At 38.4% G+C, this 274,720-nt stretch overlaps 3 protein-coding genes across 4 annotated transcripts; all 3 read left to right on the forward strand.

Moving 5' to 3' along the window:
* Positions 1–103,333: 103,333 nt before the first annotated feature.
* On the forward strand, positions 103,334–228,805 carry thsd7ba (thrombospondin, type I, domain containing 7Ba). The gene is made up of 28 exons (XM_088415855.1): positions 103,334–103,429; positions 110,147–110,323; positions 135,063–135,909; positions 138,269–138,517; positions 140,131–140,300; positions 145,578–145,736; positions 153,138–153,335; positions 157,881–158,072; positions 159,426–159,654; positions 162,840–162,955; positions 165,607–165,739; positions 167,055–167,158; positions 170,669–170,860; positions 175,445–175,714; positions 177,279–177,457; positions 200,122–200,255; positions 201,243–201,396; positions 207,087–207,234; positions 208,310–208,425; positions 209,792–209,909; positions 212,717–212,862; positions 213,655–213,823; positions 217,709–217,882; positions 222,013–222,108; positions 224,229–224,311; positions 225,521–225,710; positions 226,009–226,096; positions 227,119–228,805. The coding sequence occupies exons 2-28, from the start codon at positions 110,164–110,166 to the stop codon at positions 227,198–227,200; spliced, it is 4,896 nt and encodes a 1,631-aa protein (XP_088271981.1). The 5' UTR covers positions 103,334–103,429; positions 110,147–110,163; the 3' UTR covers positions 227,201–228,805.
* A 3,918-nt stretch (positions 228,806–232,723) lies between these two features.
* LOC148423891 (histamine N-methyltransferase-like) lies at positions 232,724–237,978 on the forward strand. Its single transcript, XM_088415386.1, has 7 exons — positions 232,724–232,801; positions 233,435–233,581; positions 234,059–234,111; positions 234,988–235,095; positions 235,713–235,843; positions 235,987–236,080; positions 236,540–237,978. Exons 2-7 carry the CDS (start codon positions 233,445–233,447, stop codon positions 236,899–236,901), a joined length of 885 nt encoding a protein of 294 aa, XP_088271512.1. The 5' UTR covers positions 232,724–232,801; positions 233,435–233,444; the 3' UTR covers positions 236,902–237,978.
* Positions 237,979–238,734: 756 nt separating this feature from the next.
* Positions 238,735–243,328, forward strand: LOC148423892 (histamine N-methyltransferase A-like). Of its 2 annotated transcripts, XM_088414192.1 has the most exons (7): positions 238,735–238,886; positions 238,962–239,099; positions 240,130–240,182; positions 240,305–240,412; positions 240,586–240,707; positions 241,540–241,633; positions 242,008–243,328. In XM_088414192.1, the coding sequence occupies exons 2-7, from the start codon at positions 238,966–238,968 to the stop codon at positions 242,358–242,360; spliced, it is 864 nt and encodes a 287-aa protein (XP_088270318.1). In that variant the 5' UTR covers positions 238,735–238,886; positions 238,962–238,965; the 3' UTR covers positions 242,361–243,328. The 2 variants fall into 2 exon arrangements, with proteins under 2 accessions (XP_088270318.1, XP_088270319.1); XM_088414193.1 differs by lacking the exon at positions 238,735–238,886 and having other exon boundaries at positions 238,893–239,099.
* Positions 243,329–274,720: the final 31,392 nt, after the last annotated feature.

A 274,720-nucleotide genomic window follows, 5' to 3' on the forward strand; every position in this document is an offset into this window, starting at 1 on the left:
GGAGGGGGGCCGTATCTGGCCCACGGGCCGCAGTTTTCAGACCACTTAAAGGGATAGTGTGTAAGATTTGACAATTTTTCATGACGGAAAGCAGGAGATGCAGCAGGTTCTGCATTTAACATTGTCCGTAGCTATAACAAACATGGCCGCCTCCAGAGAAGTGCCATCCCCCCCATGTAATATTTCGGGATATCTAGACCTAGGATTATATTTAAAACATACCAGTGGTCATTGAGAACGCATTGATTTGCAAGATTTTAAATTTTACAATCATTGAATACGTTCCTTTTTAGTAAAACTCGGCCAAAATCTTACACAAGGTCCCTTTAAACAATAAAAGCGATGTCATCGGAAACGCGCACACAATTTTTTTTCAGACTCTTTCATCTTATGCATTGATGATTTTCACTGCAACGTGTGTTGTTTCAAATAGCACGGGAAAATTCAAGGATGTACAGGCTGACGTTTTGTGTGGAGCAGCAGGAGGGCGTTTCCCTCGTGAATTGTGTTTTTGTTTTGAAGATAAACATACCGACGGGCTGTGTTTCCCCATCTAAATGATACAACTTCCTGCTCAAGCCAAAGTCTCCGGACTGAAACGGGCTCCTTTGTAGTCATGCCTCTGGGTTTCTTCTCCCAGCACAATTGAATTCTTTGCCAAAGACTGTAGATTGGGACTGCTGATACTGAATGTTGCCCTTCCTACAACCCATCACCTCAAATCTGTGAGGATCATTGTGTTTTTCTCCAAACAAAGATGAGGACTCAATAATGCATGTGGATTTGCAGGGCTATGACCAACATCTGGTCTTCTACTTTTTGGAATATTTCGGAGAGCCGAGTGTCTTACAGTTGTTTATGACGTGTACCGGTCATGTTGTTGGCATAGCAGTTGCACGACATTCCAAGGGGAAAAGAAATATTGATCGGGATGTGCTTCTTTTTTCTTCTGTTTGCTCTTTAAGTGTGGGCAAAACAACAGCTAGTAACAGAAAGCTCTGGATTTTGGCTCCTGGGCCGTAAACTATGTGTTCATGTTTGGAGCTAGGAAGATAATGTACTGGCCCTCTGGGGGCACATGGAGGATTTTTAGGCCTCAGGTGGGAAGCGTGCTGCCATAAAGTTACTGATTATTATCTGTCAGCCAGTGAGACACTTGGATATTTGCTTTGAGTCGCGCTGGCGGAAGAGGGACGCTGCAAGGCAGCTGACAGAATCCGTCATTATCAGAAGTGTCAACAAAGCTTTTGGGTTATCATCGATAACATCAGTATGGCGGTAAGTTTATGTTTTTTTCAGTTGACTTCGGATACCTTAGTCTTTTACCTAAATCGAAAAGCTATTCCCAAGTGGGTGGACCAATAAAATCATGATATATATTTATAGAACTTTAAAACAACAAATTTTTTATTCTTTTTTTTAATACAGTCCAGAATTGTGCAGCATCATAATTACCCTCAAGAGATTAACATCACTATTAATCTTAAAACACTTCAAGTTTTTCATTCATGGAAAAAAAAATCTGCTCATTTTTATACTCTATTGCAAAATCATCAATAAAAAAAACATAAAAAAAAAGAAATACGCATAAATATCAATAATCTACCAATATGAAGTGTATTGTGTTGATAAACCACTGCTCTAATGGCTGTTTTGTGTACATGTATTCTGTGTACATTGAGGCAACATTTTATTCCCAAGCAATTTGTACAAAAAGTGCGCATGGGTCCAGCTTGCCTATTAAGAGTTTCCTGAGCAAAGCCTCCAGACAGCCATTGCTCAATCATGCTTCAGCCCCAGACAGAAGCTTTCACACTCGCTTCAAATCAAATCAATTCCTGATCCATCACGGGCCTCTGCCTGCGGGCACTTTTGGACCAGTAAGGACTTCATTCTCTTAGAGCCACTGGCTACTTACGTCTTTCACTGACATATGTGCGCATGTGTGTACACAGTAATTGAATTATAGATTGCCCCTTGTGCCCCTTGGGAGCTTTCCATCTGCTTTTATATGTTGCCTGACAAATGTAAGACACTTTGACACATACATTAGCAGATGTTGAGACAGGAAGTTGCGGTCACGGTTGGTCGCATGTTTTGAGTATCATAAGTGTTTTGGATCAAATAAGTTTGAAAAGGAAAACTGCAAAGAGGTCCGAAGCAGTGCTGTCAGGTTTTTGTTTTTAGGGAGTCCAGATTTGACTGAAAAATGCATAATCAAATGAATCGCTGATAAATGGTACGTGGAAGACTGGTTTGCAAGCGCGTGGGTTCGATTCCGGCCTTACTGTGTTGGAGCTTGCTTGTTCTCACGGGTTTTCTCTGGGTACTCCTGTTTCCTCCCACATTCCCAAAAACATACATGGTGGGTAATAAGGTCGATTTTCGATTTTCAGCAGAATAGAGATGTTCATTTATTACAAGTACAATTTAAATCGATTAATGCAACGTTTCACAACACATGACATTTGACCATCACTGATCTGCAGATTGCGTAAACAATACGCTTTTCCTTGTCACGGGTCCCAAACCTGTTGAAGTCGTGATACATATTTTTTCCGTCTTCCTACTAAATGGATTTAACTACAACAAAAGAGAGTCCAGCCATGTCTTCATTTTTCTTCTTTCCCTCACAAGCAGCGACTATCCTTGTTTTAATGCACTATTATATATACCGCGTGTGGATGTGAATTAAATGTGCTAACACTAGGAACAAGCATTCATACGGAATAGAAAGCAAATGGTCCATAATCAACACAAGACCAAAATAAAACAAAACAACTCCAAATTAATTCACAAGCACATTAGTCACATACATGTAAATGAAAAAAAAAATCATGTCTAAATAATATGTTACAACTGTGACTAATAATGCTCCCAATACGCCCACAGTTGCACATGTTTCATGCTTTGCACATGCTCTCAATTTAGCCACACACTTGAAAAAGTTTATCTTCATACATTGTTTATCATAAATGTACTGAAAAAATAGTTGTATCTTTAATTTGGGCATCACTTTTTCCACATAATATTTCGGTACTGCAATTTGACAATGTATCTTGTTCTACCTTTTTTTCCATCTCATTTTATGCTATAAAGCTATGTGATTTCTAGCTAGCTACAAAGAGTATATCAGTTGTCCCCATGCTATTTTTGTGGGAAAAAAGCATGTTCCTTACAAATAAAAGTTTAAAAAAAGTAAAAAAATAAAAATAAAAATAAGACACTTTGTCTTACTGCAGTCTGGACTAGTATGATCATTCTTTTCAAATCTATAGACTGAGGCAGAATTCATTTTTAATCAAACTGTGTCCTTTTGAACGGAAAATCGATTCTGAATCGAATCGATGACCCCGGAATCGGAATCAAATCGTGCGGCACTCAAAATTTCCCAGTATATAGTATAGTAGGTATAATAGACAGTCTAAAATGCCCTTAAGTGTGTGTTTGAGTGTGAATAGTTGTTTGTGTCTGTGTGGCCTATGATTGGCTGGCAACCGGCTCAGGGTGTACCCCGCCTACTCCTGAGATAGCTTCCAGCCCGCCTGTAACCCTCGCGATAAGACGCTGAGTAAATGGATGGATAGACCATTCATAATTTAAATTTCTACAGTAGTACAATTAATCTGACTTTAAGTGTGTAAACTGTAAATATTCTGAGATTTGTTTCATCTTCTGTGAAAGCAATCCGTTGATTATGATTGTGTTGAGTCAAATTAAGACATTTACAAGTGTCCGATTTATTGGAAAACAATTTTTTTAATGATTTTTTTTGTGACTTGATACCATTCACACCAGTAAACAAATAAGTAGTGCATTTTTGCAGGTAGTGTAGCAGTCTTACCAATTTGAGGACGCGCTACCTCTTCTATCATAAAGAAAAAAAAAGAGTATTTTTGTGTGCTTGGCTGTCAGAGATAGCAAAGAAGGGCTCAATTCTTCACTCAGGCATTTGTGTTTTTGTTTTCTTTTTATGACAGCTCACTATGTGGAAAAAAAAATAACAATCTCAAAGTCAACAAGTTTCATGTGGGTTTGCAAATCAATGTTGGGATAGTTGGTTCAAATCCCTTAAAAACACATTTGTCAAAATGTCAAATTATATGATAAAATTCAGCTTGGATTTCTTTTTTCAATAAACGAAGCAAGTGTTTGAAAAGATGTTGACTGGAATCCTCCATCCTCATGTCTATGCGCCCCTTTTTCTTTTGTGCAGACATAATTGCTTGCCCTTTAAACTAAGGTTAATAAAAAAGTATCCAACACATAAAATTTTAAAGTAAACTGTTCCGGCATACTGTAGCAGGTCCTACTTCCCAAAAGGTTACCATATAGTGCAGTAGTTCTTAACCTTTTTTTTTTTCCCGGTGTAGCCCAGAGGAATATTTTTTTTCAGCAAAGTACCCTCTAACCAGTGCAAAAAATTTTAGGATTGAATTAAAAAAAAAAAAAAAGACTTAAAACATTAACTTTGGAACTGCATTTGTTGTGGTATGTGTGAATATTTCAGTCAGGAACTCCACAAGACAGATCGTGTGACATTATCTTTTTTTAAGTGCAATACTATGAAAATGTTTGACCAAAATGCTAAGCGCTTGGCTGAAAAGCAAATCACTGACACAAGCAGCATCCTGCACAGGTCTATGAAAGATTGATGAAATAGAAATGAATATTAGTCTTATTCAGTGTTTTAACACCCGTTTAGACACTGGCATGGTCTATTTTTGGCTTGCCAGTAGTTGAAGGAAAGAACCTTCAACCTGCCTCTCTTGTGTGCAGTATTTTTTGTGTCATCACAATATCCTTTTTGGCATATATTGTTTTGGTTTTAATTGTCAACCTGTTTGAAAACCGAAAATTAACTTTTGGCCATTAACTCGGTGAATCTCAAGTACTGTATTTTTTGGACTATAGGCTGCACCATTTTTCTCATTATTTGAGCCCTGCGGTTTATCGTCCTGTCTAATCTAATCTAATCTAATCTAATCTAATCTAATCTAATCTAATCTAATCTAATCTAATCTAATCTCATCTAATCTCATCTAATCTCATCTCATCTAAAAATTGTACATTGATTAAGATCTTGTATAAAGGTTTGTGACCTGCAAATTATATATATATATATATATATATATATATATATATATATATATATATATATATATATATATATATATATATATATATATATATATATATATATATATATATGATCTTTCTGCGTAAATATCTGATGCTACAACCTGTGGCTGATAGTTTGGTGTCGCTTATCTGTGAGAGCTTCGATATATATATATATATATATATATATATATATATATATATATATATATATATATATATATATATATATATATATATATATATATATATATATATATATATATATATATATATATATATATATATATATATATCGAAGCTCTCACAGATAAGCGACACCAAACTATCAGCCACAGGTTGTAGCATCAGATATTTACGCAGAAAGATCATATATATATATATATATATATATATATATATATATATATATATATATATATATATATATATATATATATATATATATATACATATATATATATATATATATATATATACGTATATATATATATATATATATATATATATATATATATATATATATATATATATATATATATATATATATATATATATATATATATATATATATATATATATATATATATATATATATATATATATATATATATATATATATATATATATGATCTTTCTGCGTAAATATCTGATGCTACAACCTGTGGCTGATAGTTTGGTGTCGCTTATCTGTGAGAGCTTCGATATATATATATATATATATATATATATATATATATATATATATATATATATATATATATATATATATATATATATATATATATATATATATATATATATATATATATATAAATATATACATATATATAAAACAATCATAATTGTTTTGCTTAATTTGTTCTGCTTCGGCCGGTGCGACTTATAGTCCAGAAAATACAGATTTGTTTTTCCTGATTTATCTGTTGGAATGTTGTGTCACTTAACAAATTAAAAGCATACAACATTTTGCAAAGATGTCAATATAATACAGTTTAGTTTAGGTTGTTTCATGTTCCAGTTTATTTGCTCTTCATTTGAAAAGAAAAAAACGGTACTTTTTCTGTTACTGCATTACAAAGCAATAAATAAAATTTGCACATAAACACACACATAAACCCTGTTGAAATCTCACGTAGCCCCCGAAGCACCTCTACTTAACACCAGGAGTGTTTGTACCCCCATTGGAGAACTGCTGATGTAGTGAGGTGAGAAGTTTTCCATTTAACCGCATTTGGTCACGTCAGAACATGGTCATATCCAAGGAATGCACATAATTGCTTTTCAATGAATGCAACAAATTACATCAAACCATTTTAACTTCATAATTATTCAATTTGTAATATTTTGACATGCTCCTTTCCTATGACTTCATCTATTTAAGCACACTTGGTCATGTTGGAACATGGTGTTATCCAAGGAATGCACATAACTGCTTTCCAATGGATGAGATTCAAGAGAAGATTTCCATCAAAAATATTCTGATGTAATTGTCATGACTTTTTAAATATTTTGCTATGCTCCTCTACTATGACTAATTCAAGTATTGAAAAGATTTGAAATGGTTCCCATGATGATGTGTTTCCGTGCGCCTCAATCTCAAACCTTCCTGCCCCTTAAAAACATTGTGAGCAACATGATCTTTCAAAACACAACATTCTCTTAGTGCACTTTTTTTATTTTTTACTGAATGCAGTTAGTGAGTGCCTAATAAAGTGGAATGTATACGGTAATGGAGTTTTTCCTTTACCTGTAACCTGATCTTAATCACCTTTCTGTTGTGCAGACTTTTATCACTCTTTCTCACCTTACTTGGTCTGGCGCCTGTGACAAGGCTCCGGTAATGATGACTCACACAACACAACACCCACTGCTTCTTTTCCTCATCCCGCGTCATGCACAGCTACCTTTTCTTATGTTATCCTTGTCTCATCCCCCCCATGATTCATTAGATTTTCTGCTTTGGGAAGCCTGGGGGCTGGCTGCCATCATAATAGGCAGAGAAAGATCGTTTCTCCCATCATCAAGTTTCTGAATCATCTGGAGGGCTTTTATATTTCTTCTTCATACGTAATGACAGCACCTGACATTGTTTCACAGTGGTACCAGATGTCATAAATCAACATTTTTTTTTAAATAATAATTTCTCTTGCATTATGTTATATGATTCATTTATCCAACAAGCACTTCAATATATCTGCAAGCTGCCTCGGTTCTTTTCTTTAATAATGGGCTTCGGTGTCATAGCTGCTTTATATTCTCATCTTTAAAACATCTCATATGCGCACTTGTGCACAGTAAAGGTGATTTATTGATATTGGATCTCTGAGACACATGGTCATTATATCTTCTGGGAAAGCTTTTGGTAGGATTCTTCTGTAATGGTTTGACCATTCATCCACAAGAACATTTGTGAGGTCACTGATGTTGGGGGGGGGGGGGGGGGGGTGTTAAGGTCGAAGCTCTCAAGTCAAAACAAACCCATCCAGGCATGCCTTTATGTGCCTTGCCTTGTACACCAGCATAGTAATGATTGAAAGGAAGGCCTTTCCCAAATGAATGGGATTAGCCTATGGCGTGATTGATTGATTGGTTTTCTGGTTGTGTGTCCCTAGATATTAGGGTTTGCAGTAAGATCGGGTTGCACATTATGTTCAAACTCAGGCTAGGTGTTATGGCTCAAAAATCAAGGATACTGTTGTTTAAGCAAGGTTTGATTTATGCAGGAATAAATCCTTTGGAAATTTTTCAGACAAAATAACATGTACAGTTATTTTTAAATCATTCATTTTCTAGTCATTTATCCTCACAAAGGTTGCAGGCCTGCTGGTGCCTATCCCATCTGACTTTGGGCAGTAGGTGGGGGACATCCTGAACTTGTTGCCAGCCAATGGCAGAGGACATGGAGATGAAAAACCATTCACTCACCCAATCACAAGTAAGGACAATTTATCCAATATGTCCAATTTGTCCAATACACCTGTCATGCTTGTTTTTGGTGTGTGGGAGGAAGCCAGAGTGCCCAGAGAGAACCCACGCAGGCTCGGGGAGAACACGCAAACAGGAAGGCCGGAGCAAGGTGGATTTGAACTAGAGTCCCTGAACTGTGAGGCGGATGTGCTTACCACTGCGCTGATTTTAAATCACTTTAAACATATGAATGAAGCCTATACAGTATGTCTTAGACTCTAAGACATAGACTTCATCTCTAAGACTTAGAGATTGGTTTTCAGTTAGTGAATTAAATGGAAGATTTCTCCTATATAAACTCTCTATCTTAATTTCCCAGCAGCACAAAAGTCCAAATTGTATTTGAAATGTATGAAAATAAGTCATTTGTAAAGAGTTAATGTGTATTTCTAGCCAGATCTTAGCTAGTACATTCCGTGCAGCCCACTACAAAATAACTCTGCAACGCTGTAAACATTATGCATGAAATAGCTAACAATCTTGGTACGTTCTCTTGTACAAGTGCTTTAAGAGGCTAATGAGACGTATCCAGAGAGAAAGAGAAACGGGCACCAGGAGAACGACAGCAGCAGAAGGCAAAGTTGTCGGTGCTTGGAAAACATGTTGAACTCTCAATGAACCTGTTTTTGCTTTTTGTTGTTGTCTTACTACCTCATCACGCGCACGCACGTCAAACGGCGCACACTTCCCCTTCTCTAAAAACCGACCAGGCTGGCGGATGCCATAGATATCCACAGCGAGATCAATAGCCTTTCACACCTTAACCGACCCGGGGCAGATCACAAGACGGTATATTGCAGCCATCATGCCCCCAAGTTACACTTCCTTCATTTTCAGATAACGTGAGGTAAGAAAAAGATGAACTGTGGAGTGCGGCAACAAGACTCGTCTTCCCATGCTGCTACGCTGGCGTCAGGCTATGACAATACAGCTTGTTGACAAAGCAGCTGCCTTTTGTCACGATATTCTTACGCAACTCACGACTAAAGCGCTTTGGCAAGCTCACCGTTGACCTCTACGGTATGGTATCTTGCATTAAAAAAAAGCCACAGGTGATTACGTTATTATTACAACTATTGAGTTTTTGAAAGCAGCATCCCCAGATGAACCCTGGTTTGTAAGGCAAGTGGATTTGACATAAATGGCTCCATTTTTATAGCACCTCTGCTCTGGGGCACAAACGTTGGTGTATCCTGAGTTTGGAGCAGAGTGCAAGGCTCATCATAAATCATCTTTGCTAGACCAAAGGTTAGCAATGTGCCGCATCCAGCATGCGTTCTTTGAAGAGTGACAATTTGGTGGCAGAAAATTGATCTAATGCTTGCTCAGGCTTTGTCTAAATACAGCTCGTGTAACACGTGTAACAACGTTTTGGTCAATTTGATTAGAGCAAAAGCAGATCCATGATTACTGTAGTAGACATCTGCAGTTGAGTTGTAGATCTTTAAGGACATAATCCATACCACCTGAATATCAAAAGTGATGTGAAATGATAGAGCGGCTATTTGAAAAAGACAAAAAGGTAGCTCCAGGTATGGGAAAAGTTATTTTTGACCAGGCAAACCTGAATTAGAAATACCAGCTATACAGTCAAGCAGTTCAGTGTTAAATGTTGGCATGTTTGCAGAATAAAGGCTGCAGATGTTTTACAACAGAAGGCCGGAGATGAAGTTTTACCATCAGAAAAGTTTTTGCTCATGAATAGGTTCTTCTGACCTGCTCATTGTTCTATTGCTTCTCAAGGCAGATGGCTGCCCCACCCTTAGGGATGGGGGAGGTGTGTTTGTAAGGTCTTGAGGATTTGAGTTTTTGGTCACATCTTTTAATTGGGCCCGCTAAAGCAAATCAGATATGCTTACTTCATGCTCCGTGCTGAAATTTCGTTTTTGTTCATTTTCTGAATTAGTTATTTGATTTTTTTAATAACATAAAACTTGTTGAGGGATGGCTTTAGTTTTTGTTTTCTATACCTTTGTTTTTCTATACATTTCTGATAGTTCAGTGCATATTTGTACTTGTGAGGTTAATACCGTTATGTCTTGGATTGAATTGTGGAAGTTGATGGACCCAAATGCATGGAGGTCAGAAGCAGGGTACGCTTCAAAATAATAATTTGATATGTGAATGTAAAAAAAGCAAACAAGGAAGAAAACTGCAAACAAAGTAACAAATAAAAATCTCAGGAAGAGAGTAACTACAAATAAACTCAAGAAGTCAGAGAAACACTCATGAGGATGAAGAGGATGAACGCGATATTGACAAAACACTTTGACAATGACCCGACAAGAACTGAAAGAAAACAGGAAACTAAATACATTAAAAACTAACGAAATAACAAGGAGCACCTGGACAAGACACAATTGGATCAGGTAGCTGATTGGCTAACACAAGGGAAGCAGGTTAACGCAAACAGGTGGACACAATCACACTGACGACACTGACACAAACAGAACAAAAACATGAACTTAAACACATGAACAAAACCTCATAACTCCAAAAGACGATAAACAAAACAACAAAAGCAGAAAACCGTCATAACAACCGACAGAACAAAAATACCAACAGATCATAACAAATACTGAAACTCTAGAGCTAGATCATATTAAAAATAAAAACATACATAGATGAGTCCCTCCCCTTGTTATTTGGTCAGGATTGTGAGAATTAATGATTGCTTGTAGGCGGGCCGATACCACCAGCAAAAACATTCACATGTAGGCCTATTTCATTTGTCAATGCCCCACAAGCACTGAACAGGCTTTGTTACAAGCAACAATATATAACTGACAGCCCATCTGGCGTCATAGCAGGGCCAGGGTGTTTATCCTCACCCCTCCCCTCTCTTTTCCCTGTATGCTGTGTGCACCATTAGCTGCTCACTAGGCAGGAAAAGACCGACATGCTGCCCTGCCGCCAATCATTCACCGTGCCTTTGCTTGACTCAAATCCACTGCAACGCAACAACGCTGTCATCCACAACGGGGGTAATACATTCATCGCGACTATTCTGTCTGGCTGTCATCATTAAAAATAGTCGTGCGAGATGAATTCACGCCACCTAAAAATAGAAAAAGACAAATATGAGAAGAAATCATTCTCCATTTGCGTCATATTGACTCTCCCGTCAAGTTACAAGATGTCACCGTGGTGGGCTTTAATCAGCGTCGATTTGAAATGGGATTTGAGTTGGCCTGAAAAAGCCATCAATCAAGAATTATTGGACACAAATCAAAACGATCCTAAGACTATTGTGGCAGGTTTAGCCAGCTAGTTTGCCAGCATTCAATAAAAGTGTAAAGCAGTACATCAATAGAGTCCATCTTGGCAGTGTACCGATATTGTCGTTCCTTTACCGCTGGCCTCCCACTCCATCACGGCAACAAATGACGGGAGTTAGCCTCAGGGGACAACTTTGGTCCTGAATAGGATGACCAGACGTCCCGGACAGTCCCAATTTTGAGCTTTGGATTTTGCCAGCCAGTTTTGTCCTGCTTTTATGTAAGTTCCGCTTTTTGTTTCAGTCAGGCCAGCAAAATGATTATTTACGGTATGTCATTTGTATAGTTGTCATAGCACCTCATATGATATATCAATTAAAAAGGAATGTAACTCAGTGCTCATTTTACCTCTGGAAAATGTTGGGTCCCTGGGACTGGGACTTGCGATACTCAAAAGCTATGGGTCCCAATAGAAACCGATGGTGTCCCAAAAATTGCACAATAAAAAAGAAACGTAAGTCCATGGTTCAAACTGCATTTCCAAGACGTGAGCAAAAACCAACAATATATATTAACAGACGTCACAGTAAAATTTATTAAAATAATAGAATGAACTTACATGTAGCATCCGTCATCATCTTCTTAATATAGCAACTACTGATAGTTCACTTTGGTAGAAAAGTTTACGTTTTTCTTTGAGTGTTCATTTGTTTAGCTTTAACATATGTCTGTTTTGTTCCTCTTCTCGATCTTCTCAATTTTTTACTTTCTTAATCATTGTTACCTGATTGTACATTATTTGACTAGTCACTGATTAAAAAAAGTTGATGTTGTTTCGGGCCTGCAGATAGTACTTTCAGGATGCTTTTTCCACGAGAGCACATACATTTGGACAACTCGACAAGACTGCTCTCAATTAGGATGGGGTGGTTGAATTTCCTCCATTGTTTGTTGTTGCACGTCTGGACGCCGTGCATGATTTTCCAGAACGGGCTATGTGGTGACATCTCACCAGCTAGCCAGCTATAGCTATCAAGAATGGAGCTAGTCCCAGCAAACAAGGTTGTATTTGTGAACCCTTCGCGAAAAAAAAAAAAAAAAAAACTCGGTAAGACAAAGGAGCCCGATTAAAAAATGTTTGTAGGTCACTCTATAGTAAACTAAAATAACTAACTTTTCAGGACGTGTTGTCGACTGCAAACAACTAGCTTACTTTCTGATTCAACAGACTGTTTCAAATCTGGGAATTATGAGGCTTTGTAAAGCTTTTTTTGACACAGTATGATGTAAATGAAGGGTTATGCAAGCATGGTTTTTTATTTACGCTTCCAAATAGAAGTCAGTCAAACGTCGAAACGAATAGCTATTTGGTAGTTAGCGGACGACCCTAAACTCTACCTCCTTTTCCACACGTAAAGACTGAAGCTGAGACTTCAACAACATTCACTCTAAGAATTCACCAGAAACGTCCCAACCACTAGGTTTCACAATGCTTGAGAGAAGAACATTGTTATCCCGGAGTAGAAGGGTAATTTGATTTTTATTTAATGGACAGCATGCATTGACATTGATCACAATGAAAAATATGGCTGCACCAGAATTAGCGACAGGCTAATTTCCATCTATCATCCACACAATGCAAAACAACTATGACGGACGAAACTTCCATCACATAAACATCTTATGAATCATATACAGACCCAGTCTAAAAATACATTTCTGTTATAAAATGCAGGGCATAAAGCAAAAACATATAACTGGGATAAAATGCTACTAACAAAATGCTATTTAGTTTTATTTTTATATACATAATCCAAAAATATTTTCCTCAAATAAAAGTGTCAGTCTGAGCGAGTAGCAACATAAAATGGATGGATGGCACTGGCAGGCCTGTTTGTGCTGGCTTGTTTGTGATTGTTTCTTAATAACCGCCGCGGAGCTCCAAAAAGGCACAACGACCTAATTTGCTCTTCCTGAAGCATGAATGAAAGGCTTGTGTCCAAATGGCTGAACCAAATCTAATCTTCATCTGCTTTACCTCCAATTCAGCCTAACGTCCCCATACAATACATCTGATTAAATTCCGTCATCCTCCTCACACCCATTGTTTTACGTTTCCCTTTAAATACAATATAATTAGGCCATTTCAAAGAGATAGGGGTTAACGGCAATGCATTTTGGGGCATTTGTGTTAACACGGGCACCTAATCCAGACTTAAGACACTGTTTTTTTTTTTTTTTTGTCAGTTTAGTAAGACCCCTTCAGATAAACAAACAAAAGCTGGGAGCACAGAGCCGAAGAGTGAAAGGAGAGCCGTGTGACCTCTTAGCAGACGCTGTGTTTGTTCAGGGAATTTCAAGTCATTAAAGTCCTAACAAGCCCACACTCATGAAAGGCCTGATAGTAAGTAGTTAAAGTGTCCCACAACTAATGGTTGAATGGGAGCGACATTCGTACAATGACTTTGTTTGGCCCTCTGTCTTTTACACAATCAGTGCGGCAAAGCTATTCCCAGGGCTTAGAGACGGAGCTATTGGATGATTAGGATTCACTGCACGGGCCCATTGAGTGCAGTGATTTCTTGGTAATTTCAAAGTGATCCGCAATTCCTCACGGCAGTCACACGGCAAAAAATACAAAGCAATTTAGAAAAGTAATATGAGTAACATTCGCTTGCTGCAGAGCCGTTTAAATTATTAAGGTATCCCGTGGTTGCTATCACCTACTATTAGAGAAATGACGCAGAAAAAAAAGCAATGGAATCAGGTGTAAAACAACATGAAATATATTGTTTTTTGTTTTTTTTTCTAGTTTGTTACTCTGCCAGCGCACCCAAGCCAACATCACACCGTCAATATAACCGTTGAAGCGGTTGAATTTACTGCCTAGCAAATTTATTTATAAGCTTCCCCTCTGCAAGTTTCCTGGTTTCACAATGCGGCAAACAAAGTGGGCGGGGCCACGCCATGGCCCTCTTTCCCCACCGCCCCTCCCCAGTCATCTCCATGTTGTGCGAGATATGTTGTAGTGTCTTCTTGTTGGCGCATGTGCGGGATTTTTTTTTCCCCAGACTTGAGCTACGTCCTCTGTTTGGGGCATGGCTGAAGACTCGCCACCCCCCATGTAACCTTATCTCTGCTAAGATCTCAGCAAACTCGGCATAGTGTACCCCAACAGGCCTTGCTATCTGTCTCCCCCCCCTGTCAGTCAATTGCATTCTAAGTTTTTTGGACGGTTCGAGCTCGTAAAGTCAAATTTCATTGCCTTGTACTGCAGGTGTAATGAAAATAAAGGCTAGCTATCCAACATGAATAAGCATGACCTCTGTAAGACGATCACATTGGGTTTTTTTGGGCTAACGAAGATTAATCAGGTTTTTTTTTTTTCTCTTTCACAGACAGAATCATACAACAGCTGTAGTATACAGTCAGTTAAGATTTGCTTGCTTTCACTCACGTATTTGTGTTGCCTCTATAAATAGAGCACAAACAGCCATGAAGACCTGAAGCTGAATCCTCTGGGTGGTATTTTATTGCCCAACATCATGTTGTAAAAGTGAGTCCTGTCTGAGCAGTTAATGACCGTTCTGCACCAACAGAGCCCTCTCACAAATACCCTTGGAGCATTTAGGGTTTTTTTTTTCACTCCAGTAAAAGGAAATAGTTAAGCCTGAAACAAAATACAGATGCCGCTTATCACTTTTTCATTTCAAACGTTTTCAGTTTTCATGGAATCTTTTATTTATTTCGGCGTCTTCATCCTTGTCTCATCTATGATTGTCAGTGTTTTTTTTTCTTTTTTTTTTTATCTACATGTCTGCTTTAATGACTTATTGATGCTGTTGGCCGCCTTTCATCTGAGAAGGGCTTTTTTTTCGTTCCCCTGCTTATTGGATTGTCCAGTCATTCCCATGTCTAGGGTTTCGCTCTGGACTTTCTCCTTTTTGATCATCCCTCGGTCTTTCCCAGTCTCCTTTAACTCGAGTTGAGCCGCGTAGCGCCTCCCTACCACGGGCCCTCTTTGAATTCTCGATGAGGATAAATGTGTTGAAAAGAAAGAAGCTCGAGGAGGGCTGACAAGCTTGTGTTACCAGAGAGAGATTTACATGGGGTCATAAAAGCTCGGGTGAAAGGAGAGGCGGTATAGCTCATATTAGAAGGTCAGTTGTGCTGGGACGGAGAGGTAAATTGACCCAGGACGGGATGAAGGCACCTCAGCCCACACGCACCACCTGCACACCCACTCATTCACGCCCTGCCCTCCGGTCGGTGACTTTTTGACTTTTCGGACGAAACCGCCCAAGCTCAATACCTCCCTTTGCTCGTTCAACTTTCTTTGGTTTCTTTTGAGGTACTTGTGTTATCATGATCCCCGGTCTATAAATCACCAAGAAAAATGGCTGCAGCACCAGCAATCTAGCTCAGCTTGTGCCTTGGAGCGACATTAAGGTTTTGCAGTACTCTGACATCGTGTCCCGTCCCCATGCGGGTGGATCTCGGGGTGTATACATGCTGCCAAGAGAAACAAAAGAAACCTTGTCACGTTGCGAGTGAGAGCCCACAGGCTGGATTGTGTGAGGGGAGGAGGGGGGGAAAAAAAAAAAAAAACGGGTCTACTCTGGAGATGTTTATGAGAAGCCTTGGGACGGAAATCCATCATTGCGGAGGGAGCAATTTATGTCCAACATGAGATTGTGGCTGACATCTCACATCCTGCGAAGACACTTTCTTTGCTTTCAGACTCAAGATTTTGTCAGTCGTCGCACGGCCCATTGTTCATTTAGGCAGCTGGCAGGCTGCTTGCTATTTTGGCTGGCGAAATATCAGGTTGCTATGTGACCCGACTTCAATATAAGACATTAATGCAGTTTGCGTGTGACACAGTCTGCTGAGCAAACTACTTCCTCAAATGAGTGGAACAAATTGTACTCTGCATAACACTTGTTGTTTTTAATGGAGTGGTCCGGGTGTGATTTGAAGTGGTTCAGGAGTTGTTTTTTTTTTTCTTCTGAAAGATCTTATTGTAGGTGACGACCACCTGCCTCACCACCAGTCACTTTACCGCACGCACACGCGCACCTTACAAATCTTGCAAAGTGCAGGAAAGCTGCCAAACGCATCATATTTTGCACTACATGATATTTTTCACTATCATCCTCATATGTATACAGTTTCTTCCACTCCATCTACTCCATAATATGCTCAGTATGTAAGTCTATTCATGTATTAGTGGTTCATTATTAGTGCCCTTATTGCTAAATAAGAATTTTGTTGGTCTTGTCTGCACATAGGTATGGCCATGGGTATTAAAACCCATATAATTCATGTCATGTGTAAAAAAAAATCCATACTTGTAACTGTTTAAGAAAAATTCCGCTCACAGATCCACAAAACGAAAAATGAAAAACTAAAATGCAGACATACATACATTATGCACGCACCGTCCCTTTTTCTGTCAAAAATGTAAGGACTTTAAGTGCCATGTATAGCTCAGAAAATACGGTATTTTTCCACTGTTGCAATCAGTTGGAAAAGCCCAGTTTATCACTGTTTTTTTAAATGATTATCATGAGCTGTTATCGTGTGCTGTGAGATGAGTCATTTGTCTTCTTTGATCTGGCGGAAAGAGATGACATATGGTCAATATTTACAGATGCAATCCTTTTATGTGCTCAACGGTCCACATGCTTGTGATGACCCGTAGTAAGATTCCCGGCCGTTGTCAGACAGTGGAGGAACTGGTTAAGTGTTTTTATTGTTTCTCACAATAAAAATGTCAAGGAGAAGAGCTCACGACCACAATGTGGTTACAAGGTACGGTAACAGCTAAGAGTGGTTTCTCTGTCTGTACCATTTCTTCTTTCTATGTCGCAGTCTTGATGTTGTCTTTGACAGTTGGTGCGAAAGTGGAAATAGGAACGAGGATCGAAAATTGCAACCCCTGGTGTTCTTATTGGAGAACAATTTTTTTGAGGTGCCACATATTTTATTGACACAAACAACAAGAAGCAATTGGAGAAAAAAGTGAATTCCTCTAGCTGCTTTAGCTTTTTTTTTTATGTTACCACATGAGCATAAATAGGAGAAACGAAAGGAAAGAGTTTGGACAATTCAGAGGCTGTCGGAAATCATGTTTAGATTTGACTGCACTTGTGTATTTTGGTACAGAGGTTCTCTCCACTTAACTTTTTTGAAACCAGAGCATATGAAATTATACATATGACTACAATGTCATTAGATTTAGTTAAATATGGTTAATATGTGTTATAATACACAATATTAACACATAGTTTGCATGGATATGGCTTGACGAGATCTAGTTAAGACCATGTGATATAACGAAACACAGTTTATCCGAGATAAAAATAGTGAATGGTTTGAGTAATTATTTTGATTATTTATGAAACATTTGCTGTGATTGAGATACTTTTTGATGACCGTTGAACTGTCATATAAACAAATTGCAGAAAGCATGAAAGATTAAAGCATTTACAACTTTGGAGATAAATTTGTATTATCAAGTATAATAAAAATAATACCTCATTGAACTCACAGCTGTGTACTTCCTGTGGAAGCTGAACTTTGCTATCTTTGCAACCAATCATCAGTCACCACCACAAAGACAGGCAAAGATGGCTTTCAAGGGACAGTGTGTAAGATTTAGACCGTTTTTCATTACGGACAGCAGGAGGGGCTGCAGGTACTGCATTTCTCATTGTCCGTAGGTATAACAAACATGGCCGCCTCCAGAAAAGTGCACCCCCCCTTGTAATATCATTGATAACTAGACTTATGATTATATTAAAAACATACTGTTGGTCATTAAGAACACATTCATCTGCAAGTTTTTGAAATTTACAATCATTTAATGAATTCTTTTTTAATGAAAAACGGTCTAAATCTTACACACTGTCTCGTTAAAAAAAAAAAAAAAACAACCCTTTGTGAAACTAAACCATTAGGTGGGAAGTTTTGAGAATTATGAGAAATTCATGAGAAAAAACAGACTCTAATGATGAAACAGATTTGGAAGTTATATTTTATTTTCCTGGAAAATAATCCTATTAAAGGATTTAAGAAAGCTGTTTTAATTTTAAAGACTTAAAACAAAGTATTTCTTAATAGAATCCTTGATTTTAGTCAAGTCAATATTCATAGCTCCATAGAAAATACTGTAGAAAAAAATATGGAAAATTTCTTAACTAATTTGTTAAAAAAATGTAATTGCTGCACGTTAGTTTTGAAGTGTTCATTCCTGCTAGGAGGCCCGAATACAATTTCATAATCAGCTGCCTGTTCGTCACACTCTATCCAGGAAGTATTCTTTTTCCAAATGGTCAAGAGAGAATTGCTAAAACCACAGATGGTGGCCAAAATTTTTGCATGCTACTGCAGGATTCACGGACTATATGATTCATTAGAAAGAATACTAATGAGGGGAGGCCACGCGTCCGGATGGGCCGCCATCTAGTGGAAACAGACATACCACTACACAAGCCTGACCTCAGGGCATTCTTTTTCTACTCGAAGTCGGGTCGTCAACCCACAACCATCTGTTTCATCAGAAACTCCTTATGTATTCCACTCGGTCTTTGTCACAAAATATATTTATCGTAAAGCCAGTTACAAGTGTGTAGCTGTTACTTTAGATAACAATAAAGGCCTTCCTAATTCAGGGATTTAGCGCTGCATTCTGTAACTGCCTGCAAGCCCGTTTATATTTCAAGGGGTGATGATGAGTGCCTTTGGAAATATATACTTATGAAGAATTACTGGCTTGGCGGCCATTGGTCATGTTATCACCACTTGCGGACTTATTTATTAGCGATAGACCGGCCTGCTGGGCGACAGAACGGATAAGCCTGCCAAGTGCTTGTTGGCGTCAGTGAGTGTAATGAAGATGTGCCTTGGATCAGTTGCTTTCCTACACACGCAGCACAGCGCTGCACACTTTTGACTGGTGAGCAGGAAGTGAAGCAGAAGTCCAAGTGAAAAAAAATTGGCATCACAGCATGCTCTCAGCATATCCCATTTTAGTCACGAAAATGAAAGGAACACAATCAGTGATAAAATTACACACGCAATTACATCTCACCTATTGTTCATATGTTGCAGGCGTGTCAAACTCATTTTAGCTCAGGGGCCACATGAGGAAAATCTATTTTCAAGTGGGCCGGATTTGTCAACTCATAGTATCGAACTTATTAACAGTTATTATCAATTATATGTCAATTTTTGCTGTGTGTGCAAGCCTGGTCCCAAGTCCCAGTGATTAGCCGCGGTCAACTGTACACAAACATTTACAGTATTTATAATAAAGACAAGCCTCACAATCGAGTTTGCATTCCCTCCCTGAGCCCGCGTGGGTTCCCTCCGGGCACTACGGCTTCCTCCAACACTCCAAAAACATGCATGGCAGGTGTGTTGGACACACTAAATTGTCCTTAGGTGTGATTGGGTGTATTAATTTTTTTTTTTTTGTTTCCTGTGATTGGCTGGCGGCCAGTTCAGAGTGTCCCCCGCCTATTGCCCATAGACAGCTGGGATAGGCATCAGCAAGCCTGCAACCCTTGTGAAGATAAGCAACCCTAGAAAATGCATGGATAATAAAGATGAATCAATTAAACTAACTTTCCTATTGGTCACTAATATATCCCAACACAATATTTAAATTGCATGAAATCAATGGAATGATTATTATTATTTGTTCATAAAGCAAATACTTTGTAAAGAACACATAATAATAAGAACTAAAATCATAAATACATAAATAAAATGAAACCCAGATAACCATTGCAAGGAAACTGTCCCAGTCAAAATATATGATTGTAAAACTTCGTTTCTAGGAGTACAATGAAGTGCAACAAAAAAATTAAACAGAATCAAATGTTGCTGTTGTGTGTCACACGTTGGACACTGGGTGGCACCCAAATAAAAAATCCATGACAACAAGTTGAAAACTTATAAAGAAGAAATGATGATGTCGACTCTGCTTAAAAAACAATTGCAGTCTCACACACATAGCTGTAAACGGAGGCGGAAATCCACTAAATAGCGATTGCTATTGCGATTATTTTACACTTACAATGCCGCCAAACCACTTCATGAAGCAGACACTACTTTGTGTCTTCCAAACGCAATCAATACCCTGGCCGCTCGAGTCTTGTCCCGGTGCTCCTTGTTGTCTGATCAACAGCAGCTTGCATTTAGCTTCCTGGTCACATTAATGTACTTCACAGTTATTATTACTTGTAGTGTTTCTTATTTTTTCAACATAGAGTATTTATTAAGATGTTTGTTATCTAACAGCACCTTCATGAAAGCCTTTCCAAAAGCAAATTGCCAAACAAAACGCTGAATCATTGTGTGTTATTTAACTGGATTATTGAGCGTCGCTAATGAAAATAAAAAGGCTATTAGTGAAATTTCATACTGCAGGCTCTGAATCATCGAGTGTAAAAAGTAGGACGCAATGTCTGGGTAAGGACGATAGTGCTGAATTTTTAAAATGTCCGTTTTCAATGCTTTGAGCAGCTCATTATAATTATTTTCCCGTGTTGTGTTTAAAGGATAGAGGCGGATGTCTTCCGGCTCAAAAATGTGCATTTAGCACAGTCGAAAGCTCGGGCAGAGCACAACCCTTTACTGTGCATTAAGATAAAGCTTTAGCAGGTTTCTCTACCACACCGTTGATACATCAATGCTACTGGTTTATTTAGCCGCGTTTCTCCGTTTATGGAAACTGTTTATCAGTTACAATTGAGATTAACGCACCCATCTGGGATGAAGGCGCAAAATGACGACCGCATTTTCCGCTCTTTTCTTTGCACACCGAGGACGAAGGAAATGTTTGAATGAACTCATTAATCTTGCTCTCTTAACCTAACCGTGGAGAATTAGCTTGGGCCAATCAAGGCCAACGTAGATGCCTTTTCCACGTGTCAGCAAAACAATTTAGGCTGCGGCTCGTCTTGCTAAACTGTTTCGTTAAGGTTAACGCGGGCGTTCAAATTGCGCTGCCAGTAGAGCTTCGTGTCTATCTGTTGCCATGTGTGAAACAACGCTCATTTCTCCTGCTCTAAACCGCGTCCTGCCATTCGCTAAACTGCTATAAAATGTCGCAATGGTGAGTAAATGGATGAAGACAAGGTGCGGGAAGATGTGTAGGGACATTTATCTGAAAGAAATGGGACGTCTCCCGACAGAGCGAAAGCCCGTGTGAAGTAAAGCGTTTCGCGGCCAGCCTTGCTGATTTGAATTACATTTGCCTGTCTTCTTTACAAAACGTGGCTTTTAATTTTCAAGCGCTAATATCGAAAGTGGAATGTGTGCAACAGAAAGAATTGAGATGTTCCCTCTTGGGAGGCTTGAAGTGGACAGGTGGGGAGACCGGGCGGATATTGGGAACAAATTGACAAGGCAGTCACATCTGGCTCACTCTTCATTTGGAGCCTGAATGATCCAGATCAGCTGGCTGGCAGACAATTTATCCTGGACAAGATGAGCCTGTGAGGAAAGGGAAGGGGCTGGCTGGAACCATTCCAGAGGACATCTTGAACTATGGCGAAGCATGTGGAGGAAGAATTACACTTCCCTCGCCGTGTTTCACAAGATCTTTCAATTTATCAGCAAATGAAGACACTGACCTTTCTAACAAGAGGTGGGTAGTGACAACCTACATTTTGTTTTTTTAACTTAATTTTACTTAAGTTACTTCTTGGATAGATTGCAATAAGACACAGTGATTATGAGTTAGCTCACTTGCTATAATTTAAAAAAAAAAAAAAACATCCTGAAAGTGCATTTTTCCTAACATCAACAAAATAAAGGAAGCAAAATGATTCAACTTTTAACAAATGTTAACTTGACTATTTACAAGGTTTGCACTTATACAAATTAGTCTGAAAATAGAAAAACAAAACAAGTGCATCAAAATGCCTGAAACGGGAAAAAAAAAAAAAAATCTTAATTTAAAAAACAAAAATGAATGCACCCCATTCGTGAAGTGCCATTGAATTGATTAATGTAAAAATTGGGGGAGGTACATGATTAAACATGACAATATGACAATATTTCCACATTTAATGGCAGTAAATTAGCCTGACATGGGCTCAATTTGACACCTACAGGATGTACATCTCGTCCTCTCGTTTGTAAGCATTTAGGAGGGATGGCAATGTGGCATATTGAAAGTTGACATGTTTTAACTATCTTTGCAAGATTTTAGCCTCCTTGGGATTTTTCGTATGCTTTCTTTGATATCACACATTAAAAAACTTCTGAAAGTCTGAGTCGAGTCAAAATTTCCCTCAGGGGTTAAACTAATCATTTTTGCCAAACTGAACCATTTGATGCTGAAAACAAATGATTAAATCAATAAATAATGGAACACGGGGGCACCAATATCTTAAATCGGGCTGCTCAAGATCGTCTTTTCCAGCAGCCTACATTTTTTTTGGGGGGGGGACTTATAAGATTAAAAAAATAAAAATGGCCTCCCATTACTGTTATTCAACTCCGAGCAATTAAAACATGAAAGAAATAGCTTTTAGATATGGGAAATTTACATCATAGTAGGAATAATTATGAGTGATTCTCACACAGCTTACATTGCAATTACTGCCAGTAAGCTTGCTCCCATAAATAGTGGGACGACCACAAATTGGAAAAAAAAAAAAAAAAAAAGCATCCTGCTGGACGACAAGTGGGTGTGGGAAGAACAATGTGGCACTGCAGGCTCGCCCGATACCTGACGGATCGTTTGTGGTTTTTGTCGAGGCTTTTTCTGCTCCTGCTGCTGAATCTAAATTTATTTTGGAAGCTGTCACCGCGAGGCGCTCAGCACATTAATGAGTTAACCGAAAGCCAACTTGTTCCCAACATTGTGCACTGCATTTTAAACCGGAACAGATGCTTTATGTTTGAATACATCCGCGCAAACCTAATGAAGGTGAGCTGGCATTCGCTGCCTGTAAAATGGCTGCACTTGTCACTAATTTGTCGATGCAGTTTGAAGTGGTATAAAAGTAGGTTTCACTTGCAGGTGGGTGTAGTGGAAAGGTCATGAGCTTGCTTTAATAGTTAAAAATCCTAAACCAAAAGGAAACGTTCACATCGCAACTATGCAAAGCAGCTTTTGAAAAACGGCCGCGGAATAAATTAAGCCAAGGCGAACAACAGAAGCACTGCAATTCATGCGATTTTCCAACCAGACAAACCTAATACTGTGTTTCCTTATAAATAGTCATGAAAAAAAAATGGTATGATAGCTCTGGCAGTGAAAGAGTTGTTGATGATTTCAATAGTGATTTGATGAAGGTGAGAAATATTTTCGGAGCTGTGTATTTATATATATATATATATATATATATATATATATATATATATATATATATATATGTATATGTATATCGGATTCCAAAAAATAGCCAGTATAAGATTATGTAGGTCGACATCCAACATCTTGGATATTAGCACTCTTATGAAGCCCGTTCCACTTGTAGTCTCTGAGTCCACTTCTGGTTTTCAATCAACTTAATCTGTTTTTATTGACTTGATTGGGGTTATTCTCTGAGTCACTTCGATGTTTTGTAAAAATTAAATAAATGAATAAATAATTAAATAAATAAACATAAAAAAATAATTTCAATTTAATATTTTAGTAATAATGCTGAATTTGATTAAATGAATACTGTAATCAGATGACAATTCAGTTTGCATTAAAGTTAATTGTAAATTTTTTTTTTACTGTTTATGTAGTATTGTTTAGTGGAAAAAAACACAAACAATTAAGCAATGCTACACAAGGGGTGACTTTTTGAAACCGTTGAATTTATTAGTTCGGTTATCATTTTGCAAAGGCAGATGTTTGCAAGTTTCCTATTTGTTAAATACAAACGTTAAACAGTCTGCTTGCATAAGTGACTCCAGAAATCGGAGAAAAATTGCGACAGAGATACCCTAGCTGAGATCATTTGGACATCTTTTACCTAAACAATAGCTTTAAATGATTACACGATTATTATACATCCCTTACAGTATGTATATTTGAAGCTCTTCCTGAATCCACTCGCGGCTCAGCAAATGTGCCACGATGATCTATGTATGCAGCAAACAAAAATGCAAACGAGATGATGATCTATTATCATCCACAACATCTGAATTTCAATTCCTCATTTCAATCTCAAGGCTCGGTCCCAGTCGCCTAGTTACCCCTCCTTGATGTTTCCCCTCTGATTTCGGCGCTCATTTTCCCATTGGCCCCTTTTGAGCAACCAGCCTCTTTTGTGCGCGCCTTGTTTGCTTTTGAAAGTCGTCATTGACCCCGCCAGTTATCGTGGCTGATCACAGCTCGGAATAAGCGTCGCCTTTCTCGTTGTACCCTCGGGCCCGATTTCCGGCTCCCCGGGCAATTTCTCTGCTTTTGGCAAGAGGAATGGCGTCGCCCTACTTCTCAGCGCAAAACCACAAAACGTCCTCTAATATTCACTTTTATTTGATTCGATCCCAAATGTACGCGTCCTACTGTGATATTTCAGTTTGGTATCAAAGTTGGAGAAAAAAAAAAAAGTCCTCCTTCAGCAATGATCTCGCACAAGCAGAGAAGAGATAGCAAATATATCAGCCTTTGTATCTTCACAGACGCTGTTGTGAGTTAGCGCTACGACGTACGGTATTAAAACGCCACGTTGAAAGATGAAGGAGTTGATATGCAGCAAAGGCGCAGCGTTGTTGCCGAGTTTGTACAGAGACACGCAAAGAATGCCGCAGCTCTGTTTTAATCACAACGCCTTTAGTCTTCTCTTTGTTCTATTGCCTGTCATTTAATCCGCTGTCATTTACTCTTTCACATAAAGATTCTCTCCATTGCGGTTTCTTATCTAATACGGTCGGTCCTCATGTTGCGCGGCGAATCAATGAGGCGCTTTATCCCCGGGCCATTATCTATATTAACGACAGTTCTGGCCCCGCGCCTTTATTGTAATGACCTGTCATTTTTCTAAACTACAACCATTTGTAAAAGCCGTGTCATATTGATCAATGTTGTTTACAAATTCAGGTAGGCTGCAAAATTATATCAGCTGTCTCGCCGTGGCCCCCAAAGATCCCTAGATAGATATTCACTTGTCAGCGCTCTGTTTTCTCAGATTTCCACTAATTAAACTGGACCGCATCCAACGATCCCGTCTGGTTCATTTCTCAACTCGGGAGTGGAGGAATTGTACACTGACAGCCTGAGCTTGCCCCGGCTCGGCCTGGCTTAGCTTTCTTGCCACTTTTTGTTTGTTTGTTTGTTTAACCTTTGTGCAGTATTTTGACCATTTTTGGGTCATTTTCTCCCACATCATTCTGGCAGTGTTTTCGCAAAGGGATGGCACACTCCAGCTGGAGTGACAACTAAGATTTAAACTTTGACACGTTGTCGCCATCTGGGTGAAATTTCAGCTCCCTAGTGTTGCTTGTTTCCATTTTGATGTGAAATGCTTTTGATGTAAAGATAGAAGGATTGGACCAAATAATGCACAAGGGTTAACATGACACAAAAGATGATGATGTCACCGTCTTTGGCCTAAATAGCTGCCAGGGGAGCTATAGATGTTCTTTGACATCTATAGTCGTCAGTGGCACTGCATGAGTTATTAAAAAAAAAAAAAAAAAGCTTTATGCTGTGTAAGATATTTTACACTACGACCGCGTTTAACTGACTTATCCTTCATTTTTCTGCATCTCCAATTAGATGGGAAGAAAATACACCGGGCCCATGAGGATTATGGGAAATCCCTGTTAGTTACTGTGCCTCCATAATCAGCAGCAGAATCTTAATTTGGGAAGCCTTCTTTGTTGTATTCCAAGGCAAAGGGATGCCAGTGTATGTACGTCTCATATAAATTGGCAAAAGCCTGAGGGGGGAACTCCATAACTTGAGGGCTATAAAGTATCTTAGGTCCATGTTGCTTGGCAACAAAGAGTCTTGGGGAAGATTAGAATGCAGCTCAGATATGGCTAAATAAAAGCCGCTTGAGATACTTTTCCTTTTTTTTTTTCCTTTACTTACTTTGCTTTCCTGTGATGTTGGATAATTATATGCAGTGAGGCTGACGAATATGTAATATGCCCTGCTATATATTGGATGAATGAAACGTGTTCTCTTATCTTAAGCCCGGAGTCCTTGGGATAAGTTACAGTGGATACCGCAGATGGTGTGATCTTTAAGACTGACTCTATAGAGCGATTGCGCGGATTTACACTCATCCAAAGGGGAGAAGGTTTTGACTGACAAGTATGGATGTGTGAAGCAATGTACAGAACAGGTAGGCTTTGATTGAAGACCTTTCCATTTTCTATACCGCTTATACATTTGCGGATCTCGTCGAGCTGAAGCCTACCTGGCCAGAGGCAGAATACACCCTGGGGCTGCCTGTTAATTGCGGGGAACATGGTTCAGTGGCGGGAAATAAAAGTTCTTCATTTTTCTACGTTACTGTTATGGTACTTACTTTTACTCCCGACACTAGAAAACAGATGTGTGTACTTTTTCATCATTATGTTCTTGACATATGTCGGCATGATTTGGGCTCTTCACTGAGATTTTAGAGTGTTAAGGCAGACTGAGATTTTAGAGTTGATGTAACATGAAAAGCCCTCTTTTTGGAACTTTTAACCATGTTCCAGTTTTGATTTCTCACTCTAAACACTCCTATAGTATTATTTTTCTTCATAGAGTATTATTTTCCTTTTCAAAGGATTCTTTGCTTCTTCTGCACTTTCACATCGGACAAACCCATGCAGATGAAAACATCTTAAAGTTCACTGATGACGGCAGGAGTGAGACGGGAGCTAGTTTGGTTTTGGTTGCGGAGCTGAGGAGAAGAGATTTTGCACCAATTGGGCCAAGTAAATAGCAACATTTCATTTTCTTGCTACAATATTTTACTGTAGAAATAGCCAAAATGTGTGTACTTAAATATCATGTTACTTTGAAGCAGAAAATGCATGGACGGCAGTAACACGCGGAAACGTGAGCCAGGGAGCAGTACCAACAAAATCAAGAGATTCACAAAGTGGGCAGTTTTTCGATACTGAAGGACGGATTGATGTTTTGCCGATGGATGAAAAACTTTCAAACATGACAGACTAAGACAGGCGGAACAGTAGATTTGGGCCGTCATTTTAATCTGTCTTTCTCGTTACCACTTGTCACAGTTGGAAACGGTTTGTCACCTCACCCAATTAAATCTTCCAATTTTCCGAAATATCTTTAAAGGATATGTACCTGGGAGTATGGAAATGTATATACAGTCTGAATATGCAGCAAGCATATATTCAGAGTATATGTATACATATGTACATACTCAGAAATAACTAACCTAGTGATCGAGCCTTTTGTATGCAGCAACTACTATTAAGAGAGAAAGTGTCTTTCATGTTTTGCACTGAGCAACACTTTCTCTCATTGAAGGTAACCATCTTGGCTGGGGTATCAATCTTTGTGCTGTTTTATTTTGCTTTTTAAATATGATTGGAATGAATAAATCGCTTGCACATAGTTAATCAAAGCAACCTAAAAGGAGCCAGCAAGTAACCAATGGGGACATCTCAAAGTAACAATCTCACTTTGGCTATTGAGTCAGATTACAGTTTGAGAAGATTTACTGAAATGATAGACTGATGATGACTTGACCGCGAATGACGGACCAGTAAAAAATCAAATAAAATAAAATGAATGGAGACTCAAATATTACAAATACCGAGAGTGGAAATTGAAGCCACTCGGCAAGAAATCAAAGAGGTGAGTAATACCCAACAACATCATCGAGTTGTCAAATGCAGCCCTAAAAAACAAAATTGTTGATTCAACGAAAGAATTTTTGATATACAATGATTTATAATGCAAACATTTATGAGTACACTTGAGGCAGAAATATGGACTGACGTAATTCTTATATACTGTACTGTGTGTGAAAAAAGATACTTATTTTTGCACGTGTCCCCGAGCAAGGCACTAAACCACAAAACCGATCGAGGGCTCAACATCAGTGCGCTGTCTATCACGCTACCCTGATTCCTTGTGTGTTTTATTGCCTGCAGGGTAAATAAATACAGCAACGTGAAAAGAGAGTCTGCCCTTGGGGATTTAAAGTAGAGTTCAAGAAATGTTTTGAAAATGAGGCTGTGGAGGGGAAGGCACAGAAAGGAAAGATGCCTCGCTGTGATGATTAAGCAACCTTTCTTCTCACTGAGGTTATCCATCCAGCTATTTTCTACACCGCTTGTCCTCATTAGGATCGCTGGTGAGCTGGAGTCTGTCCAAGATGACTTGGCAAGAGGCAGTTGATACATCCCGGACTGTCATCATATTATTGACAAAAAACATCCTCAGTCACATTTTAGAATCTTTGATTAAAATAACTTTCTCTGCCAGCCTCTTTAAAATGCATCTTTGATGTCTATAGACTTCAATGGCAGAAGATTTGTCCTTTGATGACTATTGTAGGTCCATAAATAAAGTATATGGAATGCGTTTAATAAAACCTGTTTTTTTTCTTTTACAACACACAGTGCATCAGAGCGTGATGAGCAGCCGCTAACTCTCCCTGCAGCCCCGAGCAATAATCCCATCTCCCGCCATTATCTACACTACAAGTTTTAATAAAGGGCCAGGCTCAGCTAGTGTCGTCATTCCCTCATGCATCCGCTCACACCCCACCACTTTCCCCCACATGTTTGTCTTCATATAGTTCTCCACACACAGCCGCAAGCGCTTCACCTGCAAGAGTCGTGAAGAGTTGTTGCCAAAATTCCTTAGTTAATGCCACGACTCAGCCGATGAAGAATGAAGAGTAGTTTAGTTTTAAGGTGTCAAGCTGTCTGCTGAGTCTAGTTTCTGAGTCTAGTTTCTGATGCTCACTGTGGATTTTTCGATGGATGGATGGATATGACTAATGGATGGATGGATTAATATGACTAATGACAGGATGCATACATGAAGGTACTTTTTAATTTTCTACTTCCATGTCCAGACCCTGCACCTTGTGGACATTTGTATTTCAGTTTTTTTTTTTTTTTTACCATCAAGTAGTGAGTAGAACTGAAAATAAACATGCCCTTTTACATGCCCTTTTCCACTCCAGTCATTCAGTTCAGAAACACATAAAAAAAAAAAAAAAAAAATCCGATCAGACTTGGCTAATCCTGGATGACTCAAAAGTGAAACAGTTGTCACATAAATGTGCTCCCTTATTAATATTTCCACATTCTGTAATGACAACTAACCCCTACCACCCTGGAGCTGCTAAGAGGTTTTTCCACGCACGGGAAGTTGCCCTTGTGTGATCGTTGACGAGCGAGGTGCAACGTTTGAACTCCTGCATTCTAGTCACAGTGGCCATAACGTGCCACCTGCAGCTCTCCATTCACCGTTTATTGATGCAGTTAAAGTGACATTAACATGAAAAATGCACAGCTTCGCTAAGACAAGAAGCGGGGAAGTTTGCTCTCCGCTTTAATGGCAAAGTGGTTTGCATTCACATATTTTAATGGGAAAGAGCTGACTCCCATAGACCACACACCCTCTTTGATCATCCTTCTGTGAAGGAAGAAATATGAATAGATTCACTACCGGCAGGGTTTTATTTGACTGAGCTAAATTGGAAGCCGTATAAAGCACATTGTGCTCTGATGAGCCCTATCTACCAAGTCTCTGAACTGGCAGGGGTGTAATTTATTATATATATATTTGATATGAAGAAACATAATTATCTGTGTATCTTTTTGCTCGCTGGCTGAGGAGCGCCTTAAATGCTTGGTCAGCAGAAGTGAGGCGAGTCAGCATGTCTGTTAGATAGCATCTTAAGACTCCTGGTCTCCATCAGTCACTCCCTTATTATATTGTACCTCCAATTTGTCTGTAGGATCTTATCTACATTTCCATTTGCCCCAGGCAGAGGTTTTGCTTGACTTGCTAATTGGATGCACTGGCCAGACTGGAATCATATTTTTGGAGCGCAGCTCTGTCTACCATTTCCTATTAGGGTGTCATGGGGTAGAATTCATGGAGCATACATGCAAGAGGAAAAAAAAATGCTGAATGTTTGCTCCTGGGATTGTCTTCTAATTGTATTTGTTTCCTAGTGTTTTTCTAGTTGTTCTCGCTTAGTTGTCCACAGAACAGCAGGTACACTTATTATGAAGTCATTTACATGTGTGACAGGGAGGTACACAATTCACAAAGCATCTGTCAAAGCCCTGATGCTCAGTGGACCATGCAGAATGAGCTGACCGTTTGTCAAGGAGCACCGTTGCAGTTGATGTCATTCCCCAGATACCCGCTAGATGGCACAGTTTTTCTCATTTTGCTGCAACATTGACAGAGAGGCTGCGAATTAGTAGCGACTCACTAAAAGTAGAAAAAACATAATTAGAGACGCTGATTAATCATTTAAAAATGTTTTTAGAACGTCCTGGAACTACTTAGATTTTCTTAGGGGTCTTTACTGTTACACTCACATTCAATTTTTAGTATTTTCACATTTGTGTTCAGATTTTTTTTTCTTCCCTGCCTCAGTGGCAGATGCTGGTAAAAGCCTGGTTGAGACACTGCCGCATAAAATTAAGTAAAGAAGAGCAGAAATGTGTGTAAGTAGGACTTCGGAAAAAGTAGAAACTTCAGACCTTTCAATTAAGTCCAAGAATAAAAGAGCAGCCTCTGAAATGTACTTTAAGAAGTAAGGGAAAGCATGATCTTTACAATAATGTTTGTTGCGTTTAAACACAGCATTCTGAATTTCTCTAACATGAATGCAGCAACAAAATCCGCGTGTGAGATTTGAGAGACTTGTGAAAGCTTTGAAATTGGACTGCTGACACCTCTGCTGGCGATGTGAGACTTGGCACAAGAAGCAATCATAAATGAATCATTTACCCTCAAATATTTAGCTTATTTTTAAATAACAACATAGAGCAGAGGATCTTTATGGTACCATTAATTACACGTTGAAAGAGTTTCTTTTTTTAATGATGGTAATGATGTTTAAAGGGATGCATTTGAAGTGCTTCTATCTGAAACAATATATGTGAGGTAGTTTTTCAAATCAGATCAACATTTGAAACAACTATAAGGATGCATGCACGCAAATTGTTTCTTTCCTGCTTCGCACCACGCGTTTTGACAAAAGCAGTCCTCACAACGTTGACAATCACAAAACACACACACCTCGTTAGCTTTTACACAAACCTCCTGACTGAGAGGATGAGCTTTCTTTTTTCATCATGCCGGGATTGGCGCCTCTCATTACAATTACAGGCCTGGCTGCAATGGTATAATAGCTACATAACTGAAATATCAGTTACCAATCTGAGACACATTGAAATGAATTCCACTTAGTTCCTGTTAAAGTTACTTCTTTGAATTAATAGTCTGCTATAAAAATTCATTTGCGAGGCGTTATTAACATTTCTTATTTTACCAGCTTGGCCGCTGCGGGACTTTTATTTCGTTCTTTATTTCAGACCCAGCGAAATCCATACAGAAAAGTAAAAGGAAAAAAAATCTAATTGTATTTGTTTATTTTTAATTCTGACCAATTAGCATAATTTAAGCAGAAGCGCAACTACTGACTTTTAAAAAGTAGTTCACAAATGGGGATATTGAGTACCCCTGGGCATATGTGAAGAAACTTGTAAGATTTAGAGCATTTTTCATTACGGACAGCAGGAGGTGCTGCAGGTGGCGCATTTACCATTGTCTGTAGCTATAACAAACGTGGCCGCCTCCGAAGGGCCACCTCCCATGAAATCTAACTTAACGATAACTAGACCTAAGATTATATTTAAAACATACAATTGGTCATGAAGAACACATTTATTTCCACGTTTTTGACATTTGCAATCATTTAATTTATTCCTTTTTACTGAAAAACAGTCTAAATCTTACACGCTGTCCCTTTAAGTGCGCAAACAAAATTAAGTGTTCATCTCATATCCTGGTGCGTCTTAGATTTGGGAATTACGGTAAGTGGTCTCACCATGTTGAACTTTGACATGCTGTCATCTTTTGGGTGAAATTTCAGCTCCCTTGTGTATTCTTTCAATGCTTTTTTATTGATGTGAAACCCTAAAATGCCAAAACAAAGGTACTTCCTAGCAGGTGTCTGCTCTAAACTGCCCCCCTAAAATAAATAAATAAATAAATAAATTGTGACTGCTTGTTAAGAGAACATCACATGCATGCGAGATGATCTCATTACTTCGTACAGCAGTCAATAGACAAAACGTCCATTCACTTATTGTACAAGCTGTCCTTGCAGACAAGGACGACCATGCCACCATTGTCTTCAGCTCCTGGAAACGTGCTGCAATCCTTTGTGCACCATTTTGCCGACTTGGCACATAAATCCATCACTAGGCTGACGTTTTGTCGTTCCCCACCTCAGGAAGTCTGCACATGTGTGCGCTTCTTTCACACGTGTAAATCAGAGAAGCTACAAAACTGCTGAATCATCGTTATCTGTTGCTGTCACATCTACACAGGCGACCGCTTTAGATCATCTTTCGTTTGGCTCAACTCGGAGATCAAACTTGTCAAAATGCCATCTCTTTGGCGTTTGATCATATGACAGAGTTATTTGGGTTCATCGTGCAAATTTTAAGCCCTATGAACACGTCTTATGCAATCCACCCCCAAATATTTTTACAGGTGACTATTTAGGTTCCATCTGGGGAACTAGGGCCAATTAGCGTGGGTTGAACGGCAGACTACACCCTGGATTGCTTGTCAGTCAATAACAGGGCACGTGCAGAAAGAGACGGTCGTTTGGTTTTACCCACTTCTAATGTAGCTCAACATTTACAATGCAAGTCATTCATGATTGCTTTTCAGTGTGGTTTTCATGAACCGTATTTTCACCACCAGATTATAAGGCGCACCTTCAATGAATGGCCTATTTTAAAACCGTATTCATGTATAGGGCACACTGCATTATAAGGCACATAGAACAGAAGCTACAGTTGTGGCTGGCGAATGGATGACTGTTGTTTGTAAAGAAGAGGAATTGACGCATCTCAAGCAAGAAAGAGACAGGCCCTCGACTCCATCAAAGGGGTTGCGGTTTCATGACCCGACCAGTCGTGGATCCTGTTCCTGAGGAAGAAGATACCAGGATGGACTCTAAACTGCATTCCTCACAATTATAAACCGATTACTTACATTGTTGCCAAATGTCTCACCCAATCCTGCAGGGCAGCAATGACTTGTGCGGAAAGGATCTGTAACCAGCCTGGAAGGAGCTTTCAGAAGGTGAAGGTTCCTGTCCGCTCTCCTCGCGAGTAAATGCCCTTGTCTTCTCTCTGCTTCGTTGCTTATTAAATGTTGTAGGCTGATTCAACCTAACCTTTGTTGTTTAGTGATCACCTGTTTTTGAGGAACAAAGAACTTTTCACTGAACATTCGCCATAGCCTTAAGAATCTCCATTTTCACTTGTGCCTTCACATTCTCTTACAGACCACCAGCTGCTCTGTTAACATCTGAATATAAAGAAACCCCCAAGACCATTTTGTTTCCTGAGTATTTCACTGATCTCGCCTAAATCGTAAAAAATTCTCAATCCTTGTGTCATGCTCAAATAAGCATGGAGTTCTGAAGTATTTGAGCTAGCAAGTTGATGGCATTGTAACTGTCAAAAAAGAGCAATACAAAGGATGCCATGGAAACTGTTTGGTGGTGGCGGCTGGTGAATATAAACTCCTAAAAAAAGAACCCGACATCTTCACTGTGTTGATGCCAAGCAAATCAACATTATCAGTTCAGCAGTAATGAGGCAATCTGATTCAGTAATGTTGAGTGAACTGCAGAGTGGGACTCATTTCTCAGTCTTCTCAAAAACAAACACGCACTCATCAAGGACAGTTGGAGCGGTTGCACTTTCTTTTGATACACCCAGTAAGCACGTTATTAGACGTCTTTTCAAAAATGAGAATATTTATCGCTATGTCTTCTGGCAGACTATTTCCAGAATAATGAATATATGTATATACTGTTTTTAAATGAATAGCAAGAAATAATATGATGTTGGATTGGTATTACAGACAATGAAGAGTCTTTTTGCAGGCTTTCAGCGGGCATTCACTTTTTGCTCATGAATATTCTGGCTTCAAATGATAAAACCTGATGTTCTCTTAATTCACGCGATAGAAAAATTGCAAAACTCTTTGAATAGAGCTCACGGAGCAAATAGTAATTCGGCATATACTAAAGCTTCTCAATTACAGTATATTTCGCAAAGCCCCCTCTAGGAAAGGGAAAACCTTTTGTGCGTGGAGTGCGTGACCTAAGCCATATTTAATCAAACAAAAAGGTACGCTGAATCAGGACGCAGGGAAAAACGGGACAGCAAAAAAATAACAAAATACACGGGCAGGCGTGCAAACACAAGACAAGCAGGCAGGCAGACATGACGACGATCGAACAAGAAGGGAAACTAACCAGGAAACTAAATGCACTCAAACTAATTAGGTAACAAGGACCACCTGGACAGGAGATATTTGGAGCAGGGAGCTGATAGGTTAACACAAGGGAGTGGGGTTGGCAAGGACAGCTGGACACAATCAAACTAACGACACAAACACAAAGGGCAATAAAACATGAACAAAACTAGAATTCAAATCCAAAACATAAAGCCAGATCAATTTGGCACAACATACTGTATATTGCCCATTGGAAGGTTCTTGACTTTATGCGCCACATTTTTTTTTGGCTGGTTAATGCGCATCTTGCTCACAAATGGGCTTCGACCCAGTATTGGTGGTCAGGGACAACTGATTTAAAGGTGCCGTAAGAATTGAAAAAAACTTTCTACAGTGTATGATTTTTATGGTTCTGATATTTCTAACCAGGAAGTGAAACATCTCGTTTACTGAAGCCGCATCTCTCACCATGTGGTTGCCTCGCCCCCTTCATGCCAAAACATGCATCCATCTATCATCTTGACCGCTCATCCTCACGAGGCTCACAGATGATGGGGACTATTCCAACAGTGTCAAAAACAGGTGTTTTACTGACATGACAATGCAAAACCACATCAATATATCGCTCTCACTAACACGCGCTTCCTCTATCAAATCGTCCCTGTGGGAACCCAGTATTCATAACAATGGTTCTACCCGTAGATGAATTATTTACGGATGACTTTGATTGTCCGGCCGTGTGCGCCCAAGCACACATTTTGGCCATCCATTTTCCACAGTAAAACGTTGGAGCCAACACAGGCTTTCATGATCCAGCCTCTTCAAAGTGTGTTTAGTTCTTAGTATATTTACATGATCTCATAAGTACTTTGTAAATAAACTCTTCCGAGTCAGGGACATGCAGTTTCATTGCTGTGTTCAGTCTGAAACACGTCTGGTTTCCTATGATAGCAATGGAACAGAAGATTGGCGCAGAATCTAAAACTGCAACAGGCAGCTCATTAGGGGCAAAATTCTACTAAATTCAATCCATGTTGTATTGATGTACAGATGCTCAGCCGCACCCTCGATCAGATTTATATCTTATCATTTGACTATTTTATAAAGCAAGGCATTCAGACAGTGTGAAATTCAAAGGTCGCGCTAAAGATCAGAAGCCTGGGGGTGGTCTGGGCCCCCCAGCTGATATTGGCAGCATCTCTAAGTGATGTCCCTATATCCTTCATACATTATTCATGCATTGACTGGGGGTTGACTCGAGCCAACCACTTCCAGAAGATCCCTGTCTGGTGTCTGGGTTGGATTTGTGTGGGCTTCACAAAATACATATTTATTCATCACTTACCAATTTACACTCAGAACAAAGCAGGCCTCTGTATTCAGACTGTGGAGAAAATGTAAATTTTTAAAAAAGTCTCCGAGCTGTAACATAAACAGACCATATCTGGCATTCATCTGTAATTGCGTTCATTTAAACTCCATAATAAAGGCTACACCTCAGGGTGTGATTTTGTTTTTGTTGTTTATTGCTAATATTATAACGGGCATACAATTTGGATAAAACTGACATTTGCGACTGAGAGAAACTTTCCAGTATCAACCTTTACACAAAAACCATGTCACCCCTTGTTGAACTTGTTCATTTCTGTTTATTTTTGAACAAAGACTGAAGAAAAGCAGGCAGAGTTGATGACAATTCAAGAAAATTGTGCTGCAGGTTGAATGTTCAAGTGGAGTAGATGAACCTTCAGTTAGGTTTAACCCTTTTGGGATTATGTTAGAAAATTATGGAAATTCCCTTTATTGTTTTATTTTTTTGCAATATCATAAAAGAATCAATGTGAAAAAACACCAGGCAGCTGAAATTTTCAGCAGACTTTTTGTGTACAAAAATCATCTTCTATCCAAATTTTGGACCTTATAAAACCATTATAGTTACAATTTTTGGGATGCATTTTAAGAGGCTCTATGACATTGATTTTCCCACGTTTTTTGCAATATTTTGTAGAGAGGCGGCCAAACTATGTCAGCAAACTGAAAATTCTTTGTTGAATTGTGTTTCACCTCAAGGCAGTAGGTGGCGGTAGAGACCAGTTCATGATAATGTCAGACCATACCATTTTTCAATTTTTTGTGGGTGTTAATTAATTTAACCTACATATGCATGAATAGAACTGATGCCACTGAACAATTTGAGTTAAAGGAAAACAATCAATTCATAACTCTAAAATTAGAAAAAAAATGAAATGTGTATAGTTTGCAAAGCATGTGCACAAGGGTTAACGTACTTTTATGAATTGCATTTTAAAGCATTCCCTCTCCCTAAATGATCAATTTTGACTTTTGATCAATTTTGACTTTTGACATTGTTTAAAAATTCTCTCCTTTTTTTCCTTTAACGGGTAACTGGTATTTTTTTTTTGCTCCATATAGTCCATTCCTTTCGTGATAAAGTCCCTTATTTCATAAGTACAATAACTGCTTTGTCAGGGATTTGTCTCTTGAATGGAAAGTACTGCTTAAACTGCTGATTCTGTTATCTCGACCTTGAGACGTTTCACAGGTTAATCATAGTATCATCCTTAATAAATTTTTTTTTAAAAAAACAGGCAGGTTTATTTTATAAGGATTCTTTCTGTTTGCTGCAGAGTATGTCTGAAATATGTGTTAAAATTAAAACAAATCAACACCATTTTGTATATATATTGGTTGTTTTGTATATGACTCATTTAAATTGTGTTGTGTAAAATTAGCAAAAATATTGTGTCAGTCCTTTTATTATGTTTTTACTTATAATTGTGTTATTTTCTGGCCAACTGATTTTAAAGTGAAATTAGCCTACATTAGCCTAAACTAACTTTACTTAGTGTAATTTAATTTAGACTCATTTTACCAAAATTAGCAAAAATATTGTGTCAGTCCTTTTATTATGTTTTTACTTATAATTGTGTTATTTTCTGGCCAACTGATTTTAAAGTGAAATTAGCCTACATTAGCCTAAACTAACTTTACTTAGTGTAATTTAATTTAGACTCATTTTACCAAACCTACCTATTTTACCAAACTTCACCTAACCATGCCTAAATAACCTAATCTAGTCTGACAAAACCTAGTCTAACCTCATTTAGCCTCACCTACATTAACCTAATTTATTTTAGCCAAATTTAACCTAACCAGATTTAATGTAAACAACATAGCCTGACATAATATTAGCATGACATGACTTAGCCTTGCATAACCTACTTTAGCCTAACCCAAACCAGCCCAACCTAATGCGACCTAACCAAACCCGACCTCACCTAACCTGAAACTTTAAGGCAGGGTTTTCAAACTCATTTTTGTTGCAGGATATTTTGTAGCTACAATTTCCTTATTGGGCCAATACGATGAGGAAACCTAGTTGGTTTTAAATTGTCTCATAGTATTATTATTGCGCACTACAAATTGATGGCTTGATGACAAATTGATGACTCGTTTTTAAATCAACAGTAAAGGATACAAGTTTGTTGATTTGTTGTTGAAGATACTGTAACAAAACAAACCAAAAAAAATTACCAAATTCTCAACTTTACTATAAACAACAAGTTAAAAGTTAGGAACCTTGTTTTCCAAGAGTTATGGACATTTTACATGACGCCTTGAAGTTGACACTTGTGCTTTCAAGTGCGATCATTTTAACGCACGATGTGATGATCCGCAATTACAATCAAATCCACGGCAAGATTGTTCATGCCATATTCATTTCTAAATTTTAGATGTGCCAATTTTTAGTCTGCCATTTAAGAATGATAGAGGCTACCGTGCTCTTGGAACATTAAGTGCCAGAGAATTTGTTCCGTAGCCTTGCTCAGATTTGTGCCTTGCCACAAAGCTGTCTGTGAACTCTACAGGCATTTTGCTGTGACTCATGGCTTAGTTTTTGCCCTGATCTGCTTTGTCAGCTCTGGAGCCTTGAACAGACAGGTATGTGAATTAAAATCAGTCATTTAAATGTGTTCAGCCTACAGAACAAAAAAAAAAAAAAAACTAAATAAAAGCCCCACTGTTCCAATATCTTTGCAGGTTTAGTGTATTTTATGTAGATTATTTCTATATCCTTCCATTTGCTCATGCTTAGTGTGAAATTTCTAGTTGGAGATTCAATATATATATAAAAAAAGAAGTGTGTTCCGTTGCTGTAACTGTGCTGTTTAAACAAATCACATGCATGAAACCCAGTGTCGGAAGTAAACAGTGGCAATTTATTCCAAAGGTAAACAGACCTCTTGCAGCTGTTTCACACTTATTTTACGTCTACGTTGAAATCAGTCAAACTCTTCAGTTCCTCTAAACTCTCAAGCTGAATTTTAATTTTGAAAAACAATTGAATATTTGGTAAAGAAGTAAACCTTGAAGGCCTTATACACCTGTCGATCGTCTTTCCAATCTTTTTACTCCTTAAGTGTAACATTACGGTTGCTATTTTCATCAGCATCTTACAGGGGTGTCAAACATGCCGCAAACGAGTTTAATCCGGCCCGGGAGATGAGTTTGTAAAGTATACAAATAAACTGATATATTTTTTTCAATTATAGAAAAACTTGAAATGTTTCCTGATTAACTCTTTCAGTGCCAATCATTATTGGAAAAGGAAAGCTCTGGAGGGCCAGTATATTTTGCATCATCACTCACCTTTCAAGGACAACAGAATTTTGTGTGCTATGTCTACGTAAATATGGGTGCTGCCATTGAAAGATTGACTTCCATTCTTCAGTTTTACTTGCATGCTGTGTTGTAAGTGTGGAAACACTGACATCCAATGGTTACAGTTATCACTACGGTGCTCAATTGGCTTACATTAGGTATGCATTTGTCAAGTGTGTCAGCTCCTCTCCATAAAAACGTATTTGACCAGAATTTCATGATTTATTATTGTTATTGCTATTTTAAAAGGTGAGAATTCTCATCCATGGCACTGAATGAGTTCTTAGTGTTTATGTTATATGATTAATAGTGATATTGTGATTGCACTGTTTATCGACAGTATTAAAAACAAAAACAACAACAAAAAAATCTGAAGTTGTTATTTTACATACCATGACTTTATTGGTCCTGGGAATATAATTTCCTCCATGCGGCCCGCAAGCTAAAATGAGTTTGATGAGTTTGAGTCTTGGAAGTTAGCACGTTTTGCTTTAATTTACATGACTTATTAATACAATAAATAACATTGAAGAAGAACACACAGATCCCTTTTACCTGCGAAGACAATTATACTAGTAAGCACTACCAGCAATTTAACTCATTCAGTGCCATTGGCGGCTAAACATTTCAAAGATACATTTTTAGCAGGCTGGCAGTGAATTAGTGAAACAAGATGAAACATCTGTGGTAAGGTCCACTGAAGCTTAATAAACACAAATGTCACAATGTCACCGCCATCTGTCATAATTATTTTTGGGGCTTTTGCTGTACTTGTGCTTGCCTAGATTTTGTGGATGAGCCGCCAAAATGACTTAATTAAATGGGTTAAAAAGCATGCTGTTTAAACAGCCCCATAAATAGCTGGTGGATCTGGGTTGACATTTGCATGTACAGTAGCATCATCACCAAGCCCAAGAGTGAAAAGAATCGCACAGTTTTGTGGTGGAACTTAAGGAGTTTCAAAAAGTACCGTATTTCTCCAAGTTGAGTTTTTTTCCCTCATTTTCAACTCTCATATTGAGGCAGGTCGAATTATAACCGCATAACTTAAAATTGACCAATGTTTTTACACATATCTGTGTTTGAATAACATTAAATTGAATGTGAAATAAGTAATACTTTGTCCTTTACAACGCGTAAAACGATTTTATATACCACTAATTCAATATAGTATGCATCCTTTTATAGTGTTTGCACAGAACATCGCAAAAATGTACTTTTGTCAAGTGTTGCCCAATTTCCTTTTTGTTGTAAACAACAAGGCTCCGTAGCAATTTTTTTTTTCTGAAGTACTTTGATGCATTATGAAAAGGAAAAGACGGCTTGACTTCAGCCCTTGGACGTGTGCTTGAAGTCAGCATGGATGTCGGCAGGTGGGGGGGAAAACAGTGAAGGGAGGGGGAGGGAGGAGCTGTATGGTGTGTCAGATAGCGAAGGTGACTTTTAGGGCTTTTCGACAAATCAGTATTTAGTTATGTCAAAAATACCCCCTCCCCCCCCCCCCCCCATAACTGCATCAGTAGGTTACTTGATGTAAGTACAATGCAGAAATGCCTCCAAAAGTAGTGTAATTTTGTCATATTTAATTGGACAGCCGTGATCTATGTAACCACTAAAGTCAGGGGTTGACTTATATAAGCGTTTTTTGTAAAATTCACCCAGATTGTGGTGATGCCAGGGGGGCGTGGGCGACCACAGGAAAAAGGCTTATGTGGCTGACGGATCAATCTTCCTCGAATGGTGTTGAATAAGAACTGAAATTAATTTCTAAATTACCGTTTATAGGGGCACATCTTTACTTTTGGCGTTTACTTTTGGGAAATCATAGTGCGGCTTATATTTGGTGGATTACGGTCATTTAAAACAAAAGTAATATTTTAAACTAATTGAATAACCAACAAAATAACTGACACACTAATCGATTATCAAAAGAATAATTGGCTGCAGCCTCTCTGCAGCAAAAGTAGCGACCTGGCTTTACTGGAGGAGCTGGCGAGGGTCGCCTCGCATCAGATTGCTTTCGCATCGGTTTCTTTCTTCATCTCTCCGCGGGACCAGCACTTATCTGTGCTGTTGATGGATTGAAAAGGCTGTAGACTGGAAGAGAATGGAGCCGCCCTTGCTTCACTGAAGGTTGGGAACAAAAGGTCCGCCTTTGTCTTTGTCCCCTTCTATCTTTGGCCAATTTTTAAATGTCTTGCAGTAGCTTTAAGCCGCTGCCCCTCTAATTTATTCCCTTTAGCAGCTGCGCAAAGCATTATTAGCTCCAGATTCAGCTGTTTTCTTTTCCCGTGATTGTCCAAAAACATGAGCAAAGTAAGTGCTTAAGCTCTTTATTGTCCCAATCAGTAGCTGCGGCTAATGCTCGCAGGTGCTCTGAGGAAATCACAGATAAGCTCATTGCTCCCACATCGCTGGAAGAACAAATAAAGGGGAAACAGATAGAGGAGGAGGCACAGCCTGACTGATGATTGAGAGCCGCTGTCACAAATGTATAACGCCGCACTTTCTCGCTCAGCGACTGTTTTCTCCATTTTCCACTTACTTTGGCCACACACTATGTGCGGAAGTCCAAAAGTCGGAAGCGATTATCTGCCCAAACGGCCCTCCAGCGTGATGGTTAGACGGGCATAATGTGATCATCACTCACCGTATCTGCGGCTTTGCAATGTTTAATCATAAATATCTCTGGCAGTGATGGAATGTTGTGCAGAGACCAACGCTGCCGCAAATGGATGCTGCATAAGGGCTGTCACTTTTCATTACGCTATGTTAGATCAACATTTCAGTCAAGCCATTCCCAGCTTCTGCTACTCAGCGTTCACCAGCAAAAACATTAGGCACGCCTTCACAATTTACTGGTAATTGAATACAATCCTCGGTTTTCAATGAGTCAGTCGCTTGTAAACAAAACAGTGTTGTATCTGCAATGTGCATTGATCTAGAATTCAACTGCAACACCGAGCAAAGTCTTTCAAACTGAGACTATAGAGAGGATTGTGTTTGTATTCTCTGGCACTAAAGGTAAGGTATTTATCTATGAATTTATAATATCAGTAATGTTATTTGTTTGTTTATGCAATAGACCAGTGTTTTAAAAATCATTTTATTTTGTCCCAATGATTTTAACTTTTGGGCATTATCTTTCAAATATTAAATAAATATATGTAAAATCTTACAAAAATTCTTATAAAAAATTTAAAAATCTGAAAATTTGACAGCTGCATTTTCAACTTGTTTGTTTTTCATGTACTTTGCGTAAGCATGTCCGGGAAAAATGTAAAATTACCTGGACTTTTTTCACAAGACAAATTGAGATGAAAAAATGCCAAAAGTTCAACAGCTTCTCCGAATCCACATTAGCACTCTGTCATAACTTGTAACTTCATTAGTTTGATGAGCCATTAACACATTGTCCTAAACGTAAATGATTTTTTAAGCTTCCTTTGCTAATAATGCATGACAATTTTATGCTTGCCCGTTTCCTTGGTTATGAATAGGTGGGCAGGTTGATGCCAACCACAGTAGGAGAAGACTCATTATTGTGTAGCTGTGGTGACCTCTGCCAAACACCATCTGTCTCCTGTCAAGGAGATGCAAAGTACACTTTTAACGTCAGCTGGCCCAACCAGGCGCAGAGGAGGGGTAGACGGTGTCGCAGCTTGCATTGTTCCTCCCTCCCCATGCCCGGCCCAGTCTTATTACTGCATACAGCTTTATACAAACAGAATACATTGAGATAGATTTTACCGAAAGAAACGGTTATCTCCAGAGGGAGTGTATGTAGGTGAGGATGTTGCATGTGGTTTACATCTCTGCATTCAAGGCCTAGATCAGTCCTTGGCAATTATTTTCCCTTCTAGGAAGGAGAAGCAATATATATCAACCATCTATAGCTCTTCATGAACTTTTTTACAGCGTTCATACGGGTTACAGCACTGGTGTCAAACTCCAGAGTACGATTTGGCCCAGGATTTTAATGTTTGACACCCCAGGGTTACAGATTAGTCTATAATAAAAAAAAAAATAATGGCCGAATTACAGGTTAGTCTAAAATTGAAAAAAAATAATAACCAAGTGCATCAAAGTACCTGAAAAAAAAATAGCACTTCACATGGCAAAAACAAAGCCTTTTCCCCTGGGTCATTTGTGTCCGCCTCGAGGTCCCGCCCTACTATTTGAGAAGGACTTTCTTAGATCCATCATTCCAACAAGGGCCAAATGTGACTGTCGCCTACCCCAATGGGGCGTCAACCCAACCGTTGCCACCTCATGCTGGAAAAATGGCAGAAATAAACCGCAACGACACTGACGAAGTAATTTTTGCACATGCGTGAGAAGTAATAGCCCTCTATTCCATCAGCAGTAATACTTAATATATTCCTCATTGTTAGAAAAAGCCAATCTGAAATCTCTTTACAGAAGCGGGGTATAAAAATGTGAAAAGTGCATAGCGCAATCTTTTTTGCAGTGTCCTACAATATAGTGCTGGTATAAATCCTTCCTGGTAGGATCAATTTCCATCCCCATGCCTTACCAAGTGTTGCTTTCTACATTCCGTCGACATACACAAACACTCATGCAGAAATCCTTTGTTTAACACATTTAATGGGGACCAGAACCCAAGAGATAAGTAAATTCCACAAAGTAGGATTTACTCCTTTGCGGACATTGTACGTCCATTAATAAAGAGAAATAATAATAAAGAGAAAGAAATGTGTTTATTAAAACCTTGCCTACCATTCTTCCTCATACCTAGTGTTCTCCCACCAGTGGTAGTGCTCTGATTCCCCAGCTAATAGCCAATCAATCAGCAGTGCTTTCTGAACAAATCAGACGACGCTCACAAATGCCCAAACATCTCCCTATTTCTGATGTTGCATTGTTGTATCATGGCTCTATATTTGTACCCCATAAACTGGTTACAACATTGACCAAATTCAGCATCATTAGCTCACATTGCACATTGGACTTCTTCAACAACAGATCCCAGAAGTTCAGGATTAGGAACAATGCCTATTCCTCTCTTATCCTGAAAATGGGGACACCTCAGGGATGTGTCTTCAGTCCCCTATACTTCTCGTTTACGCATGGCTTTTGGCGCAGTCAACACATTGAAACCATTGTCAAATTTGCGAACGAGTCCAACCTTGGCGGACTCATCAAGGTCTACAAAGAGTTGGCCTACAGGGATGATGTCAGTTCACAAGATGAAGGAAATGGACATGGACATAAAAGCTTCATGTTCATTGGTCAATATCTCAGCAGACTTTAACATTTCCCTCAACATTATTTATTTAAAATGATTTCTATTTAAAATACAAATCATTGTGGTTGATGTGGTTGAGGGAACCACGTAAAAAACTGTATTTCCTTAGGAAACTACATCAAGCCCGGCTCGTCAAACACCTGTTTATAATATTCTCTCAGTCTACGTTGCAGAGATGAGCTGTTGCACTCTCAGAGACAGCTGCACTGGCCAACTATTGTGGACACTCAGTTGATAGGTTAAGGAACCTTCCCATCGTGGACACTCACTTTTCTCCCCCTTTCTTCAGTGTTTTCTCTTTGGTTCTTCCCACGTTCTACTCTAAGCACCATCTAAAGTCTACCAACCCCAACATACCTCTTCAATTAATGCCACACATTGCACAAATTGATTTATGTCATTAAGGTCTATATTGGTTCTCTTTTTTCACAACTTCTTTTCTTGCATTGAATACTTGATGTATTATTTGTGAGTCCAGTCCAAGACTAGTTTATAGCTCTGAAAGTCTCACCTCAATTGTGTGAGGAATCACCCCGGTATCTCATGTCACCTTCTAACAGCATGTGGCTATATTAACGCTGCCTCAGCACATTAACTATATTTACTACCATACGTTTCCTGAGGAAATTGCCTCTGTAGAATGAAGAAGCAGTAGGAGGGCATTTCATGAATTTAAGTCCCCCAATAGCGAACGGCACATTTGTTTTCCAGCCATGCGTTGCCTTGACTTGACTGCACTTCATTCCCTTGTTCGTTCTCTCATGCTAATGGTGAATTACACGGAGTACGAAGTGTCACACGCAAGGTGTTGGCTGTCATCGCGGCTTGAGAAAATGTGCGAGTAGCGTGCGGCTTGACGGATGCCGTGAGAAATGTACAATAGCTCAGGCGGCGTATTGTACGTTCAAGCGTATCACCAGGACCGCTCAAATGACAAGATTAAAAAATATGAATTTGAAATGTATCATTTATACTGCGCAAATGAGTAAAAATCATTGAATATTGAAAAAAATCGTCTGAGTGAGTTAGATGTCATTCTTGACAGTTATCCCCTGCGTGTGTTTTTGCAGGGTGCATGTTCTATCACGTTATTGCACCTTGTGGCATCAGATTATTTTCTCCTCCACCTGTCACTCTCTGTCTCCAAAGGGATGCGTTTGGTAGACCGGCTACGGCATGGTCAGTGCCAGAAACTGACAGCCTTGTGACTGTGAAGCTCAAGAGCACATACTGCAGGTCAAACAAACAGCCCATGGGCTAAATCAGCATCGCTGTGCATTTTCTTGTAGCCTGTGAAAGCCTGAAAGTGATGTGATTCTTTCAAAATATCTTCGTTGCTTCTTTGGCATGACAGTGACTATAAATTATGAGTACCAGAAGGCATCTTGTGTTGGTGAGATCGATAGCATCTGCCTGAGAGCTCTTCTCTCAAAATATTCAAGAAAAATTCAACTTACATGTTTACAATTGGCAGCATACATACTTACTCACGTACAATGATGGTGCATATGAATGTACATTCATTGATTGTACTTAAGTCCATTTCCGGTGTGTGGGTGGTACATATGTACAGCTATAAAGTGATGGTGCGTGCATATGTTGATAGCATGTACATACATACATGTACATATAAAATGGATATGTACAGTACATGCATGTGATTTTCCATTCATATCAAAGGTTTCATGATTTTTGGAAAGATTCAATTAACTCCTTCAGTCATACAGTTGATAGGAATTGCAATACATACATACATACATACATACATACATACATACATACATACATACATACATACATTGTACATAGTACATAGATACGTGAACGTGTATATACTTACAATATTATGATGGGTTTCAAATTTTTTAAACAAGTTTGTTTTGGACCTAAAGCCATTCATTCATTCATTTTTACAAATATGGGAATTGAATAATACATACGTACATACAGTACATGCATGCATGCATAAATACATGCATACTTTAGGTACGTACCTTGATGTTTTTGCATGCATACATTGATTTTATGTATGTATGTATGTATGTATGTATGTATGTATGTATGTATGTATGTATGTATGTATGTATGTACAGTATGTATGTATGTATGTATGTATGTATGTACGTACATACAGTATGCACATACAGTACATATCTTGATGGGGCATACATACATACCACATACATACATACATACTCTACATAATAAAAATATACATATGGTAATGGTACATGTATACTATTTACATAGATATGTACTGTACATGCATATGTATATACAATAATATGACATGTTGGACTTTAAGCAATTACATTGGCACCAGCCCTAGAAAATATAACCTAAACCACCGAGAGTAACAGAAGGTTGAGGAATTAATTTTAAGACTCTTCATTTGAATATTCTATCAGCTATTTGTAGCCATATGTTGTTGGGAATGCCACAACATCCAACTGTAGCAAGCACTCACACAGTTGATCCGGTGAGGTTATTTTCAGGATTCGGAAAACACGCTTCCTTTGCAGTACGATTGTTATTTCACGTTTAAACTAAATCCATTTTCTGACACTTTCCCCTGTGACCGAGAAAAGGTTCTGCTTCATTAATTAAATTAAACTACGTTTAGATCATAATTTATTCCTCACCCTGTTGGTTAAAGGTCTACCTGCCTTTTGTTTTTAATCAATATTAATTACACACATGGAACCACGTACAAAGTGTCATTTGATAAGAAGGAAGTGGTTTCGAAATGTGGCCTTCCATGAAAATGAGTTTTAACACCTCTGCTGTAGAACAACGTGACTTGAAAGGTTTCATTAGGACTCAGTGTCGCTCCCCAAGAAATTCTGAGGGAGGATGACAGTCTTTGGGTGGATTTGATGATTTCAGAAAGAGAGCAAAGAAGGCCCATACGCCGGATGGAAATTCTTTGTGTTTGTTGATGGTTTGGAATTCAAAATCCGATGTTTTGAGCCTTAACAGGACGGCCCATCATCCTCAGACGTTATCGAAAAGGGAATCCTGTGAATTCATCTTGACTTTGAAGTAATATGCATATGTCCTCCTTCTGCATTCTCAGTAGGATTAAAATATTGATGCAGACTTGACAGGCACCCGTACAGAGTAAAGATTAGATCGGCAAACACTTTCAATAAAAATGATGCACTAATGCACCACTTCCATGAAATTATAGAAAAATGACATTCCTGCCTCATTTAAAGATGACTATTAGTAGCAATTAGATTCATGTTCTCAATACATCTTAAAAATCTATGGAGCATGAAATACCATTGGGTCTGTACACACACACAAACGCTTAATATACATATATATTCGTGCTGTCAAGCAATTACATTTTTAAACTAAACTTTTCCGTAATTAAATAGAATTCATCATATTTCTCAACGTTTATTTGTGAAAGCTGTCACCGATATTTTTATCAGTAAACTCTAGGAATTATTGTAAGTCATCAAATAAAAATATAATATTTTTTTCAGACAGTTTCATAATAGCTCTCTTGTCCTGTAAAAAAACAACAGTGGAACAAATATATAAAATCTGACATAATCTCAGCCATCTTTCCCTATAGTCTTCTCACAAAATAATTTAATGATACATATTTAATCGTATGCATATATATTAGCGCAGTCAAGCGATTACATTTTTTCAACTAATTAATCACACAATTTTCCATAATTAATTGTGAATAATCATTCATCTTTGTTCATTTCATCTAAATTTGTTTTTCATAGGAAGTACAAAGAACAGAGTTAATGTTTTTCCGATAATTTGACATAAAGAAAAAAACCCCCACAGATAGCAACAGTAAAACAAACTTCTGCACATGATGCCTCGGGAGTGAAATGTAAGTTTAATGGCAAAGTTGTTTTGAAGTTGAGGCCAAAGAAACATTCTAGCCCAATTTCATCTGTTGAGATTTCAAACTTCCCCAGATTTGAAAGTGCTCAAATGTCCTTACCTGCTATTGGAATTTACTTTCCAGTGGTCGTTCAGCATTTCCTGAAAGTGTTGGATCAATATCTTTTTTCAAGGTACTGGTAGCGATGGACATTTGAAAGATGAATGTGTCAAAATTGTCCTTCTCAAAACCAGTGATTTCTACTTGGCAAAATTCAAACTGCTGTGACTTCATCAATTTTTGAGCTACCTCCGTGTATTATATATAATTGCAAAGGAAAATAAGTATAGCGTTTGAATATATCAAGATCTACTTTTTTGGACACATGCGCCCAATTTTTTGAAAGCGCATGCGAATCTAGGCCTCGGCTGTGTATAGAAATTACGTCTGTTGATTCGATAGCCGTTATGACAGTTTTTACTGTATTTTATTTCAAGGATTCATGAAGCAGGATAAATAAGGCCATTTTCCAATTCCACATATGGAAAGATGAATGTCATTTTAAGGTGATTGTACCTGCAATGATTATGAAACACCTTTTGGAATCACGCCATGAAAATGCGAAACGGCTTATTTCCAATGATGGATTGAGTTCATTAGCACGGCAGTATGATTGCGAGCTGATTCTAACGTACAGGAAAATGATGTGTGTGATGGTGTGAGCCCTCCTGTTAGTGAGTGTGTTTTGAGTGTTTTCGAATACTTGTCTCAACACAACTGGCATGTGCCCTGAAAGGCATCAATCACATGACTTTGCTGGAGAAACAACCGATTAAAAGACTCTTAACCCGGCCGTGCGGTGAAGGGATTGTGACATTAAAGAAGTGCTTATTTAAATGTAAAACGGAAGAGCATTTCTGGGAGAGGATGCCCTCCTCCTTGTGCTCTCAGCTGTAATGGATAACACTTCCAAGCCTGCAATTACTCACTGTCTATCTGCGGCCACGTTTTCATCACACCCCTTGGAATGAGTCCTATGGAGGCAAGGGGAAGCGTTTGAAACACATGGCATTTATGTTGATGGACGCTATGATGACCCTCTTCTAGAGCCAACCTCGAACGACATTCTCCTTGACTATTACTGCTCTCATGTTAGAGCTATGTACTGTAAGTTAAGGCTCATGTGCTTGGTATTTGATTTCTATATACAGGGGCGTACATAAGTGGTACGCGGGTACGCATGCGTGACAGAAATCACGTCACGTGCTTCACATTCTAACTTTTTACCATGACAAAGAATATTTCCCTGAAAAGAGACTCCAAAATGTGCTGTGGCTTGAAGCACACTTAAAAATGGTTTACCACTCATGTCCTCTGCTAGCGGCGTAAACAGCTGTGGCTAGATACGGGGTCAAAAATTTTCAGCCGTCCTTTAAGTGAGACATATGAAAAGAGCGTGTGAATGTAGCGCAACTTGTGCCAAAGAAACAAGCTAATTGAGAAGCAATAGCTAATCGCCCTTTTATTAGGTTGCAAGAAAAACTGCAGGAACAGCACAGGCTCTGTCTAATAGTTTTCTCCTTGTCTTTCGTAAAGCTATGCATGTGTCTTCCTTTTCTAATCATTTTTGAACCTGCATATCATTCTTGTGAGGGTGAGAATGAGATTATTTACGTTGTCACTCTAGCATAGGTGTCAAACTCCAGTCCTCGAGGGCTGGCATGCTGGATGTGTTCTGCTTTTCTGTTCCAACACACCTGATTCTAATGATTAGCTCATTAGCAAGCTCTGCCGAAGCTTGAAAATTATCCTAATCATTTGAATCAGGTGCGTTTACGAGCAGAGTTTTGAAAACATGCGGGATACCGGCCCTAGATCTATCTATCTATCTATCTATCTATCTATCTATCTATCTATCTATCTATCTATCTATCTATCTATCTATCTATCTATCTATCTATCTATCTATCTATCTATCTATCTATTTCTACTGCATTATAAGGAGCATAGAATAGAAGCTACAGTGGTGGCTGGGGTTGCGTTATGCATCCACTAGATGGAGCGTGCTATAAAGTATGTCAACTAAAGGATCAGGTGAGTCTGTCAAAATTTTCAAACAGAAATGAAGAATAAAGATGATTTGTGAAGAATTGAAGAATTCGTCTTGATTACATTTTTTAGAATAATGCCAAGATAAGTTATGATTCAATTAAATAATAAACCTTTTTTATCAATTGTGAAAAATACATTTGTAACTGAAATGCAGAGGTAAAAAATTGGTGATTAAATAATATTTTCGTTCTCCGAAAATGAACACTTGCGATTCATGTACTGTATAAAACGCATGGGATTATCAAGTGCACTGTCAACTTTTGTGAAAATTGAAGGCCTTTAGAAGCGCTTCACAGTCTTCAAAAATACTTGCAAATATCTTGCAATAAGTTTACCAGTCAAAAATTGTCAACCCTACATTGGCAGCTCCATACTTCCGTAAGAGCAGACTGTGAGAAATTTATTGTCAGCGGGTGTCTAATTTGAGTGTGATTGGTCATGTAAATGTCAGATGTCAGCCGATAATTTCTATTTTGAAAGGCGATGATAAGCAACCTGCAGCTGCGGTGTAATTTAGCAAGCATTCATTTTGGTTAGTCAAAAATAATGGCTTCTAACGGTAGCCGGCTTTATATGTTGTAAGAATTTAACTGCTGCCATTTAAAGTGATGCCACTGAAGGCTTATGCCGGCCGACACTGACAGAGGAGGTTAATTACTTCAAAAGCAAACAGAAAGGCAACCTGATGAAAAGCCTTGATTAGGGTTCCAAAAGGACAGTTTCTAATAAAAAACACATTATCAGATAGAAAGCAGCCGGAGCGCGAGCGAATACTTGAATGTTAAAAACCACCCAGAGGCGGAGCTGCTCGGAGCCCCCTTGACACCAGGTGAATTTATTTGATTGTTGCCATCGTTACATTTGGATCGGGGCTCTAGCGTTTCAAGTTTGTCACTCGTCATTGAGATATAGTGGGTGTTGTCTCCTTGTTAGTTACCGCTCAATAGGAAATGCCTCAAGAATGGATGCCTGGCATTGTTATTCCAGTGCCACTCTCAAAGTACGTAGCAGGGGACAAAAGAGGAGAAATCATGCTTTTCTTCAAAGATGGCAAAACATCCTACCTGAGGAAGCTCTTCTTGATTGACTGATAACAAGTTTACCATTAAATCAATGTGGAAATTGCAAGACAGCATTACACCGACCCATATTTTAGCCAAGTAGTGTTGCCGTATTTTTCCGTGCAACCGATTGTAAGGTGCACCTTCAATGAATGGCCTATTTTAAAACGGTTTTCACAAATAAGGCACACCGCATTATAAGGCGCATAGAATAGAAGCTACAGTAGTGGCTGAGGTTGCTTTATGGATCTACTCAGTGGAGCTGCGCCTAGTGAGAATGTCAACAAAACAATCAGATAAATCAGTCAAATTTTACGAACAGGATATCATCGTTCTCACAACTCAGTTCACAAAAATGAACAAACAGCTGTTTTATTTTAGTACCATCTGAAATGGGGAGAAATACCTCTTGATTACAATTAAAAAAACTGTTTATTTCAATGCCAAGAGGAATCAAGAGTTTAAAAGGATACAAATATATTCATTAATATATTATGTTCTGACTTATGTTCTGTTCTGACACGGTAAGGTGATTTACTTTATGTCACTGTCATAATTCCTTGAAACTCAACAAAATAGTGGAGAATTCTGATTATTTCACAAATGGTTACCGTTTTTCCGCACTACAAGGATTGTAAGTTGCACTTTCAATGAATGACCTATTTTAAAACTGTTTTCGTATACACAGTAGGGCATACCACAGTATAAGGTGCATAAAATAGAAGCTGCAATAGTGGTTTGGGTTGCGTTATGCTTCCACTAGATGGAACTGCACTAATTGGAATGTCAACAAAACAATCAGTTAGTTTTCTCATCAAGTTTTAATGAAAAGTCTTCAAACATATTGTTTAGTTGATTTAATAAGTTTCCAGATTTATTTTAAAAAATCACGCTTACAAAAACCTTTTGCGCCTTGTCCTCATATATATTGCTTCAAAATTGGCGCATATACAGAATTTCAAACAGGGTAAAAAAAACAATAGTAAAAGATGCAGTAAGAACTGAAATGCAGAGGTATAAATGGAAGAATTTATAAGTAATTTTACTTTTCATCCCCCCAAAAATTAAAAATTGAGGTTTATGCACTAATTAAGATTATATGATGCACTGTAACCTTTTAGAAAGTTGAAAGCTTTTAGGTGCGCCTTATAGAACGGAAAACATGGTACTTTGTCAATTAAAAAAATTGTGGAATTTGTAAGCAAGAAAGCAGACTGTGATTAAAAAAATCCAATTATACTCGGGTATATTTCTCCTAAAAATGAAAGAAATATGATTTGGCAGGGGGATGTCAGAAGAAAAAGACAAGAATTCTAGAGGGATATCACAAACTCAGCCAATTATGCCACAATAGGAAAGTTGGAACTGTATCAAACAAAAGGAGTCTATCAAAAATGCAATTATGGAGGATGTCAAACAGCCAACACAAGAGCTTTTTATGCAAGGTTTTTGAACAATACAGTTTGAACATGGAGGTGAGAATTTTGACACCCTCCTATTTCATGATCTGATATTAAAATGTGTCCTGGGTAGGATTAGTTTTAGCTTTGTCTATTAATGTGAAGCTAACCACTCTCTTTATACCTTGACCCAGTCAGTCAATTTCAAGCATATTAAAAAGCAGAAATCGGATGGCTATGAATAACATCAGAAATGACTTCACTTACTGCGCATGGATGCTTGATAATTTGGTGTTTTTACCGCAAATTTGGGGTTATACGTCATTACTTTCTCACGTTTTGAACCCTGCCGCTTATAGTCCGGAGCATCTTTTCTACAGTTTTTTTTTAACTCGCCACCAGGGGGCAATCTCCCTGTAAACAAAAGGAGACAAGACTGTCAGAGTATTGATTATGAATTTGAACTGCTAGTTTACTCGCCACTAGGGGGCACTCCAGCATTCATTGTTCTCAAAAGCTGACAGTGCGCCTTGTAATCTGGTGCGCCTTATACACCACATAAACTGCAAATTTTCATCTTTTGGGGAAAAATAATAAAACAAAATAACTCAATTCTTCAACTTTTACCTCTGCATTTCAGTCATAAATCTATTTTTTATAAATAACATTTTATACTCTGTGACTTTATGTATAAATCCAGAAACTGTTTTTAAATCAACATTTTTTCACGATGTGGTTGCAATTGGATTAAAATATGTAAGTTTATTATCATATTGAATCATAATTATATTTTTAAAATTGTTGATTCATCTTGGGATTTATCCAAACCATCTTTTAATGTAACCAAGAGGTATTTTTTCCATACTTCAGATCGTACTTTCCACAAATCATCTTTATCCTTGATTTCTGATTGTCTATTCATAAAGTTTGACTGACTTATGTGATTCCCTTGTTGACATTCTCTTTAGCGCGGCTCCATCAAGTGGACGCATGACGCAACTCCAGCCGCTACTGTAACTTCTATTTTATGCGCTTTGTAATGTGGTGCACCTTATATATATGAAACCAGTCATGGTTCATCGGAATCCAGAAAATATGTCAAACACAATCAGGCAGGTTACTGTTGTGTTGATGCAGTGTTCTAAAAATCTGGGTGTGTCGGCTTCATGTAGAAAATATGTTGGCATGACATTGCTGTAATCAGCAAGTTTGAAAGAAGAAAAAGCTTCAAATAAAACACACACAAAAAAAACAAAAAAACAAAAACCTTCCATGTACCCTATTTCTGCTTCTCTTTATCCAGTACAGTTTATAGTCCATAAAATACAGTAACCTTATTTCCCACCCTCAAAATCATCCATCCATTTTCTGAAGCCGCATTTCCTCACAAGGGTTGCAATCCTTACAAATATCTATGTTATGTTGATCCTAAATAAGATTTGGCATCCACCAATCTCAATAAATAAGCACAAGACTGCAGAGTTAGTAAGCCTCACACAGCTGACAGTTGACAGAGACCAAATTTCAAAGAGAGAGAAAATATTATATAAAGAGAGAGAAAACTGTGAAAATATTCACTGACAGCAGACTGTCATATTTGGTGGACCTGAATTTGTAGAACTTAGTGAGGAACCACTTGACAGCTCTGTGGGACTTCAATTGCTAGTTTTAGTTGACCAGATTTTGTCAAGGCTGTGTACTGCATAATTTCATTTTTGTCACCTCCTGCACGTTGTGCAGTCTAAAAACAGGTGGAGTTAAAAATAACTAGATTTTGGCCATTTTCAAGCAGATATCAAAACAACCCCCCCAGAATGGGTCGTTTTGTAAAGGACAATTCCAAAAGTTGTGTTATTATGCATCAAACCATGCTTCAACCTTGTGGAGTTTTTGAGTGTTTTTGGGTCCGGCTCCTCCCTGATAAGCTGGCCATGCTCCAGGTGTTTATAAAATAAAATGTATTTTGGAATAAACACATGTGTGTTATCCATTAGAATGCTCCATTATGCTTCTTCTTCTCAACCTTTTTTCAGAGATGTATTCTTTATTTGATGAAAAGACTGTTTATATCAATGTTAAGGCAAATCAAGAGTTTAAAAACTATCATTGTTCAATCAAATTCCAACCAAAATCTCATAATATATTATTTTGTTGATTTAAAAATGTTTCTGGATTGAGTTGACAAAAGCCTGGCTTTTAATTGTGAAAAAAAAGCACTATAAAGCACACTAGATTAGAAGGCGCACTGTCAGCTTTTGAGAATATTGAAGGCTTTTAGGTGCGCCTTATAGTGTGGAACATATGGTAATTGTCATGGCAAGTCAGAAAATAAATTGACTGGAAGGCTGTGTACTCCTCGCTATTTATTTGCTTGGGTATGTGGTGTGGGCACATTCCTAAGCCGCTGTATAGTTGGCACAAAGTCTTTGTTTTCAAATGCATATTAAACAGCAAAATGCGCAATGCTTTGCTGCTCGTGTGTACAACTCATCGTCAGGGATTTCTCGCAGATGTAATGAGGACAATTAGCTTTTTATTTCTCTGGAGGGCTATGAATGTTGATTTGAATTATGTAAAGAAAATTAGACCACTTACGTACTTTTGTTGCGTTTTATTCGGAAATCAATGTTCCTGTTCCGGTCGTGTTTCTATCCGGCACGGCCTCTTTTCTTTCTTCGTTTCGTGATTTGACAATGCTTGTGGATGTCATATTGTTTGCTGTTTGTTCTTTTGATTGCTGTTGCTCCATGAGAAATGAATAAATGTGGTGTTTATACCGCTTGCTGAGCTGGCCGCAGCATTTGCGCTTCCTTTGCTGTATGCACCAGTGGAGCGTCTTTCCAACGGGAAAATATTTTAGAATTTAAGGTGTCAACACTGCTGGCGTGTTTACTAACAATGCTACTAAGAGTCATGTGGAGGGCTTGTGCAAACCTTGTCAAAAAAATGTATCATCTGTCATTTTGTATTTTCTGCACTGGCTTGACATCTGCAGTTCCAAGAAAGAGCTTGTTAAATATTCCCGGCATGTATGCCTATTTGCAAATATCAGGCTCATGTTTGTTGTGCGTGATTTAATAGCAAACACCAATGAGAAACAATGTTTGTCATCAGCAGCAATTATCGAAGGCGACTGAACATTGTAACCGCCTTTCCTAAAACCGCTACAATAAATAGCAATACAATTTGTACAACTTAACCTTTTAACCCATGTGGAGTGTTTTGTCCAGTCCTATGAGCTTTACATCCAAGGAAAAGCAGAACGTAGACACTAGGGAGCTGAAATTCCACCCACTGACGACATTTCAGAATTCAAAACCACTTAGTTGTCACATGACCAGCAGTGTGCCATCCGTTGGGTAAAGTACTGCAAGAATGATGTGGGAGAATAGGACCCAAAATGGTCAAAATACTGCACAAGGGTTAAGTGCCAAAGTAGCAAAACTGCACTGAGCAACATTTACACGGTATACCTTTATCTCTAACCAATGTTCATTTTACCTCTGAAAACTGTTGGGTCCCCGGTACTCACCGTATTTAAAAATGTGTAATCTTTGTAAGGAACTATTGTTGACATCCCAGTGATCAGATTTACAAAAAAAAAATCCAAATATATTAAATTCATGTCTCTTCTTTTGCAATGATATCATCAAGCAATGTTTAGTGATGTTACGGTTTAGTAAACGTCATATGAATGAAAATACAGGAAAATCTGGGCTGTGACACACACTTCTCCTTTCAAGCAGGGAAGAGTAAAATGATCTAAACAGGATACCCACATTTAATAGTGATTTTGGGATGAAATCTGTTTTTTTTTTTTTTTTTTTTTTTTTTTTAGCTTGTTGACCCAGAAGTTCAATGAGACTTGCGGAGGATCGTCTGCCGGTGAAGACACTCGGCCACGTCTTATAAGGAAGTTAGATGACGCTTCAAAATAAAACATGCGATATCAAGTAAATTATAAAAGGAACTGCATTGGGATGCTTTCATTTTGAAGATACTCCCAGAAGCAAGGTCTTTACAACATTCTACTACTTGATCAACTTTACCTCACAGCGTGAAGCAGAATTCGATGTAAACAACATCATAAGTCGTTCAGATTTGCTGAATGTAAGAGGAGATGATGAATATTTTGATGTAAAAAAAAACGATTTTTGAAAGTATGCGTCCCTTTAAAAAAAAAAAAAAACACGTCTAGGATGCAGGGACGCCGGCAAACGAGAGCACTGCTAACTATTACTAAGCCACAACCTTTATAAATGATGATATTAAAATCTAAAGAAAAAACGATGGGGATATATCAGGTTTCAGTGGCAAAAAAACAGAGATAGCTTTGGATGACTCTTATGGGAAGGTTTTCGGCTTGCATTCATACTGATGATGGATCATGACTTTCCCACCATAAAGCTTTATGAAGTCTTTACGTCTTTGCCAGATTGGAATCAGGCCTTGGTCACATATGGGTAGAAATCAGATATAAATCGAATATCTGATAATGTCACTGAATTGTAAGATGACATGGGTAGATGACATACGGTGTGCTGTGCAACTGTGCTGTTCAGTTCCTGCTTAGAGATCTTATAGTTTTTTTTGTTGGTCTCACTTGGCTTGTAATGAATTCATTCGTTTCACCTGTTGTAAACTTCCTTCCTGTGTCTGCTTGCATCATCCTGAGATATAGCGCTAACATCACACATGTTCCTTGGACAAAAAAAAAAAAAAAGAACAGGCTGCGCTTGCTACCATTAAACAAACCTTCCACGCCAATTTGTCCAAGGCAGAGCCATTTAAAAAAAACAGGGTAAGTGACTTGAATATTTCTAAAGAAAAAAAAAAATACGTGAAGTAAAAAATCTGGGCATGAGACTCCATGCCAGCTAATTTACACGTCAACGTGTTCGCATTGGCACCCTTGCACCCCTGGAAATGTGTAAATTCAGACAGTAAACAAGTGTACCGAAGGGTTGGCTAATCAACTGAATTTTCTGTTGCTTAACTTTACTTACTGTCTCTTTCAAGAGTGAGCTGCAATCTAATTGTATTTTTTTTTTTTTTTTTGCTCAATGTTAACCGACTCAAAGGCAAGCAAGCAAATATTTTATACATGCTGTATCTATGACCAATCTACTGCTTTCTGCCACCCTGAATTAATCTGCGGCAATTGTTTACAAACGTGATGAAAAAGTCAGTTTTTTTTTTTTTTTTTATTCCCATCTTGTGGTTTGCTAACTCATGCGTCATTGGCTTGAAATAACTTGTTACCATGCTTGGCTCATTTTTGTGCAGATAATATTCCTGTGCTGTGGCTGTATGTGTTATTTCTGTGATTCTAGAATCTTGATTATTTCTATTTTTTAAAGCATACATCACCAAATGCCTTTATCACTGACTGATAAGCAATTCAGATGCAGTACATCAAAACAATTTCAAAATCTACAATTTTCAAAAAGTATGACTTTTTTTTCCTGTTTTTAAAAATTTTTTTACTATGCGTCTCTTCATACTATTTGACAAACACAAACGTTCAGAAAGACCATGTTTGCGGTGCACCGAACGATAACCTTCTGGTTATAACATCAGATATTTATGGTACATGGAAGTTTTTTTTTGCTTTCTTTTCAAAAAAAAATGTTTTTTTGAACTGCCTATTTAGAGCAGCGACTTGGCCTCAACCCAAACCGCATGCTGGCTTGTTTTGAAATAAAAGAAGCATCAACATGTTCAACTTAACTCCAACACACTCGGACTGTTAGAATACTGCACAAACACAACAGGAACATGCCTGATGGTGTTTAAAGGTGACCACTGTTGGCAAGCAAACTAGCAGTCTAAAATCAAAATTAATACTCCCACAGCATCTTCTTCTGTCCCCCTTTGTTCTAACGATGCATTGCCCCCTGGTGGCCACACACTTTATAGTCTGAAATATAAGTTATTAAAGCTGAAACAATGGCTGACCTCAGACAATAGAGAAATGATAAAGTTACTTACTATCAGGCTAAATTTAACAAAATGTAATGTTTTGTATGTTGCCTGCTGTGTTGACCCTGCCAACTGCTGTCAGGTTGTATCTGTGATGTTTACTTGAGTTTTTGATGCCTAAATACTGTATCATGATATTTGATATAGGGAGCAAATGGCAATTGGACGGTAAGACCTGCAGTGTAAATCCGGCATTAGTGAGGTGCTTTTGGTGGGTTGGAGGTGAAGGAGGTCACTTTGAGACAGTCTGGCAGCCAAGTGCTTGCTGGTGTACATTTATAATTCCGACCATCCATTGACTTTCTCTGCTTAGATTCTATCACAGCTGACTTTGGATGAGAAACAGGGTACACTCTGGACTAGTCACCAATCAATCACTGTGCACATAGATAAATAACCCTCACACTCACATGTACAATCAATTAGGTCTCAAGGCAATTTAATATGGAGTATCGGGGAAAAAATAATCACTCAAGCTCAGAGAGAACATGCGAGCTCCACACAGGAAGGCTCAGCTGATAAACCAGAACCCATGAGCTGTATAACCTAACAAATTGGCTGTCATATTTTCGGCACTAAAACGCGCACCGGATTATAAGGCACACCTTCAAAGAATGGCCTATTTTTAAACTGTTTTCATATAAGGGGTGCACCACATTATAAGGCATATAGAAAAGAAGCTACACTAGTGGCTGGGGTTGCGTTATGCACCCACTGAATGGAGCTGCACTAAAGGAAATGTCAACAAAACAATCAGATATGTCAGTCAAACTTTTTAATCAAAAATAAAGTTGATTTGTAGAAAGTATTATCTGAACAAAGACTACATTAAAAAAAAAACGGATTAGATCAATGCCAAGACGAACCAAGAGTTTTAAGGAATATAATTTGATTCAATTCAATACACATGCATGCGGCATCAACATTATGAAACATCACACGACGAATGTAGTTTTCACACTTATCCGTGCAAAGGAATATGGAGTTCTGACTACACGGTAAATTTATTTATTTTACTCTCAAATTTTCCTAATATGCAACATAATGAGATGGACTAATCAGATTATTTCACTTTTGGCTACCATATTTTCCGAACTATAAGGCACACTGGATTATCAGGCGCTCCTTCAATGAATGGCCTATTTTAAAACTGTTTTCATGTATAGGGCGTACCACAGTATAATGCGCATAGAATAGAAGCTACAGTAGTGGCTTGGGTTGTGTTAAGCATCCACTAGATGGAGCTGCTCTAAAGGGGATGTCAACAAAACAATTTGATGAGTCCGTTTTTTTAAATCAAATTGCAATGGCAATTTTTTTTATATATAATTTTTTTCTGGATTTTTTTTTCCAAAAAATAGCACTTTCTTTTGCTGCTTGTTCCCTTATAAATTGCTTCAAATTTGAAGCATATATAACACGTATTATTTTATTATTTTAAACAGGGTGTTTTTAAAAAAAAATAGTAAAATATACATTTAGAACTGAATTTCAGAGGTAAAAATTGAAGAATTTACAATATTTACAAATTTACAATTTTTTTTTATTAAAGTCACAGTTTATGCACTGTCAAATGTGCACCAGATTATAAGGCGCACTTTCAGCTTTTGAGAAAATTGAATGCTTTTAGGCGCGTCTGAAAACACGTGCGGAAAACACGGTATGCTAATTGTGTGCGTGACTTACAAACGCCAATAAGAAAATGATTCAGTCATCTGTGACGTATAATTCTAATTCTACCTCCCCCCAGACTATATTTAAGTGTCCTTCAGCTTGGCGGTGACCCCGTAATGGCTCCTGATGAGTACCGCGACACCTGAGTGGCAACGTTCGCCATCGGTATGCGACTTTGTTGTAGGACATGGGCATACCCCTAAATGATTATCCGAAAGCTCACGTTGATTATCCTCTGATGGCTCATTTAAAGTGGGATATGTATATAAGCGCACATCACTAGAAAAAATATTTTCCTATTAGGTCGCCCTCCCAACTAAGCAAACCTTAGCAGATTCGTGTGCTGACTGCCAAGCACCATTAGATCTGCTTATTAATCTCACAAGCGTCGAATGAATAATGTGTCTGCAATTAATTTTCTTTTCACATAAGGTTTCACTTTTTCAAAAAGCATTTTCGCTGGAGAAATTTCCACCCACGCGCAAAGCAAGACGAGGACGTTGCAGTCTTGCAGCAAGCAAGAATAATTTTGTCCGTGGCCTCTGACTGATCAGTAATGTGTACTGTTGTCAGGTCAACCTTTTGTGGTTACACCAAGGAATAACTGCAGTGGAAAACACAGAAGGAGCAGGAAATTAAGTCCAACACCAGAGACCAAGCAGAAGCAAAGAGGGGACAAGCACAAATCATCCAACAAACTTGGATGCTAGCAGTGCTTTCCATTTTATAGATCTTTATTTTATTTTTTTTACATGAATTGTTTTATGTTGGTATGAAGAAAACATTTCTTTCATAATTGGCAGCAGAACATTCGGAATTGCATTGAGAGAAAAACCCTTGGATGAATTTGACTTTTTTTTTTTTAATAGGAATTGAGGTAGCCAGCAGGAAGTAGAATTAAAATTCCATGAAATTAAAAGAAATTCATGATGCATTACTTAAGTGTGTTTTACAATAAAGCTTTACATTTCATAAGCCTATTTCTTACAAACAAGGACTTTATGACACAACATGTGAGCAAGTATTGACCATTCGATGCAAAAATTTACCCCATACTCTAGCCCCCCCACACACATTCGATGCACTGACTATAGATAAGATGACTATCAATGAAAAAGTGTATAAGTACACCGAAACCTTTATCCTCTTTTACATTAACAAAAGAAAAAAAGCAATATAAATCAATTTCTAACAACTGTTAATTAATTTTTACAGCATTTATACAGCTTACAGCTTAGTCTAAAACTGAAAAAATAAGTAACTGCATCAAAGTGTGTGAAACTTAAAAAAAAAAACATGACAATACTTATTTTAGCCCCCCGCCACTCCCCTCTATATGAGATTACATTTTCCTAATGTGTTTCGGTTGTAGTTGTTTTTTTTGTTTGTTTGTTTGCCTCGTTCCTGTGCTCGTCCACCATACCTGAAAATATTTCTGCTATTTAGTAACATATGAGATGACATTTTGGGTGGCGCAGTGCTTAGCACATCCGCCTCACAGGCAAGGTAGCCGTGTTCAGTTCCAGCAGGCTCTGGGCTTCCTTTGTGTATTTTGCATGTTGTCCCCGAGCCCGCTTTGTCTCTCTCTGTTTTCCTCCCTGCCAAAGGGAGCCAAGTTCAGTTCCAGCAGGCTCCGGACTTCCTATGTGTATTTTGCATGTTGTCCCCGAGCCCGCTTGGGCTCTCTCCTGTTTTTTCCCTCCCGCATGGCGGGTGTATTGTATACTTCTAAATTTTGTGTGCTCTGTGTGCCCTGCATTTGGCTGGCAAACAGTTTAGGGTGTCCCCAGCCTACTGCCCAAAGACCACTGGGATAGGCACCTGCAAGCCTGCGACCCTTGTGAGGATAAGCGGCTATAGAAAATGGATGGATGGAGATGAGGATGGTAAAAAATACCAAATAATAACCTCAATGTACACATGTGCTTTTAAAAAAAATGGTCAGCAAAAAGTGTGTATAGTCTCCCTCCCAACTGCTCCTTTTTGAATGAAAAAAACACGTCAACAAATCCTACAACAATGTAGAATAATGGCCTTGCGCTTAGGGACAACTTGGGAGAGCAACACACTACCGAAAAAAGCAATAGAACCCGTGAGGAGCGGCCAAGGTCTTTGAAAGCTGCATCAAGACTACTTGCCTGCCATATGTTAATGCATACACACCGATAAAGCGAGAGGGGGGTGTGTTCACTTGGGCACAGCAAGGATGGCTTATTAGGAAAGCATTCCTCTTGGCCAATGGTTTTGAGAGAGACGCAGATGTCATTTGGCTGAGTAGTAGCACCTCCCAGAGCCAGAACATCCTTTTTCAGTGTAACACAGCGCAGCCTGAGAGCATTACTACCACTGCTCCCTGCTTTATTTCTCGCTCTCTTTTTTTGTCTTCTTACCCACCGACACTTTCTTTCTCTTTTTTTCCCCACCAGCTCCTCCTGCTTCCCGCACACTCACTCTCTCTCTCTCTCTCTTTCTCGCCGCCTGCGCTCCATCCTCCTCTCCTCGGATGCTGTCCCACTTGCAGAGATATGATCTGTTACAAACATCGGCAGCATCACCAAGATCCCAGGTAAGACCTTCATTTTTTTTTATTTTTTTCACTGTGATTTATTCACTTTGCACTGAGGTGCAGCAACACTACAAAGCTCATTGCTCACCGGCCAGCGTGCACAAATTGATTTGTCCGTGTTGCTCTGCGCTGTTTTGCCGTGATGAATTTGATGTTAAGCTCGGAGGGACAGGTAAGTTGTTTCATACCTTTAGTGGAGCGTCCAAGTACGTCTTTATGAAGTGAGGCGACGACAACCGCAGCGATGTTGTTTGAGTTGTGAGAGAGGGAGGGTGAGAAGTGCCTTCAGCTTGTGGCGAGGGAGGACAGGAACGTGCTGTAAATCAGCATCATCAAAGCCGCTGCATGGAAGGGACTTTGGACTTGTGAGAGCATGAGCTCAGGTTGTTCGGTGCGCGAGATCAGCAGGTGTTGAGTGGACTTTGCAAAAAAAAAAAAAAGAGAAGCCTGTATGGATCTTTCGTGGCTGTGAAGTTGTAAAAGTATTTATATTAGGTGTGACTTGATATTTTCCAGAGATCAAGCGCTGCACAATGGTGCAAGATTGGATTCTCCTGTGTGCATATTTGAATGCCTCCTCTCAGGATTGTAAATTGCACGAGGATGAAGTGGGGAAAATAAAGCGGTAAAAAGAATAGCAGAGCAGAGACACGTGTGACACCGAGTGTAAATCGCTGTGCACGGAACATTAATTCTTCCGGTTTGAGATGGAGGATGATTAGATGATTAGAAGTCCACTGTTGTGTGACACAGGAAAAGGTTAGGCCGTGACAGAGGTGACATTGCTATGCGTTTACCAAAACAATTCCCTTTAAGCCACGCAATACGATTTGGAATCATTTCAATTCGCGGTCGATTGGAGGGCGTTAATTTCCATTTCTTCTTTTGTGATTCTCATTAAAAACAGATTTAAACTTAGCCAGGTTTAAATGAAAAAAAAAAAAACGAGCATGGGGAATCCTCAAAATCCTCTGCCAAACTCGTGATGTCACTTGACTAATGTGATCTTGGTGGGCTGCCCCCCCTCACCCCCCCAATGGCTGTAATGCCTCCAATTTATCTGGAGGCACGCTGGAAGATGGTTCCTGCAATAATGATTAATGTGAACATTATTGCTTTGATTAAAGGTGGTCTTTGCTGATAACTAATCTGTGAACTCCGCTCTTGTAACGTTCCAGCGGCTGCCGTAAAACTGATACACACTGATGCATGAAAATGAAACCTGAAAATGGCTGAGAGCAAAGTTACATTAAGTCTCATAAGTAATACAGAGGTGTTCTTATATTTCATTCATGACGGAGTTTATAGTGCTCTCTTGGACTGCGGGGAGAAATAAGAGAAATAGCTTTGTGATGCAAAAAGACGTCGGTTGTGGAGGGGAGACAACACACACAATGGAATCGTGCGAGACTGAACTGTCTTAACTTCCACTGAACATATTTTCACTTAGGTCTTGCATCCTGGATCATAATTTAAAACCTACTGCACAAAAAATCTTTTGAAGATCTACTGGCGCTTTCTTTTCTGTATTGTCCCAAGATTATATTGGTGTATTTTTAATTTTGTGCCTATAGCAGATGGAGGTACACGTACCCCTTGGGCTGTGCTTCTCAATTATATTTTGCCAAGCCCCCCGAGGAAATAGAAAACTTTTCGCGCCATCCCCCATAACAAGTATAAGTATACATAAACCTGTATCTTTTTTCACATCAACAAAAGAAAAAAAGCAATATAAATCAACTTTCAATAATGATATTTGTTTACAGCGCTTAGACCGGTTACAGCTTAGTCTAAAACAGAAAAATATAACCAACTCAAAAAAACAAAAATGAGAATTCTAATATTATTGCAATTAAACTTCTCCTGACAAAAACAAAGACTGCCTGAGGGACACATGATGACTTCAGGTGGTACATGAAATTTTAACAAATTACCGTATTTTCCGCACTATAAGGCGCCCCTAAAAGCCTGATTTTTTTTTAAAAAGCTGATGGTGTGCCTTGTAATCGGGTGCGCCTTATATATGGATCAATCTTGAGATTGGGATTCGTAGATGGGGAACGGACTGATAAAGTAAGCTTTACCTGTTTCTTTTGTGTGTTTACAGTTGAACAAGTTTGGTCATATTGACATTGAGTTATGCTATTGCGAGTTTAGAGTTATTATTTCAGTTATTATTGTAATTACTTTGAGTATTACTATATTGTGATTGAAAAAGTTTTAAAATATGTCATTAATTGAGGGTGCGCCTTATAATCTGGTGCGCCTTATATATGGAACAAGTTTTAAAATATGTCATTGATTGAGGATGTGCCTTATAATCTGGTGCGCCTTATAGTGCGGAAAATACGGTACCTGTGGGTATAAGCAAATGTCAATGAATGTTTTTAGTGCTGTTAAAGTAACACTACATTTTTTCCTTTCAAATTTAAAAGAAATTAGTTGTAACATGAAAAAAAACGTATCGCTAAATTATGTCATGATTGTGTTATAATTAATTTGCACACTGTTATCGGTGGATATTTAGTTATGTTTTACGTGGAGATCGAATCCTATTGATGCCAAAGAGTTTACATCAACACGATAAATATATACTGTGTGTGTGTGTGTGTGTGTGTGTGTGTGTGTGTGTGTAAACAATAACCATGCATAGTGTTGAAGAGACCATATATATATATATATATATATATATATATATATATATATATATATATATATCTGTGTGTGTGTTTTTAATGGGTCCCTAATGCAATGTTTAATTAATGCATGATTAAGAACTTATATCAATCGTATCAATCGATAGCAACATCATAAGTATCTTAAAATTGGGATTTTAGCTCTAATACAGGTTGAAGTGCCACTAAAGAAACTGTTTTTGACGGATTAACAAATAGATAATCTTCCTTGATCTCGTTGCTAAATATAGTACACTAAGAGATACCATTCCAAATATAATTCCAAATTTTAAGTCATACACAGTTTTTTATTTTTTTTTTGGTCCAAAAATGCTTCACACTGGTTAGGGAGTACTTGGCTGAAAAATATATATTGTTCACAAAGCCTAAATTTTTAAAAACAAACAAAAAAGAGAATTACTTGTCTACAGTACAGTTGGTCTAGTGTGTAGAAAGCAAGACATCGTACAGTACTTGCATTCTCTTGGGCAATACAGTAGTACAGTATTTCCTCCAGTTTGATGGAGCCTATAATTTTTTCAAAGATAAAATTATACTGTACCATGTTTATCTGTAGCTAGACTACGCTCACCCATATGTGCGATATATTGTATTCATCCCCATCCCGATGTTTCTTGTAGTACCCCACACATAGCATTCTTCAACAGCACTCAAGCTTTCTCAGACTGATATGCGACATACCAGAAAGTGTCTCATTGCAATAAATAAAACAATGGTCTCTTTGAGGAACGGCGAGCCGTCTCACTCCTCGCCCGTCGCACTCTTTGTCATTAACCCGGCACTCAGCAAGGGACCCAGAAAAATATCAGAGTTTTGAGGAAATTAGAGCCGGAGAGACGGGGAAAGCGGCTGCCTTTTCAGTCCGCTGAGGGTTCTCTTCCTGACAGCTCCACTCTGTCTTTTTTTTTTTTTTTTTGGCTGGTTGTGAGCTGCCCCAGGTGTGACAGGCAGCCAGGGTAATGGGGGACGTTTGACAGATGCATATTTCCAACCTTGAATGCTTCATATAAAGAAGATAGACGGCATGAATTCAGGCTCGGCGTGGGACAAACTGTTGGGTTGTGAATCACTCGAATGAGTAGCCCGCCTCCATGTTCGATTGATCCGACGTGAATCTCGCAACCCTTCCACGTTACTAATTGCGTCCCAGACTGATTATTGATTGAAATACTGTGGCTGTGGCTTGTATCAAACTACTGCAGGGTGTTATTCTTTCAGCGGGCAACTGATGGGAACGGACGATCTTTTCACTGTACATGTTTAGATCTTCCTTTATCCTAACATTTGGGGGAAAAATGGAAACTAGACTTTACCTGATCTGGATTTTCCGGAAGTAAACAACACTTTGTGGGTTTTTAGGGTGATGAATTAACTCATTCAATGCCAGGGATGTATTTTCACGTTTTTTTAAGTCTGGACTTAAGATCCCAGACCTTAAGAGTTAAATCGATACTTAAGTACATTAAGGACAATCTTTTCCAGATGCTTAAGTGATTAATCGATCTGGGATTGTCCACACTTAAAAAATCCTGAAAATACGTCCCTGGCATTGAATGTGTTGACATTGTAGCAAAGTTAAAAGTTACATTTCCATGATACGTATGCAGTATTTGTCCAATCCACTGATCTGACATCAAAGGCATTTCACATCAAAGGAAAAGTATTGAAAGAAGATGCCAGGGAGCTGAAATTCCACCCAAATAGTGACAACATGGTACAACCACGAGTTTATCATACGAACACGAGCATACCATCCCTTGGCTTAAAATACTGTGAAAATGTGGCAGAAAATGATCCGAAAATGATCAAAATACTGTACATAGGTTATATACTGGCATACAACCTCCAGAGGTGTTTGTAAAACCTCCAGGTGTTGTTCAGATTACTTATTTTTTACTTCATGTTACGCAGCAGCACAGTTCCATTATTTTGCTCTGTGTCCGAGCTTGTGATGTGCCGCTGCTCGATGAAGATGAAAACACAACCGTTTCACTGAATGGGACAAATAGATAAACATGCAAATGGACTATTACCTGTCCGCAATTGGACTGACCGACACGGACCGACACGGACCGGCTCGCCAGCGCACCCAACAGCAGCAGAATTACTGGTGATCTTTCTCGAAAGCGCCTCTCCTCCTACCAATCACAAGAATGGGATGGGCATCAGCTCCTCAGAAATTAAATGTTTGTCTAGTGAGAGTTAATTCTCACAGCAGCTTGGAAAATGTGTGCAAGTGTGTGAGACTTTATGTGCAGATTAATCTTTTATAAAGCTATCTGGCCACATTAGTGAGAGCCAAAGCAAGGGGATTATATTACGTTTCATATAGTAGAATGCAGTATGTCTTTGCAAACACACTGCATATGGCAGTGAATCTGTTCAAAAAACTCCCCTTTACAACAGATGTGTCCATTGCCAAATCCTATTAAGATTTGAAACCAACACCCCGTTTCGCTTCAGATTTTTTTTTTCCTCGTGCAAGATGCCATTAACATTTAATTGCTTATACAGTGGTACCTCTACTTACAAACGCCTCTGGTTATGAAAAATTCAGGTTAGAAACACCTCAGTGGAAAAATATTGTCTGTAGTAACGCGAAAACATTCAGGATACTTTTCAGGATACTTTTCAACTCTAATCATTTCTTCCCACCTACAATTTACACCGTAGAACTAACAAACATCAAATTGACATTAGCTACGGACAAAATTGTGCATATTCAGATTTATGTGAAACCTATAATTTTGCACGATGGTCCCAAAACCCATCTCTTTTCTTCAGAAAGGCCCTTATAGTGGGCTGCAAAACTTCCAAATGGTCTGAATCCTAATTATGTTGTTTGCATTTTTTGATTGCGGTCAGCCATGCACACATGAGCAAATGCCATTATACAAAAGGCCATCATACCCTTGAACGGTTTCATATCAACCATGCAACCATTATAGAAGCATAGAAAATGATCATAATAATTTTCACTCAATTTAACTTTAATAATGTCTCCTAATAGCGTAAACATTCATTGAAAGCCTCCATTAATGCAATTACAAATGCATATTCTTTTGACGGCTTTTTCCCCGATGCTGGACGACCTTGTTTATGAACCGATACTTCATGGATTTGCAACGTTCGTTTCAATTATGATGCATTTATAGACTACAAACAACCCCTCAAAAGTAAACTGAAAAATGATTAGCTTGGGGCTAAAAAAATATAAATCATCTTTCTGCAAAAAAAGGCATTTAATATTATATTCCCCTCTGGGTTCTCTGCTGATATCAACTTGCTTGCAGCGTGCACAGAGTAAGGGGAGGCAATGTTAAGAGTGTGTGCTTGTGTGTGTGTGTGTGCGTGTGGCACAGGTTACATTTCCCTCATATGGTGCTGCTTATATGAGCTTTTAATTCATATTCATATTTGGGAGACCCAGTACTGCAAACGCTAAGAGCTGCACTGAGGCGTAGCATTACTTCACCTGTGATCACTTTCAAAGTTATTCTAATAAAAACCTTTATTACGTTTTAATTGGGGCTTTTAAATGCACATGATCTTAAGTGGGGCATGTCCCTTGGATTTCTCCACAATTCTTAGTTATCTTCTGTGTGGTTAAAAATAAAGGAACAGGGTGGATTTGACTTTGCATTTTCATCAGAATGAAAAAACATTTGCCATAAAGAGTATTATTGTGACGCTTTGGCTGCTGACAGATGAAATGCTTTGTCAAAAAGAAAATACACTGTTTTTCTGTGATTCCATCCTTAGAAAGGTGATTTTTTTTCCTGTGTGTTTGTAGGGGGAGGGGGGGGGGGGGGTGACATCCTTTTCATCGCTACCGTGACCAGAATTGTAAAACTCCAATATGGTTTAAAACTAACATTTTAGGAACGTGATTCACCTGGAACTACTGTCATTTCTTTTACTTTTAACTCAAAATGATATATATATTTATATAGTTTTTTTTTTTTTTTACTGATACTGATACTAAAGTCATTTGTGGATGTGATTAAGTTGTAGAAATGATAGATAGCTAGCTAGCTAGATAGATAGATAGCTAGCTAGCTAGCTAGCTAGCTAGCTAGATAGATAGATAGATAGATAGATTAGCATAGAAGCTTGTACAAGCCCTATGGAAAATAAATGGATATATGTAATCATCTTAATCGTAGAAAGATTTGAAAAACAAAGTCAACAATTTAGCTCACTTCACATCAGAATACTGATGACTCATAAGGTTTGGTGATTCTTTGAAAAGTTTTTTTTCCAGGCTGTATTTTTCCCTTGCCGAGTGGAAAAGGTCTTGGTGGTTATTATCTGGAGAACATATCAAAACAATTTTACAATTTTTGAGATGCATTTTAATAGGATTTATTGCATTGGTTTTTCCCTCGATTTTTACCACATTCCACTGAGCGGCGCTCAAACAATGTCAATTCTTTGTTGAATTGTGTTTCACCTCAAGACAGTAGGTGGCGGTAGAGATCAGTTCATGTCTATGTCTTAAAACGTCATCATCATGTCATTTTTCAATTTTTTTGTGGGTGTTAATAAATTTAATCTACATATTTATGGATAGAACTGATGCCACTGAACAATTTGTGCGGTTGAAGGAAAAAAAATTGTAAATAACGTTAATTATTTATCTTTAAAAGCATTTACAAAACTAGGAAAAAAATTAAATGTGTATAGTTTGCACACAAGGGTGCAACATCCAAATGGGTCAGTTTGACCCATGACAAGACAAACCTGATTGTGAGGCGCACTGTGGAGAAAGTTCAAGAATTTTTAGAAATTTTAAGATGAATTTCACACCAATCTGAACTTGAAGCATGAATAAATAGGAGTTTTACCATCAGTATGCCTAAGCATCATTTCTATTTCTACACTGTATTTCCATTCTTCCTGTTTGAGGGGGAAAAGTAGCAATTCTTAGTCATTACTCAGACAAAAGAATAGCGGTGCTGGCTTTTCGGAACACAAGCACGTTTATCTGCCTTTTTGAATTTGTTGACCTCCAGCACCCAAGCAGTTTTCAATTACAATAACCGCCCTGCCCCTCTCGGAATACAAAAGTATGGCTTCGCCGTGCCTTATCTCAGGGGTCCTTGTCAAGTAGCCGCCTTATTTGTCCGTCGCTCCTTCCAGCTGGCCGCATGGCTCATTCTTTGGGTGTTAGTGGGGCGCGAGGCACTTGAAGAGGCTGTCGCAAATCCCAGGCACATGACTGTCAGCCCGCTGGCCTTTTGCTTAGATCTCCTTCTTCCATCACCCCTATTAACTCTGGATCACTGGCTATATTCACTAAATCTTCCCTCCAGTAATAGAATTAGTGTTGCGCTTTTCCCCTGATGGTGGCTCTTGTTTTTTTTTTTTTTTTCTCCAGTTGCCCATCCAGATCTTCCGTTGACATTTTCCTTTTTGTTATTCTCCCGCTGTCTTTTGGATGTCACCGGTAATTACGTCTAATGAGAAAAGAAAGGAGTAGTTCACCTGAAGAGAACACGTGACCTCTGCTTGAAAATATCCAGCTTCAGCCTTTTGATGTCATGGAAATGTGCAGCTGCAGTTGTTCGCTTGGGTCTAATGCGTCGCTTTGATATTGGGCCACAGTCTTTTTTGGGTTCTATAGATTTAGAAACAGGATATTTTACATGATTGCATGCCGCAAATAACAAGTGTCAAGTTCCATTTAAAAGCGCAACCTGATTTGGTAAAGTCGAGAGCGTGTCATCCCGCCGGGGACGCTTTTCAAAGAAAACTTATTTGAAGTGATTCACATTTCAATGCCGCTTTTGCTCCTTGTCGGACTTGTTGTGATAAGACACTGCAAATGGGATTTTACATTTTAAAGCTCTTTTTGAACACGGACCACTTGGCACCAAGTTATATATCGCTCCAGCAAAATCTTGTATTTGAATGAATATTTCAAGCTCATATATTAATGTAGCATTCATAAAGGGATCAAGGCTGTTAAGTCAAGAAAGTGATCATATTCTCGCTCTGATCCTGTATCTCGGTGGCCTCTCATTCACATGCCGGACCATGTTAAGCCTGAAGTTATGTTTGTATGCAAAGAACGGCTAAAATGTCCTTGGGTCACAATCGCTCCGGGTCAAAAACCGGGAAGAATGCAATCACCCAAACACATCCGAAATGTGTATTATCCAAATCCAATATTTATAATATTTATAATAATAACAATATTTATAATAACTTTTAAGTTTCATTTCTCAGGAAGAGAATTAACGTCTCTGGATCAAGTGTACTGGTAATTATCCAAAAGTTTCCTCGACATATTTTTTTGTTGTGAGTAATCTAGCCAACAAATCTTGCCATTCCTTTATTTTAACCCCTTAAAAACTAATAATGTTTCTGGGTTAATAGTAATGTTAGTAATGTTTTTCTTATTTCTTAAAATTGCACATGCAAGTATGCTGGACTGGAGTTTGAGACCGAGGCCTTTGGTATGATTGAGTGTGTGAACCGTAGTTCGCCCCTATGTGCCCTTCAATGGGCCAGCAACGAAGACGGCCAGGATAGGCACCAGCAAGCCTGAGACTCTAATGATGACAAGCGGTAATAGAAAATGGATGGATGGATGGATGGATAGATGGATGGATGGATGGATGGATGGATGGATGGACTTCTCAACTTGCAGGCTTGTGGCTGTGAGTGAGAGAGCTGTGTGGGGATGGAGGGAAGTTGGTTGTGAGCGGATGCATGAGGGAATGACAACACAGGCTGAGTTTTCTCTTTGAGAAAACTTGAATTGCTGGGGAATGTGTGGGGGGGGCCTGCGGGGAGTGTTTGCTGCTCCCAACACTCTGATGTGATGCACTGTGTGTTGTACGAGAAAACAAAGTTTGTGCTCAAGAAGAGACACATGTACCCATGCTACAGTTTGGAGATAACTGGGCATGGGAAAGAATTGCAGGCAAGGTTTTCTTGAACATATTTGATACGCTTCATTTATGCATGTACAATGTCCACTGGGAAGGTATTACCTCACAGAATTCGGTCCCCATTAACCCCAAAAAACAAGGGAACACTATTTAGTATCCATCATGCAGTGGTGAGTTTGAAGATTCTTTTTTTTTTTTTTTGGTTAAATTCAGCAGCAAGAAAACTATTGGGAAAGAACAGACGATTTTAGCAAAGTCTTGGCAGCCTGCATCCTCAGAAAGCAGAACTAACGCACACAGCTACTTTGAATTTTCAAAAGAAGGATACTTGAATGTTTTATGCGCAATGAAACCTTCTGCCGCTTTTGGATATGGATGCCAAATCAACGATAGTCCTATGGTGATGAGCAGTCAGGGGGTTGGAAGGCTCATGACATTTCAATAAAGAAACATTTTTCCCTGTGTGTCATGACAGCAGGTGTACAGAAATCAGCATGCCAGGTCTTGCTTGCGTTTATTCCTTACTCCGTACAAATGTTGCCAATTTGAAAACACTCCCGACTTCTGCGCCTGGCGCGCCGCAGGAGACAATCCCATGGCGGTTAATTATTTCATTACGCGGCAACCTGGAGCCGTAGGTGACTCCTTTCTCCATCCTCATTTCCAGTGCTATTATATCCCGTTTCTCAGCTTGTTTCCATCCAATTAGGACAGACCGTGTGCTTTCAGACAATTGGATAATGGCTGGAACTGGCTGCTTGCTCGTGTCGTCGCTGAATAAGTCCTGGCTCAGAGCCGGGCCCGAGTAGCACTTTGCCTAGTGCCGGGTCATCGCGTTTATTAGTTTGGAATATCACGGAGGGTCCAAAAAGGATGAAGACTGTAGCGGGACCAGACTTAAACCCGTGGGGTGGGGTGAGGACAAGGCTATCTCAGGGCGATTGTAAAACACAAATTTGGCAACACCCATTTCCATATAGAAGTAATCTTGGTTGGTTTTATCAGAAAAGGACGATAACATACATGCACCAGAGGTGCTTAATCTAAAAGACATACGCTGTACAGTTGCCATGACATTTTAAATCTAGTGACAGACTCCAGGCCATAAAAATAGTGTTATTCTGCATGCCGTGTACAGTTTCTCTACTTTTGTGTCTCTAATTTTGTGTATCTGAATAATTAATAAAATGGCTTGGAAGAGCCAAACGGTGAAGTTGGAAGAGTTTAAAGCAGTCAAATGAATAAATCCTTATATGGGATTTTTTGTTTTTTGTTAAAAGTTGGGATTTTCTGGTATGTGTAAATTTATGGCATTTTTTTTAAATGATGCCAGGGTGTATCGAATAAGCTGAATGTTTTCAATTGCAAATTGAAAGAATGTAAATGAATCCATTTGAATTTGCCATTGAAATGAATGGTGAATAACTAACCTGGGAAATTATCATTATCATCATTGGGAATGAATGGAGAATTTTTGAGTTTAAAAGTATCATTTTTACCTGGTGATAGAATGAGAATGTGTGTGAGCATTTTTAGTCATTCGACCATACAGTACTGTTTCAACTCACACGGTTGACTGTAGGTGTGTTCAGTGACCACTTACATGGTAGTACATTTCAAACATCAATAGAAATACTCATTCATTGCAACCTCAAAGCAATGACGAATCCATGATCAGATTTCAGGCAGTATGTGCAGCATTTGGTTACTTATTTGTTAAACAAGAATCAGATCAGCACAACACTAGTACTGAGAAAAAAAAGCAGTTGGACAAACTGCCAATTGCCTTACAAAAATAAAAACGTGACAACAAAACCACATCGCCGGATTGACATATTAATAAACAAATATTTATTTCGTAATTATTTCAATTTAAGAACAGGTTTGACTTTTTTTGGCGATAATTTTTCATCGACAATTATTTATAAATGTTTGTTAATTATTTCTTTTTTGTGAACAGATCTCTACTGGAATCCCAAAAGAGGAGACTTTTTATTTAATTGATTTGTTTTCAAGAACAGGTCTGACAATGTTTTTTTTTTATTAAGAATTAAGTTATTTCTTTTCGAGAAAAGATTTCGCAATGATCCAAAAGAGGACTTTTTTTTTGGACTACTTCAGTTGCTACTATGTAATGCACCAGATTCTGTCAACCTGCATTGAATTACACAACCTTCAACTATATGGATTTGTGCCGTGACCATTGCAACAGTTTAATGGAGTTTCTGATTTATACAAAAATGAAGTGATTATGAGTGTTGCTAGGTTACAACATCAAATGTGAAACGTTCAAATAATGACAAGTACTGTACATTCAATGTAACAATGCTCACTGTTTAAGCTTACATTTTTCAGAAAGCAATATAGCTTCTGAATCAATGCACTGCTATGGCAGTGTTCACATTCATTATAGATCACACCTTCAAACTGTTTTCACATTTACCAGTTCTAAAGTGTCCATTTTTTAACAAAAAAAGTGTATTATTTTGTTACAGCTCTTTCAAGTGCTTATCTTTGAATTTCACTATGAGGTGTACAAAGTGTAGCAAGAAATCATTATTTTTTTGTGTTGCTGTCTCCGAGTATTGACTGATTTTAATCACTGTCTTAGCAGAGCCAGGGAACATTCAGACAGGCGTGTAGAGGCTACAGATGGTATGTGAATTCAGATTAGCGCGCCTATTGATTGCGGTTCAGGTTGACTATAATTGGCAAGAGAGACCACTGGCATTTAATGTGATGAACACGCTTGAACACTTGACTCATTTATTATTTGGTTCTAATTTAGAGGAACCTATTTACCGCATGTATACGACTGAGTTATGGATCTTCATAACTGAAATGGATATCAATTGCTACCTGCGAGCTGACATACGATATTGGCTCATTTGTCAGTCTGCTGAATGATCATCATCGCTGATCTATACTCGTATTAACAATACATTAAAGGGTTTGTCGATAATCACAAATTACAGGAACACTACATTATTTCAATTGGAAGATTAAGTTATAGGATTACTTTTTTCACCAATATGTTATTTGACAATGCTATTACACGAACGCAAATGCCATAGACAGGCTAACAAATAGCATCCATGTGGGAGGTGTATAATGCTCTTAGATAAGGATATTGAAACACAAGCAGTGGCAAAAACAACACATACAAAAGAAAAGACAATGTCTACAAGCTTGTAGTCTTTATCCTCAGTGAAAATAACGAGCATAATTCCCCATATTTTGGGGGAAAAGTTGGTATTTTCTATGTTACTGTGTGTAAGACACACCGACACTTTGGCAAAAATATAAAAACTATAGCAAAACGGAATAAATCTTATCTTCCTGAACTCTTCATATTTCATTGTCTTCATGTCTATAAGTTATATATTTGTTGCGCGTTAGGTGTGTTTCATAGTTCCCTCATTGTGAATGGTCAGTGAATGCATGACAAAAATCTGTTACCATACTAAAAATCAGTGTGCTGGGTTTCCCCCAATATTTGGATTCCTGTGAGTGAACAGAAACAGACTCGAACATTGGTTCAGTCTGCTTGCTTCTTTTATTGAAATGAATGCCGTAAGAACCTCGGCTAACACGAGCTGCTGTTACCTGCAACAGGCCCAAATAGTTACCGGACAAATAATGTGAGCTCTGAATTTCACTTCGTGGCGACTTCCTTGATTGACACTTTTTAATAACAGCAGCTTAGCGCAGATTGAAGCCCAATTTGATCCCGACGCCATCTAAATGTGAACAAGATGTTAATTTCCTCGGCGAATGCTCCATGTTAACACCTTCATTGTTCGAATAGTTTAAAGAGGTGACGTTATAAAAGGCTGTTTGAAGTAGGTTAAAAAGCCTCAACAATGCCGAACATTGACTAATTAAATTAAACCATTATGGTACCTTGATTATAGACTCCTTAAACAATAGGTGGTAGAATAAAACATACCTTTTCAATGACAAGCATATTATTTTGTAGCCACACTCCATTAATAAAGTATGGCCCTAAAAACAATTACCACAGTTCAATATGTGCCTTAGTCAGGCCATAAATTTAGGTCATCAGGCATGAATAGAGTTTTTTTTCCTCATGAGACTGCCTTACAGAAGCAAAATCTCATCCAACAGCTGCGAGGGTGTGCTGCTTTTAACTCTAGCCAACATTTTGCATTCATTATTATTTTTTAAATAAGCCTCATTGTGTTGGGTATCATTAGACTTAAAGGAAGCCTTTTTTTTTTTTTTTTTGCTGTGTTGGATGTTGGAACTTAGACGACTTTACATTTCATTTTAGAATTATTTAAATGGGTTTTAGAATCTAAACTGTGTTTAGTAAACATTCATTCTTATTTTTTAGATTATTATAGCTACTTGTCCGCCACCGCCGCCCCCCCCAAAAAAAACAAAACAAAAAAAAAAAACATTTTTAATTATTATTATAATTATACATTTTATTATTAATTTACGTAATACAATATATGAAAACTAACACTTGGTGCTCATGGCTTGTGGGCAACAGGTCGATCGCAAAGGTATTTCACCAAAAGCTCTTTTGTTCATTATTAGATTTAGGGATACGGCTTTTCCTTTGTTATTTATAGGTAGTTGTAGATAATAGATTAATGTGGAAATACTGCCGTCTAATGTCCACAGTTAAAATTACACTGCTCAATTGTCTATATTAGGTAAGCATTAGTCAAGGTTGTCAGCTGCCCTCCATAAAAAACGTATCTGAAGATAATTTTATTATTTGTTATTGTTATTACAAAAGACAAGAATTCTCGTCCATGCCACTGAAAGAGTTGACATGTATTTTACTTAGTTTTGGTGCTGATCTGTTTTTTTTTTTTTTTTTTAATTTCGGGGATAAACAGTTTTGGCAACCTGAGTGTAGGGCTTCGTTCAACATAATTAAAATAAATCAACAAATAATCCCTGACCAAAACTAATCAGACTTAAGTTCAATGATTTTAGCTAAGAATAACCACTCAAACAAAATTTGTGGACTTTGGGGGAGAGCCAAATATCACAAAGCTTACAGCTGGCCTCATCGTTGACAAATTACTCGCAATCTGTGAAAAGTTGTTTTAAAAAAAAACATACATGTCATTGGATGTAATTGAACTTTTCTGGTGAATATATTAACGATGTTCTCTGTGTTTGAATTAGTCATACGCTCAACATTTAAGATGGCCTTTAATTAAAGATGGAAAAGCAATTTCAAGTGTTGAGAACTTTGAGAAAGGTGCAGGGTTCAGCACAGACAGAGAATCTTCACTAAATCCCCTATTTCATCTTCCTTTCACTTTATAAGAAAGCAAAAATAATGAAATCCACACTTCTGTTCAAAATAATTAAGGGTTAGTTTATCTTATTTTTATTTATTTATTTATGTATTTTTACTCCCACAGTCCAACTAGTTCCATGCTAGGCTCATTGAAGACTGAAAATGTTTCTCAAAAATGGATAGTGTCATGCAGTTATGAATGTTTGTAAGTTGTGATTGTTACAGAGGAAAACTTTGATCCAGTTTCAACAAAATTCCAGCACTAGCAAATGCTTGCTAACATTTGCACTGTGATCAAGCTATCCTTGGCTATAGTGTCTACATTTCTAACATGACTTATTCCTTATTCCTCCAAATGTAATGCCATTTTTAGATTGCGCAGTCATTAAAAAAAATAGACCCGTTGAGGAGAAATTTTGCTAATTCGTAATATAGATTTAGGAAATTTTGACTCATTAACTTGCATGAGGTCTCTTGGCTGTGTTTGCTAGTCTCAGTCCAAACTCCAAACTCCTCTTTTAAGTCTAAATTCTCACATATGATTCTCTAACCTGGATAATGTAATGCAGTAATGAATTCTTGTACGTTGTTATTGTTACAGAGAAGAACTTGTATTTGGCTTCAACCAAATAACAGCATTAGCAATAATAAGCTAGCGTTAGCGCTTTGAACAAGCCATTTTTGGCTATGGCTGCTACGCTGTTAGCATGGCTGTTTTCTTGTTAATTTACCACTAAATGTTAAAATTACATTATTTTTGAATGACGAGTTATTCAATGAAAACAAAAATTGGGACATACTCCAGGTGAGCAGAAATCTTGCTAATTCTACTTCTGACTTATTAACTTACATGAGGTGTCTTGGCTGTGTTTGATGGTCTAATGCCAAACTGAAAATGCTCTTTTTAAGTCATAATTCTCATATATGATTCTCAAACCTGGACAAGGTGATGCAAATCTGAATGTTTTGAAGTTGTACTGTAATTGTCACAGAGAAGGACTTGTAATTAACATGTATGTACGAGCACTAGCGGTAGTAAGCTAGCATTAGCATCTCATTACAAATGCATTTTGGAATAACATTTTTGAGTCAAGTGTCAGAAATTTGCTCATTTGATGTTGCCAAATAAATGTTGAGAAAAGTTTGAGAAACACACTAGTGAAGTTGTCCAGGTAACTTGACGAAGGCCATCAGGGTGCCGATGTCAAAAAGTAACCCACGCAGTGCTCCAGGTGGTGAGTAACACCGGGGCCAAACAAAGCTCAAGGGGATCCAATAATTGGTTCCAGAATTACAACCTCAGGGAACAAAAACGATGAAGATTCCCGTAACATGTCAGGATTTCGGGGGGGGGGCATCAATGATGATTGGTTTTACACAGACATGAAACTTTGCTGACTGAACACGGAGAAATATGGCACCATTGTTTAACAGATGCTACTCCGAGCATCTGCTTACCTATTCAACTGTGCTTATCTAAATGTTACAGTAGCAAAGGTTTAACATAAATACTCAATATCCAATTGTATTTGGTTGTTGACATTTAGATGAGTCAGATGCTAGAAAATCCTCTGAAGCTAAAACAGTCATCTGAATGGGTCTCAATTTATGTTTTCACAATTTAGGCTCGAATGCTTCAGTATGACAGCGTTTGAATTGATCTCGTTTCAAATCAACACCATTACGTATATTGCATGAATATATACTGTAAATATACAGCACGCTTACTTTTGCTGTTTTCACGTTTTTACAAGTTGCAAGGGGGGTGTTACGTTACGTTACGTTACGTTACGAGCGGGAGTTACGTTAATACAATGATAATCATTGCATCTAATCAATGAGAGCATGTTAATTCTTTACTAAAGCAGAATCGCTTTGGGTTTGAGCAATCTCTAAATGATTAATCGATTATCACAAATGATTATCTTTTCATTAGGTACGTTTTTGCAACACCAGTACTCTTACCAACTTTTTGCGGATTTTTCGGTCCATGATAATCGAGTTGCAGAATGTAACCATTGCAAAGTAAAGAAAATGATGGCAGTCATCCTGCCTTTAGTCATAATACTAAAATATTGTCAGGATTCGGGAAAAAAAAAAAAAAACACTTCACATTTGTTCAACGATCATGCTCACAATCCGTTGTCAGTGAGCTGAAAAAGTTCTGCGAAGTTTTGAAAGGAATTTGCGAGGAAAAAAAGATCACCGTGTCCTACAAGAATCGAATGCGGCGGGAAACAATAAAAAGGAGTTATTTCTAAGTGTAATAGGACATTTTTATCTGAAGTCTTTATCAGCTGATTAACTAATGCATTGTTTCTTGTCTTGATGTGCGGAGTTGTTTGAGTCGCCTGGGGTCAAGTAGGTCAAGTCAAGGTGAGATCCAATCAGGCCAAGAGTGTTGTTGAAGGCTGGCTGCTGCCCATGTAATTACACCGCTGCTAAAGTTTTCAGATAAGGTCTGGGCATTGTTAGGGGCTTTAATCTTGTCGGCACAAATGTATGGTTGCACATTTTTCATGTTAATGATGTTGTCAGGATTGGGTTTTGCATCACAAGCTTAAAGTTTCAAGGTGACTTTTTTTTTTGGTGAAAAAAAAATGTCTGTGGCAGATGGGTGTCTATTGTGGAAAAAAACAACCACCTTATGTTTAATTATCGGCTTTCAGCTTTCATTTTTCACACGACTTCACATTGTACGCATACTGCGTGTGTCGTTTATAGGGCTCTTTTTCGAAAATATTTTTGACATTTGCCACAGAGTAAATTTTACACAAATCATTTTAAATACACAAAACTTGTTATCCTGTCCTTGGTATTGTACAATCACGGTGTTGTTACGGCTTATGCGACCGCTTTCCTATTTTGCATTCTCAAGGCAATGCTTTTACAAAGGGACCGTGCCTCAGAAACGCTTCCAAGCTTCCAGCAAGTCGATGACATCACAGTCATCCGATTGGCTGACAGATGCGGGTGCTTTTTTAGAAGTGTTGCGGCAAGGAACGCCCTGCGCACACTTAATTTTCTAGTATCAAGCAAACCAGAAACAGCCGGCCAAGTTGTCAAAATACAGTACACACAATATACATTTTGTGTTATTACAACAATAGTCCACTTAACAATGTTCTCAATTTCATACGTATCTGAGAATTTAAAAAGTGAGTGCGTACAGTTTGCATTTTTTTTTAAAAAAAACAAGATTTAGCTCCCATCTACAGGTACATATCCAATTGAATATATGATTAAGTTTTGTTGTAAAATGAGTGCTGTCTAACTATTTATTACTAATTAATTGAAAGAAATTAAATACTTACTTGAGAAAAATCTTAATTCCCCAAATATGGGATGCACCTGTGTAAAGGATGCACCCGTAATTTTAGGATAAACGATCTGCAGACCCCCATGACACCCCGAAGAGGTAACTTAGCAGATGCTATGCCAAATATGTGTAACTACTAGACTTTAACAATAAATTTGCAAATTGCATATTTTTTGAAAGAAAATTTGAAAAAGCCATCGATCATTTTTAAAGCCAAAATTTACCGGCCCTTCTCTCAGTGTGATTACAAAGTTAGCACTCAGCTGACACAGGAAGTAAATAAAACCGAGTTATTTTTTTAACACAATAAAATTTGATTAAACCTTCAAAGCTGATGCTTTAAATTTGACAGACCAATGTACAACACAACTTTTTGTCCTGTAATTTATTTATTTTGATGTCTTTTTATTGGGCGAAAGCTTCTGTGCATTTAATTGGCAATTTTTTGGCATTAACGTAATAATTGTTGTGGTTGCACGCTCTAACACACTTTAGCTGGTTTTAATATTTTGTCTCTCTCATAAAACTTAATCATGTGTCCAAAATCTGTCAAATATTTAGATAGCACAATTTAAAAGGGGTGAATACAACTGAAATGACTTTCTATAATCATGAATAATCAATACCTATTTTACCGAAAAGCCTCCAAATTCAATTTTGAAGCACGGAATCGAATTACATTGTTTGAATTATTGCTCCATGCTGTTCAGGTCATGGCACTCACTCATTATTTCGAAGGCACATAGAAGCTGATGTATTGTGTCCTCTTAGGTCTGTTTGATTGCGGCTCAAGTTTTTTCCTCACTTTGCACCCTGTCTGAGACTTTCATTGAATTACCACCACGTGGACCCAGCAGCTGCCCCTTCTGCTCTCAGCAGGCCGTTGTCGTTAATTGAAGTGTAATGCGCTCAACAGCAGGGAAGGTCAGGCACAGCTCTCTGCTGATGCGTCGCTTCTGTCACAATCGAAATTCAACCCACCTACGAGTAATAATCACAGCAGAAGGTTTTACAGTTTACCCAATCATACATTTCCCTCAAATGGTACTTTTTCAGCTTTAATTTCCTTTCTGTAAATCCAATTACCTGAACCCATTAAAAGCCTTTATGGCTTAAAACATGCTTGGGCTTTCTTTCGGTCTTAATTGCCCCAGTGTGTGGTGAACACTTTTGAGAAGGTGATGCACAGTGAACGTTGTCCGTTTAATAAGGTAAAACTTCACTGCTGCAAGTTTTGCAGAATAATGAGACGTATTATCGTCATAATCATGGAGAGCTCTCTGTTGGGTACCACACGAGAAAAAGGTTCTGGGTACTGCACTCTTTGTCGAAGGGACCATTTTTGTGTTAGTAATAATAATTACCATAAGAGAAATATCGAAATTCTCCAGTTATAAGACACACTTTGTTTTCACAAAAATGTATGCCGAACGTATGAGTGCGTCCTGAACGGTAATTTAAAGATTTGATTTTTTTTGTCAACCAAGTGCTCCGCTTAGAGAACAAGGAAAGGTATTCCATTTGACTTGTTTATTAATTGTGTTTTTTTGGCATACAGACACAATCATAAACTTGGTGAAACACGGTTGGTGCGCAAGATCTTATATTTATGGTAAAATGATCTCAAGCTGCGTCGTGAGGAAAAGGAAAAGCTCTTAACTCACAACAAAATAAAACTTATGGATATGAACATGAGAAAGCACGAAGAATTTACAAACGTGATATTTATTCAGTTTTGCTGTAGTTTTACATTGTTGCCAAACTGTCGGTGTGTTTTATACTCGGTAACAGAAAATTTCAGAATTTGGCCCTAAATTTAAGGGTGCGTCCTATACAAGGTGCATCCTATATTTGGGGAATTACGGTAATAATTTACATAGTAGTTTTCAGGAACCTCGAGGACAATACAGCAGCTCCATAAACTTTTGTTTTACGAACATTTGGAGATAAGAACAGAGTTTTGTGTAAATTCGATTTTGCACTAAGTGCCTTTTCTATGTATTTTGTCTTTTTGCCGCTGATACAAACGCACAGCACTGCCTTTGTAAACAAACCTTCCACACCAAATCACTCCCCTCAGCCCATTTCGTCGTGTGTTTACCTGAGTGTTTGGACTTCGTCAGTGAAATCTTGTGTTTGATCGTTCTTTGTTTTTTACTTCAACAACTTACAATTTCACCGAACAAACGGCCGTTCGGAATGTAACTTGTTCATAAGCTGGAGAGCGTTTGTATACCGACTGCAGAAGAATGTGATTTTTAGAAGGAGCCCGAAAATATTGTGTGTGAAAGCAGCAGTGAATAGATGAGTCTTGAAAGCTTTTTTTTCAAAGTGGAGGTAAATGAGGAGTCATGGGTGGATTCTTTTAGTTTCCAAAGTGTAGGCGCAGCAATTGAAGAAGCAGCGTCCTTTGAAAGATTTGTGCTTGGTCCTGATGCGAGGAGACAGGAGCGGGTGTGCGTTGATGGAGAAGCTCATTCAGGTTGGGCGGGGTCACGTTATGGAGAGCTTTTTGGGTCAGGAGGAGGATTTTGAAATTGATTCTCTGAGGGATGAGGAGCCAGGGGATCATGGATCCCTGCACGACTAAGTGTACGGCAGAGTTCTGGGTGAATTGGAGATTTTTATGTTTTTTGAAGGTAGACTGTTGCAGTAGTCCAGACGGGAGGTGAAGACATGGATGTGGGTATTGGAATTAGACCTGCATTTCGTTTGTGAGAGGAGATGGATCCACTGAAGCCATCGCAGTCAAAGGTGAGGCAGTGGTTTCTTTTTGTGCACTGATTTCTGATTCATCCCAATAGAGTTTGAGGAAAGTGTGGATCTTGTTCCGGAGATGAGTTTTGACAAGGTCAAGTGAGCAGCAGAGGGGATTGGTGTTGTGGAGAATATCCCGGGTGAAAGAAAGGAAGTTGACGCCATGACGGCGGATTATCTGAGCATTGGGGCAAATCGCTGAATGAAGACGAGAGTGACATGAACTCAACCTTGGGGAATGGGGACATTGGGGTGTGCGTTGATGTCTCTCAGTGTTTTTATGGAGTGGGCAGTTCAGAGATTGGTGAGGACTTGGAGGTTGAAGTTATTGATTGTGTCAGAGGAGAGGAAGGTTCATTGAGTGTTTAAGAGTTGAAATCCCGATTGTAAAGTGTCATTTATTGGTGGCGAGGTGATCCTTTGGAGTTGTGAAGCTCCAGTATATTCTCTGAGTCTAGACAATCTTCAGTTGGAGATAAAGTTGTTCTAATGGAAGCAATTTTAAAAAGGAAGGAAATGATGAGAGAATTAGGCAGTGGTTCTCAAATGAGAGAAAGGACTTTAGGGGGTACGTGAGATTTTACCATGGTTTTTTTAGGTATCAGCAAATATAATTTAATGACAAAAACGCTACCTTCTTTTCAAATTAAGAGTGAATTAACTGGAACTTTCCTTTATTTCAAGATTTATATGACTCTGACATGATCTATCTTCTGAAGAGATTAGAGCTGTGCGATACTTGAAATTTTGTTATCGATCAATACCAAGCAAATACTGGTGCCAGTACAGTGTTGCAGATACCAACACTGAGGACTTTTAGGTTAATAAAACATGATTGTATTTTAAACCATTTGCCCCATTCATAGCGTTTTTTTCACCAAAATTAAACTTTATTGTTGAGTTCTTAACAGTGCCATAATATTAATTTTCCACAATTAGCAATAATTAAAAAAATGGAAAATATGGAGAGGCAGACTGGAGACTGAAATCAAAGCAGGACTAGACTAAACCGGAAGTAAAAACAATTAAAAATCAATAACATGTGTTCCAAACTATTATTAAACTTTATGGAAAATCCAAATGACTGTAGCCATAGTATAGCATGGCGGGCCAGCAACAAATAAATAATTCAAAAAGATCGATACCAATTGTTTGGTGTCAATACAGTACTTTACATTCAACTTTATTTTATGATTCCAATAATTATTATTACTGTGAATTTTATCGCTGCGCGGATTATTCTGCACAGTCCTACGACAGCTATCGATCCAAATTTGTTCCAAAATTGATATTTACATCACTTTGAAATGACAACTTCAAATGTATCATTTTTTTTCAATATGGTCCAACATTTACAAGCACAACACTCACTATTTTAACCATAAAACATTGTTTTAATTGAAGAAAATCATCTCATTTCTATACTCTTCATGATAAAATCATCTCGCTATTAAACCCATTTGCGAGCCTGAACCGGCTCACGGGTCACATGTTTGAGACCTCTGCATTAGTGGGTCTTTGGCTATAAAAATATTTCACAAGGGGCACATCATTGGAGGGAAAGGTTGAGAACCACTGGTCTAGAGCGCAAGTACTGGATTTCCTTCCAGTGAGTTTTATGAGCTGGTCTGCAGACTCTGGGAAGTTTAAATGAGGAAAATTGACTGGAGGGAAGCACAGCTGTCAATGTTTGCATGTTTGCCCTGCGCTTATGTGGTTTCATCGTTTTAAAACTGGCAAGGAAAACTGAACGAGGTGTCTGAAGTAATTGAGAATAAGTGTATCAATTAAGCAAGAAAGAAGCCACAAATGAGATTTCGTTGGAATTGAATTTCCCATTTGGTGAAGATCACCGATATTTACTTTGTACGACCAGCTCTTAGCCCGCTGCAAAAAGCCCCATGGGGTCGAGGTCATTTCTCTCACACCAAGTTGGTATTTTGTGTCCCCGTGTGTAAAAATGTATTTGATTGTGGATTCAGTTTTTGCTCTCTTTGCCTCCTGTCTGGGAGTTTTATCCAATTACCACCATGTGGACCCAACAGCTGTTCCTTCAGCTCTCGCCACGCCACCAAATATTGCAGGTCATATTTACTGTGAACATTTTAGTTCACCTGCTGATTTAATTTGATTTATGTGAATCCAAGTGAAGTTTTCATAGCCACCTGCTGATTTGACTCCTCCTATGCAAGCCCAATACCTATGAAGTTGGGGCGTTGTGTAAAGTGGAAACAAAAACAGAGTAAACTTATTTGCTAAATATCTTCAACTTACATTATATTCATCTGAATGGACTACAAGTGAAAGATATCTAATGTTGAAAATGATAAACTGTATTGGTTTCGTGCAAATATTTGAACATTTTCACATGGATGCCTGCAACATGTTTCAAAAAAATCTGTGGCTGGGGCAACAAAAGACAAAGTTGATGAATGCTCAAAGGAACACCTCTTTGGAACATTCCACTGGCGAACAGGTTAATTGGAAATGAATCAATGTCATGATACAATATAAAAGGAGCATCCCCAAAAGTTTCAGTCTTTCACAAGCAAAGACGGGGTGAGGATCACCACTTTGCTTGAAAAAATATTCCAACAGTTTAAGAACAGCATTGTTTACCATTTAATTGCAAGGAATTTAGGGATCCTCTGATCCATCTGATCTACAATCCATAATACTTAGAGAATATGCCGTTCACGTGTTAAAACAGTGTGCCTTGTCAGTAAAAGAGTGTGAGTAGACCAGACCTGTCTTCCATTGAGAATACGTGGTGCATTATGAAGGAGCACGGAGTAGGAATTGAATTCAAAACAATGGAATACATGCAAAATCAAATATCATTTTTTCCATATTTTTCACTATAAGGCGCACTGGATTATAAGGTGCATCTTCAATGAATATCCTATTTCAAGACTATTTTTATATATGAGATGCACTGCATTATAAGGCGCATAGAATAGAAGCTACAGTAGTGGCTGGGGTTGCAATATGAATCCACTAGATGGAGCTGCACTATAGGGAATGTCAACAAAGCAATCAAAAATTAAGCATAAAAATGATTTGTGGAAAGGTTAAAAAAAAAAGAAAAAGTACTTCTTGACATGCAAAGACTGTTTGGACAATACCAAGACACATCAAGAGTTTAAAAAGAATATTATTAAGATATAATGAAATATTACATTTATATTTTTTAAATCAAATCGCAACCAAAAACCTTCAAATATATTGTTTTGTTGATTTAAAAATATTTTAATTTTTCCTGTCAGCTTTTGGGAAAATTGAAGGCTTCCAGTGCAGAAAATATGGTCATTTTTATCTGTGTAAACATCAAATGTCTTGTCATTGTTTTGTATCTAAATTGAACATAGGCTGAAGAATTTTGTCAATCAATCTTTCCGTTTTTAATCAACATGTTACATTGGTGTTGTACGTTGGGGACACTGCTCGTTTTGTGAGTTGATGAATCACATCAATATTCAGGTGGGTACCTTTTATTTATTTTTTTTACAGGCTCTATTTGGCCAGTGGATTCATTTTTGCCTCAGTGCCACCGCTTACTGTGAGGAGTTGCTCTCATGAAATGTTGCTAGGTCTGTAAAGCACATCTTGTGAAATATTTATGTTGTGATGGGCGCGCTGGTTGAAGTTAAATGAGATTGTGTCAATGAAGATGGTAAAATGTATGCGTTGTACTTTCAAGGCCCATGGCATGCTGTTTTGTTACGTCTCTAGCTTGTTGTATGAAGCACTGGAGCATTTAGTGTCTTAGGATGCCACACTGACATGCTCAATAAACATGTCTTGTTGTATTTTTTTTTTTTTTTTTTTGAGGCCACTGACCTTTTGTTCCAGCAAACAAAAAGTCTTGATGACTGCATTTGCTGCCAAAAACAATATCTGCCCCCTCTCTTCTGCTCCCTCAACGGTCTTTATGTGAGATGTTTTAACCCTTTAGGCACCAGAGTTTTTTCAAGAAAATGCTCTGTTTTTGGATCATTATTTTCCAGTGACGGTCCATGCATTTCACACTTAGGACTTCAATGATGTGGTACTTAGTCCGACACGAATAAATATCGCTCATAATACCATAGTTTATGGCACCCTAGCTGAAGACATCATATACAGAAGCACGCTGATGCATTACTGGGTTGCATCACCTTAGTCGTGTACAAAACAGGCCTTCTACCTGGCCTTAATGTCGCCAACTCCTCCACCATCGTAAATGAAAACGCCAAGAAAGACATTGTGAAACAACAAAAATGTACCTTTGCCTGTGGTTTCCTTGTATTGCGGATGGTTATTTCCTGTTGTTAATCTTGGTGTGCCAGGATCACTGTCCTGCATTCTACTTGACTGGCAAAGTTGTTTTTTCATTTTCTCTATGTCCGCAGAAGCCTGGGGAAAATAACGGTATTGACATGTTTGCCCAAGTTTTGTACGTTCTGCGCTTTTATGGACTGAAACCAATGGCAAACTGTATTTGTATTAGGTCGCTCTCTTGCTCTGTAACACCGTAGTGTATGTGCTGCATTCATGTAACACCAGTAAACGACAATTCTAAATTCTCTACGATGCTACTTTAAAGGGTGAATACAGAATATAATTACTTAACTTTAGAAACCTCAGTCATTTAAGTGCACCTTTGTGTTTTAAGGCAATCACAGTATCTTGGGTATTGGCTATAAATAGATTAGACAAGAAACATTTCAATTTAATCATCTGACTGAAATGTCTTTTCTGTTTGTCCTTGGGATAAAAAGGACAGTATTCATGTCTGTGCCAGACTGATGGCAGAAATCTCATACAAATGAGGTACAAATCCTCTTGCCTGCTTCGGGGATTCGGGGAGGGGGAGTTGCAATGAAACGGTCCAGAGAAAATGTGTCTTTTGTAGAAGAATCAGTTGAAAGTTTTATGAAAATGAATAAATCTCCTATTATAATGTGGCTTAGTTATGTAGAATGCCTCACACAGTATATTTTTCTTAAGGTGCAGACACTTGTGGAGCCCAAATCAATTTTCAATCCAGTCTGATCAATTTATTTGATTATTTCTGGCATACTATAACCCTAATAATGCTTAAAAATTCCATATATATACAGCGAACCCTTTGTACTTTCGGTTCCATATATCCACCTAGAGTTTTCTTAATCTTTTAAAATATGATTATTTGGGGGGCGGCTTGGAGGCGAGTAGATAAAATGAAGAGCGGAAACTGTAATAAGATGATAATGATCAAAATCTATCTTAATCTCATTTGCAGTAGTATCAGATTGATCAGGGTGATGTCAATCAATATCGAGCCTACTGATGAACCATCTTCATATGTTCTTCACACTGTTATTATTGGCTTTTATCAGATATTCTGCGGCTCGATTTGATGAATGAGAAAAGAGCGATAGGAATCCTAAATCCTGTCAAAAAGTATCCTAAAAGACACATTTTTTAACCGTTGTTTGGAAAAAATAAAGTTGAAATCTCGACCGTTCATTTTAGCTGTGAATTTCGTTTTAGATGTCAAACAACGGCTGATTGGGTGTTACGCATTCTCTGGCCAGACCTTTTAATAATTGCCTGACTGAACGCTCTATCCAGCTGTGTCTCATCACTGCAATTATTCTCACTCTATTTATTGCCCCTCTTTTGGGTCAGCCTTTGTGGGATCACCGCACTGTCTACCCTTGAATCCTGGTCAGTGCTACTTTCTTTCTTTTTCTTCTTCTTTATATCCTTATTATGTACACACACACACACACACACACACGCACACACACACACACACACACACACACAAACGCTTAATATACATATTGTATATGTCCGTATGAGTTTTGATGTCGAATTAAAGTAAAGCCTGTAGCTGACCAAATGTGATAAAAAGCAGAGTTTACACTTGAAATTCCAATTTATTACAAAAGAAATGTAGGTAACCGATTTACAACCCTCCCGCTGTCCTGTTGCTCCTTCCGCAGCACTCACTCTCACCGTGTGAGTTCCATGAGGAGGCACAGCCAATCTAGTTTTCTTGCAAGACATGATATTTGCATTGATCAATGAGGGCAGGAGTGGATACAACTCCAACTGCTCTAATTCGCCACCCGAGTATCATTAATCAGAGGGCAACTGCGGCTCTCCCTGATCCCAACAAGGGATGGAAACGGGAAGGGATAACAATAATAACAATAACAATAATAACAATAACAATAATACAGTTACTATATAAGGTTTAATAATTAAGATTTAAGTAAATATGTGTACTGTACTTTTCACATTTAAAAACATCTGGTACCCACATACACATGCATGAAAATTCCTGGGGGTAGGTTTTACTTAGCGACTTTCACGTTTCGCGTGGAGTTTTTGGTCACAACACATGTAAAAAATATGCATGCTGTGTTTATTTTAAATTAGCCAAGGGATGTTTTAATTTTTTTCTAGATGTGCCTTGTGATTGGCAGACGACCAGTTCCTAAGTCAGCTATGCTAATCAACATCTCACCTCTGACCCAAATGAAGACATATGTTATAGAATATGGATGACTGCATAGTCTATAAGCAATTTACATCTCCATTACTGAAGTACTCTTATTTCTATCAACATACCACCCTGAATTCAGTATTAACACAAAAGGGAGCACTGAATGGCGATTTGTCAGCAGACTGAAGTGTTGGGCTCCTTATCACTTTCTTGCTTCGAATTTGAAACGCTTTTAATGACTTTAGAATGAACTTCATCCATTTAATTTCTTCTTCAACCGAGGCTTTAGAGGAAAGGGGAAAAAGATTGTTCTGTGCACTGAGGGGTAACCAACAGGAAAGAACCGGTTGTGCGGAACTTTTAATCAAGCTCTTAAATACCCAAAGTAGAAATTCTAAAATGCTCTTATTCAACAATACAATAGAGTTTCTGAGAAACCACAAGCAATATGATCCCAGGTTCAAGTAACTCAAAACCTCACAGGTTGCCACTTAACTACAGTATAAATTACAAGCCATTTATTTTTGTATTATTCACTCACCTATACTCAAGATGTGCCAAAAAATAATTTAGATGGAGCTCGAAGCAAATAATGACACGCATTGGGAGTCAGCCAGCCAATCAGCGTGAGCCGACTTCAATCCATCAGCTGTCACATGGAAGCGCCGACACGAGCATGAAGATGAAACACTGGAGTCTCTTGCTGCAATCATGAAAGGGTCATTGAAGGTTTCTGTGCCAACATTTTTTGGGGTAAAGCAAGTAAAACATTTTGAATTTAAAAATCCCAATAGTCTTCAATTACACATAATAAAAACAAACTTAGATTCATCTTAAGATCAGCTGGACTGAAAATGGAGGATGCAGGTGGGGGAAAATGTATTAAAACTTGTCGCCTCCTTCTTCTTTTGCTCCTAATGAGCAGCTTCCTCTGTAAAAACACTTCAAGTTTTCATCCCCATGTAGAGCGATGTCATACAGTTGACCAACATGACATCGCCGGTCGATCGGTCGACCACAATCAACGCATTGAGTACCCCTGTTGTAGAGGCGCTTTATAAATACGGAAACACAGGAGATCCATCCGGATTTCCAACAAATCCTCATCACCAGTCACTTCACTGCATGCACACTTGTACCTTACAAATCCTGCACAGTGGAGGAAAGCTGCTAAATACATCACATTTTGCACTACATGATATAATGCACTATCATCCTCACATATATAGCTTTGCCCACTCCATCTACTCCATAATATGCTCAGAATGTGAGTATTCATTTATCAATACTTCATTATTACTGCCTTTATTGCTCTATCACTGTTTTTTCCTGTTTCATCGCCTACTTTATTTTTTGCTCGATTGTGGAATGTAGTCTGCCTGGGGAATGAACAGAATAAGAATTTCAATGTGTTGTACTTCAATGCATATGACAATAAAACTCTTGAATCTTTAGAAATCAGAATATTCAAGTTAAGCGAGCTCGGTGAAAGACAATGTAAGATGGCCGCCGTAGGCTTCACTTCCATGGGAGCTTCCCCCCACTATATCCAGTTACTAATGAGCGCCATTGTCAATCAGTTGCCTGTCTTGTGCAATCCTCAGTCATAATAATTTCCCGTTTGTACCATTATAGCATACAGTTGGCTAGCAAGCCTTGCCTACAACGAAAAATACATCTTCCCTGGACAGATGAACTGGGTGTTCTTTAAATTCCCAAGAGATGTGCCTTTTGTTGACAAATGGGAATCATTGTGTACACACAGAACTGGAAATATTGTCTAAAGTTAAATGCATTTGAAGTAAACATATAATTTGTCGGCGTCTTAACACGTCATCATCATCTTCCCCAATAATACTTGCTGTGTTCCTTTGAGGCTCGCAATTAGCAGTGACACCTCTCATCAATTTCTGACATTTTGCACTTGGCCCTGAATTGTAGCTGCCAAAATAGCACCTTCATAACAAGCTGAAGGCGGCACTTTTTTCGTGTGTGTCTGTCTCGCAGCACTTTAGATAAAACACCTCGGAGTGAGTGACGGATTGCATTCCATCATCTTCTTTTCGAGCTCATCAGCATCCACAAATGTGCGGGACATCACTTATCTGACTGTTGAGCTATTTTGTTTGCGAAAAACCTTTCTGCCTCCAAGCTGCATGTCAGATATTATTTGTAAATACACCTTGTTATTTACATAATGGATAGTTGACACCACAATTAATTTGCGGTGTATTTAATTTAGAGCATGTTTGCTTCCAATTCATTCATGCATACAAAGTGAAGCAAGGATACATTTAAGTACAGTATTCTGATAATGTATTTAAAAATTCAAATCTGTGTCCGATTAAGTTTCAGGTTTTCCACCACTTTTCCTTTCCCGTTCTTGCAAACTGAACTGGATCAATATAAGGTTAGGGTTTAATCCCTGTAACGCCCTTCAATCAATAAAGGAAGTCGCCCATTTGAGTGCCTTTTCGCAAAATGGAAGCATCATTTCCAGTAACGAATGCTGAACAAGTCTCCTCTTGTCCTCTCTCATTTGTTTCCCATTCACTCTGATTTTTCAAGTGTCCACAAATCGACTACCACGCCCTGTCTGGCACCCTCCATTGTATTCGGCCCTAAATTCAGCAACTTTGTGAAACAACTAGTCAACTTTAGCTTTCTTTTGCAGTCTACAATGATGTGTTTTGAACCAAAATGAAAATGTTTGGACAAAACTAAAAATGGTCTGCAAATGATTGATGGAAATGAAAAAAAACTCCATACTATGACTGTGAATATAATTTTTGTTTGGTGTTTAAGGATGACTGTTTTTAACGTGCTCCTTTTTTTCAGTTGTTATAATATTTCTTTATATGTAAAAAAAGGCAGGTTTATTCTTTATTTGAATTGACATACCAACCGCTAGCATGGAACACAGAAACCTACCGTAATTCCACAAATATAAGATACACCGGTGTATAAGACGCACCCTTAATTTTGGTGTTACATTGTGGTGTTTTTGATGTGTATAAGACGCACCAACATTTTGGCGACAATGTAAAAAATATAGCAAAACAGAATAAATCTCATCTTTCTAAAGTCCTCATATTTTCTTGCGTTCATATCCATAAGTTATTTCTTTGTTGCAATTATGTTTCAGATTTCCCACGTTGTAAGTGGTCAGTGAACGCATCCCCAGTCTAACGTATGCGCTCCAAGCAGTTGTTTTTTCTTTTACTAGCAATAAAGTTCGAGTTCAATACCTGAAGTTGCGCAGCATCTCTGTGTCACCCGCTAACTTATAGTGCAAAATCTGAAGTCACTCAAGCCCTAGTGTCTTCGAGTGGATCCATAATTTATAGGCGAACAATTTTGCCAAGACAAGCTCAAAAAAAACAACCTAATTTACATGTATGGAATGTCTTGGCTTAAGACCTTCCATTACGCAGTTGCACAAATAGCCCCGAGAGGTCCCTACATCCTTGATGCAGACCTTCTTCTCACTCTCCGCCACACTCTCATTTCATCCAAACACAATTTCTAGACTGATAATGTCACTAACACATATTTTAGCAGACTATTGAGCGCAACATTGTATAGCAACGGGCTCATTGTTTTGAATCTGCTGATAGCACGGTGGGAGATTTGGTTATTAGCGCTGCTGGGAGTATGTTGGCAATGATAGCGTGGAAAAGGTCAATGAACAGTGAACACAATGTTCTGACATTTTCAACTGAGAGAATGGCAAAGATAATCATTAGGTTTTCTGATTAATGTAAATTCTTGAATTATGGCTCGATGGAAAACGAATGACCAAACTTCAGACTTCACGCTTAATATTGGATTTTACCGTATTGCGAAATGTGCGTTCAGCACGGTGTGATACAATGGCAAGATAAAATAGCGGTTCTATTATTAAGTTTATTAAGTTTCAGAAAAGTCTTTCTATTACCATCTGTCTCATTTAAATTCTGTTTATGCTGTTTGGAGTCACAGGAATGCTTGAACCTACGTACCAATTCTTTTTTTTTCCCCTTACTTTAGAGTACTTGGCTGGTCGCAATCATTTCATATTTTAACAATTGTGTTCACACACAATTGCAGCACCTTAAAGCAATGTAATTTTTACCAAGGACATCTGCTAGGCTCATTCAGTGCCAGTCAAACACAAGACAGTTGTGCACAGCATTCTAAGTAGGAAATGATCAAACACAACCACTAGACTATAATCTACTCTCAGTGCTACCGATAGGATCTGACGTACATTTCTTTTATGTATTCCACAGTTGCAGTAAAGTTTCAAGTGATGAAAATCTATTATCATTATAAGTCCATCACCTATTTAACTTGTTTGATGTAGGATTGTTTAAAACCCATGCCTAACCCGGCTGTGAAAGGAACATAGGCTGGTTGACTGAAAAAATCACCAGTCAATGACATGGCTGACAGATACGTTTTTTTTTTCATGAGGAGGACAAGTCTGGTGTGAGGTGCGTCTCACTGTGCACATGGGTGCTCATGTTTTTGTTTTGGTGTTGTTGCAGACTAAAGTAGCTTAGTTCACTTTCTAATTTACTTAAAAATCTGTCCACAAGGCTCGCACGGTCATCTTGACGTGGTGGAAGGAGAAACTAATTTGCTGGAGTCCTTGACCAATAGACTTAGAAACAAAATAATACATGATAAATAAACCGAATTAATATGAATTAAGCATAGAAAATCCCAAAAAATACAATACAATAAAATTGAACAATCGGGCCGCTCAGTGGTGCAGCGGTTAGCACGTCCGCCTCACAGTTCAGGGACCCAAGTTCAAATCTGTCTTGCTCTGGCCTTCCTGTATGGAGTTTGCATGTTCTCCCCGAGCCCACATGGGTTTTCACCAGGCATTCCTGCTTCCGCACCCCAAAAAAACATGCATGGCAGATGAATTGCACACTAAATTGTCTTGAGGTGTGATTGGGTGTGTGAATGGTTGTTGGTCTCTGTGTGCCCTGTGATTAGCTGGCAACCAGTTCAAGGTGTCCCCTGCCTACTGCCCATAGACAGCTGGGATAGGCACCAGCAGGCCTGCGACCTTTACGAGGATAAGCTTCTCTAGAAGATGGAGGAATTCAATGATCAATGTCATATTAAGTCAAAAGACAAAGAACAGAAATGCGTGTTTAGACAAGTTTTATAATCGGACAGGAAGGGGGCTTGCCTGACATTTAACCGAAAGTCAATTCAAAGGGGAAGGCCGACCATGGAAATACTCGATCCCCACTGAGGCTCTGCTTACTTTTCATCACCTCCATATGGTCTGCAGAACTGAAACAGCGCACAGGTATTTGGGGCGAGGTAAGGTGGGGTGAGAGAGTTCAACAACTTGTAAACAAATAGAAGTGTCTTCATTTCAAGACATTACAAGGAGGCCAAAATTTGATTTATATGCTCCCTCTTACGGGCACCAGTTAGGGGATGAGCAGCACCATTCTGGACCAACCGGAGTAGGACTGGCTGATTCCAAAAATAGCGTGTTAGTGAACCAGCCAAGATGTAACTATGGATTATGGATTTGTAGTGCAGTTGGGAAAGGGAAGCATGGCTCAGCGTTAGAGTACTTGTCTCCCAAGTGAAGATGCCAGGTGACCCAGGTCAACAAGGGCCACTGGGACTAAACTAAACTGCATTAAACAATCCATGTTTAGATTCCCTTCAGACAAAAGCATTCTGTACCTGGTTTCAGTCCTTGTAAAGTTTTGTCTACTTTCATCCACCGAGTTGTCAAGTGGGCCGGACACACGTCAAAAGAAATGTCGGCGGTCAAGAGAGATAAACCAAATTCTCAAAGAAGAAAGCCGAGGCTTGCGCCGGCACAAAAATCAGGATGGGCCGCTTTATATGCTTGAGCGCAGCTGCGCTGCCTACGAATCCTCAGAGGCAAACTACATTTCACACGTACATTCCGACATAAAGGCAATGAAGAGTCCAGCACACAGGATTATTGTGTGGAACAGATGTTCCTTGCTTATCATAAGAGCCAGGCCCACATAGTCTCTCTTGTCTTTCATTGCTCTTTTGTTCACCTGTCTTGTTTTGTCCGTCATCAATTAGCTGGTTTTCCGCTGACACGTGTCGCCAAATTCCCCGGACCACACACTATAAATACACCGCTCTCAGTACATTAAAGCTGCTTTCTAGAGGAGCGTACGGCGTCCAGGTGTCTGTGCAGTCACTGACCCATGTTATCAGCCTGCCTCAGCTACCCGACTCTCTCAAAATTAATCCTGACGCCGTCACGCCACCCTCTCGTTCACAGTGATGGCCCCCTCGCAGTGCGACAATTCCCCCTGGGTGCTCCATAGTCAGGATACGCTCACCTGCACATGCCAGTCCCACAAGACCTTGCTTTCAATTGAAAAAAAAATGTGACCAGGATTATAGCCATTCTGCATTAATTATATATATATATATATATATATATATATATATATTTTTTTTTTTTTTTTTTTTTTTTTTTTGATGAAGGGAGGAGGGGGTTGTGAGACCATGGAGGCGGAACAGCCACACACAACAAATCCGATTATCCAGGAATGGTTTGTTTCTCTTTCAGGCACTCTATCCTTCTCATTTGTCCTTTGGTGGAATCATTTCAGAGACATTTGCTTTTGTCTGTTTGTGCTTCATTTTGCCTCGAGTTCACGCATTCGGCCATTACTCCTGCAGTTAATTTTTTTAACGCTTGTAGTGGTACTGGCCCACAACGGCCGGGTAATCCTGGTTGGTGATGAGAATGAAGACCTCTCGGAATAAGGCATCTTGGTTGGAAAATATTTCGTTCGATCTTTTCATACTGCTGATGTTAAAAGCTGACTCTCATAAGGTCAAGATGGCGAGCGCCCACATGGTGTTATGTTCTCCTCTTAACCAGCTCTAAAATGTGTCTCCTCCTATCCAACTCAAATTACATGTTTTAGTCAACATCTGCCAAATGTGGCACCTGATCATTGGTTAGACTGTTAGGTGGGGTCAGGAGGTCAGTGGTCCAGTATCTTACAGCCCCCAGGGCTGGCCTGGGAGAGAGGAATGTCTTTGTTCTCTCTTATCTGACTTAGAACTTACACTGGCAAAACTACCACGATGAGACTTTATCAAAATACTAAAGAAATTAATAAAAAGTAAATGAAAGCTCAATGGTCACATCCCAAATGCACTTCACTTCTCATCAGGGTCCACAGTGTCTCCCCTCCCACAGCTGCTCTGATGATTAATTTTCCGAAACACAAGCAATTAGCATCGCGGAAAAGGCATATAAGAGATGTCCTTTCACATCCAACAACCTCAGCGCCGTCTATGTTTTTTTTTCCTCTCAGACTTGTCTCATTGTTATCAAACATGTTTACGCTCATCATTTTGCAACTTTTGTGTTTGCTCTGCGTCCGTTTTATATGTTCACTGAGACCTTTTCATGTCTTGGTTGAAATATTTATCGTACGAGGCAAATGTCCAGTTTGATCAATCAGGTGAACGTAACACTGCAGAGGAAATCTTAAAGAAAGCAATTTTGCATAGATATAGAGGAAAATATGGTAATTGTTGATGCATGTCGGTATTATTTGCTAGTCATTTAGGGGGAAAGAAGAGACTTGCTTTTATTATTGCTGCTGCGCCGAGGGCCCTGTTTGAACATATTAGTTTGGAGTTTGCCAAAGTAAATCATTTCCAGTCATATCTCATTTTATTTCTCTAATTCAATCAAAACTTTTTGGGGGGGCACACACGCATTTGCCTTTTTCGAATGAAGTCCGCCTCATCACATTTACTTTATAATTAATCAATGCAATTGTGCAATTCTCTGAAGATATCCATCCCTGCCTGCTAATCAAATGAGAATTCAGTTCAAGACAATCTAAAAATAAAGAGGGACAACAAGAAACTTAATAGCTTTGTTACATCAGTAGCCGCTTGGGACCACATTTGGCTAAATAAACATCTAGCATCGCTGTACTTGTAGGTAGAAACGTCAACAAACTTGAAGCACATTACATAATTCAGGCAGTCATTTGATGTATCATGCGATTCAAATTTTTTGCAATCATCACAATTGCTCTCTGTTAATCTTTACAGACCCAATGTACAAGGTAATGGAGGTTTTTCTCTGAGAAATGCTGTAAACAAGAAGCCGTACAATGTAGCTTTGTAAAAGATAAAATTGTGAGCAATACAAGCGCAAACCTTGTAAAGTGATATTATTTGGTCATACAGTGGTACCAGGCTGGAGGCCGTAAGGTCAGAACTAAGTAAAAAATTGGCTCCCGCTGTTATCAATGCTTTGACCCCGTCGGCTCGCCTATCTAGCCATACCAGTGCAAAGGGAGGCAATCAGAACGGACCAAAGTACTTCCATGCCACAAGGATAAACAAGTGGCTGATTGAGTTCACAACCCTTGCTTCAAGAGCATTTGCCGACTATGTCCGCCTGTTTGCCGGCAAGTGCAGAGATATGCCTCGTCTTTAGATGCCACCAAGAAATATTCAAGTTTTTCAAAACGATAGTTTCTGAGACAGATGTGGCCAATGTCAGTGCTCAACAATCAAGGGTGAAATGAGTCTTCAGGGGTCGAAAAGTGGAACGACTCGCTGTTGCAACACCACATCAAGGCAGCTCTTGAATTGCATCTTTAAAAGGCCCGAAAAAAAATCACTAACACTTTAAATTGCCAGTTGTTTAAAAACAAGAGACTTTTCCTTGCAACTACCTTTAGACACGATTCGACGGTCACGGTAGAAACACATCTTTGGGAAAAGTATTAAAACCAGTGGTTGTAAAATCAGTGGTTGGGAGTTCTAAACATATACAGTTTGAGTCAAAGGTTGGTCAACACCAAATCAATTCAAATTCACGTGGTTTTAAACACATTAAGAGGCCAAGAAATTCAAGCTATTAAGGCTTAAAAATACACAGCTGAGAACCGAAAGTCATTACAGTTTGTAAAGCATCACTCACAGCATAAAACTTACTGAGAAAATACCCAACATGCACACTTATTTGGGCAAAAGATGCTTAATTTATAGAGGCCAATTCATAAAACATGCACTATGCAGTTTGTATCAACTTTTTTTAAACAAAAATAAGTACGCTATTTATTCATGTATTTTGATGTGACATCAGATCAATTTCTCATATACAAGTGAGCAGAGGCGTCCATTTTTGCCCCAAGAGCTATTTTTTAAGCAGCCAAGCAGCCAAGACTTTTCATCTATCAGCCCAGCACCACAAGTAGAATGCACTCAGGATTCCCAGGATTCAGGATTCCCAATATTAGTTGAATCCTTTTGCGATACTTTGATGTTTTGGTTATTTTCTTCCATATCATTCTGGCAGTACTGTAAGTAAGTGGTCATGCCCAGTCAAAATGTGACATGTTGACATCATCTGGGTAAAATTTCAGCTCACTAGTGTCTTTCATTTCATGTGAAAACAGTGTTTCCAAAACATCCAAAACACAACCCACGATGGTAACTGAGTTTTATTGATTTAACCATTAAAACTATAGGAAGAACAATGAAAACATTTTAGCTTGGTGACATCAGATATTTACGCATAAAGTTGGAATAGGGAAGTTTTTTAATGACCTGCTTACTGCCAAATCATATATTTAGCAGACTGAACATGCCTGCCTGTTTAGCACCAATATATTTATAAAAAATGAAAGGATTTTCAATATAATATTGACAGAATACTGCAGATTTAAATAGCAATTCAAAATCAATACTTCCATCGTGTCTTCTTCTGTTCCCTTTGTCTTATTCATTGATTATTTTGGTGAACATACACATTTTTTAAAATTTTTAATACTATGTTTTTTAACAGGTACAGACATTTGTGCTTTACCAGTGGATTGTCTCCTGGTGCCTAGCATTAAAAAAACAAAAACAAAACAAAACTGCAGATTAGATGCACTGGACTATAAACCGCAGGGATCAAATCATAAGAAAAAAGTTACTGTCCGAAAAATACAACGTGCAAATGAGGCTAAAGACCATCCGCCGCAATAGCAACTCCAGAAAAAAATGACCATGTTTGGAAAATATACTAAAGGTCAAGTGAGAACATTCAACTTTAAACATACTAAACCAAAAAAAACAATCATATGCCGATTGCAACTCAAATCTTAAGGATGAGAGACAGCACTTCTAAACAATACCAATAATCTCTTCCGGGTTTTTGCAGTGTTAATAAAGGCAGATGTTTGCATGTCTAATTAATATGGCTCAGAAGCACCTATGTGGTATTTGGGGTTTATTTACTATGCTGTCAGAAGAGAGGTGCGCCTACAGAGAGCAGCTTATTGAAGGCTGAGTGGAAGAGCAAACTAAAGCATCAAAATACCCGGGGAAATAAAACGGAGGTGACTGGGATCTTGGGGCTTTAAGGAGTATGGCCAGGAAGGTCACTGAAAGAGTGAAACTCGTGAGCGGAGCCCTAAAAGGAAACACGTGGGACTGGATGGGTAACAAGAGAAGCAGTTGTTGACAAAAATATTTTTCCTTTGGATGAGTCATTTCCACACATGGTGTTGATGCTTACAAAGCCCGGGTACCACTATATTGGCTTGGCTACATTATTTTCGTTTGTGTTGACATAAACGAGACACTGTAGTCATTTACTGTCACTGAAATCTTCTGAAATATACAATTAATCCCAAACGTTACTTAGGTAATTGTAATACAAGAAATCTAGTATGTTACCACCCAACTCTGACTGTAGGTTAGGGCTGGGAGAAAAGAAAAATGAATTCTCTGCTTCAAATATTTTATTATGACTCTGCAGCAACTGTAGAAGATACATCTTTGCAAAGCCAAATTCAAACACTGTTTTACCGTATTTTCCACACTATAAGACGCATGTAAAAGCATTCAATTTTCTGAAAAGCTGACAGTTCGCTTAATCTGGTGAGCCTTATACGGTACATAGACCATGAGTGTTCATTTTTGGGGGACGAAACAATAAAATAACTTGTAAATTGTTAATTTTTTTCATTCAAATTTTATAACACCCTGTTTGAAATGTAGATATGCTATATATTCTCCAATTTTGAAGCAATTTATATGAGGACAAGTTGCAAAAATTGCAGGTTTTAGGAACTGTTTTTTGGTTGCAACTTGATTAAAAATTTAAGTTTAATATTTAAGTTTAATATTTAATTGCATCCTAATTATATTCTTTTAAATTCATGATTCGTCTTTTAATGTAATCAAGAGGTACTTTTTCCCATTCTTTATGTGGCACCTTCCACAAATCATCTTTGTTCTTCATTTCTGATTGTCTATTACTAAAGTTTGACTGACTTTTTTGATTGTTTTGTTCCCTTTGGGGCAGCTCCATCTAGTGAATGCAAAAAGCAACCCCGTCCACTACGGTGGCTTCTATTTTACGCGCCTTATAATGCGGTGCACCCTATGAATGAAAATAGTTTTAAAATATGCCATTTATTGAAGGTGCACCTTATAATTGATTCGCTTTAAAGTACAGAACATGCAGTAGTTCTGTATCTTTGGCATACTAACTCTGCAAAACATCATGAGCGTGGGGTTGATAGGCAGAACTAAAAGTGAAAACTTTAAAGAAACGTTTCTGTAAAAAGACAAAGTAACTCAGTGCAAAATATCTTGAGTGTGATGTTGATGACCTAAAGCTAAAAGTGAAAACATTAAAGGATTGTTTCGATGAAAAGAGAAAGAAAAAAATGTCTGTCATGATGATTCGGCGTTTATAGTTTAGTTCAACTGCTTTGTTGTACAGTAAAAGAAAAGTAGTCAAAAAGGTCTGAATAAATCATGACACCTGGCTTTGATAGAAAATCTGTCCTTTTCTACCATATTAATATTGTGCATCGATTGGTGCAGCATTCCCAATTTGATTGTATTCCAGCTATACCACGACAATAAAGGCATTGTCTTCAATTCTATTCATCCTACTTGTTGAAAAATGCAATGACTTTTGATAATATAAGGAAAATGTCATTAATTAATTCAGGCACTTTAATTGTTCGACTGCAGTAGTTTTCAAGGTGAATAGTGAAGGATAAACAGAACACTTGAATGCATTCTATGACAGCAAAAGCATTCCTTTCAGTCATTGTGTGCTGCAGTATGTGTATGCCACTGCGTGTATATCTTTCTTTTTTTTTTCTTTTCCAGTTTTTGCCCTTATGCATCACATCTAAAGAATCTTTACATTGTTCTTGTAAGAACTGATATGTGTTTTTGATGCTTTTTGGTCCCGAAGCTCATCTATCTGTGTGTTTTGTGTCTTCCCAAGCTTCAGACCTCGTCTCTTTGCTGACTGCGGCGTTCAACTCGGCAAGAACATCAGCGGGTCGCTACTTGACAAAGCCGACGCCAGGGGCTTAATAGCACCAGCTGCAGCTGGAGGTGTGACACTGTCCCAGCCCTCGACACGTTGATTCACACCGGATTAAGCCGCCGCATGGTGCTTGAGGTGGAGGACCTGGTACATCTGATTTGTCAGACTTAACGTCTTTGGAGGCCTCCTCTGCTTCGTAGACTCGGGAAAGCCACCGAAAGGCTTCTTACTGATTGACCCACCCACATTGTCCAAAGGGATGACTGGCAATCACCTTGAGCAGGTACGAGCAGGTTCTTTCTATTGTCAATTGTACAGTGTGGATGAAAGTATTTCTGAGTCTGCGTATACGCTGTGGTCACATGTAGTGAACAGTGAAAAGACCACTACACAACCAAAAGTGGCACTGGTCAGGGACGATAGGGAATTATACAAAGATTACAAAACATCAACTCAAATGGGTATTTGTTCAGCCGGTCTATCATATTTTAGTGCAATTTCCAATTGTTGTTGTTCTTTTTAACTTGGTGATGTGTATGCACAATTTTTTTTATGCACTATTTAAACTGGTGGGGTTCAGTACCTCCAACACTGATCTAATTATTCTCATTTATTCTCACTTAAAATCATCTGAGACAGATCCCAGAGTATTTTTTTTTAATTGTATTAACATCGGGTTGTTGTGGCAGATCAAAAGTCTGATATACAACACTGTAAGTGGCTTCGGTCATGAATATTCTTCAACAGATACATTTGTAACCATGTACTGCAAAATTTCGTTTCCACCATCAGGAGGAATGCTCCTGTTTTCTTTTGTAAATTGTCAATTACATAGAAAATGAAATTAGAAAGTAACATCGTCCATTCAGTTCAAAAGTTTATTTTGGCATAAAGGTTTTGCTATGGCTCGCTACATTAGCGTCTGTCTTTGTTACTATTGTTAGCTGTGGCTACAGTCGCAACTGGGCGCTTTGCATTTATGTGGTAAGATACAAAGAAGCCAATATCAGGTTATGGCCGAACACAATGGGAGCCAATCAGTTTCCACTCCAGGGTGTGCTTGACTTTTAATTGTTTTACAACCCCAACAACTCAAGCAAAAGAAGCCTGCAGTATAAAAACAAAACTAATCACTATACAGCACAGAAAGCATCAAGTTAAATTAGATTAACGTGATTTACAAAATAGCTCTTTAATTATGTCTTTCATACATTAATCACAATTAATCTGTTAATTTGACAACACTAATTAGGAGTGTTGAATTTATAGGTAAAATATTTCAAAATGTATGTGTGTGCTTTGTTTTGTAACTTTATTTTGACACCTTGGCAGACTTTGAAAGGCCGTTGATTCCTTTTTGCTCAACTTACTCTGAATCCTTTTGCTGTCTCATGGCTCGTGATAACAAAATGTAGTAATCCAAAAAAAAACAAGCACATCAGTATTGTTTGAGGGGAAAGATCATAGCTTCCAAAAGAACAATCCCAGTAGCTTAGACGGCCTACAGAAATTGTCTTTGAAGCAGACACATCAAAATAGTTCAGAAACAAGTGATGTTTGGTTGGAATTTTCTTTTAACAGCTTTAATACAAGCGTGGCAACTATTCCAACTAAATTGGTTGAGTTGAATCACCCTGACGTTTCCAAACAATGATTATTAGTGTCTGCATCTGAAGGAAAAAGAAAATCAATTGTAATCTCTTTTGCTTTACTTTTGCGCCTTTCTTCGTTTGATTTCACTTCCAGCTGCTGTGGAAGAATTGATGACTTCCAGCATGGCATAGAACAGTATTTCCAATGTAATTTGGGGAACTGGCAAATAACAAGTGCTGCAAACTGTTCAACTCGCAAAGACTTGCCTTTGCATGTCACCTATACCAAAAAAAAAATGTAATTTACCACAATCCAAGGCAGCAATAGGGTATCCTTCTTTGTGAAAGCCAGTTCTCATAATATTATATATGAAAAAAAAACACTTTAAAACGAGGGTAAGGCCTCAATATTTATAAAAATGTGTTTTCTTAATGCTTGCAGAATTTTTAAAAGAAAAAAATAGCTAGGTCTCCACAATACGTGGAAATAATAGGAATCTAACCATGAAAAACAGTTGAGAATCTAAAATGAAGCTTGCAAATCCTGAAAAAAATCAAGCCTTTCTTATGCTGCACTGTGGGTGTGGCCCGTGAAAGTGCTAGAAGCATGCGAGGTATGACTCATGCCAAAGCTTAAGTGCGTCACCAGGCACGGCAGAAAAAAAAAGGGGTATGGTGAAAAAGAGTTAAATACTTTGGGCACTAATTTGGTTGACTGGCACATGTGTGCTCCATCTAAATGCCAACATATCTTCAATTTCGTGCAGACCCAAGTCTAGTTTTTCATGTTTGAGAATTTAGTAGACTGCATTGTGTATTTCCGGGTGTGTCATTGCACAGAGTGTGTGCAAAAAGCAACATGGCCTAAATTTCTAAATTTGCAGAACCCACTTTGCTTGGATAGATGAATGTATTGGGAGGCACATAACTTGTACGCATGCGCAACAGAAATCTCGGATGCATGACATTGCGTGCTTCACTTACTCCATTTGCGTACCCTACCCAACGTTCATCCATGATAACAACTGAGGCTGAGCTGAAAATTTTTCCCCCCAAAAAGCGGCTACAATTGGCGCAGGAAATACTGTTCATGTCCTAAGTTAGCAGACAAAATCAGCGCGTTTGATACAGGGTGGAAAATTTTTAGGCATCATTTATTTGACAAGTAAAATCTAAAAGAGCATGTGAATGCAACGCAATTTTTTGCTAACCAAACAAGCTGGTAGAGAAGCTACTAGCGAATCGCCCTCTTGCACCGTGATGAGACAAACTGCAGAAACAATGCTGCTCTTTATAATTGTTTTCTCTTTGCCTTTCATAAAGCTAAGAACACAAGTCTCATGTCTTCCTATTCTGAGGATATTTGTTTACTGAAGCGGCTTGGACTGGGTGTCAGAACTGTGTATCATTCTCTTGAAGGAGATCATTTACATTGGCACTTTAAAGTTGACAGAGAATTTACCTCTGAATTCATTGGACTAATTAAACTATGTCCGGAATGAACTATTCAAATCATAAGTGATGGAGTTATAAAACTTTTTGAAGAGGCAAGCTGACTGCTTGCACACAGACGGTGCGCTACTAATATGAGAGCAACACTAAGAATGACATTGAGGAAGTTTTTAATTAAAGAAAGGGTGTCATGAATGAACATCGGGACACGAATGGATAATGGACCCCAAGTAGACACAAGACTTGAGTGGATACAAAAGGTTTTAATAAAGTAAAGTACAACTGATACCGCAAAGAACAATTAAAAATGAGACAAAAAGTGTCTCGCATCCAATGAGGGAAGAGATAACTAGGCGGCGAGGGAGCGGAGTCAAAACGACTATGAGGTAAAGTAGGAATTGCGTCAAAAATCCGAATAAAAAAACTAGAAAGACCCCCAAATGCAACGAGACTGGAAGCAACTCGGGAAATACAGGTAGATACTCTCAGGAAGGCAACACTCGGAATGGCAAATAATAACCCGGCGTCGTTCTCCTGCTCCGACCGCATGTAAGAAGGGCCCTGATGACTGATTTAATACAAATTTGACCTTTTTTGTCAAGTCCGATTGAACTGTCCATTTGGATAACCTAAAGAGGTCGGCGATTGCACTGAACTCTATCTTATCAAATTAGCCGTTCCCATTCATTTTAATAGATGGAATCAAACATCCATTACCGAGACCACCTGTGAGGGAGGATTCTGTGGAGCACCGCTCATCTGTCCCCTTATGATAGATCCAAGATGTGCACGCCAAATGTAGCGAGTGAGCCACAAACGAGCACGGTAGGAGACAGGCAAGCAGATTGCATTCTATCAGATCACGGCGTATCTAACAGGAGGCACTGCAGCATCTGAGCCGCTCTGCTCCATGCCAGGTTTTCTGGAGCTTGGCAATGTTCCATTGACCCAGATATTTAGCAGTTAAGAGCTTTTCTCTTCGCAGATTTTCATGATAGCCTGTATCCAGCCTTGATGCTGACAGGCAGGCAGACGGCGGCAGCCCAAACATGAACTGTTGAAATGTAAACTTTGAGAAGAAAAAATCATGTTTGGAGTCCTCCTTCAAATTATGCCCTTATTGGTATCTCATACATCTGTCGCTTTTTGAGGTGTACTGAAATGCCAAGTGGGTCATGATTTAGTGGTTTTCGTACAGCTCAGGTCATTTGTAATGTGCAACCTGTCAATAAACAGCCAAGTTATATTAGTGACATGCACTGTATGTTGTAGATAACACATTCATGCAAACGAAATATGTCCCCAGTGGCACGTCAATTACTGCATTTTTTTTTTTTTAAATTGCCCTACCCCAGTACCAGTCTTTTGAGGGCACAATACAATGCCAGCGGGTTGGCAAAACATTTTGTGTGCGAAGTGTAATTGCACATTCATGGCACCAGATGATGCAGTGGCTCTCTCATTGTTAAAATCTGTGGGGGATTTTTAAACTTTTCAAATTGCGGTCAAAATTTTCTTTTCATCTGAATCACATTAATCATTAGTGTGATTTGGAAAAAAAACCCACAACACAATGTTTTATAGCTTTTTAAAGAATAAAGAATTTTGGTGTTCCAGTGTTAATGTTCATCATCAATTTACATGTATTATTATTTCTTGATTTTTTTAGAAATGTTTTTAGTTGAATTATGGATTGACATTTTGTTCATTTCTGGCACTTTGAAGTTATTTTCTTTTTCTTCTTCATACATGTAACCTGTTCAATCTTCAGGCTTCTTTTTGCTAACAATTAATAATTGAACAGTATTTATCTATATTAAAGATCAGTGGTTCTCAAATGTAGGTTGAGATTTTGATGGAGTTTCTGCAGGTATCAGCAAGAACCACTGTAATGTGTTCTATTGCCATGATGAAACAATACAGTCTTCTTTTCAAAATAATAGCAAATTAATTGGAACACAAACCAACCTATTGCTGAATTGCATTAGGATGTTATTATACAAACTAATTGTGTAATTATACAAACTAATTGTCTTAATAGCAACACAACCTTCTGGCAGACGGGCCAAGGGGAAACTATGCCTAAAGATACCACTACAAATGCAGTTAAAAAACAAATAATTTTTTTTTTTTTTTAATTCAAACATCTAAAAAGCATCGCAATGTGTAGACGTTCAACAATATGTTGCAAACCTGCCATAGGTAATGACTTTTTTATTTTGATTATTTGGAGGTCTTGGTAGAATACAAGCCAGGATAGTTGCAATTATCCCAATCCTTTGTTTACATTCAATATGAAAGACAGCCAACGATACCTTGACTGCATAATGTCATATCAAATTCAAAAGAAAACTGAACAATCTGTCAAGTTGGCATCTGGAAACTAACATCTGGGCAACATGCCATCTGTACTCCGGCAGTCTCCTCATTAAACAACCATTCAATTTGGCTTACCTGAGTCAAATTAAGTGCATATTCATTTAGTTTTTTGTTTGTTGGAGTTTCTTCAGACACACCATATGTAGCTCTTCAAATGGGGACAAGATGTCTTTCAGATATAATTGTGGCCACACTCATCAGACATTTAATTAGACATCGCTGACTGACATCTGGCAAAGTCTTGTTTTTACATACACTTAAGACTGTCATTCATGTGCAAAAAATGACAGGACCCATTGGTGTTTGTAAAAAAAAAAAAAAAATGAAACTCACCAAATATGGACAAAGCAAGTTTTCTCTGTTTGTGACATTGCAAATTGTATCAGCCATCAAGGCCAATCAGTCCTCAAAAAAAATATTGAGTAAATGGCTGTCCAGCTTTATGTCTGTCCATGTCAACTTCTAATTACCATACATTTCAGACTATACGATTCACAAGGTTATGAGCTCTAATTACAAAAATAACAGTAACAGAAACTCTTACTGGACTATAAACTGCAGATTGAATCATCAGTTATTTACGCACGTTTTTTAATTAATTTATTATTATTATTATTTGTTTTGCAAACCGCCTTGTTAGAGCATCGAAACACACAAAATGAACTTACAGGCACAGTTCGAAATATGAGCTACACCAACATTTTTTCAACGTGGCACCTATACACTCTGACAGTTTGAATACTGCACCAACACAATAGTAACACACCCGATTGCATATTCTAGTAGAAAATGCCACCTGGCGGCGAGTAAAATAGCAGTTAAAAGTCAAAACCAATACTTCATTTGTGTCTTCTTCTGTCTCCTTTTTTATTTTTGCTGTGAGATTGCCCTCCTGGTAGCTGAAAACAACTGCAGAAATTCTGCATTGGATTATAAGACATAGGATTCAAAGCATTAAAAAAAGTTGCAGTTTACAAATTTATGGTACTCGCTACATAACATGCTGTAAAGGTACTTTCTTGCACATTTCCCTTCTCCGATCAACGTAAAAACAATTCTACAGATTTCTGGCAATTAATCATGAACTTTTAGTGTGATTCTGCTTATTAACAAACCAACCAATAAAAAAGTCATAATTCACCAGTGCATCCAAGTGTTGTAATTTGGGGTCATGCGAATTAAATTCTGTTGTCATATCTGTTGGTGGAACACAATTGAAGGCCTTTGAATCCAGGAGTAATCCTTCTTAACACTATTAGGACCACAATCCATGTAGTAGCCGAGAGCAATAAACAAGCTGCAGTACAAAGGCGCACATCCCTTCGATTACAAGATGATTTAAGTCTCCTCAACACCTTCCACGCTTGTATTGTACAATGGGAGGCCTTGACTAATTATTTATGGTAGTTTTTAACAAAGGAAGGGCAGGCAATATGTCAAACACTTGGACTCATGAATCTAAAGATGTGTTGGATGAAAAAAAGACAGCTTTTATTTATTTATTTTTCAAAGAACTCTCGCAGTCTCACTTACTTTTACTACTTACTGGACTGAGGACCTTCTTGTCTTTCCCCCAGGAGTAAGAGAGGAAGCAATGGGCCGGACTATGACTTTAAAGGATGACTTTGGGGTCATTGGCTGGGCACGTGGAACCGGGAACTACCTTTGTGTCTTCGTCCTGTGGTCCTTCTTACTCATCCATGCCCGATCAGACATCGTCTTTCATATGGATCATCAGTTCACGTGGAAAACAGGTAAGGAACTGACAGTTTTTCATCCAGGGGCTCATCTCAATGAACCACTTAAACTATCTAGCCCCACTAAGTTGTAAAAATATTGTTCCCAAATTGCCCTTATAAAGTTTGGTGCTATGACTCATTGATGAACCAGAAGTTGTTTAAGACCGAGTATTAATAGGCTGTTATACTGCTTCTGCCTTGGGGTGTTATTGCAGTATGTCAGGTGTTTTCCAAAAAATCTATGAAGCACTGAAGCCGTAATATGTGAATCCCATTTTGAGGTATACATTTGAATGTGGGGTTCTCATTGTAATGGATCATAGGAGAGCTTGCTATCTAATGCATATGTTTTTATGTACTTGATACTCCTGCATCCATTTGGCATCAGTACAACTACAAATCAGCCTACATGATGCTTACACCTGCTCATTCCAAGATAATAGAGGAGTCAGAAAGCGAGGCCAGGAATGTGTTTATCTCATTAAATTTAAACACGGTCGTTCCCATAAAAAGAGCTTGCGCTTTAACCATACATTGCTCGCCAGCAGCTTAGTGCATGGAGCCATCTAGATTTGAACTTGGGTCCCTCAACTGTGGGGTGGATTTGCTAACCACTGCGACAGCGAGCCGCAGCTAATAAAGTAACAAAACTGTATTATTAATAGGGCGGCATGTTGGTAGACTGGTTCAGAGTTCCATTCCAGCTCCGGACTTCCTGTGTGGAGTTTGCACAATCTCCACATGCCTGCATAGGTTTGCTCCAAGTACTCCAGTTTCCTCCCACAGTCCAAAAACATGCATGTAAGGTATAGTGCTCCCTCGTTTTACGCGGTTAATGGAGACTGGAAAACCCTCTCGAAAATTAACGGATAATGTATGTGCCTAAAATTAGCTTTGTAAAACCCTCCCTACCTTGCTTCCCCATGCCCAGTGATCTCCTAACCGTAGTATTGAGCTTTGAACCGTCTCTTTTTGAGTACAAACTTTATTTTTATTTTTCAACACATAGCAGAGTGCGTTAGTGCGCAGAGAGCGCTGCTCACTAACTGATAAGGATAAGGATATGCAGCTAGAGAAAATGGATGAATGGCATTTTATAATAACAATAATAATAATAATAATTACAACGCAGCACTTGCCACCGAGAAATCAATGAATGAATCCGTATTATTTCGATGGGTTTGGAGACACTCGGAATGTTTTGCACTTCTGTTTTGATTAAATTGTCATATTGAGCAGGCTTATTCTACCAGGAGCGCAGAGGGAGCAGGGAAGATGTTCATCATAACTGTTCATCAACCCACTGTAGGCACAGAAGTAACATCTGTCTTAGTGGTTACATGCTGGGTTTGGACTGTTACTCTAATGCACGTTGAAGAGACAACATTTGGAAAAGGAGCACCTGCGCCAGCGTTGCTCAATTTTTCGACATCATTCCCAAATGATGTTACAAAGATGGCTTTTCCTGGATACTGTATTTTATATTGCATTACCAATTTAAAGTTTTGTTGCCGCCACAAATTCGATTAGACATTTTTGAAGATCTTGTCTTTGTAAAACCGCACAAGTCATCCATAGCTCATTTCACAAATTCAATTGAAAACGCGGTTGCAAAGCAGCTCGGGGAAAACGTGAAAACGTGAAGAAAACGTGACTTTCCCAGACAAAAGCCCTCTCTTGCTGGGCTGTTAGTGCGCTCACTTCGCACTTTGTGTCTGGCTAATGATGCTGCCTAAGTGATAAAGAGGCTGATTAATTTCATTTGAAAGAACGCATGTTCAAAAGGCATGGGGGGGAGGGTTTGAAGTGTTTGCGAGCCTAGCTTAGGTATTGTTGTTTGAATCGCTGTGTGAGATACGTTGTCTCAGCGTGTACCATCTTTAAGGGTTCGACTGAGGGAGCGAAATCGGTTGTCGCACATACTGTAATGATTGTGGTTTGGTTGGCTAATGATCACAGCAGCCTGGACTTTATGTTCTTCGTTTCATCTTAAGTTTAGTTAGTTAGTTTAATGACTGAAACTACAAAAGACATATTGGAATTCATATCTGAATTAAACCCAGTTTTGTTACATTGTGGCATCGGGGATGGTGGTAGAAGGTGTAAACCCAAATGCAGGGAGGATGGAGGCAAGCTGCGCTCAAAAATAATTGAATGTGGGGATGGAAAAAAACAAGGGCGAAAACAGCATACAAGTAACCAACAAAAAAAACTAAGAAATTAACTACAAAAACACTTGAAACTCTTGCTTGGAGAAACACAAGAATAATGCGGAAATGACAGAGACATTGATAACAACACTTCGATAATGACCCGACAAGAACCGAAAGGAAACAAGAAACTATTTACACTTAAAACCAGGAGCACCTGGACAAAACACAGTTGACAACAAAGAGTACCTGGACAAAACACAATTGGAACAGGGAGCTGATGGACTGACCCAAGTGAAGCCGCGTAACACGGATAGGCGGACGTGATCGCACTGACGAGACACTGACACAAAGGGAACAAAAATGTGAACTTAAACAAATGAGCAAAACCCCACAACTCGAAAAGACAGTTAAAAAAAAAAAACAACAACAAAAGTCCAACAAAGAAAAGAATAGAAAAGCATGATAAACCCACAGAAAACAAATACCAATTGAACATAACAGGTTAGTGCTGGATGACATGCTTGTGTTGTTGTCTAAACAATTTGGGGAACGTTTATTAATAACATTTATATCCACCATGTTGTGGAATCAGTTGCTATGGCCATGTATTTGTCACCTTTTGTCATGCATTTTTGCATCACCTTTGTCGCTGAGGCTCCTGTATTTATTGGGACAGCTGCCGCCATGCAACTTCTATGGTCCTTTAGTTGGCTTTAATATGTCTTATAAGCAAAGGTGTCCAAAGAGGGTCCTTGAGGGCCACTATTTTATGTTTTTTATGTTGCCGTCCTCCAACACACCCGATTCATGAGATTGACGTCTGATGTCAATATTTAAACCAGTTTTTCCGAGTCAGTTTTCAGAGTCTAGTTTCTGAGTCGAGTTGCTGAGTCTAATTTCCGATGCTCACAAAGGTAATGTAAAATTTTGCGTACATTGAGTTTCTACTGTTCTGTCTTATATGCTTCTATGTCCAGATTTTGCTTTTTACGTGACAAGATAGGCAAGGTGTTTGAATGTGCCTTTTTATTCGATGGTTACATCATGTTTTGGCCAAGTAGGGCGGTTACTAGTTTATAGCCCATAGGACAGACTGCAAGTGCAGATTCCACTCGTGTTTACAGTACTGTAAAATTACAGTAACCAGAGACAAGTGCAGGAAGAAAATTCCGATGACATAGAAAGTTCTTACAATGTCCCGTTGCCATTAACCAAAAACATAAATGATTGGGATACAGGACATTTCATTTTAATTTAACATTTAATTTTCTGACAGCTCTGCCCTAAGTTATGCAGAACTACATTATTGAGTGTGTCTATCTAGACCAGGAGCATTGTGAGCTGGATCTTTTGTGAGTCGCTGGGAGTCAAACAGAGCTGGATCCATTTAAGCTTGACCTTCATCAGCACCATGGAGAGTAGAATTTAGCTCGAAAACACTGTGGCTAATGGCGTAATTATTCAATGATTGTGCATAGAAAGTCTCTTGACAGTCTAAAGCCCACACATGTTAAGTCCTTTGCCAACCATTTCCAAAAATACTTGACTTAATGGACAGTTAAGAACAAGATTATTCAGACCTTTACCAACTTTTCGTTCAAGTGTAGTTAAAAAAAAAAAAAAACACAATGCACTCTTCTGAGTGATAGGACTTTATTATTGAACTGCATAATTGTTTTTTTCTTTTAAAAAAGGCTAAAAGCTTGGGTGCATCCTATAAACTTAAAGATAACTTAAGGATTCAATTTTTTTTTGTCGACACCAAGGAAGATTGATCTTTCACCAAGGTGGAAGTCAGTTGGCTGTTAGAAACCAGTGCCTGTTGCAACTCGTTTATTAATGATGGCCTTTTGGCATATACACACAATCATGAACTTGGTGGAACGTGGATGCTGGTCAAGTTCGGGGAATTATACTAACCTGAACTCGAGCTGCGTCACGAGGAAAAAGAAAAACAACTGCTTCGAGCACATTCAAGGTTACACTGATGTGGCGTTCACTGACTGCACACAATGTGGAACACATTTAACTTGACCCGCAACAAATATTTAGCTTACGGGTATGAACACAAGAATGAATTATTCTCTTTTGCTATAGTTTTTACATTGTTGCTAAACGTCCTGTCCACGGTACCATAGAAAATATCAGAATTCCTGTACTCAGGTGCATCCTATATTTGGAGAAATATGGTGTTTATAACCATGGATATTCTGATAACTTGGTATCCCATTTCTAGATAGTTTTAACTCATCAAATGTTTTTTTTTGTTTGTTTTTGTTATTTTTAATCGGTGTTAAGTCAAAATCCTGACCCAACATTGTGGGTGACAACCTCAACCCAACGTGCTTGCTGTAGATAACCTAACATTAATTCTCTTTGTTCCTTTGGGACATAGCGCTAGGTTAGCAGTTTCACCCAATTTGAGTTACTTTTGACACAGCAGTTTTAAGAGTGTGGTCCTTCTCTTGAGTTATTATTCTGGTAATATTGCTTATTGTCTATTGTTGTATTTGTGCTGAGAGAGGCAAAGCGCATAATTGGCTGTGTTTACATTGCATGAAAAAACGACCCCTCAACACTGAAAATTGAGTACCGCTTGTGATCAGCTGAAAGGGCGAACGGTAAAGCGTGTCGTTACAGTGAAGCTGGGGTGAGCGTTGCCGTGCTTGCTCACGGCCTCTGTCAAAGATGCTTCAATGCAAACTACCGCCCGGCTTTATCGCAAGCGCTCTTGCTCAAGGACACTCTGACCTATTGATAGGAAAGACCCACCTACCTTCTGATCACGTGTTACACTGACCCTGACTTCCTCGAATAAATGTGCATCTACTATAAGATGCTGGATGGGCTCTTGGCATTTGATGACCTCCAGTGCAAGGCTCTCAGGTTGTTCTCTTTTTTTTCCCAAGCAAATTAATTGAGAAAAAACTCTGGTGGAGCTGCCTCAAAAAATTAAAACAAAAAAAAGATAACCTTTTACATTGCTGATATTATTAGAGTTGCACAGCATATGTTCTTGATTTCATTTTTAGTATCATTGTTGTGTAATTTGCTTAACCCCTGGGTGTCCGCGGATTCTTCACCAGCCTGGCCTTGTTATCACCCACTTTGAGCTGTGTTTATAAGCACCGTAATTCCCCAAATAATAGCAAAAATAACTTTGCTGTATATTTTTATATGTATGCAATTTAAGGAATATTTGTCATGTCATAATTAGAGTATTATGACTTTTTAAGACTTTTGCATTATGGGAGTCCAAGCTAAGCCAATCATCAAATTGAAAAGCTTGCAAATGTCACAAGTTGCGCCACATTGTGGTTTTGGTGTGTCAACACAAACATTTTTATTGTGCTTTATTTGCAAGTTGCCTTTGAAAGGATTAATGCAAAAATTGAATTGCAGTCAATGGGCCAGACATGGGCTAAATTCGACACGCATTGGGTGTAGCTCTCAACCTCCCGTTTGCAAGCATTTAGAAGGGACTGCAGCGTGGCATATGCAAAGTCGTCATGTTTTGACAATTTATGCAATATTTTGGCCTCCTAAGTGTTTCTTTTTTCTATGGTTTTGCTATCACACATCATACATCTTGGAGCCACTTTTCAGGAAGATAAAAAAAGTTCAGCTCTGGCTCGGTTGTTGTCATGGGTAAAAGTTATGTAGTGTACACAGTGATATCTGTAGCTCATGCATACCTGCATACCAATTATGTGCATCCGTGCTTATGAAGTCTTACTGTATTTGCTTTGAAAACCTTCAAAAAGAGTCCAATGGCAATTGCATTTATTTGACACTTTTTCAAAGCGCGCAGGAGAATAAAAGTGATAGTCTGCTCCAGTGCAGAATATAATTCATTGAATGATACCATTAGATTAATGCAGTCTTTTGTCAGCTTCAAGATCAAATTAAAAACTAGTAAATTAAGTGCTGATTTCGCAATTGTTTGAAAAATATTGAGAAATCAATAAAGGATTTTCAAAATGAGAAGAGGCTCATTTCCCCTGCTAGATTATTTAGGAAGCTTACAGAGCCAAAGCCGAAGGATCCGGTCTTGTCCCGGGCTCGTGTTTGGATGGAAAAAATGAACTAATTTGAGCTGCGATACAGTCGAGCAATAATATAATGCTTTCATTTCAAAGTCTGGCTGAATAGTGGTGTGTCTTTAAAGCCGAAATCAAAGATGAGTACTGCAATACAATGAGCTGCGAGGAGCTTAGAGCCTTCCATGACAATGTGCTGGCTGCTTTACAAATGGCTTTTTCCTGTGATATGTGGAGGAGGAAGAAACGCCATGGAATAGTTGGATTTAAATGGGTCGTGCCGCTGTATAAGCTTAACAATATCTCATGAATGCCCTGTCAGCTGTTATTTTTGTAGTGAGTCATGTTTTTGATGATAGCATTGTCTAAAAAAAAAAAAATCAAGAAGCTTGTCTGCCAGTAATGATGGAAGAACAATTAAGGAGTGTAGCACAATTATAAACTCTTTTTCCATGAAGTGAAAACCTCTCAGTGTAATGTGCAATAAACCGGATCCATCCATCCATCCATCCATCCATCCATCCATCCATCCATCCATCCATTTGTTTTCTTTAGCCAGGGAGCCAGGGGAGAAACTGGACACACCAAGTTGAAAACAAAATGTTCATTCCATCACTCATCTGGATTTTCTCAATTAAAGGGTACATACTGGATATTGTTTTTTGCATACAACCCTTATGTGGGATTTAGTCCATTCCTTCAATTTTTATACCAAATGCATTTCACCTCAATGGGTAAGCAATGAAAGAAGAAATCAGGGAGCTGAAATTTCACCCAATTTTTGACAACATGTCAAAGTTCAACATAGCACTACCTCTTAGTTATCACACTAGCCGGAGTGTGCCATCCGTTGGCTAAAAAACTGCCAGGAAAATGTGGATGAAAATGACCCGAAACTAGTCAAAATACTGCACAGGGGTTGATGCATTTTATTTATTATCCGTTTACACACGCATTCAAAATAAAATGATGAAAGGATGATAATGTGTTGACACAATTTTAATGCTACAGTAAAGATTCACTGTTCGCAAAGGACTTGATAAAACATTTAATAATCCCATCTCAGTAAAGTGTAGCTGATAAGTAGCTTCAGCGTGTTATTTATCCTTTGTTTTGCCACGGTGATGTCTGTGTTTTGACATTTTAAGCGGTGCATAGTGAAAATCTCCAAATGAAAATTTTTATGATGATGACTGTGTATCTCCAACGTTTTAACTCCAAACTGCCTTGCATGCTCAAACGCGGGTATCGGCTATAAAACATCGCGTTATCAATGACAGATTTAACCACTTCGTCCTTCGGTTCACCTGACTGTTTAATCGGGAAGCAGCGTGTTGTGGAGACAGCGGCTCTGCTGGTTTTCATTGGAAGATGAAACTCAGACAAACTCTCGCCAAAACTCCTTAGCAAATGTAATCAATACATCTCTGATTCTATAAATCAAAATTTTGGTTCTTGACCAGTGACCACCAATAAATACGAGAAGCTAAATGAGAAAATCTGCCAGCTGCAGAGAAATTATATTACACATATAAAAAGTCTAAACACCCCTGTTCAAATGCCAGGTTTTTGTGAGATAGAGAAAATGAAACTAGGATGAATGTTACAATAGCTTCTATCAAGACAGCGCACTATCAATGCACTATCACGAGCGACCAGAAGGGGCGCCAAAAACAAAGACTGAGCAAAACAAGGCACACCTCTGTAGCTGTTAAAAGATAAACTAACAAATTATTTCACCCACCCCTGTAGTCAGGCTAGGGACCTCCGGGACCCGCGGACCCCACTTTGAGAAACACTGGTTTAAACATGCCTCTAATTTAAAAAACAAATGAAACTCTAAAGTGAGTTCTGATATTTTTATTTGGTGATTTTGAGGGACTTCAAAAAGGATTCCCACTTAAAATGGGTTTGCATGTGGCTAGTTAATTTGAACAAATCCACACCAAAGCGTTAATACAATGTGTACGCTTGTGTAGCCACGTTATTCCAGTTATGATTTTTCCTTCCCGTCACAAACATTTGTCTTTATTTAACTTCTTTTGCATCACAAAACCTAGTATTGGAACAGGGATTACGGAGGGGGTAGAGACTACTGAATGTACTCCAGATTTTACGACAGTACACAGTTAGTAATGCCAAATGATCATATCGTATATAAAGATGTTCACTAACAGCATATTATGGAAGCCTTGTTGATTCCGCCTGCGTGTATTCCATTGCTATTTGAGGTTTGATGGCGTTATTGACCTAATTGTTTTCAAATGTCAGAACAACTTTCCAGCGAGCGCACGACTTGTATGCTCTGTAATCCATCCAAATGCAGCATGTGCTTCATCAAGAGGAAAACAAACTGGAGGGGATTGTATTGCCTTGCCAAAGCAAAAGGGCATCACAGAAAATTATACCACTGGAAAGATTTGATCGCTAACAAGCTGATCTGTGAAACAGGAAAAAAAATGCTTCAAAAGCTGAAACATTTTATGGGAGTGGATTTTAAACTCTGTTGGGACTAAATATTGTCTGCATCATTGAAGTTGGTACATTTTTTAAAGGCTTAATTGTCAGACAAATAGCAGAATTCATTAGTAAAAGACAATGACACAGTTTACACAAAAACTGGTGCTTCTTAAGCTTGTGTGGCTTCTTTTCTTTTGCCTTCTTTTTGATGCGGTTTTCTTTCTAGAGAAAGTGATTGATGTGCTTCACTATCAGCTAACACAGATTTCATAGGGAATGTTTCTTATTACCATTTAGGTACGGGCCAAAAGTCTTGAAGCCACTTTGTGAAATTTCTGTTTTTTGTGCTTTTTTTGTTGTATTTTGACAAACAACATGTTGAAGACCCAAACATGAGGATGTGACGTATGGTGCATTCAAGTGCAGTCAGGCATTTTATACTGAGACTGAAATAAACAAATGTAACATCAATAAACTGTAATAATAATATTAATAATACTAGTTAATATTATCATGAAATTATTGTTTAGTATTAACATTGTTTAAAAAAAAGAGCCTTGTATAAGAGTTCTTTACTAACTGTTGTAAATGGCGGTGACTGATTTAGTCCTTGATGTATCTGTTGCCATGCGGTTGCTATGGTCTTTTAGTTAGCGATATTTTTTCATATAGCAGTGTGTGCAGTATTTAATCCCTCAGTGACACATTGTTAGTGTCACAAACTCTCAAGCTGTCATGTCAGGCTGTCTTCCGGGTTTAACTCCAAGTCTAGGTTTTGACGCTTGCAGTGGTTACATTGGGATTTCGTGTGTGTTTGTGGACATTTTTTTTCTTCCATGTCTATATCCAGGGCCTTTCTTCTTTGCTTGCTACAGAGAATGGCAAATATTTTAGTCTAGTGAGATTTTCTAAATAGCCTCACAAAACTCCACTCACATATAATAAGACTGTAAGGACAAACATATTATTTGAGCTGTTAGAGATCGGCTTCCCCAGAAGCCTTTGAGCTCTCGCTTTGAACTTGTATCAGGAAATTGGACGGAGGTGTCCAAACGGATTTCCAACATAACAAATCTCATTCCCTGCTCTTAAAACCTCAATTTCCAAAAGGTATTCGCACAGACAAGCCTCGATGAACGCCAGCTTCACCTTTAAGTTGGATCGTGATGCTTTTAGGTTTTAGTTTTAAGAGAGGAAGTAAGAGTACCAAAAAGCCATGGGCACTTTGGAACCAGAGGGTAGCGTAATAAATGAACTGGGAAAAATAAAATATCCGTGTAGGAGCATCTTTACGGATTTTGCCGAATCAGGCTGATGATTGAAGGTCATATAGCTGAATGGCAATAAAGTTAATTAACACCCACTAATAGTTCTTTTATATTTCCAAAATTAAAAGAAGGTAAAAAAAAAAGGTTTTTAGCATTGCAACTTATATTTGTTGTTGATTTGTCATAGTTGATTTGCTTTTTTTGTTTGTTTGTTTGTTTGATCTAGATTATTCTGTAAATTAACTCATTTGACAGAAACACAACTTTCCATTCATTTGGGCCTGAATTTTTTCTTTTAAATCTTTTTTTGCTTTAATATATATTTGCAATTTTTTAAATGAGCTGTCAACATAAATAAATAAATAGTCTAATCTATGTCAATTTTCAACATTTTCAGCTGTAAGAAGTTTAAGAATGTAAGAATGGATTTTTTGATTCGCTATATATAATGTCATTTTAAATGTGTTTTCGTCTCACAATAACATTGTGTTCACTTTGGTGGAAAAGCACAGAAGAAAATATTAGAGCAAGTAATGTTTGGTGCAAGGACTGCGGACACTGAACAAACTAAAAGCAAAAAATTTGCTCTGCTTGTTGTAGGTCCGCACTCTGCTCTCCATCACGACAGGGTGAAAAAAACGCAGAAATCTTATTCTTTGTCTTTGCTTTTGTATTTTTTCTTGATAAAAGTAGCTGCAGTACTCTGCATGTTGCTCTACTTATAAAAAATAAGATATCTTCTTAGCTAACAGGATCTAAAAGGGGATTTTTCACAATCTGGATTAAGCCCTTTTTGTAGCACTTAAAGTTCCGTTTTCAAATGATTCAGTAAAAGACGACCCAAACAGCCAAAAGCTTATTTCTCTCAGGGGATGCACAACATGTCAAAACAGCCCATCGTCAGTGCTTACTTAAGCGACATTTATGCAAATTTGATGGTATGCTTTGACGCAAATGGTTGGACCCCTTGACAGTAATTTTTAAGAGGCAAGGTGTGGAAGTACAGGCCGATTTGACGGAGGGCCTTGTTGAGTGCCAGGTGCATGCTAGTTTTTCTCCTGTTCACATGATGGGAAATATGGCGGCTGCCTTGTTTCTTTGCAATAAATTAGCATTAACAAGTGGAAACCCTGCACCTGTTTTCTTCCCCATATTTTGTAAATGCTTTTAAAGGGTTTTAAAGTTATTTATGAATATTTTTTTTTCTTCAACTACTCAAATTGTTCAGTGGCATCCGTTCTATCCATGCATTTGTAGATTACATTTATTAAAACCCAAGAAAAAATTGAAAAATGGTACGGTCTGTCGCTGTAGTCTGTGAGCAATGAACTGGTCTCTACCGCCACCTACTGTCTTGAAGTGAAACACAAGTCAGCAAAGAATGTTCTGTCTACCGCTCAATGAAATGTAGCAAAAATTGCAGGAAAAAGGATGCAATAAATCCTATTAATATGCATCTCCAAAATTTTAATTATAATGGTTTTATATGGTCCAAAATTTGGACAATGGTTACTTTTGTACACAAAATCACGCAATTCCAGTTGCAATCACATCGAAGTGTCAGAATCATTGCAATTTGAAATTTTACATCTTTTAATCATCTCCTGGAAATGTCAGCTTCCTAGTGTTTCCTCCCCACATTGATTCTTTTATGATATTATAAAATAATCAAAGGAATTTCCATAATTTGTAACATATACCAACATTCATGAGGGAAGCTTTGAAGGAGGAGTGAAATGTCCTTTTTGAAATGGGGCACCACCAAGATTTAGAAAATCTTGCATTGGAGAGTTTGTGGAAGACGATGCGTCACCTTTTCTCTCTTTTTGGTGGGCGTGTGTCAACTGTGTGATGAACTGCACATTTGTTTCAATTAAATCCGACTTAGTTAATCTTTTTGGTGGAATTGAGCTCTTGAATTTATCTCCACAAAGACACATTCACAGGCAGGCAAAGAAGCAGTTCAAAGGTGCGGCGGCTGGCTGTGTGGGTGGAAACTATCATTTTGTGTTTGACCTCACAAATTAAGCATCAAAATTGAGCATCTGAGGGGCTGTAACCTTGCATTCTTTGTTCTCCGTGCTTTTCTTGTTTTGTCCCTTTTCAAGCAAATAATCCCAAAACATAGCAATTATTTAAATTTCAGAAGTATCACATCTGTTTATTTTATACCCTGTTAAAGTAAAAACATGTACAATTTCTCTCAAAGCTGTTTCTCACCATTGAGAGCATTATCAACAAATGTAAGGGATTTGACTTGTTCTGATTTTTAAATGAGACAGAAGTAACTGTTGTGAAACTGCACTTTTTGGTATTTTGTCAGTGGAATTCACCAGAAGTGAACATTGGATGTCTTTTTCAGTTAATGGAATGACTGAGCTGTTGTGCCTTTGGACTTGTGTCGTATGCATGTCCCCATGAAGGTCAGCCTCATAAAAAAGTTGTAAAATTATTTCATGGCTGTCTGCGATTAATTGAAAAAGTCAAATAAGCTTGAATAACGTTTTTGTTCGTTTATCTGACTTTCTCCTCTGTTTAATCCTAGTTATTAAAAATAAAAAACCCTAATGCAAAAAAGTTTATTTTTTTTCATCAGCCCATATTGCCTGCTTTGCGCAAACCAAGTTTGGGGGCTTAAGAGACTCAAACATGGCTTTCCAGAACAAAGCATGGCCTGAGTGCTGGGGACCCATTGCAAGATCTAAAATTCAAGCAGTAATAAAAAAAAAAAAAAGCATAAAATCAAACCTTTCATGTTGTTTTCTCTTAATGGAGTGGTTTCGTTCAGAAGCCACTCGCCATGCTGGAGTAGTCTATCTTTGTCAGCAAAAGCGCTTCAACCCCCAACAGCAGACTGAGTTGCAAGTAAATAGGTTAGCAACGGGTATTTTTTTTTTTCTTATGTCAACTTGTGTGTTATTTCTCCCCCTTTTCCCTCCTGACTTTGATAATTAATCGCATGGTATTTATCTGAGTGTGTTTGTGCCGTTTCAAAGATCTTTGCAAATTTTAATGTGATGTCTTTACCGAGTCATACGTACCGCGAGGAGGAAGGGAATGCTAATGATCATCCGAGTGTTTGAACAGCAGCATCTGTGGAGACCCGTTAAAATAGCCTGCTCTGTTTGCCGTGTATTTGACCCAGCGGGAAGCACACAGGAGACACCGAGGTGAAACAAAATGGATTTTATTCACAAACTCCCATATGAGTCATTTTTAGGATGCAGTGTTACTGATCCACGGCGCTCGCCTTATTCTATCCTTTGATCGTCTGCTGTGCTGAAACAGTCGCGTCAGAAGAGAGGATATGCAAGAGGGAGGCGGAACACTGAGGGAAGAAATGCCGAGCGGCAGAATTTTCCTGCCGGATAAACTGTAAGTGCTTGCCAAGGAAATACTGGATTTACATTTGGATCCATCACCTGTGTCACTTATCAGACGGTTAATGTTGCATTGAGATTATGTAGTTACACAGTATAAAGTACAGTTAATACTAACAGGCAGCTACACTTTTTATTTTTACTCGGGTGTTTTTTTCTTTAAATTTCATGATCTGGATTTGGTGCCAGCAAGCAAGGCCTTATTTAGCCAATGACAACTCGAGTAAAACCTCCGGGAGCAGCTCTTCTGGAATGTGCGATAAACCGGCTGTCACCTCAAACAGCGTTTTTCAAAGAGAATAAAGCGCTCAACTTTGTAGACTTTTATTGTCAGATTGTTGGCTGTGAAATTCACATACTCATTTTATCACCTGTGCTTTAGGTATTAACCCAAAGTCCTTTTTTGTTCCTTTTTTTTTTCCGGACTTGAACCATGCCCTCTGTTTGAGGCACAGTCAAAAAGGTTTTTTTTTTCCTTTTTTTTTCTCCTCCATCACGCCCCTGTGTGACCTTATCTCTGTTACCCTCAGCGTAGCGCATCTTGACGGACTTTGCCGTCTCTCTCCCCGTCAATCAATTGTATGTTTATTGGATGGTTCGGGCTCATTAAATCAAAATGTCACACCTTTAATACTCAATGCATAGCCGTTTGAGAGTGAACTTAGTATGCCATATAATACTGTAAATGTATATAAACATTTCTTTGCTTGGCGATCAGTACCCGAGACCCTTTGATATTCCAATGGTAGATCGTTTCAGAACTGCAAACAAATGTTCTATTTTTGACTGTATATCCTATTAAAGTGACGTTACCTTTGAACTATGCCTTCTAAGTTTGGATTCTGTTGAAAAAAGCTGAGTTTCAGATTTCCAGGATGCATTTACAAAGCTGCATTTTAATCAAATGTAACTCAGGGAAAGAGACAGTACTTAATAAGCAAGCAGTGCAGGGAGACTGTTGCTGGTGGGTTTTGCTCAAGGGGTGCTTGGGGGGCTTTTTCTTTATCCGGGATCTCAGACTGATTGATTTGGTAGCATGAGCCCTCAGCCAAAGAATGTATTTGAAGCTCAAGAAATTCCTGGTCATTGAGCCCTACCACACATATAACCTCCTGCTCTGCCAATCGGGAAATTTCCTAGTGGTTAGCACATTCGCCTCAAATATGGAAGTTGAGGTTTGTTTGTGGCTCCGACCTTCCTGTGTGGAGTTTGCATGTTTTCTCCAGGTACTCTGGTTTCCTCCTTCATTCCAGGGGATACTTCAAATATGAGATGTGTACAAATTCTTGATTAGCCATGTCCAAAGTCAGGCCCGGGGGACAATTGTGGCCCGTGTTCAAATTTTCACGTGCTGCAGTCTCTGTTATCAAATCAAGAATATTCAGCCCACCAGCACTGTTGACCAGAGTATAAGATAGGTGTATACAAAAAAGCTAACATATTTTCAAGGCCATAAGGCCCATTTAAAAGTCTTAACTTCTCGCCAAAATCGATGAGGAGTCTTGTGTGCTGCCTTGTATGTGTGCACCAAGTTCCAAAATCTGTAAATGTTGCTGAGTGACATCAATGAGCGCTCAGCTAGACAGACTGTAAATCTTTCCTGCCCACACGCTGATTATATGAAAAATAAGGACATGATAGAAGACAAAATGCAGGTGTTAAAGGGGGAAAGGTGGGCGCGAATGAGGAGGAATAACGTGCACTAAAAACAAAGGAAGGAAAAACACTCAGCCGAAAAAAAGAATGTCAATTGAAAAAAAGTGTCAGTCGTCGCTAGGTTGTTAATTTTTTATTTTTTTATTTTAGCGCCCTGAGTTGACAGCTTGAAGTTAATTTCCAAGCAACACTGCATAAACGTGATTGATTTCAAACCAACACTGTGTTGCTCACAATGGAGGCTGCTCATTTCTAGAAACCAAAGATAATCAAATTGGTTGAGTGTTGTCGTGAATAAGCTTCTGGAAAAGAAATTCAAAATAACGTCATAGCAATGCCGGTCTCACATCTTACCGATACCAAGTTTCATTTTGTTCGTTCATATCATGTCCGCCGTAATTTGATAGATTCTTGCATTGCATTTAACCCCCACCAAACCACTTTCACGCTTAGCGGGGGTAATAAACTGGAGTTGAGACTGCCAAGGTGCCAGTGCTACATGGGACAATTCGGTCAGAGGAAATACAATCGTTGACTTCATGCCATCATAATAGAAAGTAAAACATGATTTTATTTGAATTGTCAAGATAAATACAGCCCTACGGGCAACCTTATTGATTCTGTCGGGAAACCTCTAGTTTATATCAGATTTCCCCAACATTCCATTAGCTTCTTGTCTTCCTAGGTTTCTGAAAGATAAAAAGCATCTAAAGTGTCTGTACATGTTATTGATTAAATTACTTTGTGTCTGTGGGAAAAAAAAAATGCCAAATCATGCACCGTTACTGAATGCAACTTTGCTGTTATTGAAATAAACAAAACGGTATGTTTGGTTTTTTTATACACCCCCAAACCTGCATTTACCGCTCCAGCCCCCGTCTTGCTCCATCAGCCCTCAGAGCAGGGACAGCCACTGTTGTGCACAGCGGCCTGTCAGAAATATCTCTTCATAAATTCCCGATGAATAACGATAATCCAATTATGGCAGCAAATCGTGTGAATCAAGATCGTTTGCTACACTTTCCGCATCTTGTTCGAGTTCAATATGTGAAATAATTCTCTCCTGTAAAGATTATCAGCTTGGGACAGTCTGCTCTTTTGGTTCTGAACACAGAGATGGGATCCTGCTGATTGTACGGGGGTTGATTCATTCCTCTGTGATCTATATACAATTACCATCAAACTCGTAATTACTCAATTATCAAATGAATGTAAATGAATCAACGTGTTGTAGCCTAATAGACGAATGCATTCGTCAAGTGTGTTTTTCAAAATGTAGGCGCAGATGCGGTCTTGCTAATACCTCACCAAACAAGCCTTTATTAGACATAATTCTTAACGTTTACCACAAAAAAAAGAGCTTCTACCTATAAGTCCTTTTAAACAAGAATTTACATTTTGGAAAGTTAATTTTCAGTTGATTGGAAAGCTAATCTTCAAGTGAGTCATAAAACTACACCACAAAAAAAATAAAAAAAATAATATTTGGAGTCTTGCTTAATATGTCTTTATGTAAAATGAAAGGTTTTTTCTTGTATTTGTTTTCAGTGACATGCTTAGAATTTTTTCATATGCAACAATAGGTGGAAAAAATGTGGACACCCCTGATTTTGATGGTCGTCATGGAGACAACCTAAGAGTAGCAATAAAATAACACCGATGCTTGAAAATGTGTCACTGAATTTGTCTTCCGCTGTTCAAAGAGTACTCGCCACCTCGTTCCGTTGACAGTACTTGAGGAAGCGAGTAGTTACCCAATTGAAATGTTACATCACTGCAAGAGAGCTCTCAGCCTATATTAAAGGTGAAACGAGGCGGAACATTATCCTCCTTCTGAGAGGAGCTCAGGGAAAATCTCTGAACAGACGAGAGCACATGTGCAACCATGACGGAATGTCAAGGCAAGCATGTGCAGGAAGGATAGGTCAGGTGCAAATCGAACTCACTTTATTCCGCATCGGGTTCCGTGTCTCTTTGTACGTTCCATTTTCAGAATTCCTTGTTGGCCCTGTAGGTCATATTTTATTTTTCAAGTTCCTTGTTTTAAACATTACCACAAATTTTGCACCATAAGGCGCACCGCATTATAAAGGGCATAGAATAGAAGCTACACTAGTTGCTGGGGTTGCGCTATGTATCCATTGGATGGAGCTGTGCTAAAGGAAATGTCATACAGATAATTCAGTCAATCTTTTCAATCTGAAATTAAGAGTAAAGATGATTTGTGGACTGTACTCTCTGAAGACTGGAGAAAAAATACCCCTGATTACATTAAAAGACTGTTACGGTCGCAGGTCTCAAACTCAAATTTACAAGTTGCCTTTAATTTTTAGATCGCATTCTCTCTTTTAAACAGATTTTACTGGCCTCTGATTTCAAAACTAGGTAAACTTGTGACAAGCACACTTAACATATTTTTGACTTCACAGTCAGACCGTCCTTCTGACAGAAATTATAACTACAATGTGGCCTACGATAAAAATGAGTTTGACACCCTTGGTTTGGATCCATGCCAAGATGAATCAAAAGTTGAAAAGACTATAATTACCATTCAATTACATACCAAACATATTTTTTAATCAAATTGCAACCAAAACCTTCAAAATATATTTTTTGGTAATTTGAAAACAATTTCTGCATTTACTTTATAAAATCGCCCTGTCCAGCAGTTCTCCCACCTTGTCCCCATATAAATTGGTTCAAAACTCGATAAAATCTAATGTTAAAAAACAAGTTACTTGCCAATTAGGCTGTTTCATTTTTTCGTCGCTCACTCTAACTTCATGCCTTGTATGAGGCGCACCGGATTATAAGACGCACTGTCAGCTTTTGAAAAAAATGACTTTTGTGTGTGTCTTATAGTGCGGTAAATACGGTACTTGCTAGAAGTGAGATTCTCAAAGAAAAAAAAAACAACTTCCTAGTGGCAGAGCAAATCAGACATGTCTCACAATGGTCACTTTGTCCTGCCACGGCCACAATGGCTCGTATCATCATCCAAACACCTGGGCCCTTTTGGAGGTTAGAAGATACGGCCATTAGTTCTGCTCCTGTGCGCATCGCAGAGAAATCCCAGGTCAGTGGACGGCGGCAAGAAAGGGGAGTGAATGACATCCTATCCAATTACTTGTCACCTCGACACAGGCTGCTGCAGGGACTTGAGGGATCCACATAAGACAAGCAATTGCATGGAAAAAGATTCACATCACCGCAAAGCCATCACACAGCTTTCGCTGCTTCCCGCGGCTCCAGTCACCATGTCTTAAAGCGATACAGACTAAAGCATAAACACATTGATTCCGGCGAAGCCTGCAGGGTTTTTTTTTTTTTTTTAGCTTGAAATCAAAGTGGGATCTACATGTACTGTATACAGCATGTGAAGAAGAAACCTTAAGGGAAATACACTGGCTGCCTTTTAGATTAACTACCAGGCCTCCGGAGAGCAGTTATTGTAACGGGCAAACATGGATTTCACTGATTTAACATTTTATCAGAGCGTTTAAAAGAAAAAACACACACACAAAAAAAATCTCTGCTAGGGCTCGATGCACCTTTGCTGGATTTTGTCTCGTTATTTTGCCATCAGCGTGCTCGCCCTAGTTGACAAATGGTACGCTGGTCAGTGGAAGTGAGGCGGTAATCCAACACTGTTGGACAGGATTTTGTTATGTTATGAAGCTGTAGTGAGAACACCCTGCACAAATATGAGAATTGCTCCTTGACAGTTGTTATTGGACAGCTGAATGACTGGCTGACCAACAGTCCAAAAGCCCAGAAGTCATATTGCAGGTGCAGTATTTCGACAATTCAGAGAAGAATAAAGGGTCACCAATTAAAATCCCCCCAGTATAAGAAATATTCTTTTTTTTTTTTTTTTTTCAAAAAATGAAGGCGAAAACTATGAGTGCATCCTATAAAGTGTAACTTAAAAATATGATTTTTTAAATTTTTTTTTTTTAGTTCAACCCAATTCGAGATGAATTGATCCTTCAGCCACATAAGACGAGTTTTGACACACACGTGCATTTTTAAATTGGGCATATTCTTACTTGCAATAATTACCGTAATGGGGCGTGCATGCGGGTGGACGTCAGGTGGCTATTGCAACAAGTGCTTGTTGCAGCTAACAGCAGCTCATGTTAGCTGAGGTTCTTATGGCATTGTTTTCAAAAAAAGAAGTGAGCAGGCTGAACCATTGTCTGAGTCCATCTTTATTCATACGCAGGCTTAAAACTTAAATTGAGAGGATCATTTATGAGTCCATCTTTATTCACACGCAGGCTTAATACTCCAATTGAGAGGATCATTTAAAAGTTATGATGACTTCAGATGGATCAATTAAGAGTTGCAAGGTAAGCAGCCGAGTGCTCCGGTTAGAGAACACAGAAAGGTATTCCATTTGACTCGTTTATTAATTGTGGTCTTTTGGTATATACACACGATCATAAATTTGGAGGTAAACGGATGCTGCAAAACTTTAGGTTAATATGGTAATTTATGGTGCTGAGTTCACTGACTGCTCACAATGTGGGAATTCTGAAACAGAGTTTCTGGTAACCTGTAAGAAATATATGATTTACAGATATGAACTCAAGAAAACATGAAGGGTTAAGGAAGATGAGATTTATTCTGTTTTTTTTTTTTCTGTAGTTTTTATATTTTGCCAAACTCTTGGTGCATGCTATACATAGCAACATAGCAAATACCAGAATTTGGCCCTAAAATTAGGGTTTAGGAACATGAGATTTATTCTGGGGTTTTTTTTCTGTAGTTTCTATATTTTGCCAAACTCTTGGTGCATGCTATACATAGCAACATAGCAAATACCAGAATTTGGCCCTAAAATTAGGGGTGCGTTCTATACACTGGTGCATCTTATTTTTGAGCGTTTTTGGTCATTTGAAATTGATAGTATATATATATATATATATATATATATATATATATATATATATATATATATATATATATATATATATATATTTGTCAGAAAATGCATATACTACAACTTTTTCATCAGTAATACACTGCATCAGACCACATACCTTCCCAACAGATGTATAGCAAAAACGCTGTTTTAAATACACTGACAAAATATGTGCATATGTTAAATTTACACGCTCTTAATTTATTTCCCTTTTTCAGAATACAGTTCTCAATGCATGTTTAAAAGATGAACTATCCTAACCCACAGCAACAAAGATTTGAAGCAAACAAATTAACAAAGATAACAAGCAAACAAAATAACCACAAGCTATGCTTTGTTTTGTTTTAATTCTCAGTGCAAAAGACTCTCTTGCATAAAAATGACCATCCAAGGACAGCATGAAACTGCTGGGCAGAAAAACCAACATTAAGTACAACAACTCATTTTAGTCATTTTTTAACAAAAAACATTTTCCTCTAAAGTTTTGTTGAGGTACTGTTTGTGATGCATATTATCGGCCCAAAGTGAAATTTTTAGTTCTACTATAATGTTTTAAAGTATTCCCTTATTTATCAACAAGGATACGCTCCCAAAAATACCTGGACTAACCAAAATTTACAAAGTGAAGATGGATTGCTTTTACACCAATTTTGTTAATTTTGTTCTTAAAAAAAATTAAATACATAATTAATCTTTGTCTGGACCGCTGTTTAAGGAAGAAATAGTGAGGGAAATCTGCAATAAATAAGGTCATAAATAAAAATCAATATCGTAGAGCAGTCTTAACTACTGTAGTAACGCTGATAGTTTTAAATGACGCTACTCATCAGATTAGAAGTTGTTGGAGGGATATTCCAGTCGCACAATGTCTACACAAAGTGATTTTCCATCACGGTTAGTCTCTTCCCATTTTGCTTAATGGGAGCGAAGCAGTAATTGCTTTGGATAAAGCAGAGCTTGACTCACAGCGCCGTTGTTGGTGATTTGCTAAGTTGAGGACGGCATCGGTCAGCAACACACATTACCTCTCTCGTCGTCTCACTCTGGGCTTTGTGGTTATTGTTTAGCATTCAAGCGGAGCTGGCACCGATGTTGTGAGCATGAATGTTGAATCTCAACAAAAGCCCATTGGGCATACGAGCATATAGGAAAGCAGCCTGGGGGTATGGAATTCATTGGCCAAGTCACATTCGATCTGTTGACTTGAGACAGTGCAAGGTAATACAAGGCAATGCAATTTAACGCTTCCTTTTTAAGGAAGTATTTGAGAAGAATCTTTAACTTTTGCCTCTTCATACACTTCTATTAATTGGCCCCTGCCAATGTTGTCTAGATCGATGCTTCTCAGTTATTTTTTTGCAAAGCCTCCCCAGGAAAGACCAATATTTTAACGTTTTGATTGCAATTTGATGAACACATTTTAAGCCTAATGTTTAATTGAATCATACTTATACTCTTGATTCCTCTCATCGTTGATTGAAACAGTCTTTTAATGTGGTATTTAAGAGGTATTTTTTCCCCATTCTTCAGCTAGTACTTTCCACAAACCATCTTTATTATTCATTTCTGATTGTCTATTGATAACATTTGACTGACATATTTGATTGTTTTGTTGAGATTCCCTTTAGCGCAGCTCCATCTAGTGGATGCTAACATAACCCCAGCCACTACTGTAGCTTCTATTCTATGTGCCGTTTAACGCGGTGCATCCCATTTATGAAAACAGCTTTAAAATACGCCATTCTTTGAAAGTGTGCCTCATAATTCCGTGTGCCTTACAATGTGGAAAATACGGTGAATTTAAATGGTGGTTGATTTTGATAAAGTGAACATTTTCTGCAAATATAAATGCTGTAACTAAAGGCACGTCACACTGCTCATTAATGGCAAATGATGGAAGTGTGGCACTGGGGACGTCTTTGCATAAGTGGCACAGGTTGCATTTAATTAAAAAGTGTTGTGGCACACACTATAAACAGTTCAACTTAACTCAACCTGGGAGGTAGAAGATGGATGCTGGGGAATCTGTCAGTGGGTAAAATGAAGAAGGCGCCACAGCAAGAGGAAATTACGCTCTACTGCTCCGTAACGTCTGGCTTCAATTATTTGTCATCCCACAGTAGTTAATCGCCTGTTCCATCTCACATTGATGAACATATGTTTTCCTAAGATAAACGACATCAACGCGACTATAGGTAAGACGCGTATTCATTTCATGTGAGTTACGGTATGTCATCTCGTGCGTGGGATTTCAAGTGTTTGTTGACATAATATTCAAGTGTGGGAGGAGGAGTCGGGCAGAGTAATGACAGCCCTCCTGCTGTATTTTGATCACGGATGCAATAACCCACTTTTAGCAATCACATGGATAGGGGAAGGTATGAAAAAAATTAAAATTTTGGAGAAGACTTCACTGGCAGTGGAGCTGAACTCTAGCGCACCGGACCAATGATTGGAGAGGATCAGCTGCTCGGTACTGTGAAACTCAAATCTTGGCGTTGGAAATGTCTTTTTTGGGGGGCAAAAGCATCATAGGTTCCAAAAGGTTAAGGAAAAATTAAGAGTAAAGTGTATGGTGCACTTCAATTTCAAACTTATACAACTTTATATGTTGAACATGAAGATATTAGTCATGAAGACTTTTATCTCATTTAGTCTAAGTACATACTGATTATCAGACAGCCGATTATCATTATTATTATTATTATTATGATTATTATTTATTTTGAGCAGTATTGGCATCGGCCTTTGTAAAAACCTGTTGGCCAATACTACTTCAATTTAAACCCTGGGAATATATAAACGATGTTTGAAGTCTAAAATTAATATTGCCGCTGCCATTTTTGGCATTTCTCTGCCAAACTTTAGGAAGCTATTGTTTAAGTTTCCACTTAACGTTTTAAGACATGCAAATTGAATAACAATTGAAGTGAATGCGCTAAAGACTTTTTTTTAATTAGTTGGAGTTTGTATTGTTATTATAATTATATTTTTTTCAAATATTGATGAATAATTTCCCTTTTACTGTAAATAAATATCTTCTGCTTTTTCTAATATTAATATCAGTTTGAAACCCTCTATAGCAAAAATGTATCAGTCTATCACGAACATTAATCTATACTTAATTCCAAACATAAATAAAGGCCAAAAAAAGTATCTTTGAATGATTTACTACATTACAAACAAACATTTGGACATGAATAGCTTCTAAACTGCACAAGAGGTGAACAATTGTGCACCCAAATGTCCAGTCATTTTTTATTGAACTTGCCCAGTGCAGCTTTTAAAAAATGTAATTAAAGGGACCAGAGACTTTTAACAAATGTAATTAAATGGACCAGAGAGGAAAGTGATTCCACTGTGCTGCTGTTTTTTATTTTTTTGACAGAGTGCTGCCTGCTCCTTGATGAGATAGTGCATTGCTCTTGTTTGCTCCCAATTTGTATCCATCTGTGTGTTCCCGGGGCACAGTAGAATGCTTTTGAGTAGCTTGTTACTGCTATCTTTTGTCTGACTTCAAGTGAAAGCTGCTATAAAAAAAAAAAATACTGGCTCACTCAAGCTACATGGACTTTTTAATGTCTCTCTTTCAGTATTGTTGTGTAGTTGGCATCTTACCAATTTCAGTGCTGCCAACCCACAAACATTCACGTTCATAACAATTTGTCAGTGTTGCTGTATTTTTGTGTTTTATACATGTGGATGCAACCAGACGGACTTTTTTCATACATAAGTCGCTCCGCATTATAAGGCACATAGAATAGAAGCTACAGTAGTGGCTGGGGTTGCGCTATGCATCCACTAGATGGAGCTGTGCTGAAGTGAATGCCAACAAAGCAATCAGCTAATTCAGGCAAACCTTTCAAGCAGAAATTAAGAGTAAAGATTATTTGTGGAAAGAACTATCTGAAGAATGGGGAAATATACCTCTTAATTACTTTAAAAGACTGTTGAGATCAATGCCAAGTCGATTATAATTCAGTTCAATATTAAACTTATTTTTTTATTTTTTTATTTTTTTTTTCAACACCCTGTTTGAAATTTTGATATGTTATATGTATGCTCCAATGGTGAAGCAATTTATAGGGGGACAAGATACAAAAAACAGGAGTTTTTGTAAAATAAAGTGCAATTAATATTAATAGTTTTATTTTTTTAAACTCTTAATTCATCTTGACATTGATCTAGACTGTCTTTTAATGTATTCAAGAGGTATATTTTCCTATTCTTCAGATAGTACTTTCCACAAATCATCTTTATTCTTCATTTCTGTTTGTCGATGAATAGTTTGACTTATCTAATTGTTTTGTTGGCATTCTCTTCTATTGAATGCATAACGCAAACCCATCCACTACTCTAGCTTCTATTCCATGCACCATGCGGTGTGCCCTATATATGGAAATCGTTTTAAAAAAAAAAACCTGTTTAAAACAAGCCATTCATTGAAGGTGTACCTTCTAATCCGCTCTTCCTGCGGAAAATATGATCATTTGAAAACGGTGGCATTAACATGGTTCACTCACTATCTAAAAGGCCGACAAGTACCTCGGTTCTGATTTTGGTCAAGCGTCTGGTCGCGACTGGCACGGCTTCTGGTAAATGACCGTTTTGGAATGGAGCAACTCAGTGAATTCATCCTTTGCGATAAGAGTCTTGCACTTTATTTCTATACATTGATTTGCCACCGGCTTGATTGCTTTTGGTTCCATTCTTCCTCTGTTCATGAATAAAGCAATCATGCGGGTTAAGTGATTGGCCCGGAATTGTATTTGATTGCAAACTGGCAGATAACAGCAATTTAAACCCCCCTGTTTCAGGTTTCGATTTCTGAATGAAAATGTCCTCATCTGGTGACTTTGCTCTTCTCCAGGCCATTGGGGTCACTGTCTGGGTGAAGATTGCGGCTCCGGGGGAGTTCAGACCAGGACAGTATGGTGTGTCCACGCGGAGGGCTGGACCACCCACCACTCGCACTGCAACCACATGGACAAACCCGAGAGTCGGCGGCATTGCTTTAAGGTGTGCGATTGGCACCAGGACCTCTTTGAGTGGGAGCTGTCCGCCTGGGAGGGCTGCGTTCTCCTCCCTTTTTTTTCCAATGAGCTCAAGCTGCGAACCGGGGAGTGCGTTACGGCGCAGCATGGACTCCAGAGGCGCAAGGTGCAGTGTGTGCGGACTTCCAACCGCACCGCAGTCACTTCAAGGATATGTGACTTCTTTTCCCAGAGGCCGCCAGTGGAGCAGGCGTGTCTCATCCCCTGCCCGCAGGACTGTGTCGTTTCAGACTTCACCCCCTGGTCGGCTTGCAGCAGGACCTGCGGCGCCGGCCTGCGGCATCGGACTCGCCGCGTTCTGACCACGCCGATGTACGGCGGAGCGACCTGCCCCAATTTGACCGAAACCAGGACGTGTTCTGGTTCCGTCCCATGCCCCTCTGGCCACGACGAGTACCGGTATAGCCTTAAAGTGGGAGCCTGGAGCGAGTGTCGGCTCCCGCATCATAAAGACGCGCTGTTGAACGGTCGCACCACGGTGGATTTCAGCGGCGACGGGGAGAACAATACAGTCGTGTTGCACAGACACGCCTCTCATTATCGGCAACACCATCATGACCGTCGTCACCATCGCAAGTACCCCATGTCGTGGGAGCTGGAGGTGGGGTATCAGACGCGGCAAATCCGCTGCACGCGCACCGATGGCAAGAACGCCATGCTGAGGTGAGCTAAGGAAAAGGGAATGTTCATAGTATGGGTCAAACACTCTTTCTTGTTGGAAAAATATAATCAACCTTACATACAAGCGTTTTCCAAACTCGGTCCTGGAGGGCCGCCGCCCAGCATGTTTTTGAGGTTTCCATCCTCCAGCACACCTGATGTAAATGATCAGCTCGGTAGCAAGCTCAGCAGAAGCAGGTGGTTTGGAGGAAGGAAGTATATATATATATATATATATATATATATATATATATATATATATATATATATATATATATAAGTCAATAAACTCTCATCTCAAATATTTTTTCCCCAATGAAATGAATTGAAATTGAAATGATATCAATCCATTCCAGCATCTTTGCTCATTCAACATCAGCTATGGTCACCTCATTGACTAGCGATTACATTTGTAATAAATCGCTCCTGGTAAGAATTTATTGCACGTTTCAATTTTCCGTAAAATTATAGTGTCCTGGTTTATGATTTAGAAAATTGATTGACTAGCGATTACACTTGCTATAAATAGTTCCTGATGAGAATTTACTGCGCGTTTCATTTTCAGCCAAATTATAGTGTTCTGATTTATATTTGGAAATCTGGTCACCCGATAATTGACATTATACATTGGCTGAGAGGATAAATATATGCTTGGGTGTGACTGGGATTGGCAATAAACAACACACAGAGCATTTTGTTTGATGAATTGTTTATTATCTGCCAAACTGCTTCTTAGTTTAATTGCGTTCACAAAATTCAAAAGTCGGGTCTATTGTATCTCACGTCACCAATGTATTGAAAATGTCCTGTTTTACTTCAGGGCTAAACTTGATAGTTTAGCTAGACGTTGGAATTGCGTTCCTTTTTTCCATTGTTTTGATTTTTATTTTGAGGTATAGTGTGTTTAATGTGTATAATGCATTATTGTCAAAAACAGACTCACTCATTGGACAGCGCTCACGTGATCCCAGTATGTCTTGAATTTAGTGAATCTCTTATTGGCTTTGACCACATTAACAATGTGTCAAAGCAGGAGTGTGCTGAATATCAAGTACTGCTCCTCTCCTGTCCCCGCTATGTGAAAAAAAATTGGTATTTGGATTCTCGATATGAACATATGGCACATCCAGTATGTACAGTTATTTTCTAAATCATCGTATTTCTCAGAGTACAAATACTTTTTTTTTTCCTTTCAACCCTCATAAAAGGGCGGTCGACTTATACCTGCATAATTTAAAACACGCCATTTTGCAAACTTGCACAGACACGCCTCTTCCATATGCTGATCTCAAAACAATCATCACTTGGGTAAAGAATATCCCAAGTAAGACGATCAGCAAATAATTTTTAAAGACCTCCATTTAAAAAAAATTGGACGGCGCCGAAGATGACTACCCGTGGAAGTGTAATGAGGATGTTTGAACAAACGATGAGCAGGAAAGAGAGGACGTCCGGGGGTTAAATGGGACGAGCTATTTGGCGTCTCAGATAGTGATGATGAATTTTAGGGATTTTCGACAAATTCATATTCAGCTGTGTCAAAAAATAAAAAATTTAAACTTCAAATCATTCAGCTTCAGCATTGGCGTCAATGCATACATTGCCTTGCAGTCCCCCCCATAACCATGTAATTCAATATACGATGTAGAAATGCTTCTAAAATTATCATAATTTCATAATTTTAATAACACCCCATGTGTTTTAATTGGACAGCCATGATCTATGTAATCACTAAAGTCAAGGGTACCTTTATACCCGCGTTTTGTAAAATTCACGCAATTTGAAGTAAAAAATGGGGGGTCGACTTATGAGCAAGTAATCGGAGAATGACGGTACTTCACAACCATCGGAACGATGCAAACAATTGTCTTGATCAGTCTTAGTTTTGCCTCTAAACTTTCGTGTTACAGCACTGCCTGAGACTGGTTAAATGGATGAATTAGCTTATTTCCCAACTGAGCTCAGTTTCATTCTGTTGTTCTAATTACAACCTAATTAACAAATTAGATCAGAATTGTAGCCCCATCTTAATAACCAACCAAATTTAGCAGTCTAAATTGAACAATAGAAGCTGTAATTACATGACTAATCTGCTTGTTTCATATTGATCGAGTTGGCATTCCCGCAAAAAACAATTTCACGTCTGCCTGTTTTTTTGTTTTTTTTAAATTTGAAAACCTGTATAACGGTCGTCTAAGATGAAAGATTTTGGAGGAATTTCAGGAAGATGCTATTGCAGACTTTTGTCCTCTGGCAGTGTTATGATGTATGGTTTTCATAATGTGTCACTACTTTGGAACTTCATCTTTTAGTATGCCCTTTTTCCTTCACTCTGTAACACGTTTATCTTCCCAAACCACAGCCTGTGTACCAAGTACAACTCCCCCGTGACCTCCCAGACATGTGTGATGCCCAGAGACTGTCACACTTCTGATTGGTTGTCGTGGAGTCCCTGCTCGAAGACCTGCCGCTCCACCGACCTTTCTCCCGGTTACCGTCTGCGGTCACGAATCGTGACGCAGATCCCACTGAGCGGGGGCAAACAATGTCCCGTCCTTGAGGAAAAAGAAGCTTGCAACATTATAGGGGACCTGCTCCCAAACTGTCCAAGGTACTTTTTGTAGACCTGTTTCTGATCTATTGTAGCTCACTGGCCCCAAAACAGAGCTCATATTTCATCTCCTATTCACTCAAAAAATCCATTCAGAATTCAGAAAGCCTTCTAACAAGAATGATTATGGGAGCATACCCAAAGGCTGCTGATATTCATGATCTTGCTGTTCATTTAATTTGTCCCTCTACCTTAAGTATTGACTTTAATTTAATTTAATATCAAGTCCCGCAGCAGTTAAAAGGTTTGCGGTCCACGGGGCCCACCGTTGTTTTTCGGGTTGTACGGTAGAGTTAGATGGTTGGTAATTACATTTCTTAAATAATGTAGTCGGCGTTGTTTTCCTACCGGAATATCTTGTTTTATTTGCTATATCAGAGCGTAGATTTGACATGATTAGGGAAAAACTCATTATAGAAAATAAGCATCTGATAGATTACTTAGGGCTGTTGTTCTGGAAAACTCAAATAATATTGCTTTTTGCTTCAGTGCACTTTTCATGACCAAGACTAATCATTGGTTTCGAGGGTCTGCTACCTTCTTTCTCTGATTAGCATTTTTCTTTCTCATCCGACTGTTTTTTTCACTGTTATTTTTATATAACCAGCCATTGGTAGGGCACCAACCATTTAATGAGGTTAAGGCTGTACTCTGTAATTATCTGATTAAAACTTCAATGTCTCTTGGAAAGACACTGTTAAAAAATGTCAAGGAAAACAGAAATCCATTGTACATCGTGATACAATTTCATTAAGAGAAATTTAGAAGTAATAATTTAATTTATCTTAGTCACAGTGTTATCTATGTAAAATAATTGCTTGAACTCTGTTCTCTTGGTCACATCACACAATTTCACAGCCTCTTCTCCGTATAAGTTAATTGGGATCAACCAACGGCCATGCCCAATGGGAAGCTGAAAGGCGGGCTGACAGAAATTTGACTCCAAATAACAGTAACTGGTGGGTTAGCGCATTGATGCTGGGATATTGATTATTCAGATACCGCAGCGGCTAAGAGAAAGGATGGATGGATGGATGGATGGATGGATGGATGGATGGATGGATGGATGGATGGATGGATGGATGGATGGATGGATGGATATAACCCGCTTGCGGGCCAAAATCGTCATGCGGGCCGTATATTTGATACTCTGACATAACGCATTAGCCATGTCAAATCCCAGCAAACTCAGATGTAGACAAATTGCAGAAAATCATTTGTACAGCTTTTGTATTTCAGTTCCACAAAAGCCATGATACACTTGTGGCAAAACAGCAGAAGTAACCTTGCAAAACTCCTCCAGTTAAACCACAGCTCACGATACGAGGCATTTTTGATGAAGCAGACAGAAAAAGAGAGCACAGTGTCAAACCTCTCTGGCACTCCAGGTATATAGGGAGAAACTGTCAAGCTGAGTCAAAGCGCTGTTGCTCATATTGCAATCTTATATACTGTATCACTGAAAGAAATCTCACACACCGCCGATAACGTCTGGATTCTTTCTCAGTATTGTATCGGATAGAAAATCAGTTTTATCGAACGTCACTGACAGTGACTGGAAGTTAGACACACTCTTGGCTGTTAACACTTTTTGGCCCTCCGCTCCCTTTCAGGTATGAGTGGAGGACCACTGACTGGGATGAATGCTTGGTTTCCCCTTTATTGAGCAAGCCGGACCGGCGTCTGGCTAACATCAGTAGTCTCTGCGGAGGGGGGGTGCAGACCAGAAAGACCTACTGCGTTCAAGTTCCTGATGACTCAACTCCACATCACAGGAAGGAGGGTAAGACAAAAGCATCGTCATCACAGCTGGGCTTCGCTTCCAAAAGTACAAAGACATCGTGGCTGTGCAGGCAAGAAGAATAAAGAGCAGGCAGTGATGGTGAAGCTTAAGCATGTTCAAAGTATATCAAAGCTTATCTTCAACTACAGTAGACTCTCCTGGGAGCCACTTATTCATTGGCGAAGCAGTTTCATTTAAAAACTTAATCCGCATTGAGAGACAGCAATCCCAGCGTGGTGGGAAAAAAAGATAAATGACGGAGAAGCGTTCGTATTGTTTACGCCATACAGCAAACACGCAGCGCTGACACTGTAAGCATTTAAACCGCAACGCTAAGTAGTTGTCATCAATTTGAAAGTGATTTATGGCAACGTTGTGTCAGTTGTTCATGTCGGGGATGAAGAAAGCCAGACAAATCTTGTACAAACGTTGCTTCCACAGCAGTTTAAAGTGTCACTCCGTCCTCACTGGATAAGCTCTTGTAAAAAACAGCAGTCTTCAGGGAGTGTCTTTGTGAGGAGAATAAAACATCCGAGGCCATGCCAGTGGCCCGGCGAAACTATAAAGCTCAGAAAACAATTTAGCAGGACACTGGAACGATTATTCACAATAGCGAAGGTGTGATGATGCATGCTCCGAGGAGAAGCGGTCACATTTGTGTATGTAGTTCGATAATGGAAACAAGCGTGGAACATTTGTACCGTTCAACATCTTGACATTGATGCTGGAAAACAAATCTCTCCTAACCAGGGGACACATCATTTAGGTTAAAAATATGTAATGTCAGGAGAGCACCGTAGTCATGACACACCCGATAATTACACCACTATTAGAAGATCATGTCATTGCCTTTAACAACTTTGTGTAATACTGTGCTGAATAATAGAATGAAGTGGCTTGCCAGCAGTCAGGAGCAAGGCAATGCGTTGTAGATTCTCGCTGAAGTCCTCAAAACTATGAATGAATGCAGGTATGAGGTATGAACCTGAACAAAAAGGTCAATACCGTATTTTCCACACTAAAAAGCACATCAGTCTATAAGGCGCAAAGTCAATGAATGGCCTACTTTAAAGCTGTTTTCATAAATGGAGCGCACCACATTATAAAGCACAAACACGCTACAGTAGTGGCTGGGGTTGCGTTATGCATCCACTAGATGGAGCTGTGCTAAAGGGAATGTCAACAAAACAATCAGATAAGTCAGTCAAACTTTATAAATGGAATATAAACGTTCTCCATTCACTCTCACTCTCTAAATAAACAGCTGTACAATCTGGAGAATGAGGGGAAAATGTTACCTCTTCGTTACATTAAAAGACTGTTAAGATCAATACCAAGAAGATTCAAGAGTTTAAAAGAAAATAATTATGATTCCATCAAATAGTACACCTTTTTTAAAACCAAATTGCAACCAAGAACCTTAAAATGTGTTGTTTTGTTGATTTAAAAACACTTTTTGGATATTATTTATTTGCAAAAAAAAACACTGCTCTATGCCTTGTCCCCATATAAATTGCTTCAAAATTGAAGCATATATAGTATCTATGTTTCAAAAATTGTGTTATGAAAGATTTTATTGTAAAAAAAAAAAAAAAAACAACTGAAATGCCGAGGTAAGAAATGAAACATTTACATTTTATTTATCATCTTCCAAAAAGAAAAACATGTCCGCTGTATAAGGCACATTGGATTATAAGGCACACTGTCAGCTTTTGAGAAAATTGAAATCATTTAGGTGCGCCCCATAGTGCATAAAAGACTATCGCAAATTAGTTTATGTCAGACCATTGTGTTTTGTGTCACATCAAGCAACAAACTCAGTCATTAATCGATAAAAGAAATTGACCACCGGAAGCTAAGTAGATGATGCAATTCAAATCTCTCTCAGACACAAGGACTAGCACCACCGGAGCGCTGCAGGGCTCTGTACTTTCCCCCTAGGTCTTCTCCCTGTACACTAACTGCTTCTCCATTAACAGTCAGTCCGTAACAACGATCAAGTTTGAGGATAATACCGCACTCAAGTGGGCTTATCTCAGATAGCCATGGGTCTTCCTACAGGAAGCAGTTTTAGTGTCTTGGTGCAATCGCAACAATCCGACATGTCCCTCCTGACCATAACATTGGATGTTCTTCCTACAGCAGCCGAGCAAACTCAAGCTGTACACGCTTCTGAGAATGTGATCGGCTGTAAGCTCTCATCCATTCAGGACTTGTACGTGTCCATGACCCAGGGGCGTGCAGATCGGATTAAAGCTGCCCCCTGCTCACACTGGACGCACAGCCTGTTCAACCCTCTCCCCTCAGGCAGGAGGCTACAGTCCATTGAGACCACAACCTCCCACCACATTAACAGCTTCTTGCCCTCGGCTAGAAGATTCTCCTACACCTCATCACACAAAAACATTGCACCAAAAGTATAGCTGTGCGTTGATCCTTCCATATGTTTACCATAAACAACTCTCCCAAACTTAACGGGTCATTCCACAAATTACAACAATAATCATGCAAAGATGAACACGAGAACATGAACTTCCAATCGCCACTTTCCGTTGGCATAAAATACAGGATAAAAGAGATCCTGGCATTTAAAAACCTTCAAAAATTAAATAGAGCTGAAGTACGTCCTATTTTGCTTTTTCCTCTCAAATAATATGATATTTTGTTCTTTCCGCAAAATATCACATATGTGCATATAAATTGCATTTGGTACATTAGTGACTTAAGTAAGATTAAATCTGAGTTTTATAGTACAGAAATTTCTAACCAGGCAGGCCACGAGATGAGCATTCACGAGACTCGCGACTGATGGAGAATATTCCAACATGGAGCCAAAAATAGCCGTTTTACTGACATTAAAATGTGAAATGCCATCAATACACCACTCTCACTAACACACTTTCCTCCTATGAAATCAGCCCCCATGGAAACCCAGTATTCCTAACAATAGTTTCGCACATGGGTGAATTATTTTCTACAGACACCGACTGTCTGGCTGTGTGCTCCCAAGCACACATTTTGGCCACTTTAGCATTTTCTACAGTAAAACGTAGCTAATAACTAAAATGCCGCTGCGTATTTGGTCTACTCGGTGCAAAATCTCTCCTCTTCAGCTTCGGAAACAAAACGAAACTAAGTTGATGAGGTCGGGGTGTATTTTCTCTTGCACAGGCAGTGTGGGGAGGTGTAGAGGTGTTGCGAATTGCTCCTGTCATCATAAGCGCACTTCAAGCTGGTTTCATCTGCATGGGCGGGCCGGTGCAAAAGCGCAGAATGCGTAAGGAATGCTTAGATATGCATCAATGTAGGAAAATAACCCTTTGACAGTGTTTGGGGTGAGAAATTAACTTAAGGATATGGTTAAAAGCTCCAAAAAGTTGACTTTTCCTGTTATGCCATGTTCAATTTAACAGTATGCTCCCCTTTAGTGGTTGGCATGAAATTGCATCCAAAATAAATGGGAACAGAACAATATTGAGTTATAAACAAACAAAAATAAATAAAGTTAGGAGGGTTACAAAATTATTTCAATTTATGATTAAACGATTTATTTATTATGTATTTATTTCATTTCTGGTTGAGTGAAATACTCTCTGGTGACTTCTGAAACAAAAAAAATTCTCTTCACTATATATTTTATGAGAAACATTGATTTGAAATATGAGATGGTCTTTGAGGTTCCATTGTTTCTGTTGGGTTATATTCAATAGCCGATTCATTTTCATTATTTAGATTTGGAACAGTTATTTCGCAGTTGCGTTCGATTGATGGCAAGTAAACTCGTCCGATTGGGAAATAAAGATACGTACATTCTATCAGTCTCGTTCCATATCATAACCGAAGTGCTTCGAGGTCAGCAGTTTTTTTTTTTTTTTTTTTTTTTTTTTTTTTTTTTTTTTTCCCAGTGTGTAGTATATCAGTGAAGCACTCTGTGGTCTGCGGTGTGGGACAAAGATCAATATGTAAGCTGCTGTGTTTACAACCCTGGCACAGCTTCAGGTGATGTAAAGCTGATGTGGCTTCTGCCTTCAACGCGGAGCGCTCCCCTTGTGCGACTTATTCGGAAAACAATTTGCTGCTTTGAGATGTCTGCAGCCCTCGTAATTGTCACCCGCAGTTTAGGGAACAAAGCCGATAAATGTGTAATATGCACTTTATCCATGTGTTTAAGCATGCATGTTATTTCCACACAGAAGATCAAACACCATGTAAAATGACTCAGGGCAAGAAGACATTATGCAGGAAGGACATTTGCTGAATCTCTCTTTGGGCTCTCATTTAAATGGAAATGTGATATTCATTGATGTGTGGAAGTGCATCAAACTGGAATATTAGATTAAATAAAAACTCCTGTGTTGTGGGCAGGGAGAAAATATTGTCACTTTGTTGTTGAGAACTCTGATACCCTTGACAACCGATGTTTTATGGTCTGCTTTATTGTACTAATAACACCAACATTAATTTGTAGTGAAGCAGCGCGATTCTATTGGGAACCTACATAGTTAACTCGAGTCAGTCATGCAAATTCTGAATTGATCGTTGACAAATGCACATCTGAAGCAATTCTGACTAATGATGTTAGTACCGTATTTTCCGCACTATAAGGCGCACCTTCACTGAATGGCCTGTTTTAAAAATGTTATCATATATAGGGTGCATTATAAGGCGCATAGAAAGAAGCTACAGTAGTGACTGGGGTTGTGTTATGCACCCCCTAGATGCAGCTGCGCCAAAGGGGAAAAACAATCATAGATGTCAGTCAAACTTTCATAATAGACAATCTGAAATGAAGAACGAAGATGATTTACACAGAAAAAACAACCAAGAACAATTCAACTGTTTCTGTCCCGCAGTGACAATCTGTAATATGGGATATTTGCAAGAAGATGCAATGAGAACAAACAATTTAAGATGTCGATAGAGGGTAGAAAAGGGGGCATCTGGTCACCCAACTCAAGCAGTAGAAATACCAGTTGAAGGAATGCTGCGATAAACTCCGAATTTTATCTGTAGTGATGTAACAGCCTTCTTCAAAATTGATAAAAACCTGTCAGTCTCCTTGGAGACAGACAGCTTGCACGAATCGCAGATATCGCCAGTTTGCCTCGTTGACTGGCAGCTATTCCCAATTAAAACATTCCGTTTTAACATTTCCTGGTCACGCTACAGAAGAAAAAGGAAGGTATTGTGGCAAAATAAAAGCACTCACCTGCTCCACCGCTTCCTTTGTGCGCCAAAGCTTGGATTAACTCTGCCGTGTCTTTTGTGTTTGCACAGTGTCCAGACCTGTGACTGCCAGACTGTGTGCAGGTCAAGAAGCTCCCTTGGCCGTCAGGAACTGCTCCATTCCCTGCCAGCACCGCTGCCTGCTCTCCCACTGGTCACCCTGGGGAAACTGCGTACATGACAGCTGCAAAAATCCACAAGGAAACAAAGGTAATGAATTAGAATGATAGCTGGACAAAGGAGCTAATACTATATATATATATATATATATATATATATATATATATATATATATATATATATATATATATATAGCTTGTAAACGTCAGAGAGACAAAGAGGTTACTGCTTTGTTTCTAGTGTGATAATTGCCAATTATTCTCTTTCCTTCCTTCATTTCCTTCTTTTGTGAATCTATTCCCCCCAAACAAGAAGCACATTTAGTATATGTGCTCGAGTTGGCTTTCCTGGAATCGTAGTACTACAAACTGAAAAGAGCAAATTCACAACATAATGTTTCCTGTTCTTTTGCCCTTGCTTTTTTAACAGGAAGCTTTCACATTTGTATCTATATTTGAAAGCAATTTAAGCCTTCAAATGTCACGCAGAGAAAAAACATTTAGCAACCATTATTTTATGAATGGTTGCACTTATTAGTGCCAAGGATTGGAGTACAAAAATTGACTTTGTATTTGTTTTCATTCTGTTCTATCAGTATACATCACCAGTCTAAACTTTGTAAAGGGTCTCAAACATGTTAAGGGCTCAGGAAATTAGGCTATTAATGCTTAAAAATGCACAAAATTGTTCACATTTTAAAAGCATTTTAATAACTTGTTTAGAACCTCTTTTGATGCAGCCTTACCATAGTTTTCTGATGTTTGCTTTTTTCTGTCATTATTTTATTTTATTTGTTTTCGTTCTTGGAAGACAAATTTTATTCCATGTACAATACTTTGTATGTAACCATTTGGGTTTCAAGTTCTTTATAGGGCTGAAAGTATTTCCAGATCTTAAAATATAAGACACATTAAGTTTTCGTTAACATTTTGTGCTCACCAAAGCATTCCATCAGTATATCTACATAAAATAGGTCACGTCAGTTTGAATTTTCATTTTAAGTTATAAAAACAAAAATCGCATTATATGACAGTGTTTTCAAATTTTTCACTTCTATTGGTGTTTTCAATAAGCGGGACAGACAATTTTATATATTATATTATATTATATAATATATATATATATATATATATATATATATATATATATATATATATATATATATATATATATATATATATATACACACACACACACACACCGTATTTTTCGCACTATAAGGTGCACCGGATTATAAGGCGCACCCTCAATCAATGACAGATTTTAAAACTTTTTCAATCACAATATAGTAATACTCAAAGTAATAACATAACAACTCATCCAATTTTCTACCATAAGCAAGTAATCAAGCACGTAATATTGTTGTTTTTCATATGAAGTGATTCATTCTTGCAAGTTAGTTAAAGTCCCATTAGCAGCCACATGTATACACACGAATGTATAATGGATGAGATGAGAGCTGGGATCAAACCATTTGAATAAAAAATACATATATTTTTAAAAGTCGCCTAATAAGTAGCTTGTTTGAGAGAAAATTGGTACAGATAATTGTACAGATGGGCAAGATGTGGAAATGAGCACGTCGTAAGAAAATATCTATTTACCGCTGAGTTTCATGACAGATTGCCATGTTATTTATACATTTACAAGCAGATGCTTGTGGTAACTGAGCTGAGTACTTTCAATGTAGTTAACAAGATTTAAACAAACCTGAACGCTGTTCCGCATACATATGCATTCATTTGAGAGGCGCGCTATGTTTTGAACCTTTATAACAGCGGTGGCACCGCACACAGGTATAATTTGTGTTATACACTTTTATTTTTCGGGTTCTAAGTGCCTGGCAGAGAAGAAGTCTGCCATAGAAAAAAAATAAAATAAAATAAAGCAACACACGAACAAGCCATGACTGATGAAAACCAGAAAGAGAGTGCGCCGATGGCCGGGCTCGCCATCCCCAGGAGCTTTTAAGAAATGGATAAGATGCTTCCTTGCCTGTGTGTGTGTGTGTTTGTGTGGGTGTAAGTTGGCTGGCATGCACAAGCCTTTAGCAGGACGGCGCTGTCTCGCCGCCTTTTGGAGCAGGTGAACAGGTGTGTCACAGCCTTCAGACAGTCTTGGCATTCAGTGTGAGTTACACGTGTTGGTGTGCCAAAATTGTTGGTGTGTTAGCCCTCTGCTCTGCTAAAAGGGCAGCGCGACCTCATCGCTGTCGTGCGTAAATGTGCATGAGAGCCCCCCAGGGAAGGACCGGAGTGTGGATTGTTCAGGTCAGTGCCCACACTGCTCTCCACGGGACCGCGGCAGCTCGTCTCGCAGACACTGTCATTAATATATTTCAAGGAGTAGAAGACGCGGCATCTGCTGTTTTGCACATCCTTCTCCAGTGACACATTCCGTTTGGGCTTTAGTATGCCCAGAGCACATGAAGGAAACCAATACAATATAAAAAAAAGTCAGCCCTGCTGGAAAATTGATCCTTGATGTGTTTGCATCAATGGGGTACCGTTTTAATTGAACCTTTGGCCAAGGGGGAGCAAATGTGAGGGAAAAAAAAACAGCATTACCTCACAATAGAACATGAATGAAAAGGTCTGTATTAATGATGTGACCTTCACAAACGGAGAACTTGAACACTGCGATTCCAAAAATATAAAACTCACCCTTGTATTGTATATGCTGCACTTCGTTTAAGGGGGAAATTCTCGTATTTTCACAGTTTGGCGACAATGTAAAATAGCAGAACAGAATAAATCTCATCTTCCAAAACCTGTAAATGATAGATTTGTTGCCAGTTAAGATAAGTGTCCTTCAGATTTCTTACATTGTGAGGAGTCAGTGAACGGTGCAGCAGTGTAACGTTGAATGTGTCGGAAGCAGTTGTTTTTTCTTTTTCCTCGCGATGCAGCTCGAGGTCGTTTTGCCATAAAGTTGTGCAGCATCCATATTCCACCATGTTCATGATGGTGTTGAGTATATGCCAAAATGCCGCAGTTAAAAAAAATGAGTCAAATGGAACACGTGTGCTCTAACCCAGCGGTCCGCAGCCCGGTACCGATCCATGGATTAACTGGTACCGAGCCGCAAGGGCCGCAACCGAAATAATGATGCTTTGGAAATGATTTAGTTTATCCTAAAACAGACTCGATATTACTTTTTTGGCGCCGCCTCTGGCCGCTGTTGATATTACATTTTGTAGTGAGGAAGAGCGGCGCGGCTTCAGTTGAGAGCAGTCAAGATGAAGCGCAAAGTGGCAAGGGAACACTGTACATTGGCTTCTGCACCTCTGCAAAAATACCAACACCTGGTCTAACTTGCCTCCGCGTGGATGTGTGAGTCCTGCTGGACTTGCATCAGTCACCAAAATAAAGCCCTTAGTGTTATTGTAACACTCTACATGTGGCTTTGCACGTCTTGATATTTTCTCAGTCGGCTTTATGATGTGGACGATGTGTTATGACCTGAAATGACTTTTAGTTTACAACTGAGCATACTCAACTGTTAATAGCGCTTTTTTTTCTCTCAGAAATGGCAATTGTTGGCCCGCAGTTGCCTTGTAGTCAGGGGTTACAATACACTAGTTACTTTTATGAGTCTTTAATGTCAACCCTAAATCAAAATGATACCTGTATACAGGAAGAAACTAAAGATATCAATGCTGTGTCATACTTTTTAAATACACTCTGAATTTGCCCTGCAGTAGTTTTCGTGTATTACCCAGCTCTCACTGCTTATCATATTTGACAGTGATATGATGCAAATGCATTTAACTATGGGGTTTATTTAATCCAGTTTTTGTAATTATTTTACTTGCGGTCACAATGTTGACAGGAGTGCTGTATCTTCACACAGCGCTGCAGCTCTCCTGCCTGAAATAACCAGCATGACCGAGAGGCATATCAATTATTAACATCTCTTCGTTACGCCTATGCCAAAATAATTTCATTTATTTATTTATTTTGATGGTGTAGATTTCAGCAGCAGTAAGCGCAATCGATTCACACTGTCTCTACTCTTTCTGCTCTTCATGGAGACCACAACTCACATCAGCCTCCTGAACCAGTGCCTCACATTAGTAGATTGTGAGAGGATGTATTGTGTAGGCACTGACCCTCCTGGAGATTAGATGTTCCACCTGTGGAAGGAAATAACGTAGGACCTTTGTGCCAAATGTCAGGGCTTTGTTAAAATGAGAATAGCTGAAGATGAATGTGGCTGCTGCTTCAGTATAGTTGGAAATGACCCCAGGGAGGTTGGTCAGAGCCAAGTTTACATTATTTCATCTCCAGCATTTCTCTATGTCGTCAAGGACTTGAAAACCCTCTATAATTAATTTGCGAAGTTGGTTATTTTTGAGTCAAGCAGTCAATTCCAATCAGCGAAGTCTGTATGTATTTATTTGATTTAATAAGAAACTGACTTTAATTACAAATCTCTCACTTTGAGGCAATTTCATGCCGTAGTATGAGTTATGGAGCTAAAACAAAATGAGAGAGAGGCTTGATGGAAATAATGGGGCAAAAATGTGATTGGGTTTTTGTCACATTTGGAAATTTTATCATTTAATGTTATGTCTTGACATGATGTGGAAGGTGTGGACCCAAAGGCGGGGAGGCAGGCAGGAGGGGTGTGCTCAAAAAATTATTTCATATCAAGAAGACCAAACAACAAGCTCGAAGGAAGGACGACGACAGCAACTGTGACGCAACATCCACAACAACACTTTGACAATGACCCGACAAGAATTTAAAGAAAATAGGAAATTAAATACACTCAAAACATGCGAGACAACAAGGAGCACCTGGAAAAGAAACAATTGGAACAAGGAGCTTATTGGCCCACAAAAGGGAAGCAGGTTATCACGGACAGGTGGACGCCATCGCGCTGATGAGACACTGACACGAGGGAAAAAAAAAACCCACAATTTTAAAAACATAAACAAAACCCCACAGCTCAAAAAACAATAAAAAAAAACAACAAAAGTGCAAAACAGAAAGGAAAGAAAAAGCACGATAGCAACCCACAGATCACAAATCTTTACAGAACATTACATTTAGAGATAGTTATTCATCCCTGAGATTTTGTTTTTCCTTGAAATTGAACATATAACAATGCATATGTCTTCCACGACAATGTAGAATGTATTTACCCATTTCTATAAAAAGACCAAACTTTGTATGGTTTTGCATTACATTATAGGTTCTGTGCCTTTTTATTGGCATACGCGCAACGAGAGATGAGACACCTTCATGCATGGATACTGTAATAAAACTGTGACACGGAACTGATGACTTGCTATTTTTTCCTAATAAAAGCTGATAGGATGTTACAATTTCCACCGTGGTGGGAAGATTTTGCTACGGTCTGCTGAACTCAAGTTTGAACTTTTTGGCCACAGTTCTAAAAGGTGCGTTGGGTGAGAGAAGTGGAATTGTTTTTTATTTGTTTCTTGCAGTTAAAACCGGGATCTTACACTAGGCAGATGAAATTATGAGGAGTTCCGAACATTATTCATTATTCAGGCGCAAAAACAAAAATGTAAGGAACTATCTCCTAGAACATCTGAAATTCATCTAGGGAGAATCAGGCCCTTTCAGTGACAGGTGTCATTGTTTTAGTCCTATGACCATTGTGATTGGTCAATTGTGAAAATGGTCGGGTCCGATATCTGAGGGTGTGCACATTCTGCGGCACAGTGGTAGAACGGTTAGCATGTCAAGCTCACATTCAGAGGCCATGGGTTCTCTCCTGACTCCGTTCTTCCGGTGTGGAGTTTGCATGTTATCCCCATGCCCGCGTGTGTTTTCTCCCAGATTCCAAAAATCATGCATCATAGATATAATGGACACTCCAAACTGCCCTTATTTTGTTTGGGAGTGTGAATTGTTGGTTGTCTGTTTGTGCCTTACGATTGGCTAGCAAAAAAATCAGCGGCTAAGTAAAAGGATGGATGGATGGATGGATGAACTCCTTGTATCCATTGTACATGCAGCTTAAAGGGAAAAAAACCTAACCCTTTAAAAAGGCAGTGTTTGGCACAATTGTACCCCCAAAGCTACACGATGTGCAATAATTGTTCCAGCATATCCTGAGTTTATAGTTGTCTGTCCACAGTGCCCGCTTTTTTTCTTTAGTCATGTCAAGCCATGTACCCCCGCAAGCAAAACCATTTAGAAACTACGAAAGGCATCCCAGTGAGGCGCATTGGCAGCAACAACAAGTTTGACTGCGACTTTTAGCAAATGTTGTAATGTGACCCCAATCACTGACACCTTCTGGATGCCTAAAGCAGCTCATTCCTTCGTTCACTGGCCCTCTGTCTCTCTGCTAACTTTGGAAATGAGGTTAAGGAGGTGAGATTCTTGGGTTTTTTTTCTTATACAACTATAATTTTTAAGTTGTTTTCTTCTTGTAGAACCTCTCAAGATTAATTGTGTTGGAATGATCAGTAATTAATTGGTCTATTTATTCTTTTTTTAATCTAATCTGAAAAAAAAAACTGTGAAACAAAATAAGTGGATCAATCATTTATTTTCTTGAAGAGATGCAGTTGGAGCTATTTATTTTCTGTTCTATTTGAGACAAGTCCCAAGTGTGCTGGCTGCAACTTTTAGGTCCCACTATCAGGAGGAATGGTGCTCTTTTCTTTTATCAATCGACAAATAATTAAATCAAAGTAATATTAAAAAAATATCCATCATATTTGTCTCAGTATTGCTCAAATGCAGGGCGTTCTCAAGTTTAGTTTGGCAAAAAACATTGTTGCAATTTGATACATTAGTGTCTTCTTTGCTATCGTTAGCTATGACTACTGTCAAAGCTGGGTGCTTTGCATTTATATGGTAGGCTAAACTTGGTTTGCCTCTTCTGACAAAAGTAGATGCATATCACTTTACTTTCATCAATGTTGTCTTTGTAAGTGTTCTTTTTAAAATTAAATAGACCATTTATTGAACTGGCAAATGTCACGCGCTCTTCCATTTCTATGTCTTCATTCTATTCCTAAACTTGTCCTACTACCAACAACAGGAGGCTGGTGGATGTTATTGACCATGTGACCAGTTATGTCTGGTTCACTCCAAACATGGTCTGACTGACAGAAAATAGCTCACACTTTGTCTCATCAGTCTAGAGCAGGGGTCACCAACTCCGGTCCTCGAGGGCACCTATCCAGCATTTTTTCAGTGTAACCCTCCTCCACTGCACCTGATGCAAATTATCATGATCATTTTGGTGCTCCTGCAGAGCTTCTTGATGAGCACATCCTATGAATCAGGTGCAGTGGAGGAGGGTTACACTGAAAAAATGCTGGATAGGTGCCCTCGAGGACCGGAGTTGGTGACCCCTGGTCTAGAGAAACTCAGAGCTGAGCCAAAGCATTGATGATTGAGCTAATTAAGAGTTTCTAAAAAGTGTGGGATGTTCATTCCAAATGTGTGGAAGGATGCCTTTGATCATTCAACCTCTGTTCTTTCTCCCCATCTCTGTCAGGTTTCATCCAAAGGAGGAGAGAGGTGTTGTGGGCATCCAGCAGCCCAATGGATGTGTGCCCTCATTTGGTAGAGTCCATCCCCTGCGAAGACCCTGTCTGCTACCTCTGGCAAGTTCAGCAAGGCAAATGTACAGCCAACAGAAGCAGCTGTGGCCCTGGAACTATGGTCCAAAAAGCAAAGTGCATCAGCGCTGAAGGTACAATTTCTTCCTTTCACTATCAAGTTGTTATATTCATTAAAAGCATTTGCCATGGCATCAGTAGTGTTTTGCACATTATCTTTCATGCTAAAAGGCTTTTGCTGGACTGCTTTCATCTTGTCTTCATGTATAATCATCAATTGAGCACCAAATCTTATTGTAAATAATTATTAAGCACTGTAAAAAAATTTTAGGCCCTGTTAATTGGCCAATTAATGGCCCTTCAAACACAGCCCAGAAATAATTGCTGATATTTGACTTTTTTTTCGTTTATGTACTTTAATTAGTTACTTCTATTGTACACAAATAAAACTGCTATCATTATTTACTACTCATAAGTCCATTCGAGAACCCCATATCCTTTAATAATGTATATATCATGAAATTCCTTGATTATGTTAAGCTGTCATTCAAAACAAGGCAATAACTTTTAGCACCAATGATATAGTTGAGAAATGCAAGGAAGTTGTGCAAAGGATTGACCTGGATGTCACTACTTTACACACAACTTCAATTACAGTTTGTCTTAAAAAAAAAAAGTCCAATCCAACTGAATTGTTTTGATATAATTCTTTTGCACACACATTATACACACACACACACACACACACATATATATATATATATATATATATATATATATATATATATATATATATATATATATATATATATATATATATATATATATATAATGGGAAATAAATTAAGCATAAATGTGTTAACCGTGAGTCCTATTCAAACAATAGAAAGAACACCTATAACTATAAGTAATGTCCATCTAATTTCATTAATTGTGCCACGCAATGCACTCTGTGAACCGAGAAGGATTTTTTTTATTTTTAAACACTATTTCCTGGCGACACCATCTATTTGTGAGCCTCTCCAAATGCAGAGAGCCACAGTGTCAGGGTCAAGTCAGCGTAATAACGGAAACAACACACGATAAAGGAGCAGTGAGGCCTACTAATTAGTCAGCCGAATCACCTCAACTCACATCTCTATGAGAAAAGAGCACGTGCCTTACATGACACGACAATCCCACCCGAGAAATTCTTCATTTTTCCCAAAGCTTTTGACCACGAGTACAAGTTGAAGTACCTGCTTTGTGGCTACTGGAGATCTTTGCAGCAGCGTGATTACAACGAGAGCTCATTCAGCACCACCGTTTCCCTCTTGGTCAGGCCACCATCTCATTCTTGGCCAGGGCCACCTCTTGTGTCCTCCTTGGAGCTTGCAGAATGTAGTTCCTTTTTTGTTTTTTAAACTCATTCAGTACCAGCCTATTATAAACCCTCCTCAAGCCCAACACCGAAATGAAAATTATATAGTGGTTTGACTAAAATGCGCACCGGATTATAAGGCACACATTCGATGAATGGCCTCTTTTAAAACTGTTTTTATTTATAGAGCGCACCGCATTATAAGGCACATAGATAGAAGCTCCAGTGGGGGCTGGGCTTGCGTTATGCCTCCACTAGAGGGAGATGTGCTCAACAAAACAATCAGATAAGTGAAAGTTTTCAATCAGAAATTTCTGGATTTGTGTAAAGTACAGAAGAAGAATGGTTTTATTAAAAGACTGTTTAGCTCAATGCCAAGACGAATTCAGAGTTCAAAGAAATAGAATTATGATTCAATTACATATTAAACCTATTTTTTAATCAAAGTGAAAACAAAAACATGAAAATATTTTGTTTTTTTCATATAAAACAGTTTATGGATTCATTTTAAAATCCTTAGCTTTCTTTTACAAAAAACTCATAGTTTTTACGCCTTGTCCCCACATAAATGGCTTCAAAATTGAAGCATATATAGCAAATAAAAATTTCAAACAGGGTGTTATAACAATATTACAATCAAGGCGATTTGATCGGCATACAATGTCATTTTTACTGAACCTTTGTGCGCTGTTGTGTCCAGTCCTTTGATCTTTACATCAAAGCCAATTCACATCAGAGGGAAAGCATTGCAAATAGACAACAGGGAGCTGAAATTTCAATCAGATGGTGACAACATGTCAAAGTTCAACATGGCATCACCATATCACACTACCAGGAGTGTGCTAGAATACTGCGAGAATGATGTGGAAGAAAATGGCACAGAAAGAAATCAAGGGTTAATCAAAATGTTATGGCTGGCGCACTCAATCATCAGTATCCCGTCAACAAATTCCCTCTATGTATTGTTTACCCAGTTGTGTTCATTCCAAACGCATCCACGGCGTCACAGCGCGGACTTCAAATTGATTCTGGGGCCCAGCCAAGAGAATCATCGCAGGGTTATTCCAGGATTCTTGACTGGAGAATGCCTCAATCTTAGCAATATACAATGTGAACATACTCCTAATTACATTGTGTTCCATCTATTCTCTTGGCCTTGCCAGCTGCCTCTTCAATTCACTCCACACTGAAGACGTCGTCCTCAGTGTGAACACATCAGCAGCCTTTGTGTAAAATGCCTGTACGTCTTCATCAGAGACTCTTTGTTGATCCAAATGACTAGTGATTATGCTGCAATTCGAGTCCTGACACCTTCATTATCACAAAGCTGAGTGCTGTGTATCATGACTGTTAGGCCTGATATGATTGTGTGGCTGTCATCTTGATGTTGCTTTAGATTTAAAAATACATGAGGAAACTTGCTTTCTGGCTTGGTGGAAAAAGTGAAGACCTCCGACCTACTGTATGTTGCTGTTTTGCAGGAATGGATTCTCTTTTGAGTCCAATCCAACTGAATTGTTTTGATATAACTCTTTTGGGTTATCCCTCCATCCACACACACATTTCTTATATATATAAAGAAGACCAGATGAGAGGATTAAATGTGGTTATGAGCTTTCTGGCAAAGGTGAGAGGATTATCCACAGATACCTCAGTTAAAAGATTCATCGGTGGGTGGGCGAGGAGAGCAAAAACCATTTCAATAGGCACGCGGGTATCGGAGCTGTTATCTGAGAAAGAGCCACGATTACCATTGGCTTTATTAATATTGCAAAAGGACCTCAGGGCAGCCGTCTATTTGCAGAGTTCCCCACCCATGTTGTCTGTCTTTCACAAACTCGGAAACTTGTGACTTTAGCTGTTAATGTTTTCTTGTTTGATTTTTCAAATTGATTAATGGCTACTTTATTTTGCATAATAACATATCTACATGCAAAGTTCTCGAGGAGGCCTCAAGCAATCCGCCGTTGTTTTCTTTGAGCTGACATATTCTATTTGTCACTTGTGAAACTAGGCAAAATAAAATCAATTCTAAACTGGTCAGAAGTTGTTGTTCAGTATATAATTGCCATAAGCCATTGGCCCAATGTCACCGGTGGGATTTTATCAATGCCTTCAGTAGACTAATGGCTCCACTGTAAACACTGCAGCTATTTTAGTGGCTGTAGTGAGATCAGTGTCGCTTTATGGACACAAAAGGCTTCCGAAATCCCCAAAGGAGTCTTCCATATCTTTGTAATGAAATGATACCCACATTTGCGCTCTCAACTTTTCATCTCTCGCACCAAGGATATTGTCCTGGAGAGGAAATCAAACGGCAAATTGGTGTCAAATCTGCCCTTGGGTTGCTATTGTAAAAACATTTTCAGTGATGTTTTTCAAAGAGTTCAACTAAGATAATGATGCCGCTCCGCTTGGAAGTACATCCCATGATGGCTCAAGTTATTAGGATGACTTTACTTTTGAATAGATCTCACTCAAGAGAGTCTTGTGGGCCACTTTTGGAAAATTGCTGTGTTGTGAAAATGAATCGCGATTTTTTTTTCAGGGCCGAGAGTTAACTGGGAGCCCATAAATATTCTATTAGTGCAAGATAAAGGAAGGAGGACGTACTGTAGAACTGCAGCGCATCAGCACGTTCATAGCTTTCGGATTAGAATAAAGACAGTCCTTCTCAAATACTGGGACGGGGCCCTCTATGGAGGGGGGTAATGAAATGATGTCAGGGGGGCACAGATCAATCTTATCTGACTGACTTATCAGATTGTATTGTTAACATTCCCTTTAGCAGAACTCCATCTAGTAGATGTGTAACGCAACCCCAGTCACTACAGTAGCTTCTATTCTATGTGCCTTATAATGGGGTGTGCCCTATAAATGAAATCAGTTTAAAAATTGGTCATTCATTGAAAGGTGCACCTTTTAATCTGGTGTGTTTTATGGTGCGGAAAATATGGTTACCTGTATAAATACTGTAAAAAAGTAGTTAACAGGTGTTGAAAGTTCATTTATATTTCTCTTTTTCTTTTGTTAGTGTTAAAAAGGTTTAAACAGCTTTTGTTGATAATTTTATTTAGAGTCAGCTTGGTTATTGCGTGGGGGCGCAAAAGGTTTTACCTTTCCTGGGGGGGGCTTTTTTCAAAAAAATCTTGTGAAGCATTGATTTAAGCAGATCAGATCTTAAGTGAGCTTTCCATGTTATTTTTTCCTTTCACTTCATATTTTAATGGTGATTATTGAGGTCCTAACCTCAGTAATCGTCATTAAAAATGTGATTTTTATTTAAGTTTGATCTAATTCTGTCATTCCCCTTGCCCAGGCGAAAACGTGCCAGTGACTTACTGCACAGAAGAGCCTCCTCCATCCCAGGCTCCCTGCGAGGTGGCCTGTCCTGCCGACTGCCTTGTTAGCGTGTGGTCCTCCTGGTCTCCCTGCTCACACAGTTGCGCCTCGAAAAATGCCGAGGGTCGGCAAAGTCGCACACGCACTGTGTTGGCCCTGCCGGGAAAAGGTAATGCGGTTTGAGGCAGTATTTCATTTTCTGCCAGACATTTGCATACGTTTCCTTTTACCCCGCATACTCGTTTACAGCTCTACTCTCCATCTGTCAGCAAGAAGCGCAGAGATGAACATTTTGTCCCCCAAACCTGCACCGCTTAGCCCTAACTGCACCTTGAGACGCTGCACATAATGTTAAATGTGACACAGGCTGGTCGGGAAAAAAAAAAAAAAAAAAAACTAGGAATCTGTCTGACATTTTGACTCAAGTAGAATTCTCACTGTGATAATATAGCCCTGCTTTTCCTTGCAGTTGGCCTAATTGGCTGGACTGCATTGAACTTTTTTTTTTTTGCCAAACAGGTAACAGCATGTTCCCAAGATGTAAAGTATCAAGGGCACAAAAAGCACACACATGGGCGCCTTCTTCCCTGTTGATCCCATTACCTGTCGTTTTTCTAAGTAAAAAGTTTTGCAAAGTGCTTAGAATGAACTGCAATATCGATGGACTAAGACACAAGCAAACAACTGGCAAGTTCAGGCTACTGAGTGTATTGAATATTTTCAATGAATGGAATTAGAAATATTTACTTGGTAATATAATGCAACTATTGCAAGTATTGCACAAATAAATTAATATTGGAACACAAATGGTGCAACAACACATGTAGAGACACAGTATAAAAGCCTCGCAGGCGCATCTTCTTTAACCTCAGCTAAAAACAACTACAACTGCAGTTCACTTACAGAAGTTATACAAGTCTCTGCACAACTGTATTATATGAGAATGTATTAACCTCCATTAATACAAGTCTTATAAAATAATGTTTTTATTTTAATATAATAATGTATACATTTATAATATGATTATTTATGACATTAGATTATTCATTTATGAATTACTTATCCAACCCTTTGCGCTAAGTAACCCCTAATCAGCACAAAGCGAAATATATAATGTATATATGACAAAAACCTTAAAACAAAGTAGATCATCGGTTTTACTTCTGACCCATCTGCCAGTTAATTGTGTCACTAAATGGCAAAGCTCATCTGAGGAAAGCATAAAAATAGAAAGCATTCAATGCAGAATTTAGCAACAGGCTGTCTATGGTCCAATTAATTTGCTCTTAATTTGAAAATCAAGCTGTACCGTTCCCCTCATGGCATTGCAAATGATATGTTTTGATTTGGTGAAACCTACAGAAACCCTGTTAAAATTTCATGTAACCCCTGGAGTGCCTTCATGTACCCCCCCTGCATGCACATACCCCCATTTGAGAACCAATGTACTCAAAGTCCCATTGCTAAATCTAATCAGTAGATGTGTAGTGAAGCAAGCTGCGTTTTTGTTTGTTTGGCCCAGAGGGAAAAGAGTGTCCAGGAGCCCCAGCTTTGGAAGAGTGGAGAGTTTGTAATGACCATCCTTGCCTGGTATTCTATTGGGAGGCTTCAAAATGGGGGCCCTGCATTAACGATACGATGGAGAGCAACCAAACTAGCTTCCAGAACAGCACTGCCACCTGCGCTCTGGGAGTCCAAATTCGTCAAGTCACCTGCATGAAGATGAACGGTGGAGCCGTTGTGAGCAAAAGGTATGTTGTATCACTGTTCTTTTATCTTTTATTGATTTTCATGCAACGTATGCATTATATTCATATACTGTATGTACATCTCCATTGCAGTTTAGATTTAGAACTTTGTATGAAGCATGACTTCTCGTAGAGTTTGTGGTATTAAATTGCGGAGCCCAAGTGAGATCATAAATTACATGAGGAGAGGAAGATTTAGTCTTTCCTTTTGCTTATTTGAGCTTTTTAGCATATTTGTTTCATTCTTGGAATTTTAAAAGCTTCCCAGAGGAGACAGCTATCTTGTGAAATTGTATTCTTTGACTTTTGCATGTTTGTCTTTTTTTGTTCTTTGTGATTACATTTGACTTTATCTTTGACCATTGTTACTACGGTACTCTGAAGAACACAATTGCAAACACTGTTATTTGAACAATGCTAATGCCGACACCACGAAGACGCATGAATCATTTATAACGTTTTTGCCCTTCCTTAGCTCCATATATTATTGACAGTGCTCTAAACTGAATTATAGAAGGGATTTTTACCCCTTAGCCTTGTCCTATCTCTCACACAAATACAGAGGTAATAATGAAAGTTGACAAAGTGGCAACAGGTTGTCCTTTAGCAGAGCGGATGCTAATGGAAAACAAATGGCATCGCCAAGACTTTTTAATGCCATTTGTTGCTGGGTTATTTATGTACTATATATGAAACAAGCGGCTAGATACGATGGATGGATGGATGGATGGATGGATGGATGGATGGATGGATGGATGGATGGATGGATGGACGGACGGATGGATGGATAGGTCACAATGGTTGGGGGATCAAATGCACGGCCTCTCAGTTGGGATATGTCTCCACTGAGCCACGCCACCGCATTTTGATGACACAAAATGGACACAAATGAATAGTCTGGGTTTCATGGGGGTATACAGTAGACAAAAAAATGCATAGATTTTTTTTTTTCATTATTTCACATTTTTCATAGATTGGCCTTTCCCTTCACAGTGTTTGCAGAGCCAGTATTTGTCATTGACACATTTTTTGGAGTAGCGGACAATATTCCCCTGCTGCCCAGCTGCATTGCTGTGCCCTTTGGCATGCATCACTGCAAAGAGGGAAGGAGGATAAAGTTGAGGAAGGAAAGTTGCAAGTCTCATGCGCCTTGTACTTGGGTGTACTTTGATCAAGTTCTTTTGCCTGCTGACTTTCTGCTACTGGCAGAATGCGGCACCATGCTGAGTCTCGAGTGAGACCTGGATCTCAGTTGCTTGGTCGAGGAAAGCCACTTAGCGCTGAGGGTGGGGAAGTGGCTCCGTACCTGGTATTTATGTGAGGGAATGTGTATGTGTGCAGCTCCTGGTGGATGAAGACATCAAAGCGTGAGATTTAAAGTGCATGGCCGAGTGAATTATGAATCGTTTTAGAGTTGCAGCATTGACAAAATGTAGCCTGTTACAGATATGTAACATAAGCTATTTGACACATAGGGGATACACAGCACATTGATTTTCCTTTAAGACAAGAATATTGGTCAAATAATAGTGATGCACCTTTGACCCTTGTGCACACACTTTGCAAACTATACATATCAAACTTTTTTTTTCCTTTTTTGTAAATGCTCCCAAAGGCATAATTTAAGTTATTTATGAATAATTCTTTCCTTCAACCACTCAAATTGTTCAGTGGCATCATTTCTATCCATACATATGTACGTTAAATTTATTAACACCCACAAAAAATTGAAAAGTGGTATGGTGGTTTTTTTTTAGCCTGTGAAGTGAAAACAACACTTAGCCATTAACGGGTCTCTACTGACACCTAACTGTCCTGATATGAAACACAAGTCAACAAAGACCACCGCTCAACCGAATGTTGCAAAATTCGCAGGAAAATCTATGTAATAAATCCCATTAAAATGTATCTCAAAAACTGTTATTTATGTTATTATATTATGTTATTTATGTTAAATTGTAATGGCTTCATATTGTCCAAAAATTGAACAAAGATTATTTTTGTAAACAAAATCTCACATGTCCAGCTGCAACCACATAGAAATGTCACAATCGTTGTGTTTCTAAAATGTACATGTTTTAATCATTTGCTGGAAATTTCAGCTCCCTAGTGTTTTTTCCCCATTGATTCTTTTATAATATCATAAAATAAAAAAAAAAAATAAATAAAAAAAAACAAAAGGAATTTTCATAATTTGTTACATAATGCCACGTGGGTTAAAAGTGATGACAATGTGTCCTTGGAGCTGAATAACTAGTTTGCATAGCCTTCTTTTCGTCAGGTTTAATTAGCAGGCATGTTGTGAACTTTAATTGATTTTTGCTGCGGGACTCCCCTGGGCCTTATCGGTACTAAAAGTGGACTGCTGATGCTATGCTTGTAAACAGGGGAACGCACATTCACATTAATCTTGAAAGAATTGCTATGACTATTAGACTCATGTAGGCTATTGTTTACTAAACATCCATAAAATTTGCCATCATGTTTTGGATCATATTTAAGTAATTAATCAATTGGTCATATTAATGATCACTGAAGTTTTCCTTAGGGAGACATTCGATTCCACCAATGACCCAATATTGGCATTTTATCGCCTCATTAAGATGCTATTGGGATAATTAAGCCAATGCTTCTCATTAAGTGTGCTTGAGAGATCATCAGGGGTTGTTGTGAGGAAAATAAAAACAAATTTCACCTATATTGAGTGAAAAGGATCTATTTATGCCATCAACACAAAGTGATAGAAGGAACTAATAAACTAATAAATGTACTTCCATTTTATTAGGAGGTTCATTAACTCACCTATTGAACAGTTACCATTCATTTAACAGAATACAGAATAGCTTATGTGAGCCAACTGTATTTATTGTGTGTATATATATATATATATATATATATATATATATATATATATATATATATATATATATATATATATATATATATATAATATATATATATATATATATATATATATATATTTTTTTTTATCAGTCTTCATTTTGCCAGAGCTCGTACAAACAGCAGGACAAATAATCAATCATGTTTCCTGTGAGAAGATGTGTGATGTCAAGGACAGGGCACTTGTTTCACTGCACTGTCCTGTTACCAGCATGACTCGGGACATTTATCACTCATGGCTTGAGCGATGAGGACAATATAAGAGCGCTGTTTGTGTGTGCGTGCAGATGCCCCGATTCGGCTCGTCCACAAACCACCCGGCCCTGTGTTCCTCCCTGCGTGAAAGACTGCATTGTGACACCCTTCAGCGAGTGGACGGCCTGCCCATCAACCTGCATGCCAGGTAGCCTTGAACATATATTACTGAAGCTACTCTAGAATTGTAAGCTTGTATTTGCGCATATGATTTCATGTTGACAGTTTGAATTTATGCTGTAGCTTTGATTTACTGCAGGGCACAGCATCAACTGGCATTTTTATGGTGTCAATCTTAGGGTTAGTTCTCATGTAGTTTTGATTTTGTAGTCAAGTTACCTGCATTCTTATTCACATCATATTTTTATCATTGTTTGGAAAAGACATAATTATGATCAGATTATAACTAATTCCATGAGAGGTTTTTTTTTTTTTTGTCTCTGTTACAAATTCACAATACATACAGTGTTGCTTTGAGATGAGGTCCCTATGAAAGTTTTCTTATTTTCCCCAGATGGGGTTTTCGAGTTTTTCCTTCCCATTCTGGGAGCATTGGAACACCTGGAAAACTAGATCTAGAAAAATAGACCTGGAAGGAGATCAGGTTTTGACTGCTTAAGAGCTTGACATTCTGATATGTCACAAAGAAACTTGATCTTTAGCCTGGAAGCGGGCTCCTCCCATCAACGGTCCCTTCTGAAGGTTTCTTATGTTCCCCAGATGAGGATTTTGAGTTTTTTCTTTTCCATCTGCGGGCTTTGTTCAGGGGATGCTGTTGTGTACTTAGGATGTTCTGTATGACTTATTTTTCACTTGTGAAGCCCGTTGAGACTGTGGTGATTCAGGGCTATACAAATAAACTTGACTTGACATGAGTTGAATTCTCTCTGAGACCATTGTTGTAACAAAGGGGAAGATTGAAAAGATTTTCTTGAGAGCTCTAGAAGTGCTCTACAAAGTATAACAGTCACTACAAAGTGATAAGGTAGATAAAGTAAATATTCAGACATTTTATAAGGAGATACTGTCCTCTGCAGTCAATAGGGACTTCATGACCATTTTGCACTGTGTTGCCACCTCTGTTGATGAAGTTTTCAGGCTTATGTCATCTCCAGTGTGATAAAATCTCCTCCTTGAAATAAAAAATGTTGCTAGGCATTAAAATATTCTGGGTAGTGAATTGCAAATTGTGCAGATGGTTTCTCATGCTATTTCTCAGAGAAAAATAAAAAACAGCTAGATTGCAGTTAGACGCGCTGTGAAGGTTCCCTGCATGCCAAACAGATGATTTAACTGTAAATGCACATGCCACAGGCACTCCTCGGTACATTAACCTACTACAATGCACACATTTACTTAAGTCTTAAATGATTAAAGTTTATATTGTGTTAAACCTTATTGTGTTTACACTGTAACTGTATTGTTATCCCTTCCCGTTTCCATCCCTTAGCTATAGTCGGGAAAACGGAGCGCTGGAGCTGCCCTCGGATTAATGTCCCTCAGACGTCGAACTAGAGAGGAGCCTTTAGCTGACATGATAACAATGATAACAAGCTGAGTATACACATGAAATTCCCATTAATTACAAAGGATAACAGCTTCCCAAAGCTTCCATCGGCACCGCTGTCCTTTAGCCATTTTAGTTTAGCCATTTTGGCTTCATTTTTTTTTTTTTTTGAGTTGCTGTTTTGCTTTCATTGTCACCACACAGTGCTTGTATCAAGTTTGTTCTCACACGCCAAAGCAAAGCAAAAATAAAAAAAACATCTTGGATGTCAAACAACTCCTATTTCTCGTCACTCGTCTCTCAAGGAGCCAATGTTTCTAATGTAAAGAAATTCTAACATTAAATAATAACCGTAAGTATCATAATGGTATTTATCATATATAAGAGCGTCTACACTGGCTCATGTGCAAATAGTTTTCTCACTAATATATTACATTGGTGTAGACATTGAGAAAAAAGATTCTTTATGGAAAAATAAATAATCAAAACAATTTTGCCAGCAACTCATCTCTATAAATATTCTGTGGCTCATTGGTCCGCTGATGATGCAGTCACATTTCATTTCACCATTTTTAATGTGAGGTGATTAGTCTGTGGTCATTACAATGTCGTATGTCCAGAAATTAAAGGCTGTGTGTTGCAGAAAATTATAGTCGTACACAGGCACACTAGTCATTATCTCATTAGCTCTGACACTACTTGTTTACTCGACATGCACTCAAAAGTTTTGACTCTGAAAATGGGGAAAACTGGAAACAACACAATAATGCAAATTGATTTTTGAAAGGCTATTTCCCTTTAAATATTTCCATATTTGTCAGAATATACATATGTGCAGTTTTTAAATGACATGTTTTTCTGTCGTTTATATATCTAATTTGACGAGTTGGAGCTCACAAGATTTTGTATTGTGGGGACCATTTTAGTGGACCCCACAGATTCAGGTCATTTTTTTTCGAGGGTCAGGATTTGATTGTTGGGGTTAGGAACTCAGAAATGCATGATGTCAATGAGATGTCCCCACTACAATAGAAGAAAAAACAAAAATGTGTGTGTATTTGAAGAATGCGGTTGGCTTGTTTCAAAAATATTCCATTTAGAATTCCAAAGGCTGCATGCTGTGCAAACGATTGATTAATAAATGAAAGTTAGAGGGACAAACTTTCAAGTCCCAATTATGATTTCTGACGGATGTTGATAACCTTTACCTGTTAAGTTTGTTATTTTCCAAACACAGTAAGCCGTCCGCTTTTTCGAAGCCCGTGTGTCAGACCGTTTTTTATTTCCAACAGAGAACGCCACCTCTGCCACACAGTCTCGGTACCGGACTATCATTCAAAAGTCTGCTAATGGAGGTCAAGAGTGCCCCGACACTCTTTATGAAGAGAGGGAGTGTGAATCACTCCCGGCATGTCCTTATTACAGGTAAACTATTTTTCTTGCTTTGTCTCTATGAGTAAGCTTGACTGAATATGTTTCATACTGAATAGAATATTATGAAGAGAAATGTACTGTATATATTTGACGCTATTATGGTTTTGTGCATTTACAAATTTATTGAATGTTTTTCATAGATAGATGTCAAAGTTCTGTCCTCGAGGGCCGGTATCCTGCATGTTTTTGATGCTTCCCCCTCAAACAAGTGCTAATCATTTGAATCAGGTGTTCTGGGGAGGGAAAACTGGAAAACATGAACGAGGACCGGAGCTTGACATGTGTGCTGTACAATGTGCTGATAATTCGTGATTTTTGTGTATTATTTATAAACTATCGATTTAAGAATTAGGAGGATTTTCTACTTGACACCAATAGTGAACTAAAAGGTATACTATTAGGTACTGCTTATTTTGCTCACTCCCAGCCAACGACTTCTGTGTAGTTGTCCCATTGGCTCAGCCAATCACATTCAGACAGTTTTAGTGCCAGACAGACAGACGGAATCCAAATAACTCTGGTTCTAATTTATCATAATTCCCCAAATATGACACCTTTTTTTTCCTAAGAATGAAGGCAAAAATGATGGGCGCATCCTATAAATGGTAACTTAAACGTTTCCAACAATATCTGTGCATTTTTATATGGGCCGCATTCTTAATTACAAAAACTACCGTAATGTGAGCAGCCAGTGCCTGTTGCAGCTAACAGCAACTCATGTTACCTGAGGTTAACATGTTGTTTTGCAGGCTTGGCAAATGGATCGATTCCAAGCTGTAGCCGTCACCGAGGAGTAGCAAAGTCGAAAAATTAGTTGAAAACCTATTTTTGAGAGCACAAAGTAAAAAATCATTTTAGCGAAAGAAAAACGTTTTGTTTACTTTCAACAATCCCTTTTAACTCAAGGAGTTTTTTTTTTTGTCTTATTTGTATTTGGCGTGTTAGCAACATGTGGTCCAGATCAATTGTTAACCCAAGAAAAGGTAAATGCATCTCAAATGAAGGGAAAACACAACAATAGTGAAAAATCATTGAAACCACGCTAAAAGGTTTTGCACTTACGCTTTCCCCGCAGTGTTCACAAATCCAGTTCTGCATACTACACGGCAATTCTGCTTACCTGGAATACATTTTCCTTTTCACTCATGTTAGTATTTCGCTCATGTTTTCCGCATGGGGACCAAACGGGGCCCAGATAATCAAATCCAAAGCAACAAAATGTTGAATGCCTGCGATTTTGCTTGAGGGTTTTTACAAGGCAGCAATAATCCTCATGTCTTTGTTATTGTTGTTTTTTCCCATTAAGGTGGAGGATACACAAGTGGCACGCCTGTACCCTGGTTCCCGAATCTGTCCAACGCAGCTTATCTCGAACAGCAGAATCCTGCGGAAATGGGTTGGAAACAAGAGGCGAGTCTTTCGACATTCGCAAGTATTTGTCTTTGCGCAGTCGTTAGCCGATTTGAAGCTTCCATCTAGTTAACTGTCTTTATTTAATGAGTCCTAACGGTCCTTTCATAACGGCTCCTTTAACAAACAACTGATGGAGCCATAAAACACGGAGGCAATTTGTCCTGAGAGTGTAATAAGATGAATCTTTCTGTCTGTTGTCTTGACGATCTCATCACGCCACTGGTTCCTTATTAATGGAGCAAGCCAGACGGCCACAGGCACATTACGCACCGAGAGATAACTTAGCCTTGTAGCGCATAAACAACAAAAATAATACTCACGCAGACAATAATAGATGATTTTGAGACAAAAAAATTGATTCACCAAAAAATCAAGTTCATCGTTGACTACGATTCAGGATTGACTTAAAATTAACCCCAAATCATTTTCACAGATAAAAAATAGAATAAAATAAATCAGTTACAGTTTAACTATGGAAGAGGCAACATACATTATGCCGCAATGTAAAACGAAAAATAAACACAATAGCAATGCACGGATGTAAATTGTGCTATGCTTTTATTTTGAAGTCGCTCTTCTGGGATCCTTATTGCTGTCACAGCTACCCAGCTTCAGTTTAACTATGGAAGAGGCAACATACTTTATGCCGCAATGTAAACCTAAAAATAAAATAAAGAGATCTGTTCACAAAAATAAATCGTTAGCTCAATTATCAATAAAAATTCATCCACAAAATATAACCAACATTATGTGTCAGACAGACCTGTTCTCAAAAACAAATAATTATGAATAAATATTTGTTCATAGAATAGTTTTTAGCATAAAGTGATCTTTGGGATCATTGTAGAGATTACAATAATTCACAAATATTTTTAGTGGATTTTTGCACGTTCATTTTTGTTTGTATGACTTAAAATCTCAAGTACCCCTTGGAGTTCCTTCTAGTACCCGCGAGGGTACCTGTACCCCCATTTGAGAACCACTGTATTAATGAATTAAAAAAAAAAATAGATTTGCTGTTTTGGTCCAAACAATTTCCAAAACCTAATAAATATTAAAAAATTGACTTTTTTTAATGTCGTCATTTGACATTCTGCCGTGCAAAGCAGTCGACTAAATCATTATAATTGTTTGCATATCCATGAAGTGAAGCCGAAATCATTCAATCGAATCATTTGGAATCGAAAATTGATTCTCAATCAATCTGTCGACCTAAAATTCACAATTATCAGAATCAAATCATGAGACAAAGCTTCACAGCCTTACTAGCATTGGTCAAATGCTAAATTGCACAGTTGATTTACTTATGCCGAGAAGATACAGTCTACTCCTTTGCTGCTTTAGCTGTGCTGCGATTGATTTCTATAGACTACAGCGATGACTTCAAATTTGCACAACCGCACACGGGTCAGCGTATAACACATTACGGATGCACTTAATTACGTGAGCCAACAAGGATGACTAGATATATGCATAAAAAGTGCTTCATTTACCCCGAAAATAAGTGCTTTCATTGCAAGCACATTTCCTGCCTCACAAATGATAGTTTGATTGAGCGGAACTAATTGTGACCTTCACATGTGTCAAACGTAAGACATGAAGCCTTTGTCACAAAACCAGACGCTTGGGTGCACCAAACCGCTTCAAGTAGGCCAAAGTGCAGAGTGTCAGTCGAGGACGTACTTCCGCCAGAAAGTACATTTCGGAGGATCGGGTTGTCAAAACCACAACCACTTATCATTTTCAAGCCACAGTAATGCCATTTTGGTGTAATTGTGGACTCGCTAAGATGAGCGCAAATGGGCCCAGAAATTGGCCCACTCGATTACGGTAATGACGATTGCAGAAGCTGTATCTCGGGCTTTTAGAACTACCGCCACTGCCCTCTTCCACTTAATCTCATAATTGATTGACATTTTTCAAATGAATATATGCGACTTTTCCAGGAAGGAAAGACGAATGAAGCATCCCTGGGTGTAAAGCGATGCTCCTCGACCTTTAGCGATTCATCTTTTCAATGTGATTAAAAACGCCGGCGTTTAAATACCTATGACATTTCAGACACTTGGAGGCAACTAGGAACGTAAACTGGGGGTATAAAAAAAAAATTAACCAAGTGCAGGGCTGCTCCAATAGAAATTTAAAGTCACATACAATGAAAATATAATGCGTAATTGATGTATAGCTACTGTAATTTAAGGGTGATTATACAATAAAATGATTACAGCAGTCATTCTTCAATTGAATTATTTCAGAAGTTACAAGATTTTTCACTCTTGAATTTTTGATTTACTGTTTTTTTTTTCATGATGTATGATACTAAATTCATAAAATCCGATGATTTCTGCATCCTTCAAAATAATGATATCACTGTCTTCAGGCGGAATCTTCTTATCAATTAAGGGAAAGAAAATGGAAACTACCATCATTCCTCAAATATAAGACACACCTGTGGTCTTGTAGGAACATCAATGAATAGATAAACAAAACTGAAAGAAACCTGTTTAAATATCTAACATTTGTGAACAGCATCCTAATCACACGGATGATCATTTATTACATTATACAGTTTCCTCATACCACACTTGGTATGGTAGGATTGCCATGAAGATCAAATTTGATGGGATGGGACTTCATTTAGATAGAACGCCTATTCTTATTATACTATATGATGGAAAATGTAACTGACTCAGGTTTGTCTGATATATTATAAATGGAAAGGAACTTCATTAAATATACAGACCTTCAATAAGATTCTCCCCCAAGTTCTATCACATGAGCAAACTGTGCCGTGTGAGCCTTTTCAAAGAGTGTCCTTTCAGCGATTCCTCCAAACCTATCACCTTTCGAAGTTCGCGTATAATTAAAGATGGTCGCTGTCTGTGGGTGAGATGATGTGAAATACCACACACGTGTGGACTTTTGCAACCCCGAGGCTGAACAAATGCCATTAAAAATAGAGTTGTGGGTTCAGTTTTTCCTGCATTGCGATCGACCAACAGAAGAACGTTGATGTTGCTCGGGTGTGCTAATTAATGACTTGTACTGCGCTGCATCGTGGAAAGAAACAAGAAGACAGTCAACGAAATTTTTCACATGCAAATAACCCCAAAGTTTCCGTCCTCCAACACACCTCATCATTGGGCTCAGAAGAAGCCTGACAACTATACTGATCTTTTGAATCAGGTGTCTTGGTGGACGATACATGATAGCGGCTTTTGGGTTTCGACAAGCCTGCATTAAATGATACCACATTCATGGTTGAAGACTAACTTTATAATGAATGTTTGTCGCAGATACATTTTTTGCAAATGTAAGTAAAATGTAATTGTAAAACCTATGGATTTCGTGTTTGGTATTAGAATGGTCACTAAATCTGACTGAGCGGTTGCTGCCTTGTCATCATATGTGGATAGAAATACTTTGTCAAGGAGAACCTTCCCCATAAAATGGAAACTAGTACCAAATGTAATCAGAAATGTTTCTTGTCCTCGTCCATACCGACAGGACTCAGTTGCGTCGGGGAGAACGACGAGGCGGCCAACCTGACCGAGTGCCTGCGCTGGGCTGGTCCCCTGCCCCCTCAGATCCGAGCGTGTCGAGTGGCTTGCAAGGATGACTGCGCTCTAACAGCTTGGTCCAAGTTCTCTGAGTGCGCAGGATGTGGCAGCTTCCAAACTCGCAAGCGCTCACTCACAGGTAAGGGCTTCACATTTGGAAACCAGGTTGGACTAAATCAGTGCGTCTCAATAATTTTTTTTTGCAAAGCAAGGAAAGCGAAAACATTTCATAGCCCACCTCACCCACTCACTGTGGTGGCTATGAATACAATCATTATATGTAAAATTACATCAGTATTCATCAGTACATCAGTATTTTCTGCACTATAAGGCGCACCAGATATCCATCAGATTCAAATATAGGGTGTACCACATTATATGGCTCATAGAATAGAAGCTATATTGATGGCTGGGCATGAATTATGCATATACTATATGGAGGTGCGCTAAAGGGAATATCAACAAAACTTTCAGATTAGTCAAGTCAGTCAAACTATGAATAGGCAGTCAGAAATTAAGAATGAAGATGATTTGTGGAAGGTATTTGTGGAAAAAATGCCTCTTGATTACATTAAAAGACTGTTTGGATTAATGCTAAGACAAATCAAGAGTTTAAAAGAATATAATTATGTTGCGATTAATAATTAAACTTAATTTTCCTACTTTAATTGCAATCAAAAACCTTAAAATATATTGTTTTGTTGATTTTAAAAAGTATTTAAATTTATTTGATAAAACTGTGCTATCTATTCCAAAAACGTGTGGGTTTTGCGCCTTGTCCCAGTATAAATTTATGGCATATCGAAAGTTCAAACAGGCTGTTATAAAAAAATTAAATGTAAAAAATGCATCTATAACTGAAATGCTGAGGTAAAAATTTAACACTTGACATGGCACCGTTTAGTTGTATAAGGCGCATCAGTTTATAAGCCGCACCGTCAGCTTTTGAGAAAATTGAAGGCTTTTAGGTGCGTCTATTCATGCAGAAAATACAGTCGCCACAATTGGATCTTTTTTTTTAACATTAATGAAAAAAGCATGCAGGTTACAGGTTAGTCTGAAACTGAAGACTAATAGAACATAAAGTACATCAAAGTCCAAAAAAAACATTGTAGTATAACCTGGACACTTTGTGCTGAAAAAGAAAAATCAAATAATAAATGTAAACCCTAACCCTCACATCAAGGAAATAATGATGAATAGCTACACTGAGCACATTGACAATAAGCTTTCTTTTTATTACTGTTACTTGTTTCTGACAGCAATCTTAAAAGTTTCAAACCCCCGCACAGCCTTTGACAATGAGACCACCACTGTACCACTTAGTGTTGTGGAAGTGCAATTACACTTCACGCGGCGAAAGCGAAGCCTCTTCCCCATCGAAGGAATGAATTACGTTGAAATTGATGTACGAAAAGCATCCACCTCCTCTTATTTCAATTTAGCTGATTGTATAACTCCCAATTCTACCACTAGTTATCTCGGGTCTAAATTGGGTCTTACATAGCATGTAATCCTCCATTTCAACACAGATGGCCGAATTTGACTTACATGCTGTGTTTGCAGAGCAGGCTGGATACTATTTGTCTTCATGAATATTTGAGGCAGTGCCACAGGGGCCGTAGTAAACACACCCTGTCTCTTTCCATAAAGCTCTTCGAACCCAACTCATTAAAATGAGCGCGGGTTCAGCGATAGGTCGCCCACAAGGATCGTATACGTGCGTCGCCGATTCGGGCCACTCGATCTATTTTTCTAAATGTCACGACTGTATTTCTTCATTCACAATACCAAGCGTCTTCTAAAATAGTCCCATTGAACCTTCGGGTCGGAAGATGAACAATTTTCTACCTGAACCACGTCGTTCATAATTGACGTTTTCCTTGAAAATGTAAAATTTGTCGCTTGAGTGGAAATAACCGTTATTCTGAGACGGATTGATACTCAGAGACGGATACCGACAATTAGGTTGACTTCAAATTATAGACGTCTGAAAGCCTCTGTCACACATTTTCTACCCGAGCTACTGCTCCTGTTGCTTTTTCCTGAAACGTTGTCACTCCTGGTCAGCAATTTGGAGATTTGAGAAGAAAAAGTCAATAACAGCCTTCTTCTTGGATGATTTTGATTATATCCATCACTGAACAACCAGGAAACAACATGTCAGGCTTTTGTTTAAAAATGAAAGGATGATTGTCGTCTTAACTGGGGCATTTATCATAGCACATGTACGCAAACCAGCTGCGCCCTCCAATTTGCTTCCTTAATCTTGACTCGGAACTGCGTCATTTTCGAGTAAGCTTATCGATCGCAAAGTCGCATTTTAGTGCATCTTTACATAACTAATGTTTTTTTAATGCATTTGCTTTCGTTTTACGGCGCAATTTCAAGCCTGTTTTCGCTCTGCTGTAAGGCTGTTTTATGACATTAATTTACATAAGGGACTAGGAAAAATTGTGGAGAGCGGATGAAATTTATTAGACACCTATATTACAGCAGATGGATTTTATTACTGCACTCTTATATGCAGGATGGACATATTCAGTGGTAAGGTAGATAAGAGTTTCTCTTCTGTCCAATAAATGTTAACGATTAAAATTTTACTCTCAGTGTAAGAAAAGCTGTTGTTTGTATTAGAATAGAATAGAATAGAATAGAATAGAATAGATGGTGTATAATGAAATTTGGAGGGCTGCTGCAGTTGGTGCACATGAAATAACTCGAAACAAAAAATAGAATAAATATTATAGAATAAAAGGCATGTTTTAACAGGTGATTTGTTTATTTACAGTGTGTTCTTGTGTTGAATGCTGATGTTTGCAAAACTAGAGAACAAGAAAATATCAAGTGCTGTTTAGCGTTTTGCTAAACGTAAAGTTGCATTAAAAGTACTGCAACGTGGAAAAGTTGGACGTGCATTTAAAAGTTTTGAGAAGGTCTTAAGTTCTGCCACAAAGGTTATCGTACATTCTAAGTTCATCCTGAAATGTCACCCAAAAGCCCAATACCCCCAACTTTTTGCGAGTGGTGCATTTGGATGGACAGCTTGGATCAAGAATCATACTATCCCCATTATCGCACTTTTAGAGAGTAGTAGATTGAAATGATCATGTTTCAGAATGAGCAGATGGTACTAAAGAGAAAGGAAATATACTGTAATATGCCATATCATTAAAAAAAAAAAATACATTATTTCACTTCTACAAAAGAATTACAATAATAAAAGTACCGTAACCAGCTGTTGCAACCTCAAAATTTTCAACATGATATATTAGTATAACACTGATACTGAGAATCTCCTTTGACCGGCTCACAGTTCAGAGTCCCATGTTCAATTCTAGCTTGCTCCGGCCTACCGGTGTGGAGTTTGCATGTTCTCCCCATGGATTCTTCCCGGGCACTCCGGCTTCCTCCCGCATTCTAAAAACATGCATGGCAGGTGTTTGGGACGCATTAAATCGTCTTGAGTTGTGATTGGTTGTTCGTCCCTGTGTAACCTCCAATTGGCTGGCAACCATTTGAGGGTGTCCCCGCTTACTGCCCAGAGACAGCTGGGATAGGCACTAGCAAGCCATCAACCTTAGTGAGGATAATCGGCCTTTTTCTTTAGGTTAAATTTTTTTAGATATTGATACTCCTGTGTTAATGTTCAAGATCAACTGGATGGATGGATGGATACATGGATTGATTTTATGGGGACATGCATGGAGATGTCCCTGTCAATTTTAATAAAGATTAACGTAGAAAGAGTGTGCAATTTGTCTACATTAATTCCTTTACGTGTGCGGGTGCAAGAATTCCCCTAAAGCAATGTCCGCCTTCAACTGAAGAGTGCCAGTTTTACAGCATTAAATGGTCCCCTAAAACTGCCTTTTGCTATTTGCATCTGTGTCAGTAAATTAGACGCTGTTTATCAATGAGGCTCATTTGCATAGAGGAGGGTGTTTTCTTTGCCAAATATATGCACATTAGCTCATTTAAATTTGTGCAAATACCATCAGCATATCGAGCTGCGTTTCTCTTAGCATCTAAGTCGGTCATTCATTTTGTCCTCTCAGCGTGCCATCTGAATTGGGCTCTGTGTTTTTGCTTCTTTTTTACTGGTTAGCGCGATACAAAAGCCACGCAGTCCTTTCGTGAATGTAGCCCTAAAAATGCTTCACGAGCTGGAAAGTACAGTATGATTTTTGGAGAGTCTCGTATTTCTTTTCTATGTATGTGTAATTTTTTACACTGTAAACGAAAAAAAAACTTTTTTTTTTCTTCTATTTCAATTTTCACCACTTCCAATTTCCTTTGTACCGCTGCAATTTAAAAGACAATGAGTTCCTCACTTCTCTTGAAGTGGTTGCAAGGGAATACTTTTTGAATGGCAAATACAACTGCAACTATCACTCTCCAATTATGCGGTATTCAGATGAATGGACTTTATGACATTGGTGATGGAACACGTTTGACTGCTGTGTTAATAGCCGTGCTTACTCTCCAAATTGTAATGATTTACAATGAAAGCATTGTAGGTCAAACGGTAAACAGATTTCTTTTTTTTTTTTTTCAGGATAGCAGCTTTCTTCTTTTATGGGAATACTTTCTACAAGATTAGCGGTCTATCAGCAGCTTTACTGCTTCTTGTAAAGTGAATGAGTCATTGATTGTGCCCGCATCAAGCTTGAGTCTATATTCCGTACCTGTCCATCTCTTTCATGACGCTGCTATCCATCAGGTCGCAGTAAAAAGAAGGAGCAATGCCTGAATGAGGCCTTCTACCCTCTGGAAGAGAAAGAGGCTTGTCCCTGTGAGGAGTACAAGTCCCAACCTTTGGGGAACTGGTCCGATTGCATCCTCCGTGAACCTCCGACTGCGGGGCCCCTGCACAATTGGATGAGCCAACACCAGGAAGTGAAAGAGTGCGGCCAAGGTCTCCGCTACAGAGCCGTGGCTTGCATCGATCAACAAGGCCGCCTGCTTGAGCCCACACGGTGTACGGACGCTGGTAAGGGTTTACAAACAAAAGCCTCAATTGCATATATAGCTTGTGGAAGAGTAAGTTCAAGTTTGGCATTGCTTTGCTGGCACAATTGTGCAGAAAAACACTCATTAGTCTGATAATTACTTCTTGGTCACAGCGAGCAAGTGTGGCGGAGCACAGGCCAATGTGGCAAATTATTCATGTGACCCGTAATGAAGCTGTCATCCAAGTGCGAGTCCGACCTCTCTCTCTCGCTCTATCTCGTCTGCCAACGTTGCATTCACAGTGGAGATGGACCCATATGGGTTCTTTTCAGTGCCCATACATATTATTATTACCGTAAACCTACAAATCTAAGATGTACTTTTGTCCCAAAAATGAAGGCCAAAAGTATGTGTGTGTTGTATAAATGATAACTTAAAGATTAGATATCTTTTTTCGACCATTTGAGGAAGATCTGTCAGCCCCATAAGCTAATGTGAGATGTGCGATTTTATTTCGGTCGTATTCTTACTTAATAATTACTGTAACACAGTGCTTTTCAAATACTGGGGCGGACCCCCTCGTGGGGGCGCGGATGACCCCAGGAAAAAGGCTTTGTCATGTGACTTGAAATTGCAATAAAAAAATTAAATTTAATTTAATTTAACTTTGATGCATTTTTTTTCAGTTTTAGACTAAACTGTAACCAGATACTGTAAAAATAGATAGCAGTTGTTGAAAGTTGATTTATATTGATTTTTTCATTTGTTAACATTAAAAATGAAAAATGTTTTAGGTATACATACAATTTTTATAGATAATTTTATTAATAGTCAGCGCGTCGGGGTGTGTGTGAAAAGTTTCTCTTTCCTAGGGGAGCTTGGCATAATATAATTGAGAAGCACTGCCGTAACAGGACAAGCGAGAGATCGGACATCAATTGGCTGTTAGCAGCCAGTGCCTGATGCGGCTAAAAGCAGCTCATGTTCGCTGAGGTTGTTACGGCATTATTTTCAATAAAAGAAGCGAGTAGACTGAACCAATATCCGAGGCCAATCTTGTTCATATACAGGAATATTACTAAAACTGAGAAGGTCATGTAAAAGTTATGACATCTCATGGCAAGGTAATCAGAGGTACACACCAATTAGATAACATAAGAATGGATTTCTTTTGACTCGTTTATCAATTGGGGTCTTTAGGCATATACATACAATCATAAACTTAAAGGAACACAGATGGTGCGCTACTTCGGGTATTGGCAAAATGAACTTGAGTTTTGTCGTGAGGAAAAGGAAAAACTATTGCTTCAAACACATTTGAACGCAGCGTCAGTAAGCATGTCTTAAAAAGTTAAAAGAAAACAAACATATGAGCAGCCCCTGGAGTTTTTCAAAAGTTAACCAAGCTTCAGAAAATTTCAAAATGACTAAAATATCCAAATTTGACTTAATTTTGTTTTGAGCTTTGAGTGTTCCCAGGATAAGAACAATGGCTTATGATGTTAACTGAATATTCAACCAAATGGTGAACATAGTTTTAAATTGATATATTATCTTGCCATGGGTAATCAACCCAGTGGTTAATCATCTACCCCATTTTGCAGGCTACATGTCGGAGGTTTGCCACATCCCGTGTCCCCTAGACTGCAAGCTCAGTGACTGGTCCGCGTGGTCGGACTGCAGTTCCACATGCGGCGGCGGGCTGAAGGTCAGATCCAAGTGGCTGAGGGAGAAAGCTTTCAATGGGGGGCGCCCATGCCCAAAATTGGACCTGAAGAACCAGGTAGGCTGAACGCCGCTGCAGACAAACGCATTGTTAATGGTAAATTTGAAGCACAATCCATCTTGTTTGTTCATCACCACTCGTATTCTTCAAACCACTGTGAGTCATTTCGTTAAGTAGGAACAGCCAGTTGAATAATGCATTTCAAATTTTATGGAGGTGTGGCAACAATAGTTAACCCATCACCCATCCACAATATTCTCCACTCTCTTCTTTTATTGAATGCAAATGAGGGCAATCTACACTTAGATTCCACTCATGTTCACCACCATTACACATGTAATTTGAATGGCTCCACTGGAAGTCAAATTGTACTAATGGCAAATGCGCTGCGCTGTGTTATTTGTCGATAAGCTATTTTCTCATGTACAGCTTTCTGTAGAACAAATGGTCTGGTGCTGTAAACGCTGGATGCTCTCTGAATGTTTCTTGTGGTGTCACATGAATGCAGTTTCTTACTCTTTAGAAGATCATATCTACCAATTCTATCAAGATGCTCATTTTATAAATACAATTAGGCATGGGCCAATATTAATTTCTGAATGTATGATAACCTTGAGAAAAAATAACATGGCATTCAAATTACTGCTCTATTTTTTTCTTTTCCATTGAACGCAGTACATTTTATTTTTAAACAAAATATTGAAAATTTGGTCCATTAAAAATGCCTGCCATATTTACAAATAACGAATAAATAACTAAATATTCTCTAAGTCACAGTGGCCCTCCACAAGCTATTTTTCCTTGTCTTCCGTGCATGCCAAGAAGCTAAAAAAACAACAAACAAAAAGCAATTGATATCTAATATTTTCAGATGTTTCTTGTTGAGTCAACTCTTCAAACACTAGTGATACTATATCACCAAACTACACCGTAGGATATAATCCTCAAAAAAAATGATGATATATTTTCAAAATAACTTTGAATGCAATCACCTGCAACCCTTCAACTTACACAGAAGGTGTGTTTGACTAGCATGAGCGTAAATGTGTGTTTGTGATTTAAAAAAAAATAAGCACTTGTGTTTGCTTTTTTGTTGGATTTTGAAAGCCATCTTGCAAGATTCACAAAGTGCACGTCATAACTTGATTTTGATTGGTGAAGCTTTGTCCAATCATTTCCCAGAAGTGAGCGACATCATCAAAATTCAGCGCATTTATTGGTTTACACATGTCATGTCCTCCAGCATGATGCTTAGCCCCATGCACAACTTAAAAAAGGCTTGCAGAGTCCTTCATATTCTGCTCCATTTAAAAGCACAGAAGAAAAAAACGCTCATTACCGATTACAGACAGCTTTAGCGGTTATTGAAACCTTGACTGTTTAACACCACGGTAAACTGCCAGAGCAGTTATTGGCCCATGCCTAACTCCACGGGGTCCTTGGGAGTCCTGGTTTTGAACCGCATATATCTTTTTAGGTCACGGTTTGAATGGGAGATGTGTTTTATGAACGCTGCCATGATGCTTCGATGCTTTTGAAAGGACACTGTAGTTTGTGGAGGTCAGTATGGGGATGTGGCACGACTCGCGAGAGGAGATTTGTGTACAGATGGTTAAGTACCTGCTAACAAGGTCTTTACGGCCCCGCTTGTAATGCCCTGAAATAACCCTGGCCACTTAAACTGGGTCCCGTTGTTGCCAAAGCCCACGCAGATTTATCCCAGAGTTACAGCAGGGCTTGCTGTTAATGTTACCAAATGGTCCTCATAAAGCCAGTTACATCTGTCACAGTTGTGGCTAAAAAGCTAATATATTGTTAGCTTTATTTGGGCTTAGGAAATTAGTTTCTTTGTCTTGCTGTTGCAGAATGGACAGCAACGTGTTGAATGGAAAAATGCCATTAGACATTAAAGGACTAACATTGAGTCATCCGACAATTGCTGTGGGCCGGAGGTCAAGTTTTGTTTCACAATAAATAAAGTATGAAAGTGCATCTAGTGGAAGTAATATTTAGCTGTATTACTGTTGAATACTTGAACAGCCTAATGTTACATGATATTTGTTTTCAATAAATGACAAAATTCTGTAATTACTCAAATAGAAGACATAGTTTTTGCCGTCTAGAGCTATGAGTGTGTGGGAAAAATTTGCTTTTTTTTTTCGACAGCATTCGAGGAATATTGATCCATCAGACACATATGTTTTGATGCACAGAAGTGATTTTTAAAACCAGCCATGTTCTTACTTGCAATCATTACTGTAACGGGACGAGCTAGCAGTCGGACATCACGTAAGTGTTAGCATCAAGCGCCTGTTGCAGCTAACAGCAGCTTGTGTTAGCTGAGGTTTTTACGGCATTATTTTCAATAAAAGAAGTGAGCAGACTGAACCAACCTATGGGTCCATCCATGTTCACACACGTAAATATTTTCATTTTAAATTCATTTAAAAGCTGATTCGGTTAAGAATGCACCAATTCGAGAACACGGTGAGTTATTTCATTTGAATTGTTTATTAATGGTGGATTTTGGCATATACACACAATCATTGACTTGGTGAAACACCAATGCTGCGCAGCTGTGGATTTTTCTGGTAAAATGAACTCGAGTTGCGTCGGGGGGAAAAGGAAAAAAAAACAATTGCTTCGAGACCATTCAACGTTACACCGGCAAGGCGTTCTCCGACCGCTCACAATGTGGGAAGTCTTCAGTCTTATTCACGGTAACATTGAAAATACCAGAATATGACTCCAAAACAAAGCGTCTTATACACAGGTGTTTTTTATATTTGGAGAATTGCGGTAGTTTGTTGACTTACAATTGAATTTGGCGTGTTCCAACTTCATTTGTATCTGCTGAAATACAATTTATCATGTTTTTTTTTCATTTCCTCACCCCTTCTTTCTGAACTCTGAACTCTGTCCCCAAAATGGCCAAATTCACACCAGCAGATGGTTCCCCTCCATCAAGGCTAAAGGAGACTGGCTTGACAGAGATGAAATTTACACTACAGAGCATTTCTGTCCATCACCCCATGCTTGACTGAGCAAAACTGATGGGTTGACTCAACTCAACATGTCACCTCCGCATTTACTTTTCTGATGTGTCGATGCAGGTCAGGGGCTCGTTTTCATTAAAACAGCTAAATGATTGAGAATTGTAATGTCATTTTACAGTAGGATAATGTAAATGGAAGGTTTGTAGAGGGTTAAAATGAATTATAAAATAATATTTGGGAAATATAAGTCTTAAAGGCCTGCTAAATGTTAGTAATGTTGTTAGGACTGTAAATATAAGCTTTTTCTAACAGTACTCTTATCGTAGGAGCAGGAATATAAAAATGTGTTCTTTTAAGACCATATGAATATGCCTTTATCGTGCACTGTGTAGGATTTAAAAGCAACAGGGTGCACTGAACGGAAATGGGACTTTAGGAAATGTGAGCAATTTTATGAGGAGCCAGTCGTGAAGCCGGTATGGAAATTAGTGAGCATTATGCGTGCACTTTAAGCCTGTAGTCCATTGGCAATGAGCATTTACCAGTTGGAGAGAAAAGTTTGTCCAGCTGTTCAACTTTTGGAAAGAACATTTTTTTTACATATTCATGGATACTATACAGAAGAAAAAAAATGGACTCTTAGAGAATATGTGTGTACAGCAGTGTTGATATTATATACTGTATATAGTTTAGGTGTGTGATATTAACTCATTTTGAATCTCAAATTTAATGCTTTTGGATTTAATCAGCATGCAGTTGTTGCACATTGGGCGTTTGTGCTTTAGTGGTTGTGTTATAAAAGCTCAATCAAACTTAAGTGGACACTGATTGGCTGTCATTGTGTTTGATACCTCTAATAGGTTCTTGTTTTGGGTGGGAGGTCAAGCTCACGGACAGAAGAAAGAGGTGAAAATGGAAGAGCATGTGAAAGCTCGTTCGATGAACAGTAAATTTAACATTAAATAAACAACACCGGCGTCCGGAAAATATTTGTTTGTCTAAACAGCTTAATCGCCTGTCTGTGGAAGTCACGATCATAGTCACCTTGCTGGCTCACTTGCTTTGGTATTACCACACTAGTGTGCTGACGTAATTTGCGATAGCCTTTGTTTGGCTGTTCCTGTGTTTCTTCGTGCCCGTTGTGCGGGAATGTCATCACCGACTGCTTGCATATAGTCAAAATTGGCTCGTAATCACATCATGTTGTTGTGCAGCATGAAATAAAAATGGAACATGGCTTTTTGATCGTACCATTGAGTCTGATGACTGCTCATTCATCATGAATGAGGCATTCACAGCGGGGTTCAACCTTAAAGTGTGACTTGTTTTTTCTCAAGATGAATTGGTGTTTCTTAAATGGCTCTTGTTAACTGGGTTTACTGTATTTACCGCACTGTAAATCGCACCGGATTAGGCGCACCTTCAATGAATGGCCTATTTAAAACTGTCAGCTTTAGAGAAAATTGTAGGCTTAAATACGGTAATCGATTCGGTAATTATTTCATTTCTTGGAGGTTAAATTTTAATTGTAAAAAATAAGTTTCTATCTGAAATGGTAAAAATTGATGAATTTACATGACGATTAAGGTAAGTTGTATTATTTTTTTTCGTCCCCCAAAAATGAAAACTTGTGGTTTATGCACTCTATAAATTGCACAAGATTATAAGAAGCACTGTCAGCTTTTGAGAAAACTGAAGGCTTTTAGGGGTGCCTTAAAATGCGGAAAATTTGGTTCTTCTTAGCTTATTTGTACTAATGGTGGTTATTGAACTTGCTGCTCAGCATGACCATGACCTGTTTTGTAAGTGTTAGGCTTACACGTGTAATCTGATATGCAGGATTTCCAAGAAACATAAATATTGAACTGTTGTGTATACAGTATACAACTATGTAGATGCTATGTGTGTTCACAGTGAGTTTGTTTCTTTATGGGTGTGTGATAAAGGAAAGTGTAGCTGAATGAGCCGAAGCAGCAGTGATAGGATGGTAAGTGGCTGTCAAGAAGAAAGAGTTGAGTTTTGTCTTAGAATTTCATCCTATGCGTTAATCAGACCATACAGTATGTGATCTTAAGACAGGTTCATTGTATACGTTCCTCAAGGTCATAAACACATATCCCAGTCTGTCAGGTGAATAGATAAGCAGCAATGAATTGCTGTCATGCAGACATGCATTTCTGAAAGAAACACCTTTTGCTCCAGAAAACAGTTGAGACAAAAATGCTTCAGGAAAGGGAAAAATTCACCTTCATGAGGCACTTCTGATATTTCGAGATGATATTTCAAGATAAACATCAGTGCAGTAGAAATGTATTCAATTTCCACTGCATCTTTGGACTATGAATGCCACTACGTGGAGTCCAAAAATATCACAAGTGGTTACTGAAGCTTCATTTGGTGTAGTTGCCAGATTGAATCACAAATGAGTCACAAATGTTACCATTTAATCTGAAATTAAGTAGTACTCAATAAATCACCGTAATCCGAGTGAACAGATGTTATAATGTTGAAACTTAAAGTTCTGATTTGGAGCACCCAAAGTGAGTTGGTTACATATTTTCAGGTTTTCATACAATATGGTTGTTCTGCCCTTTAAGACACACACACACGCACACCCACGCACACACACACACATATTATTATTATGTAATTTAGACAGAAATTATGTCAAAGTTCCATTGCAAGTGAATTATTGTTTTTTTTTCTTCACGTTTGCACCCCATAACCTCAATTCATCAATTCATCTTGAAATCTGTCTTTAGTTTACTGTATTTTTAAGAGTTAAGTGAAGTTTCTTTGTATAGCCCCGAATCATTGCAGTCTTAAAGGGTTTCACTGGTAAAAAAATAAGTCGTACAGACCATCCTCAATACTCTACTGCCTCCCCTGAACAAAACGCCCAGACGGAGAAGAAAAAACTAAAAAAAAAAACTCATATAGGGAACATAAGAAACCTTCAGAAGGGACCACGGATGAGAGGAACCCACTCTCAGGTTCAAGATCAAGTTTTTCTGTGACATTTTAGAATGTCAAGCTCTCAAGCAGTCAAAACTGTTTTCCTGATCTCCTTGCAGGTCTACTTTTCTTGATCTAGTTTTGTGGGTGTCTTTGTCTTTTTTTTTTTCAAGACTTTACCTTTCCCACTTCCATGTCTTGTCTGCTTCGGATAACAAATGATGCTCCTCGCATGATTACAGGTGCATTGCCCTCCTATTGTTCGATCCATATCCTGAACCGGGGGCCAGATCTGGCCCAAAAAATGCTAATTATGACGTCAAGCTTCTGGCTAAAATACCACATTTGCAAGTTATCTTTAGCTTTTAGACATTTCTTTGTGATAAAACCCCCTTTGAACAGTTTTTTTAAACCTCTGGTTTCAAAATGTATAAATGTGTGACCATCATACTTAGGATTTATTTGACTTCACAGTCACAACGGCCCTCCAACAGAAACTATAACTATAATGTGGCCCGTGATAAGAATGGGTGTGACACCCCTGGTTCAAAGGAAAAAGGTGAAAGTGTTTGGATGTGCAGTTGTCATGTATAATTGTTGTTGTCATGTAAAAGTTGTCATGCAGTTGTACATGTATAATTCTGTATAATTCTGTACATGTATAATTCTGTTGTGAATCAGTGATTATTAGTCAAATTATGACTTATTTATTTGAGCAAGCATACTATTGATCTAGTAATATTTCTAATTGCAAAGATGTATGATGTGAATGAGATTGTTGGCTTCAGATTCTCGTGAAATGTCATACTCGTGCAATTCTGCCTTGTTTGAATGTGGCCCAGTAATTAGTAAAAAATGAGAAAGATCATTTCAGAGCAGAATGTACTATTTGATGGTTGTATGCCAATGGTTACTGCCAATTATTGAGTCACGATTGCACTGCGGTATAACCTGAAAACTGACTTTCAGAGGAGCAAGGCTGGGGGTTTTGTCTACGGGTTTTGGATGTGACAAGCAAAAATGGTGGATCATTCAAAATGGGCACAGTCATAAATCATAGGACTTTTAAAGCAACGCAAGGGAGAAAAATCCTCTTTAGGTCCAGCAGCCTTCACAATGAAAGATCTCCACAGGAGAGAGCCTCCCAGTCATCTGATGAAACACTTGGTTTACATGAGTCCAGAATTTCAGCTCGCTAAGTCAGTGTTGTCTCAATGAAGCTCACTTGAGTACTTGTCAGTCTTGCATCCTTGATAGGACTGCTGTAAGTTGCTGAAACCAACTTTAGTCAGAATGCCTTCTCGCTTTTTGTCAAAGCGTTCGTTTTGAACTCAGAAGGAACAGAGAAAGGTTTGTAAGTGGGCCACTGCATGTCATTTCGTCAAATTTCCTGGTTGAGGGGCACACGAATATAATCAATCCAATGTTGACACACCACTACAGTTATTTCTGTTTAATGAAAACCGGGTATGTGACCCTATGACCTCCCCGCAAAACAAAAACAAAAACATGTTTTCTTGCCCCTGAAAAATTGAGTTATAAACGTATAAGATAAAGGCCATAGGAAGGCATACATGAACAGCAGTGTTACACTCAGTTCTGTAAGCTATTGTCTAGAACGTCAGTGTGGCTTGTGACTAATGTCTTGGTTACTTAGTAACAGCATAGACTATCGTTAGGTGAAATCAGATGTTGACAAAGAGACTTGAAGGGTTGAGCGCTCATCTTTAAAGCTTTCACTGGCAAGTTTCCTTTGCGGACAATGAAATGCCAAGCTACGTTTACACAAAGTTCATTGAGGGCACGGTAGCCCTGTTTGCCTGCATCCTCAGGCTCCATGGAAATTGAGCAATTTCAGTCTTCATATTTAAGCGTTGTTAGGTCTTGCCGAGTATTGTCACGGTCGATCACATTATACGTAACTGACCCTGCGGGGCAGAGAGTCCCGCAGGGTCAAAAAACACACTACAATTTGGGTCGCGCTCCACTTCCTTCCTGACCCAGCATGCTCTGATTAGGTCCTTCAAATTTCTCCCGTTCTAATCAAGGTCTGACACTTTCTGTCAAGGCTTTCTACTCACAAAACCTGAATGCCAGGCAGTCACAGTGTTTTTCTTCTGTACATAAAAAATATTCTAAAGCCACGTTTCTACTTTCTTCCTGGTAGTCCTGGTAGTTTATATATATTATATATATATATATATATATATATATATATATATATATATATATATATATATATATATATATATATATATATATATATATATATATATATATATATATATATTACTACTTTAAAACAATATTTGAATTCCATGTAATTTACAAAGAAATGTCACTGTGTCAATATTTTCCTCTAAAGCTGCTATTTTTACTTTGATGATTCCAAACTAATTGATTTTAGCAAGGAGCCAAGATCAATCCCCCTGATCCCAAAGCTTTTAATCCCTCACACGTGTGCAGTTGCGAATTCATGAATGAATATATTAAATGTTTTGGCTACAAGATGTTGATGTGTGTCTTTGTCAGTGAATACACAATTAGACATGGGTGAACGCTTGTGCTGCTGTGTAAGCATGTCACCGAACAAACACACATTGTGAGTTCGGCAATGGTTATTTCACGGAAAATGTGTTTATTCAAAAGTGTGTTTTTGCAGTTAAAATACTTGGCAATTGCAATTGTAATTACAATTTAATTGGAATTATTTGCCCAGGGCTCAAGAAATGACAGAAATCACAGCTCATTTTTATTTTATTTTTTTTTGTAGAGTCTTGTGACAAACAACATAATTGGTTGATGTCTTTTTAGCCAGTGGCAAAAGGCCCTTGAGAAGAATAAAATCGAGGGTTGACTTACCGTTCGGGTGGCGGTAGTCTAAATTAACGCATTGATTATCAAAACATCATGACTTACTAACGGGAGGCCAGCCCCCAGCCAGAAGAAACACCTAGCTGGCCCCCCACCTAAACTCAAACTTTACTCATGCACTTGGAAAATTTGCACAGACTTGCTGCTGCCATGTTTATTCATAATTGTACTTCTATAGCACTAGCGATTACACTTAGAACTATAACAACTACCTCAAATGCACACAACTCGGACAACCACAGCCAGAGTTGTCCTGCTTTGTCTCGTACTGTTGGATTGTCCTGTCATATGCTGCTACCTATGTCTTGTCTTGGGGTACTCTGGCCATACCTGTTTTTTTTCGTATTTAATTTTTAGTTTTAGTTGTTAGTTTAGCAACACTAGGCAAAGTAGATCAAACATACTGCACTTTACATCACTATAGATAAGTATCTAGCTTTTAGGTTTGTCTCGTCTTGCGCACCTGCACTTTGTTATTGTACATGTAAAACGCAGAGGATAGTGAGAAACGCAATTTTGATTCCTTTGTATGTTAAGCACATGTGAAGAAATTGACAATAAACTTGACTTTGACTTTGAGATGTCAAATTTTCCCCTGATTTTTTTCATTAACCCTTTCAACGGCTTCAACTTTTGCCATTTGCAAGCCTTTCAATTATTTTATTGAGTGGCTTAGCCTGACTCAAATGACACAAAGTTCTTGCTATTCATTGCAGGACTTGTCATTGACAAAAGTAACAAAAGGCTTCGATCCAAGATCTAAATGTTGCGGGAAAGTTTTAATTTTGCTGCACTGAAACGTTTTATTTCATTTTGAGGGGTTGAAAAAAAAAACAGATTTATATTTGATGATGTTATGACCCCTTCAAAGTCAGTCCAAGTTGGGTGATAATAAGGCCAGGTTAATGAGATAAAATTGATTTTGTGCCAACTGTGATTTTATTTACATATTTCTCTGTCAAACACTTTGAGTTGGCAAACAATGGCAATACCTGAAGCGATAATTGAGATTTTAGATATAACAGCAGTTTTATCGGAAGTCTTTCTTCTTCCAAAGCTCAAAGAAAATCAGTGTTTTTCTTGATTAGTTCACAGGGAACACAGCCACATTCCCCCACTTATAAAAGGGTTTGCACACTTGAGCAACCACATTATTTATTTATTTATTTATTTTTACATTTACACGTCCTCATCACATTCATGGCACAAAAGGTTAGTGAACGGTTTATCTTGGTCTTGTTTTTTTTATATTGCATTAAAAGAGGAGTTTTAATTAGTGGTGCGTTGACTTTTTATATATGCAGTATTATTATTATATATAAATATAATACTAAATACCGGGACGCTAATTCCATCGCTCTGTACGCACACACACGGAAATGTACAACAATGCAGCACTTAGCACGAATGAACAGGATTTTCCTGTTAGGATGTTTCAGATTTTCTGTCATCTTAATATGGTTCAACGACAGTGTGCACTTGAGCGTGACCCAAACCACGTTTTAGTTTTGGTGGCACACAAGGATCAGGAATGCTAGCGTTCACATTTGAGCAAGCGAAGCGCACGAGCAGACAAGCAAGTGCACATGTCATGTCACCTGTCACTACAAAGGGAACACTGGTTATCCAAGCGGAAATTCGCATTAGGATTGACTCACAAATAATGCAAACCCAAGATAAGGCAGGGGTCATTTTGTTTGGTGTAGAGTTGTATCAAATCATAATTGTCATGACAATCAAATCAGCAAGTCTGAATAAATCAGTTAGTATTTACTCTTTTTAGCTGATAAAACTAATAACAGCCCAGGCAGCACAAGTTTCACTTTTAATGATCTTGACAGCGCATACATCCACTCGCAAAGCATATGCTCATGTATCCTGGTTTGTCGTCTTCGCGCAAATTAATTTCTCAGAGTTTGGCGATGAACTCAGCCATCGCCCAGTTGTTGCATGCAACTGCAGCAGTTTGAAAATCATATAACACTTTTGCAAATTAGCCACGATTGCTTGAAATGCAGCGGGTTGAATGAACACTCAATCAGCTGTATCTCTCTTTAAAAACACAGAGCACAAATTTATTGATGATGATCTACACATGGATTTTTCAATTAGAAATTTGAAGTTAGAAGTTGTGCTTGTTCATTGCACATGTACTAGTGTGCTTGAAGACACCTTGAGATGATGCTTCAACAATACAGTAACTATTCTCTCGTAAGGAATCATATTTGCGTTGTCCAGTTTTTCCTTATAACAGAATTTCCTTATGTGGAAAACCGTACATTTCCTGCACTAACGTTCAAATACATTAAAAAAAAAATACAGTACATATGTAACAACAAAAGCAATAAAATGCAAAAATATATTGTCCAAAACCTGTTTATTAAGCAAAAACTGCAGTATTCAGAACATGCACAGTATATGAACACAATACTGGAAAATCAAAAAACATGGTCCAAATACTGTACTGAAAGAACGCCAAGACAGTAGAGTGCAGTATTGTAGTATACTTAACTTCAATACTGTATATTGTAGTCTAGTTTTAATGTTGAATTTTGTCTGTCGTGGGAAAAAAATTAGTCTCTTTTGAGTTGTCTTCATCTGCCTGCGTATCATACATTTCATTATGATCTACAAGACGTAAAGGAATAACATTAAAATCTTTCATAATTACAGCCAAACTCGTAAGAAAGAGTCACAGATGTCTGTAGGTGGGAATACCTACTGTATTGCTGCCTGTTAGCTACTATGAGGTCAATAACTTCCTATTCTTCTTCTTCTGCTGCCTCTTCATCTTCTTGGCAGGAAGACTGGGTACAGTGACTGGCCCCTACTGGTTAAAATGTGAACAGCTAAAGTCGATATACTATAGCTTGTTTATATAGCCCAAGTGCTTTTTGGCAAGCTTCATGAGCTAATATTGTCTTCAATGAAAACCTGCTTCACTACTAAATCCGTCATTTTTTTAAAAGCATACTAACAGTATTGGCCATTTTGCCACTAGGTGGTGCACCAAGAGCAGTAATGGAGACATATGTCAAGTTGGTCTGAATTTATGTCTTTTTTTTTCCTTCCCTGAACTACTGCTGTGGTATGCCTTTTACGCTTTGCAAAATTTAAATATGACTTAGGCTTGTCACTATTTTTCAAATGGAAATGGCCCAAAACTTGTGATATCTCCTGTTTTTTGGGGGGAATATTTCTCCTTTGCTGCCATTACCACACTGGTCAGTCTAGAAAATGGTGGCGCATATATGATTGCGGAGTAACTTCGAAATGGATATTTCTTGCCAAACTGTTTTTAAAGCGGACTACCCGACTTGGTCGACTTTTTCCACAAGTCCGAAAATTTAATACATTATTTATAGTATTTCTAGGCTTAATGTTGACATGCTCTGTTTTTAATTATCTGGTCTTGTCATTCAGCTGCTGAAAGAGCCTCCAAACAAATATTGACTTGGGAAAAGAGCACCGCTCTCATCAGTTTGCAGGCTCGTTAGCTGCTTAGCGGCGCTACATTAAACATACCTGCATGTCTCACTTCACACCCGTTAGACACCGGTGTGCCACTGTCTTCAAAAGCCTCGCCAGATGAACACATGGCGTTTTCGCAGTCTCTGTGAGGAATTCTCACAGTTGCTGGAGTTGAGTGATTCAAGATGTAGGTTCACAAATCACAGCTGTTTTGTTGGCAATCGTTTAACAGCGCTTTGCCTTTTTTGCGGAGAAATCATGTTTCACATTTCTTTTTAAAGGCAAGGACAAGCAAAAGGACAACTCAAGTGCAATCCAGTTATAGTAGCAAATAGTTGGAGATGAAGTTGGCTGACTGGCCGGTGCACATTGCGATTTGAGAGCGATGGTACTTATTTTCATCGTAAACATTGCTGACTAGCAAACTCATTCCAATCTATTTGCAATTGTGTTGAAATCTATTTAGAGGTTCCACATACTTGCAAATTTGTTTCAATTTTCTTGCAAATCTTTTTGAACGTACTAGTAGGCTAAATGCGAACAACATGCATTTTTTCCCATAATGCCACAAGGCATAGACGTGTGCATGAGCATACTATGTGGCATTATGGGAAAAATGCTAAATAAAGCTATAAAATTACTCATAAAATATGTATTTCCTGCATTTTAAAGGTATGTTATAATGCAGGTCAAATGTTGAAAAGGTGTTTTTTTCTCTAAACCTAGCAAGTATGGGGAAAAAAATTGGCATTTAGCCAACTAGTCTATTCAATTGTATTTTCAAGTACCATTGAAAGCATTATGTCCCAGCAAGTATGTCCAAATATCTTTGTATGTTTAAACGTTCTTGCCTGATTAAGTCAATCAAACTTTAAACTGAAAGGCATGAGGAAATGCAAAATAAACGCACATATCCTTCAAATCAAACGTCGCTCAGTAAGTTTTCCCTTTGTTACAGAAACGTCGTTTACTTTCACTCTTCTGTCTAATAGTTAACGCAAAACGAGCTTAATAGAGTTTAAGCATGCGCCTTTTGTACGGTGTCATATTTAACTGCACATTATTGTTCAGATTTATGTAACCTTAGCTGCTTTTTAATATCTATATCACGTCACTGCTTTTGTATGATTTCTAGCTATCGTGGATGAAATTTGCTCTGGGTGCTGCAAATTTCTTAAGCATCCGCAGCGTATTTTATTTTAAATGTGACATCAAATGAACTTGAGGCAAAAATTTGACATCATTGTAAGTTAGTAAACTAACACTCATATCATTGTTCTTCTCTTCCCTTCCCAACCTGGGGCTTGTCATGCACTGCTAATACGGACATCCACGCAGGCTCAGGTCAGTTCCATTCACTCTGTACTTCAAATCTACTTTAGCTAATGAAGACAAAGTGCATGCAAGATCTGTCCACCTCGCACATGCTCCTGTGACCCCGCGCTGTCTTCGCTTCAGAGTAAGAACAATAGTTTTATCAACGCGGCGCCGGTCGGGCGGAAAGGATTTATGCGGCGTCCGTTTGTGGTAATACTCCGCCAGCTTTTCCACTGCGGGGAGTCTGGCTGACATTTCTAAAGAATTCCAACGCTTTGATAGACTGTGAATAGTCGGTAAAGCATTTCAGAGTGAGCTTCGAGTGACATAGGTGCTTTATATTGCTTATCTGAAGAGTATGTGCCATTTCAATAGCGTGTAATAGAGAAAATGTAAACGGGTACCAGACTCCATATTTTCCACTTAAGTAAAGTTGGCAAGATATTGGCAGATTCGGACTTTCGCGATCAATACCTCTCAGATAAAACGTCGTCGAAACACCAAAGTCGCCTTTATGCCTCCTTCGTAACACAGACTACCAGCTACAATGTCAAAAAAAGACATTTGTAAAATATTTAAACCGTTTCTTTCGGTGAAAAGACGCAATTGAGCTCTATGAGCAGCAGAGGCTGGGCGAGCGCGCAAGAGACAGTCTGCAAATTACTAGATGAGGAGGGGGAAAAAAACAATAACGCCACAATTTGTGATTATGAATTCAACGAACAAATCAAAGACATTAACATAATCATATTGGGACAGTGCTTTTGAATAAAAAAAGCGTTTGTTTAATTTTGGATAATTTGTGTACTTAAAAATCATTAATAAACTGTATATTCATCTATAGCTCCAATATTGTTTAATATAAGGAGTCCAAAATCACTGGGTATTCATGACATTTTCATGATCGCACTACAACACTCGTTTTTTAAATGAATTATTTTGATAAATTTTGGGGCTTTATTTTAAATGCTTGTTAATCATTTATACCCTCAAAAAGAATCAGTGGCTCCCCTTTTTGAGTTGGGGTAAACCCTCCTAAATCACTACAACCATCAATGAAGTACTCCCAATTATGCAACAACTGCTGGTTTTCTAATAAATTCCTTTGCCTAATTTTAAGGATTTTTTAAATGCATATTGACCATAATTTACCAATATATTGATTAATAGCTCTGCTGTTGGTTGAGTTAGGGACTCCAAAATCACCACAGACAACAGTGACACCCCTCGCCTTATGCTACATTCTTTGGTTTTCAAATAAATCCCTCTGCAAAATTTTAAGGATTTTTTTATGATTACTGATCAATATTTACCAATATATTGATCAATAGCTCTGAGTTTGGTTGGGTTAAAGACTCCAAAGTCACCCCACACATCAGTGACACCCCTCCCCTTATGCTACATCCTCTGGTTTTCAAAAAAATCCCTCTGCCTAATTTTAAGGATGTTTTTTATGATTATTGATCAATAATTACCCATATATTGATCAATAGCTCTGCTGTTGGTTGGGTTAGGGACTCCAAAATCACCACACACATCAGTGGCATCCTTACCCTTAGGCTACATCCTCTGGTTTTCAAATAAAGCCCTCTGCCTAATTTTAAGGAATTTTTTATAGTTATTGATCAATAATTACCCATATATTGATCAATAGCTCTGCTGTTGATTGGGTTAGGGACTCCAAACTCACCAAACACATTAGTGACATTCCTACCCTTATGCTACAACCTCTGGTTTTCAAATAAATCCCTCTGCCTAATTTTAAGGAATTTTTTATAGTTATTGATCAATAATTACCCATATATTGATCAATAGCTCTGCTGTTGATTGGGTTAGGGACTCCAAACTCACCAAACACATTAGTGACATCCCTACCCTTATGCTACAACCTCTGGTTTTCAAATAAATCCCTCTGCCTAATTTTAAGGATTTTTTTATGATTATTGATCAATATTTACCCATATATTGATCAATAGCTCTGCTGTTGATTGGGTTAGGGACTCCAAACTCACCAAACACATTAGGTTCATCCCTACCCTGATGCTACATCCTCTGGTTTTCAAATAAATCCCTCTGCCTAATTTTAAGGATTGTTTTATGATTATTGATCAATATTTACCCATATATTGATCAATAGCTCTGCTGTTGATTGGGTTAGGGACTCCAAACTCACCAAACACATTAGGGACATCCCTACCCTTATGCTACATCCTCTGGTTTTCAAATAAATCCCTCTGCCTAATTTTAAGGATTTTTTTTGTTTATTGATCAATATTTATCAATATATTGATCAATAGCTCTGCTGTTGGTTGGGTTAGAGACTCCAAAATCACGGCACACAACAGTGGCTTACCTCCCCTTAGGCTACATTCTCTGGATTTCAAATAATACCCTCTGCCTAATTTTAAGGATTTTTTTTATGACTATTGATCAATATTTACACATATATTGATCAATAGCTCTGAGTTTGGTTGGGTTAGGGATTCCAAAATCACCACACACATCGATGACATCCCTCTCCTTATGCTACATCCTCTGGTTTTCAAATATATCCCTCTGCCTAATTTTAAGGATTTTTTTATGATTATTGATCAATAATTACCCATATATTGATCAATAGCTCTGCTGTTGGTTGGGTTAGGGACTACAAAATCACCACACACATCAGTGGCATCCCTCCCATGAGGCTACATTTCCTGGTTTTGAAATAAGTCCCTCTGCCTAATTTTAAGGAATTTTTTATGGTTATTGATCAATATTTACCCATATATTGATCAATAGCTCTGCTGTTGGTTGGGTTAGGGACTCCAAAGTCACCCCACACATCAGTGACATCCATCCCCTTATGCTACATCCTCTGGTTTACAAATAAATCCCTCTGCCTAATTTTAAGGATTTTTTTATGATTATTGATCAATAATTACCCATATATTGATCAATAGCTCTGCTGTTGATTGAGTTAGGGATTCCAAAATCACCAAACACATTAGTGGCATCCTTACCCTTAGGCTACAATTTCTGGTTTTCAAAAAAAATCCCTCTGCCTAATTTTAAGGAATTTTTTATGGTTATTGATCAATATTTACCCATATATTGATCAATAGCTCTGCTGTTGGTTGGGTTAGGGACTCCAAAGTCACCCCACACATCAGCGACATCCCTCCCTTTATGCTACATCCTCTGGTTTACAAAAAAATCCCTCTGCCTAATTTTAAGGATTTTTTTATGATTCTTGATCAATAATTACCCATATATTGATCAATAGCTCTGCTGTTGGTTGGGTTAGAGATTCCAAAAACACCACACAACTCGGTTACAACCTTCCCCTTATGCTACATTCTCTGGTTTTCAAATAAATCTCTTTTCCAAGTTTTAAGGATTTTTTTTATGGTTATTGATCAATATTTATCCATATATTGATCAATAGCTCTGTTGTTGATTGGGTTAGGGACTCCAAACTCACCTAACACATTAGTGACATCACTCCTCTTATGCTACATCCTCTGGTTTTCAAATAAATCCCTTTGCCTAATTTTAAGGAATATTTTATCATTATTGATCAATATTTACCCATATATTGATCAATAGCTCTGCTGTTGGTTGGGTTAGGGACTCCAAAATCACAAAACACATTAGTGACATCCCTACCCTTATGCTACAACCTCTGGTTTTCAAATAAATCCCTCTGCCTAATTTTAAGGATTTTAAGGATGGGTAAATATTGATCAATAATCATAAATAAAACTCTTAAAATTAGGCAGAGGGATTTATTTGAAAACCAAAGAATGTAGCATAAGGGGAGGGGTGTCACTGATGTGTGCGATGATTTTGGGGTCCCTTACCGCACCAAACTCAGAGCTATTGATCAATATATTAGTAAATATTGATCAATAATAGTAAATAATTCCTTAAAATTAGACAAAGAGATTAATCTTAAAACCGGGGAATGTAGCATAAAGGGGTGGGATACCACCGATGTGTTTGGTGATTTTGGAGTCCCTAACCCAACCAACAGCAAAGCTATTGATCAGTATATGAGTAAATATTGCTCAATATTAATAAAAAAAAAAAATCCTTAAAAATAGGCAGAGGGATTTATTTGAAAACCAAAGAATGTAGCATGAAGGGATGTTCATTGATGTTTTTGGGGAATTTGGAGTCTCTAACTCAACTAACAGCAAAGTTATTGATCAATATATTGATACATATTGATCAATAATCATAAAAAAATCCTTAAAATTAGGCAGAGGGATTTATTTGAAAACAAGAGGTTGTAGCATAAGGGTAGGGATGTCCCTAATGTGTTTGGTGATTTTGGAGTCCCTAACCCACTCAACAGCAGAGCTATTGATCAATATATAGGTAAATATTGATCCATAATCATAAAAAAATCCTTAAAATTAGGCAGAGGGACTAATTTCAAAACCAGGAAATGTAGCCTAATGGGAGGGATGCCACTGATGTGTGTGGTGATTTTGTAGTCCCTAACCCAACCAACAGCCGAGCTATTGATCAATATATGTGTAAATATTGATTAATAATAATAAAATATTCTTTAAAAATAGGCAGAGGGAATTATTTGAAAACCAGAGAATGTAGCATAAGGGTAGGGATGCCACTGATGTGTGTGTTGATTTTGGAGTCTCTAACCTGACCAACAGCAGAGCTATTGATCAATATATGGGTAAATATTAATCAATAATATAAAAAAAATCCTTAAAATCTGGCAAAGAGATTTATTTGAAAACCAGAGAATGTAGCTTAATGGGAGAGATGCCACTGATGTGTGTGGTGATTTTGGAGTCCCTAACCAAACCAAACTCAGAGCTATTGATCAATATATTGGTAAATATTGATCAGTAATCATAAAAAAATCCTTAAAATTTGGCAGAGGTTTTTTTTTTTAAACCAGCGAATGTAGCATAGGGGGAGGGATGTCACTAATGTGTTTGGTGAGTTTGGAGTCCCTAACCCAATCAACAGCAGAGCTATTGATCAATATATGGGTAAATATTGATCATTAATCATAAAAAATATCTTAAAATTAGGCAGAGGGATATATATGAAAACCAGAGGATGTAGCATAAGGAGAGGGATGTCATCGGTGTGTGTGGTGATTTTGGGGTCCTTAACTCAACCAAACTCAGAGCTACTGATCAATATATTTGTAAATATTGATCAATAATAGTAAAAAAAAATCTTAAAATTAGGCAAAGAGATTAATCTGAAAACCAGGGAATGTAGCATAAGGGATGGGATACCACCGATGTGTTTGGTGATTTTGGAGTCCCTAACCCAACCAACAGCAGAGCTATTGATCAATATATGGGTAATTATTGATCAATAATCATAAAAAAAATCCTTAAAATTAGGCAGAGGGATATATTTGAAAACCAGAGAATGTAGCATAAGGAGAGGGATGTCATTGATGTGTGGGGTGACTTTGGAGTCCCTAGCCCAACCAACAGCAGAGCTATTGATCAATATATGGGTAAATATTGACCAATAATGATAAAATATTCCTTAAAATTAGGCAGAGGGTCTATTTTCAAAACCAGGAAATGTAGCCTAATGGGAGGGATGCCACTTATGTGTGTGGTGATTTTGTAGTCCCTAGCCCAACCAACAGCAGAGCTATTGATCAATATATGGTTAATTATTGATCAATAATCATAAAAAAATCCTTAAAATTAGGCAGAGGGATTTATTTGAAAACAAGAGGATGTAGCATAAGGGGAGGGATGTCACTGATGTGTGGGGTGATTTTGGAGTCTTTAACGCAACCAAACTCAGAGCTATTGATCAATATATTGGTAAATATTGATCAGTAATCATAAAAAAATCCTTAAAATTTGGCAGAGGGATTTATTAGAAAACCAGCGAATGTAGCATAAGGGGAGGGGTGTCACTGATGTGTGTGGTGATTTTGGAGTCCCTAACCCAATTAACAGCCGAGCTATTGATCAATATATGGGTAAATATTGATCAATAATGACAAAATATTCCTTAAAATTAGGCAAAGGGAATTATTTGAAAACCAGAGAATGTAGCCTAAGGGTAAGGATGCCACTGATATGTGTGGTGATTTTGGAGTCCCTAACCCAACCAACAGCAGAGCTATTGATCAATATATGGTTAAATATTGATCAATAATCATAAATAAAATCCTTAAAATTTGGCAGAGGGATTTATTAGAAAACCAGCGAATGTAGCATAGGGGGAGGGGTGTCACTGATGTGTGTGGTCATTTTGGAGTCCCTAACACAACCAACAGCAGAGCTATTGATCAATATATTGATACATATTGATCAATAAATTAAAAAAAATTCTTAAAAATAGGAAGAGGGCTTTATTTCAAAATCAGTAAATGTAGCCTAAGGGGAGGGATGCCACTGATGTGTGTGGTGATTTTGGAGTCCCTAACACAACCAACAGCAGAGCTATTGATCAATATATGGTTAAATATTGATCAATAATCATAAATAAAATCCTTAAAATTAGGCAGAGGGATTTATTTGAAAACCAGAGGATGTAGCATAAGGGGAGGGATGTCACTGATGTTTGGGGTGACTTTGGAGTCTTTAACCCTACCAAACTCAGAGCTATTGATCAATATATGTGTATATATTGATCAGTAATCATAAAAAAATCCTTAAAATTAGGCAGAGGGACTTATTTGAAAACCAGGCAATGTAGCGTAAGAACAAAGATGTCACTGATGTGTGTGGTGATTTTGGAATCCCTAACCCAACCAACAGCAGAGCTATTGATCAATATATGGTTAAATATTGATCAATAATGATAAAATATTCCTTAAAATCAAGCAAAGGGATTTATTTGAAATCCAGAGGATGTAACATAAGGGAAGGGATGTCACTGATGTGTTTGGTGATTTTGGAGTCCCTAAATCAATCAACAGCCGAGTTATTGATCAATTTATGGGTAAATATTGATCAATAATGATAAAATATTCCTTAAAATTAGGCAAAGAGATTTATTTAAAAACCAGAGAATGTAGCCTAAGGGTAGGGATGCCACTGATGTGTGTGGTCATTTTGGAGTCCCTAACCCAACCAACAGCAGAGCTATTGATCAATATATTGATACATATTGATCAATAAATTAAAAAAAATTCTTAAAAATAGGAAGAGGGCTTTATTTCAAAATCAGTAAATGTAGCCTAAGGGGAGGGATGCCACTGATGTGTGTGGTGATTTTGGAGTCCCTAACACAACCAACAGCAGAGCTATTGATCAATATATGGTTAAATATTGAACAATAATCATAAATAAAATCCTTAAAATTGGGCAGAGGGATTTATTTGAAAACCAGAGGATGTAGCATAAGGGGAGGGATGTCACTGATTTGTGTGGTAATTTTGGAGTCTCTAACTCAACCAACAGCAGAGCTATTGATCAATATATTGGCAAATTATGGTCAATATGCATTTAAAAAAATTCTTAAAATTAGGCAAAGGAGTTTATTAGAAAACCAGCAGTTGTTGGATAATTGGGAGTACTTCATTGATGGTGTAGTGATTTAGGAGTGTTTACCCCAACTCAAAAAGGGGAGCCACTGATTCATTTGAGGGTATAAATGATTAACAAGCATTTAAAATAAATCCCCCAAATTTATCAAAATAATTTATTTAAAAAACGAGTGTTGTAGTGTGATCATGAAAATGTCATGAATGTGCCCAGTGATTTTGGACTCCTTATATTAAACAATATTGGAGCTATAGATGGATATTCAGTTTATTAATGATTTTTAAGTACAAACATTGTCCAAAATTAAACAAACGCTTTTTTTTATCCAAAAGCACTGTCTCAATATGATTATGTTAATGTCTTTGATGTGTTCGTTGAATTCATAATCACAAATTGTGGCGTTATTGTTTTTTCCCCCTCCTCATCTAGTATTTTGCAGACGGTCCCTTGCGCGCTCACCCAGCCTCTGCTGCTCATAGAGATCAATTGCGTCTTTTCACCGAAAGAAACGGTTTAAATATTTTACAAATGTCTTTTTTTGACATTGTAGCTGGTAGTCCGTGTTATGAAGGAGGTATAAAGGCGACTTTGGTGTTTCGACGACGTTTTGTCTGAGAGGTATTGATCGCGAAAGTCCGAATCTGCCAATATCTTGCCAACTTTACTTAAGTATATTTTCCTCCTCCATCTGCAGTGAAGAATCATTATAAATGTGTCATGTCACTTCTACTTGGGAACATATTCTATAGGATTCTGTGTATTGTGTTGCGTGGTTGACCAGATTTCACACTAAAGAAATGTTAATAGTCGCTGATATCACCGTTGCTGAAAGGCATTCCTTTCCGGGTGACACTACGGGAAGGTGCGCTGCCATCGAAGTGTTGGAGCAAGCATGAGGAAAGTATTTGCCAGTTTACCCAGCAGGGGCATCTGCAGGGACAGATGGGCGATGATGAGGGTGTATAATGGGCATCTGTGCAGCCTGGAGGGGAAGCAATGCTCAACAGTCATCCCCTCTCTACTTTACACACGCACACACACACACACACACACACACACACACACACACGGCTTGTCATAGCCTTTTCCACAAACTGCTCTCTGGAGTCTACCTTCCACTGCAGCCGACTTTTACACGGTTAGAGCGTAAACGTGTTTACAGGAGCATGGCGCTGGCTCCTCTGTCTGTTACGTTCCAGACTTGCTGTCTCAGTCGGCTGAAAGGGAATAGAAATAACGTTCACCCTCACCTGCCGCTGTTTTTCACCATAATCATCCATTTAACACACCTTCAGCGCTCCCATTCTTTAAAATCACCCATGGGTGAGCTAAATGTTTTCTATACACTTGTAGAATGGGCTCACCCTAAATTTCCATTACACCTTCATCTGCATTCAGGCCGTCTTCATGTAGCTTGAAATCAACCTAACCTCATCTCAATGTTGGAGTGTATGTAGTATTGATTTCCGTGGAATAAACAAGCCTACAATCTTGTATATCCCATACATGGAACTGCCTCCTTCTCAGCACCGTAGCAGGTGAAGAGGGACTGTTTACGTTGTTTATAGTACATGCTGCTGATTTCACCACTTATCGCGTCTTTGTCCTTGTGTGTGCGCAGGTAAACGAAGCCGTGCCATGCCACAGCGAGTGCAGCAAATACAAGTGGAGGATTGAGCCCTGGTCCATTTGCACCATCAACACAGTGGGCGGCTCGCCATCCTGCGGGGAGGGAGTCCAAAGCCGCAAGATCAGGTCAGTGAGCCTTGGCAGTGTTGGAACGGCAACACCCACCGGGGGGTTAGATGGATTGGCTCGGGTCCTGGTGCTCGCAATGCCAAGAGAGAACATTCAGAGCAAGCAGCTGCCTTCAAACGAGTGGTACTTAAAATAGGCAAAACAGTTAGCTGTTGAGCCACTCTGAATATATGCGTCAATATTATTTATGGACTATGCTGAATTCTAATGTAAATCCAAATGATCTGTTTTAGACATAATAATAAATACACCATTACACATTGAGCATATCTTTTATTTTAAGGAAAACGCTTAAAGGGGAAGTCAACCTCAAAATCTGTGCATATTATATGAATTAAGCAAAAAAATCCATTTGTTTTTATCCACCTGACGGGGTGGCACTTTTGCGACCTGTTAACTGAAAATGACTTTGCAGTTGTTCAGGTGAATGAGCAATCACACCTCGGCTTCCAAAAGGAGCAACGTCAGAAAATAAGTGCTTTAATCACCCGAACAAGTATGATGTCATTTTCTGTCGACAGCAATTGACAAAACGGCCACCGGAGATGTCACGAGTGGTTGTTGTGTTTGCCTCAGTACTGGGCATTCAGGTTCCGGTTGCAGTAGGAAGTAGAAGTGCAAAGTCGCAATAAATCAATATTCACAAGAAAATGCTCATAATGCTTCCAATGAATGACCGTGAGTCACGACAGCACTCATTCACTGCCGTTGACGACTATAGATGTCAAAGATCAATTTTTATTGTGCTGGCAGTGAATGTGAACTAATTTACTGCCATTGACAGCTATATAAGTTAAAAATCCATTTTGCTCTGTTATTTTGTTTTACAAGTTGATCTTTGAAGCAACCAACTGAACCCGAGCGGCGATGACAACCCCACTGTATATTAAGTACTATACATGAATTTGTAAATGTACTCCAGAAAGACCTAGTTAGGAGTACCCAGGAGACGAGTAATATCTCATCCATCTTCTGCTCCACCAGGTGTGTAAAAAAGGGAACAAATGGGGAGGTCAGCACTGTGGAAGACAGTCAGTGTGATCAAGAGGAAATGCCACCCAGAGCTCAGGTCTGCTTTTTGGCATGCCACAACGACTGCGTCATGTCACCATGGGAGCCTTGGACCGACTGCCCGCCGGTAAGAAACGACATTTCAGTTTTATCGGACATGATGACATGTTGGTTCTGATTGTTCATTGTAACAAATGACGTGGATTTTTTTTTTTTTGAATCAAATTTCTTTTCAAAATGTATTTCTTGTTCCAAAAAAGCCAATTACCGTTATTGCCCAAATTTAAGATGCACTTTTTTCAGACGTCCATTTTTATATCAGTTGTATTCTTACTTTCAATCATCACCATAGCGGTACGACCTAGAGGTCGGATGTCTGTTGGCTGTTAACAGCAAGTGCAGCTAAGAGCAGCCCAAATTACCTGAGGTTGTTACGACATTATTTTCAGTATAAGAAGTGAGCAGACTGAACCAACATCCAAGTCCATCTTTTTTCACACACAAGAATTTTACTAAAACCGAGAGGATTATTTAAAGGGTTAGGGTTGTTGAGCTTTCTGCACCGGTTAGAGAGCATGTAAGGGTATTCCGTTTCAATCGTTTATTAACGGTGGTCTTTTGAAATACACACACAATAATAAACCTGGCGGAACACTGATGCTTCACAACTTCGGTTATTTATGGGAAAAGATACTCGAGCTGCATTGCTAGGGGAAAAATAAACAATTGCTTCGAGCGTATTCAGTTACATGGGCTATGTGTTCACTGACCGCTCACAATGTGGGATATCTGAAATACATTTAACTTTAAGAGCAACAAATATATCTTACGGATGTGAACATTAAAATTCTGGTTTAGAAAGATGAGATTCACTCTGTTTTGCAATAGTTTTTACATAGTTGCCAAACTGTTTTGCGTTTTATACACAGAAACATAGAAAATACCAGAATATCACCCCAAAATTCAGGGTGCATCCTATACACAGGTGTTTCTTATACTTGGAGAACTACAGTATGAAAGGCTAACAGAAGGCTAATTATAAAGCTACAAGTTATTATGCTTTCTGAAACAAACAAACAAATCCAAAAAACAATGGAGTGTTCAAAAGCGTCTGTTTCTTGAAGTAACCTTTTATTAGAATCAAATTAAATTAGCACCTTATGGTAACACTTTAAAGTGAAGGCAAGTCACATTGATTGCAGCCACTTGATTGCTTTTCTCACAATGCGATCGACTCACTCAATTGTGAACTTCTGCCATGGCTTCCTTACAGTAATTTTGTTATTCCCAATAGAAAAAAATGAAACTGTTGACTTTATTTACATGATTATTTATTTACATATTTCAGTTGTTTTGTTGGATTAGATGTTTTTTGGCTTTGGAGAAAATGAAGTGAATCCGATTTTAAGACCATCCTTATTTTTGCCTTTTTCACAATTCCATTTAGATTTTTGGATCTCGGATTCGATTTGCAGTCATTTTTGGATTCAAAATGATTTTTGATTCAAAATTATTTGTTTGACCATGATACCTGTTTCAATCTGTAGAAGTTATAGATGTGCAAAGAATCGAACTGATCTGATTTGCAAGACAGAATTACAGATAGGGACATAAATGTCCCTTTTTTACATTTTTAATTGTTAGGAAAGAGCATAAAAACGGGATGTTCTGGTCTCAGCTGGCCCCAGGGACATTTTTACTGTGAGATTGTGGTACCACGCACCTCATCCACTTTATCCATTTCACATTTTCAGTATAAGACAAAACTCACACATCACCATTTGCGTCACAAACATTTTGAAGGAAGGCATGTCATTGAGCTTTTGTTCCAAGATGTCGCCTTTCGCATCACAAAATGTTATGAAGATTTGTTTGTCAGTTAGCCTTCATATTGAATGTCTCAAGTTGTCATGAAGCTCTTTATTTTGTCTCATGTATGAATTGAATTCCTTCTGGTAAATTTTTTACAGATTATACCAGATTATAACAAGTAAATATGACTTTTTAGGATGTTTATGCTCCAATCCTGCTTTGTTTTTGTTAGTAAATAAGAAAAATCAACCATTCGCCAAAAGTTGCCTCTGGATCTTACGACACCACATCGTAACACAATATACAATATTTGCATTGATAATTACAAACTACAGTTTTATTAAAATGACGATGAAGCAAAAAATTAGTAAATTGTTCTTTATCCCAAACGAATTACTTAGACATGCATTGAGTTTGTTATAGTTGGATCTTTTGTAATTGGCTAAATATGTATAATCAAATCAAAAAGCTGAATCACGCATTTACGTTCTAATAAGTCATCAGGGAAATGTTTGCAATATAATATGCTCTAGAATTAGATTACTCCATCCACTCTGGGTGGTTGAAATGAAATGAACATTTCAAGCCATTGCATATTGTTCATTAAGGCTTGTAATTACTGGTGCAAATATGTTTGTTCGGTTTAGCTGTGGAATATCACGCTTTGGTGATTGGGCTTCTGGGTCATTTTTGATTTTCTGTTGTATTTGTTTTTGTTGAAAACTCAGACTGCGGTTAGCGCCTTTTTTGGCCTGTGACTTTCCCAGCTGTCTTGTCCAAATGAGCAGGGCAACTGTGTTGAGCACATTACTTATCGTTACGATTCTTGTCGTGAAACTGGACCCCGGTGACTCCAGTAAATGTTTTGCACTGCCCACATCTTAATTACATGACACAATTCAGCTGTGGTATAGAAGCTGAAGTTCTTAGTTCAGAGGAGAAAAACATGTGGAGGTTGTGGGTTCGATTCCGGCTCTGGACTGTCTGTGTGGAGTTTGCATGTTCTCCCCATGCCCATGTGAGTTTTCTTCAGTTTCCGCCTACATTCCTAAAAATATACATGGGAGATATATTGTACACTCCAAATTGCCCTTAGGTGTGTTTGGGTGTTGGATGGTTCTCCATTTCTGTGCGTCCTGTGATTGGCTGCCAACCAATACAAGGTGTACTCCAAAGACAGCTGGGATAGGTACAAGCAAGCCCGCGACCTTTGCGAGGACAAGCACTTAAGAAAATGGATGGATGATTCGTAGTAGCGACCCCTTGCCGTCAATTGCGCTCGCGTCAAGCCACAGCCAAGTGAGAAGGCTTTAAATACTAAAAACTAATGACGGTGGTTACATCATCTTTGCCAACTCGATTTCAAAGGTCTGAGAGGCAAAATGATGCAATAAAAAAAATTGAAGAGCTGACTAGACTCAGCAATAGGTGGAAATTAATCTGCACACAAATATACCCTGAGGCTGATGGACTTCATTCTGCAACAAAGCATTATGGCTATCGATTTTTAACAAAACAGGCCTACTAACATATATCCATCCCAACTTTTATGTCGAATATGCATGCAAACTTTTGTTTTTCAGGCGACTTAATGCTGCGAGGTTGTGATAAAACTCCACATGAAGTGCCTGTTCATTGTGGGGACCCTAAGGAGCACCTGTCATGTAATTTTACTTTTCCTATTGTGGTACAATTATCATAACATCGAGAAGCTAATCTTTTATGAACTCAATTATTTATGAATGTAGTGAGTGATAAGCATTTGTTGTGTTAGTATGGTCTGTTCAGATTCAAGAGTGCTGAAACTTCAATAGTTACGGGAATTCTAAGGAGTAATTTAAAGCACCTGTATCATGGAAAGTCAACTTTGGGGAGATTTGAACCATTTTAGAATGTTACTCTCTCACAACAAACATCTATAAAGTGTTATTTACCTTCACTAACGCATTCCTTGCTTATTTTGCACCGACCCCAATCCAAGCAGACAATAAGGGTTGCATCCATTTAGGAGGAACATGCACAACACCCACCTCTATTTAGCCCTCGCACAGCCTGTGCAAGAGTAAATACACACCCACTTTATCACACGAATTCACACGGAATCAGCCAAGTAAGCGGCAACGTTTCATTTATTAGTAAAACATTGGGAAAATGTCCATGTGGTGAAAATGTGTTTGTGGGAGTACATGTCCAGACATTCAAAGTTGTAGTACATAATTTACCTGGAATTGTTGTTTTTTAGTGGTTTCCCAAAGTGGATTGATTTGATAGGAGCAACAGGTGTTTGATCTCTTGACACATATTTTGCTTTGTTGGCTCTCCAGTTGATTTCAATGTCAGTAAAACACTTGTTTTTTGCCTTCTTCATTCAGTCCGCCTCTGATGCTCATTAGGTTCGCTAAAACGTTCTCTCTGGAACAAAGAGTTAGGGAATTTGAATTTTCACATGCATAGTTAATGAGTAGGGAGGTCACTCTTGCCATGAGAAGACAGGCGACTTCTTTTAGACGTCAGCCTGTGATCACAATAAAATCTTTTTCTAAGTAGTATGACTGAATCAAAGTTTTCATTTCCATCTCCAAAAAAACAGAAATGTAAAGCAGAAACAGATTTATGCAGCCATGTTATGTATGAGAGCAGTGTTACTCTAACAAGGTGCCGTTCATGTGTTGCGGCGCAATATTTGACTAATGCTTTACTGTTTATTCAAAAACTATGTGAGTGTGCCTTTCCTTTGAAAGATCTTAATCTGTCAACAAAAAAGCCAGATTGCAAGACATGGTGTTGTCATGTACAAATGGATTTGTCTGTTTCCTTGGCAGTTGGTGTGAAAACTGCTGTTGATTAATGAGCCTCCCAGTGATGAGCCTCATTAGGAGGTGACATTGATTGAAGTGCATGCTCTGATGAATCAAGACCACAGGGACGAAGAAAGCTTGAAGCAAAGACGTTCTCTTTTTCGCGCCACTCCCTTTCAGAGACTTCCCTGGCTGGTTTGCCGGATCACTTCATTTATTGTTGACAGATTTGTAGTAATACTTTCAATCGGTTGCCGTCATGCTAGCATTCTCTCCTGGTTGTGAAAAATAGTTTACAGACGAGCAAAATAAAACATTTCAATACGTTTATTTCTCCATCAGGATTTTGGACAGCGTACTTTATTATATCAAACGAAAAGTTACCTTTATTAGAACTCGAGCCGCGTCGAGAGGAGAAGGAAAACAACCGCTTTGAGCGCATTCAACATTACACTGGCGAGGCTTTCGCTGACCTCTCAATGTGGGAAATCTGAGACACTTAACGCGCAATAAATGTATAACTTATGGATATGAACACAAGAATACATGACAAGTTTAGGATGGTGAGATTTATTTTGTTTTGCTATAGTTTTTGTATTGTCGCCAAAATCTTGGTGCATCCTATGCACCGTAACATAGAAAATACCAGAGTTTGGCCCTAAAATTAATATACACAGGTGCGTGCTATATTTGGGAATTGCTGTATTTATTAATTTATTTTGAACCATAAAAACAATTGTCAAGAAAGAAACGGATGACAACAACAGAGATGGTGTAGATCTTTTGAGAGGCTGTCACCTTTCTTTGACTGGGCGTGTACTTTTTGGCAGCACAGGCTCTCCACACTTCACTTTTTAGCCCCGGGTGCATATGAAATTATAATATTGTACCGAAGAAGACGCCTACCGCCTGGATCTCGCTTATGCTTAGAACACCCAAGCATATTTTCTTCATGAACATTAGTGTGCATTTTTGATTGGATGTAACATTAGCATTTTTTGAACGGTTTGCCACACATGATGTCTCAGAGTAATGTTTGCTTTATACAACAAAGTTATGATAATGCGTAGGCAGTAATAGTGATCGCATTGAAGGTATGCAGACAGTTCAACGTTACCAACTGAAAGGCTGAAGCACTAAAAACGAAGAATAGTCAAGTGCTGTCATAAAGCCATGCATTTTTGTTTGTGCTTTCTTCTCTGTGCAGCAACAATGTGACCGAGGCTCGGAGAGAAACAGGAGCAGACATATTCTCCGCCACTCTGCCGTGGGAAGCGCAGCCTGTCCAGAAACGGTGCAGTCAGAAAGATGTACCCTCAACAGCACCTGCTTCACTTACCAGTATCAACTCTCAGGTAGGATTTTATTATTTTTACTTATTTTTTTTTGTACAGCTATATTTAGTTAACAGGACGTCTTTGTGAGCGTGTTGCTATGCGATTTTTTTTGTGGCTGAACTCTTGAATAAATCGTGCTGATTACCGGTAAGAACTATGTCTCTTTTGTCCATTAACTAGACATGTATGTAGGCCTATTTGCAATAATAGCAGCTATTTAAAATAATGTTCAAAAGCCCTAATGGCATTGATTTACCATTGTTACACATTGGGACAAGAAAGAAGATGATAATCTGCGTTAAAGGGGCTGATAAAGGCATGTCTATTTTTACCTGTACCCTAGAAATGATAAGTGTGGCTACTAAATGTGTGCGCCTTCTAAACATGTCTATTTATTGCCCTTTTTTTTAACAAGCAGTATATACACAAGGCTTCAAAGCTTGATATTTGCCAAATAATATTAATGAACTCAATAAATAAATAAAGTAAATATAAAGTCAAACATTCACCCAAGACATGGCAAAGACTTGGCACACAGGCAACACAGCGAACTTTCTTGTTGAATGCAAACCAATGAAAAAAATGACACATACTTAGAACCAAGCATTTTTAATCAATTTGCAGTCAAAATGTCATTTTCGGCTGATTGCATTTTTCAAAATGGGTCTCAACTAAGAGCTAGCACTGTATAAATTAGGAATCAGGTGAGGAACTCAACCCCATTTCATACTGGTAATTCATATATCAGGGTGAAAAAAGCTGAGGCTTTTGTCATGCAAAAATGTGGGGAACATTGCCCCCTTGTGGCAGGATGTATGGTTAGGGTTAAATCAGGCTTTTTAAATCTTAGTATCGCCGAATATCATCTTAATCAATTGGGGTAGCCATTATCGTGATAACGGTTAAAATTCCATTAATTGTGCAGCTTTACTGTGATCATATTCTGATTCCACCAGTTAAGAATCACTGGTCTCGACAATCAGAGCAATTCTGATGTGGATGACTCAATGCACCATCGCAAATACAACATAGCTAAAATGTCACATTTGTTTATGCATTTAGTCAAAGTGTGTGTACATACCGTATATTGCAGAGTGGAGCACATGTCGGCTGAGTGAAAATGCCATCTGTGGTGGAGGCGCCAAGCAACGCCTTCTTGACTGCGTCCGCAGTGATGGAAAGATTGTAGATTTGCAAAAGTGTGAGCAGGTAACATGTTGTTCTCACTGACGAACTATTATGCAATCTGATATGAAAATGCCTGTTTTACAGTTAATCAAACTGTCACTGTAAATGTTTCATACGCTGAAACGGTTTTGTGTATGTTGCTGGTTTGGATATGTTACTCGATTTAAAGAAGCACACCCGCCTCACACTTCCAAAGTTGGTTGATATAATCCATCAGATTTCCTAGTGTTTTTTTTTTGTTTTGTTTTTTTAAGCTAGTCGAGTTGTGGCGTGACTTTGTGGAACTGAATACTGATGTAAAACGAATGTAGTAATACTAATATGAATCTGTTTGAATTAAGGAAAAAAAAATATAAATAAGCATATGCAAAAAGTGACTTAACATAGGATAATGAAGAATAAATCTATAAATAGAATAGTGTGATGCAATGTGTAATGTAGTATTGTAGTTTATAGTACATTTGTATAGGGTTAGTTAGTTGGTTTTAGAGAAGGTATGCGTATATATTATGTGTTTTTATTAATAGCGGTGTGAGATGTGATTACAGGATACTATATTACATTAATGATATTATGTAGGGGTGTGGTATACATTTTACGTATGTTTTTATGTTTTGTTGGTAACCCGTCGACTTCCTAAAAAAATAAAAATCATCAGCCGCTCAGTGCATCGTCTTACTTTTGCCCTCAGTGTTACTCACATTCCTGGATGTTGGAAAAACAACAATGGGATTCAGCTTTTGCATTTACATATATTATAATATAGTTGCATATATTAATTATATTACAGTAATTATATCAATTAAATTATGTAGCAGTGTTATATGTATATACAGGATACTATATCATATTAATTATATTATGTCGCATAATGTCATTTAATATTCGTGAAGATATTAGTATTATTGCACCTGTACGTTTGTATTGATTTACAAAATATGCTCTCGCATAAAGCGTAATCGAAAAATGAATGATGGAATCCCAAAAAGGATGAAACTGCCCTCTGGGTGCATTACCGTTCTTTTCACATGAAGATCAGTGTTAGCAACATTTGTACAGCTGTCCCCTTTGTTTCCAACAAACAGGGTGATCGGACTTTCAATAATTTATATATATTGTATCTATTCATGTTTCATGAAGCAATTTGGTCTCCAGCTAAATTATCTGCAGCAGCCTCTGCTTTTCTCAGTGGTGTGTTTAAAATAAATTGTAAATGCTTCTCGGTCCCAGCACGGCTCATTTCTCATCCATTGCGTAGCAAGAAGAAAATGAAAGGATTTATGAGGCTCAATTGCAGGTTTGAAATGTATATTTTAGAACTGAAAAAAAAGTGTGTTCAGATGTTTAATTGGCGGTGCTTATTATGTCTGTGCCCTTGTGTCTTCAGCTTGGCCTGGCCAAGAACTGGACATTGGTGGAGAGCTGTGTCGTGGACTGTCCGGTCAGCTGTGTTCTCTCTGATTGGTCGGCTTGGACGCAATGCTCGCATACCTGTGGCAGTCGAGGTAAACTACCAAACAAAGAAAAAACAAGTCAACTTTATTTGTATAACCCAAAATCACCAGTCTCAAAGGGCTTCATAGGTGAAAATTAAATGATACAGAATATCACAAATAAACAAAAGCATCACCTGGACAAAGTTCACAGAAGATGAAGGAAATACTCAAAAACACCATCTGGGAAAATAGGAACATTCAGAAGGGGCCATAGGTGAGAGGAACACCCTTTCATGCTCAACAGCTTGCACTAGAGGCTAAACGCCCAAAATAACACAACCTCCATGGGAAATTTTGACATATCTCAGGCTTTTTGATGTTTTTGATGTCGCAAAGGAAAAACATACAAAATAAAACACTAAAAGGCTAAAATATTGCATAGTTTGTCAAATTATGACGACTTTCAATATGCCACGCTGCTGTCCTTTCTAAATGCTTGCAAACAGGAGGTCTAGAGGTACACCCTATAGGTTTCAAATTTAGCCCTCGTTGGGCTCTTTTACTGCCATTAAAAATTGATATATTGTCAATTTTGGACTTATTGAAAACCCAGTGTTTTATCATTCATTTCTACCGATTTTTGCGTTCATTCTTTCAATGGCAACTCGAGAACGAGGCACAATAAAAATGTTTGTGTTTGACACCCCAAAACCACCGGGTTGCGGGAGTGGCCAACCTATGACATCTGCAAGCCTTTCAATGACTTCCACGTTGGCTAAGCCTGGGCTCCCATAATGCAAAAAGTATTCAAGTCATAATACTCTAATTATGACATAATAACTTCCTATTTAAATTTCACAAATATATCAATATACAACGTAGTTATTTTTGCTATTATTGCATTTTGTCTATGTATGGATAGGGCTCATGCCACTGAACATTCTGAGGGATTGAAAGTACATACATATGCAAATTTGATAGTGTTATGACACTTGACACCAAGTTGGGTGGTATAAGGTCAGGTTCATGAAAAATCCCCAGCTACTCAGGGGTTAAGTGCAAAGATGCCTTGACGGCACACGATGCAAACTCCGTGTAGCCCAGTGGAAATGGCAAGCCGGTGACAGACACATTTGCAAGGCTTCATTATCTCCTCCACTCCACTCTGCAGGATGCCGCATGAATAGATTTGAATGTTAAATGTTAAAATATTAAAAATGAAGGCAACGTCTTATTGGCGATGTCGTTTTTCGCACTTGTGTTTTGCCGTATTTAACCGTCACATACAAATTTGCTTCCAGAGGTCATTGCGCAAGAACGGCACGTTGATTTCATCTCAATTTCATACAGCTCACCTGACCCATAACAGGATAAGCGCTTTTAATAATTGAGAGTGAGGAAATAAAATATATATCAGATCGGCGCAGGGCAGTTTGAAAATTGCAATTAGAGCTCGCCAACCAACCTGTGGCTTCCTTTGAAAGAGATTTCTTATAAGCTCATGCATTATACAAAACGCAATGATTTGAACCTGGATCCACGTGTTGTTTGCCAGGGCTTCCTAACGCCCATGTGCAGCAGAGAAGAAGCCTTGTTATTCTTTTAATTGGAAAGCCTCACTGGCATCTTCCTAAGTTCATTAATTTTAATTTGACATTGGTTGCTCCTGCCTCCTTCCACCTCGCTCCAAGAAGTTTGCAGCCAAGCGTGCCGCAGCTGAGGACAACTCGCTCGCTGCTTCCGGCCAGTCTGTCAGCCCCCACCAGGGATTGGTGTCATTTCTGTTTCAGGGTGTGAGGATCAGGACGCCGTGGGAACATTTGTCTTTCTGTTTTTGAGAGCTTGCGGCATTAACGGACATGTTTTTTTCCTCACCCCTCTTGTCTTGACCACAACACCGATGAAGGTCAAGCTCGGATACTGAAATGTTCTCTTGCTAACAAAACCCTCTCGGGCCGCTCCTTTCTTTTCAGTCATTTCCCAAACTTTTACATTCACAAATTATTAATGAGTCCCTTGCACGAAACACTTGTGTTAGAAGACTGCCAGACATGAGCATTAATGATGAAACAGTGGAAAAGTGCCGTTGAACTAATTCCTTTTTGTCTCTGGCAAAATGTGTCGTGAGGGAAAAGCGTGTGCACAGCTGCCTTCTTTCTTCTGAATATGCATTATATCAATTTTAGACGCCCGTTTCACGCCGCTCGCCCTGTGAGCTATTTTAGCGCACGAAGCCGACTTTTTAATTGTTTATCACTATGTCTTGTTAACAGAAGAAGACTAAAAAAAATGACTCTACCGTGGATCGCAGAAGTTCCCTAAGTGCAAACGCATTTCTCTCTGTTTTCCTTCAGAGCAAAAAAATGTTAAACTATTTTGTCTTCCTTCTTTGTGCATTGTTTGTTAAATGTTCTAGGTTGACGGAACCTGAGTCTCTGAGCTATTTTAGCGCAAGAACGTGACTTTTTAGTTGTTTATCATTTTTTCGTGTTAACAGAAGAAAATAAAAAGTATGATTCTACAGTGAACCGCAATTTGCAAATGTGGCCTCATGTTCTGCAGGGCAGTCCGTGCGTACTTGGAGGATCTGGGTGAAGCGAATTGTCCGTGGATGGCCGTTATGTTTTTGGACAAGAAGATAGGTGCCACTGTATGAATTGATAACTGAGAGTATAGCAGAATTTCAATTCTCTTGTCTTCCTTCCTTGTGTGTTCTTTATTAAATGTTCTCGGTTGACTGTACCTGACTGTGACCTATTTTAGTGCACAAACATGGCTTTTTAAGTGTTTATCATTTTGTCATGTGAGCAGAAGAAGATTAAAAGGATGCTTCTATTGTGGATTGCATTGTGTAAATGTGTGCTTGTGTTCTGCAGGACAGTCTGTGCGTACTCGGAGGATCCTGCGGGAGGCTCATGAGGAAGGGCGGCCTTGTCCCAACCAGCTCATACAGACAAAACCATGTCCCATAAGTCCTTGCTACATGTGGCTGCTCAGCGACTGGTCTCCCTGCACCATAGAGGTATGACTACCTTGATTGGATTAGCATAGAAAAGCCAAACATAAGACGCACCTTAAAATTGTAAGTACTATATAATATATATATATATATATATATATATATATATATATATATATATATATATATATATATATATATATATATATATATATATATATATATATAGAGAGAGAGAGAGAGAGAGAGAGAGAGAGAGAGAGAGAGAGTTGAAGATTGATCTGTCAGCCACGTAAGCCAATTTTTGATGCACAGAAGTGTATTTTTATGTCAGCCATATTGGTACTTACAATAATTATCGGAACGGGATGAGCTTGAGGGTGGACGTCATTTGGGTTTTTTTCAGCCAGTGCCTGTTGCAGCTACCAGCACCTTTTGTCAGACTGTGTTTTTTACGGTATTATTTTCAATAAAAGAAGCAAGCAGACTGAACTACCGTCTGAGTCCATCCTTCTTCATACACAGGGACATTACTAAAATGGGGAGTGTCATGTAAAGGTTATTTTGTAGCCATCTTATTCAATTCAAACTGGCAAAGTATTGAGCTTTCTGCCCCCGTTAGAGAACACGTAAAGGGTGTGTCCTATACAAAGGTGCGTTCTATATTTGGGGAATTGCGGTAATAATGACATGAATGATGCCATTCTAAGAAAACCATTCTAAGTAGCATTTTCTTGGGAGGAAGAGTTTGGTGGGTACGTCGCCACCACCCAGTGCGCAGCAACAAATGTTGCACATAACAGAAACCACACAATCATCCATGAATGTACATATACGTACTGTGTGATTCTGCAGGGTGCAGACTGCGGCGAGGGGTTCCGTAGAAGAAACCTGTCATGTGTGAGTCACAAGGGTGACTTGACCGAATCTCCTCCTTTGCTCGTGGCAGAAGAATTTTGCGGCGACAAACTGCTGAAAGAAATCCAACAGGATCTGGAGCAGCCTTGCTTTGTTCCCTGTCAAGGTAAAAAAAAAAAAAAAAAAATGCCCTCGGTTAAAATACACTTTCTCCAACATGACTCTCAAGCAATGAAGAGCCATTCAGCACCACACTCACTTTACAGTAATTATTTTTTGCCTGTATGAATAATGTATTACGCATTCATTTCGCACTCATAACACCAATAATTATTTCCCTGCTTTACATGCTAAATCGTCAATACTTGTGCATTCATTTGCTGGAATCCAGCACCTACCCCGAGTCATTGACATTTCAGCTACTGCTGAAAACAGCTGCCACTGCCAAGTCAATAAACTACTACAGCAACTAATTACCCATTTATCTAGAACTGGCCATGTCCAAAAGTGTCCTCTGGCCTCTGCATATTTTCACTTGCTCAACTAACCACATTATTGAAGGTCGGTATATAATACCACTTTCTTAGTATACATAAATGATAAAAATCAAATATTTAATGAATACTTGCCACAGTTTGCTGTATTCACATGATGCCAAACAGCAAATGTCGAACTAATAATTTTGCGGTCATCAGTTTTACATAGAGGTTGCACTTGCTCTACTAAGGCGTTATTTCTTTTTCTAATGTATACAGTGGACCCCTGCCATATGACATCAATCCGTTCCAGAGTTGGAATCATAAGGCAAAATTGTCGTATCGCGGGCAGTTAAAAACTTGGTAATTAGTTAATGAGGGCAAAACCCCCCGGTAAAAACATCAAAATTGTATAGACAAATTAAAGATTAGTAACAAAATAGTATAATAAGTACCACATAAATAATATACATGTATTATAATAAAAAAAACATCATAAATAAAATTGTATAATAGAAAAATGAAATGTTATTTTCCTTGTCGTGACTTGAGCTAGCGATGGTATCGATGCACGTGCTTTCTTCGTATTTCTTGATTATCTCCATACAATCATCTTCTTACTTCTCCCTTTAATATGACTAGCAATCTTGGGACCCATGGCTAACCAATTTAAGTTTGAATTAAGCTCTAAAATGTACAATAAACACAAAAACATGAGCATTCACCCAAGAATAAGTCCTTAGCATATCGGCATCTTAGTGAGAGCATGACGCCTAACAATAGCAGAGCAGCATCTTAGTGATACATGCAGTTACACATATAGTGACGTATGAGCAAGGTGTGACTCGTGCAGTCATATGCTAGCAATACCAATCGCCAAGTTTGAATTTTGGAATTGCTGTTGATGCCATTAAGCAGGGAAAATGCCGTAACATGGGACCGAAACACATTCTCTTTTAACAACGGTCCATAATATGATCCAATCACTAACTTGCTAGGTACATTGTTAAACCACACATTGACAGCACGAAAGATTTCAGTTCTCTCTCTTGTAATTGATTAAAGTAGGAATATAGTATTCATAGCTCAATACTAGATTCTTAGAATTGTTACGTGTAAAAAAAAAAGGGCAAATTTAACAAGCTGCAATTTTCGTTGGTGAGTATGATTGTCTCAGATTTTTTTTTTTTTTTGCTGGATCAAAACTGAATAGCCATTATTTCTTTGCCGCATGCCATCTCTCAACCGCCTCTGTAATTGGGCTTAATTGTCCATTTTCAAGGTTATTTTTACGTTACAGAACAAGAAAATCAAATGGATAAAAAAAAAATGACGTAATTTGCCTCAATCATTCCAGTATGCTCAAGTCTAAGTACCCTATATGTATTTATGATGATCTTCTAGCTGCCGGCTAGAAACTTTTGTTTGCTACCATCTTGCAGCGGCCTCTGATGTTTGCCTTAATTCCTCACTCAACACAGCGGTGCCGCAAGCTCGGGCTCAGGATCAAGAGCTTTTGATGTGATTGTGTGTCAGTTGGTGAGAATTGCTGCGGCCGGGGAAAGAGCCGTTCAAAAAGTGTGTCACCGCTGCACACTATGGCTTCTCCCATGGCACGTTTTTACAACAAAATGAACTTATACAGTGAAGATGTACAGTCTACTATAAATAAGATGAAAGCTGATGCTGATGATTCGGTCTCGTCACTCAGCTGTCGAAAGTGGCCGTGGGAATCCAACTCGAGGCTCACTTGCAATATTCATAGCTCACTGTTCTCCTCATAGTCTACTTCTTCTGGAATTTACTTTACGAGCTGACAACATCGCGGACGAACTATTACTTGTGGAAATTCACCGGTACAAAAACCTTTATGATTTGTCTGAAAAGGAATACCGTGGTCAAAACACTGTAAACAACTCCTGGCCAGCACCACGTTGGGGAGAGATGAGGAGTCTGTTTAGATCGTTCGTCGACTAGGATACTCTACTTGTTTTAGAGTCGTGTTGTTTGTATGCTGTCGAGTCCATTTACTGCCACCTATAGTTTGGGAGGATATTGTCTGACTGCGGGGGAAAGCCGCTCCGAGTATTCAGTGCTGCAAAATGTGTGCCGGCGCATCAATCAAGCTAGACTTTCCCTGCAGGCTCGTTTTCGCCGTAGTGAATTTCAGTGCAACGCAAATACAGAAAAAAATATTTCGTGTTATGCAACAGGGGGATTTTTCTTTGTTTGAGAAAGTAAGAAAGAGGCGAAGGCTTCAATTCATGGATTTTTTTTCACACTGGGGGATTTTTTTCGCACATGCAGGTTTTCGTTTCGTAAATGCAAAAAAAAAAAAAAAAGACAGTTTGTTATTCTGTCTTGCAAAGCAGAAAGAAGTTGTACAATTATTCTTTTTTTACATAATAGATTGAAGCAGGAATCACTTTTGAATGAATAGAATCAAAACATTTTGAACTGAAAATGGTTTTGGATCGAAAATCGATTCTGAATTGAATCGGAAACCCCAGAATCAAATCGAATCGTGAGACAGTCAAAGATTCAGACCTGTAGTTTTTCAGCACCAAAATATTAATCAAAAGATAAAAAATATCAATCATCCATTGATGGATGTATGATGTAAGGTAGGTAACACTTATTGAAAATCGATTGACATGTTTTTTTTCTCGTTAATGTAAAAATGGAACAATTTTAGTGATACATGTACAATAGAATTTTTATCGATAATGATCATAGTTATATTCAATGCAGTGAGCAGGGGGGTGGGGCACGTAAGTTATGTTATTGGTTTCCTGGAGGGGAATTGTGAAAATTGAAAAGTACTGCATTTACATAAATGCCAAAGCTTTTATTACTGTACAAAAGTAAATCTTTTTTCTTACCACAGATGTACTCGGGTAATCGCATCAAGCTTGAATGTGTAAACATAGCAAATGCAAACTCACCGACGTAGCAATACACTTTTTTTGTTAAACATGCAATATAAATTCCACCGATGGCAATTGCTTTGTTGTGTGGACCTCAGTTTATCACAAATTTTAACCATTCAATCCATCAACCCACGTGCGTTTGCACACATTTTTATTTACTCATATTCTTAACTGCAAAATGACCCCATCAAAGATTACAAGGCTTTTTCTGGTTTGACCTTCAGGAAGCTAAGTGCTCATGCGCTATTTGTTGCGTGACAAAAAATATCAACTCCGCTTAAAATGTCTCCCCAAATCAAATTAATTTGGCGCTGCCTCATGAGACACGTTTTACTACCGGCTATCGAGTTATAAGTTAATGTAATATAGTGTATGACGGCGGTTGGTCTATTATCTCTGAATACCCACTGGGCTGTGAGTAATTTGTTTGTGCTTTTGGTATCAGTCACAGATGTGTAGAAGGAGTTTTCTCGATTAAATGTACCAGACACTGTCAGGGGAACGCCAATACAATGATCCCTGAAATAATGCTTGCCAGACACTGTCTACTGGTGTGTGTTGGAAAGTCATTTAGTGACTAAGGTGTGCGCGCCAGTAATGTGTTTTTTTTTTTTTTTTTTTTTTTTGGACTTTTTCTGTTTTCAGGAGATTGTCATTTGGCAGAGTGGTCATCTTGGAGCTCTTGCCAATTGACTTGTGTGGAGGGGCGGAGCTTTGAAAGCACCGGTCGACAATCTCGCTCCAGAGCGGTGATTATTCAAGTCAGTGAGAACCAGGACACCTGCCCACAGCAAGTCTTTGAGATGCAGCCATGTAAAGGTACGCAGCAAACGTCTTATCAGAGGGTCCTGCTTTCAAAATGTTCAAGTCGGGGGTGTGACCCACTGAGTGATGAAAGGAGATCCTGTCATTTAGGTTAGATGATAACCAAGTGATTGAAGTCATTTTTTTCATTCAATTATGTTCACAAGGCAAATTTTGGTGTGCAGCAAACAGAAAACCAATCAGTACCTCGAGCTGGCGTGTCCAAAGTCTGGCCTGCGAGCCAATTGAGGCCCGTGTTCAGATTTTCACAAGCCCGCAGCCTCTGTTATCAAATCAATAACATGCGGTCCACCAACAATATTGACCACAGTATAAAATACATGTGTACAAAATAGCTTCCACATTTTCACGGCCATAAGGGGCTTTTAATAGTCTTAAATTATCGGCAAATTCGATGAGGCGTCCAATAATGCGCTGCGTATGTGTGCATCTGGTTCGAAAAATCTATAAATGTTGCTGAGTGACATCGATGTGCGCTCCACTTGACCGACTGAAAACCTTTTCTACCCACATGTCGCTTATATAAAAAATGGGGGAGGTGATAGAGGACAGGATGCAGACGTTAAAGGGGAAGGGTGGGCGTGAAAGAGAAGAAGAAAAAAGAGCGTCAATGTCAGTGTTTTTGGCCCCATTATTCATGCTGTTGGAATAGTCTCCATCATCCGCGAGCCTCGTGAGGATGAGCGGTCAAGATGATGGATGGATGAATGTTTCGGCCGGCTACGTCACAAAGGGGGTGAGGCAGCTTCACGGTAAGGTGCGGCATCTGCAAAAGTGCCGTCTTACTTCCTGGTTAGAAATATCGGGACCACAAAAGTGGTATTTGATCAGAAATTAAATTGCTAATGTGCCAAACGTAATTTATATACACATATATTTCACTGTGGAATTTGTTTGAAAAACCACGAAAACTTTGGCGAATCTCAAAAACACGTGAAAATCTCATGTATTTGTATGGTTAATTTTGACCTAATTCCACTCCCCCACCCCTCAATGAGCAACCACAGTGCCAGTGACTGCTGTGCCTTTTGATATCCATACAGAGAATTGAAAAATTATCAATCCGGCTGAGCGAACACAAAGCTGCAAGCACACTGTTAAAAGAAGCAGCGAAATAAGACAAATACTTTCTTTGGCAACAAAATGTAACGGGTGAATGCTTGAATCACAGTGCGGTGACTCACTACAAGTAAAGTCAATATATTTCACTGCTACTATTTTGCATACAAGCTGCACACACTACAGAGTGGTGGTAGCATCATGCTTTTTGTCTTAAGCGTGAAATGTGGAGAGAACACTTACAAAATTCAAATCAAAGATTTGGATATCGTCATCCATGCAGTCAATAAAAGAATGACTGTACCGGTATTATACTAAAATGACATATGAGATTCCTGCAAAGAAAAAAATAAATGGGTGTGTGTGTGTGTGTGTGTCCTTGGTTTTTGCCAAAAGGTGGGGAGCAAATCTCAGATTTCAGTCTTTGTGGATGGACCCCACAAAATCAGAACTTTGTTGAGGGTCAAGACTTTTAGAGCAGGGGTCACCAAAGTGGTGCCCGTGGACAGTGGGTAGCCCCCGAGTATCACATGAGTCTCTTGCAGACCGGTTCTGCAAATAATTTACAAGTGATTTTCTAGGAATTTTACTCAAGATTATTCATATATGACATATACATTACATTTTACACTTGATTTACATATTTACTACAGCGGTTCCTTAATTATTGTGAGAAATCAATAACATGATCAGGGTCTTCACATAAACTGGTAGCCCTTCATAATACTCCCAAAGAAGTAGCTCTCGGTTTCAAAAAGGTTGGTGACCCCTGTTTTAGAGTATAGGTTAGAATTAGGTGATATAAGCGGCGCCAGGAAGTCTAACAATCACAGTTTACCCTTAAAATTCCAATTTATTATTTGAGAAATCCAGATAAGTGATTTGCAACGCTCCGGTGAAGCTTTTCCTTCTCCCAACAGCGTGTGTGTTTTATGATTGAGACCGACTGCTCTAGTGGGAGTTGGGGCGGGAGTAGATAACAACTCCTGCCGTCATTGGTCGATGGTCACGCTGGGAGCCAATCACGTGTCTTGTAGGAGCGCACAGCTCCCTCCTCATAGCATGTGTGTGTCCTACAAGACACATACTCTAAGACTAATAGTACTGTATCATTTTTTTGTTTTTGTTTTTTTATTTTTTGGCAGCCATTAGCAACACTGTGTGTGTGTGTGTTTTCCTTTCCACATGATAAACAATAGGTAAACGTGGATGGCAATGGGTCATCTCTTTGTAAAGGGTGTCCCATCTCCCCACAGTTCACAACTGGATGTAATTATTGTTTTGTTTTTGACCAAACAAAGGCAAAAAGGTTAAAACGCTGATAGCGTATCAAGATATGCGGTCATTTTGTTAATGACAGTTTTGCCATAATAAAGTCAAATTGAAAGAGTGTTACTGGCCATTATTAAAAGGTCAGTATTCTAACCATCGAAAGGTCGTAACTGTTCCACCACGTACCCAATTTTAATGAAATATTGAGGATGACGCATCAGGCTACTTCCTGTCCCGGTGGACTTCACAGATATACTGTGTTCAGTGTATTTTCAATGAGGTTAGTGTGTTGGATGTGTTTAACCGCACATCTCCAAGTGTTGTCTTTTTTTTTTGTGTTTCATCAAATGGACTTGCCCTTTCCCTCGTTGGTACCTTGATATTCAGAATAAACCACGGGCTTCTTATTCCCTCATTAATTAACCACTTTTAAAACCATTTGTCGAAGTACTTGACATTTTATTTAATGCCACCTTCTTGCTTTGCCAAATTTGTCTTTGTTTGTCTCTGATCTTTAATCTTGTATGTGTGTGTGTGTGTGTGTGTGTTTTTTTTTTTTTTTTATCGATGAAAAAAGTCCGAATGGAATGTGGCGAATGGTTTCCCGTTTTCCTTGCAAGACTTTCCCTCAAGCAAATATGCCCTCAGGAAAAAAAAAAGGCTGGATCTAAGTCCAACTCACTTATAAGCCCTTTATTTTTTTTATTACTGCGATTTGGGTGAATTTTACAAAAACGTGACACCCCTGACTTCAGTGGTTACATAGATAATGGCTGTCCAATTAAAACACATGGTGTGAGTTATTAAAACGATGAAATTACTGTAACTTTAGAGGCATTTCTAATATCGAGTAACATACTGTTGCGGTTGGGGGGCGGAAACAAAACAAGACTGCGAGGCAATCTATGCATGTGTGTAGACACAAATACTGAAAATGATGTTACAACAATAAAATGATTTGAAATTTTAAGGCTTTACTTTTTCCACACAGCTGAGTATTAATTTGCCTAAATGTCGTCATCGTTACCTGACACGCCTAATAGCTCCTCCCATTTCAAAGTATGGATATATCACTCTACTTCCTCCTCATCATTTCTTCAAACATGCTCGTTACTCTTGAACGGGTAGTCAAATGATTCGCTGATCATCTTACTTGGGATATTCTCACGAACTTTCTTTATTCAAGGAGTGACGACTGTGTGGTGGGATCAGAGCCCACCCCCCCCCCCCCCCCCCCCATCTGCTGACATGTTTTCTGGCTTTTTTGTCTTCAACGGTTTGTTTGTCCCTGAAAGAAACAAGTCAAGCCTTTTCCTTTTCATTATTAAAATCCGCCGAAAAAATTAGCCACACTGCCTCGTTGTTGACAACAGAAGCAATTAGGCGGCACCTAACAAGTGTGTTTTTGTGATGTTCCGTGCAAACACTCTAAACTGGACGCATACTATATCGAATTAGCGGTATAAATAATCATTTTAAGGCTGGTAAATGACACAATATTACTTAGTTTGCATTTGAATTAATGTTATTCAAACACGGGTTTGAAAATGAGGAAAAAATATTCGACTTGTACTCGGAGAACTATGGTAATAAGTTTCGACCAATTCCCACCATCCTATTTCCTGTAATCCTCGCAGAGTGGTAAATGGTCCCCCTTTTTCCAGCGTGCGCATTATGTCTTACCCAGTAATGTAATACATCTCCGGTAAATGTCCACGGTCGCCTAACAACGGCGCCGGGTGCCCGATACGAGCTGCTAATGAGCATCATCTGCCTCTCTTCTTCTGCTACAGGAGGCCAATGCTACAGTTACCAGTGGAGGACAGGAGGATGGAGCAATAATGAGAGAGCGGTGTGGTGTCAGCGCTCCGATGGTGTCATTGTCACAGGTGAACATGTGCTCTGTCGGCTTACGGCTCCAGATGGGCCTTCAAGTGATGTCGGCATAGAAATATGCGCAGCTGTACATCATTTTTTGCGCTTAGGGTGCGTTGATGCAATAGACGCTTAAGCGTCTTAGTCTTTCTTTTGCTCCTCACGCTGGCGTGAAAGGATGGGAGCTCCATGTGCATCAATATGCATGATCAAGGTTTTATGGTAGAATGTTTTCCACGGGACAACTGGAAAAAAAATGTAGCATTTTTTACAATGTACAGTATCTCATAAAGGCGGGTTTACCCCTTATATTGTGGTAAATAATTTATCACATTTTTTAATGGAAAAACACTGAAACATGACACTTGACTGCATAGGTGTGTAACTTCGGCCCTTGAGGCCTGGTATCCTGCATGTTTTCCGATTTTCTCTCCCCAGCCCACCTGATTCAAATGATCAGCTTAATAACAAGCTCTGCAAGAACTTGCAAATGATCCTATGTCATGGTCTGGGTTTATGTGTTAGGTTTGAATTCTAGTTTTGTTCATTTTTTTTTCCTGCCCTTTGTGTTTGTGTCTTATTAATTTGATAGTGTCCACCTGTCCTTGTCAGCCCGTCCCCTTGTGTTAACCTATCAGCTCCCTGCTCTAATTACTTCTTGTCCAGATGTTCCTTGTTGCCTAATTAGTTTGAGTATATTTGGTTCCCTGTTTAGTTTTACTTCTTGTCGGATCATTGTCATGTCATGTTTACCCACCTGCTTGTATTTTGTCATGTTTACCCATCTGCCTCTGTTTGTATTTTTTCCTGTCCTGTTTTCCCTGCGTCCTGGTTCCGTTTACACTTTTTGTTAGTTAAATATGGACTTCAGCATCAACCCCTAGCCTCTGAGCTTCCTTACACTTGAGTCCACAGTCCAAAAAATATGCATGGCAGGTGTATTGGACATACTAAATTGTCCTTAGATGTGATTGGGTGTGTGAATGGTTGTTGGTCTCTGTGTGCCCTGCAATTGGCTGGCAACCAATTCAGGGTTTCTCCCGCCTACTGCCCATAGACAGCTAGAATAGGCACCATCAAGCCTTTCAGGATTAAATTAAGTTTTTTTTTTTCTTCAAACTTCTAAAAAAAAAAAAAAAAAAAAAATGCATCAATCAATATTAAAGTGGAATACCTAGGGGACTCTCATGTTATTGTTGCAAATTTGCAACGCCTGCCTGGAGAGGGTTAGTGATTCAAGGGTGTCAACTACCCTCCATTAAAAAATACATATTTGACAAAAATTTTATTATTTATTATTGTTATTACGATTATAAAAGATGAGAATTCTCGTTCATGGCACTGAAAGAGTTCATTACAACTGAATTGTACCCACGCAGTGATTTTTTTGCCTACCACTAGGGGGAGCAATGAAACGATAGAACAAAATATCAAATAAAAAAAATGTCATTAGCATGTACATACATTTGTAAGATAAAGAGAGCAAGATGTTCAGCTAATTAATCCTCTCCAGCAGAATCTCCCGCATTAATTTGAAAATACTAGCTGATCGTAGCAAATAAGGGCCCACGGCGCCAACACATCACACACGAGAAGACAAATTTTCTTATGGTGCTCTAGTTGAATTTACCACCTTATCTGATGTGCCTGTTCTCAGTGCGGCCTTCATTGATTTCCCCTCTCACTCTTAGCATAAGTAATCAATAAGCCAGAGGCTGAGCTGGGAGACTTTCAATCCATATAAATATAATCATGCATTTGTATGTGTGGGAAGAAAAGCAGGCGTAGAGAAATGGAACAAAGGTAGCGCTGCTGTGGGATTGGAGGCTCAGGGTGAGAGCTCTGTGTGCCGTAAATAGAAAGCCAATGTGATCTTATCGCTTTAAAGGAAATGTTTCGGGCAAATATGAGCCCGGGAGGAATAACCTCCCTCTGGAGAGGAAGCCCGACACTCTTTGATATTTTGACACCTAATTTTCCACGTTGGAATTAAAATGTTCACAGATTGATCATGGACCCTGATAGGCAACTAAGCCCATTAATCAGGGCTGGCACTACATTAATTTGGTGATCGATGAGTCTAAGCACTGAAGTGAAACCCCCTTTTTTTTTCTCTCGCTCTTGCTTCTTCAAGGGGGATGTTTCCCGCAGAAAAGGCCGAGCATGATTCGGCACTGCCATCCGCCGTGCACCAAGCCCTTCTCGCACTGCACGTCGGTAAGATCACACAATGCCGTCGTCACGGCACCGGGATCAATTCTTGTGTGGCCTGGTGGTCAAATGGAGTTTGAATGATGACGTTTTGAATTTTAAAGAACGGGCCATAAAGTGTAATTATATTCGTGCCAATAAATGCAGGCTGGGTGCCAGGATGTGACTATACCTGGAGAAGGTGTGGAAGCTGCATACAAATCAAAAAGCAATCAAGGAGACGTGACTAAAGTTTGAAGTTTTACTGCCCCTTGCTGTTGCCTCATGGAATGGCAGAACAACCAGTGGAGTCTCAATTCACTTCAAAGACCGTAAAATTGAGAATCTTTATTTTCAGTGTGCTTGGTCTTGTTTTCCCGAATGCAGATTTTTGACACGCATAAAACCTAATTAGTTTAATCATTTAAAAAAAAACTCCAAACTCATTCAATCCCAAAGACGTGTTTTTACGTTTTTTTGTTTGAGTTTTTTTTTTTTTTTTTGACATTCAGTCCCAGGCACTTAGGTTTTTCAAGTTTTTTCCTAGTTATGTTAAAGAAAGGTCGAAAAATAACAATGAGGCAATTAACAATAAGGACAGGTTAGTGCAAAATCCCTGGACAAACAGGGGTTAAAAGATTAAAATCTCAAATTTTATCCACACCGTTTATAGGAATTTATTTTCCATTGGTCTTTCACCAGTTCCTGAAATTTTAGGATTTTTCTTAGTGCACTGGGTTGCTTTGGAACTTTGAAAAATGTATATGCCAAAACTTTAAATGTCTAATTTCTCAAAAGTAGTGGTTTCAACATAGCAACATTCACATTGCAGTAACTTTGTGAATTTGCCAGCCACCTACAGATACTATATATGTAAATGATATATGAAAATGATATATGTAAAATAGGAATACAGTCAGTTCTCAGGGTACGAACAAGTTCCCACACTGGCGATGTAACCCCAATTTCCGCGGAGGTCGGAATTAATCTTTTGACACCCATAAAATACCCCTAGATGTCTAAATAACTATCCAAATACACGTTTCGCCTTTCGCCGATCTTATGATATTCAGTTTTGTTTCCATCGAACGAATTCCGATTCCACCCCAACGATGTAACCCTGTCTCTATTTGAATAACTAAATTTTTTACAGGTAAGAACTGATTTTGCCAGATACTGTATGTTGCCTTGTGCTAGCTAAAAAAAATGTTTATCACCCCCCCCCTTTCCATGAAGAGTGGCGTGTGTGGGTGTGAGAAGGGTTACACAGAAGTGATGACCACACACGGCTTCTTGGACTACTGCACTCGAACCCCCGGAGTAGACAACAACAAGAAAGCCGACGTGAAAACCGACTCGGGAAGATTAAAACCCTCTCGGGCCCGAGACCGTCTCACCGAGTGGACCTTGCGACCCGTCGGCCCAGGTACTGAAATGGAAATGATCTGTACCGCTTTGACCTCTGTGCCCGAGATCGTTACTGTTGACTGGTGGCTTTATGGTGCTTGAATCGCTAAGCCGGGAGGTGCAAATCATGGTCGTCCCGCGTTTCCATCGGGCTCATCATTATGTCTTGTAAAAATAGCTGAAGCATTAGACTGCGGAAGAATGTGTTTGCGAAGGCTGAACCTAATTTGTTATTCAAAATTATGACAATAATATTTGAATGTTTTATCATCAAGCGTGGATATACATATATCTAAAAGTTGACTTTCATTGCACAGATGGGAGAGTAAAGCCGTGGGTTTATGCCGTGACTGCTGTCGGATTCATCTTAATACTCTTCGTTATTGCGTTCTCCTTCTTGGTCTGGTATGTACCATATTACGTATGCTTTATCACCACACGCAATTTCTTCCAAAAACCTCAAGCTGCATGCGGGGCCTTATATACACCGTAAATGCAAACAAGCCAAAATTCTTGGCCATCTGTTCTTCATGCTGTCAAGAATAACTTAGACGCCTCGCAACTTTTTGTCTCTAGTGAACTGCAGCTCCCACGTTATGGAGCTCGCTGGAAAAGACTGATACGATGTGTGTTTGTATATATATATATATATATATATATATATATATACACACATATATATATATATACACATATATATATATATATATATATATATATATATATATATATATATATAAAATAAATTTAAAAAAGACAATAAATAAATACAGTAAATAATAATTAATGGCAAAAACTTGGCACACAGGGCAACACAGCTAACTTACTTGCTGAGTGCAAACTAATTAAAAAAAAAAAAGCCTACAAAGAACCAAGCACATTATTTACGTAAAACCAATTTTTGATTAATTTGCAGTCCAAATGTCATTGTCGGTCATTTCAAACTGATTGTATTCCCATTTTGGATTTTTCAAAATGAGTCTCAATTGACAGCTATCACTGTAAATATTAGGAATCAGCTGAGAAACTCAACACCATTTCACACTGGTAAATAGTGTATTAGGGTGAGAAAATAAGAGGCTTTTGTCATGCGAACGTGGGAAACATTGCCCTCTGGTGGTAGTCCTTGTTTTGACTAGTAATCAAGGGGTGGCACAATCCTCCTAGTGTGATCCATCAGTGGTCGTGCCATGCTGATGGTTGTCACCATCTGAGTGAAATTTCAGCTCCCTAGTGTCTTCTTTCAACGCTTCCCCTTTGATGTGAAATGCCCTTGTTGTAAAGAGTAAAGGCTGGGACAAAAAGGGCTGATTAAATATAGGTTCTAGATTTTTGCAAATCACTGTGATCTTGTTTTTATTCTCATTTTCCGCATTCATTGGAATTGGGGTGGGGCTTTTTTTTTTGTTTTGTTTTCTGTTTTTCAGTAAACCAGACAAAATTACAAAGACGTCACCTCCACCACAGAAGCCTTTGACCCTGGCCTATGATGGTGACATCGATATGTAACCACGTCGGCGTTCTTCAAACTAACGCCCTCCTCAACCGGGCATTCCGATGTCACGGGTGGTATTAACGGACAGGTGATCCGGTGGAGCCGCACAAATAGCATTTGCTGAATGACACACTTTCACGTGCTATATTGCTCCTGAAAAGAAGAGCCAAGAAGCCAAACTTGCAACATGGACGCAAGCACGCAGGCTGGCTTGCAAGCCTGAAATCATCAGAGCATTTTTATTTTATTATTGTGAATGTGTACGTTGAAAAATCAGAAGGACCAAGAAGAGCTGCGGTCGTCTCTTGAAGGAAATATCCAAAATTCATGACACACGGGGGGGCTGAACATGGAACACTTTTTCTCATTCCCGTTGGAAATTTGTAAAGGAAATGTCACAACTTTTTTGTGTAAGCAGCCTTTTTTTCTGAAGAATAAACAAAAAAAAAATGCTTTATGCACTACATTAGTGCTGATTCACTATTCCTTTTCCTTTGAAATGACTTTTATAGTGTTTGAAATGTTTATGCAAGTCGTTGCTGTTGGATTGTACTATGTGGATGCCATATGTTGTGTCTGTGGAAACCAAATGCAAGTTTGCCTTGAGTTGACCAACATGATGCAGTCGTTTCTCCGTCCCGGATGTCAGGAGACATTCAGAAGCCAAGAAATGGGAACATTTCTCAAAATTTGTCCAATAAAATTCCACATAGAAAACACACATGGGCAATGACATTATGAATCATGATTCTGCCTTTATAGATCCCACAATAAAGATGAAATAAAGCAGTGGTCTCAAATGGGAGTATGTGTGCCCCAATTTCAAGGGGCATGTGAGATTTTTACAGGGTTACTTAAAAAAAAAAAAAAAAAAATCACAAATCTAATTTGATTCTTTTAAGCCTTGTGCAGTACATGTTTTGATCATTTTGGGGTCATTATTTTCCCCACATCATTTTTGTAGTATTTTAGCCGGGGGGTGGCACACTCCTTTTAGTGTGATAACAAATACCATCTAGGTGAAATTTCAGCTCCCTAGGGTCTTCTTTCAGGGCTTTTCCTTTGATGTTAAATTCCTTTGTTTTATATATAAAAACGACTGGATAAAATACCGCACAAGGGTCAAATGCCATGAAAGGGACTGAAGATATTTGTTTTCAAGTCAACTCTTTCAGCGTCAAGCGTTATCGGAAAAGGCAACCACTTGAGTCCCAGACGATCTTTGAAGGCCGACAAAATACTGCGTACTTTGTCTTTGTAAACATGGGTGCTATCATATGAAAGATTGATTTTCATCCCTTACTTATTTATCCAAGTATTTATCCATGTGTAGTATGTATGGCTTTCATCCCCAAGCAACACTGCCATCTAATGGTCACAGTTCATCACTACAATGCTTAATATTAAAATAAGCACTAGTCAAGGGTGTCACTTACCCTTCCATAAAAACGTATTATACAGTGTATAAAGGGAAAATCATGAATCTTGTCACTGTCCAAATATAATTGTGCCAATTCACATTAGTATTATTTTGAATCTGAACCTGCATTTCATACATGCTTACGGTCTCAAGCAAGAAAAACAGATTCATGTAATTGTTGTATTTTACGCACTGTAAGGCGCACCTTTTATATATATATATATATATATATATATATATATATATATATATATATATATATATATATATATATATATATATATGCAAACGAACCTGACAAATTGCATATTGTAAAATTATTTTCTCTCTTTTCTCTTTATAAGTTGCATAGAATAGAAGCACCTGTAGTGGCTGGAATTGCGTCATAAGTCCAGTAGATGGAGCTGCACTAAAGGGCATGTCAATAAAACAATCAGATGAGTCAGTCAAACTTTTCAATAAGAAATTAGGAAGAAAGATGTTTAGTGGAAAGTACTAAAAATGGGGAAAAATACTTCATTACATTTAAAGACTGTTTAGCTCACTGCCAAGATGAATCAAGGGTTTTAAATTATGATTCATTGAAATATTAAACTTATTTTTTTAAATCAAATTGCAACCAAAATCTTTAAAATATTCTGTTTTGTTGATTTAAAAATGTTCTGGATTTATTTTAAAGAATTGTGCATTCTTTTAGAGAAACTCACAGTTTTTGTGCCTTGTCCCCATATAAATTGCTTCAAAATCGGAGCTTACATACCACATCAAAATTTCGAATAGGGTGTTATATATTTAAAAAAAAATCATTTATTAAAAATCATTTAAATCTGAAATGCAAAGATAAAAATTGAAGAATTCACATGGTGATTAAGTTATTTTTTTTTTCATCCTCCCAAAAATGAAAACTCGCAGTTTATGCTCCATATCAGGCACATATTAAGCTTTTCAGAAAATTGAAGGCTTTTAGGTGCACCTTATAGTGCGGAAAATGCAGCGGCTGTTTTCTCTGGTGGATGACATGAACAATGATAAAAACCAAATATTTTAAAGCACAAATTGAATATTTTTTGTTTATACCGAGTACCCACCATATGCTTATGCAAAAAAAAGGACATATATATATATATATATATATATATATATATATATATATATATATATATATATAAAAATAAAAAAAATTCGCACCGGACCATCATCTTGATGGAACCTGGAATTGAGATCAACTCCTACATTTCCACTTGCAACCCTTAGTGCATTATTCATATGAGTGGAGTATTCAGTAATAGTAGGCAGCTGACAACAGTGTACGCTATTTTTTTTTTTTCCCCTGCCTCCACAATCTGAATATTTGCTCTGGTGTTATCTGACCTCCTTCTGAATGTATTACCGGTAACTATCACCTATGGTTGTTACTTGTTGTAGCAATTGTATTTCAGCAGCTGATTGTGTGCAGGTAAGCGTGGTTTATTCTGAAACAGAAATGCTCAAAGTGGCCTTGAAAAATGCTCTGTTCTCCTCGTCGTGGAACAAATTCAAAAGATGCGGTCGTGAATTTGATCAAACTGTGGATCGTTTGTAACGACCGCAAACACGTCGGGTTTGCTGACATTGCGTTAAAAGATTACTATAGATTGGCTTGTGCCCCCCCCCCCTTCCAAAAAAAAAAAAAAAAAAAAAGAATAGTAGTCCCTTATTGTTTTCAAGTACCATGTTATTTGTGTTACTATTGTGTGTAATTGGGGATCTGAACACTGATGCAAATAAATCGTGGAACCCTGTGAAATAAAATCACTGCATTGCCTTCTTGCTTGTTTTTTGTGGGCTGCACCTGTGATGATAATCAGCTTTGCGACTCACGGTGGGGATGAATTATGAATACTGATCGTTTTCTCTGTGTTGTGCCGGATGTAAGGGGAAATGTGTTTAAATCTCTGGTCATATCTAATTGACTGTCACTTTTGTTTAAGCAAAGGTTTAATTCAAATGCTTGTGTCATGGCCATCTGATAGGAGGCAAAGCTGTGGGCTAATCTTGTCAAGTTAAATTAATTTCATTTTAGAGGCTCCATGGGCAAATTTGTGCGTCTCCATGGCGATACGTGAACAAGCTGACAATAGCATGGCAGTGTCCATGGTCAACAATCTATTGTGATGCATTATGGACCGCTGTAGAGGCAGTTTTACGTTTTCTTTTGCTGATACCACATCTCTAATATGTGTATGTGTGTGTGTGTGTGTGTGTGTGTGTATATATGTATATATATGTATTATATATATATATATATATATATATATATATATATATATATATATATATATATATATATATTAGGCATGGGACGAGATACAAATCCCAGAGATATCTCTGATATCTCAAATCAGACGAGATATCTCATGAGATTGAGTCCACAAGAATGAGATATGACGAGATTTTAAAATAAAAAAAATTACTGCGAATTTAAATCAACATTTCAAAATGATGTTTTTTTTTGCTGAGTAGGCTGCAAGATGCAGCTGCAATAAATATTCTACTGAGATCTCAGAATAATTGAACATGAACAAAAGTACAGTACTTCCTTTTCACACACTGCTTCTTGTTGCACTAGTTGAACATGAAAAAAGTCATGTTTGAAGTGTCAAACATTAAACTAAAAGATATATATATATATATATATATATATATATATATATATATATATATATATATATATATATATATATATATATATATATATATATATATATATATATATATATATATATATATTGATGCACAGTGGTCTCTTGGACTATTGTTATGACAACAGGTTCAATAAGTCATTTGCTGCTCATCTAATAAACTCCTATCCACATCTTGGTTTGGCAACAATGAACTTTTATTCCTTTGTTCATATTGCTAATGCCCAGTAATGAGGAGTGACAGGCTGGTGCAAGCGCCTATAATTAATTAAATTAAAAAATAAAACAGCTTTGAAATTCAGGCTGGACTGAACAAATAAAGGGAAGAAAAAAACGATGTAATAAAATTCTGCTTTTGCGTCAGATAAATGTCTCGTTGCTGACGATAGTAAAAGTTAAAAAAAAGTGAAGAAAGGCCCAAAAAAGTTTGCGTTGACTTTTGGTGAGCAGCAGATTTGACTAGGGAGGTTCAAAAACAGTTTTCTGATGCTACTAGACATGGTCATTAAAAAAAAAAAAAAAAAAAAAACCTTTTAAAAAAAACTTACAAAGGCTGACTTGAAAAGCACCCTCATAGTCTCTGCACTGATCAAATAGGGTCAGTCTTTGTAACAATGACAAAACTCTCGTTCCGCAATTCGAGTCATGAATTCAAATCCTATTAAATGGATGTGTAGCCTCACTATCTTATTTCAAGTGTTCCTTCTAATTCCTGATTTGGCATTGCAGTATAACAAGCTCCAGGAATGTAAAAGACACAACATTATATGGAATGTTGCAGCTTTCTTCCGCAGGCTTGACCTTTACACTGTGGGAAAAAAAAAAAGAGCATGTATTATATTTATCTTCATGTGTAATATAACAATCCCATATTTCACTATACCAACTTGTTGCGACAGCTCATTATTGTACTTGGTATATTTACAAGATGCTGTATTGCTTGAAAGCAATATTTGTACTAATGAGTTGTGGGACTTGTTGTTGCTTACAGTTGGCTTTAGTAAGCAACCACTGATGAAGAAATACCTGAAACAATACAGTATCAGATGTTACCTGATTAGCCTCCTTGGATGTTGTCATAAAATGCGTCAAATATTAAACCAAATTGGTTTGGGTATGAAGCTGTAAACTCTCACAGTTTGCAAAAAAAAACTATCAAAAGCTAGATTGACTTGTCAAGTTTATTTGGATTGCTTGTATGCAAAGATCTTAGGGTGCTTTTATCCCATGTGAACACAAACAATAATGCAAATCTTGCGTTATCTGCCCATTTCTGAAAAATCGCCTGAGCACTCCGAAATCATGGCATAAATCCAAAATGGAGCATTGTTCCAACTGTCGTTGTTCTCAAGCAGAGCTATGGCTCTCTCTAGCGTCATTTTTGAAGAAGTGCGTGAAGAAGGGCTGAGGGAGGGTTTTTTTTGTTTTTGTTTTTTTAACTCTGCGCTGCAGTCAGTGTGTGCAGTGCACTTTCACATTCATCGCCTGGACTGCGCACAGCACAGCTCTACACAGTAAGTGCGCCATTATTTCGCATTGTTCGATGGGTGCGTTAATGTACTTCCGCTTCATGCAGCGCAGACATTCGACCACCCGTGCTTTAACCCACAGGAAATGAATCACGTATTACCTGGATTGCACAAGCAATCTAAACTGCCGCATGTTGAATCGTGTTCTTCGTGCAAGATCAGGAAGTTGTGACGTCATCACAGAAGCGTGAAATTCCGTTTCGATCGTTACACGTTTAACTACTGTACTGTTAATAAGAATGCAATCATTTGCATGTCAAACTGTTGTAATATAACAACTAAGCCACGTTATTGCGTACACTGCACATTTGCAAGGCTTTATTTATTACGCCTTAGCAAAAAAAAAAATGCAGAGTTAAGTAAGAATCTCATTGTCAACAGGTGGTTCGAGGTAAAACTCATTGTTCATGTGTTCGTAAACTGGTCCTATTGGACAAAATGGCTGTCAATCATTATAGCTAGCAAATCTTATTGGTTGGGATATCATTTTCTTTTTGGTGTGGAATTGCTTTAATTAATGCTAATTGCGTGTTTGTGTGTGCGTGTTTGTGTGTGTGTGTGTGCGTGTGTGCGTGTGTGTGTGTGTGTGTTTGTGTTTTTTAATGACTATTTTGCCAGACATAGTGTCATGGCAGCTCCACTGAGAAGTCTGGTTTACGATGATAACCGTTACCAGAAGGCATTCCATCTTTTCCTGGAGCGCTCTTCCGAACATCAATGTATGAGGGACTTCATTCACAATATCCTGCCGGAAATCATGGCCAGGTAATCCACCTAATACACTTGTTTACATAAAAATAGTGTCAAACTTGATTGAATTTAGCGCTGGATGGTAAAATATAAAACTAAAATGTCTTTTTTTTCCTCTACAAAAATTGCACAAAACATGACAATTTGTATTACTTTACAAACGAAACTGTTTCCACAGTATATATTGAGTTTTACTGATGTGCAATGGGGCCACTTCAGACTCCTCCACAATAAGCTTTTTAAAGTTTGTTGGTCAAACTTGTTCCACGTCTGTCATCGTAGCCATGTTGCGCTAGTCCACTGTTTGGCGTGATAGTAAAGGAACAAGATAAAGGTAGAATGTAAAAACTATAGCAAAGAGTTAACATAGATGCCTAAAATGTTATTCTATGATAAATGCTGCAGTAATGATTAATCATAAGTCATTCTTTGGTAGGATCTTTTGGGCCATGTTTGGCAGGTTGGAGAACATATTTTGTTTTCTCTTCACAGCATCGGAAACGGGAAGCCCCATCTTAATGTTATTGGAGTTGGAAGTGGTGATGGTAAGAGAGCACATTAGTGGCATTGTTTTATTACGGTTCATACAACAGATTTAATGACACGCTATATAACTTCTGCGGTGGTCACCCAAGGTGAGGATACATTCTTGTATCATTAACTGCACTGTTGTGTCCTTAATTGCCGTAGCAATAAAAAAATAAAAAATAAAAAAGCACTCTCAAGTGTTTGTATTTATCTGTTCAGTTGTATGATAAATCTTGAACCTCAGTCAAAGAATTTTTTTTTTACAAAACTACTAAGCCATCAATTTGTTGTGTACCGTAACAAACCTATAAGACGATTTAAAATTGACTTTCTTCATCATATCGGACCAATGAGGGAAGTTGTAGCTACAAAATGACCCGTGTCCAAAATGAGTTTGACACCCCTGATCTAAACAGTCTTTTTATGGAATCAAGGGGTATTTTGTCCCATTGTTTGAATAGTAAGCGCAACAAATCATCTTTATTCTTAATTTCTGATCTTAGTTTATTATCAACTAAAATCCAACAATTTTTTATTGGATTGACTTATCTGATAGTTTTGTTTACATTTTCTTTAGAGCAGCTCCATCTCATGGATGCATAACGCAACCCCAGCCACTACTGTAGCTTCTATTCTATGCGCCTTTTAATGCGGTGCGCCTTATGCCTTGGAAAATATGCTACATACCAATATTTAACATCTTAACCCACATGACACGGATCACTCACAATATGGAATTTGAAAACATTGAACATCAAGAATTTACATCTGCCTCACTACTGTTACCACATCATTTTCTTGTGAAATTTTCGGCGGCTTTGTTCCTGTGAGAAAAAAACTAGGTCCCGTTTCCTCAGACATGTTTGAAAATGAAAGCCTGCTGGTGCCTGTAGGTCGCATTGATCTGGAGATGTTCTCCGAGCTGCGTCTGAAGCATCCCGGGAAAATGGTTGACTACGAGGTGGTAGAACCGAGCAGCCAGCAGCTTCATAACTACAAAGGTAGCTGTGCTTTTTTTCTGATCACGTGTGGCTTCTTCACTTTGCAGAGGGTCCTTGGAGTGCTATTCCTGCAGTTATTATCTGAATAGTATGTCAGATTATTTTTTTTTTACTTATCCTCTTGAAAAGCTACTTCAATTGTGTGAAAAATTGATTGAATGCCACAACTTCACACACAAACTAGTCACAGTTTGTTTGCAAAATATTTGAAAAATGAGACAATGCAACTACTCATAACATATATAACCTGAATTATTGTTCATATAACTTCATATATTGTGCTCCGAAAACATTTTTAAAAATCTGCATATAATTAACAACTAATAAAATGCACTGGAAACAAACAAATGCTAATTTTTCTTATATTGTATTTGAATTGCACATTTTCTATGTTTTTTTTTTAATTTACACTCAGTAGCTGTAATAACAGTATTCAGCTCTCCATATTGTGGACTGTGTCGTATTCTCAATTAAATAAACGTGTACTGCTGATAGCTAAACCTGATCGTGTGACTTCACAACTTCCTTCTAACCTTCTCTGGTCTGATTATGAGCATTATGAAAAACCTGATCATGCTTTTTGTTTTCAACTGTGCATTTTCCATCTGCTGATGCAGTGTTGCTATCACAAAAGTCCGATTTGGATTACATCACATTTAAGTGGAACAAGATGACTGCCTCCGCGTTTGAGGAGCAATGGAAGTTAAAGGAGATGACGAAGAAGGCCGACTTCATTCACATGATTCAGGTGAGTTCTCCGGACAATCTAAAGGTTCCATTCTTTGCTTTCCATTATGCCCGTAGAAAATTCAGTTTGTTTGCTGTGGTGTCTTAATTAGGAATTACATGAATCCAAATGTGAAGTTCATTGATCTGTGGTGAAATCGACAGATGCTCTACTATGTCAGAGATGTTGAGGCGACCGTCAGATTCTTCAGGAGTCTCCTTGACAAGAATGGGAAGCTTCTCATTATTTTGGTGTCTGGTAAGAGATGACGCTTTATTTTTAATATTTTTCTGTGGACAAATATTTGTTTATAATTATTTCTTTTTGAGGATAGGTCTGACACTTTATGGTGATTATCTTTTGTGGACAAATATTTATTATATAAAATAGCGATGGCATGTTTTAAGACCTTTTTCTAACTTAAAAATGCTCTGCACTGGTTAAGGGGTACTTGGCAGAAAATATATTTCCCAGGGGGTTCATCAATGAAAAAAGGTTGAGAACTACTGCTCTATATAATTTTGAAGCAAATTATATTGGGACAAGGTGCAAAAACTGCCATTTTTTGTGAAGAAAGCACGATTTCATATAACTACAATGTGGCCCACGATAACAATGAGTTTGACCCCCCTGGTTTTGGGTGAGAAATCAACATTTGACCATGGTTAAAAGCTCCAAAAAGTGGACTTTACATGTTTGAATATTGTCTTTTTCCAGGTGAAAGCGGTTGGGGAAAGTTGTGGCGGACTTTCAGGGGTCAGCTCTGCGCCTGCGAAATAAGTCAGTGTGTGACCACTGGAGACGTCAAAAGCTTCCTGGACTCGGGCGGGGTGCAATACAAGAGCTACGTGCTGCCTTCCCAAATGGATATCACCGAGTGTTTCACGGAGGGTGACGAGTGCGGAGAACTGCTGCTCGACTTCCTCACCGAAGTGGATCACTTCAGTCAAACGGCACCGCCGCAACTCAAAGCCGATGTTCTCAAGTTACTGCGAGACCCGGCTTGTTCCTCCGAGGTAGAGGGCAAAGTTGTCTTCAATAACAATCTGGAGGTGATCGTTGTGGATTCACCTAGATAAAAGTTCAATGCACAAACATGTTTAAAAAAACGCTAAATAAAAAACACTAAATAAGAAGTTTTTAGCGCCAGGTAATCTGATTTGAAAGCTGATCCACAGAAAAGGAAAAATCATATTTTTGTTAGTCAAGTTCAATGGATGAAAAAATGTAGCATTTGCGATCAACTTCGTTCAACAGGGCTGCACGATTATGGCCAAAATAATAATAATAATAACAATAATTGTTTTGGTCAATATTGAAATCACTATTATTCATCATGTTTGGTCAAACAAGTGTTTTTATTGGCCTTTTTTTTTTTTTTAAATGAAGCCTTGTTTATATACTGCTTAAGGCTTGATACTTACAAATAATAATAAATTAAAATAATGGTCAATGGAAACCAATGGAAAAAAGAAGCCTAGGCTTACTTAGAACCGAGCACATTATTTGCTTTCAAGCAAATTCTAATCAATTAGCAATGAAAATTTAATTTTTGGTCATTTCAAACTAAATTCATTCCAATTTTTTGCCAATTTTTCAAAATGGGTCTCAATTGACATTTAGCACGGTACATATTAGGAATCAGGTGAGAAACAACACCATTTCACTTTGGTAAATAATATAGTAGCGTGAGAAAATGTCATGCACACATGTGGGAAACATTGCCTCCTGGTGGTAGGATGACAAAGTGCTTGATTTGACATGTAAGGTAGATGGCCCTTTAAATGTTAATGACGATCAGCTTAATTAATCGTGGCAGCCAATATCGTGATCACGTTTAAAATTCGATTATTTGAACAGCCCACGTTCAACTTGTGATTTGCTCTGCTCCGGAATGAAATTCTCCCGATGTATCAAATCCTGGGTCAAAGTGTCATCGTGAAACATTTGTTGACTTTACTGGCAATAATTATGTTTGAATAACATATATACATTCTTGTCTGCGTTCCCTCCATGGGGTGTGAAATAGAAAGTAGGCAAATTGACTTTGATCAATTGCACTTTTAAATCTGTCATTTTTGTTAAATAATTGTATTTCAATTCAGGCAAATAAATCTGCTGACTTGAACTGTATTGACATTCAAGTTTTTTGCAAAGAGTTTGTTTTATCTAAATGTTTGGGTTCATCGTTAATTGTTGCACATGTCTGGCAACAAAAACTTGTATCAGCTAGCAAAAAAAATAAAAATAAAAAATCAACAATTAATGTGCTCTATAAATTAGATCTTTTCAATTCAATGATGTGATGTGCTTTTTCACTTCCGGCACTACGGCCTATTCTTTATATCATTCAAAAAAGTTTTTTAAAAAAGACATCGGCCTAATCTAGTCATTCTATTCTTACTTTTTTTCGTTTGAAAAAAAAAACCTAATTTTGCACTGTTATTTCCTCACTGAAGTGTTCAGTGTGTGATGGCATTTTCTCTTTTATTGTGTTTAGTTACTTTGTTTAACATTTTTGCTTGAGGAATTGTTGTTCCTATGTTGTTTTGTTTTCAGGAACATGACTCCATTCTAAATTAATATTTAAAGTAGGTAGCTATACCGTATTTTTACAGTTTCTGAACACGTTATCCTTTTGCTAATTGCATATGATATGTTAGTTATGCATACTCAACCATTTAATACATTTGTCATTTTACTATCAACTGGGTTACGTAAGGCTGGGAAATGTCTCGAGAGTTACACAACAAAACCTCGTGGAAACTGCGGCGACAGCTGTTGGAGTTACGGTGAACCCAGAACGAAATTTCAATATTAAAGTCTATGTCGCCTTTCTTTTACTGTTACACATTCAACAAACTTACCGTCAAAAACAGTAACAAAGTTTGAATCTCTGCATCTATCAATGTAATATAGTGTTGCTCTAATGATGGCAACATGATTACGCAGCTGCCATTCCTTTATTTTGAAATGTAGCAAAACCGTAATGATCTGTTTAACTATGGACTTGAAATGGTTTGACAAGGGAGGTGTTGACCTGAGTTGACTGCAGAAATTTAAGGTAAACGAGTAACATTTTGAAATGCAGGATTTTACTGTCGTTGCGTAGCCACACTGTTTTCTTTCTGCATTTTAGAAATATGGCATTAGAGCCCAAGCAACGGCCGTACGAGGGGAATGATGTCCAAACTTTTCAATTTTACCTGCAGCATTCGGGCGAGCACGCAGTTGTTTTCCATTTTCTTCAGGATCACCTACCAGGAGAGTTCAAAAGGTAATAAAGCGTCCTCGTAAACACGACTGTCCACAATCGATTATCCACAGTAACGGTTAAAACAAATGAAGTATGTACGAGTTAATGCAACTGTATTTGAGGTTAAGGTTAGATCTTATACTATAGTCAAAAGAGGTTATTAACGTGAAATCCATATACACCTGAATGAAAAATAAATGCCATCCCTGGAACCCAAATGTATGTGATTTGTCATGACAATAACATATATTGTGCAATCCCGAAAGCCACCGCCAAATGAGCGTGTGTTCATAATGTCAAACGTGCCTGCATATTAAACGGCAATTTTCTGACTTTTAAAACATTCTCAAAATCGACTGTAAAATTGAGGAAACCCTGGTTATTCACTTTAAATGCATAGGATTTCATAAAGGAAATATAAGGTATGACGCAAAGCCAATGATGTAAACCGCTTGCCCAAAATGCCCAACACATTCCACAATGCAATGGTTTCTACAAAGACTAAAATACCGGATGTGTAAAGGATAAGACCCTGTACATCAGTGGTATCAAACATACGGGTTGCGGGCTAGTTCTGGCCCGCAAAAGTGTTAATCCAGCTCGAAAAATGATTTTGTAATGTAAAGTATAAAACTAAGCCGATTTTTTTTTTTTTTTCAGTAAATAGAAAATAGAAAACTAGATTTTTTTTACGATTAATAGTAATGTTAAAGTTTTATGATTAATACTGATATTGTGCTCTTATTGCTTTGGACAAAAATGTAAATGTCAAGTTGCTGTGTTAAAGTTATGTAAATATATAGCATGATTTTACTCGCGCGGCCCACTTGGGAATAGATTGTCCTCCATGCAGCCAGCAAGCTAAAGCGAGGTTTACACCCCTGCTGTACAGCGGCTTGATCGCTGGAAATTGGCACACATTTGTGGTTTATAAATGTTTGTTTTTGCAAAGGGAGTTACACAACAGATGAAATTGCGCTGCTCCTTTTTAACATAACATATTATGTAATGTTTGCTCGTTCACTCATGCTTTTTTTTTTTTTTGGTGCAGAATTGGAGCAGACAAAAGCAAGCTAGCTGTCCTTGGTGTTGGAAGTGGTGGAGGTATGTAACTCCGTTGGATTCCAAAGGAATCATTTTAGGTGCTCAGGAACTCTGACCAAAGTTACTTTGAGTATGCTCTGTGCGATCTCACATTGAGGAGTTTATTTGTTGACCCGCTGCAGGCGAGCTGGATGTCCAGCTGCTGTCTCTCCTGCAGTCCACTTTCTCCACTCTGCCCATCACTGCTGACATTGTGGAGGGAAGCACTGAATTGGTTGCCAGCTTCAAAGGTATGGACAACATGCAGTGACCGTTTTAATGAAGGAAGGTTTTGAATTAGTGTCCGTATTAACTCCTTTGGCTCTACCTTATTTCTCTTACACACAGTTAAAAAAAACAAAAACAAACAAACAAACAGCTGTGACCCTCTGACTGTTGGCTTCTGCCTTTGTTTTATTTTCAGCATTGGTAGCAAAGACTGACAATCTACAGAAGATTCCATTCTCTTGGCATCTTATGCTGAGTGAGGATTACAGAAAGCAAGTCAAAGATGTGAAAAAATATGACTTCATTCACATGATTCAGGTATCTATCTACCCACTTACCCTCCTACTTACCGACCTACCACCCATCTACCCACATAACAACCCACTAAGCATCCTACTTACGTACCTACCCAACTACTTACCTACCTACCAACCTAATTAACTAAAAGTACCCACCTACACACCCACCCAACTACCTAACCTTCCTACCTAGCTATGTACCTATCCGCCACACCTTACCTACCCAGATAGCTAGCTAGCTAGCTAGCAAGCCAGCTACCTACCTAATTATCTACCTACCTACCCACCACACCTAACCCACCTACCTACCCACCAACCAAGCCACTTAACCTACTTTACTACCCATCTTTTTACCCACATACTCACTTACCAACCCACTTAACCATTTACTTACCTAACCAAATCCTTACCCACCTACCTACCTAATTACCTACCTACACACCCACTCAACTACCTAAATCTCCTTATCCACCTACCTAGCTGATTACCTATCCACCACATCTGACCTACCGACCTCTCTACCCGCCAACCAACCCACTTACCCTACTATCTACCTACCCATGACCCACATACCAACCCACTTACCTACCCAACTATACTTACCAACCTACCTACCTAGCGGTACCTACCTACACACCCACCCAACTACCTAACCTCTCTATCTACATTCGTACCAACCTACCTACCAACCCAATCCTACTTACTTACTTATCTAATCACCTAAAGGTGCCTATTATATATAACTATTTATTCAACACACTGATGATAGGATATCCCAACACACTGATGATAGGATATCCCAAATGTACCTTTTTGTGATTTGAACTTTTTTTTTCCAAATTGCTTAACAGATGCTTTACTACGTTGACAACCTGACCGAAACCATCAAATTCTATCACAGCATCCTCAACAAAAACGGCAGGCTTATGATCATTGTGGAAAAAGGTGAGCATGCAGCTGAGTAATTGTCAAGTGTCACATCTTGTAATTGTACTTTTTATTTTAACTGTCAGTCATCACTTCTAATACCGCCACCACATTGACAAAAATTACACAAGGTTGCTTTAAGATCAATGAAGACTTTTCTGATATTTGACATCAGTCATTTGAACGTGTACGTAACGTTAGGTGTACTTGCATGATTTTATAAGAACCAAATGAGATGTTTCAAAAATCAAAAGATGTACAATGTGAAATCAATACAATTCAATCTTGCAATTTTTAAAGGGAGTCAATTAAAACCACTCGTCACTGCTCATGGTATAATTATTCATCGTATAATTTTCCATTCCAATTCAAACAAATGTGTGTGGATGCAGCCGGCGGCGGCTGGGACACACTTTGGAGGAATTTCTCCAAGGAGCTCTGCAACGAGACCGTCCCCGTGTATCGTTCATCCCGAGACGTCCTGGCCTCACTGAAGACTCTGGGTCTGAAGTACGAAGAGCATCCCATCCCCAACGTATTTGACATCACCGAGTGCTTTGATCCAAACAGCCGGACCGGACAGCGTCTGCTTGCTTTCATGACCGGCACCGATGATTTTTTCCAGTCGTTCACGCCGCAAATAAGAGCTGACATTTTGGACCTTGTGAAGGGCAAGTGTAGCACTGAAAAGGAAGGCAAGATATATTTTAACAGCTGTTTGAGCTGTATATTTGTTCATGCTTGACTCAGTGATAAGAATCATTCATCGTCTCGCTTAAGAAGAAAAGTGAAGTATAAAAGTAAATCCCTCAGATAATCCAAATAAAATTTCACAGACTTAGATGTAGAAAAGTAGAAGGTTTATTTGGAACCAGTTTGCCAAATAAAGACCAATATGGCTTATATAGTCATATAAAGTTAGGATTTTTTTTTTTGCACGCATACAGGAATTGTGATTTTTAAATGTATTTGTAAATTTATCGACCGTATTTACACGACAGAACTCGAATGAGGTTTGAAATATATTTTGAGAGCAGAAAAATGCATGGAGATGTGTAAAGAATTACCAATCACTTACATGGTAAATCAGATTTGAGTGCTACAGAAAAAAAAAAAAAATATATATATATATATATATATATATATATATATATATATATATATATATATATATATATATAGTATATCTGTATGTCGTGGAATTAATAGCAAATGTTGGTGGCCTACAGCCAGCAGATGGCAGTGCATCTACAGAAAGGACGCAAACTAAATCTGTGTGCGTTTAATAAACCTTCCGCTAGAGGGCACACTGACTTCACTTTCAGAAAACATACACACCTAATCGTGAACAACACTAATGAGCATTAAAGTTGACCAAAAGTAAACATCTTTTTATATGTTAATATTGATGGCTGGCTGCGGAAGGTAACATTATAGTGATCACGTGATTGCGCGCACACACACGCGCACACACACAGAACACGCGTCAAGCCACTCAGGTCTCGTCTCGGGCAGTCTAGTAAATGCGTTCTGGCTGCTCATTTAGCTCATTAGCTTTAATAGATCAGTAATTGAAATTCATCAGAAATTCTTGTCCATGCACTCCCCTCTCCACACCCCCTCCTCCCCTCTCCATCCCCTGCCGGTGTCAGTGGGTTTTCAGCACCTGTTCAGGCTTCATTAAAGAAGGTCCTCACTGGGCCCTCCACACCAGCAAGTGACAGAGCATTATTCACTCAGATAATCAAGCTCAACGTCTTGACGCTAATTCTCTTCAAGAACTATGCTACTTGGTTGGCGCCTTATCAGAGAAGATAAATACATTTTCGTTGATCATCTCAAACTGGTATTATTACACGCACGAGCGTTTTGTTATAATGGGCCCGGTTATGATAAGCAAGTGTGAAATGCATCCATCCATTCCCAGCAAGGATGTCAGATGGTGCTCACGTGCCAACACACTGATTTTCAGACACGGCTCTTCATCCGAAAAGAAGCCAACCTGCTTGGCTCCATCTGGCCATCTGAGCCTTCGGCCACTGGCGATGCTTAATAAGCAAATGGCATCCTTATTATTTTTTTATCACAGTCGGCTTATTTGATGTGACTTTTGCTACAGTATGTGTAAAAATCATATTTGGAGCAGGACAAAATACAGCTGTAAAATGGTAAAAGATTCACCATTTGCATACGCCGTTGTTCACTAATTCATTATAAGAGTTTTCAAAAATTATGGTTCTACAAAGATCATGTGACTTTTTTTTATTGACACATTCCGAGAGCCATCTTTCATCTTCTGAGTTCGAGAATGCAATTCCTAAGAAAATTCTGTGTCGTGCTGAAAGGCTGAATTAAGAATATATATATATATATATATATATATATATATATATATATATATATATATATATATATATATATATATATATGTACAATGGAGATTTTTTTGTTGTCGGGGGAATTAAGAAAGAGGTAAAGGCTTCAATATATGGAGGTTTTTTTCGCACTGTAGGGTATTTTTGCTGGAGTTTTGCTGTACCTCGTACCCCCATCTGAGAACCACTGTTTGAAAAAAAAAAAAAAAAATTCTCTTTCATGTGTCTGTCTTTATTAGCTGCGATTGGTTGGTTTCAGAAACTCTGCAATTTAATTAATTAAGAAATAGTAATTTAAAAAGTAGAGGCTTAAGTTGGGCTCCCCCAATTTTAGGATTGTTCTACAGTCACATCATACAGTTTTAACATTCACTACATGACAAAAAGCTTAGTTTAATGCCCACAAACTTGACCTTTGACACCCATTTGACAGAGTCCACGTGTTCATCCAAGCAACTCACGCTAATGTATTTTTATTTTTGCCACCACGCATAAAATACAACCCCAAACTTGCTGGTACTTTTAAAACGTTTGCATCAACAACCTCAACTTTTCCTCTCGGCTCGGTTATTTGTCTGCACATTTGTCATAAACTGCCCGCACTCCACTTATCTTGGAGGACAAACCCTCGATGGCATCTGAGTATTTTTCGGCGCTCGGATATTCAGCGCTTGGCCAAATTCCCTCTTTAGATGTTTATCTTCTTTAATATGGCTTCTCTTCTCGCCACACTGGCCAAGAGCCTTCTTCTATCAGCTATCATGTCCAAGCTCCAGCGGCACGCAAAGTGGCCCTAAAATACATCACACAAGCCTCTAATGGGCAGAGGCTGCGGCCGGGCCTTGAAATATAGCTCTGATATCTGTCCTGTAAATGGCTGCCCTCTGTGACATATTTCATCCGGGAGAATTAGTCCTTGTTTAGCAGCCGCTGTTATATAGCCGCTGTCCTCCACGGGGCCGGGTCCAGCACAAAACGGCCGCTTGATTGACGACGTCTAAGAGTCGCCTCCTCCGTTTAATTCAGCCCAATAACACCGTTGTAGTGAATACTGTAAGGTGCGAATATTTTATTGGCTTTTCTGGCTGTTCTCTTCTTCGCAGCGGAGAAGCGATGGCGCCCGCTTGCCGGGTTCAATCAATCCAAGCCGATTAAAGCGCAATTCGGAACGGGTTGAAAAGTGGGGACTCCGTTCTAATCAGGTTTTTGTTTGTTCGTCTCGTTAATCTTGTGCTTGGAGCCCCTTTGGTCCTACCCTCAGCACTGTGGACAAGTTGCGCTGATAAGCAACTGGTTTTATTCATCGTGTCACATATTGAACCAGAAGTACACGGGGTTATTTACCAAGAGCGTACACACAAAACAACAGCCGTAATTGACCCTCTTGGTTCATTGCAGAACACGGGTTGTGGTTAGGTACTGTACTCTTCCTGGCCTTAATTAGGTACCGTATTTTCCGCGCTATAAGGCGCACATAAAAGCTTTTAATTTCCTCAAAAGCGGTGCCCCTTATGATCCCGTGCGCCTTATGCAGTACTATATTTTCCACCGTATAGGCACACCTAAAAGCCTGAAATTTTCTCAAAAGCTGACAGTGCACTTCATAATCTGGTACGGCGTATGCAGTAGCGTATTTTCCACACTATAAGGCACTCCTAAAAGATGTAGATTTTCTCAAAAGCTGACAGTGCTCATTATAACTATGTGTGCTTTATGCAGTACCGTATTTTCTACACCATAAAGTGCACCGAAAAGCCTAAAATTTACTCAAAAGTTGTCAGTGCGCCTTTTGATCCAGCGAGCCTGAGGCAATGCCGTAATTTCCGTTCTATAAAGCGCACCTAAAACCCTTCAATTTTCTCAAAAGCTGACAGTGATCATTATAAACCAGTTCGCCTTATGCAGTATTGTATTTTTTGCAGTATAAAGCGCACCTAAAAGCCTTCTATTCTCTCAGAATCTGACAGTGCGCCTTATAATCCGGTGCGCCTTATGCGGTACCAAGTTTTCCACACCATAAGGAGCACCTAAAAGCCTTCAATTTTCTCAAAAGTTAACAGTGCGTTTTATAAGCCGGTGTGCCTTATGAAGTTTTTTTTTTTTTTCCCTCAAAAGCTGACAGTGCGTTTTATAATCCCGTGTGCCTAATCAGTACCGTCTTTTCCGCACTATAAGGCGCACCTAAAGGCCTTCAATGTTCTCAAAAGCTGGCAGTGCGATTTATAATCTGGTGCGCCATATCTAGTGCTTGAACCGCAAGTTTCAATGCCAGATATTTATATGCATACATGACTTGACTACTCAACCCTCCTTAAAAAAAAAAAAAACAAGTACTGTGGCACTTAATCAACCAAAGTAATTGGCTAGTTCTTAACTACCTAAAGTAAGACATTTTAGTGGTTAGTTACCTAAAGTACTTGATTACTTGAGTACGTAATTTAGTTAGTATCAGCCGTTTTTAAAATCTTCAATTAGCCAAAAACTTGAATATAATTTAAACACATTTTAAGATGAACCTGAGATTGAATGTCTGGTCTTTTAAAAAAAAAAAAAAAGTCTCTGGGATTGAATAAATGTCAGTATGATTGAAAAAAATATCGTAAAAACACGTCTGGTATTAAATGAGTTAATGTACTTCCCAGTTTGTCTTACTGGTACTGAAACAATCGAACATGCACAGAAAACGTAACATCAATAAACTACCTTTTGATCAGATTTCCCGATGAAAACTCGGCCTATGAAACACGTAAGCTAACGTTTCAACGTTTCCTGTTGCTGCTGCAGCGGAAGAGCAACAAATGTGCCGCGCATTCACGCTTGAAATTGGCCAAATGAAAAATACAGAACACGGTCAATTTGTAGGTCTGATGTATCGGCAAAGGATTTGAAAAACTCCACAGCAAGTGAACACTCCAGATGTTTATCCGCCGCTTTTTATTATTGAGGATGATTCTGTCTATTGGGTAGAGAGCTAAGAAGTGATCATAACACCGAACAATCCTGCCTCAAGTTAATACCCGCAGCGGGGATATTTGTACTTAATCCCCGTTATGAGAAAAGGAAAATAAGACCTTACAGTTTCCTGCAGCTCTGCTCCGACTTTATTATTCTTTAGTACTTTAATCTACATGTATCTCATCTTTTGCCTTTATTAAATGCTTTTTCTGTCTCTTTCGCTCGATCTTAAATATCCTCTGTCTCGTGGGCATCGGCTTGATTGTGCGTAGGAAATTAAGGCGGAAACTTTGGAGCGCTATTTAAAGCGTGACCCCCGAGAATGACGTCTCTGCCTTAATAACTCACAATTAGAATCCCCTGGTGCTTCTTTTCTTCTTTTTTTCATTTTGGATTTTTTGTTTTTGTTTGTGTCTTTCCTGGCTCTAACAAGTCTAAATAAATGTGTGTAATTGCCCAACAGTCGTCTTTTAAGAAATGTGACTTGGACAGTACAAATTGTTGTTTAATGCGATCAACGAGATTCGGCGTTTGTTTCGGGATTATGGGACAAATTTCAATACAGAATAGAGTTTCACATATCGATTCATTAAAAAGATATGTGTGGGGGGAAAAAAAACATGTTTTTTTGTTTTTGTTTTGTTTTACACCCTAATTGGCAACATATATTTTTAATTACCTAATTTTTCGTACTAATTTACCTCAGATCAAAACCACAGGCAAAAAACAGGTCAAAAGACGTTTGATTTTAAATATTTATGGGGGAGGAAAAAAGGTCATCGCCATGTAAATTTATTTAACCGTTCAGTTATATTTTTTTGTTTTCAATTAAAATTTTGGTCACACCCTGTTTGATATTTTTATATGCTATACACGCTCCAATTTTGAAGCAATTTTTATGTGCACAAGGTGCAAAAATTGGCTTTTTTTCTGAAAGATTTTATATGTTTATTTATTTTATAAAAATAAATCCAGAAACTGTTTTTAAATCATTATATATATAAGGGTTTTTGGTTGCAAATTGATTAAAAAAAATAAGTTCAATATTTAATTGAGTCATAATTATACTATTTTAAACTCTTGATTCATCTTGACTTTTAGTTAAACAGTCATCTAATGTAATCGAGATTTTTTTTGCCATTCTTTAGATAGTACGTACTTCCGAGAAATCATCATTATTCTTAATTTTTGATTGTCTATAAATAAAGTTTGTCTTACTTATCTAATTGTTTTGTTGACATTCCTTTCTGCGCACTTCCATCTAGTAGAAGCAAGACGTAACCCCAGCCACTACTGTGGCTTCTATTCCTTGCGCCTCATAATGTGGTGTGCCCTATATACGAAAAGAGTTTTTTTAAATGGGCCATTCATTAAAGGTGTGCCTTATATTGCGGAAAATACGGTACTGGCATTTCACTGTTACATTCTGTGATAGCCAATTGCAAATTGAAAGAATACACTTTAAAATCATATTTCATACTGTATAATAAGAGGCTCAAGTTTCAGATGCTTGACCTAATTTATCTCAATGTGCTCCCGTGCAGCACTTTGAAGAAAATCATGATTGATTAAAAGTTGCCACTCTACACCTTCCTTACATTTGTTGCCGGGCTGTGCCGATATTTGTGTCTCACAAGATTCAATTGGACTTGCAAATCGATGCGGGTATTGATGGCTGTCAAATAAAACCCATTATGGTGAACAGATCTAATTCTTCATTTGGAATTGATTTCATTTTCAATGACCCGTGCAGGTTCATCGGCACACGCAAGCACCACGGTGACGTTGCGCCGGGGAGACGTTATTCATCACCACCAAAATGTCCCGTCCTCGCACCCTAATAAAAAGCAGAGTAATGACGCTTCTGTGGGCGCTGTCATCTCAACACTACTTCATAAAGGATGACACAATTATTTTTTTACCAGCTCACCAAAAGTGCTGACATGAAAATCCAATATAAACTATAAACGAGTGTGTTGCTTATCTCGGCGTTGCATTGGGGTTTTCCTCAACAAATATTCACTGACACATTGCCATTGCCTCTTTGAAAATGTAAGTTTGTATTTGATAGATAGATAGATAGATAGATAGATAGATAGATAGATAGATAGATAGATAGATAGATAGATAGATAGATAGATAGATAGATAGATAGATGCGTGAGGTACTATTTTCCAGTACCTACACACTAATACAGTAGCGTGTACGGTCTTTTTTCATTAATTTTTTTCCAACGTCCTGCACTACACACTACTTTGATTGATAGAATACTGCCCCAACACAACAGGAACATATCTGATGGTGGTTAGCCGCAGAGAGTGACCCCTGCTGGCATGTTAAATAGCAGTTCAAAGTCAAAAGCAATACTTCCATAGCATATTCTTCTGTCTGTTTACTAGAAGATTGCCCCCTGGTGTCTAGTTAATAAAAAGAATGCTGCAAATCCACCACACTGAACTTTAAGCCACTGGTTTCAAAGTACAGCCTACTAATGAATGCCTCTTGTTACCAAGAATTCAGATGACTAAAGTCTCTTCAGAAAAATCTTGTCTCTTGGTGCGAAAAAAAAAATCACGTCACAAAAGGCAAAACTGTTGGTGTATAATAATGGGATACGAGACACCAGACAGTAATATAATACATCACAACCCGTGATGTTTTCCGTTCTAATTTGTGTGTGTTACAGTGTTTGATGCATTTTGTATAAATTATTGATATGCCAGTTTGTCTTCAAACGAGAGACATGAGTTCTTTGCAGTGATGTTTACTGTGGTCTTGCACTTCTCATCTTTACACACTTTTTTCTGTAAACAAGCCACTGAAGACTTGAATCACTAGTTATTTAGCATGCTGTGTGTGTGACGTTAGCGTCGTTAGCATGTTATTAGCACGTTATTAGCATGTTAGCATAACATACAGGAAGCACTTTGCATTACCTTAAACTAAACTTAAGTAAACGTACATGCTCAAAATTATCCCAAAATAAAGATTATTGCTTTTGTGGACTTGTAAAAGATGCCTAGATCACTGGGAATGTAAAATTAAAACATACAGATAAAACAACATAAAAAAAACCTCTCTGCACGGACCATCAACACCATCTCATGGTAGACAAATAAACTGCAATCATATCAACTGCTACAATTAATTTTATGAATTTTAAGGGTTTATGAGCGTTTTTTAAGGCTTGGAACGGATTAGACTAGTTGTATGTAAAAAGACCCTCTACCACTGAAAAATTCATGTTAGCAAATGACTTCTAGAATGAATTAATTTCATAAGTAAAAGTCCCACTGTATAAGGGCAAAAAAATTGTGGCTTATTGTCCAAAATTTAATTATATTATATTATATTATATTATATTATATTATATTATATTATATTATATTATATTATATTATATTATATTATATTATATTATATTATATTATATTATATTATAGTAAAGACGTATAAATATGTCTTTGGGATCGAATGAGTTAAGTGCTTCTATATGGCCAAACGTGCACATCTCTGTTTCCTTATACAGATGCTTGCCTTTGAGTAAACAGTATTCTAATGCCGCATTAGCATCACTCGGTCAACTTGGTGGGTTTTTTGTTTTTTTTGTCTCAAGTATGATGGATGAGGGCATTGAAGAAGGATCTAAATCTTTGCTTGGCGCTTATTCCGCAACAGTCAAAGTGATGGCACAGACAGCCGAGCACCAACGCCTTACTGCTTGTTGCGTTCACAAGCTCAATGTGGCAGCTTCTTAGCGGACGGCGCCGTGATTTTTTTTTTTCCCTTCGAGAGACACATCTGGCCTTGGATAATCTCTCTTTAGTCTTTTCCTGTGTAATACATGCAAAGCCCTGCCACATGTAATTCCTCGACTGTTCTTTTTTTTTGCACCCTGGACAAGGTCACAGACGTCACGCTAGTGTAGTATATCAGCATGTTGGCATAGTTTGCATTGTTTTCATTTTGTCTCGCCACAAGATACACTTGAGACATTGCCTTAGCACTGTATGTTCCGCACTAAATAAAGACAATGCGCCTTATATATATCCGGCGCATAAACCGTGAGTTTTCGTTTTTGGGGGACGAAAAAAAAGTAATAACCATATGAATTCTTCAGTTTTTACCTCTGCATTTCTGTCTAAAATGTTTTTTTACAGTCAAATTTTTATAACAGCCTGTTTTTTAATTTTGAGATGCTATATACTGTATACTCCAATTTTGAAGGCCATTTATATGGGGACCTGGAGCAAAAGTTTTTTATAAAAGAAAACGCAATTTTATAAAATAAATCCAGAAACACTTTTTTAAATAGACAAAACTTTTTATTTAGAATTTGATGAAAAACAAAATAAGATGAATGTTTAATTGAATCATAATTATATTCTTTAAAATCTTGATTTGTCTTAGCATTGAGCTAATGTTCAAAATAGTCTTTGAATGTAATCAATAAATATTTTTCCCTCCATTCTTCAGAGAGAACTTTCTATAAATCATCTTTTTAATTTATTCTTTAATTTCAAAATTTGACCTATCTGATTGTTTCGTTGCCTTTCCCTTTATCACAGCTCCACCTAGTGGATGCATAACGCAACTCCAGCCACAACTGCTACTTCTATTCCATGCGCATTAAAATGCGATGCGTCTTATTGTGCAGAAAATACGGTAGTCTGTTCATTTATCCAAATGTGTGAGCGAGCCACCTTCACTCCCCTCCCAATAATGAATTTACATTCTTGATGACATGGCAAGTAATGCATACGTTCTCGACACCGTAACAGTTGTTTGAGAAAGTAAATCAGGAGCAGATTGAGACCGAAAAACATGCAATGTTAATGGTAATGGAATGTGCAGGCTGTAGCGCCTGACAAATATAATGTACCTGCAGTGGCTCACTTGTTTATTTATTAACAAAGGAATTGTCTGCTTCACTTTGCTATCACTGAGGCTTGACAGCCGCAGACTCCAGGTGATGCATGAGCCAATATGTGGACTGGAGAGAGCTCAACGTTCGCACATCAATATGAAAATCAGTTTCTGGCTGAAATAGCTCAGGGCAGTACATCCAGCTCCAAAAAGTGACTAATCTTTGGGTCATAAACCCTGCACAAGACGCCCGGGGTCTTTTTTTTTTTCTTTTTTCCGAGAGACAGCATTCAGAAATGCCATCATTTTCCATTCCACGAGCCAAGGACCTCACTCCTTGCATTAGCAGATTTCTTTTAATAGTGTGTGAAATAGCAAGGTTGCCAGAAGAGCAAATAAAAGTGGGGAGGAAGAGGGGTAGTGTAAGGTGACCTTAGTCTCTGGAGCACCCGATTAAAAACTTCAAATGCTCTGCCAGCGGCTCTGCGAAAGAAACAAAAAGACCACAGGCACAATGTGACAGTGGATGAAGGTGCTTGCCAAATATCTTCTTCTTACAGAAAGGGATTAGACATTTCATAAGGCACTGGTAGTCCCATTGCTGCGTATATTAGTTTGCATATTATTGTCCAAATCTATACTCTGTGATCTGTGTGTGCGTGCACATGCATACTTTTTCGTTTTGTAGCTATTTGCACATTCATGACGAACTATAAGTGAGGAACTAAAGTTAACTTTGTGTGTGTGTATGTATATATATATATATATATATATATATATATATATATATATATATATATATATATATATATATATATATATATATATATATATATATATATGAAAATACTTTTACAATAGGCCATTTATTGAAGATGCGCCTTATAATCCGGTGAATCTTCTAGTGCGGCAAATACGGTAGGTGAGCACTGAGCAAGCATTGCTCCCCAAGTCTCTCCGGTGGCTTGATAATAACTGGGCTCACTTAATTACAGACTCGGCTTCCCAGAAAGAAAATAGCAAGGAAATGATTTCACTCAAGAGGAAAGTGAGACAATGAGTCTCCAAATCCTTGAATGGATTTCTATCTCCAAAGCTCGTGGTGGAGACAATTTGAACTGTAGCATTGCCGGCTGCTTTAATTACTCTTCAATGACTTTAGTTGCAGTCCTTGACCTAGTTTAGATTTCTTATCAAAGACACCCATGCTCGGGAAAGAAAAAAAAAAAGATTACTTCTTTTTTTTTTTACATTCGCAAAAAGGGAGGGCAGGAGGGGAAAAAAAGTTGCTGTTGCAAAAATCCACAGAAAAAGTGGACACAGCCCAGAGTCATTTGAAAAGCAATAGCCCATTCTATGATGTGGCGTCGGGTTGGCATCCTCACAGCCTTTAAATTCCCTTTCCTGAACCAGATGGCTTTGGAATTGCACTTTTTTTTTAATCTAAAGCATAGACTTCGGGCTTGGGGAAATCTTCTTGGGAAAGCCATTTTGGAATTATTTGTAGAGGCAAGTGAATGTCTGCCCTGGGGGCAAGTTTGACACAGAATCTCCTGAGACCTCATGTTGACTGTGTGGAAAAATGCTATCAATCTCAAACTTCTGCTCGAGTACCAATAAATGCAGTCTATAATGTACATACACTTACCGGTCATAATATAAGAAGAGCAAATTATACAATGCAAGAGCTACAAAAACGCAGGCTATGCACAGATAATAATGTGTGGTTTTGCTTGACGGCCTCAAGGGGACACGGTGCCTTGCATTTTTCTGGATGCCAGCCACTAAAGCTGTATTGTATTTTTTTTCAGAACTAGTAAGCATATGAACACACGTTTCATTTTAAAAAAATAAAAGAAAGGATCAAAACATGATAATTTAGTACAATTTATATGTTCAAGTTTAGGAAGGAGTACAAAACTTATCTAGTCCAACTCAATTGTTCTGTATATAAAAAACAAAAAAATCCTGTTATTCAGTAAATATACAGATGAAGCTTCAACATAAATTGTGTGAATACTGCACCAACACAAAAGTAAGTAGTAAAGAGTGTCCCCTGTTGGAGACTAAAATAGCAGTGCAAACTCAAAATAAATACTTTGAAAGTGTCTTCGCATGTCTCCCTTTGTTTACTACGTGTTTGCTCCCTGGCGGCTATTAAAAAATCTCAGCTAAGCCTCACTGGACTGTACGCCACAGGGTACAAAGTAGCGGCTTATAGTCTGAAATTTAAGGCAGTTCAAGTTCAGCATGGCAAAGGTGTAACATATCATGCAATAACATTGAATTAATGCGAATATATAATAATAAATTCTTACACACAGTTGGGATTAGACAGGCCATTTTTGGTCTGAAAGGAGCATAGAGTATTTCTTCTTCTGCCATTTTCCTGGAATAAAAGAAAGGTCCGGCGGGTACCTGGTGCTCTTTCCGCATTGTGCATGCAACATCAAGCAACGCACTTAAAGGTTAATTGGAAAAATTATCTGTTGAGCAGAAAACAAATGGCGCCGGAGTCCCCCTGCTGGCAGACGAGTTAATCTATGGCAGGTCTCCTGGTCGCTCCACCTGCGATCCATCTCCGTCACTCGGCTGACAGTCCCTGCAGGCTCCTGAGAGGATATGCCTCATCGCACCACTGTGACCGGCCTGCTAATGAATACAGAGAAGCCCAGGCCGTCCAGACGCGCACAAAATGCCCGGGACGCTGAGACGATTCTCTGGCCGGATGTTGGCTCAAATGAAGCAGAACATGGCCGCCAGACCGGGAGCCCAGACAGTGACGGGTCGGATGTTTGAAGATCATTCGATGAACCGCGGCGGACCCCAACGGAGAAAGGTTTATTATGGCAGATGGGGTAGGTGGGGGTTGAGTATGTATGAGGATTACGCTGTAATACAAAGGATATGCCACCAATGATAACCTTCCAGCGAGTCGGCTGTCAGTCCCAAGAAACGCGGAGCTACATTTTGGTGGTTCAAGTTTTATCTGAAGTGGTATGAAAAGTAAGCCAGCAAAAAAAAAAAAAAAAACACATATACATGTGTGTTTTCACTCGTTTTGGATGTCAAATGAATGAAGGGTGACATGATGAGTGGTGGTGAATGGACCCCCGCCATACAAAATGAATCTGTTCCGGATTTGGGATTGCAAGTAGAAACCAATGCTGATTAGCTAATGCATATAAAGCCCCTGGTAAAAACATCAAAATTGTATATACGTATTAAAAATGAGTCACATAATATTATAGTAAATGCTACTTATATATAATATACATGTATATAATTAAACAACATCATAAATAAAAAATAACTAAAGGAAACAAAAATGTTTTTACCTTCGAAGTGACGTGACTGGAGCTGCGGCCATATTCACTAGCAAGGGTAGTGTAGCCTAGCCTTCTTCGTATTTCTTAATTATCTCCAGCTTCGTTTCCATAGTAATCATCTTCTTCTCCCTTTAACACCACTTGCAATGTTGGGACCCATGGCTAACCAACTTAAGTTTGAATTAAGCACTAAAATGCACAATAAATTCTATATTGTAAGCACTCACACAAAATCAAGTCTTTAGCATATCGGCATCTTAGTGACACTATGACGCGGACCAATAGCAGACCAGCATCTTAGTGACACGGACCAAAAGCAGACCAGCATTTTAGTGACGCCGGGACGCCGACCAATAGCAGACCAGCATCTTAGCGAACCAAGACTACGAGGCGATGTACGCCAGCACCTAAACACAAATTCTGAAGCTAATGTTGCAACAATAAATCAATCCGTCTTTTCATCATGTATCAAAGTCCATTGGGTAAAATTATCCATGCAGCGCTTGACGAAAGTGCATTCCTGCGCAAACACTCGAAAACGAATTAGAGGTGTATATAACCGTTTTAATCCTTGTAAATTACTTGATACTGCTTATTTCGCATTCAAATGAATGTTATTCAAACACAGATATGTGGAAAGATTTGGTCTGTTTTGAGGTATGCTGTTATAAATCGACCCCTCTAATATGGGGGTTGAAAATGAGGGGAAAAAACCCAGCTTGTACGGTATTTCATATACTACACCAACAATTGTGTTATTTGTTTGCTTAAGTGTGTATTTTGCAATGTAATTATTACCACTTCTGAAATCTCAACAACTATGAACTAGTCCATACCGCACATCAGGGTCATAATTGCAAGTACAGATTGTAAAGAATGTGTCATTGCATCAGATGATGTTCACAGCAGGCCATTACACAACCTGCAACATTCATCCTTTCATTAGCACACAAAGTAAAACCGGCTTATGAACTGACATTACCTGACCTTATCGTATATTTCATCTAGGCAGGAGGTGAAGGAGCTCAATGGGTCATTTGTTGTGAGACCTTTTCAAAACAGTTCATAATGTATTCCTAATTGATTGCATTTTTAATGCCGAGAAGAGAAAGTACACTGTAGGATTTGATTTGGTTCACCGCGTGTGCCGATCATCACAATTATCATCAGATGTGTCAAACTTCTTCAGCCCTTTTGGTCCGTAAAACTCTTCTTCTATTTAGCCCTTGAGTGGTATTTTGCATAATCCTTCAAAGGTAATTCACATCTAAGGGAAATCATAGAGCAAGAAGTTGAAATTCCACCCAGATGGCGACAACAAGTCGAAGTGGCACAACATGGCACAAGCACTTCGTTTTCACACTAGCAGCAATGTGCCAACCATTGGCTAAAATACTGCAAGAATTGTGGGAAGAAATGAGCCAAAAATGGTCAAAATACTGCACAAGGGTTTAGGTTAATGTCAGCGTTATCGATGAAAGACTGGAGAAAAGGCAAGACTCCGAGTCAAAAACAATCTTTTGCAAAAGAGGGAGAGAGCACCAAGGCGATCTCGGGCTTTCCTCTTCGTTTTAGTTCAAAGATTACAAAGAAGGCGGTTATAAGTTTCACAGTAATACCATATAAAGAATTGTGTGTGTGTGTGTGTGTGTGTGTGTGTATGTGCCAATAGGTGTGCAAGCAATGCGTTTTTATATGCATATATTTTATATAACACATATACAATGATTCCATCAGTTAAAATTCAGTACGTTACATACATATAACATGTTTAGTCGTATCATTGTTGATAATTGACCTTTTCTCTTCATCATCACGGCTCATGAGTGGCTGTTTCTACGAATGACATGGTTATGTTGGACAAGCTCATTACTAAACAGTGTTTAGATGGAGTGAAGAGGAAGCCATATGTTGGCAAATGGCAAAGTGAAAACCACGGGGGAGCTCTATACCTGCAGGCGCCACGGTGATGCTGCGGTCTGTCACACTCACGAAAGCTCTCATGCTCATTGCTATTTTTTTCTCTAAAAGAAGAATGAGTTTGATAGTGTTCAAGGTATCTTCTTGATTGACGTCTGTTATTTGCTTGTGTTTGGATGAATCGTTATATTTCGTTATATATCTTTTTGGCTCAAGGTCTGATCAAAAATGTGATGTAATGATGAAAGCATTTAGTGTGCGTGTGTGTGTGCGTGCATGCATGTGTGTGAGTGTTTTACATGAAATGATTAGACTAAAACACATTTTCATCACACTTGCATCACATACTTAGTATCAGCAAGTATTGAAATATGATGTACTCAAGTGGTATCAGTCCAAAAAAAAAAACGATAAAAATATCTATAAATAGAAAAATAGATGACTGACCTCCTAACATGCAGTTTAACAGCATTAAAATCAAATAATCTGGAGATCATGCATAGGGTCCCTCAAAGGCTTGTCCCCAGTTTATTTGTATAATTTTTCAATGATATCTGGTGTAGCTGATTTTTTTGAATCTGAGTTCCGTTTGCTGATAGCATAACTTTTTTAAAAATATTACTCTTGTGAAAATCTTAAGCAGCTTCTGATTACTATGGGGAGAAAAAAATATATATACATATTCAACAAAAGTGGTTTGAGATGAACAAATGATCTTTGCATTCAAATAAAAGTAAGACTATAATATATGGCATTAGACACCAAGTCAAAATCAGCATTGGCTCATTTCAAACACAAAGAGTAAACAACAAAGCATTCCTTGGCATTTTAACTGATGCAAAACGACTCTGGAAATCACAGAATGAAAATATTTCAAGAAAGATATCTACAACTATGAATATTGTCTAGAAAAATCAAGGATCAAAGAAAAAAATTCACATCTATACTATTATTTTAATGATTATTATTGCCATATCTGACATACTGTGTGAAGATATATGTAAAACAGTGTCAGATCTAAAATAGCTTAAATAATGGCCTGAGTGTACAATAACCACTTTGTAGCAGTATTCAGAAGCTGTTCGAAACTAGAGATGGTTGCAGTTGTAGTTTAAGGGGCACAAGTGACATTAATAAACATAAAAAAAATCAAAGATAAGAGCAAACGAAGCAAATATGTGTCTGTTCAATGTGTTACTTTATGGAGTAACTCTAAGGTAAAATGAAAACCTGTACACATATAAAAGGTTTATTTTTTCATGTGTATGCATGTACAGTATATTTGATGAAGGTTAAAAATAAAAAGATGAGCATGTTTTGTTTGGTTTTGGAAAAGATAGAACTTCTTACTTCCTTTCAATGTGTAAATTGCATTGAACTATGATATCCACTGAAGATCTTTTTTGTATCCATCCATCCATCCATCCATCAATTATCCATAGCTGCGTATCGTCATTAGCTGTTGGTGTCTATTTCTGATTTTAAATCTTGTATTATGGTCACAGTATGTTTCATAATCAGTCAATCGATGATCATAGACATGTTCCACTAGGTACAATCTTTATGTGGCGTAAATTACTGGGTTAAACTCCAATTGCAACCTTTTCTAGAGACCAAATGCTACTTTGGAGATGTCACCATACTAATAAGTCGTTGTACTTTTTCCGTACATGTAACATTGCAGAAAATCGATGACGTCAGCATCCGCATAGGGCCAAGAATGTACTCGATCTATCCCGCGTGTTTAGTGGCTCCTGATTCCAACGGTAACTCCTCCCAAGCATAGGCGAGGGAAAAAGTTAATAGAGCGTCGAGCAGGTATTAATGCGCTACTGCAATATGCTTTATCAGTTTGCTCCGTAATCATTGTCCTATGAGTGATAACAGCCACTTCATTTAGTTCCACATTGAGTTTGATAGGGCTCATTCACTGTGATCCTCAAATCACATTATATTATATGGAACATGCGGACTTGTCTCGGGCGTGACGGCACCGGGGTGTGAAATGGTATCCCCCTTCATCAAAAGAGTTACGATCGGTCAAGATGGGCCGGTAACAAATAGCCAGCTTTGCGCTTTTATCAGCAATGCCGTGACCCTCAATAGTGTGACCTCATCATTAATATGGGAAGGCCGGATGATAGATCAAACGCATGGTTCAGTGGAGCATCCCTGGGCCAGAGCTGGCCTTGAATCGTTCATCACGCCATCCCTGTGGGGACTTTACGACAGACCCAGGAGAGAGAGGACGCTCTTGAGACTGTCAAATTTGTTTTACGGCTTTTGATAATGGACCCCTAAAAAGATGATGTGAACAAAGGAATTTCAGCACCGCTGTGACATTCCCTCATGTTAATACAAGTGGGTTTTTATTCACTTTGGGTCAGGCTTGAGTCACTTATTAAACATTTATCAAACAGTTTGGGTTGTCATGTCAAAATCGTTGAAATGAATTGAAAAGTATCATTGGGCTGTTAGCTCACACCTCAGAAACTGTGATTACCGTAATCCCCCAAATATAAGACACACTTTTTCCCCCAAAAACGAAGGCCAGAAGTATGCGTGTTTCCTATAAATATAATTTATGGATTCAATATTTTTTTTCCAGGCCATTCGAGAAAGACTGACCCGTCAGCCACGTAGATGTGCATTTTTAAATTGGGCATATTTTTACTTGCAATAATTACCGTAACGGTAATTACGTAACTGGACGTCAGTTGGCTGTTTGCATCCAGTGCCTGTTGCAGCTAACAGCAGCTTGTGTTAATTAATGTTGTTACGGCATTCTTTTCAATAAAAGAATCGAACAGACTGAACCATCCGAGTCCATCCTTGTTCACACACAGGAATATTACTAAAACCAAGAGGTTCATGTAAAGTTTGGAACCGTCTGCACCGGTTAGAGATCACAAAAAGGTATTGACTCGTTTATTAACTGTGGTCTTTTGGCAAATATACATTATTATAAACGTGGAACACGGATGGTGCGCAACGTTGGGTATTTATGGCTAAATGAACTCAAGTTCAAAAGGAAAAACAACTGCTCGGAGTGCATTCAATGTTACACTGGTGCTGCGTTCACTGACTGGTCAAAATGCAGGAAATCTGAAATACACATAACTTACACCGCAACAAATATATAATTTACGGCTATGTACACAAGAAAATATGAAGAATTTAGGAAGATGAGATATATTCTGTCTTGCAAAATGTTTTACATTGTTGCCAAACAGTTGGTGTGTCGTATATACGGTAACATAAAAAATACCAGAACTTTACCCTTAAATCAAAGGTGCGTCCTATACACAGGTTTGTCTTATGTTTGGAGAATTACGGTAGATTCTAAAATTCTCAAAGTGTAATTTCAGTTAGCAATCTTCTTTTCAATTTTAGACCCACTCCATAGTCCCGATGAGATTCATGGGCTATTTATGCAAATTAACCTTACACAAATAATCTCAAACCACTTGTCGAACTGCAAATAACTTCATATGTGTTAAATCTTAGAAATGACTCATAAAATTACTTTTAAGTATTGTTTATTTCTTTCCTCCACCAACATTGCTGTCATTTGTGTGCATTTGTATGTTTGGCGGGGGATTTGTGTGATTCCAAGCAACCTCAGGCAACCTTTTGACAAGCGACCGAGTTGTTTCATACAGATCACGTCTCTTGACTGATTTTACTTTCACTGACAACAAATGATTTGGCCTTGGCAGTAGTTTTATGGTTCCCAATTCCTATTTGACATACCCGTTCAATGATATAACCTGTCAGTGGAAGCCTGATGTTGATGATGTCCACCAAAACAATACACCTGCTGTAAATAGAAACACAAATCAAAGCTGCAGCAAAAGCTGAGATCGCCATGGGCAACTGGCACACACACAACAGAATTCACTCAAATCACTCATTAACCCTTGTGGCTTTATATTACAAATTATGGTAATTCCTTAGATTTTTTTTTTTAATGATGTCATAAAAGAATCAATGGGAAAAAACACTAAGGAGCTGACATTTCCAGCAGATGACTAAAACATGTAAATTTTCAAAATACAATGATTCTGACATTTCTTTGTGATTGTAGTTGGGCGTGCAAGATTTTGCGTACAAAAATCAATCATTGTCCAAATTTTGGACCATATAAAAGCATTATAATTACAATTTTTGAGGTGCACTTTAATAAGATTTATGACTGATTTTCCTGCGATTTTCGCAAGATTCCATTGAGCAGCAGTCAAACCATATCAGCAAACAGAAAAATCTTTGTTGACTAGTGTTTCACCTCAAGACAATAGGTGGCAGTAGAGACCAGTTAATGGCTATGTTTTAAAGTGTCATCATCACATCACAGACTACAAAGACAGACCATACTATTTTTAAATTTTTTGTGGGCGTAAATAAATTTAACCAACATACAGTATGTATGGATAGAACTGATGCCACTGAACAAAAAATATTCATAAAGAACATTAATTATTACACATTTAAAAGCATTTACAAAATTAGGAAAATAAATGCAATGTGGATACTTATAGTTCATGTTCATTAATGAATCAAGCCCATTCATGGAGTACAGTATATTTATGCTGGTATGATACACTTCAAACAATAAATATTAAAATGTCATTATATATTAGAATCATATTTCAATAAAACAAATGCTCTATTTTATGGTGTTGGGAGCTGTGATGGGTGCACTTTCAAAGTCTGGCCCTCGGGGGGTATAAATAAAACAAAAGTTGCCCATCCCTGCCATAGCCCATTAAACATAGTCTACATTTGCTACACACACACAGATCATTAAATAAAGAAAATGATTGCTGACAGTGGCCAGTGGCATAACGCAGAGGTATCAACTTTTAAGCTTTTTTGTTCCAGGTTTATTCACGTGTCCAGTAAATGTAAATGGACTTATAAACTGATATTGGTCACTTGAAAAATATGATAAAATGGAGTATTTATTATGTTTCTCCAGGCTGTGACAATGATTAATTCTCGACAGATAACGTCAACGTCTTCTCGAAGGGAGTCGCGTGGTCAAAAGTGATTTGGGATGCATTTAAATGGAAACTGAACTGAGGATTGTGTCTGACAACACAATTATTCCCATTTTATGGGTAACAATTCAAACGTAACTAGGCACTTCATATTAATTGGACAGTATAAATGCAGCTTCTGATTTAGCATCTCCAGCAACAATAGCCTGAATCCACCTGTTCAAGCTGCAAATGTGGACTAATTATTTTAAAAAAAACAACAAAGATCTGTTTTTTTAAGGCTGTGCTACTTAGGGTGTGTGATAAGTCCCGAGTGTCCATCATGACACTCAGGATGAGAGTAGCTTGATTTTACAAAGCCTTTTAAGCTGTTCATAAGCACTAAGCTGTCCCCAGCTGTTGATTTTGTGACCCCACAAAGGGAATGCAAGTACTACATGCTGCGTAAATGTTGTATCTGCTTACTCTTGTCGTTTGTCTGTAAAGCGCACCAAAGTGTTTGTTGTGTCCGTCTGTCCGCCCATTTGCGATCAATTAATTAGTCATAGTTCAAATATCTTTTGTCTTTATCGTAATTAAAATTTGAATTGTTAACATGATGATTAAATTTAACTTGAAAGAACACCCGGTGGCACTTTTGATTCAGTGAGAGTAATATGCCTTCTTTGTAAGAAGGATCTTGCTTACTAGAGAAGCAGCTCAATTTTGGCCTACCACATAAATCCAAAGCACCCAACTTTGACTGCAGTCACAGATAATGATAGCAACAAGAACACAACTGTACCATTTTTGCAACATTCAGTTGAGTGGCAGTCAAACTATTTCAGCAAACAGAAAATTCTTTATTCACCTGTGTTTCACCTCAAGCCAGTAGGTGGCGGTAGAGACCAGGAAATGGCTATGTCTCAAAGTGTCATTGTCAATTCACAGCCTACAAAGACAGACCATACCAGTTTTCAATTTGTGTGGGTGTTAATGAATGTAACCTACATATGTATGGATAGAACTGATGCCACTCAACAATCTGAGTGGTTGAAGAAAAAAAAAATCATTGATAACTTTAATTATTAAAAGCATATCCAAAATTAAGGAAAAAATTGCAATGTGCATAGTTTGCAAAGTGTGTGCACAAGGGTTGAACAATGCGTATTCCAAAACGTGCATGTAAATGTATTTAGACTTCTAATTGCCCGTTGGTGAGGTCATAAAAACAAACGTTATAGAAAAAGAAATACTGATGGCCTTCTCCAGCTTATCTCAAGCCGTCTTTAGGTGAGAGAGATGTCTCGCCGATAAATTAATTATTTTTGACGCAGTAAACATGTTATGTTGAGAATGTTGTTGATATTGTGAAGTGTGTACTGTAGACTTTTAATTTCCAACCTGTAACCCGTGCAGTGCAAAGGTTCCGTCTTCGGTAATCCCTGCACTGAGCACTTTAATGAAATGTGTAATAACGTTCCGTGTTGTACTCGTGCGTGTGATAAGGTTGCCCAGCGGGGCTGACAAAGATAAATGGCAGCGCTCGCATGTCACCCATCTACACTTTACCGAAAGACACAACGTGCTAAAAGATATTTTCTTTGTGCAACCTTCCTCGCCAGACACACGGTGTAACTCCTGCGAAATTGGGCGAGAATTAAAAGCTCCCATTTACATTTTTTTTTTTGGAAAATGACGTGGAATTGACTCCACAGACATTTTCCCCTTTAATTACTTTGTGAGGCCATTCCAAATGTCAGACGGCGTTACCGTCGTCAGGCGAGGGGACTCGACGTCTCTGGCGGGTACAGTTTGCTACGGCAGACATAGCTCAGCTCCTGCAGGTAGCGGCTGACATGACTATTAGTCTTTCTTCAGCTACTTGCAGGTGTCACACTCGCCGGCGCACACTTGTCAGAGCTGCTCTGCGTGTTGTTTGAGGTGATTCATCTTCTTGCCAGCATCATTAACTTCGTGGTGAAAGGAGCGGCTGAGGGAGACTCCAAACAAGGCTCCGCAAAGTTTCCTTGCCTCGTCACGACTCATATTGTCTCCGCTGCAATCGGATGGAAAGTTGTTTTTCTTCTAATATCTTATCAAATAAATGTGTCCGTTTTGTTTATGCCGTCGTGTTTTAAAAGTGTCAAAACGTCCATCCTTCCATCCATTTTCTCGAGCCGCTCGTCCTCACAAGGGTCGCAGGCGCCTAGCTCAGTTGGCAGTAGGCGGGGGACACCCTGAGCTGGTTGCCAGTCAATCGCAGGGCACACTGAGACCAATAATCAATCATGCACCCAACCACGCCTAAGGACAATTTAGTATGTCCAATTGTCCAACTGCCTTGTATGTTTTTGGAGTGTGGGAACCCACGCGGGCTCGGGGAGAACATGAAAACTCCACACAGGAAGACCGGAGCCAGGTTGATTTGAACCAGGACTTTTGAACTGTGAGGCGGACGTGCTACTCACTGTGCCACCGAGCCGGGCACATTTTTGAGTTACCCTTTATAGAACGCACCCATACTTTTGGCCTTCGTTTTTGGGGAAAAAAAAAAAAAGTGTTTGTCGTTGGGTAGTTATGGTCATTTCTTTGAGCACGTAATGTAAAATTTGGATGAGAACAGGGAAATAAGAGATGTGAAACACAAGGCGGTATTACATATATGTGATTCTAATCTGTATCTTCTCCACTGTTACAAGATGAATATTTGTCATATATTCACTGCAAAAGAAGTGAAAGTGAATTTGTGTGCTTTCTTTATAAAACACTTCAAGGTTGAAGGACTGTCTAAAACGTTCCTTAAGAGTCCATCCAGCAGCTTAATAACAGCCGTGCACACGGCGACTCTGCCACTTTCCAGCAGCTCTCAAAGGACCGCTGTATTGGATAATAACTTGTTATCAAGTACCTGTAAAGCCAAGTGAGCTTTTGGAGAAGAGGTCATGGGGTGAGCTCTTTTTTTATTTCACCTCAAAGAAAACAATCAAGACCATCTAACACAACCCATTCACTGTAAATTTACCCGCAAAAAGTTTAATCAAGACTTTTAAAAAGAGCGAGCAAAATGTGGCGGCTCGGAGCAAGAAGCCAAAGTTGCGTTACGTCACCAGTTCCTGAGTGGATACTGTAATGTGCCATGTAATGAGGCAAGAAATGTGTATTGTATGTGTCGTTAATGAGCTAAATTTAATGATACATTTGAACCTTTTTGAGGGTTCCGTCTAGCTTGTATTCATTCATCATTATGTAAGCTGTACTCCGCCATCTTGAGCAAAAATAAGACTTCATTCGGGCACGAATGTAATGAAGCGAAAAGGAAGTTAATTTGACGGATCTTTACACGTCTCTAATCAAATGTAGGGGGCTAAATAAAGAAAACAATCAGTAAATAGTTGCTTTGCAAATTTCTGCAGTTGAACTTCCTTGAACCAATTAATGGAGAAAGGCAGAAACTCGTTAGTTTAATGGAGTGGTTCTCAACCTTTGTTCAGTTGGATAAGCGACAATAGAAAACGAATGGATGGATGAATATTTACTTACTTATTTACTTATTTTTTCAGACTATAAAGTGCACCAGATTATAAACCGCACCACCAAAGATTTAACAGAAAATCCATTTTTGTCATGTATAGGCTGCACCAGACTATGAGCCGCAGGTTGTCACATATTTTTTTATATTTTATATTTATAAATTTTCAGAGAAAAAGTTGAAGAAAATGACAGAAAATGGTCAAAATACAGCACAAGGGTTTGTCCAATCCTTTGGCCTTAACATCAAAGGCAATTCACATCAAAGGGAAAGCACTGAAAGAAGACACTAGGGGCCTGAAATTTCACCCAGATGATGGCAACATGTCAGCGTTCAACATGACACGACCACTTAAATATCATACTATTTTGTCCGATCGTCGGTCTTAACATCAAAGGCATTTCACATCAAAGCTAAAGCACTGAAATAAGACACTAGTGAGCTGAAATTTCACCCAGATGATGGCAACACGTCAGCGTTCAACATGACATGACCCCTTAAATATCAATTTATTTCGTAAATATCACACTATTTCTTCCAATCCTTTGGTCTTAACATCAAAGGCATTTCACATCAAATTTAAAGCACTGAAAGAAGACACTAGGGAGCTGAAATTTTACCCAGATGGTGACAAGATGTCAGAGTTCAACATGGCACAACCACTTAATTATCACACAAGCAGGAGTGTGCCATGCCTTGGCTGAAGTACTATAATAATTATCTAGAAGAAAATGGTCAAAATACTGGACAAGGTTCAATCCACAAGACAATTTCGGGTGGTTGCAAAACTAAAGCACTTAACAGTGCTAATGGGGACGTCAGCAATAATAGAAATACCCGACACAGGATGTGTGCATTGGAGTGAAATAGTGGCTCCCTGTTGTTGTTAAGAACACTCCCGAGATGTTCGTGGCTCCATGTTCAATAATGCAGCTCATGGAGGATACAAGGCCATTCGTTTAGGATCATTGTACATATATGTCGCAGGCAATAGAGCCCCCAAAGCTCCCCCATGAATGTTCCACTTGGTTAATAGGGTTAGAGGTGGCAGGCGCGGGTGCTAATAGGAAAAACAGTGAATCCAGGCTCGGTTTCATCTCTTGTGTCTCCACTTGATTAGTTTAACAGCTCCTTTGATCTTTCGCAGTGATTGAAGTGTTTAAGTGGAACGTGGGGGGGCAGCGGCGAAGCTGGAGAGCGGGCGCCGAGTAATGTGCCACCGCATGCCTATGAGGCACAACGTCTTAATGTCAGGGGGAAATTAAAACACTTTTCCATTACCGCGGCCCTTGAATCTTAATTCATTTGTCCACATGCAATACAAAGTAGGTGACAAGGTCAGTAAATACCCACTGAATGAGATGTGAATGTTGACCTTTGAAAACCGGTTGAAATGAGTTGACTGTATGCATGTACGATATTTTCTGTTCGTGCTGCATGTGAGAGGGTTTCCATGTTCCGTTTTTAGCAGCGGAATGAGAATTTTCAGAGGGGCTTTGTATTGATTGGTTAATGTACACAAGAGGTGTCTTGTTAATGTTTAGCTTGTTGAGGTTTGAATTAATTAATAGCAGGAAGCAAACAAAACCATCAATAAAGAGACCTTCCAAAAATCATTTTCAAGATTTTCAAATTGAAAAACTTGGACAATTTCACACGATTTTTATGATCAATAAATTCTCAACACAAGCAAATTTAAGTGTCATTTTGGTGGTTGTGTTATTATTTTACCTCATTTCAGTTTATATGTGCCTGTTCTGTGGCGCACACACTTGTCATTGATCTTTATTGCATTAAATATTTTATTAAAAACATTTTTCGGTGTATTTTAATTAATATTTGTGATGTCCTACTCTGTGAGTCATTGAATGCTACTTGAGTCAACTGTCCAAAGCAAGCGAGTAAAGTACCATATTTTCCTCACTGTAAGGCGCACCTAAAAGCCTTAATTTTTTTTAAAAAGCTGATGGTGCACCTTATAATCAGGTGCGCCTTATATATGGATCAATTTTGAGACTGGGATTTGTAGATGGGGAATGAACTGATAAAGTAAGCTTTACCTGTTTCTTTTGTGTGTTTACAGTTGAACAAGTTTGGTCATATTGACATTGAGTTATTATGCTATTGAGAGTTTAGAGTTATTATTTGAGTTATTATTGTTATTACTTTGAGTATTACTATATTGTGATTGAAAAAGTTTTAAAATATGTCATTAATTGAGGGTGCGCCTTATAATCCGGTGCGCCTTATTATAGTGCGGAAAATACAGTACTTGCTTTCTTTTGCTGTGCATTTATTGATTGTCAAATGCAAGCACTATTTTTCTCCCAAACATTCATAAAAAGAAAATCAATCGGCACAACATACCATATTTTCCGCACTACAAGGCGCACCGGATTATAAGGCACAACATTTGAATGGGCTATTTTAAAACTGTTTTCATATAGAAGGCGTGAAGAATATAAGCTACAAAAGTGGCTGGGGTAGCGTGATTCATCCACTAGATGGAGCTGTGCTAAAAGGAATGGCAACAAAACAATTAAATTAGTCAGTCAAACTTTAATAAAAAAACAATCAGAAATTGAGAATAAAAATGATTTGTGGAAAGTACTAACTAAAGAATGGTGGAAAATACATTTTGATTACATTAAAAGACCTTCTAGATTATAAATTATTAAATTATGATTCAATTAGATGTTAAACTTAAATTTTTAAACAAATTGCTACCAAAAACCTTAATATATATTGTTTTGTTGATTTAAAGATTGTTTTTTGATTTTTGTTTGATAAAATTGAGCTTTCTTTGACAAAATCTCTCCTGTCCCCCATATGAATTGCTTCAAACTTCAAGCAGGGTGTTATAAAATTTTCAATTGTAAAAAATACATTTGTAACTGAAACGCACAGAAGAATTTTACATAGTGATTTTTTTTCCATTCTCCAAACTCACAGTTTATGAACGATATAAGGCACACCAGATTATTATTTTTTTAATATATAATTGAAGGCTTCAAGGGCTGCCTTATAGTGCGGAAAAACACAGTACCTCACCATTCCACACTGAAAACATGCTGCCAGAAATGCTCAGCTTGCATGAGGTGTTACTCCATTTCCCATGCTTTTTAGCCATGGAAAGAGAAGCAGGAAGTATGTTCAAGTTTCAATATACCACCAATGGGAATATAAATTTAAAAAAATCAGGTAACCCTGTTAAACTGAATGAGTGTTTCTACCAAATTGTTACAATCAGGTTCTTCAGAATAGAGCTGATGAGTTCTAATACACTAACAGTAAATCATATCTTTATTCTGAACTGAGCATGTTGAGCATTTATTTTTTAATCAGTCCAGTCAATTTCTAGCTCACTTTCACATGAATCTGTGGCTCAACTTGAATATGCCAAAAATGTTTATTTTTCTGTTTGTAGCCTTAATTTAGCTGCCACGGTCATGATATGAGCTATAGTCTGTTTCCATTACGATTATGATGGAACAAAATAATGCTTCAAATTATTCAGTTCAGTGAGCGTCCAAGAGTTAACTTTGAGTCGTGTGCAATTTTACTTTTTGTTTTTCCCAAAACGAAGGTCCCTCGTCAAGCAAGATCTAGAAATACAAGAGCTGCTATTGTTGCCCCGCATACAAACCCTCACACTCTCCTCCACTAAAAGCTTCATTCTCCTCTTCACAATTCTCAGCTGCCACTTCCAGCTGTGCCTTTTTGCCAAGGCACCCATCAAACATCAAATGTCAGGAGCTTCAGAAGTCATAAGCTTGAAGAATCTCTGGAACACACAAACAATTTGGTAGCAGTAATGTTGTGTCAATACAGCCACACACAAGACAGATGTGGTTATTATTTTGTCATTTCAACATTTCACATCAGTTGGAGAACCTCACAGATTCTGCTGTCCAGCGCCCGAATGTCAACTAATGAGCGGACAGGTGGAAAAGAGCAGCAAATTTGTTACCGCTGACAGAAAGCACTGATGGATTCAACAGCTGTGAACATCCACAAACCAGCAGCGGCAGGCGGCGGTGCACAGATCACCATGGGCTGCTACACTAAAACCTGCTGCATGGATAGATACGGCAATTCACAAAAATCATCATTAGGTTCATCTTGTCAAAGCCCATATGTTGCTCCTCACCGTATGAATGAATGAAATCTGGTAAATGCATTGCTGGTGAGAGAACTCAGCTCTGTTTGTTGTGGGACGGTAATAGAAGATATTTGGCTGGTCAGACGCAAGTAATTTCGATCACACCACAAACGTGTACAGTGGTACCTCTATTTCATTTGTTCCGGAAGACATGTTTTTGTGTTTTCAGCACTTTAAAGCGCACTGCATTATAAGGTGCATAGAATAGAAGCTACAGTAGTGGCCGGGATTGCATCCACTTGATGGAGCTGCACTGAAGGGAATATCAACAAAACAATCTGATAAGTCAGTCGAATTTTATTAAAAGACAATTAGAAATTAAGAATAAAGATGATTTGTGGAAAGTATTATTTGAAGAATGTGGGGAAAAATACCTCTTGGTTACATTAAAGGACAGTTTAGATCAATGCCGAGACGAATCAAAATAATGAAATTAAATTAATCATTAAACTGAATCATTTGAATAAAATAGTAACCAAAAACCTTAAATATATTGTTTTGCTGATTTAAAAAGTTTCTGGATTTATTTAATAAAATTGTGCTTTGCGATTAAGTTATTTTATTTTTTCATCCCCCCAAAATGAAAACTTTATGCACTGTATAAGGCGCACCAGATTATCAAGCACCCTGTCAGCATTTTTGATCACCATTAAACTCTGTGAATTGTCTCTCGGTATGTTTGTGAGAATGAATGATTGTTCAATTTTGTGTGCCTTGCGATTGGCTGGCAACCAGATCAGAATGTTCCCCGCCCATTGCCTGAAGATGGCTGGGATAAACTCCAGCACGCCCGCGAGACTCGTGATGAAAAGCCGCTCAGAAGATGGATGGACGAATGCTTCATCCGTGTCTCGTTGCTTCTTGCTGCCTGCGTTCACACAAGCTTACATCAGGAGAGATTATAAACCGCTCCTCGTTGGAACTCCAATCACTCCAATTACATTTTCACCAAAGTGACTTTTCCCAGTCGTCCGGCCGGGGATTTCTTTAGCCATCAATTAGAAATGTCGCTTCTAATCTGAGTCAGCTTCCCAGACACTGGTCATTTCCCATTAGAGTCATTTTCCCCACAATCCCGTGGAGCGATAAACATCTCCGTAGCTCGATAGAGGAGACGTGGAGGAGACGGTAATTAAAGAGGTGCCATTTACTCTCCGTCAGGCCCTCTCAGAGATCTGAATCTGCAATTACCTTTTAGAAAATAGCATTGTCAGGACGAGAATCACATTAATAATGGCCTGCACGCACCGGCGAGGTACAGAATGCAATCATTCCCACTGAAGTTGCACTTTGATTGTTTATCGCCTAACTTTGGGGTTATCAACCACTCGGCTAGTACTGAATGTACACAGGAAGTACTCGTGCGGGTTACTAGCTGTACAGTAAGGAGGTTAACCAAACGCCATACTCCTAATCGTTGTGACGCCAAAGATTGTAGTCTCTCGCTCTTCCTCTCTCTCTCATTCACGAAGCGAGTCAGCCCACCCATGCGTGACTTTCCACATACTTTATCAAGTGCATAAGGACCATTTGCACAGAAGGCAATTAAAAGCTTTAGTGGTTTCTGCAGGCAAAGGGGTAGTTTGGAGGCCCCAGTCGACACATGAGCCAGCACCTTATTGGACAGGGCTGGATTTGTGCAACAAAATAGCTTTCCTAATTTATACCAAATAGACTGTAGGTGGGGCCTACGGGCCAAGACGAACGCATCTGCATTAATCAAAGGGAAATTACCCGGGACGTTGGCTAATTTGTACAGGGCCGCCTCACACCTGCCCAGGAAAGCGGAGGGAAATGAGTGACTAAACACTGCTAGAAATGTGATTGCTGAATGGAAATAAAAAATGAATGTGCCATTTGGATTTTACTCCTCATCCCAAGAATAATTGAAGGAAAGGATGATGAAATCACAGTCCATATTAATAATAAAAAAAATGGCTGAGCCAGCTTGAAAATTACTCTTGAGTTCAAACAGCCACCATCATAAAAGCTGTCTTAAGTGCGCAGACATTTTATTGAACACTTCTTGATTGGCATACACATAAAAAAAAAAAAGGCAACTGTTTAATCGTTGATAAACCTGACATCTTGATTAAGATCTTTTTCATTTTTAATTTGTAAACACATTCTGGTCACACATCTCGAAAATGTTATCCAGTATAAAATTGTAAAACAACAATTATAATAACAATAATCGGTCGGGCGAGAGGTGCTAGCACCAACGAGCTTGCAAGCTAATGATTTTGGTTCAAAGAGGAGGCGAACTCATTTTAGCACAGGGGCCACATTGAGGATAATTAAATCTCAAGTGGGCCAGACTGGTAAAATCATAGTATATGACTTACAAACAGTTTTGTTATACGCACTCGCTTTTCATGTCCCATATATATCCCAAAATAATATTTTCCCGTAATTTCCTTAAATGAATGAGCACATTCTATATTTTTTCCATTTGTTCAGAAAATACACATTTTGTATAGAACATTTAAAAAGATAAAGAAAATAAAAAAAATAAACATAAGTGCAAAGAAAAGAGAATAAATTGGTGTTCCATCATCTCATTATGCATGCTGGGTGGCACCCACGTAATGACATGCAAATAATGACAAGAAGAAGTTGAAAACTCATGGAGAAGTCATGATATCACACATCATATGGCAGTGCTGTGTGCTAACTAAAACAAATGAAATACAAGAATTGTTTATAATATAATGGTAATGGCAACCCATTGTGAATCTCTTTTGAATGATTTTACTCGCTGAGCAGGAGTACGACGAAGCTAGTTGCTAATGCTAACGTGAACAGAAGTGTAGTGGTCCACTTCCAGTTACCAAAGTGATCAGCAAGCTCTTTCGCACAAGTTTGTTAACTGGCCGGTTCCGCTCGTAAGTTGTAGTGCTCACCCAGGCATTGCCTGTTCAAGCAAGATTTTTTTTATGCCTATTGATTAATGGCAGACGACTAATGAGTTTGATCCTATTACTTTTTTTCTGCTTGACAAAATCATCTTGCCGGCCAGATTAAACCACTTTAAACCACTAAAGATGCTCAGGTTCTCACATTGCAATAAGTGAATAATTTAGAGCCATGCTCAAAACTAAAAGTGTGAAAAAGAGTTTAACATTTTATGTCTAAAATTGAGTTGTACAGTACAACTCATCAGGCTTTTCGTGTTTCAAGAAATCGTTACAAATATATCTGAATTCCCTTCACAGGGTTTTTAAAGGTCCCACAGTAAAACTTGTTAGTAAACGTGACTTCTTGATTTGATCACATATGCAAATGCATGAATGCAGATTATCAAGGAGTGTGGGGAAATTAGCCCGGACTAAAGATAAGCATGTCCTTAAAACGACCATATGCAAAAGTGGCGATAGGGAGGATTATCTTCTAATCAATCCACATGCAGCGATGGGTAAATCCCAGATCACAAGGTCAAGATTTGTTTGTATTTCTTTGCTTTTGCAGCCCACCGCGCGTATTTCCTTGCATCAAAACCCTCCCCCAGGTGTAACCAATGGCCTTCTTGACGTGTACAGGCCAGATGTGGAGGGCATTGTGGCGATCATCCGGCCCTTCCTTGGTAGCAGGTGACCTTCCTAGTCAGTGTGCTATACAGGACTCTCAACAGCTACTTTTTTTCAGCCTTCAGAAAGCTTGGCTGTCTTATCGCTCCCCGGGATCAGCAATTGCTCACGGACAGTCGCTCAGTAATGCATCCATGCTGGGTATCTCTTCACTGCACCGCTATGTGCGTTGCAAATGCAATGTACAAGGAGAGAATGCCAAAAACGGGGTGGGGTGGTGTATGGTTTATTCCAAGCAAGTTCCCATTCAAGCATTAAAACACTCTAAAGGCTTAGGACCTAATACTTTTACACTTTCCACAGTTAAATACATGAATATAAATTAAACGTGGCACGTTGGCGATTTAATTTCTCATTAAATGTGAGTTTTATGGTACTGACATTTATAACCAGGAAGTAAAACGACTCGGAAGCGGGTCCTACTTCTCACAGTGTGGCTGCCACGCCCCCTTTATGATGCAATTCAATGCCGCTGACTAGGAAACGTCCATCCAGCTGTTATCTTGGCCGCTTATCTTCACGTGGCTGGCCGAATGAATGAAGGAGCCCAAAACAGGCATTTTAGTGATATTAAAATGTAAAACGGCATCAATAGACCACTCTCACTGACACGGTCCCCGTGGTAACAAGGTTGGTACATGGTTAAAAGCTCCAAAATGTTGACTTTTCATCTTACGGCCCTTTTAAATTCCTTCCCATTCACCTTCACTTTGGTGGCGTACTGAAATTGAAAGATATTCTCTGCTTCTGCTTTCATCGCTAAGAATCATGGGAAATGTAGTCACGACCTAACTTAAACCTAGTGAACCGTGAGGTATGTCATGCCAAACTGATTTCTTTTTTAGCAAAAGAAAGCGGATAAAATTAAATGTTGCCGTCGTTTACTTGGCCGACTCGGTGCAAAACTCTCCTTCTCATCTTTGGAACTAAAACGAAACTAAAAGATGTGGAATAGGTCAGCGTGTATTTCCTCTTATGTCGTCAAAAGCTTTTCTCAAGGTATTTTTATCTGCTTGGGCTGGGCCGGTATTACAGCGCAGAGTAAGGAGGGAATGCTTAGAAATGCGTCAATGAAGGAAAAGAACACTTTGGGGGTGTTGAAATCAACAATGCGGCATGGTTAAAAGCTCCAAAATTTTTGACTTTTCATGTTACAGCCCCTTTAAGGCTTGTCTGTCTGTTTTATTTAAGCACAACAGAAGGAGGCATCTACACTGAGATTTGCCAATGCTTATCCTTTCATTTGCTGCACTAGCAATTAACTGCATTTATATTCGTGGTAACCTTTCGACCACAAAACAAGATCCACATTGGCAAAACAACAAGCCGAGTTCAAGAGTACACTTTTAAGCTTTTGGTGACTCACAAATTATGCAGACTGAAATATGGAAAAACATTTG

This window comes from Hippichthys cyanospilos, chromosome 5 (assembly GCF_059441005.1).
Source record: "Hippichthys cyanospilos isolate Australia breed blue-spotted pipefish chromosome 5, RoL_Hcya_1.0, whole genome shotgun sequence".
NCBI lineage: Eukaryota > Metazoa > Chordata > Actinopteri > Syngnathiformes > Syngnathidae > Hippichthys > Hippichthys cyanospilos.

Bases quoted from the DNA above. Each gene is read 5' to 3' on its own strand.
- thsd7ba (XM_088415855.1), top strand. From the start codon at position 110,164: ATGGGCCGGACTATGACTTTAAAGGATGACTTTGGGGTCATTGGCTGG. The intron at 212,863-213,654 runs GTATGACTACCT...GTGATTCTGCAG, and splicing joins GGTCTCCCTGCACCATAGAG to GGTGCAGACTGCGGCGAGGG. The intron at 213,824-217,708 runs GTAAAAAAAAAA...TTCTGTTTTCAG, and splicing joins TTGCTTTGTTCCCTGTCAAG to GAGATTGTCATTTGGCAGAG.
- LOC148423891 (XM_088415386.1), top strand. From the start codon at position 233,445: ATGGCAGCTCCACTGAGAAGTCTGGTTTACGATGATAACCGTTACCAG. The intron at 234,112-234,987 runs GTAAGAGAGCAC...TGGTGCCTGTAG, and splicing joins TGGAGTTGGAAGTGGTGATG to GTCGCATTGATCTGGAGATG. The intron at 236,081-236,539 runs GTAAGAGATGAC...GTCTTTTTCCAG, and splicing joins TCTCATTATTTTGGTGTCTG to GTGAAAGCGGTTGGGGAAAG.
- LOC148423892 (XM_088414192.1), top strand. From the start codon at position 238,966: ATGGCATTAGAGCCCAAGCAACGGCCGTACGAGGGGAATGATGTCCAA. The intron at 240,413-240,585 runs GTATGGACAACA...TTTTATTTTCAG, and splicing joins ATTGGTTGCCAGCTTCAAAG to CATTGGTAGCAAAGACTGAC. The intron at 241,634-242,007 runs GTGAGCATGCAG...GTGTGGATGCAG, and splicing joins TATGATCATTGTGGAAAAAG to CCGGCGGCGGCTGGGACACA.